The 288358-nt window shown below is 35.4% G+C and overlaps 17 protein-coding genes, 9 long non-coding RNA genes, 1 other non-coding gene and 3 pseudogenes across 60 annotated transcripts; 14 read left to right on the forward strand and 16 right to left on the reverse strand.

Moving 5' to 3' along the window:
- Positions 1–4824: 4824 nt before the first annotated feature.
- On the reverse strand, positions 4825–22411 carry Dredd (Caspase-8 Dredd). 7 transcript variants are annotated; one of them, XR_011720019.1, is made up of 6 exons: positions 22132–22282; positions 21361–21925; positions 19448–19710; positions 19197–19389; positions 10777–10870; positions 4825–5120 (listed from the first exon to the last, which is right to left on the reverse strand). XR_011720019.1 is itself a non-coding variant. In XM_071718299.1 (5 exons), exons 1-5 carry the CDS (start codon positions 22299–22301, stop codon positions 15004–15006), a joined length of 933 nt encoding a protein of 310 aa, XP_071574400.1. In that variant the 5' UTR covers positions 22302–22411; the 3' UTR covers positions 14244–15003. The 7 variants fall into 7 exon arrangements, 5 of the variants coding, with proteins under 5 accessions (XP_071574400.1, XP_071574395.1, XP_071574397.1 ...); XR_011720020.1 differs by having other exon boundaries at positions 4825–5123; XM_071718299.1 differs by lacking the exons at positions 4825–5120; positions 10777–10870 and adding an exon at positions 14244–15095 and having other exon boundaries at positions 21361–21585; positions 22142–22411.
- Positions 12115–14174, reverse strand: LOC139779820 (uncharacterized). The gene is made up of 2 exons (XM_071718300.1): positions 13888–14174; positions 12115–13827 (listed from the first exon to the last, which is right to left on the reverse strand). The coding sequence occupies exon 2, from the start codon at positions 13824–13826 to the stop codon at positions 13197–13199; it is 630 nt and encodes a 209-aa protein (XP_071574401.1). The 5' UTR covers position 13827; positions 13888–14174; the 3' UTR covers positions 12115–13196.
- A 7937-nt stretch (positions 22412–30348) lies between the features above and the next one.
- Fancd2 lies at positions 30349–73338 on the reverse strand. 2 transcript variants are annotated; one of them, XR_011720010.1, is made up of 17 exons: positions 72217–73338; positions 71851–72124; positions 70417–70776; positions 69969–70326; positions 69401–69834; positions 69229–69320; positions 68802–68976; positions 66942–67199; positions 66480–66813; positions 51308–51623; positions 51019–51225; positions 50628–50925; positions 50225–50442; positions 49521–49729; positions 49283–49437; positions 36390–36445; positions 30349–30837 (listed from the first exon to the last, which is right to left on the reverse strand). XR_011720010.1 is itself a non-coding variant. In XM_071718283.1 (16 exons), the coding sequence occupies exons 1-15, from the start codon at positions 73103–73105 to the stop codon at positions 49291–49293; spliced, it is 4569 nt and encodes a 1522-aa protein (XP_071574384.1). In that variant the 5' UTR covers positions 73106–73338; the 3' UTR covers positions 30349–30837; positions 49283–49290. The 2 variants fall into 2 exon arrangements, 1 of the variants encoding a protein (XP_071574384.1); XM_071718283.1 differs by lacking the exon at positions 36390–36445.
- Positions 30670–32500, forward strand: Tango2 (transport and golgi organization 2). Of its 2 annotated transcripts, none has more exons than XM_071718285.1 (4): positions 30670–30811; positions 30947–31197; positions 31331–31549; positions 31674–32500. In XM_071718285.1, the coding sequence occupies exons 1-4, from the start codon at positions 30746–30748 to the stop codon at positions 31891–31893; spliced, it is 756 nt and encodes a 251-aa protein (XP_071574386.1). In that variant the 5' UTR covers positions 30670–30745; the 3' UTR covers positions 31894–32500. The 2 variants fall into 2 exon arrangements, with proteins under 2 accessions (XP_071574386.1, XP_071574385.1); XM_071718284.1 differs by having other exon boundaries at positions 30951–31197.
- LOC139779808 (uncharacterized) lies at positions 33787–35646 on the forward strand. Its single transcript, XR_011720012.1, has 3 exons — positions 33787–34538; positions 34860–34988; positions 35094–35646. It is a non-coding gene; the product is annotated as an uncharacterized lncRNA (long non-coding RNA).
- Positions 50871–53148, forward strand: LOC139779807 (uncharacterized). Its single transcript, XR_011720011.1, has 3 exons — positions 50871–51002; positions 51578–51614; positions 52742–53148. It is a non-coding gene; the product is annotated as an uncharacterized lncRNA (long non-coding RNA).
- On the forward strand, positions 54095–55864 carry LOC139779803 (uncharacterized). The gene has a single exon (XM_071718282.1). The coding sequence runs from the start codon at positions 54095–54097 to the stop codon at positions 55862–55864; it is 1770 nt and encodes a 589-aa protein (XP_071574383.1).
- Positions 73339–75217: 1879 nt separating the features above from the next.
- Positions 75218–77075, reverse strand: LOC139779800 (probable ATP-dependent RNA helicase DHX37). 2 transcript variants are annotated; one of them, XM_071718281.1, is made up of 5 exons: positions 76748–77075; positions 76470–76671; positions 76195–76406; positions 76018–76115; positions 75218–75355 (listed from the first exon to the last, which is right to left on the reverse strand). In XM_071718281.1, the coding sequence occupies exons 3-5, from the start codon at positions 76395–76397 to the stop codon at positions 75291–75293; spliced, it is 366 nt and encodes a 121-aa protein (XP_071574382.1). In that variant the 5' UTR covers positions 76398–76406; positions 76470–76671; positions 76748–77075; the 3' UTR covers positions 75218–75290. The 2 variants fall into 2 exon arrangements, with proteins under 2 accessions (XP_071574382.1, XP_071574381.1); XM_071718280.1 differs by having other exon boundaries at positions 75218–75370.
- LOC139779801 (uncharacterized) lies at positions 75290–76011 on the forward strand. Its single transcript, XR_011720009.1, has 2 exons — positions 75290–75350; positions 75519–76011. It is a non-coding gene; the product is annotated as an uncharacterized lncRNA (long non-coding RNA).
- Positions 77076–77599: 524 nt separating the features above from the next.
- On the reverse strand, positions 77600–79965 carry LOC139779790 (uncharacterized). Its single transcript, XR_011720000.1, has 2 exons — positions 78082–79965; positions 77600–77962 (listed from the first exon to the last, which is right to left on the reverse strand). It is a non-coding gene; the product is annotated as an uncharacterized lncRNA (long non-coding RNA).
- Positions 79966–83390: 3425 nt separating this feature from the next.
- On the reverse strand, positions 83391–91515 carry LOC139779788 (uncharacterized). The gene is made up of 3 exons (XM_071718257.1): positions 91247–91515; positions 85320–85648; positions 83391–84996 (listed from the first exon to the last, which is right to left on the reverse strand). Exons 2-3 carry the CDS (start codon positions 85424–85426, stop codon positions 84297–84299), a joined length of 807 nt encoding a protein of 268 aa, XP_071574358.1. The 5' UTR covers positions 85427–85648; positions 91247–91515; the 3' UTR covers positions 83391–84296.
- LOC139779789 (uncharacterized) lies at positions 86398–89905 on the forward strand. 3 transcript variants are annotated; one of them, XM_071718260.1, is made up of 11 exons: positions 86398–86841; positions 86928–87091; positions 87165–87228; positions 87369–87536; positions 87615–87729; positions 87796–87889; positions 88063–88137; positions 88241–88298; positions 88551–88739; positions 88876–89035; positions 89116–89905. In XM_071718260.1, exons 2-8 carry the CDS (start codon positions 87071–87073, stop codon positions 88262–88264), a joined length of 561 nt encoding a protein of 186 aa, XP_071574361.1. In that variant the 5' UTR covers positions 86398–86841; positions 86928–87070; the 3' UTR covers positions 88265–88298; positions 88551–88739; positions 88876–89035; positions 89116–89905. The 3 variants fall into 3 exon arrangements, with proteins under 3 accessions (XP_071574361.1, XP_071574359.1, XP_071574362.1); XM_071718258.1 differs by having other exon boundaries at positions 86399–86841; positions 87342–87536; XM_071718261.1 differs by lacking the exon at positions 87165–87228 and having other exon boundaries at positions 86401–86841; positions 87342–87536.
- Positions 91516–94224: 2709 nt separating the features above from the next.
- Positions 94225–96564, forward strand: E(r) (enhancer of rudimentary). The gene is made up of 3 exons (XM_071718273.1): positions 94225–94448; positions 95356–95443; positions 96238–96564. The coding sequence occupies exons 1-3, from the start codon at positions 94446–94448 to the stop codon at positions 96456–96458; spliced, it is 312 nt and encodes a 103-aa protein (XP_071574374.1). The 5' UTR covers positions 94225–94445; the 3' UTR covers positions 96459–96564.
- A 3274-nt stretch (positions 96565–99838) lies between these two features.
- LOC139779797 (uncharacterized) lies at positions 99839–101837 on the reverse strand. Its single transcript, XR_011720005.1, has 2 exons — positions 101506–101837; positions 99839–100066 (listed from the first exon to the last, which is right to left on the reverse strand). It is a non-coding gene; the product is annotated as an uncharacterized lncRNA (long non-coding RNA).
- Positions 101838–104441: 2604 nt separating this feature from the next.
- LOC139779796 (uncharacterized) lies at positions 104442–121318 on the forward strand. 2 transcript variants are annotated; one of them, XR_011720004.1, is made up of 4 exons: positions 104442–104807; positions 120441–120547; positions 120600–120707; positions 120760–121318. It is a non-coding gene; the product is annotated as an uncharacterized lncRNA (long non-coding RNA). The 2 variants fall into 2 exon arrangements; XR_011720003.1 differs by lacking the exon at positions 104442–104807 and having other exon boundaries at positions 120306–120547.
- On the reverse strand, positions 108465–117182 carry LOC139779815 (uncharacterized). Its single transcript, XM_071718291.1, has 3 exons — positions 116344–117182; positions 115735–115777; positions 108465–113899 (listed from the first exon to the last, which is right to left on the reverse strand). Exons 1-3 carry the CDS (start codon positions 117018–117020, stop codon positions 112994–112996), a joined length of 1626 nt encoding a protein of 541 aa, XP_071574392.1. The 5' UTR covers positions 117021–117182; the 3' UTR covers positions 108465–112993.
- LOC139779792 (uncharacterized) lies at positions 118577–125248 on the reverse strand. 4 transcript variants are annotated; one of them, XR_011720002.1, is made up of 2 exons: positions 121304–123360; positions 118577–118738 (listed from the first exon to the last, which is right to left on the reverse strand). XR_011720002.1 is itself a non-coding variant. In XM_071718266.1 (2 exons), the coding sequence occupies exon 2, from the start codon at positions 122804–122806 to the stop codon at positions 121736–121738; it is 1071 nt and encodes a 356-aa protein (XP_071574367.1). In that variant the 5' UTR covers positions 122807–123142; positions 123752–125248; the 3' UTR covers positions 120905–121735. The 4 variants fall into 4 exon arrangements, 2 of the variants coding, with proteins under 2 accessions (XP_071574367.1, XP_071574368.1); XR_011720001.1 differs by lacking the exon at positions 118577–118738 and having other exon boundaries at positions 120905–121524; positions 121642–123360; XM_071718266.1 differs by lacking the exon at positions 118577–118738 and adding an exon at positions 123752–125248 and having other exon boundaries at positions 120905–123142.
- LOC139779791 (FHIP family protein CPIJ015043) lies at positions 120905–163715 on the reverse strand. 4 transcript variants are annotated; one of them, XM_071718264.1, is made up of 8 exons: positions 163422–163712; positions 162304–162471; positions 161187–162213; positions 160948–161114; positions 149175–149373; positions 148967–148978; positions 148729–148876; positions 135748–140664 (listed from the first exon to the last, which is right to left on the reverse strand). In XM_071718264.1, exons 2-8 carry the CDS (start codon positions 162469–162471, stop codon positions 140505–140507), a joined length of 1881 nt encoding a protein of 626 aa, XP_071574365.1. In that variant the 5' UTR covers positions 163422–163712; the 3' UTR covers positions 135748–140504. The 4 variants fall into 4 exon arrangements, with proteins under 4 accessions (XP_071574366.1, XP_071574365.1, XP_071574363.1 ...); XM_071718265.1 differs by lacking the exon at positions 135748–140664 and adding an exon at positions 120905–121248 and having other exon boundaries at positions 160948–162213; positions 163422–163715; XM_071718262.1 differs by having other exon boundaries at positions 160948–162213; positions 163422–163710.
- LOC139779794 (probable ATP-dependent RNA helicase DHX37) lies at positions 130825–132676 on the forward strand. 4 transcript variants are annotated; one of them, XM_071718272.1, is made up of 5 exons: positions 130825–131141; positions 131218–131419; positions 131483–131694; positions 131774–131871; positions 132539–132676. In XM_071718272.1, exons 3-5 carry the CDS (start codon positions 131492–131494, stop codon positions 132601–132603), a joined length of 366 nt encoding a protein of 121 aa, XP_071574373.1. In that variant the 5' UTR covers positions 130825–131141; positions 131218–131419; positions 131483–131491; the 3' UTR covers positions 132604–132676. The 4 variants fall into 4 exon arrangements, with proteins under 4 accessions (XP_071574373.1, XP_071574370.1, XP_071574369.1 ...); XM_071718269.1 differs by having other exon boundaries at positions 130831–131146; positions 132524–132676; XM_071718268.1 differs by having other exon boundaries at positions 130831–131141; positions 132524–132676.
- A 9103-nt stretch (positions 163716–172818) lies between the features above and the next one.
- Positions 172819–172892, reverse strand: Trnap-cgg (transfer RNA proline (anticodon CGG)). The gene has a single exon. It is a non-coding gene; the product is annotated as a tRNA-Pro (tRNA).
- A 1160-nt stretch (positions 172893–174052) lies between these two features.
- On the forward strand, positions 174053–175357 carry LOC139779811 (uncharacterized; annotated as a pseudogene).
- A 10563-nt stretch (positions 175358–185920) lies between these two features.
- LOC139779817 (uncharacterized) lies at positions 185921–197966 on the forward strand. The gene is made up of 10 exons (XM_071718293.1): positions 185921–186309; positions 187072–188486; positions 190909–192277; positions 192377–193085; positions 193168–193174; positions 193586–193814; positions 194756–195640; positions 195739–195971; positions 196060–196222; positions 196719–197966. The coding sequence occupies exons 2-10, from the start codon at positions 188466–188468 to the stop codon at positions 196853–196855; spliced, it is 3753 nt and encodes a 1250-aa protein (XP_071574394.1). The 5' UTR covers positions 185921–186309; positions 187072–188465; the 3' UTR covers positions 196856–197966.
- A 914-nt stretch (positions 197967–198880) lies between these two features.
- Positions 198881–204220, forward strand: LOC139779814 (uncharacterized). Its single transcript, XR_011720018.1, has 6 exons — positions 198881–199360; positions 199532–199646; positions 199863–199969; positions 200098–200321; positions 200812–201032; positions 203994–204220. It is a non-coding gene; the product is annotated as an uncharacterized lncRNA (long non-coding RNA).
- Positions 204221–208829: 4609 nt separating this feature from the next.
- LOC139779812 (uncharacterized) lies at positions 208830–235879 on the reverse strand. 4 transcript variants are annotated; one of them, XM_071718289.1, is made up of 6 exons: positions 235571–235878; positions 227593–227653; positions 227382–227480; positions 215760–215849; positions 215495–215672; positions 208830–208977 (listed from the first exon to the last, which is right to left on the reverse strand). In XM_071718289.1, exons 3-6 carry the CDS (start codon positions 227470–227472, stop codon positions 208947–208949), a joined length of 390 nt encoding a protein of 129 aa, XP_071574390.1. In that variant the 5' UTR covers positions 227473–227480; positions 227593–227653; positions 235571–235878; the 3' UTR covers positions 208830–208946. The 4 variants fall into 4 exon arrangements, 3 of the variants coding, with proteins under 3 accessions (XP_071574390.1, XP_071574391.1, XP_071574389.1); XM_071718290.1 differs by having other exon boundaries at positions 235538–235878; XM_071718288.1 differs by having other exon boundaries at positions 235584–235877.
- Positions 235880–237459: 1580 nt separating this feature from the next.
- LOC139779802 (uncharacterized) lies at positions 237460–240933 on the forward strand (annotated as a pseudogene).
- Positions 240934–241072: 139 nt separating this feature from the next.
- Positions 241073–242457, reverse strand: LOC139779818 (uncharacterized; annotated as a pseudogene).
- A 20590-nt stretch (positions 242458–263047) lies between these two features.
- On the reverse strand, positions 263048–264247 carry LOC139779798 (uncharacterized). Its single transcript, XR_011720006.1, has 3 exons — positions 264176–264247; positions 263753–263968; positions 263048–263676 (listed from the first exon to the last, which is right to left on the reverse strand). It is a non-coding gene; the product is annotated as an uncharacterized lncRNA (long non-coding RNA).
- Positions 264248–273898: 9651 nt separating this feature from the next.
- Positions 273899–275845, reverse strand: LOC139779799 (probable ATP-dependent RNA helicase DHX37). Of its 7 annotated transcripts, none has more exons than XR_011720007.1 (5): positions 275432–275836; positions 275159–275360; positions 274884–275095; positions 274707–274804; positions 273899–274050 (listed from the first exon to the last, which is right to left on the reverse strand). XR_011720007.1 is itself a non-coding variant. In XM_071718279.1 (5 exons), the coding sequence occupies exons 3-4, from the start codon at positions 275033–275035 to the stop codon at positions 274723–274725; spliced, it is 234 nt and encodes a 77-aa protein (XP_071574380.1). In that variant the 5' UTR covers positions 275036–275095; positions 275159–275360; positions 275437–275845; the 3' UTR covers positions 273899–274035; position 274722. The 7 variants fall into 7 exon arrangements, 5 of the variants coding, with proteins under 5 accessions (XP_071574380.1, XP_071574378.1, XP_071574376.1 ...); XR_011720008.1 differs by having other exon boundaries at positions 275442–275835; XM_071718279.1 differs by having other exon boundaries at positions 273899–274035; positions 274722–274804; positions 275437–275845.
- Positions 275846–281955: 6110 nt separating this feature from the next.
- LOC139779810 (uncharacterized) lies at positions 281956–284823 on the reverse strand. Of its 4 annotated transcripts, none has more exons than XR_011720016.1 (3): positions 284705–284823; positions 282308–282748; positions 281956–282234 (listed from the first exon to the last, which is right to left on the reverse strand). It is a non-coding gene; the product is annotated as an uncharacterized lncRNA (long non-coding RNA). The 4 variants fall into 4 exon arrangements; XR_011720014.1 differs by having other exon boundaries at positions 284617–284823; XR_011720013.1 differs by having other exon boundaries at positions 284694–284822.
- Positions 283040–284522, forward strand: LOC139779809 (uncharacterized). Its single transcript, XM_071718287.1, has one exon. It carries the CDS (start codon positions 283267–283269, stop codon positions 284458–284460), a length of 1194 nt encoding a protein of 397 aa, XP_071574388.1. The 5' UTR covers positions 283040–283266; the 3' UTR covers positions 284461–284522.
- Positions 284824–288358: the final 3535 nt, after the last annotated feature.

Below are 288358 nucleotides of genomic sequence, written 5' to 3' on the forward strand. Positions count from 1 at the left end.
GTGATTAAGCGATTGTAGATAACACATGCAGCGTACGTGTGTTAAGTGTACTAAGCAGATTGCTGGTAAATTTGCTTCATGTGCTGAGTGTCATAGAGCATTTCATCCGGGTTGTGTCAAAGCTTACGTCGGTACAAAGTCTGCTAGTGCTTGTTGTAAATTACAATTTTTAAATATGCCGGTTACTCCGAGTGAGGATTGCCGTGTACTTTCCTCAGATTATTGTGATAAAGTATCTAACATTGTTGATGCCTCACTCGGCGGTGCACGTACGCATTCCACTACGCATGACACTGTGCATGACACTATACATGACTCTACCAATGATCTTTTGCGCCGATTGATTGAGCAGCTGGAAAAATCTGATGCGAAGTTTTCTGATTTCATGGATAAGTCAGATGCAAGGTTTTCTGCTTTCATGGAGAAGTCAGATGCGAAGCTTTCCGCTTTCATGGAAAAGTCAGATGCGCAGCTGTCTGCGTTTATTGACAGTCAGCAACGTACTAGCAAGGAGCTAAGCGATAGACTCCATCACTTAAATCGTCTTACTGACACTGTCGCTCAGAATTGTCAACGCATAGCTAAATTGGAGCAAGAAAATGTGAAACTTATTCGTGAAAACCAAGACTTGAAATCTGCTCAGTCTTTTCAGAGAACTCATGGTGAAAATGAGTTGATCATATCTGGTCTACCATCGGCATTATCCGTTGCTCCATCTGAGCTTGCCAAGAATGTGCTAGAGGCATTAGAAGTCCCGGACTTATCATGCCATATTCTCAGCGTTAGAGCTGTTAAGAAAGCGCTGTCAGTGACTTCCACAGTTGCTGCAGCTTCTAGCTCGATCATTGTCACCTTGGCCTCGAGTGCCGTTCGCGATCTTGTTATTTCCAAAAAGCGGGCAAAGGGTGTACTTAAACGAAAAGACGTATGCGGTGGTAACTCAGATTGTAACATTTATGTCAATGAGTTGTTATCCAAGAGCACATATGATATATTACAACGGGCTAAGAGTATTGCTAAGGAGAGGTCGTATAAGTATGTCTGGGTAACGAACGGCCAGATATGTGCTAAATATTCCGATGGTGAACCTGTTATCCATATTGATTCCGATACTGATCTTGTTAAGCTCGTTTATCGTTCGGCATAATGCAACATGTAAATTTTCTTATCCGTATTGCTCAAATTTAACGCTAATTCCCTTTGTGGACATATCGACTTGCTTGTGCATGGAATTGGATAACATCAGTTTGCGGTTTTTGCTATGGGGCTTGGTGCTTTCTTACTTTGTTATTAGTTTGTAGATTGCGATGCGCTTTAGTTCTTAGTTTTATATACACTATTTAGTTCGCTTAGTATTACTTGCTTCTTATCATATTCTATTTTCATTGTACTTATTATTAGTTAAGATGCGCTAGTTCTTAGTTTTTATAGTGTATATTATTGAAATTGGTTATATTTTATTGCACCGTACTCTACATCCTGTCAATTGTTTTTATGCAGGATCATTGGTTGCTCGTCTTATGAGAGAGAGCATGCTTATGCTTTGTATTTACAGTACTGTACTTCCATCAAACTCACATCAACTTCTGTCTTTTATATTTTTATATTTTTTTTTGTATTATTCATCACTTGCCTAAAGTCTTTCAACTATGGCATAATAAAAAGCAATCAATCAATCAATCAATCTCTCTCCCTCTCTCTCCCTCTCTCTCCCTCTCTCTCCCTCTCTCTCCCTCTCTCTCCCTCTCTCTCCCTCTCTCTCCCTCCCTCTCCCTCCCTCTCCCTCCCTCTCCCTCCCTCTCCCTCCCTCTCCCTCCCTCTCCCTCTCCTCTCCCTCCCTCTCCCGTCTCCCTCTCCCTCTCCCTCTCCCTCTCCCTCTCCCTCTCCCTCTCCCTCTCCCTCTCCCTCTCCCTCTCAGTGACTGCTGATTGGCTGCTCGGGTTGATCTCTGAGACATCTCCTGTGATCTATACAAAACACTTTGATTGCGGATCGATACTACGGAACTCTACTTCTTTTAAGTGATTAAGCGATTGTAGATAACACATGCAGCGTACGTGTGCTAAGTGTATTAAACAGATTGCTGGTAAATCTGCTTCATGTGCTGAGTGTCATAGAGCATTTTATTCGGGTTGTGTCAAAGCTTACGTTGGTACGAAGTCCGCTAGTGCTTGTTGTAAATTACAATTTTTAAATATCCCGGCTACTCCGAGAGAAGATCGTCGTGTACTTTCCTCAGATCATTGTGATAAAGTATCTAACATTGTTGATGCCTCACTCGGCGGTGCACGTACGCATTCCACTACGCACTCCACTACGCATGACACTATACATGACTCTACCAATAATCTTTTGCGTGGATTGATTGAGCAGATGAAAAAATCTGATGCGAAGCTTTCTGTTTTTATTGACAGTCAGCAACGCACTAACAAAGAACTAAGCGATAAACTTAGTCACTTAAATCGTCTTGCTGACACTGTCGCTCAGAATAGTCAGCGCCTAGCTAAATTGGAGCAAGATAATGCGATACTTATTCGTGAAATCCAAGACTTGAAATCTGCTCAGTCAATTCAGAGATCCCATGGTGGAAATGAGTTAATCATTTCAGGTTTACCATCGATGTTGTCTGTTGCTCCATCTGAGCTTGCCAAAAATGTGCTAGAGGCATTGGACGTTCCGAACTTGTCATGCCATATTCTCGGCGTTAGAGCTGTTAAGAAAGCGCTGTCAGCGACTTCCACAGTTGCTGCATCTTCTAGCTCGATCATTGTCACCTTGGCCTCGAGTGCCGTTCGCGATATTGTTATTTCTAAAAAGCGGACAAAGGGTGTACTCAAAAGGAAAGACGTATGCGGTGGTAACTCAGATCGTAACATTTACGTCAATGAGTTGTTATCCAAGAGCACTTATGACATATTACAACGGGCTAAGAGTATCGCTAAGGAGAGGTCGTATAAGTATGTCTGGGTAAAGAACGGCCAGATATACGTTAAATATTCCGATGGTGAACCTGTTATCCATATTGATTCCGATACTGATCTTGCTAAACTTGTCTATCGTTCGGTATAATGCAACATGTAAATTTTCTTATCCGTATTGCTCAATTTATCGCTAATTCCCTTTGTGGACATATCGACTTGCTTGCACATGGAATTGGATAACATCAGTTGTTGGTATAGGGCCTCAAGCCCTTTCTTATCTTGTTGTTAGTTTGTAGATTGCGATGCGCCTTAGTTCTTAGTTTTATATACACTGTTTAGTTTGTTTAGCCCTTTTAGGTCACACTGGGTAAAATACACCCCAGCGTTTTTTGACTTCGAAAACGACCCAGTAAACCAATGGAAATGGGCCTTGTGCCGCCATCTACAGGTAGTTGGGACCTTCAAGTATCGATCCCCGTCAGTGGTATATTTTTCGGCCCGTTAGTTCTCTCTCGGCATTTTTTTCCGCAAAAAATCGCACCTTCATACCTCAAAATCAATATACTTTTTGGAACGGCCGGCATAAACTGCAATAATCAGTGAAAAGTGCGTCATCTGAGGATGAAAAAACCGTTTGAAAAATTAAAATATCTTAAAAATTGAAAAAGTTACATTAGTTTTTGTGAAAAGTCACTTTTCCGACTTTTTTTTTCAACAATTTTTTTACATATGTTAAATTAATTTTTTGCAAATCAAACCTATACAGTCTTTTTAAGGAAGACTTAAACTACAACAGGATATTTTTCTTTTTTTTTTTTAAGGTCACCTACAATTTTTTATACACGTGTAAACACGCTGGGGGTGTATTTCACCCAGTGTGACCGGTACGGGATTCTCGGGAAGTGTGACCTAAAAGGGTTAGTATTACTTGCTTCTTATCATATTCTATTTTCATTATACTTATTAAGTTGCGTTAGTTCTTAATTTTATAGTGTATATTATTGAATTTGGTTATATTTTATTGCGTTATACTCAGCATCCTATCAACTGTTTGTATGCTAGATCATTGGTTGCTCGCCTTATGAGGGAGAGCATGCACATGCTTTGTAATTACAGTACTGTACTTCTATCAAACTCACATCAACTTCTGTCTTTAATATTTCGCTCTTGTTTACATCATGTGTATCTTTGTATTATGCTTTGTAATTACAGTACTGTACTTCTTTCAAACTCACATCAACTTCTGTCTTTAATATCTTGTAACTGCTATATTGTTGTAACTGCTATAATATTGTAATTACTATATTATTGTAACTGCTATATTACTTTTTGCCCTTTAGCCTTGCTTGGGCATAATAAATTATATCAATCAATCAATCAATCAATCTCTCTAAAATGCTATAAATTGAAAAATATTACTTTTTTATCGACTAAAATTCAATTCCGTCGTATACAATTCTTTGAGATTCACTCAATTATTTCCTAAAAAATTGGAAAAATTTCGTAACCGATTTCCAAAAAGATACCGGTTCCCAAAAAGATCGGTAACGAAAAACTATACAATTTAAAGCACTCCCCTTAAAATTCTACCCCTGTTTTATATACAATTCTTTAAAATTCGATCAATTATTTCCCGAAAAATTCGAAAATCTTCTGATACCGGTTTCCAAAAAGATCGGTAACGAAAAATTATACACTTTATGGCACTCCCCGGGAATTTCCCGAAAAATTCGAAAAAGTTTTAATACCGGTTTCCAAAAAGATCGGTAACGAAAAATTATACACTTTATGGCACTTTCCGGGGAATTCTACCCCTGTTTTATATACAATTCTTTAAAATTCGGTCAATTATTTCTCGAAAAATTAGAAAAATTAAAAAAACCGGTTTCCAGAAAATCGGTACCAAAAAACTATACACACAATGACACTCCCCGGGAAATTCTACCCCTATTTCATATACTTTTGGTAAAAATTCGGTCCATTGGTTTCCGAGATCATCGAACACAAACAATCAAACTGACAAACTCTGTCTCTTTATAATAATAGTATAAATATATATAAGCATCTTATTTTTAAATAATTTAAATTAAATTAAATTATTAAATTTATTGCGAAAAATATTACCTCAGCCAGGGTTCGAACCTGGAACTTGCCTCATTCCGTGTAGGGCGTCGTACCAATTCGACCACTGTGGTGAATCTACTAAGATAAAGAAAAAATGACCTAGAAAAGGTCCTGCGAAATCTGCGTGAACGCGATTAAAAGGAGTTGTGGTTTGCTCCCAAATATGTGGTTTTATTTTAGTAGGATTATTACGAAAGGAGTTACAGTCTTTGCAATTTTTAGCTAATGACTCTATATCCTTATCGATATTTGGCCACTAAACATACCTCCTGGCTAAATTTTTCATTTTACTAACTCCAAAATGTAATTCTCCAATATGTAATTCTTGTAGAATTCTTTTACGCAACGTTGGAATTATTACTCGATGACCTCTTATAGCGTTTTCGACTGAGTCGAGTTTCAACCCAATTCGGGTTGAGTTGAAACCCGGCCCAGTCGAAAACGCTATTAATTAGAAACGTTATTTTGTAGTGTAAGTTCACCGACATCTGAGTTGAAACCTGATACGTTAAGATCTTTCCCTGATTTTAAAACTTTTAAAACTGCTAAGAGTTCCTTATCTTTACTTGTAGCTGTAGCTATAATTCTGTAAGTCCCGGTCTACAATAGGTGTTTTAAGCCCTAAGCCTTAAGAAATTGTTCAATCACAGTTGAATTTGAGGAGAATAATTGACTGCGTGATTGGTCAATTTCTTAGGGCTTAGGGCTTAAAACACCTATTGTAGACTGAGACTAACAGTGTGAGTGGAAGACTTTCGATTGTATTTTAATTGAAAAATATCTACTACGTCCTCATTTACCTGATTCTTTTATAGGAAGGCGAGAAAGACAGTCGGCGTTCGCGTGTGCCTCTGATTTTCGATATTTAATAATGTAATTAAAACCTCGCAGAAAAAGAGTATAATGCTGCATTCGCATAGCACTGCAAATTGGTAACCCTTTTTGGGGTGAGAAAATTTGCACTAGTGGACGATAGTCTGTAATACCCTTTAACTGCTTGTTAAGGAAACTAATCAGACTCTCAGAAATCAAGTCGTAAGCATTGTAATATTGCCCTTTGTGTTGTTCCATGCTCTCGAATTTATCAGAAAAACAATTCAAATAAATTGATATTTTTTCTTTATGCATTTTTTCCTTTTACTTCTCCTCTTACCTCAAATATTATATGACAATATATGACAATATATATTCGATACGTGTTAAACACGTAAATCCCCAGATAGCCAAATGCTGTGAGTTTGCTGCCATGTTGCCAACAAGCAGCTTGTCGTTAATGCAACTAATTTTGACAAACTCGGGACAAGGTGAGACAGCATTATGCTTGTCGGGTTGAACTCATATAAATTATATTTCTATTAACAGCAAATTGATTGCAACATGACAGCATCAATTTATGAGGGATTTGTGACAATTTCATATTGTCAACACTTCGTTAGCAACGAGATACAATTAAAAACCTTCATAACTTGATGACATATACACAATAACGGATGGAAATCATTATATATGTGTTGTTGCCGTCACGTTTGCATCATGATGCTCAAGATGGAACGATGAATCATTCATTGCTGTCATGTTGCTGACATGTTGCAGACAACATAACGTACCAATATTGCGGACCGTTTGCTCTTGAAATTGCGTCAACTGATTGCATGTATAAGCAGTCATGTAGCTGTATTTGTAACGTGTTCTATTTCGATGTCAGCAAAGGACCCCGCAGAATCCTTATGGGAAATGGCTTTCGGCTAATTTTTTTTAAAATTTGATATGTGGTAGTTCTCAACACGTAGAACAAAAGTGTCCATAGCCCCAAGGTCCGATCACGGGTAGTTTTCGAGATACAGCACCCCAAAGTTGGACTTTTCGTACCTTATTGCAGCGTAGTGCGGGTGCAGTCGATGTCGATGTACGATGATGCTTACGATTAAGGTGGGTGCACAGGTGCTTGTGTGTGTGTGTGTGTGTGTGTGTGTGTGTGTGTGCGTGCGTGCGTGTGTGTGTGTGTGTGTGTGTGTGTGTGTGTGTGTGTGTGCGTGCGTGCGTGCGTGCGTGCGTGTGTGTGTGTGTGTGTGTGTGTGTGTGTGTGTGTGTGTGTGTGTGTGTGTGTCAGTAGAGATAAGGACCCCACGGTTCGTCACTCCCGCAGTATTTTATGACTCCAAACCCTCTCTACTGTGTGTGTGTGTGTGTGTGTGTGTGTGTGTGTGTGTGTGTGTGTGTGTCAGCAGAGATAAGGACCCCACGGTTCGTCACTCCCGCAGTATTTTATGACTCCAAACCCTCTCTACTGTGTGTGTGTGTGTGTGTGTGCACGCGCGCGCGCGCACACACATTATTCATTAACAAGCCGATGTTATCGAGGCCCTAAATCGTCTACAGACGATACCGAGTCTCGGCTTAAAAACGTATACTTACGAGTTCATATACCCGCGATTCCTTATTTCAGTATTGATACATTGTTATACTGTCAATTGTTTATCCCTTCTACTCATAGTCAAGATATTTTTCTTGAGAAAAGAAACATTTTTCTTTCTCCGTATCATACGTCATTTTTAGGTAATATCCCTTCAAGTACGAATAACTTCTTCTGGTAAATATAATCCGCTGGTGAATGTAGATTGATTCATTATCCCAATAGAAAAATCTGTTATTGATAGTTTGCTTAAAAAAAAGTTTCCGTTCACTTCACCGTCATCCTCCAGTGAAAAAATGGCTGCCATAGTACGGCCGCTATGTTATATATGTAATAGACCGTTCAATGTTCGTCAATTGGCACGTATGGATGGTGATGAGAACGTAAATAAACGCCAAATAGCTATTACAAGGCGTGATGAGTTTGACCATCCCCCTTTACATCTTGATGATAATTCAAGGTTGTGTATGAACTGTAATCGGTCAATTATTAATGAAATAGCTACGATCGAGGTAGATCCTACTTGTCTACAATTGAATGTCTTGACTCAAACAGCATCCCAGACTTGCGTCATTTGTAATGCTCAAAATAATGTACGAAGATTATCAATACAATGCAGAGTTCAGGTCTTCATAGAAACAAATATCTATATACCGGATAATGTGAGGAGTTGTGAACATCATTTGGATGAAAATGGCTTTTTTCGAAAATATTATTACCTGCACTACGTTTCATCAACAGACCTTATGTTATCAAGGGTCCACAGTTGCAAGTTTTTTTACAGCAACTGAGAAACGTGGGTGCAAACAGAACAAGAGGTATAGATGAAAATCACTTAACTGATGAGGAATTTCAGTGTATAGCACCAATCAATAAACAGCAGTTTGAAGAACTTTTTACTTATTGTGATCCTGTACTTCAAAATGGAAAACTAAGATACGTAAGTAGAAAGGATTTGTTGATCTTCTTGTGCAAGATAAGACAGGGATTGAGTGACGATTTTCTCAAAATCATTTTTGATTATCCTAGTAGACAAACTGTCAGTTCTGTTGTGGCTTATGTTAGAACATCTTTATTACAGAGATTCGTCCCGACTAACATTGGACCCGAATCAATAACAAGGCAAGAGTTTATTATGCAGCATGTGACGGAGTTTGCAAATGAGCTGTATAATCCTCAACCCGAAGAACCAAGAGCTGTCGCTGTGATTGACAGTACCTACGCGTATATACATAAAAGTAACAATTTTCGGGTATTGCGCCAATCCTATTCCGTTCACAAAAATCGACATCTCCTTAAACCAACTTTAGTTGTAGCTCCCGATGGTTACATTCTAACAATTTTTGGTCCCTATTTCTCTGATGCTCGGAATAATGATGCTGAAATCCTTCGTCAAGAGTTCGAGAGAGATGCAGAAACATTACAAGGCTGGTTTCAGAATGGTGACATCGTTTTGGTGGATAGAGGTTATCGTGATGCAATACCCTTTCTCCAGCGTTTAGGCATTGATCACAAGATGCCTCCACTGCTTGAACACGGACAAAGGCAACTTCCAACGCAAGATGCGAATGATTCACGTATCGTCACAAAAAATCGCTGGGTAGTCGAAGCACGGAATAGCCACTTGAGGTCAGTTTTCAAGTTTTTAGCACAAACAATAAATCTGCAGCACGCAAAAAACCTTAATGGATTCTATCGCATAGCTGGAGCTATACTAAACAGGTATCATCCTATTATCCAAATGCAAGGTGCAGATGCTCAGCTTGCTAGAGAAATGCTACAGAGATCGACAACTCCTAATGTCGTACAAGCGAGAGTAGAGGTAGATAACTTGCGACTAAGAAATGGCCAATGGAGACGGCTCAATTATCGTGACGTGGCAGATTTCCCTATACTTGATTTGAATTACTTGAAAGATTTGACTGTGGGCATTTATCAAATAAATCTAGCACCTTCATATATCCAAGATAAGCTACTAAGGGATAATGATGAAGAATTTCAACTTGATCAACATTTCAACGAGCTAGGTTTTCTGAGAATTAGGTTGTATTCCAGATTTCATAATGCAACAAGACATCAGATCTTCATTTCATATGAGATCGATAATAGGGATAATGAGAATGCTGCTAACAATGCTAATGAGCCAATTAATGGATATTATTGTACGTGTCAGTCTGGAGCTCGTACTCTAGGTACATGTGCACACGTTGCCAGCGTCTTGTGGTACTTAGGTTTTGCACGACATCAGGGAAATATCAAATACCCTGACATGTCATTGCTCAATACCACATTGGATGCCGCAGATCGAGAACTTCCAGATAATCCTCGGAATATTGAGATTATTAATGAATAATGTGCGCGCGCGCGCACACACACACACACACACACACACACACACACACACACACACACACACACACACACACACACCACACACACACACACACACACACACACACACACACACACACACACACACACACAGTAGAGAGGGTTTGGAGTCATAAAATACTGCGGGAGTGACGAACCGTGGGGTCCTTATCTCTGCTGACACACACACACGCACGCACGCACACACACACACACACACACGCACACGCACACGCACACGCACACGCACACGCACACGCACACGCACACGCACACGCACACGCACACGCACACGCACACGCACACGCACACGCACACGCACACGCACACGCACACGCACACGCACACGCACACGCACACGCACACGCACACGCACACGCACACGCACACGCACACGCACACGCACACGCACACGCACACGCACACGCACACGCACACGCACACGCACACGCACACGCACACGCACACGCACACGCACACGCACACGCACACGCACACGCACACGCACACGCACACGCACACGCACACGCACACGCACACGCACACGCACACGCACACGCACACGCACACGCACAACGCACACACACACACACACACACACCACACACACACACACAAGCACCTGTACACCCACCTTAATCGTAAGCATCATCGTACATCGACATCGACTGCACCCGCACTACGCTGCAATAAGGTACGAAAAGTCCAACTTTGGGGTGCTGTATCTCGAAAACTACCCGTGATCAGACCTTGGGGCTATGGACACTTTTGTTCTACGTGTTGAGAACTACCACATATCAAATTTTAAAAAAAATTAGCCGAAAGCCATTTCCCATAAGGATTCTGCGGGGTCCTTTAAAGCAAACATATGAAAACACATGCAATGCATTAGTTTTCTCAATATGCTCTATCACGCTTGGCTATCTAGGTTATGTATTTGATACGTACCATTGCCAGGCCTCAATTTGGGTCGCATGTCCAGAACATACAGTTCGGACTCCTTAACTCTATTCTTCATGGCCGGGGTATATTTTTTCATCATCTAAAATATATTTTGGGCTAACTTTGAAAGTTAAGCTTGCTTATGACTTTAATGTTGAATTAAATAAACCAATACCTCTTCCTTAGTAGTATGACAAAAAGCAAGCAGGCAAAGACTAGATATATAGATATAGATTATATGCAAGCATTAACATTTGTCATTGAAGAAGTCAGAAAATACCAGTCTCACAAAAGTTATAGATTAAAGATTAATAGATTAAAGAGATAATTATAAGAGTTGTTTTGCAATATTTTTGTGTTATATTTAAGGAGTAACACCACTCTAGAGGTCCGAAAATTAGAAAAAAAATTTTGTAGCTAAAAAAAAGTAAATAAAAAAATCTATTTAAGGGGCTTTATTGTACGTGTCTTAAAGTGTATAAAACACTTTTTTATTTTTTAAATGGCGGCGCTAGAGCCTTGTAAACGTAAGCGTTTCTTATTTTTGCGGGAGGTGCTCTGGAGCTTGCAGCATAAGTGCCGGCAAATTTTGACCTGGAACAAAAAAACCAAAATTTTTCATAATCTGCATTATAATAGCTAGAGAAATACGTAGGGGATTTTTAAAATATTGTTTTTCATAGAAATGGCAAGCATTTGAAAAAAATATAATTTGAAAATTTCAATTAACTTTTTTTTTAATGCTTGCAATTTCTATAAAAAACAATATTTTAAAAATCCCCTACGTATTTCTCCAGCTATTATCATGCAAAACATGAAAAATTTTTGTTTTTTGTTCCAGGTCAAAATTTGCGGCACTTATGCTGCAAGCCCCCGAGCACCTCTCGCAAAAAATGCTTACGCTTACAAGGCTTCAGTGCCGCCATTTGAAAAATAAAAAATAGTTTCATACACTTTAAGATACATGTACAATAGTCCTTTAAATAGATTTTTTTATTTACTTTTTTTAACCACAAAAAATTCTATTTTTCGGGTCTCTAGAGTGGTGTTACTCTTTAATTACATCTAAATATGTCCCATGTATTGTACGAAAGTAACGGTATGAGATAGGTTCAGATAAATGCTACAGAAAAGATACATATTCCAGAAAAAGTATGTAACTTTATCATATTTTCTATATACTATCTCACATAAATGTAATAAAATTGTATATGAGAAAGTTGCTATACCATATTAAATGACAACATAATCCATGTTTAAAGTGTCCGAACGTGTCCCACTCTCACCTATGTTAAACTTGTAATGATGCATAATGATCTCGCGAGTGAATCAATAATTACCCTCTATTTCTATATAATTTATTAGAACTGTTGGATTCAGGAAGTATAATCTCGTGGCAACAATAGATGGCGTAATGTGTAAATCCGAGATTCTAGGGAAATTTCTTCTTAGTTTATTTTATGTAGATCGCGCTACTGTACCGTCGCTATATTTTCGTTTCGACTCTAATCTTATGTTTTGTGGTCTAAGTTCTTTTTGCGCTCGCTATTGTACAAAGACCGAATAAACGGCTCTCTTATATTTTACCCGCCGAATTGTCAATTACTATCCTAAAACTACAAGAACAATAGCAGAGAACGTACAATTACATCATTTTTCAACATAGTCCCTTTGCTTTTCAATGCACTTCTTCCAGCATTCCGCAAACTTGCATATACCCTCGGGAAAAAATGTCTTTAACTTGTCCCTCAGCCATGTATGCACCTCTTCTGTCATACTGCTATCTATACTGTTCAAACGCTTCAGAAACTGAGTTTTGAGCATCCTGCATATAGATTTCGCTCCCTTGGATTACCATCTGTGTGGCACACTTAAAAATGTCTTAAGAAGTCGTCAATTTTGCCACAGATTAACAAGAAGCGGTATGACTGACAAGGGAACGGTCGGGGGTGTCCGAGACCGATTTGGATGCGCTTTGGATATGTTGTTGAGCATCAAAAAATATTAGACTCGTATTTTTTTTTTGCGGCTTATCTCGACGTTTAGGGGTTGAAACAACCCCTCGAAAATAACGAATTTTATAGTTTTTAGCGAATATCTTCGAAAATATAAGGCGTATGAAAAAAAGTTTGGTACAAAAGGTTTATGGCTTTTTGTGCTCTTTACAATGGCGTAATCAGATTTTTCAAATTTGTCACATTTTTTAATTTAACCCCACCCCCACCTATTATTTTTGCCAAATATAACAATTTTTCCAACGCAAATTTAAGAGCGTCAAATGCCAAATACATCCATGTGTATTTTTATTATGATACCATTATTAGATTTTTGGCAAGACGAGATGATATGTGGTATAGGCGTCGCGCTGTAGGTAGGTGTTGCGTTATTTCTGTTCAAGTTGCGCCGTACGCTTAAAAATTTCCATTTCAACTCCGGGATGACCAAAAGCGCTGATGCGAAGGCCAGCGCAAGGCTATTTCGAGAGTCCTGTTTTCCTCTTCTTGTGCCCGAGAAGCCCATCGTGCGATGTCAATATCATGAATAATAATTCCTCTTTCAAGAGCTTCATTAAAACAATTTAATGTGTATGCAGAAATTCTTTCTAACTTTTCCATTCTACTACCACCTTCACTAATTTGGCTCTCCCATCGTGCTAGTTGTTGTATTGATGTAACTTTTTTGTACCTTCGTTTAACTCCTTCAAGCGATCTTCCCCTTGTTTTACCACTCCTCCAGTATTCCACAGCTTGCCTTTTATAGTCACTTGATATTGTTGCCTCAACAGAGCTGCAAGTAACTTCTTCCGGAAGATATACTTTACCATCATCTTCCTCAAATAAATCAACTCTTTCCGGTTCTGGAATCTCATATATATCATAAAAACCTAAAGTTTCTTCCTCTTCTACGTCAAATTCTTGGTTTTGTATGTCAAGCAGTATACGTTCAATGTTTTCTTTTACTTCTTCTTCCTCCGAAGTTGTCGAACTTGGTGAATAGTTGAAAGCAGTGAAAGTTGCAGAAAGTAGCATTATTACATTGTATGGATTAAACTTCATTCTGAAAGATATTAAAATTAAATATTTGTCTCGAACTTTAATTATATAAATAAATACGCACTTTATAATTAATGGAGTGGTCTTTGTTAGGTTTGATACCGTCTCTTTCCAATTTGCGACTGCCCGCCCGATACAATTCGGCGGTATTTATAATGTCGGAGTCGACATTCCGTTGCTAGTCCAGGACTCTCGAAATAGCCTTGCGCTGGCCTTCGCATCAGCGCTTTCGGTCATCCCGGAGTTGAAATGGAAATTTTTAAGCGTACGGCGCAACTTGAACAGAAATAACGCAACACCTACCTACAGCGCGACGCCTATACCACATATCATCTCGTCTTGCCAAAAATCTAATAATGGTATCATAATAAAAATACACATGGATGTATTTGGCATTTGACGCTCTTAAATTTGCGTTGGAAAAATTGTTATATTTAGCAAAAATAATAGGTGGGGGTGGGGTTAAATTAAAAAATGTGACAAATTTGAAAAATCTGATTACGCCATTGTAAAGAGCACAAAAAGCCATAAACCTTTTGTACCAAACTTTTTTTCATACGCCTTATATTTTCGAAGATATTCGCTAAAAACTATAAAATCCGTTATTTTCGAGGGGTTGTTTCAACCCCTAAACGTCGAGATACGCCGCAAAAAAAAACACGTGTCTAATGTTTTTTTATGCTCAACAACATATTCAAAGCGCATCCAAATCGGGTAGGTTCTAAATCGGGTTTTTTCGACCAATAAACGTCGAGATAAGCCGCAAAAAAAAATACGAGTCTAATATTTTTTGATGCTCAACAACATATCCAAAGCGCATCCAAATCGGTCTCGGACACCCCCGACCGTTCCCTTGTGAGAAACAAACAAAAAATATTTTTTTCCGAAGGTATACAAGCTTGTGGAACGCTAGAACAAGTGCATTGAAAAGCAAGGGGGCTGTTGAAAAATAATATAACTATAGGAGTTCGGGTAAGATGAAATACTCTTATAAACAGAACCACCGCAATATCTAGAATATTAAGTGTTACAATTTAGCGGACAACAGTGAAATTACTACCTATAAAATAACATACAAAGCAGCAGCGTGGCACAACATGTCGTTAAATAACAAATTAAAATTGAAAATTTGGCGGGTAAATATTTACCCTTATGAACCTCCCCTCAATGACCTTCTCCTTCACATATATTGTAGAGAGCACTCTCCTGAGTAACCTTCAGAAGATTTTAGCCGTCGCTCGTTGTTTATTAAAAAGTTATGAACAAATTTAACTGAAAAATATAATAATTTGTGTCAGTATTACTAAGGGAAGTAATTTGCTGATATGTGTGTATAAACAGTAGGGGAGACCGGGGCTAAACTGCCAGTTTTTTTTCGGTGCCGATTTTTAACAAGAAAATAAATAATTTTAGTTAAATGTGGTATACCACTGTAAAGAGTGAACCTTTAGCTACAAAATTTATATAGGAAATTTTTATCTATGTTGCTTTGTTTAACCGGTATAGAGCAAAAACGACAACGGTGGAAAAATTGAAATCTCAAAAATGCCGGGGTTGAACCGCCACCCCCCGGGGCTAATCCGCCACACTGCATTTTCAATACATATACGTACATCTAATCCTGAAAAATAATAGGATACATTTTAATAATTGTTTTTTAAGAGAAAAATATAAAAATTTATTTAAAATTTTTATGCAAAACATTATTAAAAAATAATTGTTTTACCTATTCCATAAAACAATTTAGGCACGTGAATACAGAGGTTAACCAAATCGTAAACTCCCCAACGGCACGTCACATTGTCAACGCGGGCAACCACGGGGAATACGCGTGACGGCGTTCCGGTGCCATAGGATCAGCGCGGACCCTCGAGCAACCTAACCAAGCCGCGTTTCTCGCGGGGGAGCGATAAATAGCGACAGGGGGGTTAGAAAAGCTCGCGGTGGAGCGCGACCATTTTACCGACTCGACGGCGTCTTCGCGCCGATTCCTCGACGCGCCGACGACGACGACGACGACGGCCATGACCACCACGACGACGACGGCCACGACCACCACGACGACGACGGCCACGACCACCACGACGACGACGGCCACGACCACCACGACGACGACGGCCACGACCACCACGACGACAACGGCCACGACCACCACGACGACGACGACGACGACGACGACGACGACGACGACGACGACGACGATGACCACCACGACGACGACGACGACAACGACGACGACGATGACCACCACCGACACCACCACCACTACTACAACGGCGGCGACAATGACGCCGAGACGATGCGGCGAACGCTAGACGATGTGGTCGCACGCGCGACTGTCACTGACACAACGACGATTTACCGCGGTCGGGAGTCGGGACGATCTACAGCGCGCGCGGCATGTCAACTCTCGCGCGGAAATCGCGGGATCTCAGAGCCGTGCCGTGCCTCGCCGTACCTCGCCGACGTGCCGTGAGCGTGAGCGATCTCGAAAACAACGGTCCGCCATCTTTTCGGTCGGCCAAAACACCCGTTTTGCGACGATACGTGCGTACCATTTCCCTCCTACACAAACTGACGCACGTGCAAGGGAAGACAGAATCACGCTCGAGGGAAACCTAACCTGAAATCGTCGTGAGCTGAAGTCGTGCGCCCGGCGCGCCACAGTGACGAGACTGGCGGACCAGCCCCGGGTGCTTACTGGCGGATAAGCCCCAAACATAAGTTTCAGGTTTGATCGCCCACGAAATATTAGACATCAACGATAATGAAAAAACTACACTGGATTCGTGTTCAGCATGCATTACTCTTTATAATCACGTACCTCGAGATTTGGAGAGCAAACATTATTGCAGATATTACAATATTTCCACGCGCAGAAAATTTCACTTTCACCTTCCGAAAACACGTTTGCCCTCGTAAAAATCATAACACGGCAGGTAACCTGCCGAAACTCCGTTGGTCACATGGGTACCATAAGCAGCGTTTACAATGTTAATAGCTAGTTCGCACAATATACAGGTTCCGAGATATTTAACACAAACGTTCTATTTTTCTTTTTTGGCAATGAGTAACAAAGACAAAACGACACTTGTGTCGACTTGTGTTGCTTGCTGGAAAGCTCCCAACATATGTCAAGGTCAAGATCATTAGAGGTGCCTCCCTTTATCTTCATTTTTACCTTTTTCTGTGCCAACTATTCTCTGCTTCAACAAAGAGACTGTTCAATATATTAACTAGAGTCCCTTTAATAAGAGTCTGGCCACACAGCAGCAACTTCCGACATTTTTGGTAAAAGCAAAAGAACAGAAAGAGAAAGAAATATAAGAGAAAAAGAGAAAGCTATATGAATGTATAGCGCTTTCTCTTTCTCTCTTATATCCTGAACTACAAGTTGGCCAGACTCTGATTAGAAGGACTCTAATATTAATGATTCACTGCTTCAAATAACTCTCCTTCGTTCATACATGTATGTACTATTTCCACATACATATTTATGCCTTTCAATACTCAAAATAACTGCTATATTTTTCAAACTTTCTTTGTTAATAATTTTTTAATAAAGAACGAGCGCTAATAAAGAATGGCTTTTAATAAAGAATGGCTAAAACCTTCTGAAGGTTACTCAGGAGGGTGACCTCTATAATATATGTAAAGGAGGTCATTGAGGGAAGGGGGGAGGGGGTTTGTAAGGGTAAATTTTTGTTGCATGTAAAACTAAGATAGAACTTTAGCATGGTATATTTAGTAAGTGTCATATGGTGTATTTTATACAACGTTCTATTTTATACAATGAAAAGTTAAAAATAGTGATGTTGGACAAGTCGAGATAGTGAAAGCAAAATTCTACGGCTTAACAAGACGAGACTTGAGATCCATGGCCTATCAACTCGCTATCCGGAATAAGCTAAAAAATCCATTTCATGTTGGAGAAGCTGGTAAAGATTGTAATAAATTACAATAAAATAAATGTATAATATAATAATTATTATAGACTATTTTATTATTAACGCCTTCTTAAATACTTATTATTAACGCCTTAAAACATGATAAAAATTATTTTTTTGCAAGATTAATAAAGTGATTTACCTTGCCCAACATGGTTCAAATTACCCGACAAATCTACCTTCGAAAATTTTGCTGTCAAACACGTTGTATCAAACATTTCCCAGATAGCCAAGTTGCCCGCAAGTTGCTGTCAATTTGCTTAAAACTGCTCTGCTAAGTTGCCTTCAATATTGAGGAAAGCGGCTTCCGATTTTGCCTATTGGATTGCCGACTTTTATTGCCACCAAAACGGTTGCCAACAGATTGTGGCAACTTTTATGGCAATAAGTATACTACGAGCTTTCCGCTTGTTTGCGTAAGGTAATCGTTGTCTGCATAATGCTTTTAAGTTGCTCTAAACGAAATTACTGTTGTCCGGTGACAGCAATATGATGACAACTGAAGGGAAACTTATGCCAAACACTATTTCCTTTTTATGCCAAGGAATGCTTGGCTATCTGGGTTGGTATTACAACTCAGCGTAAAGAAAGTTCAGCTATCTTTAATAGTTTTCAAGTTATATTGAAAAAGGTTTATGGTGGTTCAGAATACCAAAACTTTCTCTGCGTTCTCTATTGTTGTTCTAATAAATTATAGAAATAGAATATAGATACTTATTGATTCATCCTCGTATATCGTAACAAAAAGAATTTACAGTAATACGAGAAATATACGACCGCTATGATATACAATCAAATTAGATTATATTAAATCCATTTACGATCCGAGCTTGGATCTTGGTAGCCTAATTATTATACATATATATGTTTTGTATATTACACATATCTTTTCCAAACATTAGTAAACTGCGCGCCGACTAGATTTGTCAGACTTATAACACAATTCCCGTTAGAGTAAAATCCCAACTTTACCCGTAATTAAATCGATTTGATTTAACTATTTAAATAACTGTAAAGTAATTATTGCTAAAAATATTACCTCAGCCAGATAATATTCGAACCTGGAACCTCCCTCATTCTGAGAAGGATGTCATACTAATTCAACCACTGAGGCATGTGGTAATATTTATCGCAATAATCGGTTAATAATAGTTTTGAACGTCTTTTTCAGGCGATGTAAATAAACAATAATACGAGAAATATACGACCGTTATGACAATCAAATTAGATTAAATTAAATTGCCATTTATGGTCCGAGCTTAGATCTTGGCAATTTACTAATGTTTGAAAAAGATATGTGTAATACACAAAAAAATATATAATAATTAGGCTACCAAGATCCAAGCTCGGACCGCAAATGGCGATTTAATCTAAAAAGAATTTAAATCCAATCAAAATATTTCTTATTAATATAAGTATTACTCACCTTTGTATCCATGACTCAAAATACAGAGAAACAAACAATCATACTTTTTACCATGGTCTTTTGAAATGTTTCTTATTTTCTCTAACATGTCGCTTTTTTTCAGATCTTGAAGTACCTCAACTTTGAATCCAAAAGCTTTAAATGTTTTAGATAGAGTAATACAATCTGCCTTTGTTCCGCATCGTTTTTCATACTGAAAAGATAAAAATATAGAATATACTTTTATTTCTGATTAAGATCAATAACAGTACCTCTTTTTGAAAATGTTCCTGATTTATAATAATACATAATCCACTATTAATAGTCCTTGTGTAATGATGCCTTTCAGTGCGAGATGATACTTCTGGCGGAGTCAATTGTAAGTAATTTTTATCATACGTTCCAAGAGTTCCGCAATTATCAACAACATGTAGATTATTTTCTAATTTTTCCAATTCAATACAAATTATTTTTAAACGGCCATCTTTAAATTTTTTTAAATGTTTTAATAATTTCTTCATATTATGCAGTTTATCTAAAAATAGAACAATATAAAAACTTATTTAATCTTATATTATTAACACTAATTTAAGTTCTATAGAATGCTTATTCCATTTCCAATATATTGTTCATCAAAATGTTTAATTAAATCTTCTAAACGTTTTAAAATATAATATATTTATACAAAATACAATAAAATACATAAAAAGAAAAATTTTTTGATACACATACAAAAAATTCTTTATAATATATAATCTACTGTAATATATGTAACATGTAAAAATATTTCGAGTTTATTAGGTAAATAAACAAAACTAAGTTATCATGTATATATATAGGGCATTCCACTCAACCAATGATTGTCCTCGACCATTTTTGATTTGGCCGAAATTTTTTTGTGTTTTCATACTAAATGAAAGTAGCTTCCATGATTTTTTTTTAGATTTTTATCTCTACTCATACTTTAGTTATAGATTTAAAAAAAAATACAGTTTAAAATTTGGAAAATTTCAAATGCCTGTAACTTTAAGAAGAAAAAAGATATTGTAAAAAATAAGGTGGTCTTTTTTTCGTTTTTCACTGTACTTTTCGAAGAAAATATCGAAAAAATTTTTAATGGGCAATATGACTGTTTTTTTTTAGGATTTAAGTAAAAAGTTTGTTTTTCTCAATGCGACCGTTTTGATTTTTTTCAAAAAAATCTCACAAATTCTAGACTTAATTTCGAAATTTTTAAGACGTATGTGAAAATGGGATTCCAATAACTTCGATTTTTTAAGGGACTTTTTCTTCATTTTTTTCGAAAATAATTTTTTTTAAATAAGATAGACTCTACCAATGGCTATCAAAAAATTTGATAAATTTATAGACAGCAATCCTGAAATTTCGATCTATAGGTAAAGAGGAAATTCGAATATTTTCTATTTTTTAATTGCATTTTTACTTATTTTTATTATTGAATTACTTTTTTTTAATGGAATATTATAAATTGGGGAACTTTAACGGATAGCATGTAACAATTAAATCATATAGTTAATGAAAAAAACACGTATATTATCTGTGAAAATAGCAATCAGATTTATTTGAAAATAAAATAAATAAATTAAAATTAAAATTAAAAATAAACATAAAATAAATGAAAAATATATCTAAAAATTATGGCATATTATATAACAACGTTTATACTATTTATTTTTTTTCTGTCTTGTATTTTTTTAAATTATTTTATGTGATTTGACATCATTAGATTGAGAGAATATTTTTACATTCATATTTCTATTGATATCAGATATAGCGCAATGAATTTTTTGTGTTTCCGGTATAGGTTTAGCACTTGACTTGAAAAATGAAGAATTACTGAAGCACTGGGAACTTTATTTTTCAAATTTTTAGCCCAGGGACCTCTATTTGAATTTTGAAAAATGTTTTATGAGTAGAATGTATTACTTTTTTAATACCCCAGCACGGGGATTCTCTAACTCCTTAACGACAGTTTCGGTATCGTTCCACAGCTTTTTTACCATATATAATACCTACGCAACAATACCGAAATATATATATATATATGTATATATATCATATTTATAGTCTAATAAAATTTTTATGTTTTAAGAAACATTTTTTACTTTTTGTTTGTTTAAATAAGCTGTTACTTTACACAGATTATATATTAAAGTAAACATACCTTTTGAAATTGTTATATATCCAATTTGTATCCAATAAAGCATATGTAATTCAAGATAGTCTACATTATCCAATAATGGTTCATAATTACAGTTTTCAGATTTAACATTATTTAATAATAGTTTTTGTTCATCTTCATTCAAAGATTCACATAATCTATATAAACATTTTGCAACTGTATTTATACTTCTTGAATATAAGATGAGCTTTGGAACATACTGTAAGTCTAAATCATTGAACGATACTCTTAGTTTCCTTATTACTTCTTGATTGTTCAAAATACATAATGCCTCTAAGATTTTCTCTTCCCAATTTTCTGGATGTTTTTTTACATAATCTACAATTACGTAAGCATTTTCTGTTTTTGTTTGAAAAAGTTTGAAAATATTATTAAATCCATCCGAATAATTGCCTATTATTAAAAATAATATAGAAATCTTCTCATCTATGTCAAGATCATCTTCTATCTGTCTTAAAATGTTTATGTTTATAACTGTTTCTGCTGTATGATATGCAATTGCATCTACTGACAATGACATCATAAATTGTATATCTCAATAATATTCCTGAAATATATATTAGCAATAATTCAATCGCTCTGCATCTTATTTAATTTTTTTTCATTGTGATAACCTCAATGTTAATCAACAAGATATTAACAGACTACAAAAACAAAAATCTTGCCAAAAAAGATTTTCCTATTTATTAATATGATATTACACACAATATGTATTATTATGTTACACAAAAATTTTAAATTTTATATAAATACCATGCTATACCATGCAAATATACATTAAAAAATGTATTGAGAAATATGTCAAAGATACAAGTCACGCGTCGTACGTTAAAATCACTGACATAAGGCTCGTATTCATTATAGTCGGAACCTTTGACTATATAACCAGACTGCCAGTTGGCTGTTTTTGATGCAAAAAACATCAAACGCGCCCACACTGCACAAGTGGCGACTCCCGGTACTTCAATGAACTGTTAAGGTGCGATTTCACGATGACGCTCGACGCTGGATTCGAGCGTCAAAAAGCTAAACTGTGTTTAGCCAGAGAGAAGGATGAGAGTGGTCATGCCCGCATTTTAGGTGGTCCCCGTCCATGAGCGCCTCTATGTGCACAAAACGTGCACATTGAACTACGTAGCCATGTCCACGAAAATTTCTGATGGGTAACGCGTTATGTGCACGCTCTATTGGTTCTGTTCCGTGCTATGTGCACGATCTTTTGGTTCTGTTCCGTGCTATGTCGAAAGCGTCGGTAATGCATAATACTTGTATGGAGGGGATGTGCTGGCCGCGGCGGCCGCGCTCGACGCTCGGCAACACTCGGCAAGCTTCGAGCCAGTTCGAGCGAAGAGAGAAGGACAGACATACGATCTGCTGTCTCCTTATTATGATGTAGCTGTAGCTGCTTAGCACGCATTTCGGGTATCGCGTCTCGCGTCTCACCAAGCGTCGAGTCTCGAGTTGGCAAATCGACGATGCGTTGCGTTACATTTATGTTTCCACTTACGAATTTTAATTGTTATGTTTATAAATATATATTTATTTAATTATATTATATATGAAATTTATAAATATAAAATTTACAAATATAATTAAATAAATATTAACAAACATAAAAATTAAAGTTTGTAAGGATAATGTATAAAAATAGCAATCCTTGTTTTTGCCCATACGCTTTTTTATCTGAAAAAAGTCCTACATTAAAAACATTAACTTTAGCACAGTATAGCATAATATTTAAAAATATTTAAATGCATAATAATAATTAAATAAATATTAACTATCGAGAAAAAAATTGTAGTGTTGTTTTTACTCTTATTAAGTATATAATTTTAGCTATCCATGTTTAAACGACCAAATCACGAGCGCCAAAAGAGAGATATTGGATTAAAATAGAAACAATTTATTAAACAAACAATACACACGGTTAACGTTTCGACTGTACTTATAGTCTTCTTCGGAACGGATTGCTATGAAAGAAGAAAATAAATATCAAAAAACATGATAACGTGTTTAAGTTAACATTTTAAAACATTAAACAATCTCTTAATAATAATATAAATAAAATAAACAATCTAATTCAATCACAAATATAAAAACGCCGAAATAATCGAATAAAACGATGACAATATAACTATAAAATTTATTTATATTGAGAAGTAAAGAAGGTAATCTCTTCCATCAGAAAAAAATGTAAAAAATTGTTAAGGAGATATTCTGGTTTGAAAAGTCATAAAGAAAGATATTTTTCAGGAATTTTTTGCAGGGAAACGAAAAGAGCGAATAACGCTAAACTGTATATACATGTTTATTTAGCCTTATTTTGAAAATATATTTTTAGTTTTAAGTAATAAAAATGCTCTTCTTTTCCATATTATATCCTGTCATTAGAAGGTGTAAATGACAGACGCGAGACGGTGTAAATGATTCTAGCTGTTCTAAGTATCTGAAACGCAAAAACCAAAAATTTTTTTATTCAGGAGAAGTGTGGCTATCGTCTGAACTAGAACTGAACTAATATTTCCATTCTGGCGGCCTTTTTATTAAAAATATTATAACTTTTTTCGAAACTTTGGAAGTATTTTATTAAAAGAAAAAAAAACTAATAAACGTATAATGTTTATTCTAGTTCAGACGATAGTCACACTTCTCTTCTGAATAAGAAAAATTTTGGTTTTTGCGTTTCTGATACCTAGAACAGTTGGAATCATTTACATCGTCTTTCATTTATACCTTATTCTAGTGACCAGGATATAACATAGAAAATAGAGCATTTTTGTTACTTAAAAAATAAAAATATATTCTCAAAATAATGTTAAAAGAACATGAAAAGTTTAATGTTATTCGCTTTCTCCGTTTCCTACAAAAAATTCATGAAAAATACCTATTTTTACGAACTTTCAAATCAAAATACTTCCTTAATTTATTATTTGTTATTAATATATATTGTTGGTAATTCATATATAAGTAATTAGAAAGCATATAGTACAAAATAGTTTCAATATTCAAATTATTGCAATAATGAAGAAATCAATTATTTACAATATATTTACATTTTCTTCTGTGTCTGTATCGTATGTATTATTGCAGACAAGTTTCTTTGCACGTTTACATTTCTTTTGCAGATTTTTTACAAGCTTATCTTTCACAAGTGTGATATGTCAAATACAGACAAGATTTTTGCACGCTCATCTGTTATAAGCGTAATGTCAATTGCAAGATTTTCATAATCAAACGTTCAACATTTTCGACATTTTTCTACAAACGAGGGACCAGCAATATCGTCCGCAGCATGTAGCCTCATAGGCCAGTCAATTTACGGTTTTAATCGAATTTGAATTCGGAAGTTTAATTTATGTGCCATTCGATATAGTAAATGGCACTGCAGATATAAACATATCAATTTTGTGCTTTGTAAAAAAATAATAATAATAAAATATAAATTATAAAAAATTGGTCCCTTTCGACCTTTTACTCGAAACGCTGCGAAAACCGTTCGAAATACAGCAAAATTGCACAAAGATAATTTTGTAGAGAATTAAATTTCCTATAAAAAGATCCGGGAGGAGGGCATTTCTCTTGTAAAATTAATAGCTCAGACATGAGCCGAAGTCGCGCGATCAGGAATTCGCCAGTCGCTAGCTCTGGTTAGTTGTAAAATTCAATATCAATACTTTAGCATTGAATGAAAACTCTCAAAAAATTCAAGGCTTAATCCGTAAAGTGACGTAAAACCATATTAATGACATTATTGTAATCCTGATGATAAAAATAAAAACATACAGCAAGCATTGGCGGAATATATGAAAGAAGCATAAGTGTAGCGAGGAAAGAGTAACGAAATCTTCTTTTCTTTGTAAATGTTACATAGTTTTTCCAAGTGGACATTCGTCCAAATTGTAAACATATCTTACATATTGCTTAACTTCTGTAATCGGAGAAGAACTAGTACTTAGAGTGATGATACAATTAAATATTAATCGCATAAATATATGATATGAATATCTGACAAATATATGATATACAATATATCTGCGTGATAGGATTTATTGGTAAGTTTTAAATAGTTGTTAAAACTACATATACATATATACGTACATACATACATATGTATATATCGAATCTTATGGAAAAAGTGGCAATCACTGTTTTTATGCCTTGCAATACCTTGTGTATATAATAATAAAATAATAAAATAATTTAACACTAAATTAGCAATTGATATACATGTTTCATAAAAGCAATTGTTTCCTTCTTTTGGCATTGTAAACTGAAGTAAATAAATGATTCTATTCTATATATATTCATAAAAACACTCGTTTATCTTTGTTTGTTAATGATTCATAAAATATTCTTATACGTATACGCGGCACTTCGGAGAAGCGACATATAAAGACTCGCGCACCGTGCAAGCGTACTGTGATATGAGCCAGCATTAAGAATTAATAAGATACATTCGCAATCGGGAATCTGATATACTGATTAGAATGTTACTAAAGTAATAACTTTTAGCGTTTTCTATTCTAATTCGCGGAAAACTAGTGTTATCATAAATAAGAAAATATTTTATAATTTTTTTAAGATTTATATTTTTTATTTAATTGACAATTATATAAAAATACTTTACAATATACTGTTATATACATATAAAAGGAAATGATTTATTTATTAACACACACACACACACACACACACACACACACACACACACACACACACACACACATACACACATATGAAATGTGTATTGTATACATATACATATATTTATAAGAGTGTTACCATATATAAGAAAATATTTTATAATTTGTTTATTATTTCAAACAAATTATAAAATATTAATAAAAAGATACAAATATTGAAAAAATTATAAAATATTTTCTTATTTATGGCAACTCATATGCTAATTTCTGTTTTATCTTTCATGCACTTTTAGCTATTACCATCTCGTCGATGATAAAAGATTTGTACATTTCTGATGATAAAACAGTGATTATATAAGGTAAAACTCCTTCTTTCGGAATAGTCGAATAGCCAAAACAGTCGATAATGTCAGTATTCTTCAATTACCACCGGGCCCCCGGGCAGTCACGAAAATTTACCCAGGATTGTCGGTCTTTAATAGTATCTCGTCGGTGACGGGGACCACCTAAAATGCGGGCATGACCACTCTCATCCTTCTCTCTGGCTAAACACAGTTTAGCTTTTTGACGCTCGAATCCAGCGTCGAGCGTCATCGTGAAATCGCACCTTTAGCTCATATAGGTGCGTTTAAGGTGAAAGAACATAAAATTGCAGGAGCCATGAGCAGAATGCAGAAGCCATATGTGCATGCGCTATGGTATCTGTAGAGCTCTACAAATACCATAGCGCATGCGCATATGGCTTCTGCATTCTGCTCATGGCTCCTGCAATTTTATGTGCTTCCACCTTTAAATCGATGGGAGCATCGAGCGTCCAGCGTAAGGCCCGGTCTACAATGGATGTTGTAAGTCGTAAGTCGTAAGAATTGGCCAATCACAGTTCATTATTCTTCGACCACAAGGAGAATAATGGACTGTGATTGGTCAATTCTTACGACTTACGACTTACAACACCCATTGTAGACCGGGCCTTAAAGGGATCCTATAGTCCCAGTAAACAATTTGTCAGCAAATTGTAACCAATTTGACACCAAATACGCGCAAAACTTGTCGACAAATCCGGTGCGATCTGTGTCTGCAATACGCTTGTGTTTTGCTAGCAAAGCTTGTGTACATGACTTGACACCAAATTGATTTCAAGACAAGATGTCATTTAATTATCGGTTATATCAGTGGGTATTAGAATGCAATACCATTGTTAATCAGCACTATCACGAAAAAAAAACAAGCAGAGTTAATTGTAGCAATTTCAATAATTGCAAATGTAATAAAATAAAAAAATAAAAGGAAAAGGAGATGCTGGGTTTCAAAAGTATTTGCAGAAAGACAGAGACATGGATTCTATCATGCAGTACTTCCTAATATTAGGTTGGACGATCTTCGTTTCAGAAACTATACAAGAATGACACCGTCACAATTGGAAGAACTGTTGTCAATAACTGTAGGTCACGATTTAAAAAAACATTATGTTGTGCGTGAGCCAATAAATGAAGATCAACGTTTAATAGTAACTTTAAGGTAAACTCAAATTAACAATATTTTATTGTAAATAACATGTAATTAATGAAATTTAATAATTGTACATATTAGAATGGTTGTTATAATTGTTGTATTTCTTATAATGTTAATAGATATCTTGCCTCGGGAGACAGCATGATATCATTGTCGTATCAATTTTCAATATCAGTAAGCAGTATTACAAATATTATACGTGAAACATGTTCCTTTATATAGGAGCATTTATTGTATCCTATTATGCTTTCACAGTGTGATACAAACAACTGGAAAGAAATCGCAAACGACTTTGCGAATAAATGAAAGTACTCCACTAATCGGACTAGATCAAAGAACAACGTTGAATCATTGAAACTAAGATTAAAAGCCTAATAAGGATTTTCACTGATCGCAGATTTTATGCACGCGTACACACACGCAGTGTACATGGCGTTGCAATCTGACAAGGACAGATATCTCGTAGGATCTCGTTGGATAAGGACAGAATGATCAAAATAATTGATATTTTTAATTCCGCTTAGATGAGGGCGCTTTCCCGTCGGAGTTCGGCCGTCACTCCAGGATCCCTTTAAATTTGTAAAGTTCAATTAACATAGCAGGCATATGTTAAATCTACACATGTGTTGATTATTTTACACAAAAATTTTAACAAGGACCTTTTTTAACAAAACTACAAAAATTTTCTAACAGTGTTGGCAGTGGAAGACTGCAAATTTCAAGATGTTGGATATATACTACGTCGTTATTCAAAGCTGACCACACTTTTCAATATTAACTTGAGTGAAAATTGAACAAAAGCACCTTATAGTAGAGTTTGCCTTTTTTTACGCAGGGAAATCTACTACTGGGATCCCGGGGCCTGGGCCCCGGTTTACCCAGCAGCCCCCCTATCTAGAACAGGGGGGAAGACCCCCTCGCCTCCGGGGAGAGACGAGGGGAGTGCCGGATTTTTACCGGCTAAAACCCTGCGGGTGTCCATCTCGGCGCGTTTGCGTTGGGAGGGCCCCGGGAAACGCACTGATTCTTCCAGGGCCTAGAGAGTTTGCCCTGTAAAACCTTTTTTAAACTTTTTTTTACGTTAATTATTCGCTGAGTAATTACAGTTTAAAAAAAGGCAAAAATTTACTGAAAAAAAGTGATCCCCTAATTTTTTTTTAGCATCGTATATGTTACATTAACATGTAACAGTTTCATTGTTTATTTATTATTAATTTACTTCTTTTCTTTTTTTGAATGCCATGTCTTCATATACCAACATAATTAAGTTAAATGGCCGGTTTTTATAGTCCGTTTTTATATTCAAAACTATTTTAAATATAACATCTTAAGATGTTATAAACCAATCATAGAGTATCGTATTAGCATCTTAAAACATTATAAGACGATTTTGAAACAAGAAGGGACTATGAATACGGACCAATAAATTCGTTAAAATTTGCAAAATGTATATTAAAATAATAATTGCATGCTTATATAAGATTTGTTTTTAGTAATAATTTTTAAAACTTAAATTAATATTTAAATAATATTTAATAAAATTTGATATTAAATTTATTTTTGATTATAAAATTATAAATATATTTAAATTACTTTTTAAGTAAAAAAATTTTTGTAATTACGGAATTTTGTACTATCAAACTTCACTATTAAAATACTATACTTAAAAAATACATTTTTAAGTACTTAATTTTTATTATATTTTTAAAATATTGTTATAACATTATTGGGATTATGTTGTATATTTTCGCAATGTCTTTGGAACATTGCAATATGCAAAAATTGCAATGTTTTTGCAATATATGACGATGATGAAAACTACAAGATTCTGTGCTGTATAAGTTCTATTTAATACAATTAATATTTATAATTAAAATATACAATTTATATAAGGAGTGGAAGTCCTTCCTGTACTCCGCATGAGCAGGAATAAATCGATCATTTACTACTATATAATTTATATAGATTATTTTTTCTTCGTTACACCCAAATCTTTTTATTTTATAGTAGACTGTTATTATTTTATCAATTTTTACAGATTTTCTGTTGCCATTCAAATAAAATTATAGTGAATTGCTAAGGTAAAACATGCAGCCTTTTATATTAGAAGTCTGTAGGTAAAACAAAATATATCTACGGGCGCGTCTGTAATAATAATTTATCGACACATCTCTTATTTCCTACTTTGGCTGCGAAGTTGCTAAGAGGGCGTTAGCGTACAACGAGATTTTGGTAGTCACGAAAATTAGGGTTGTCGGTCTTTAATAGTATCTCGTCGGTGATTATACATATTATCGTCTTTTAAAGAAACGTTCTGATTGGTTATCCCCTACTATGCTTCCTTTTTGTTCCACTTTTTCTTCTACGTGAGACTGCACCCTGAGTCGAGTCTGCACAAATGGCTGTCAATAGACAATTGCGCATTTGTCTATAAATTTTTCAGTTTTATGAAAATGAAACTTTTCCATATAAATTGATTATTCGTTTCTAATACTATTAAAAATAATCTGGATACTTATGGAATTTACTTGGCATTTACACAATATGAATTTGTTCTATATGATTAAAGAATTGTGACAACTCTGTACTCACATAACATAGTACTGCATAGTACTTACATGCTTTTGTGGAAGAAAAACTTCATTGGATACATGCTATATTGGATCTAATTTTTCAACATTTCTATTCTTTCTCTTGAATATCTATTATTGAAACACTTGCCAGTTCATATAACAAGGTTTCACACATATTTTTTTTACAAGAGAGCTTAACTCTCATGTTGTTATTGGTATAAATTTTAACTAAATGCAATGTATTATCAGAAAAATGCTTACTTTATTATATTTTTATTTAACATAGTATCTGTATTGATTTATAAACAGCCATTTTTGTAACAGTAGAAAAAAGCAAATACATATCATCAGAGGTTGTGCAATATAACATTATCTTAATTTATGACCGATATCTGATAACGTTATCAGTATCACAGAATGTGAAAATATGACAATATAAATACCAGCAAATATAAGTTCTTCTTTAAATCTCTTGACGAATAAGAGATGTGATACTGTGTCTCAACTCAAAATAGAAACTTATAAATTGAAAAAAAAGAAAAGTGTACGAATACTAATTAACTATGTGTATCTTGTTTATTTATCGTAATCCAAATGCTGCTGTTAGATCTTATCGATTAATAATTGCATCAAATCGAGATGAAACATATAAACGTCCTGCATCATCAGCCCACTATTGGGAAAAACATCCTGAATGTTTGGGAGGTATGATGAAAATATCAGCAAATTTTCTGAAACAATAACATTGTGAAAATTTCTTTAGACATTTAATAGCTTGAATTACAATATTAAATTTAAAGAAAAAATATCGATTTTTTAAAATTTATATAAAATTATGAGATAGGTACTGACATGGAACCTGGTAAGGAAGGTGGAACTTGGTTAGCTTTATCAATGAAAGGAAAAGCTGCTGTTATTTTAAATCTTAATGGAGAAGGTATAACCAATTCCTCAAGAAAAGGTCGTGGTTCTTTGATAAGCAATTTTATTACTTCTAATGATTCTATAGAATCATACTTAAGTACCTTACACAAGGAAAATATTAATGGACAACCATACAATCCTTATTGTTTGGTTTTATTCAATTTAAAGTACGTAGATAATAGCTAATATTATAAACCTGAATATTCAGCTGCTTTTATTTAATTCTAATAGTAATAAAATCTAAAATCTTACATAAGTAATTTTACTAAATTTCTTAATTACTGTGTATTTTTTTTTTAGCAATGCTGACGTGCATTATCTGAGTAGTATAAAATCTACTGGACCTAAAAAAATTTGTAACAGTGATATTATAGGTATTGGAAATGGTGGATTAGATCATTCTTATAAAAAAGTGGAAGTAGGAAAGGAAGAATTCAAGCATGTTGTACAAGATGCAGATATATCAAAACAAGATGATCTAATTGAAAAGCTTATTCATTTTTTAAAATCAAGAAAAAAGTATGCCATCCATATTAAATTTTAATACTAAGATATTAAAATAATCTTAATATCAAAATTGTATTAATATGTTTGTATTCAGTTAATATAAAATATTCACGTATATATAATATATATATTACAGATATCTACCAGATGACGAATTACAAAGAAGATGTCCAATGAAATATGAAAATCTTAGTTCAATTTTTATTTCTGGAAAAGAATATGGTACAAGGACACATTCTATATTATTAATTGATGGTTCAAACAATGTAACATTTGTTGAAGAAACTCTTATGCCTGATTTTACATGGAAACGGCAACAATTTCAAAATAAATTGATATATGACAATACTTATTAATATTTAAGTGACTTTAATTAAGTCATTTAATACTATTTCAACATCTATTTCCGTAATCTCAAATACTATTTCCGTAATAAAAAAAAAAGACTATGTTGTATTTATATAAATCAAAACTTAATTAAATAAAGATTGTTTCTTAAAAATATCTAACAATAAGTAAGAATAGAGATACACAAAACCAATAAGTTAAAATTTTAGTAATATAAAATTCAAAATATAATATCCATAGTATTCATAATAAATATTTATTAATTTCACTTATTGATGAAAGACATATTCAATGTCATGTCTTGAGACATGTTCAATGGTATAAGAAATAATTAAGAGAAATCTTTTATTAACTATTGAAAACTTTATAGATTTATCATGTTTGATTTTTTAGTTGAATAAGATTAGAAAAATTATTCTTTTTAAAATAGTCTGAGGAAAGATATGCTATAGATTACATAATCATATTATCAAGAAATATGATAATATCTCGTGCTAAATGGGACGAGACCTGTCCATGTATGTGATATATACTGGGTGTTCAAAAGAGGTGGTACCAAATTTTAACAGTATGTAGTACTTGTGAAAACAAATAAAAAAGTCTTAATAAACATTACTCCAAAAATCACTTATTTCTGAGTTATAAGCTTTTTCTATAGCAGATGTTCGATATGTCCTCCACTTATTTTAACACACAATTCAGCACGCTTTCTCATTGAAGATCAAACACGTTAAAAAAAATTCCAGGTTTATTTTGTATTTGCTGACAAGAGTTTTCCATACCAATTCATCCAATGTGTCAACTGATGTGGCACACCAGGGTTGAGAACGTATCATATCCTATGTATCATACATCATGGTATTTTACGTATGATACTAAGTATGATACATACGTACTTTAGTTTCATAAGTATGTGTACGTATTATACGTCACATAACCTTGTTAATATATGTATATGCTTTGTTTAAAACGTTTTAATGCAGATACACTGTAACTATGCAGATACACTTTTCTTTTATAATTAATTAAAAGTATGGTAAAAATACACATTAAGTTAGCCACCTCCGATGACCTTGACCTTGACATAGACTACGTTTACACAGACCGATTTACACCGAAGTTATAACATCGATGTTATAATTACTGATGTTAGATGCCGTGTAAACATTCTTTTATGACGAAGTTATTACATCGATGTAGTAACTCAAAGTCGTTTGGTGAAAAGGCTTAGGAATTACATCGACGTAAAAAGGACGTGTAAACGGTCGCAGTGTGACGATAGCGATAATGCCAACCGTAAAAATTAAATGATCATTAAATGACCATTGCATGATCATGTTTTCTACAGTTGTCAAGTATATATGGCAACAAACGAGCGAACGCTTTCCATGTTCTCCCCGATTAATTGTTTCCAAAATTGATAACCTAAAATTTCAATTTTACTTGTTCCCAGTGAGAAACGATACATCGGATCGACGTCGATTCGATATCGATCCTATCAGATCTCATCGATGCGGTTCTGCAGGTTGTTGAACATCGATAGTTTCAAATATTTCGAGGTTATTTCGATGTTATGATAACTTTGCAAACAATCTGTTTTGGTAGCATGTAGCAATATAATATAATATTTTCTTTCAAGATTTTCAATGTTTTTCATGTTTGTCCATTATCAACGATTCGATATCGGTTCGATATCGATTCGACTTATGAGATAAAAAGAACTAAATTGTTTCCTGAATCGAAGAAAACTGAAAATTATTGTGTTTTAAATTATACATTAACCAAGTATGCGGTCTAATATATATATTTATATATATATTTATATATAATTTATATAAATTATATATACATATATATATATATATATATATATATATATATATATATCATATAATGTCCATTTTAGAAAAGGATTATATACATTTATATATATGTTGTTATATGAAAAATTTGTTGCCGGGGATTACGTTTTTCAATTAGAAAAACGAGTTATGGTAACGATAAGTTACTTTTTTTAGTGAGAATAATGAGTTATTATTATATTATTAATTAATTATAAATTTATTTTAAAAATATTATAAACATTTAAAATATATTAATATAACATATTCTTAAAATATATTGGGACAACTTCGCCGAATAATTAAGAATCATGCATGATGTACGCAATCAAATCGTTGTTGAAACGATGTCGAATCGATGTCGATTTGAACTCTTTGACATCAATTTGACATAGTTTCGACATCGATTCGATTACTATTTCCCACTAGTTAGAGACGGAGCACGCGCTCTGAATATGTTTCGAGTGCAATTTCATGTGAGAAGGCATTTTCATGTCGTGAGTATGGTTAATACACACATCAAGACTGTCATTATTCTATTATTCTGTCAATAGGCCTATTTGTAATGAGCCGGCACTGGTTTCTGACATTCACCCGACATTAAGAAAAAATTATATTCGTATATCCGATTTGAAATTTTATTACTTTTTTTAAACTAAATTTGTTTCTCAAGAATTTTTGAAAAATTATATATTTGTGCTGGTTATGACACATGTAGACTATATATAACACTTACATCAAATTAAGAAGTAGTCTACCACGTAAGACGGTTGGCTCACGATCCAGAGGTCCCGAGTTCGAATCCCATTAAGGTAAGTGTGTTTTTCAAGTACGAGAAAATATTTATAATCATAGGTTGCATCTTAAGAAACAAATTTAGTTAAAAAGTAGTAATAAAATTTTAAAATAAATATAATTTTTTTTTATGTCGAGTGAATTTCCTCATTAGAGTTCAAATTGACATCGATTCGACATTGTTTCGACATTGATTCGATTGCAATATTTTTCATAAATATCAAATAATTCTTCAAACAAAGAGGTTGGAATCCCTCCGTTTGCAGACTCTATTATGACATCAAAAAACGTTATAAAAGCGCTCTAGTTATCATACGAAATATATCGATTTTTCAAAGATTTCGATATCGATGAATGTCAAAGCTGTGACCACCTGAATACCGAAATTGATGTGAAGATCGATTTTATATTGATATCGAGATTTCGATATCTAATCGACGTCGATCCGATGTATCATTTCTCACTGGGTTAGTTATATATTACATTTTACTTGACAAATAAATATTTAATGATTTCCAAATTATATAACCTAAAAATTCACTTTGTTTGTTGACTTGTTTACATTCTTTCAGACCACAACCCTACCACAAGCAAGCATCTAATTTTTCGTACTTTTATATTGGTACTAATGGAAATCCTTGACTTGCTTCACTCGAAAGTTGTTAAGCTATTTCAACTTGGTGGAAATAAGAGAAGAGTGAACGTGTAAACGCAACTCACCTTAAATAGGAGTTATAACATCAACGTTACTAAATCGAATTAGTTAGAAGCCGTGTAAACGTAGTCAATGATAGACCTTGTTTCGCTCTGTAGGATGAGGTGGATCAAAACGAAGTTTACTCCACCCAACCCGGGCCTGCATATAAGACAAGATCTATTATTGTACGGTTCGGGTTTTCAACTTTTCACGCGAACCGAGGTCCATCTCCACCCACCCCTGCCTGCGGAGAAGGGACAGTAGCCCCTCCCCCGCCTACATGTGTACTGTCTATACACAGATATCAGTAAATTACTTCCCTTAGCACTGAAATTATGAACAACAGAAATTTAAAAAATCTGACCCACCCATACAACAATTGGTTTGAGTTTTTTCGATTATATACATAAAAATGTATTAATTTTTAATTGTATTTTTTCTTTATTTCCTCGAAATTCGGTAATTTTTCAAAATAATAACCTCTACGAAAAGTGTTGAGTTAGGTTAGTTTTTTCCGGAGGGGTGTGTAGGGAGAGGCGTTCAATTTACTACACATAAATAGATGAGTAAAGCAGTTAAGAATACATTATGTAAAACGTACGTAGCATATGAAAATTACATATAATTTGTGTAAATTCTTTTGTTAATAACTTTTTAATAAATAACGAGCGACGCTTAAAATCTGTTGATAATTATTCAGGGCCATGTCCTTGACAACATATGTCAAGGTCAAAGTCATTGGGGCTGGGTCAGTTATTATGCACTTTTACCGCATTTTTTAAATGAAAAGAAGCGAATAATAATAATTTTTACATTTGCAATTTTGCAAAATTGAATGCGTCTATATAAAATGTAATCGAATTTTTTTAAATAATTTTATCTGTTTATTTTTTTACAACAATCAATTCTTTTCTCTTATTCTACGTATAAAAGTATAAGTCATCGAAAAGTGAATACTTTACAAGATAATTCATATTTTATATTAAAAAAATTATAACAAAATTTTTAATATCTCAGGAAATTCTTAACGAAAGAGGGCTTTATTATAGTGTTTTGAAAACGTCTCGACGAGATCTACAACTTTTATTTCAAAGAAAAAATCAAGTTCCATTTAAGAAATTAGTCTCCTTTAAAATTTCTTGAAAATGATGACATGTATGACACAACTCACATTGGAATCAGATGTCCCCTTTCAAACCAAACAACTTTCGCCTGAAGCATCTCTTCCTAGAATCACAAATAAAAGTTTTTGGGGGTGATCGATTAAAATGGGACACCCTAGTGGAGGTTTTAAATCAGGTTTGGAAGGAAGGAATTTTACCAAAGGATTGGAGAACCTCTATTATAGTTCCGCTACATAAAAGAGGCGATGAAAACATTGTTGGAAATTATAGAGGTTTTTCTCTTCTGTGCTCAGCTTACAAAATATATGCTGAAATTATCAGAAGGTTGGAGAAATCGGTTGAGCAGAAAGGCTTGTTACCAGAGTCAAGCCGGTTTTAGACGAGGGAGGTCAACAATGGATAATATCTTTGTGTTGGACTATTTAACCCAGAAAGAAGAAAAGAAGGGAAAGAAAGGTAAAGTGTATGTACTTTTCGGACCTGAAGGCAGCCTTTGACAACGTGGAGAGAGGGCAACTATGGAAGATCCTTAGGAAGATGGGACTAGAGGAAGATCTTATAGGAAAGTTAGAAAGAATTTACGAGAATACGAAGGTAGCTATTAGAACAAAGGAAGGTTTAACGAAAGAATTTTACATAACAAAAAAAGTTAGGCAGGGCTGTGTTCTAAGTCCGCTTTTATTTAACCTGTATATTGCGGAGATTAGGAAATCATTAGAGGAAAGGAACATAGGCGGTGTACAATTAAGGGATGTGAGAGTATGGTCGTTGAAGTATGCCGATGATATGGTATTTTTTGCTAAGAGGGATGCGATGTTAGATATGATGGATATAATTAGGAAATTTTTTAGGAAAAGAAAAATGACTCTATGTACTGAGAAAACTAAGATGGTGGTGTTCAATAAGAGAGGTAGGGAAAAGGTAGAAAAATGGAAATGGGAGAATAAAGAAATCGAAGAGGTCAAGACTTTAAATACCTAGGGTTTGTTTTTAACAGGAGTGGTAAATATACAGAACATATTAAAGAATTATGTAGAAAAGGTAGAATTGCGGCTAACAGGACCTGGGGTCTAGGAGAAAGGATTTGTAGGAATGATTTTATTAGAAGAGGGATGCTATTTAGATATTTAGTTAGGAGCGTGATGTCATACGGTGTAGAATTATGGGGAAGAAAGAAAAAATTTAGAAAAGATGATGCTGGATTACGCTAGATGGGTTTTTTAATTAAAGTTTTGCACTCCAAGATATATGATGTCTAGAGAACTAGGAATGAGCAAACTAAGGATAGGATGGGGAATTAGGGCTATGAAGTTTGAGGATAAGGTCAGAGAAGCAAGTGAAGAGAGGTGGATTAAAAAGTGTTAGATAAAGTGGTTAGATAAAGAAAGCAATGAATGGAATGATAGATATGGAAAGGAAAGGAAGAAATATTTTAATAGGAATGGTTGGAGTGTTGTGGCTGTGGAAGCCTTGAGAAGGGAGGGGAGAAATTTAGGTAAAGAAATGAGGAATAGGGATGAGGATGTACAGAGACAGTTAGAGGAAAATAGGATTTTAGAATCAAGGTATAATAAGAAATATAAGGAGCTGAGCAAGGATTTGGAAGGACCCAGCTATTTAAGGGGATGCTGGAGTGACGGCCGAACTTTCTCGATGTCGATAATGTCAACATTTCTAATTTTGTTTTTCCTATATCTGTCTTTGTCTAACGAAATGACATCTGTCTTTGTTCGATTGCTGCGCCATCTCTGCTTACCAGCCTGCGTGTATATTTTTGTGGAAAATATACACGATTTCTTCGAAGCTCTAATTTTTTTTCCAGGCTTTTAATCTCAATTTCAACGGTATGTTATTGTTTGTGCACGTATTCTGAAGAGTGGGAACATTTCATTTCGTACATATAACTTATACAACTGTTTATATTAGAAAATATGATTATGAGGTGACAGCATTTTTACATTTTTTTTCAATTATCACTAATTTTTTATATTCCCACTCTTCATTAGTACCTATACTTTACTCCTGTGAAAGGATTTTGCGATCTATAAAGCCGTTTCAAAGAACGAGCTCTGACTGTTTTTGTCGGTAATTGTCCCCTGTCCAGGATCCCCTTAAGGATGGATAATTTAGACAGGCAGGATCTCGGGGATAGTATCAGAACTCTGTTAAATTTAAGATGCGGTAACTTAGAATCAGGTAATAGGTATTGGTTAGAAAAAGAGAAGTGAATATGTATTTTTTGCAATAAAGGTAAGGATAGCATGAAACACTACGTAGAGGATTGTATGGAGACAAAGGAATGGTTTACTGTATTAGGAAAGGATAGTAAGGAAAGGTTGAAAAAACTTTGGAACGATAAATTGGACACCACCAAAGCGGAGGTATTGTTGAAAGTTGTTAGGGACAGGAATGCGAAAGAAAAAGAAGATAGATATTAGGATGTCAATAGGCTGTGATATAGGCTGTGAGGTTAGGAGATATTGCAATAAGAATCAATGATCAACGAATATTGTTAAATAGGTTAAATTAAAGTAAATTAAATCAAATTAAATTAAATAGGTTATAATTTTATAGTTTATAATAGGTTATTAGGTTATTTGTGTGTACGAGGGTGGTATGTAGGTATGAGTGAATAAGGAATTGATTGTAAACCAAGTCCACTTTCTGGCTGTTTTGCTAAAGTTAATAAACATATATTTTTGTTTCATGTATTGTACCTCAAACTTGATGGCCAGGTACTTTAATAAGGGAATTTAAGGGGTGAGACTTAAAATCTAATTTTTGACCCAAAAATATTGCCACCCTAATATATATATATATATATATACATACATACATACATATATATACATACACATATATTTTTCCAACTTATTTAACTGCGCGCCGATTATTTGTCGGACTTGAAACACAGTTATTGTTGGAGTTAAAACCCTTCCCTCCCTGGAATTAAATCGACTCGATTTAATTATCTAAAAACTGTAAAGAATTTATTGCGAAAAATATTACTTCAGCCAGGATTCGAACCTGGAACCTCCCACATTCCGTGAATCGAGTCGATTTAATTCTGGGGAGGGGTTTTAATTCCAACAATAACTGTGTTTCAAGTCCAACAAATAATCGGTGCGTAATTAAAAATAAGTTGGAATATATATATATACACAGAAACTAATATAAGGCTGTCAAAGATCTAAGTATGGCATTTGATTCTAATTTGATTAAACAATAGATATGCAATTTTGGGTCAAGCTAAATCTTCGTAAATTAATCATATTTTTATATAAATTTATATATTTTTGTCCACTCAAACTGCCTGCCGATTATTTGTCGGTCTTAAAACACAATCATTTATTGGATACTTATTAGTATCAAACAATTAAATCGATAATCGAATTAAATATTGTATATTAAACTTACTGTTCATATGAATCGTTGACGTTGTATTAACTTATGCAAAAACATATTTTGATAAGTATTGTGACTTATTTCTATAACAAATTAATAAAAGTGATGGTGCGTATAGATATTATACTTTTTCGCTGTACATATTTAAAATTTTTGGAAAGAGATAAAAGAAAAGCACCAAGTTTAATGTGTAATGCTTACAAGACTTGGAATGTTAAAAAGCATATAATTGTTAAAAATTATCTTTTCAAAAAAGATAAAAAAAGACGCCAAGCGCATGCATTAATTTAAAAAATCCTAATGTATACCTGAATACAAATGTGTATTCCGACTCAAAGATAGATTTAAAAACATTCAAAAACATAATAATTTCAAGTAAAAAATATTAACGTAAGAAATATATTACAATATTAATATATAATATCACGAAGTGATATAATAATCCAACTAAAATAAAATGTATAAGCACTACATAGAGTGCCCCAAGAGAAAATAAGGTCTACTACTCTAGGATTTGATAGTATCGATCATTTTAAGGCCGGGTACTCACTAGGACCATGCAACGTGTAACGCAACAGATCCCTGCTGCAACTAGTAAGTACGTCTTATTCCGGAACAAACACATTGTGAAAGAATTGTAGCAACCGTTACTTTGCACCTTACACGGTCCTAGTGAGAACCCGGCATAAGGCTCCTGGTCCTTGCTGCAACTGTCCTTATTTAATGACGTCAAAAGTGAGAAATGCCACGCTGAGAATTCTTGCATGGCATTTCCAAATAAAGATATTTGCACAAAATAACACTTCAGATCACTTCAGCACACTTCAAAAATACTCCGAGTTCTATCCATTTCCCTTGACAGTTAATAAACAGTCATAAAATGAATGTAATGCAAAGCCTAACCATGTAGGCTTATGCGCAGGCGCATTAAATAAGTCATTAAATAAGAACAGTTGCAGCAGAGATCATGACCCTTAAGCAAAAATGTTCACGTGGACAAGTGCCCTATTCCAAATGGTTTCCGAGATAGAGAGCTATTTGAATATACAGTTGCAAAATTACTGATAAGAAAGAGATACTGTGTACTGTTTCTAATTTATTGTTTAAGTAACATATTTTTACAGAAGAATGGATATACGAGACAAACTACTCGCTCAAATAATGGATACTATTGCCTACATGAAGGAACATCACGATACACTCAGACGAGCAACACGCTATGTTTTCACAAAAGTTGATAAATGTATTGATGTTGACAATGGAATTGTAGAAAATTCATTATGCTGTAAAAAATGTGTCACTTGAACAATAAATTAGAAACAGTAGCTCTCTTATCAGCAATTTTGCACTGTACATTCAAATAGCTCTCGGAAACCGAGCGTTCGGAATAGGACACTCGATCGTTTATATAAACATTTTTGCTTAAAATAACTGATACTATCACCTCTCAAAGTAGTGACCTTTCCTCCTAGGACACCATGTATAATTCTTCCACATTATCATGCTTTGATATTAAAAATATTATATCCAATAAAGTATATGATACCGTAACATGATTGTGAAGCCAAGTACCTTAAGAAAAATATAAAATATTCCAGGATGTATTTCTATAAGAAATTCTTGAAAACATGGACAGATGTATTTCAATGGAGTAAAAAGCTTAAGGGGATCCTATAGTGGCAGTCGTTACCGACATTTACAAGGGAAGGGTCAACCCTCGGGGTCACCGATTTTGTCGAAATTTTACTAAAATGTAGTATTGATATAGAAGTGACAAATGCTGTACGGAGACGATGCGCTTCTCAACCGTTGCCGAGAAATCGCGATGTGAATTTTAGCACGCTAGTCCAGTCGCCAGGTCGATTGAGCATTTTTTTCGAGGTTGATAGCTTTTGTTAATGTTTTTTTATGTTTTTTGGGTCGTAGAACAAGAATCTGTAAATAGTTTTTTCGTAAGTCGATGCAATAAAAAGTTATTAACAATTTATTTGTTTAAATTGCCCTAGCGATCAAACTATACATCCTATAAAAAAATAAACTGGAGAAAATTTGTTCCTCTTTTCACGACGAACAAAATGGCGTTTGAATTTTTCCAAAATCTTCATTATTAACGGAAATATGTCCATTTTTAGATAATTACTGCCTACGCGTCGCGGCGTGCGCGCTCGCGCTCAATTGTATCGTTAAAACAATTGAAACTCTGAACTTCCAAAAACACGCCTAAAATTAAAGGAGCAAAACTCATGTGGTACAATTGAGCGCGAGCGCGCACGCCTAGGGTACGCCGCGACGCGTAGGCAGTAATTACCTAAAAATTGAAATATTTCCGTCAATAATCAAGATTTTGGAAAAATTCAAACGCCATTTTGTTCGTCGTGAAAAGAGGAACAAATTTTCTCCAGTTCATTTTTTTATAGGATGTATAGTTTGATCGCTAGGGCAATTTAAACAAATAAATTGTTAATAACTTTTTATTGCATCGACTTACGAAAAAACTATTTACAGATTCTTGTTCTACAACCCAAAAAACATAAAAAAACATTAACAAAAGCTATCAACCTCGAAAAAAATGCTCAATCAACCTGGCGACTGGACTAGCGTGCTAAAATTCACATCGCGATTTCTCGGCAACGGTTGAGAAGCGCATCGTCTCCGTACAGCATTTGTCACTTCTATATCAATACTACATTTTAGTAAAATTTCGACAAAATCGGTGACCCCGAGGGTTGACCCTTCCCTTGTTAGTTAAATACATACAACTTTTAATTGGCTTTACGGAATTGCAAAACTCTTTTACAGAATTAAAGTACGCACAAAAATGTAGAGCGCTATAGTCGATTTTATATCAAAAAGGCAAAAAAATTAAAATTTTGGGCACACAGAGCTGTCACTGACGACAATATTTGCTTAATACAAAAATACTGCAGTTTATATATACAAAATTAAATACAGGCGCTGTAGGGAAAACATGTAAGAACAATATCGTGCAATTAAAACTAAAATTAAAAGCCTAGAAAAAAAGTTGCATGCTTTTAACTTTTATATATGCAAAAGTACATGCAAGTTGATAGAATAAGCAGTATTGCGTGTAGCGAGAGATGGCGCAACAATCGGGCAAGGATGTATATCGTATAAATATCTCGTTAGACAAGGACAGATATAAGCCGGTAACATAAAAAACGAATTAGAAAAGAATTAAAAATGTTGACATTATCGACATCGAAGAAGTTTGGCCTTTGCTATAGGATCCCCTTAAGGACGTTCTCCGGTCCTTATACTAGAGAAAATCGATTTTCTTTAGATTTTCTTGAAACTGTGAATATACGTTAATTTAGGTGTGCTTTATGCGTGGTATAAATTTCAGTACCTCTTCCGGTATAAAAAATAAAGATACTGAGCCTCAAAGTTTCAACTTTTACTAATGAAAAGGTTTTCCAGGCCAAACGGTAAGAGATACGAGGTTGGTCAAAAGGACCAAAGTTGCTCCTCTCGTCGAGTTCTATAAGGGAAAAATGCCAAACTTAAAAAAAAATTAAATTAAAAAATTTTTTTTGGTAAAAATTGAAACTTTGAGGCTCAGTATCTTGATTTTTTATACCGGAAGAGGTACTGAAATTTATACCACGCATAAAGCACACCTAAATTAACGTATATTCACAGTTTCAAGAAAATCTAAAGAAAATCGATTTTCTCTAGTATAAGGACCGGAGAACGTCCTTAAGGTGATGCTGGAGCCGTCTGTTTTACCGGCATTTTTTTGCCAAAACGTAGCGTCGTTAATATTTGACAGAATTAAAAATCCTTCTCCAGAATTGCAGTACATACATTAATGATTCAGGGAAACTCCGATTTTATATAGAAAACGAGAAAAAATTACGGAAGTACAGATTTCCTTATCTACTTTTATCCCAATATGGCGTCTCGAGTTGCGGCGAGCTGTCAGCTCGTCACAAGATGTATTTCATATAAGAGATATACCATTGGTACGAACGCGAAAACAAGTTCCCCTGAATTGTACAACAATAAAAACATCGATAAACCCCCCAAATCAAGATTTGGAAGCGTAATATAAAAGTATAATTTCGATGTGTATATCGTGCGTATGTGTGCGTGCAATGTAGCGTGCTATCCTTGTCTATATCTTTGTCTATACAAGGACAGATATAGTCGGTGAGCACTTCTTTATCGACGCTGATCGAGTTCGCCTGCGGCTCCAGCATCCCCTTAAGGGGATCCTGCAGTGACAGGCGAACTTCCTCGATGTCGATAATGTCAACCTTTCTAATTTTGTTTTCCCTATATCTGTCTTTGTCTAACGAAATGACATCTGTCCTTGTTTGATTGCTCGCCATCTCTCGCAAGATTCGGCAACTACTGTTGCTGCTCTTCTTGTCATTCTGCATCCGTATTTGCAGTACTAAAATAAAATTCACATTTTTCTTTTATTGTACGCATTGAATCTTACTTCTACTTGCACGATATTATTCCTACATGTTTTCCTAAGGATAGGAGACAAACATTATGTATGTATAAACTGCAGAATTTTTGTTTTAACCAAATATTGTCGTCAGGTGACAGCTGTATGTGCCCAAATAAGTAACATTTTTAATTTTTTGGTGTTTTTTATATAAAATCGCGTTTGCTAGCCTAGATTTTTGTGCGTACTTTAATTCTGTAAAAGATTTTTGCAATTCTATAAAGCCAATTAAAAGATTTATGTGAAAACGATAATGCCGGTAAATCATACGGCTGCAGGATCCCCTTAAGGAGAGGTTGCTCAGTGTTGCGACGGAAACGTGGGCCCACGGATAATCTCACCGAGCGAGACTTTTTTACCGATCAAAAAAAAAGACGAGCGCGTGGCGCTTCGATCTAAGTTCGCGAACGGGCATTGTCGAATAATCGCTCGAGCGTGACACACGTGTAATATCGGCGCACAGTGCGAGCTAAACGGTTTGTGCGTATGTGGTTTTATCATATCCACCGCGATCGGAATAGCGATACACGAAGCCGAGTCTTCGGCGATACACGAAGCCGAGTCTTCGACGATACACGAAACCGAGTCTTCGACGATATCAAGAGGCCGAGACCTCGTAAATTGCGAACGAACAATAAACAATATATACCCGAAACTAGTGTTGTGTATTAACCTACATCTCACACGAAACACTCAGATCAAAATAAAAATAATAAAAATTAGTTAAAATATATGGAGAATATTAATCTATCTACCGTTTATGCCAAAGTTGAAGATAATTGTCTGCATGGTTGTCGAGTAATTAATTATTGAAGTTCTTATACAAGGACAACATAGTAAAAATGATGAAATAATAAAATAATGCGTTATTTGACCATTCTTTTCATAAAATTGCGATACAAAAATTCATTTGCCCTGTACAACTTATTGTGAGTGAATTATAGCTCCATTTATCAGGGCCGACTCTCAAATGCGACGTTGCCGCTCTCCATAGCGTGCTCGATAGCTTTACGCAAAACAGCTACAATATGCTGTTTTATTTTTACAATTTTATTTTTAATATGCTTTCGAGAGTTACATCACAGGTGTCGTAACATTTTTACTAATGTCATTTAAGGGGTAACGCCACTCTAGAGTCCAAAAAAAAGCCAATTTTTGATAATTTTTTTCAGAAATACAATAATCATAAATGAAAATCGGTTTAATTCTATTTATTATCTATATATTAAAGTATAAAAAAAATTCATTTTAATTTTTTATTAACAAAATGGCGGCGCCAGAGCCATTGATCCAAAGTGCCTTTTTGCGGAAATCGTCCAACGGGTGGAATCGAAGCTCCTATAATTTCTGAGTTAAAACAAAAATTCAAAGATTTTTGAAAAATAAAGATTTTCTATAGAAGTACCTACCTATGGGAATTGCGAAATATATTTTTTGTAAGAATGGTGCATGTTGGAAAAAAATGTTTCATTTTTCGCTAAAAAATTTCGCACAAAATTGTTTATAAAAAGTTTTGTTCAACTTATCGCAAAATCCATAGGTACTTCTAAAGATAATGTTATTGTAAATTTTCACTCAAAATTTCAAGTCAATCGGATAAAAGGTGTTCGAGTTCTGATTCCGCCCGATTTTAAAAAAGCGATTTCGAGAAAAACGCGTTTAAAGTTTCAGTTAACATTCACAAATGCATTCCGCGCCGGCAGCAGTGTTGTTAGACGGGCCGGTTTTTCCGCGCATGCGCGGATTTATTAGTACTGGAAAGAGGTTCCATTAGTCGCCCATACAAAATTGTTTAAAAATTGTGGAAAATTTTAATATATTTAATATACATATATGTATGCGAAAATATAAATATTAAAAATTCAATAATCTGTATTTAATAATAAAAAAATTTAATAATAAAAAATCAGTTAAAAACAGGAAGGAAGGTGATATAATTTATGAAATAAAAGAACTTGTAAATAAAAGTAAAATATTTTATTTGGCAGAATCTTATAGAATACCAACATTCTCGTTGCAAGGGTAAGGAAAACTGCCAAAAACCTTACCAGTAGGTATTCATAAAATAAAAATACATTTTGTTATAAAATGGTATAAGCATTAATATAAAAACAAAAATAATATTGAAATATTTGTTTCATAGAAAATAAAAAATTAATAACATTTTAAAATTACATAAACAGTATTTAAATATTTAATAATCAAATAAAAGTAAAATATGCATTTTAAAACAAACGTATTAAATACTATTAAATAAAATACTATTAAATAACGTAAAAATAAAATTTTATTTATTATTAAAAAAAATAAATAATATTAATATTTACTTATACATTAACATAAATAACATAAATAACATAAATAACATAAATAATTTCCGTATAAAATGCTCTTTAGTTTGAACTTAAATTCTGAAATCATACAAATGATATTAATATAATAATAATGACTAGCATGCATTGGAAAATATTGGTTAGAGAAATGTGTGACTCTAAGCAAAATAATAATAAAAAAATAAAAGCAAAATTATTATTTCTCATCAGATATGTTTGTATGTCCATATAAATTTTGTGACATGTCTATTAGACATTGATGATATGTGGGGTAAAATAGTATAATATAAAGATTCTAATGAGAAAAAAAATCTTTCCAAATTTAAAGTTATTTGTCGAAGTAGTTCTTTGTTTTCCTCATTCAAATGCCGAGGCCGAACGAATTTTTTCTATAGTAATCGATGTAAAAAATAAAAAAAGAAACCGATTATCTAACGATACTGTTTCTGCAATTTGTGTAGTTCGATCAAGCTTTCGAGCTGAAGGCATTAATTGTATTAATTTTGAAACTGATCCTAGGCATCTTGAACTGCATAATTCACAAAATTTATATGGACATACAAACATATCTGATAAGAAATAATAATTTTGCTTTTATTTTTTTATTATTATTTTGCATAGAATCACACATCTAGCCAATATTTTCCAATGCATGCTAGTCATTATTATTATTAATATCATTTGTATTGTATGATTTCAGAATTTAAGTTGAAACCAAAGAGCATTTTATACGGAAATTATTTATGTTATTTATGTTATTTATGTTAATATATACAGTATATATACATGTTAATATATTTTACTTTTATTTACAAGTTCTTTTATTTCATAAATTATATCAACTTCCTTTCTGTTTTTAACTGATTTTTTATTATTAAATTTTTTTATTATTAAATACAGATTATTAAATTTTTAATATTTATATTTTCGTATACATATATGTATATTAAATATATTAAAATTTTCCACAATTTTTAAACAATTTTGTATGGACGACTAATGGAACCTCTTTCCAGTACTAATAGGTCCGCGCATGCGCGGAAAAACCGGCCCGTCTAACAACACTGGCCGGCAGACGGATTACGAAAAAGGGATAATAGAGATTTTTCCGAGCTTTGAAACCAAGTGTATCTTATTTCTAAGACCTTAAAGCATCGTTTAAGCAAAAAAAATCGATTTTTTGAAAATTCTAGAGTGGCGTTACCCCTTAACTATGTCGCCGTGTATAAGAGTAAAATAAACTTCAATAATTAATTACTCGACAACCATGCAGACAATTGTCTTCAACTTTGACATGGACGATTCCCATAGACAAATATCCTCCATAAATTTGAACTAATTCTTATCATTTTGATTTGAGCAACCATCCTCCTTAAGATACTTTAAACTCTGTCAGTACCAAGATTTTGCAGTAAATATCTTTTTCATTGGAACCTATACTTCGAATTTTAAATCACGCTGGCTGAAAGTACGCGTAATATTACAACTAATAATAGGTTATTGCGATAAATATTACCACATGCCTCAGTGGTCGAATTGGTGCGACACCTTCACGGAATGAAGTTCCAGGTTCAAACCCTGGCTGAGGTAATATTTTTCGCAATGATTTCTTTACAGTTAGTTAGATGCATATAGCATCAAAAATTAAATCGAATCGATTTAATTAGGTGTGGGGGGGGGATTTTACTACTCCAACCGGGAGCTGTGTTTCAAGTCTGACAAATCTAGTCGGCACGCAGTCATAGGTTAGAAAATATGTAAAATAAAAATAAATAAAAAACTTTCGCGCATCATTTACCGAGCTGGTTCTTAGTTAGCCCGGTTTATTCGTATGGATTTTCCATTGGAACCTATACTTCGAATTTTAAATATCTTTTTATTTTAATTTTATGTTATGTAGGTATTCTTTTATTATAACATACGCTAAAAATTTTGAATTGTTTGAATTATATTATAATCATATTATATTCTATATTTTAATAATAATTGAGATTATTATTAGAATACTCTGAATTTTCTAATACAAAATTAATAATCCCATTGTGTATGTGGAAAATATGTACATTTTATATACAAAAATGTATGTGCATGGACATGTACAGTACCGGTCAAAAGTATTGCATCACTTATGGAAAGGGAAGTCGTTACTTTAATGAAGAAAGACGTACATAAATTTAATTACGACATTAAATAATTATCAGCAATGATAATTATTCAACGTCAATTAAATCATTAAGATCTTGATTTTTTTTTCTCAAAGTATTCCTATCAAAGCATAAAACAGTAAGTACTAAAATAGAATTTTATATCATTTATGTACGTCTTTCTTCATTAAAGTAACAACTTCCCTTTCCATAAGCGATGCAGTACTTTTGACCGTTACTGTACACAGTTTTCCTAATAATCTTTCAAAATGTGTTTGAACATACTTATTTACTATGTTTACGCGAGCGTTACTTCTGTAGTAACTTACAATAGTTCCTCCGCGTAAACAGGGTTTTGTAGTAATTTATGATAATTCACTCCACGTAAATGAGTGAATTATCCTAAGTTACTACATAAAATAATGTTCGCACATAAAACAATGTTTTATCACTATTAAATTTTTAGTAAAAAATATATTAAACATGTCTCATCACTGTTAAATTTTTAATACTATACAATAGCATAATGTTTTAGTATATTATTTCTGTAATAAAATTACAGAACATTATTTTTTACTTACCTATACAATTACAAGTCATCTATGTCTTCATTTTCATCTTCTGTCTCTTCTATTGGCTTTTCGCCTAAATCAGAATCCAAAATTTCAGATGATGCATTTACTAATTCTTCCAAGTTTTTATTCATGTCTAGTAAAGGAGTTTCCTCTGATGATGTCTGGAAAATTAATAAATTAAAATTCAAGTTCTGTTTTATTTGATACAATGTAAGATAAAATCTAAGTCTAAAATAATGAAAACCTGTGAAAGAATTTCACGACCATCTAAATTCTTATTGACAAGATTTCCCATCCAAAATGCTGCTACACTATCATTAAGGACCAACATCCCTTTGACTCTATAAATGAATTTCTCTGCTATAGATTTCGCTGCAGGCACATATTTAAACAATGGTAAATTCTTCTTTTCTGTGCAGTCGCAACATATAGCATGTAAGTATCGCGTACCATCTAAACATGATATATGATATATGATAAATAAATTAGAAAAGAATATTATTTATTTTCTACCATCAGACACACGCATGCACGCACACACGCACGCACGCACGCACGCACGCACGCACGCACGCACACACACACCTATGCTCGCACACAGAATGTTTTATAATTCAACATTTTAATTTAATAAATTCTTTTTATGAATTTAAAACAATGTTTTTAGCAAAAATGTCCAAACATTAACAACTTTATAATCACAAAATGATTGAAAAAGAAAGTTTTTTGTGAACTAAATAGATTACAGCTAAATCAACTAAAATTTATCTTTTAGATACTTATCATTTTAATAAAATATTTTAGTTGTGAGTAAAATAACAAATAATATCTTTTGATTTTCCACTGAGAAAATTTTTGTTAATTTGTTAGATAACTAATCATTAAAATTAAAATTATAGTTCACAAGACATTCCATATAATTCATCAATAAAAACAATTATTCCTTACTTTGCATCATTTTTAGAATACTAGTTACATCGTCTGTTTGATACTTCAGATTATGTTCAAGTATTGGCATACCAGTATTTAGAAATTGTTTTATTAACAGTGGCATGTATCGTAAAAATAGTTGTATAGTAGGTTTTGTTTGCAACGTTTTACAAATTTGCACAAGTTTTTGAACATTTGAAGTAATATTGTGCCATACCTTTATTCTTTTTGGATCTCTAAAAAATATAATCAGTAATTTGAAAAGAATTAGTGTATTCATAATAAATTCGTAATAAATCTTTAGTAAAAATTCTAACGTGTAAATTCTAAAAATTCTAACTAATATAAAACTCATTGGATGTTTTTTTAAACAAAATTTGGTTTCTACTTTTACAAAGAAAAGAAATAAAATAATACTTACGAGTTGACCGCTAATAATGCTATATTAATACCTTTAATTAAACCGTCAAATAGTTTTTTATATAACAAGTGAAAAATATATTTTTTCACAGAAGGTATTCTTGTTAAGGAACTTTGAACATTTTCAAAATTGCAGACTTCATCTGGTAACCATTTCACAATTGACGTCACTGCCTCTAATGGCGATGGTTCATTATCCATCCAGTTATTTAATAACTGAATAACAGATAACTTATATTGAGGACCAGTATGCTTATCCTCAGGCCATTCCAAGCAAAGAAATCCATACGCTAATTTTGCTGCAATCAATCAGTATAAGGAATTTATAATTTCTTGTACTGTTGAAAACTTCTACTGTTCTTGTTAAAAATTTTCAGTAAGTATCCACTTACCATGTTTACCCTTATACTCTTGGACGTAAGTCTCAGAATGTTTCATTAATGATTGACACATGTTGACAAGAACATTAGCTAATGCTATTTCGGTAGCAATATCTGACAACGATTCAAAATATTTGTATGATTCTGCAACGAGTTCCTTACAAGACCGCAATAAAGCATTTTCTTCATTGACTTGTCTAGCCAAAGTACGTAATCCCTCTAAAAAGAAATATCAATAAAATATAAGTAACATACATGTCAGATATCTAATTGTTATAATTAACTAATAAAAATATCACACCGCGTAGCAATGTATTGTATGTTACACTTGAAAATCCTTTCCAATTAAAAATGCTAGTGAGAAGGTGCAATAATAATCTTGCGCCTTTTCGAAAATTGCAATCGTCATCTTGTCTTAATCTGCTGACAACGTCATCCAATTTTGAGCAGATCTTTGGTAATAAGTGGATTAAATCTTTGACAAAACACTCAGAAGGTTCATTTTCGAATATTGTCAAAAGTTCTCTTACAAGGAAACACACTTGTTTTATTGATATGCCTTGTGTTTCAGATTGTGATGACTGTACATCTATTTTAACGTCCAAAAGGTAGGCTATCTAAATATCATGACACAGTATTATCAAACATAATCAAAGCTTGTAACGACAATTTAAGATGCATTCCGTTTTACGTATGATATGTGTAATGCATTATTTAACATGCCTTGTTTAACATTTGGTGAATAAGAAGGATTAATGATGCATTATACGCATCATGCGTGAAACAAAACACATCCTTAAAAGTTATAATATGTATGCAGTATCTCAAGATCACCAGATATCTGTTTAATTACAAATTCTTTGATTAATTCAAAATAAATTTTTTCTAAATTAAAAATCAGGCTATCAATTCAGTTTTTGGATAATACTTAAAAATATAAAGTTTTTTTTTTATTGCAGCAATCATGTTTGCCAGTTTCAATATACTTTATTATTTTATTTACAAAATTTTCATTTTACTATTACAATAAAATACTTAATATTTTATAATAATTTATACTATCTTGTGTATTTCTTAAATTTTTGCTTTCCTATTCCATTATCATTTCTCTTGCGTAGCTTCTTCACTACACAATCAAATTTTCTATTCTAACTTGATGAAAGACAACAACCTTTCTGTTCTTCAATTCTTTCTCTTCAATCTCCATTTCTAATCTAATGATACAAGCACGGAATGAAAATGTTATGTTAATTGCTTTAATAACAAATAAGATTAAAATATGTATCTAGTATTTTTTGCCTCTTACTCGATTTCTTATTATACGTACGATCATGTTACAAATGTGAATTACGAGATAATACAAAGAAAAATATTACAGATATAAAGATTTAGAATATTAAAAATATAGATATTAAGAGTAAAGGCCCCCACACAATGAAAAATATAAGGAACAAGAAATAGATATTAGCGATTAGGACTAAGGAATCAGAAATAAACCTGGATACACGATGAAAAACACAGGCAACAGAAACAGGGAATAACATAGACAATAGATTTTTAACCTATTGGAAGCTGTGTATTAATGCTACACCAGCTGTGTTCCTGATTTCTTATTTCTATTCACTAATATCTGTTCCTTATATTTTTCATTGTGCAGGGGCCTTAAGAAATTAAACTGTACTTTATATTTTTGTGTAATCATATCTTCTGTCTTTCACTAGTTTCTTCTTTTTAGCATGACCACATATGAAGTAGTGATAGCAGCACAAGAAAAGAAAAACAAAGAATAGGATAATAGATAATAAAGAATAAAGAAGCTTAACTGTAATTACAACTTAACCCTAGAACGGTACACTGGGTCAGTATAACCCATAACGATTTTAAAAGTTGCGGCACTTCTATACTGTACGAGGAGGAGAGTCCGGATCAGGGGGAAAAAAACTTTGAAAAGCCCCCTACTAAGCTGCACTCATAACCGAACCAGTGCATTGAAAACTGCCGAGTAAGAAACATGGAAAGTTAGTCTCCGGGTTACACTAACCCAATGTATCGTTAACATTAGTAAACCCGTGATATATACCAATTTCGAAAAAATAATTAAATAGAATTTTGTAATAAAATGGAATTAAAAAATCAAAAAAACTTTTTTTTATTAATCTTATAACCCCAAAGTTATCTAATAATGTACAATAACGCAAATTTGGCTATTTATTGTCATTAGAATACTAATGTTATTAGAAATTTATTATTTATCAATTTTTCACTTAAAATATTTAATACGTAATGTCAAATCACGCACAAATAATTCATTTTATTCATTACCATAAAAAGTTACTAAGAGCCAAAAATTATCTATATTCACCACTCAAAATAATTATACTTTTTGGAAGTAATTGAAAATATGCATTAATCCCCTTAAAGTACAACTACAGACCTTTACAATCCCAGTAGAATTAGGTCACAACTCGTTTTAGAAAAAGAAATATGATTAAATAACCAAAAACCTCAATTTTACTCAATTAAAAAAATTTTGATTTGATATTTTGTAAATAGCTCGTGTGCAAAAGCTTTTTTTGCTTTCTAACGTGGATATTCAAGTTCCTGAGATTCAAAACTATAAATTTAAAAAAAAAATTTGCCCTAATATGGGCAGTTAATCAAAAGTTACAGTAAAAAGAAAACGGCGGATTAGCTTAACCTATGTGTATCATCTACGTTACTTTGGTTCGGCTCGAGCCACGGTGCGAGACGGACGTGTTCGGCTTAGTCACTCTTGGGTGGGCCCTAGTTATAATTAGTCTTTATTGCTCCCCTCTCGGTGGGGGAGCGAGTTTTTTGTCGCTACATATAGCCTTATATGGAATCCTCGGAGACACCGAACAACACGTAGTCGACACGTGGCGGATCCCTTCCCTCGGACGAGGAGTCTCGGAATCTACCGTGTAAAAGATTAAAAACGGATTTGAACGAACAGCAATTCGACTCAATCATTAAAAATATATCTTCGGACACGGACTGGCAAGAGGCTAAATACCGAAGACACTCTTCCAAGAAACAAAGAGAAGGGGAGATTCAAAGACGACGTCATATGGACTTCACCACGCACCAGGGCGATATGGAGATTGATGAAAATTCGAATATAGGAGACTCCCGGGGATGGACCCAGGAACCCCGAGTTGTAATTACCGGTAACGAGAACGTTAATATGTGCAGTCCGTCCACAAAGAAAGACTGTGATGCGAACACCGGTAAATCACGTGATACCGACATGACTAATACAAATGTACCTGATGTCTCTAGTATTTACGTAAATATGTGCAGCCCGTCCACAAAGAAAGACTGTGATGTGAACACCGGTAAATCACGTGATGCCGGCATGACTAATACAAATGTACCTAATGCCTCTAGTATTTACGTAAATAATCCTTCCGATGTTGTTAAGGAAGCGTATACTGTAAGTGGTTCTAGTCTGAAGGAACGCGACCCCTCGAGCGATTCGGAACTTCGTAAATACTTTAGATTCGAGGATGATTACAAAGGTAAAGCTAAGATCACACTCCGCCTCCCTCCTCATCAAACCACAACTAAAAAGGGTAAGAATCATATAAAAATGTGGATGATTTTAAACGAACTCCAGATTTGCCCTACAAGTATTACTATGGTCAATCATTTTTCAGCAGAGGCTGAATTTAAACACTTTAGAGACTCGAACAGTGCTTTAAATAAAATTGATGCGCTTAAAGACCCTGTGAAACTTAAGGCTAATCTCGAACAACGCTCCATTGTATGCAGGGGAGTAATTACAGATTGGCCGTCGACTATACCGAGTCTGTGGACGACTATACAGGACAAATCTAGGATCCTGGGTATGGAACGTATGTACCGGCGGAAATGGGACCCGATTAACAAAAAGACGAAGCTTCTGGCTACGGACAATATCATCGTTATGTTTAAGGATAAAAGTATCCGAGATCTAACTATCTTTAATAATGGAATTAACCTCAGGGTGCGTCCGTATGTGCCCCAAGTCCGCCAGTGTTTCAATTGTTTTAGGTTTGGCCACAATAAACTTAACTGTAAGAGCGATACGCGCTGTATCGTCTGTGGAGACAAAGCCCATGGCCAGTGTGAAAAAGAAACGCGTTGCTGTAATTGCGGAGGCCATCACAAATCCACATTCAGAGGCTGTCCTTTGTTTGAAAAGACCAAGAATATCAACATTGTCATGGCCCACAGAAATATCTCTTTTCATAGTGCGAAAAGAGCCGTGGAGGGCGATACCTCCCTTCCCCCCTCTGAATCTGGAAACAAGTTTATAAATCCATCGATCTGGCCTGACCTCCCGGCGTCAGCTGGTCCTGCGACCTATTCTGAGGCCCTAGGAGCCGAAGCACGACACTCCCCTAGGGCTAGCACGTCCCAACAGAAAGACAAAGGGGATCGTCCCCCGCGCACTACACATAAGGACAAGCAGAGCTCAACATATGATGCCCCGCGCAACTACTATAAATCTTCTGACTTATATAACGACGAAGCCACAAGGACAAGTAGAGGACTCATATTCTCTGCCAGACGACGTACAGGTAATGATTCTTACCATGAGGAGGTCCCCCCAGAGAGGAGCCCACAGGACGACCATCGGATTATAGAGACTATTGAAAGCATTCTGCTGCTGTTGCGGAGAACCCCGGAGGCTCGCGAGATGTTACTGCGCGCCCTGACCGCGTCTGACGCGCGGGATGGTTCGAGAGGGGGACCTCCCCCTTCTGACATCGATCTGAGTGACGGAGATTTGGAACAAAGAGACACATCAAGGTATTATAGGAGTAATGAGAAACATCGTTTTATCCCGGTATAAAAATTCAAATTATTACTTTGGAATTGTAGGTAGAGGATACAAAAGCCACAAAAATGAATTATCGAAAATCTCTTTGGATTACGATATTATTGTTCTGACAGAGACCCGATGTACTGATCGCAACTCGGTATATTTCTCTGGATTTAAAACGCTCCATAGTAACAACCTGCTTGGCAGTGGCGGAGTTTCTCTGTCTCTGTTCGCTCGCATATCTCTTTTAACATACTGCCCATTGCTGGAACTCTTCCGGTGGAATATGATGCGATTGGTATTAGGACTACAAATCTCACTAATAACATCAACATTTTCGCTGTGTACAGGCACCCCAGATCTGGGATTGGCCCACGAGACCTTAACCCCATCTTCAACGCTGCTGGCGGTAACTCAAATGATACTATTATCCTTGGCGATTTTAATGCTCACAATACTGCATGGAATTGCGGAACAACAAAAAAATGTGGTGAGATCCTGCACGATAGAATGGATGACGAGGGTTTCTCGTGCATTAATGTCGATACCAAATCCCGCAATGGCTTCAGTGGACAGAGGGACTCTAACATCGATCTGCTATTTGCATCTGGTGAGATTGCGGGTGATATTGACTACCGTCAATTTGAGGAAGCCTGTGACAGCGATCATGTCCCTATCAGTTTCTCGTTCGACATCCATACAGGTAGGGGAGACCGGGGCTAAACAGTCCGTTTTTTTTCGGTGCCGATTTTTAACAACAAAATAAATAATTGTAGTTAAATGTGGTATACCACTGTAAAGAGTAAACCTTTAGCTACAAAATTTATATAGGAAATTTTTGTCTACGTCGCTTTGTTTAACCGGTATAGAGCAAAAACGACAACGGTGGAAAAATTGAAATCTCAAAAATGCCGGGGTATAACAGTCTGCACTGCATTTTCAATATATATACGTACATCTAATTCTAAAAAATAATAGGATACATGCAATAATTGTTTTTTAAGAGAAAAATATAAAAAATTATTTAAAATTTTTGTGCGAAACATTATTAAAAAATAGTTACGAGGGTTCCTCTTTCCGCAGAAGTCACTCGCCCGACTTGTTTCACTCCTCGACGTCCGATGACTCTATTCGGTGTCTGAACGGTTGTAATTCCCGTCTCATCCATATTCCATATGCAGTGAGCCCGAAAATGCCTTGGAAATGCACCCGGACTGCTTACTGACCGATTAGCCCCAAACACAAGTTTCAGGTTTGATCGCCCACGAAATATTAGACATCAACGATAATGAAAAAACTACACTGGATTCGTGTTCAGCATGCATTACTCTTTATAATCACGTACCTCGAGATTTGGAGAACAAATATTATTGCAGATATTACAAAATTTCCACGCGCAGAAAATGTAACTTTCACCTTTCGAAAACACGTTTGCCCTCGTAAAAATCATAACACGGCAGGTAACCAGCCGAAACTCCGTTGGTCACATGGGTACTATAAGCAGCGTTTACAATGTTAATAGCGAGTTCGCACAATATACAGGTTCCGAGATATTTGATTAGACGTATTTACCCCGTAGACGTTTTAGCCCCGGTCTCCCCTATATAAAAAGTTGTCTAATAAAACATCGTCAAAGAGGACGGACTGGTCCCAGTATCAGGAGCTTGTCAAAAGGGAAATTAATTCCCTCCTCCTACCAAACTTATCTTCTTTTAAGCAGAACTTCGAAAAATATTACCAGTCTTTCACCGATATTCTCAAAACTGCTGTCCACTGGGCCTCGGGCAGACGAGGAGACTGCCGCCCCCCCCCCCCCCCGAGCGTCACACAAAAAACCAAAAGATCCCATAGATGGTGGAATTCGAACTGTGATGCGGCGATCCGAGACAGAAGACAGGCTTTCGCCGATTTTAAGAGAATTAGAAATATTCATACATGGATCAACTATAAGCGTCACTGTGCTATCACCAAGAAAATCCTAAACCAGGCGAAAAAGGAAAACTTTGAAAACTTCTGTAAAAACATCAACAGATTTACTAGCCTCTCGTATGTCTGGAGTACTATGCGGATCCTGAAGAATACCCGTAGAAACATCGAGTGGAACAAATGGCAAACTAAAGACAGAGAATCGGAAATCAGAAACACTATTGATAGTCTCGCCCCCCCATATGTAGGCACCGATCCTGACGTTGGGTCCGAGTATTCTGTTACCGATGAGGAGCTGGACGCCCCATTCCTCCGATCTGAGCTGGACCGAGCGATCGAGATGATAAGGAGGGACTCTGCCCCTGGCATGGATGGAGTGGAGTACAGGATGCTGGGACTGCTCCCCGATTCGGGTAGGACCTGCCTCTTGGAACTCTTTAACATTGTGTGGTCTACTGGTGCGCTCCCTGCGGACTGGACCTGCTATCAAGTCATATTTATCGACAAGATCGGTCGTGAGAAGGTGCGCCCTATCTCGCTCTCATCATGCGTGGGCAAGCTCATGGAACGCATGATCAATGAAAGATTGATTTGGTGGGCCGAGAGAGAAGAAAAGTTTAACTCATCACAGAATAGCTTCAGGAGGGGAAGATCCTGCGCCGACAATCTGGCCAAGATTACATCTGACATCCGATCTGCTTTGAGTGCGGGTGAGTACACCCTAGCAGCCTTCCTAGACGTATCCGCGGCGTATGACAGTATGGAGTTTCATATAATGCTGGACAGGCTAATGGCGCTTGGCTGTCCTGTAGGTATTGTCAATTTCATACGTAAATGGCTATACCGAAGAAGAGCTCGATTCATAGTTAACTCTGGCGAGTTCGTGGATCGCCTCGTATTCAGGGGCCTCCCGCAGGGCGCTGTGCTTAGTCCGGCGTTGTACTCGCTCCTTACTCAGATTCTACGCGAGGCTCTCCCGGAGGGAGTTGAAATGGTGGAGTTCGCGGACAACATCGGACTCTACGTGTCTGGCCACGACCGTCGGCGCAACCGCCTCCTATTGGAACAAGCGGCTGCCATTATCGCTGATAAATTGAGGTTGATCAGTCTTGACCTCGAACCTAAAAAGACTGTCTTAGTCGAATTCAACAAAAGCGGCATTGTTGATAAAAACCTGTGTATCAACATACAAGGCTGTGAAGTTTTCAACTGTGATGGCGCTAAGTTTCTCGGCATCTGGCTGGACAACAGGCTTAATTTCCACCGTCAGGTCCAGGAAGTAAGAGGCAAAGTTAACCGAGCTAATTCAATTATGAGATACTTATGTAAGGTGTCTAAAGGCATGGAAGTAAACACAGCTCTCATGCTATATAAAAGTTTGGTAAGATCTATTACTGACTATGGTATCTTTACTTACTTCCCTAGAGACTCCCAGTTCCAGCTCAGGCTGGAGAGAGCCCAGTTTATGGGTATCCGGACGGCTCTAGGCTATAGGAACAGCACTCCTAATAACGTCCTGATAGCTGAGGCTAAAGTTATGCACCTCAGAAACAGAGCTATTATGCTGGGAAGAAATTTCGTAACCAAGGCTGTGACATACAACAACAACGGCTTATGCCTCAAACTACAACACACCTTGGATCGAGAAAACTACTGTCGATTTCGCCAGCCACTCTACAAACTTTCCATGTTATCAGAAATATGGAAGACGCTGAGATTTAGGACTGGGATCGGCTCTTATAGGCAATTTGAAATTTTCCAGGGTCTTTATGGCGCACACACCTTTAGACCGCGGGTGGACTTAGTGATTGGTGAATCGAGAAAACAAGAGCGTTACCCGGATGGGATCCTTATCCGCAAAATTATCGATAAGTACGATTTATCCACCCTCTTGGAAGTTATCTACACGGACGGCTCTTACGCTGAGACGAGTCGTTCTACGGGTGCCAGTATAGTCGTGTCTGATCAGGAAATTGCATACAAGATTAGCCTTCCGGGCTCGTGCTCGTCATACACGGCGGAAGCTTTTGCCATTAAGTCGGCTCTCCAACTCATGATCCAACAACAGGATTTTAGGAGAAAGGACATAGTTATAATGTCAGATTGCAGGTCGGCTTTACAATCTATCTACAACAACCATATCAATGTCCACAAGAACCGTTACATTACGGAGGCTAGACGATATATCTATGAACTCGAAACTGCATTCAACAAGAACATTATACTAGTATAGATCCCTGCACACGTCGGTATCGCTGGTAACGAATTGGCAGATGCCCTTGCCAAGGAGGCTTCCATGGAGGAAGCTGACCCCTCAATCGAGGTACCGGTTGGAGACTTTGGTAGGCAGGACAGGGCGGAGTCTTGGAGGGCTACACAAATATCGATCGTGCGCGATTCTGAGCACAAGGGAGCGTTCTATTTCAGGCACTTTTACGACGAACTCGCTACAAAACCATGGTTCCAGAAAATAAACGCGGAGAGATATTTTGTCACGCTTTTTAATCGACTGAGAGCGAACCATTACAGCCTGGGCTCATCATTAAAAAGAAAAGGATACATCGATCACGAGAGATGCGAATGTGGTTACGAGAGGGAGGACCTTTACCACGTCCTACTGACATGCAGTAAATACGACGAGTTTAGAATCGATATGGACAACGAATTGAGAGAAGCTAAATATCTGGACAATATCGACTTATTACGAATTATCAAAACAAAACAATGGGATATTCTCTACATTATTTTTAAATTCTTTAAAAAAATTGGTAAGATTATTTAAAATTAGTAATGCAGTGGTCGAAGGAGACATAACCTAAAGGTCTAAAACTTAAATATTAATGGAGAAGAGAATTCAAATTTTTGCATTTATGTACTTTTGTCGAGGACTGTACGTGTGCTCTTAATATATCGACGAAGTTTTAGAGTCTTAAATTCTGTAAATGTACCTATATAAGTAAGACGGACGATATTTGACTGTGACTGTACGAGGGCAGTTGAAATTTAGAGTCTATATAAGTGAAACGGAGTTTCTGCTGGTGACTGTACGAGGGCAGTTGATATGCGCAAGCATTGCCTTTCGACTGTCGGGTTGCATAAGTGCTGATAAAGTTTTTGGGTCTACACTGCTTGTGTCAATTACCTTCGGGTACAAGACACCTAAATTCGTCACCCGAGGAATACAAACGATAAAACCCCTCTACGTTACTTTTAGAAGTGTACCGTTCTAGGGTTAAAGCTGTCATTACAAAAATAGATATAAAGTATAAAATTGAATAAATATAAAGTAACTTATTTAAAAGAAAAATGTAAAAAAATAGCAATTTAAAAAAAGGAAAAAAACATTAACTAAGTTAATAGCATTAACTTTATTTGACTTTGTCAATAGGTCCAGATCACATCAAGATTATTTCGATTTTTTCAGGATTCTCTTATTTTTATTGCACAGATCACCTAGAATTTTTCAAATTAAAAATCTCTAATTTTTATTATATATTCTTGTCATCAAATACCTTAAGGGATTAAATTCACGCCACATTTACGTCACTGAATCTATGTAAACTGAGCGTAAAAGATACTTCTAATTGTAAAAAAATTTTGTAATTAAAAAATATCTTTGGTGAACATTTAAGGTGTCAATCAGGAATAATTAGCTATACCCAAGAAAAAGTGTGTATAATATGGTCAAATGTAAAAATACATTATTAGATATGAAAAGATTTAAATAACATGTAATTTTATAATTATATACATATAATCAGATCTAAAATTTGGTGTGATATGATCTTATCTCTATATAATCATTTCGACTTGCTCTTATTATATATGACAACAAATCTAGTTGAATATGATTATATATGTATAATTATATATATAATCATAATAACATGTAATTATATATAATATATAATTATATATAATTATATATAATTATATATAATCAGATCCGAAATTTGGCGCGTTATGATCTTACCTTTATATAATCATATTCGACTTGATCTTATTATACCTATATGGAGAGGTAAAAGCCATAGTGGTATAAGTCAAATTTTTTTAAATATGGACTCGTGTGCATAGATGCAATTTATATATTGTACCTATAGATTGCATCTATGCAAACGAGTCAATATCTTAAAAAATTTGACTTACACCACTATGGCTTTTCCCTCCATATGACAACAGATCTGGTTGAATATGATTATATATGATTTTATATCTATATATATAAAATAGAATGTCTGTATGCATGTATGTATGTTCTTTATACACTCTTAAACTATTCGATCGAATTTTTACCAAAAGTATATAAAATAGGGGTAGAATTTTCCGGGGAGTGTTATAGAGTGTATAGTTTTTCGCTACCGATCTTTTTGGGAACCGGTATCCGAAATTTTTCCAATTTTTCGGGAAATAATTGACCGAATCTTAAAGAATTGTATATATAACAGGGGTAGAATTTCCCGGGGAGTGCCATAAAGTGTATAATTTTTCGTTACCGATTTTTTGGGAAACCGGTATCAGAAAATTTTCCAATTTTTCGGGAAATAATTGACCGAATCTTAAAGAATTGTATATAAAACAGGGGTAGAATTTCCCGGAGAGTGCCATAAAGTGTATAATTTTTCGTTACCGATTTTTTGGGAAACCGGTATCAGAAAATTTTCCAATTTTTCGGGAAATAATTGACCGAATCTTAAAGAATTGTATATAAAACAGGGGTAGAATTTCCCGGGGAGTGCCATAAAGTGTATAATTTTTCGTTACCGATTTTTTGGGAAACCGGTATCAGAAAATTTTCCAATTTTTCGGGAAATAATTGACCGAATCTTAAAGAATTGTATATAAAATAGGGGTAGAATTTCCCGGGGAGTGCCATAAAGTGTATAATTTTTCGTTACCGATTTTTTGGGAAACCGGTATCAGAAAATTTGCCAATTTTTCGGGAAATAATTGACCGAATCTTAAAGAATTGTATATAAAACAGGGGTAGAATTTCCCGGGGAGTGCCATAAAGTGTATAATTTTTCGTTACCGATTTTTTGGGAAACCGGTATCAGAAAATTTTCCAATTTTTCGGGAAATAATTGACCGAATCTTAAAGAATTGTATATAAAACAGGGGTAGAATTTCCCGGGGAGTGCTATATATTGCTTACTCGCGATGTACATAAAACCTCGATATTTTACTTACCAATAACTGATTTTCCAAGGCATTTTTTAAGTGAAATATCGAGGTTCTGTGTACATCGCGAGCGAGCAATCTCGAAATTCCCGAAAAAAACGCCCAGGAAAACCAAGGGATGAAGTCGCTGATCGGTAAGTGAAATATCGGAAAAGCGGAAATGACTCAATAGTGTGAAACTCGAGTAGAAAAAGATCGGTTACGACATGTTTAATCCATGAAAACATTTATGCGGTCCGATTTGAAATTAGAGGCATTTAGTTATGATTCAAATTACGAATATCAATTTTATCCGAGAGTAATAATTGGGCAAATGGATGCAATATGTGATTATTGTTAAGCAAAAAAGTTTAAAACTTAAGCACCTAAAATGTGTTATTCATGCGGAAAAGTTAAACTATCGTCTTTAAGGACGTTCTCCGGAAAATCGATTTTCTCTAGATTTTTTTGAAACTGTGAATATACGTTAATTTAGATGTGCTTTATGCGATGGTATAAATTTCAATACCTCTTGCGGTATTAAAAATCGAGATACTGAGTTTCAAAGTTTCAACTTTTAACATGTAATTCCTATTCCGAGCTATTGTAAAAGAGACATTATAATGAATTGTGAAAAAAGTTTTCTCTAAATGTTTTTGAAAAATTAGTATATGATGCTCCATAAAAATAGAAATAATATGCAATTAAGTGTCAATACCCTTGCGGTACTCGTTTTCGAGAAATACTTGTGTAAAGTACGCGATTTGATGAATTTTTCGCTCGGTTCAGAGTGACAGAAGAGGAGAGGCGTCAGTTACTTCCTTAGCAACGCCGCATGAGTTCTCACGCGTGAAGTTAACTTCTTATTTTTTAGATGTTATTATATGTAATATTTTGTATATAAATATCTTTTTAAGCACGAATACAAGTTGAGCACGACTGGAGCCGGAGAACGACCTTAAATCAACCACCCGACACACTCCTTATGTTTGTCCACAAAAAGGATATTGAAAGACAAATGAAGTCGTTTTAAGAAAAACGACTTCCGGGCGAAGCCCGGGTAACCAGCTAGTATATATATGTATATATATATTAGGGTGGCAATATTTTTGGGTCAAAAATTAGATTTTAAGTCTCACCCCTTAAATTCGTTCTACGAACTCTCAAATGAAGACCCTTAAAGAGCAGGCGCTGTAACTTAATATTTAGAGGTCGCTCAAAGCCTCTAAACATTAAATTTTTTTCGAAAAAGTGGTAAAAAAACTGCATTTTTCACTCATTTTTACTGCTAAATTTCTTTTAGTTACCTTATTAAAGTACCTGGCCATCAAGTTTGAGATGCAACACATGAAACAAAAATGTAAATATAAGTAATTAATGCAATCTTTGGCATAAGATCGTCTATAGCAAATATAAAATGATTTAATATAAATACGTTTATTGACTCCCCTCAGGGTTGCAAGGCGTTTTGTAGGGACGTTCCCAACCCTTTATTCCATTCTCATCCAATACTACCTTTTCTCCTCTCACTTAACCCTTTAGACCAACGGCTTAACGTCTCTTTCCGAAAGACGGAGCCCAGTTTGCTCCGCACAAGAGCCTATCTTGCACGGAGGGCGCAGTTTTTCGGAAAAAACTTTCCATGTTACATGGCTCTAGTGGACTCGAACCTGGTTCCTCAGATTACGAGTCTGGCGCTCTACCACTAGACCACACTGCCGCCCTATAAAATGATTTAATAAATTTAACCATTTTTTAAACATCCACGGCTTATAATCTTGTTTTGTAAGTAAATATATCAAACGCCACTTTAGAAAAACATTCTATCATCTTCAAACTAAAGCCTCTCTAAAATTATATGCTGTAGCTTAAAAATTAATGGTCGTTAATTGCTTTAAAATATTGCTATTTTATTAAATAGTGCACTTAATGTAATTTTCTACATTAAATCCTTTTATTGTTTTGAAAAATAAATTATATTATCAATATATCATTTAAATTAAGTCTACATTTCCCGCAGGAAGTTTTCGTGCATCGCATTTATCAGATTTCATATAGTTTATGTTTATGCTATATATAGGTGATTGTTTTAATGAATTTTGTATGTATGTACAGTGATACAGTCGGCTACTAAAAAAAAAGGTTGCAACATATGAAATTGGCCGCGTATCGGACCTCTTCTTCTTCCTTGGGTAATGGCTCCTAAGGAAGAAGAAGAGGTCCGATACGCGGCCAATGTCTTGCAACCTTTTAGGCTGCGTTCGGAAACTATTCGGATGCACCCAGCATCGTTCTTACTGAAAATTGAACAAGGACAGAACGCGACGCAGGTGTGCACCCGAGTGAAGTTTCCGGCCAATTTCATATGTTGCAACCTTTTTTTTTTAGTAGCCGACAAAAACTATATGAAATCTGATAAATGCGATGCACGAAAACTTCCTGCGGGAAATGTAGACTTAATTTAAATGATATATTGATAATATAATTTATTTTCCAAAACAATAAAAGGATTTAATGTAGAAAATTACATTAAGTGCACTATTTAATAAAATAGCAATATTTTAAAGCAATTACCGACCATTAATTTTTAAGCTACAGCATATAACTTTAGAGAGGCTTTAGTTTGAAGATGATAGAACGTTTTTCTAAAGTGACGTTTGATATATTTACTTACAAAACAAGATTATAAGCCGTGTATGTTTAAAAAATGATTAAATTTATTAAATCATTTTATATTTGCTATAGACGATCTTATGCCAAAGATTGCATTAATTACTTATATTTACATTTTTGTTTCATGTGTTGTACCTCAAACTTGATAGCCAGGTACTTTAATAAGGTAACTAAAAGAGATTTAGCAGTAAAAATGAGTGAAAAATGCAGTTTACCACTTTTTCGAAAAAAATTTAATGTTTAGAGGCTTTGAGCGACCTCTAAATATTAAGTTACAGCGCCTGCTCTTCAAGGGTCTTTGTTTGAGAGTTCGTAGAACGAATTTAATGGGTGAGACTTAAAATCAAATTTTTGACCCAAAAATATTGCCACCCTAATATATATATATATATATATATATATATATATATATATATATATATACACACACACAATATATTTTATTTAATATATGTATATATATATATATATATCCAATTGTATATATATATATATAATTATATATAATCATATTCAACCAGATCTGTTGTCATATATAATAAGATCAAGTTGAATATAATTATATAAAGATAAGATCATATCGCACCAAATTTCAGATCTGATTGTATATAATCATATAAAATTATTTAGATCTTTTCATATCTAATAATGTATTTTTACATCTGACCAAGGTTAATGGATAATGGTATTAAATTATATGCTGTTATTATATCGCTATTATCATATTTGCAATAATAATTACATATAACTTAATATCATTATCTGTGAAAGAGATTGAGCACACAAAGATTATCTTCATACATAAACTTTTCTTTCTAGGATTTATACATGAAGATCATTGAAAATGGAAATGTATCTTGTATATATGTTAAAATTCTTGACATACCTTTGCGTCAAATTTTCTGAAATATGCTGGGTTTTTAGAGCATAGTATAGAACCTGTTTCCCAGGATTCATTTTCTATTGTCACAGAAGCATTTATTTTATTTTCCTTTATAGATTTCTTTCCCTTTTTACTATTTTTTTTTTCAATTTTTACAAACGGCGGCAACGGAAAATAATGGAAGTAACATGGTGGTGGTTGGTATTTAGTGTCACATAATGTTAACAGCATAATCAATTCACTTTGCAAATATATTAAAGTATCTAAACGTTTTAGTACTTGTTTTCGCAGTAAAGGATCCGTTTGCGTGACAAAGCCCGAGATTATTTCTCTAAGCCTGTAACAGTCCTCTTATAGTTTTTTAGCCATTTACAATTTTGACCAGACTGATAAAATATTAGGAGTGCAGGTATCATATGTATATTACTGCATCATAAAAAAGATTTAATTAAAATAAGTGCTTACCAATTAATACCGCATATAATAAGATCTAATGTTGAGGATTCTGGTATATCAAAGTTTTGTGGCATTAACATTCCGCATCCCAAAAGAGCGTCTATGGCCTCTAATTCTTCATATTCACTGATCCTCATACAACATGTCTTAAGAAGTCGAAATAGTATCGATGCAACTGGACCATTTCTTTTATTTCCAAAATTTAATACACAGTTTTGTGGTTCGTCTTCTGCATTATTTAGACCAAATTTGGGTACTAGATCTTCCCTGATAAAAAATTATATACATGTATGTATGTGTGTGTGTGTGTGTGTGTGTGTGTGTGTGTGTGTGTGTGTGTGTGTGTGTGTGTATACGTATATGTACATGTACATACATGCATACGTACATACATATATATATATATATATATATATATATATATATATATATATATATATATATATATACATGATATAATAAAGAGACAATTCTTTTTGGTAGAAGATGTGTCTGTAGCATTTAGATCAAGTTCATTGTAAAATAATAAACCTGAAAAGAAAATATGTAACTTAAAACTTTAATAAACGGTTTCTGTATGTGCTCCATCAGTCTGTGCCATCAATCCATTTCAAATCAGTCAGTTATGTTCACTAAACCTATAAAATTGCTAAAAAAGCAACTAAAAAAATAATGATATGCTTATGAATATATTCCATGATGTAGCTAACAGATTTGATATTTACAAAAATGTATAAAATTGCGAAAAGCATATAGAAATTATTTTTTGAACTTTTAAATTGTATAATTTTTTTTATTTAACCCTAGAACGGTACACTTCTAAAAGAAGACTAACTTTTGATGCTTCCTACTCGGCAGTTTTCAAATGCGCTGGCTCGATTATGGGTGTATCTTAGGGTCCGTTCCGTTTCACGCATATGCGCGCATTTATCTATAGCATACGTAACGTTTACTATAGAAAATGCGCGCATATGCGTGAAACGGAACGGACCCTTAGTTAGTAGGGAGTTCTCCAAAGCACGCAAAGTTCCCCCCCCTCCCCGTACGATATAGAAGTGGCGCGACTTTTAAAATTGCTATGGGTTACGCTAACCCAGTGTATTGTTCTAGGGTTAATATTTATCTGATAATTTTAAAAGTAACAATTATCTTATAATTTTATATACAGATATATATAAATATAAATTTCTTTTGAGTGTTATTTTACTGAAATATGCAGTGGTTTGGGACATTTTATTTGGAGAAAAAAAAATACTACTTCTTTAAAGCATCAGAAAAACTTATTATACAGTGTCCTGGGTTTTACCCGACAAACTGTGGGAGCATATTCTACAAGTGAAAATACAGTTAGTAACGCATTTCAGAATGTCGTCTTTGCACGACAATACCACCATGACATCGAATACGGAACTTATTAAAATACAAATATCCTGAGCATTTGCATCTCAGTAATTGAATTTTTTATGCATTGCATTAAATCTTCATGCAAAGTTACCTCTGTACTCTGTAAACCTTATTTTTTTAAATTATCCACAAGTAAAAATCAAGAAGCGTTAAATCTTGTAATCTCAGAGATCAGAGGACTATTTTTATTTCGTATTCCGCTTCAATATTTGTTAACTTCGTAATAAAGCTTTTCTAGTCAAACTTCATATTTTTTTTCTTATTTTTACTTGTAGAATATGCTTCCGTAATTTGTCGGGTAAAACTCAAGACACCCTGTATGTATAAAATGTGATATTCATATTCACGTAAATATAATAAATTATGTAAATAATCATAAAAGAATTCATATATATGTAGATATAATATTCACATATCACACACAAAATCTTTCAATTTTATAGTATATTGTATTGCATCATTTACCTGGATTCGAATTTATCTGTCATGTACGTATTCACAAACTCATCTTCAATACAGTTACTAATTTTTTGGACAAAATCAATGTTAATGAGTTCAGTTTGTTCAATTATTTGTGCTAGTTGGTCATAAAACAGAGGCTGCGATTTACAACAACTTTTTACGCTCTTCATTACCTTATCTGTAAAAGATGTTTATATAAAACATTTATACACTTTTCTTCATTTACTTATTTACATTAATTACATTTACTTATTTATTTCATAAAGCAAATGTTGCATTAAACTTTATCATAAATTTCTTATTTGAGCTTTTATACCACACATACACACACATACACACGCACACGCACACACGCACGCACGCAAGCACACACACATACGCACTTACTCACTCACTATAGTTACAGTAAGATTATGCAAAATAAACGTACTGAATAATTTGAGAGCTTGATCGCATGTTTCAGCTTTCTCTGCCAAATGTTTTATTGCCATTACTGCTCCCATGACACCTTTACATTTTGTACTGTAATAAATAATCCAACATTTACGTTTTATATAAAGATTATAAATATAATTTTTATGTCAATTTTATACCTGACTTACATGGGTTTAGCACTAGATAATTGTTTTTGTAACAATATAAATAAATCATCCCGTAAAGATTCTGAGGTAGAGTCATCAGCTAGACATAATCCATGCAATAAATCACTTAAAATGCCAACTTCTTCTAATCCAAAGCAATCTATTTTTTCTAGTAAAATTCTCAAATGATTGCAGTGTGATACTAAACAATCTCTTTCCGTTGAATTCTCTGCCATTTTGCAAAGTACATTCAGTGCATGTTTCATAGTTTGATCATTATTTCCCATAAGAAGAATAGTATTTTTTACAATCTCACGTTGCTTAAACGGCATTTCTTTTTGACTGAGAAACTGTAATCGAAACCATTCTATTGCAAAAATAATAAACACACGTTCTTCAGACTTCAACAGTTTACCCGCTAATTGCAATATTGACGATTGTAATTCTCGAACAACCTGAAAAAGATATATATGAAGCATAATACAATGTCGTACATATATGTATATATGTACGATATTGCATCATAATTGTGATTTTTGTCAAATAAAGAGACAAATATAAATTTTTCGTTTGCAAGATATATACAAACCTCTTTATAATCATTGTAAAGTGTATGAAGCAAACTTATCCTGTAAAAACCACAACGTATATTTTGCTTCAATAAAGCTTCTGCATTTTTTTGCCTTATTGTCCCAGAGAATATTACGATCAAAATTATTAAATCTAATGGTTTTGGATTTTTATTAATATCTTTTATCACTGTTATTGCGACATCTGTTACATCTTTAGCCAGTAACATACATATCTTTAACGTTTTAATTATCTGTACTTGATTTTTATAACAGTTTTCAGCTTTATCTCCCGCAAGAGGTTGCATTTCTATATTACGTAATACAAACAACATTTGTTTAACAATATCAGAAGATACACAATCATTGAGAAGAAATCTGCAATACAATTGAAAAGTTATTGTAACGAAATATATTAAGAGCACGAATAACAAATAATAACAAATTTATAATTAAATATAAATATACCTGATGACAATTGGTACAAGTTCTATTTTCATATTCGTTTTTAACAATTGTAATACTTTAATTTTATATGCTTCCAAGTATTCCTTGCCAAGATTAAAACTGGCAATACAATTCAAAATTACATTCGTCAATTCGCAATTTTCTTCTAACATTTTTGTTAGAATTTCAGCGATAGTCTGATGCTGAGCATCTGACAAAACGTCAGGCAGAAATAAGATGAGTTCATGTTGAAACCACAATGGACATGTTTCTAATAGCTGTTGTATATTTGTAGTTAATATATCAATATCAGTTATAGTATCCAAAAAGCGAAATTGATGTAATAGTAATGCAGCCCAAGGAACTTCTTCTAAAGTGTCTCTATATAAAGATGTATAAAATGTTTGCATTAATTCAAATATGACTGTCTTTTTCAATATCATAATTATAAAACATATAACAAGCAATAGAATTAATTGTGCACATGTGTGTATGTGTATGTGTCTATGTGTGTGTCTGTGCATGCGTGTATGTACATGTATACATATATATACAATTCCATAATTCCACACACACACACACACACACACACACACACACACACACACACACACACACACACACACACACACACACACACACACACACACACACACACGCACGCACGCACGCACGCACGCACGCACGCACGCACGCACGCACGCAATATATATTTATATTAAATTTGTTAATTATATATATATATATATATATATATATATATATAATTTAACAAATTTTTATTTTATTCATTATTTTATAATAAAATAAAAAATTATAAAAACTGTTTAAAAGTTCTACAAACAATATTTTTTACAATACAAAGTATTATTAGCTTTTTTCATCAGAACAGCCATATTTACATTTAATCCTTTTTTTACTATCTAAATAGTTTAGCTACAAATTAATTTTTTCTGACAGAAAACTCTTCCATCCATTTTCTAAAATAGTCCTAGTTCAATTTCGGAAAAAAGGCTTTATGACTAATTTATTTTTTTTTCTAGAATTAAATAATATTGTTTTTAGAATTAAATATTATGTTAATCACAACTATGTTGATAATACTATATAATACTTATTTATTTTCAAATTAATCATATTAAAAATATTGAGTAAGACATAAATTAGACTTTTAAGTAGTTTCACTAAAATATTTTTAAATTTTAAAAATCTCTCTCAAACTTCTGGAAAGCAGTGTACACACATACATATATATCAATATTCGAGAATTAAAATCAATATAATTTTGGTAAGTTGAAATTCTGAGACACGTAAAAGAAAATTATCATCATGTTTAAATATTTGTATCAAAATTATCATATTTTATTTATTTGTGAATAAAGACTATCACATAGGCAAAAAATATTTGAATTTAGAATCAGCAAAATTATATAGATTTCAATCTTCAATACTTACGCTAAAAGAATAGATTCATTAAGTTTAGACATAAAGATATTATATACGTCTGTTTGAATTTCTGTAACTTCTAATAGAATTCTTGCAAGAGTCATTTTGCTTAGAACACCAAAACCATTATTATCAGTAGATATTTCCACGTCCTTCAACATTTTTTCAAAATTTTCTTCATTTCTAATATGCTCCTCTATGGAATCAATTATATCTTTTTTCTGATATTGCTTTAAATTCAATACTTTTTTCATTTTCCATTTGACAATGGATGGAGGAACGTCTGTAAAAAGAAATCTTAGATGTAAAGTATCTTCTAAATTTTTTAAAAATTAAAAAATAGGAAAAAAATATGTATAATAAAGAAAAACTTACTAAGTGTATATATGCCATCAGTTGATAGTACAATACCACATTTCTGTAAAAAATTAAAAAAAACAGATGGTACATGGAAATTTTGCTTTTCTGAAAGATGTTCTTCATTATTAATTATATATTTATTTAATTCCTTATTATTAATTTTATTTTTCTCTGATTCTGAGCATAATTGAAATTCCTTAGGTTTATCTTGTTTCTTTTTCTGAGAACTATAAGGTTTAGTAACTGTTTTAATAGGTGATTTGTAACACATTTTCCTAGGAGAACTGATATTATCTTGGGTAATATGCTTTGTATTTCTATCAAGTGTAGTTTTGCTCCTTTTCATCTTTATAACGTTGTATTCATTGTATGAAAGATCAAGATCATTATCTGAAGTTTCTTCTAAATTAAGATTTGTAATTTTATGCTTCTGTGCAACTGATTTTTCCACAGATGGATTAGCAGTATCCAAGGATTTATTTATTGTTGATACACTGTTTCTTGATAAATGTATATTCTCTTGTTGACTTGACATAAAAGATGTATTTGCTTGGCTATTAAGCTGTTTTGACATTGACGTCTTAGCTTTCAATACTTTAGAGGCAACAACTAAATCATCCGTTTCTGACACATCATTCTCAGATTCACGAAAACTTCTTTTTTTACTTTTAATAGAGAAATTGTTCTTTTCTCTCGAAATATTTAAGGATCTTAACGTTGACGATCTGATATCTGACAATTTTTCTTCACAAAATAAACCACTCTTTTCCTGTGTTATAATATTAGTGCTGTGGGAACTCATTTGTTTATTGCTAGAGTTTATTTTCTCTAACGATTGATTAATAAGATTAATTGGTTGTACTTCTTTGTGCAAGTTACTTCTTATCAATTTTCTCTTATCCATCGTGAAATTAGAAGAAATTCTTTTCTCTTTTTCAGTATTCTCGGAATTAGAAATTTTAGAACTGATTCAAAATAGCACTTCGCGATTGATGGTGATTTCTTAGCAATTAAAAGATAAAATTTATCTTTTAAAACTTATTTCACCGTCACAGTAAGTACTTATCAGAGACAAAGAAACCAGCACAAACAAATTCTTTTAGGCGGGACTTTTTTTCACAATGTCATCGACTAAACCATAGTATATAAGGATATACAGTAGGGATAGAGAGGAACCTCTCTCTCATGGTGAAATCACACGATACGGGAATCAGCATGCGGGACAGAGAATGCGTGATTCGAACAGCCAATCAGCGCTCTTCCGCATTTTTCTGTAAGCGTTGATTGGCTGTTCGAATCACGCATCCTCTGTCCCGCATGCTGATTCCCGTATCGTGTGATTTCACCCTCACTCACCTCGCTGTGGCTAGAGATCCGCTGAAGTCACATGGCATGTATTTTCCGCGTAACGCGTAACCACGTAACCAATTAGAAGCGTTTCGCATTTTCGGTTAAGCCGTGATCAGACTACGGATTGGGATTGAGATTGGATTGAAATTTAATCAATCAGAATAAAGGAAACTAACTTCAGGTTTAGTGAACTTTGTTCTAATTGGTCAAATTTCAATCCAATCTCAATCCCAATCCGTAGTCTGATCACGGCTTTATTACGCATATTCGCGCTTCTGATTGGTTACGCGATACGCGTTACCCTTAAGCCGTGATCAGACTACAGATTGGGATTGAGATTGGATTGAAATTTGACCAATTAGAGCAAAGTTCGCTAAACTTGAAGTTAGTTTTCTTTATTCTGATTGATTAAATTTCAATCCAATCTCAATCCCAATCCGTAGTCTGATCACGGCTTTATGCCCGTATCAGACTACGGATTGGGATTGAGATTGGATTGAAATTTGACCAATCAGAGCAAAATTTACTAAACTTGAGATCAGTTTTCTCTGTTCTGATTGATTAAATTTCAATCCAATCTCAATCCTAATCCGTAGTCTGATACGGGCTTTAGGCTGCGGTCACATGGACTGATATTTTCCGCGTAACGCGTATCGCGTAACCAATCAGAAGCGCGAATATGCGTAACCGAAAATCCGAAACGCTTCTAATTGGTTACGCGGTTTCGCGTTACGCGAAAAATACATGCCATGTGACTTCAGCCTGAACGTTAGCCAATGGTCGCGTTCAGTAGACCAAGCCGCTCAGTAGCAGTCGAACGTGATTGGCTCTTACTTTTAGAACCAACCAATCAACGCAGAGTGTTGATAAGACGAACTCAACAGTTGTGCAACAGTTGTATCTGCTGAACGCGCAAAATGGGTGCATCCAAAAGCACGACCGCTCACTGAGCTGCTAAGTAACAATAAAATGTGATTGGTTCTTTCTTTTGGATCCAACCAATCACACTTAATTGCTACTTGGCCGCTCATTGGGCGCGTTCAGCAGAACAAACCGCTCAGTAGCAATTGAACGTGATTGGCTCTTATGCTAAGACTCCATAGACGCGGAAACGCCGTGCGGCAGAGTGCGTTGACCAATCAACAAATTTTGATTTTGCCGGAGGCAGAGAGAAACCTGAGAGAGGCCATCCCGGCATTTTTCGTCAATTTTTGTGTGTTGCGTGTTCCGACGCGCCACCTGAGAAAGTGCGCATAAACTACCCTAAGAGCAAAAAGTCGACTTTAAGTCGACTTGAAGTCGACTTCTACCGAAACTGACTTGGCAGAGAAGTCGACATTTTTAAGGACGAAAGTCGACTTAAAGTCGACTTGAAGTCGGCGAATGTCGCAAAAACCACCGACTTAAAGTCGACTTCCCGTCATGACGAAAAGTCGACTTCCCGCCAACTTTTAAAGTCGATAAAATAAACCGCCGCGTACGTCTGGAGGTCGATTGTGTATCTTGAAACGAGGTAAAAATAACAAAAGTTAACAGATTTTATTAGATTTTGATAAATAAAATCGTAGATACGCTAATGAATTTTCTCACTTTTGTAATTTTTACCTCATTATTTCAAGATACACAATCGACCCCTTGCTGGAGGGCTAAAACTGATGCATTTCGATTTTTTTTCATATATAAAATAATTTAATTATCTAAAAAACTGTATAATTACAATCCTAATGTTTTATTCTTAATTACAAAGGCGGCCATATCTGTGCCACTTCTGCGTGCGCGGATTCCGGCAGCCACTTCTGGTAAGCTGACAATAACAGAACTAAAATTAAAACATTCCAGCGTTAATCGCGAAACAATATGCAAAATTAGCTATATAAATATATATCATATTATTATCATAATGTTGTAAATATATAATAATATTATATATATATATATATATTATTATAAATATATAATATCCACAGACTTTTATACTAGACCACTAACATCTATGGACGCACTGCCGAAAAGCTGATGCGAGTGCAAGGTGCAAGTGTTAGTGAAAGGTGCGGCCATATTGAATTAACAATAAGTCACTATCGGGTGTTCAGTTGCTCATGATGTGCGTTTATCTGCATTCGTTATTACAGTACATAACGAAGCAGGCGAATGTTTTTGTGTTAAATATTGGTACATGTTATCAATAAGTTTGTAAGTCATGCCTTCGACGTGTAGCGTACTTGGATGCCTAAATCGAACCACTACTCCTGTAGTATTAAACCCTTTCTTTTGGACATTCTGTATATGCCAGACTATTGTATAGAAATCTTGTATAAAACCACTTGTATAGAATAGTAATATAGCATATCTTGACTAAAATCAACATGGCGGCAAGCATCACGGGCGAGATGTCTGTCAGCGGTCTAGTATTGTATAGAAGTCTATGATAATATCTAAATATTATTTTATAAATTAAAATCTCACATTTTTTATCCGAACCCCAGATTTCTAGCAGTTTGTGTTTGGACACGACTCCCTGCGACTGCAGCGTTTGTACTATTGCTTGAGTGCGTGGTATCAACCTGAAAAAATCGTATTGAATTGATGTAATCTATTCGATGAATCAACGTGAAATCAAAAGGAGATAGAATAACGATTTACCTGGCCCATGACTTGGTGATGCTCCCAGGTGTCGTCAGCAGCGACGGGACAAATCGTTTCAGCTTAGGGCACACTTGACCTTCCAAGAAGAAATACGCTAACCACTTAACACCGTCCACGGATGCTCTATATCCATCGATGGTAGTGCCCATTCGGCCTTTCCGAATGTACCAGACACGCGGCAAATGATCTTCCCGGTTCATTGATTATATCTATAAATATCTTTATAAATAAGTAGGAAAAACATTATAAAGCAACAATTGTGATAAAAATACCTTGGCGGTGGATCAACCAATGGTTCACTAAGATGGCATAGCATGGGCGAATTTCGGCAATCATTCGGGTTCTATCACCGTGACACCTCGCATGTACATCTTATTCGTTTCGTACACCTCTTTATAAACCACCTATTCCGGACTGATTTTCCGTAGAACGCACGAAGAATGCATGAACACAGGTTCCTTCATTTCTGGTGTTCTGAAAGATGATACAGAATGGAGAGGTCGCATTCAATAGGTCTTAATTATCGATGATAATTAATAACACACCATACCTAACCTGTAAGCATGTTTCCACTTGGCCTTATCCTGATCCTCTTTTACCTCGTCGGGCAAAACCTTTCTCGCGACTTGATCCGCCATATCTGCAAGAACTATCTGGCGTCGTATCGTGTCCTGTCTCGCGGCACGTATTCCTCGCACTCGCGTAAACTCTGGTCCACTCATCTGGTCCTCCAGCCTCCTCGAGATTCGCCGCCATATTGATGATGCATGACGCGCCGCTTGACTGTTTTCCGTCTTTTTATAAGTCGACTATTTAGAAGTCGACTTTTAGTCGACTTTCCGCCATTTTTAGAAGTCGACTATTTAGAAGTCGACTTTTAGTCGACTTTCCGCCATTTTTATAAGTCGACTAGAAGTCGACTTATAAAAGTCGACTTGCCGTCGACTTTCCGTCAACTGTGCTCTTAGGGTACGTCGTTTCGCTCGGTAACCGCACATGGTTTGCGTCCGTGCTAATGGTTCGTGTCCGAACTAGCCAGCTGGAGGGGATCTGCTGGCCGCGGCGGCCGCGCTCGGCTATGCGACGTTGCCACGATGCCACGCATTTCGAGTATCGCGTACGGTGTCTCGCCGAGTGCCAAATCTCGAGTTGGCAAATCGACGATGCGCTACGTTACATTTATAAATATTTATAAATTATATATATATATATATATATATATATAATTTATAAATATAAAAATTGTAAATAAAATGAAATATTTATTAACATAAAAATTAAAATTTGTTAACGTATATAATATATAGAAATCCCGATTTTTAGATTACTATTTTTATTAATTTAAGAAGGAAAGGATTTTTAGGAGTCAGGAACAGCTACGCATAAATAAAATATATTATATGTATATTAATTGTTATTTTATTTCAAAGTAAATTAAAAGAAGTACGTATTATATAAAAGTTATTTCGGATAATAATAAATATTAATTCCCCCGATTTTTTTTTCTTCTCCAGCTCCGCCTCTGGCTGGATTCGGGGAGCGCGCTATTAGCGCTATTTGCTTATTCTATCCTTGTTTTACACCTGATGAGCGATAAAGATAGAACGATGCAATAGCGCTAATAGCGCGCTCCCCGAACGCAGCCTCTGCCTCTACCTTTACCTCTTCCTCTGCCTCTGCCTCTGCCTCTGCCTCTGCCTCTGCCTCTACCTCTCCCTCGCATCGCGTTATATACCGCCCGCACCAACGAGCTTAACGTTTCAGGCTGTAACAAAAAATAAATATTTTAAGTAAAATGACATTTTCGTGTGTATATATATATATATATATATATATATATATATATATATATATCTTTATGGTTCGATATATGTCGGGACCAACCATAAGCGATGTGTACATACGTATATACGTTGATGTACATCAACATCCTAACTTGTATTCCGGAAGTATTTTCTATATGTATAATCAAAATACAAAGATATATCAAAATTAAGCTTCCTTATATGATTTGTTAATTGTCGGTACCACTAAAAAATACATAAAAATCTGATTATAAGCAATATACATAACGTGAAATGCAATATACATGTTCTTGCAATAGCCGCCCTTACGGAAAGAAACTACAGCCAGTAAATATTACACTTGTGTAGTTACTACAGGACCACCTGTAGTTATCACAGAAAGGAACACAATAATCTGTAGTTATTACACGCTGTAATTACTTAGTGCGTGAAATCCCTGTAATATGGAATACACGTCTAATCATGAAGGGTGAAATCCACTACACGTGTAATCCACTATATATGTAATATACTACACGTGTGGTAAGTGACTTGTGTAGTAGACTACACGTGTAATCCATTATATGTGTAATATACTACACGTGTGGTAAGTGACTTGTGTAGTAGACTACACATGTAATCTACAAAATGTGTAATACACTACTACACATGTGTATTAAACGTAATGCTACCAGTAATCCATAAAATTTGAAATAGCGAGTCTTATCATATATGGAGGGGTAAAAACCACAGTGGTGTAAGTCAAATTTTTAAAAATATTTTCTCGTGTGCATAGATGCAATTTATATATTGTACAGATTGCATCTATGCACACGAGAAAATATTTTTAAAAATTTGAGTTACACCACTGTGGTTTTTACCCCTCCACCTCCATATATAGTATACTTTTACTTCAATGCAGCTGTATATATATAAATTATTTCTATAAATATTGTTTGAAATTTATTAGATTTAATGTATCACTTTTTAACCACATTTTATTATTTTTTAATTTCATATTTTATAAGTAATTTCATAATGAGCCGGCACTGGTTTCTGACATTCACCCGACTTTAAGAAATATTATATCATATATCTAATTTAAAATTTTATTACTCTTTTTAAACTGAATTTGTTTCTTAAGATGATTTTTGAAAAATTATATATTTGTGCTGGTTATGACATATGTAGACTATATATAACACTTACATCAAATTAAGAAGTAGTCTACCACGTAAGGCAGTTGGCTCACGATCCAGAGGTCCCGAGGTCCCGAGTTCGAATCTTACCAAGGTAAGTGTGTTTTTCAAATACAAGAAAATATTTATAATCATAGACTGCATCTTAAGAAACAAATTTAGTTATAAAAAAGTAATAAAACTAAGAAAAAAATAATTTTTTTTATGCCGGGTGAATATCGGAAATCAGTGTCCTCTAGTATTAAGAGGACTGCAATCTTGTAGTCCTGTAATCCTGTAATATTTTCCTGTAATCCGAGCGTATAGTACGAAAATATTACAGTATATTACAATACTTCAGTCTGTAATTTTGTGTAATACTTTTATGTAGTTCCTGTAATATAATTTTCTGTAATCCGCTGTAGTTTCTTTCCGTAAGGGCGTTTACATCGTATTTCGTAGTTACCCAGATAGCCAAATCTGTTCGAACAAATAATGCCAAATACTTGCTACAAATTTTGGTTTCAGAAATGGTACAAATTTGCATCAAAATTTGTTTTATCAAATGTTGTCGACAAACTGCTAGCAAATACGTATCAAAACATGCGTACACAATTGACGCCAAATTGATACCAAATATCGAGCAAAGCTTAGTAGTACCTGATAACAAATTGGCACCAAATTGCTGTTAAAGTTTGTTGACTAAACCTAACGCCAAATTAATGCCAAATATTGAGCAAATTTTGGTAACAAAACTTAAGAACAAATTGACGCCAAATACCAAGCGATGTTTAGGGCGTTTCATCCAGATGGCGCGACACGTGAGTCGCCACTTTCAACGCGCCCCCACCTCCTTCCTCGCTCTTGTTCAGTGTCATGGCCGCTCTTGCTGCGTTTCTTCGGACGAGACGAGTACGTTTTCCTTCTTTCGTAACTGATTGAGCTAAGCGGCACGTATTCTGGAGACCAACCGAGCGAGATTCGACTTCCCAAGGAGAGCTCACCGCCAGGAAAAGGAGAGCTTGAGGGAGGATTGAGGGGAGGAGTCCGGTCCAGCGAGCAGGGCCCTTCCGATATTCTCATTTGGGACGCCATATTGGAAGATCGACATTGATCGTGGTAGTACAAGGGGCTCTGCAAGGTTAATTCTCGTCTTAAGATCTGGAATTGCTCTCATTCTTGTGGCTCTGGTTTATATTCTAGCCCTAGAATTGATCTCGTAGACAAAAGCAGAGGCCCCCCTCTCTTTTCTTTTCTTTTTTTTCTTTTCTTTTCTTACTTTGATTTCAATCAGTAATCCAGACTCCTTAATTCCGCCCTGTAAGATCTGGTTAATTCTCGTCTTGAGATCTTGGAATTGCTCTCATTCTTGTGGGTCTGGTTTATATTCTAGCCCTAATGTAATTTTAATATATGCATTACAATTTTACACTGTCAAATAATAAATAATATCGTTTGATAATAATAACAACGGTATAGATAATAGTAACAATTTTATTACTTGACTTATTTCATTCTATTTTTGACAACTCGTATATACATTAATTGTGGCTAAGGTCTATACTATGTCATAGTGTAGATCTTAGCTACATTTCTGGCAAGTCAGTCCAAAGTATGCGGCTTTGTTCTCTATCCTTTTTATCTGTAGCAATTTTATTTCTTTTTATTTTTTAATTATTTTTTATGTATTATCTCTTATGTATCAGGTTTCTGAAGAAGACTAAGTATATAAAGTCGAAACGTAAAACGTTAATTGTATTTAAAATTTGTTTAATTAAACGAGATTTTGTTTTTAAATTTAAATTGATGACCTTTTTATAACTCGAGAAAATCAGCCAGCCTTCCATCCTATAAGTTTATTTTGTACTGTTAGTTTAATTAATTTAGTTATATTTTTTTCCATTAACATTCCATTTGTTACAGTGATTGTGCAGTAGAAAATCTGAAAAAATAAATGTTTTTAAAGAGTAAAGATAGTATATATTTTGAAATCTATGTATTTTATGTAAACATAACATTTAAATTTATTTGCAGTTTATTTTAGAACATGCCAAAAACACCGTTTCATAAGCTTTCTAAGAAAGTTAAAAGGCAGAAAGTGAATGTTGAAGTTGTAGAAGAACTCAATTCAACAGATTCTTTAATTGAATTCGATCAGTCGCATATTCAGCAAGCACATGCTTCCGTTAAAAGCCAAAGTTCCGTAATACCAGATTTTCTTCATAATCAAAAAGAATCTGAACTTTCTCATTATTCTTAACTTTTTCATCATTCTGAACTTTCTCACCATTCTAAATTTTCTAATAATTCTGATCATTTTGAGTACTCTGAACACTTTGATTTCGAAAATAACGATAATTATAGAGATATATTTAACATTAACAGACACACCGGCAACAATAACGAGGCTCATTCAGATGACAACGATGATAATTCTGAAAACTGCGAGAATAGTGATGAGAATAAAAAATATTCGAAATGTTTCGTGAAAATAAGAGTTATAAAGAAGAGTTATAAGAGTATAAAGAGTTATACTCTTATAGTCTTAAAGAAGAGTTATAAGAGTATAAAGAATATGTAATATTATGTAATAAAATGTTTCATTCTACTTGCCGTTTGAATCTGATTAAGGCAAAATTGTAATATTAGTTTGAAATAGAAACAATTTAAAACAATTTAAAATACAAGGGAAATGCTTTAGTTTTATAACTATTATATTCTTGCAATATTAAAAATTTTACATATTCTTTCTTTGATTAAAATATTTCTCAAAATAATCTTGGAACTGTTGATGAAATATCGTGTATTTTTTTATCTGTAAAAGTTTAAAGTTTTGTTTGAATAGTTTAAAAGTTTTGTTTAAACGGTTTAAAAGTTTTGTTTGAACAGTTTTTTTCTGCTGTATATTAATTTCTATTACATCAAACACTACAAAATTCACTTCGATTGCTTGCACCTAAATGATGTTATATTATTCTTTTGTTATTTCTTTCTGACAACAGTACTGCATTATTCCATCGTAATCGACGAACTATGCACATTGTGAACATTTGTTTATTTCAATTTTGCATTCTTGCAAATAATAAATCGTGTTTCAAGTTTGAACTAGTTGTTTAAATATGCACGGTAGTTATTATTGTATGATTAAAGAAAGGAAAGTTAGTAGTATTAGGCTTATAAGAATATTGTTTTAGATGCATTTTCATAGAAATTATACTCGTGTTTTCAGTAAGATTCTATAAATCTTTCTTATACCGGCCAATGCATTATCTGCGCACGGAGTATGTGTTCCAGGCATTATATAAGATTCTCGAGTGTTTACAAATATTGTATGTGCTGTTGACAAAGTTAAATGTTTGCATATGTCAGTAAATTCACATTGTATAACATTTACTGTAATTAATATATAATTAATTACTTTATTGCCACCGTTAGATTTTATAAATGTCTTATAATGTTTTATAAATATAAAGATTTCTTTTAACATATGTAACATATGTATAAAATAATTTATTGTAAATCAATAACAAATTATATGCTTTTTTATAATTTAATGCTTTTAATTTTTCCTAAAAAAAAAAAAAATATTAGTATTTATTAATGGCTACGTAACAAGGCTTGCTGCAATTTGGCGTCAAGCTGTGTCATCAAGATTTGCTCGGTATTTGGTGTCAATTTGGCGTCAAGTTCTTTCGTCAAGGTTTGCTCGCAATTTGGCACAAATTTGCTGTCGAGCTTTTGTTGGCAAGCCTTGTTCACAATATGGCGCAAATTTGCCGTTGAACTTTTGCTGCCCTGTTTTGCTCGATATTTGGCGTCAATTTGGTGTCAAGTCATGTACACAAGCTTTGCTAGCAAAACACAAGCGTATTGCAGACACAGATCGCACCGAATTTGTCGACAAGTTTTGCGCGTATTTGGTGTCAATTTGGTTACAATTTGCTGACAAATTGTTTACTGGGTAGTTATCGTTTGTACACATTATATAAACTATTATATAAAAAAAGGATGCTTTTCATGCTTAGTAATTTAATAGGACCGCGAGAATTTTAACTATTTCTCTAAGCTATCGATATATAATAATGTAAAAGATTATTGCGAGTTCAGTAAACTCAAAAGTTTCCGTGTGTCACCAATCTTTATCGTAAAATTCTACAATTTTTGCAAAATGATATAAGAAGAAAATCGTGAATTCTACAATAACTTTTACTTTTAATAAACACGTCTTGCATTTCTATTCCGATTATACAATATTTTTTTATTTTCAGAAAATAGTATACACTGATTACAGAAATTATACGCAGAATTACTATTAATACTATTATTTCAAAAATTGTTGCCAGCGACGTATTACACTGTACAACAAAAAGAAGCACAAGAACGAACCTTGCAGCATTTGATAGCTTTTTGGACGCAGAAAACGATCCCGTTTGCCAAATTGCTCTTTCACGTCACAATTTTGAGATATTTGCAGTTAAAGTTGCAAAAATGAGCTATTTTAGTGTATTTTGGCATATTATAACTGCGATATGTGACGCATCGGAGAATTTTAAGCGCAATCAAAATTAAGTATGTTGTTAGGACTTTCAGCCCTTAAAATAAATTTTTTGTGTTGCTTATGGTTAAAAAAATATTAATGATTAACGTACTGTATATTGCATTAAAGTTGCGACTTACATATAGCTATTAAGGATCTATGAAATATTTTTTAATTAAACCTAGAGTTTTGCAGATCGCTGAAAACTAAACTTATGTCAAAGTTGATAAATTCAAAATGGCAAAGCCAATATGGCAGATATCAAAATTAATATAATGATCGAATTTTTACCTTTAACATCTGCTATAATAACTCTTCCACCTTTTAATTTATCTACTTTGACATCAGATTAGTTTTCAACGATCTGAAAAACCTTTTGAATAACATAATTAAAAAATACTTTATTGATCCTTAATAGCTATGTAAGTCACAACTTTAATGCAACAGACTCTACGTTAATCATTATATAATATCTTTTTAACCATAACAAAAAAAGTCGTTTTAAGAGCTGACAGTCCTAACAACATACTTAATTTTGACTGTGATTAAACTTTTCCGATTCGTTACATATCGTAGTGTTGTTGTTGTTATCTGTTGTTGTCATCTGTTGTTATCTGTTGTTATCAAATCGGCTGATTTTGGCAGCATACAAATGGATTGTCGAAATATTCTCCATCTATTGGAAAATATTCCAAAGGCGCTTTCGACTGTTCGCCTAGCCCGAGAAAATCTATAATTGCATATTTTTTGTTCTTCATTTAAGTTTCTTCCGGTATATGGCTTCATAATTCTCGTATTTAATGCAAAAGCATCGTCTGCCAATAAAAAAGTTGGTGTACAGATCTGACTTTCAGGTAATTTGAACGTTCCCTTTGGTAGATTTAAATTTTTATTTTTCAAATTTTCTCCAATTAATAAATCGTTAAAAATTCCGCCATCGCTGTTACCACCGTATGCACCAACATCAACTAACGTAAATCTATATACATGGTTTGCCACTGCCATCAAAACAATACTATAATATTTTTTGTAATTATAAAAAAGACTTCCCGAATTAGGGGGACATTGCAAGGTAATGTGTTTTCCGTCTACTGCCCCTACACAATTTGGCACATTCCATCTCTTCCAAAATCCTTCAGCATACGACTTCCATTCTTCTTTACTTGGTTGTGATAGATACAGTGGTTGTAATACATTTATTAATATCTGACATACTTCTTTAATTAACATACGCACTGTTGATTCACCAATTCGAAATGATAGAGCAATAGACAAAGGAAGATCTGCAGTGGCAAGATATCTGAAATACATTTTCATTAAAATATCTACGTTATTAATATATTTATTATAAAAAGATTATTAATTTTCCATTTCTCTCTCTCTCATTCTCTATTAAAGCATGTTTCGAGTAATAATTATTTTAGGCAATTTTTGTATATCTGACAAAAATAAAATATTATTAATACTATTTAATATTATTCAACATTTATATTTAGTCTAGAATACTTGTTTTAGTCTATCACAGAATCTGTCTTTGTTACTTTAATAAAATTTCTTTTTTATTGTTATTTCTACAAAATATAATTATTTCGAAAAAATAATAAAAGAATTACTTATAATTACCTTAATACTATTATCAATCTCTGTTCTGCAGGAAATGCTCGATAGCTATTTTTTGTTAAATGAGGTTCAGTTAATTGAAGTAATTTGTTAAATAAACATAAATTCATTCTCGTATAACGAAAAAATAAATTTTCATCATTTTTTAAATCTTGGTAAAGTGTCTCATAAGCTCCGTATTTGTATCTCAGTTGGTTTATTGGTCGCACGTACCATCTTCTTTTATACCATCTAATTTGTTTTTTTTTGTTTTAATAATTTATACAAAAGCATCCAATGTAAAACAAGCAATAAAAATTGCTTATTTCTATGCATTATTTTAATATAGGTACCTGAAATTAAAATTGTTTTCTGTAAAATAAATTAAATTAAATATTATACAAATTTAATAATTAACAAGATTTTTAACCCTTAAATGCCACACCTCTCAAGAATCTCGTAAATGACACATGGGGTCTAAAAGACCCCAGCATGAAAAATGTCTTCTTACTTATTGATTTTTTGATATTTAGTTATGAAAATTATTTTCAATGTTGTTCAAGGTTTAGAAAAGAGAATAAAATGCTTATATTGTTAAAATTTCAATTTCAACATAGTATAAAAAATTAAGATCGCCAACAGTTAAAATGTTGGCTCCAAAATCAAAAAAATAAAAAATAATAAATAAATAAATATGAGCTCCATATTTAGCGGGAACATTTGAAAATATATCATTCTAAAGGGTCTGGGGTCCGCTGGACCCCGGGTGGCATTTAAGGGTTAAACATATATATAATACTATTAAATCAAATAATATTTAATTTAGTAGAACATTTTATTTATAAGTACATTAGATAAATTTCTTTGAACAAAGAAGTTAGGTTATATTCACAGTTATTGAAATATATTTCGAATATGAAATATTATTATTACATATTTATAAGTTTAAAATGTATTATGTCATAACTATTTACAAAATATTCATTATTAATTGTATAATATAATTGTTATATGTGTTTATACATATACACACGTTTTACGTTTATTCCTTAAAACGTCGCGTATACTACACAACCCAGATAGCACAAGTAATCGAATTTAATTCTATAAGAATTCGCGTGTTTGAATTCTTGTAGACTTCAGGATGTCTGTTCAAAAAGAACTTCATAAGAATTTGTTTCTCAAGATTAAAATGATCGAAAAATATATGTTCTTTAAGACTTCAAAAGAAATATCGATCCAGAATTCTTCAAGAAATGTTTTATCGTAGCCGTAAAGAATTCTTTTCGAACTGTTGTTTTCGCGAAGCGTTGTTAGAATCTGCGCATGTGCATCAGTGTGCCTGTTTGTCGTTACCATATGGCAACGGATTGTGAGGCAGCACGGCGACGGTGCTCGTGTGTCGTTAATCGCTCGTGTCGTTAATCGCTCATGTCGTTAATCGCTCGTGTCGTTAATCGCTCGTGTTGTAGTGTGCATTTAATTGTCAAATCTGGCACGTCAAGGTGCAGAGAAAATTACTCATCGCAGTTGAAAATTCTTGCCGGTAAGTAAATTTATATAGATTCTTTTATCGATATTGTTTAAATATCTCAATGCTTTTCATATCTTGTTTTTGATTCTTGATTTTAGTTGTGGCATTAGTATATCGATTGCCGGGATCGCCCATTCCTAACCTAATCTCGGTGCATTTGGCGGCATGCGGACGTAGCGGTTTGTGTGGCGGTTATAATTATTGTCACTTATTGGCCTTATAATAGCTTGGGCATATCGCAATGGACAACGAAGATAGACCAGTGAGTAATACAAATATTATCTTACACCCTTCGTTACTTATTATTGTAAGGTAACGCCCGGTCCGTGGCTCAGGTTATGCCGACGGCGGGGACAAGGGCGGCGATTCAGGATGGATGTAATGAGGGTGAAGAAAAGGGTAAATCTCGAAACGCGTAACGATACTTTATTATCAGGACACACGCGGGAAGCGACCGAGCCACGCGGACGCTTCCCGCGTGTGTCCTGATAACATAAAGTATACAATATTAGTGAACAACACTGGTGAAATTTCCGAAGATGAAGTGATAGAAGCCAGTCCTTCGAGAAGTGTTGTATCAAAACTCAGACAGTTTTTAGAACTAAAACTAAAGAGAAAAATTCCTAACAAGTGTATAGATTTTGGATCATGTTCTTCGCCTAATAAACATACTTCTATGCAAATGGAAAATATTAATATATTGAAAGGTAAAATTAACACAAGTTATTTTTCACCAATAAAAATGCATAACAAGACCGATATTCAAATTAAAAAATCTATTACAGCTCGAAATGAAGATCAATTATTAACAAAGAAAGTGCAAAAAAATAACTTCAACTTGGATGACACAGAAAACAAGCCACCTAAAAAGAAGAAGAAGTTATTGGATAAGTCTAATGTGTAAGTATTACTTAATAATTGTGGTAATGTAAGTTGCTTTTATATATTTAATAAAAATATTTACAGATTGTCAAAAAGAAAGGACAAAGAGCAGTTTAACTTGCGGTGTAAAGCTGACAGAGCAAAATTAAAAGGCTGGGATTGCTGGGAATGCAGAGAAGTAATACAATATTACCAGTATTGTTATACGAGATACAAATAAATAAATATAAATAAATAAATATAAATATAAATAAAAAATAAATATAAATAAATAAATATAAACCATTTTTCTCAAAAAAGTAATTCATGATATTATTTATTTTTAATATTATAAAAATTTGACATTGTCAGAAGAAAAACTCCAAAAACGGAAGAATCAATGCTCGCGACATCGGTACAAATATGAGCGACCAAATACACCAGAAGGTATAATATTTTATTTTATTATTACTTTTTTATGTAAGATAATATAATATGTAATTAATTATAATATGTAATATAATATACAGTAAATATAATTTTTTTAAAGGTTTTTGGAATCCGGAGTTCCTGAGACATCATCAAGCACTTATAGAACAGAATAAAAGGTAAAATGTTTCGTCATTCGAATTTGATTAAGAGGCTTCACATTTATATTTTCGTACAGGCATTTCAAAATCACCATCATGATATGGGACGTTATGCATATTCACCTTTTTTCACAATACCAAATTATTTAAACAAAAAATTAGAAAATTGATAAGTTTTAAATCCCTTTCCTAGTTATTTCAAACATTTACAGCTCTAATGTTGTAATAACAAAGGTATAGTCTTATTATATTATTTTCATTTATTTACAGATGATCAAAATTCAGCTGCAACAAATGTATGGGAAAGCGGAGATGATACGGATACCACACAAACGAACGAAAGTTGTCGAACCAAGACGAACGAATCAATGGGATCGACTGTAAGTTCACAAAATGATCGTGCACATGGTTTGCAAAGAGGAGAGCGCGGTCCTACCACCAAGAAGAATACTCAGTCAGGTATTGCTATTTTAATAGAATAATATTCATGTATAATCTGTATATACATATATACATATATATACATATATATACATACGTACGTACATACATCCATACATATATACATACATACATGCATAATCTCTGTTTTTAGATTCGCGACATACAACTGGTAGGCGGGGCAAATGCATCGAAATTTACGAGGGCCGTGTTGAGGCATGTCATGACTGATTCACTGGCGAAAATTTACTCCTGGTCTGGGCAGCGTAAAACACTGAAGTTCAGTTCAACTGTAATTTGTCAATTGATTATCAGTGAGTTTCTTGAAAATCAAAATATAATTCAAAACCTGCTTATATAAACGTGTCTTATGAAGCACTTTTTTTTGTTGCAGAAACTATTTTCAAGCAAACAGATGCCACCAGAACGAGCATCAAAGAAACTATTAAATCGTGGTTGCAACATGCAACGGACAGGATGCGATAACTAATTGCGATAAGTTTCTATAACTAAATGCGATAAGTTTCTATAAGTTTTACTAGTTTTTATAAGTTGTACACTATAAATAAATTCATAATAAGTTCATATACCCAGCAAACACAATGCAACCTGTAACGTACAGGTTAGTTGTAATTTCCTACTCAACAATATAAATGCAATATAACACGTGTGTTATATTGCATTTATATTGTTGAGTAGGAAATTACAACTAACCTGTACGTTACATGTTGCATTGTGTTTAGTGGGTATATAGTTCATATATTATATAACTTTATAATAAGTTCCATAAATAATAAGTTTTGTATACTTTGTATAAGTTTGTACAAATTTTGTACACTCATAACTTTATATAAATTCGTCGTTTCTATATAACTATATATAACTTTTGAATATATGAAATAATAACAACTGATCATTAAAAATGCGAGATTTTTTAATTATGTATATTCGGGACGCGAGGAGTTACTTTTCAGGGGATATTGTCCATGGTGATTCAATATATTATAGAAGCCCGCGAAAAGTTACTCCTTTCCGCCTTCAAAGTATACAATAAAGAAAACGGAAATACGGAACTTAACTGTAAGATAAAATGTATTATAATAGAAAATACTGTATTAAAATATTAATAATGTTTAACTTCTGATATAACTTATATAACATAATACATCTGACGTTGAAGCATATGCTTACCGTTAAGTCTTTTCTGTTACAATATACACTTTAACTTACATTTCTATATCGTACAGAGATCGAGGAATAGCGATGGGCGCGTTCATCAGGTGCCAACAGTTGCAAAGCTGTTCAGTGTTTCTAGTGGTTCAGTTTTTCGATGTGGTTAAGACCATTCTTGTAGCCCAATCGGAAAAGTAAACCACTAGAAACATTAAACAACTTGCAACTGTTAGCATGTGCTAAACGGGCTCAATGCGATTCTTTTATGGATTAGAGCAAGGACTCTCACAGAACTCTTTTCGAAATGGCCCTGAACAGCGCAAGAGTTCTTATCGAGCCTTTGCAGTCCCTTTAGAACTCATTTCGAACTCTTTTCTAACTCTTTTTGAACTTCCAAACTCTTTTAGAACTCTATTCCTTTTGAACTCTTTTCGAACTCTTTAAGGAATACTTTTCCGTTTTTCAGACATCATTTGGAATTTACAAAAAAACTCGCTTATGGTGACATAACTTCGAATTCGTAAAGAATCACTTGCGAATTCATTTCGGACAGAAATGGGATTCATTGAGGAATTCATTTTTGAAAATACGAATTCATGTCGAATTCTTTTGGAATTCTCTTTGCTATCCTGGGAAGACAGGAAACATTAACACAGTATTGTGCGTTACATAAGACAAAGACTTAAGGCATAAAACACTGCCTTAAGGTTATAAGACAGCCATTCTGCTCAGGCCCTTAAGGGGATCCTGGAGTGACAGCGACAAGGCATAATCGGTCTAAGCAATATCTTTGAATTGGCTGAACAGAATGGAAAATCCTTTTACACGATTAAAGTACGCACAAAAATGTAGAGGGCTGTACATAATTTTTTCTGATAAACTAAAAAAAAATTTTATTTTTATAAATATTGTCTTCACCTGACGACAATATTTGCTTTATACAAAAATTGTGCAGTTTTTCTATAGAAAATAGTGATGCAGCCCTCTACAAAAAACTGTCAGGAATAATATCGTGCAATTAGAAGTAAGATTTGAAGCCTAAAAAAAAAGATATTACTTAGACCAGTGGAAGATGCAAGGTTAGGTGCTATCCTTGTCTATATCCTTGTCTATACAAGGACAGATATAGTCGGTGAGCACTTCTTTATCGACGCTGATCGAGTTCGCCTGCGGCTCCAGCATCCCCTTAAGCTAACTGGCCACTGTTGAACTGGGCCTAAATGTTTTAAAGAAAGCTCTCAGCAAACGTCATACGTCATGTAAACGCTGTGCAAACTCTCAAAAACTCTATATACAAACGCCTTTCAAACGCTGCAGCGTTGCAATTTCCGCTCTACGAACTCTCTACTGACCGTTTCTAAACTCTCAACGAACTTCCGCAAACGCTCACGTAAACATCAAACAAACGTTTATGAAACTTTTTATTTTCGCCAGGGAACGCGGCCATTGAGCAGTTGTGCTTCTGGATGCATCCAATGAGAGCTCAGGAGCCCTATTCTCGAATCGTTTTCATGAAATTCGCATGCGAAATTAAATGCTTTTCAAATAGAAAGTCGCATACGAAAATCATTAGGGCAGGCTCGAGAATACGGTCCCAGGAGGCCTATTACGGCCGTAATCGACCGTAATTGGTCGATTACGGTTCTTGAAACGAGGTAAAAATTACAAAAGTGAGGAAATTCACTAGAGTATCTATGATTTTATTGGTCGAAATCTAGTAAATCTGTTTACTTTTGTAATTTTCATCTCGTTTCAAGAACCGTAATCGACCAATTACAGTCGATTATTCTTCTCAAATTCGACTGTAATTGGTCAGTTTCTTACGAGTTACGACATACTACGCTACGATACGACCAATGTAGAATTGGCCTAACGCGGCACCGTGGTAACCAATCACCATCTGCCTTTTCGTACTACTTTTGGAAGTAGAACGGAAAGGCAAGACGATGATTGGTTACCGCAGTGCCGCGTTACCGCATTGCCGCGTCGCCGCGTCCTGTGGGCTAGAGCCATACTACAATACGTCGCAAACGATGGCAACTGCTAGTTGAAAAGTGTTATTTCTGATTGCCGATTGCCAGTTAATTACTGTCACCAAAAAAGTTAAAAGCTTGCCAACTCTCTTTTGACAACCGCAATTGACAAACGCAACGTGGAAATAAAGCTGAGTTTCTACTGAGCGCGTCACGCGTCGCGTCATCACGAGTTAACCAATCAAATCATCCCATTTTGATACCGTCACAAGTAATGTAATAAAATGGGATGTTTTGATTGGTTAACTTAGATGACGCGACGCGTGACGCGCCTTAGGCTGAGTTTCCACTGAGCGCGTCACGCGTCGCGTCATTCGTCGCAACCAATCAAAACATCTTATTTTATTACATTATTTGTGACGGGATGTTTAGATTGGTTAACGACAGACGACGCGACGCGTGACGCGCTCAGTGGAAACTCAGCCTAACACTTTTCAACTAGCAGTTGCCATCGTTTGCAACGTATTGTAGAACCGGCTTTAGGCTGAGTTCCCACTGAGCGCGTCACGCGTTGCGTCGTCTGTCGTTAACCAATCTAAACATCCCGTCACAAGTAATGTAATAAAATGGGATGTTTTGATTGGTTAACGACAGACGACGCGACGCGTGACGCGCTCAGTGGGAATTCTCAGCATTACTCTACACCCGTTGACGAAGAGATGTATTGGTTGTAAGGAAACGTGTAAACGCTGGAATATATTTTATAACTAGATGTTATTAAACCCGATTAATGGTGGACGTGTAGACTTAGTGTCTGAGCAGAATAGCTGACTTATAATTTCAAGACAGTGTTTTATGCTTTAAATCTTTGTTTTTAGCAACGCACAATACTGTCTTATGTCTCAAGTCTTAAACGAGTGTACAAAGTGTCAACATTGTAAGACTTGAGACATAAGACAGTATTGTGCGTTGCTAAAAACAAAGATTTAAAGCATAAAACACTGTCTTAAAATTATAAGTCAGCTATTCTGCTCAGGCCCTTAGTAAATGTTACACCAGCTTTATTCCTGATTTTTGATTTCTAATCGCTAATATCTGTTCCTTGTTCCTTATATTTTGGGCCTGAGCAGAATAGCTGACTTATAATTTTAAGACAGTGTTTTATGCTTTAAATCTTTGTTTTGAGCAACGCACAATACTGTCTTGTGTCTCAAGTCTTACAATGTTGACACTTTGTACACTCGTTTAAGACTTGAGACACAAGACAGTATTGTGCGTTGCTAAAAACAAAGATTTAAAGCATAAAACACTGTCTTGAAATTATAAGTCAGCTATTCTGCTCAGACACTTTTTATTGTGCGGAGGCCCTAAGTTCATCTTTAGATACTCCGTAGCCAATGAAACGTGTCGTACAACATCTAAAGATATAATTAAGACGATCTTAAATATAAGATAGGGGCTCGATTCTTGAATTCATTCGCAAGAGAAACGTATGCGAAAATTCTGCTCTTACAAGAAGCGTTGCAAGTTGATTGGTTAAAAGCTATGTGACAGCCAATCGACTTGCAACTTTTCTGTAAAAGTCTTGTGTACACGATACGAAATCGGTCCGAGTTTCGGTTTAAGCCAATAAAACTGCTGCTTTTCTGTAAGAGCTGCAAGTTGATTGGCTTAAACCGAAACTCGGACCGATTTCTAGTATCGTGTACACAAGGCTTAATAAAGGTCTATCCAGACAAACTTGCATAGGTGCATAACCATATGCATGAAGAAACGGATTGGTCTATTTCCTTATGCACATGCATATGGACCAATCAATTCTCTTATGCTTATGTTTATGCGCTATGCAAGTTTGTCTGGATTGACCTTAAGAACAACATTTGCGCATACGTAGCATACGTTTCTCTTGCGAATAAATTCAAGAATCGAGCCGGACTTTGAACAGGGGGTCAATCATGTATTAATGTGGAACGTGGAAAGTGAAAAATTTTATATGACTATTGGCGTTTTCGATTTGCGACTCAAACCGACTCGGGTCGCATCATGTATACAGGACTCTAGCATCATTCACGTGGAATACATACATATCTATGTATGTATTCCACGTCCATTGATGCGACCCGAGTCGGGTCGAGTAGCAAATCGAAAACGCCATATCTCTTTCTATTTAACATCAATAGAAAGAGAGATTTTTCATTTTTCACGTTTTCACCCTAGGGGAAAAGATTCATGATTGACCCCCTGAGGTTTCTCTCTACTTTGAATACCGACCTATGAATACGGGCCTTTCTCTTCCCATCATTCTATTTAGTTTGAAGATGCTTCTTCAGAGGGCAGGCTGAGAGGCTTTTTTTCTTTAACACACATGGTACATACTTCTGGGACGAACACATTATCGAAGAATCTAGGAAATGTTATTTGTCGACAATTGCACTTGTATAATGTAATTTGCTCGCGTTTAATTCCGACAGATTTCTTTCTAGCTTTCAAGTCCTTCAAATTATCTGAATCGCTGTCTGCGAGAATTGCTGATTAATCATTCTATGATCGATACTTCGCTAATAGCGCATAAATAAAAATGGTAAGCAAAGTTGTTTGTCCATCATTATATGTCTATCTCTGAAAATCAACTTTATTATACAATTATGTGTCTTCTTAACATTATCATTGTAACAAATTTTCTTGCATCTGTATTTGTATTACATTGTGGATATATGACAATAATGGGATTCAACCTATACCGTATTTTCAAATTGTTCGAAATTATAAAATTTCTATATTTATAAATAGATTATTGGTAGTTTGTTATTGAAAGACGAACGAGATACATAAATATGGTTAATTTCGATGAACTTACGAAAAATGTTGAAAATATGATTTCATAGTAATGTTAATAATCACGAATGTTTCTATAGTCTGTTATTTTTACTACTCTGACCAGAATACTGAACAGAAACTCAAGAGAATAATATGCCTAGTTTGAAATCAATGATCTTGATTTTTACTTAAATTTAAATAAGAAAAATAAATCTAATTATTTGATATTATACATATAATTGAATAATTGAAAAAGGAAAACTTGTATATTATATATTATATTGCTCGTATGTTATATATTGTATATTGATAGTGATAATATCTCATAAATAAGATAACCTTTCTTATATATAATGGCAAATCATATTATTCCAGATTTATCGATTAACTCTATATTATAATTAGTGATAATATAGGCAAATCTATAAGTATAGAAAGAAACCATAGCTATTTATATAATATTGACTGTAATGAATTTCAATTGGTATCTTTGTAACATTAAAGAACTTGGAGTTTTTCTGCTTCCTTATTAATTTTTCATCAAGAGACATGGTATATAAGTATAACGTGACAATAGAGGCATAAGTTTAATCGATTAATATTTATAATTCATGATCAATAGTGTATATTAAGTTTATATTATTATTAACTTCTATTTTATTTGATTTTAGTCTCATACAATACTACTAGTACAACCTGGTGACAGACCTGAAACAAGAACATATTCTGATTATGAAAGCATTAATGAATGCATGGAAGGTAATGTTACATTATAATTTATAATAATATTACATTATAAATTTAAGTTATAAACTTTAATAAGAGATATTAATTCTTTAATTATGCATGATATATATAATTATTGTATATATTTTGAATAAAAACATCAATTGCATATATTAAACAGCATACAGTGAATTCATTCTATACTATAAGTATTAAAAATAGAAAAAATATATTACGACAGAATGCAGTTCGTTTTTTATGTATTATATGATCTACTAGCTTGATATCCTTGCTTTGCTACAGTATGTGAAGATTGTGAAGGATTCTATAATTTACTCCCGAATCTAGATTTGCCCCTTTAGGTTGCCCTAAGGTCGATTAGGGCAAAATCCTAAATTGTGTTTTTAAGCATTTGTATGGGTAACCTTTGTAACCAAAAACCAAGTCAAATCTCATCAGGCCTAAGAGATATTGAGGAATCCGTGAACACATTTTACTCCTTTTCATCCCATTAGGGGTCAGATTTCTAAAAATCTTAGTGGGTGCTTACGTCATACTCTTTAAATTTCATGTTTCTAGGTTTAAGGGTTTGGGTTGGACATTGATAAGTCAGTCAGTCAGTCAGGACATTTGTTTTTATAGATAATGGATACTTTATTACCCCAAGGGGTCTAAAAGGGTGTTTTGTAGGGACGTACCCAACCCTGTACAGTTTCAGACATTTGTTTTTATGTATATAGATGATTATGAATCAAAATGTATTCTATACATACATATGTATTTTTATAATATTTTTACATACTTTAATTATTTGTTTACTATTACAGGTGTTTGTAAAATTTATGAAGAACATCTGAAGAGACGAAATCCAAACACTCCAACTATCACTTATGACATTAGTCAATTATTTGATTTCGTTGATCAGTTAACGGATTTATCCTGTCTTGTGTATCAAAAATCAACAAATACCTATGCTCCCTATAATAAGGATTGGATCAAGGAAAAGATATATGTACTACTGCGTAGAGCTGCAGGACATGGAGAATAATCAGTATATAAAGTACATGTATACGTGTGTGTTTCATATAATTTTATATAAGATAATTTTAAACATCTATATATTATTTGTTGTAATAAATCTATAATTTACGATATCTTATTATATTTTGATATAGTAATTACGTTTTATACCTTTCTCTTTATGTAAAGTATTTTTTTATTCAAGCAGGGTTGCGAAACTGGTAATTAAAACATTTATAAATCAAATCAATTTTAAATTATTAATTACACTAAGCTTTAACTCACAAATCCATTTCGATTTGTGAATTACACAGGCTTTAATTCATAATTAAAATTTGATTCGTGAATTACACAGGCTTAATTCATAATTTTTGATTCGTGATTTAAAGCTGGTATAATTAACAAAATTAATTTTAATTTGTGAATTGCACTGGCTTTAATTCATATTTGATATTTCTTATTTTTTATTATTGTAATTGTTTGGGCAAATTTAGGAATATATTCTCATAGTTTAGGAAATAATAGTTTATTTATAATTGATAAAAGTTAATTGAGCGTATAGTTAGCAGACAATTTTAGAAACATTTTTTTCTTTTTAATCAACGTGAAATTATTTGGAAAACACGTCTGTAATGTTTTCAACGTTTGGGAAATAATTATTTCATCTAAAAATCGAGTTCCATGTGCGTTTTCTGGGGGTCGATTGTATCTTGGATTGAGGTGAAAATTACAAAAGTGAGGAAATTCACTAGAATATCTACGATTTTATTTTTCGAAATCTAATAAATCTGTTCACTTTTGTAATTTTCATTTCGTTTCAAGATACACAATCGATCCTCTGAACAGTGTGACGTAAAAGTGCGCGAAATTTAAAATATATACTGTACTATTTAACAAAAACCTATTTGGAATTGTACTAGCTTGGATCTTGTTTCGCCTTGCTACACATGGGGGTGTGGGGTGGACCTCGCTTCACGTGTTAAGTTGAAACCTATTTAGAATTGTACTAGCTTGGCCTTGTCTTGATCTCCGTGAAGCCAGCTGTCGTACACAGTTGAAAAATTTGACCTCTATAAAGCTAGACAGACATTAATAAATTTGATAATTTTTAATTTTTCTAAGTGTATTTCGTTTGTAAATCGTTTGATTGATTGTAAGTCAGTTTTTAACGTTTGTGACCAATTAGTTTGTTTGTAATTAACAATTTTATCTTGGCCATGATGTCAGCCAACACTTTTTAGTAACAAATAGATTTCCCACACAGAACAAAAAGCTGCAATAGACGTCCACTAGACGTTCATCATGGAGATTAAAAACCTCCATTAGACATCCATGTAACTTCCCATGGACGTCTACTAGACATCCATAGTTCCGCATATCACACCTCCATTCGACCTCCATTAGACGTATTGATAGATCTCTTTTAGACGTTGTAGAGATTAACCATAGATGTTTAATGGAGCTTTGGTGGATAACTAATAGACGTTAACTAGACGTTTAATGGAGCTTTGATGGATAACTAATAGACGTTAACTAGATGTTTAACGGAGCTTTGGTGAATAACTAATAGATGTTAATTAGACGTTTTATGGAGCTTTGGTGGATAACTAATAGATGTTAACTAGACGTTTTATGGATTCCTCATGGATATGCGTTTTAGGGCCTATCCAGTCCACAAACTTGAATATATAGCTGCACAACCATTTGCATAAAAAATATCTAATCGCATTTTACTCGCGTTTTCTCTTGATAGAAATGCAATTAGATAATTTTCCTTATGCAAATGGTTATGCAGCTATTCAACTTTGTCCGGGTAGGTCCTAAGGCGCACATCCATAAAGAATCTGTAACAGGTTTAATATGGAGAAGACATTATTAATAAATTATAAGAATAATAATAAATTAATAAATTAGATAGATGTATAATTATACCCAGTAAACAATTTGTCAGCAAATTGTAACCAAATTGACACCAAATACGCGCAAAACTTGTCGACAAATTCGGTGCGATCTGTGTCTGCAATACGCTTGTGTTTTGCTAGCAAAGCTTGTGTACATGACTTGACACCAAATTGACGCCAAATATCGAGCAAAACAGGACAGCAAAAGTTCAACGGCAAATTTGCGCCATATTGTGAACAAGGCTTGCCAACAAAAGCTCGACAGCAAATTTGTGCCAAATTGCGAGCAAACTTTGACAAAAGAACTTGACGCCAAATTGACACCAAATACCGAGCAAAGCTTGCCAGCAATCTAACAGCAAATTGTTGACAAATTGCTATCAAAGTTTGTAGACAAAACCCGACGCCAAATTGATATCAAATATCAAACAAGATTTGAGAACAATACTTAACAGCAAATTGGCACCAAATACAGAGCAAATCTTGATGACACAGCTTGACGCCAAATTGCAGCAAGCCTTGTTACGTAGCCATTAATAAATACTAAAATATATTTTTTTAGGGAAAATTAAAAGCATTAAATTATAAAAAGCATATAATTTTTTATTGATTTACAATAAATTATTTTATACATATGTTAAAAGAAATCTTTATATTTATAAAACATTATAAGACATTTATAAAATCTAACGGTGGCAATAAAATAATTAATTATATATTAATTACAGTAAATGTTATACAATGTGAATTTACTGACATATGCAAACATTTAACTTTGTCAACAGCACATACAATATTTGTAAACACTCGAGAATCTTATATAATGCCTGGAACACATACTCCGTGCGCAGATAATGCATTGGCCGGTATAAGAAGGATTTATAGAATCTTACTGAAAACACGAGTATAATTTCTATGAAAATGCATCTAAAACAATATTCTTATAAGCCTAATACTACTAACTTTCCTTTCTTTAATCATACAATAATAACTACCGTGCATATTTAAACAACTAGTTCAAACTTGAAACACGATTTATTATTTGCAAGAATGCAAAATTGAAATAAACAAATGTTCACAATGTGCATAGTTCGTCGATTACGATGGAATAATGCAGTACTGTTGTCAGAAAGAAATAACAAAAGAATAATATACATCATTTAGGTGCAAGCAACCGAAGTGAATTTTGTAGTGTTTGATGTAATAGAAATTAATATACAGCAGAAAAAAACTGTTCAAACAAAACTTTTAAACCGTTCAAACAAAACTTTTAAACTATTCAAACAAAACTTTAAACTTTTACAGATAAACAAATACACGATATTTCATCAACAGTTCCAAGATTATTTTGAGAAATATTTTAATCAAAGAAAGAATATGTAAAATTTTTAATATTGCAAGAATATGATAGTTATAAAACTAAAGCATTTCCCTTGTATTTTAAATTGTTTTAAATTGTTTCTATTTCAAACTAATATTACAATTTTGCCTTAATCAGATTCAAACGGCAAGTAGAATGAAACATTTTATTACATAATATTACATATTCTTTATACTCTTATAACTCTTCTTTAAGACTATAAGAGTATAACTCTTTATACTCTTATAACTCTTCTTTATAACTCTTGTTTTCACGAAACATTTCGAATATTTTTTATTCTCATCACTATTCTCGCAGTTTTCAGAATTATCATCGTTGTCATCTGAATGAGCCTCGTTATTGTTGCCGGTGTGTCTGTTAATGTTAAATATATCTCTATAATTATCGTTATTTTCGAAATCAAAGTGTTCAGAGTACTCAAAATGATCAGAATTATTAGAAAATTCAGAATGGTGAGGAAGTTCAGAATGATGAAAAAGTTAAGAATAATGAGAAAGTTCAGATTCTTTTTGATTATGAAGAAAATCTGGTATTACGGAACTTTGGCTTTTAACGGAAGCATGTGCTTGCTGAATATGCGACTGATCGAATTCAATTAAAGAATCTGTTGAATTGAGTTCTTCTACAACTTCAACATTCAGTTTCTGCCTTTTAACTTTCTTAGAAAGCTTATGAAACGGTGTTTTTTGGCATGTTCTAAAATAAACTGCAAATAAATTTAAATGTTATGTTTACATAAAATACATAGATTTCAAAATATATACCTACTATCTTTACTTTTTAAAAACATTTATTTTTTCAGATTTTCTACTGCACAATCACTATAACAAATGGAATGTTAATGGAAAAAAATATAACTAAATTAATTAAACTAACAGTACAAAATAAACTTATAGGATGGAAGGCTGGCTGATTTTCTCGAGTTATAAAAAGGTCATCAATTTAAATTTAAAAACAAAATCTCGTTTAATTAAACAAATTTTAAATACAATTAACGTTTTACGTTTCGACTTTATATACTTAGTCTTCTTCAGAAACCTGATACATAAGAGATAATACATAAAAAATAATTAAAAAATAAAAAGAAATAAAATTGCTACAGATAAAAAGGATAGAGAACAAAGCCGCATACTTTGGACTGACTTGCCAGAAATGTAGCTAAGATCTACACTATGACATAGTATAGACCTTAGCCACAATTAATGTATATACGAGTTGTCAAAAATAGAATGAAATAAGTCAAGTAATAAAATTGTTACTATTATCTATACTGTTGTTATTATTATCAAACGATATTATTTATTATTTGACAGTGTAAAATTGTAATGCATATATTAAAATTACATTAGGGCTAGAATATAAACCAGACCCACAAGAATGAGAGCAATTCCAAGATCTCAAGACGAGAATTAACCAGATCTTACAGGGCGGAATTAAGGAGTCTGGATTACTGATTGAAATCAAAGTAAGAAAAGAAAAGAAAAAAAAGAAAAGAAAAGAGAGGGGGGCCTCTGCTTTTGTCTACGAGATCAATTCTAGGGCTAGAATATAAACTAGAGCCACAAGAATGAGAGCAATTCCAAGATCTCAAGACGAGAATTAACCAGATCGTACAGGGCGGAATTAAGGAGTCTGGATTACTGATTGAAATCAAAGTAAGAAAAGAAAAGAAAAAAAAGAAAAGAAAAGATAGGGGGGCCTCTGCTTTTGTCTACGAGATCAATTCTAGGGCTAGAATATAAACCAGAGCCACAAGAATGAGAGCAATTCCAGATCTTAAGACGAGAATTAACCTTGCAGAGCCCCTTGTACTACCACGATCAATGTCGATCTTCCAATATGGCGTCCCAAATGAGAATATCGGAAGGGCCCTGCTCGCTGGACCGGACTCCTCGCCTCAATCCTCTCTCAAGCTTTCCTTTTCCTGGCGGTGAGCTCTCCTTGGGAAGTCGAATCTCGCTCGGTTGGTCTCCAGAATACGTGCCGCTTAGCTCAATCAGTTACGAAAGAAGGAAAACGTACTCGTCTCGTCCAAAGAAACGCAGCAAGAGCGGCCATGACACTGAACAAGAGCGAGGAAGGAGGTGGGGGCGCGTTGAAAGTGGCGATTCACGTGTCGCGCCATCTGAATGAAACGCCCTAAACATCGCTTGGTATTTGGCGTCAATTTGTTCTTAAGTTTTGTTACCAAAATTTGCTCAATATTTGGCATCAATTTGGCGTTAGGTTTAGTCAACAAACTTTAACAGCAATTTGGTGCCAATTTGTTATCAGGTAGTTGCTAAGCTTTGCTCGGTATTTGGCGTCAATTTGTTCTCAAGCTTTGTCACCAAAATTTGCTCAATATTTGGCATTAATTTGGTGTTAGGTTTTGTCAACTAATTTTAGCGGCAATTTGATGCCAATTTGTTATCAGGGACTACTAAGCTTTGCTCGATATTTGGTATCAATTTGGCGTCAATTGTGTACGCATGTTTTGATACGTATTTGCTAGCAGTTTGTCGACAACATTTGATAAAACAAATTTTGATGCAAATTTGTACCATTTCTGAAACCAAAATTTGTAGCAAGTATTTGGCATTATTTGTTCGAACAGATTTGGCTATCTGGGATAACTATATATTAACTTTTTCGGTAAGGTAAGTAATTATAATTGTGTTCTTAATAGTAGGTAGGAGAGTAATTGTAAGTAAATATAATAATGAAAATTATTATAATCTGTATATTTATTATATGAGTAAATATCTTTCAGTGAAAGCGATTAGTTGGCGAAAAGATGGCTTAAGTTTGGCTCAAGACCCGATATTTGCCGACTTTCAAGCGTTATCCATATGGCTGAAAGATGCCTAATAATAGATATCTTTCAGTATTCTTTTAGGTTTGTCTTTTGGACATCTTTTTAGTTGCTTTAAAGATTCTTTTTAGATATTTCTTAGTCGTTTTTACGATTTCTTTTAGACATCTGTCTATCAGGGTTTTTTCTTGGTGTTCTCGGTTGAGGACGAATAGGTGCCTTGTGCACAAAGGCAATTGGCACATAAAGTCTAGTCCCAAAAATTAGCAGCACAAGCACTAAATCACTTTGCCCGTAGACCTGATAAATTTAAAGATAATATACAAAACGTCCCAATTCTTGGTTTGAATAAGCCGATAAACGTCGATCTCCTCAGTATATCCGGCCTCTCTCAATTCCGAGTCCAAAACAGCTCTTCGCTCATCATATTTTTGACATCTCAATAGCACGTGGTGTATATCCTCACACTCGCAGCCGCATTCACATCTCTCACTGTCGATATATCCCTTCCGTTTAAGGGGATCCTGCAGTGACAGGCGAACTTCCTCGAAGTCGATAATGTCAACCTTTCTAATTTTGTTTTCCCTATATCTGTCTTTGTCTAACGAAATGACATCTGTCCTTGTTTGATTGCTCGCCATCTCTTGCAAGATTCGGCAACTACTGTTGCTGCTCTTCTTGTCATTCTGCATCCGTATTTGCATTACTAAAATAATTTTTCGATGGATCTTTTTTTGTACGCATTGAATCTTACTTCTACTTGATCCCCTTAAGGGGATTCTGCAGCCGTATGATTTACCGACATTATCGTTTTTCGATGGATCTTTTAATTGGCTTTATAGAATTGCAAAAATCTTTTACAGAATTAAAGTCCGCACAAAAATCTAGGGTAACAAACGCGATTTTATATCAAAAACACCAAAAAATTAAAAATATTACTTATTTGGGCACATACAGCTGTCACCTAACGACAATATTTGTTTAAAACAAAAATTCTGCAGTTTATACATACATAATGTTTATCATCTGCCCTTGGGAAAACATGTAGGAATAATATCGTTCAAGTAGAAGTAAGATTCAATGCGTACAAAAAAAGATCCATCGAAAAATTATTTTAGTAATGCAAATACGGATGCAGGATGACAAGAAGAGCAGCAACAGTAGTTGCCGGATCTTGCGTCAGATGGCGAGCAATCGAACAAAGACAGATGTCATTTCGTTAGACGAAGACAGATATAGGGAAAGCAAAATTAGAAAGGTTGACATTTTCGACATCGAGGAAGTTCGCCTGTCACTGCAGGATCCCCTTAATTGGCTTTATAGAATTGCAAAAATCTTTTACAGAATTAAAGTCCGCACAAAAATCTAGGGTAGGGGAGAATGGGGGAATTGCGGTCAGTAAGAATTATTTCTTATTTTCTGAAAAAGAAATGTCTTTAGAACTAAAATGGAATAGTTGACGGATACTTCATCAATCATTCTTCGAAAGTAGAAGCATAAAAGTCAAGTAAGCTAATAAATAATTAAACCTGCATTGATTATAAAAATCTCTGAATTGACCGCAATTGTCCGACGTGTGGGGTAATTACGGTCGCCTCTTGGATAACCGCGGTCAGCGGAATTCCAGGTTTTACTGCCCCGATAGCTGCTCTGAGCTCGTCTGAGGACCATTTTCCTCTTTCGGTTTTTCTTGGTCTACAACGAGGCATCTTGTTTGAAATGCCGCGTGGCAACGAAATAAGAGAAGTGGTGTGCTGCCACCTATTGCATTGTCGAGTCGGTAACCGATTCCGTGAAGAGCTCTAGAGAGGCCAGTGCGGGCCCAAAGTAACCGGCGGTAAGAGTGTTGCGCTCGCAGCGGCGCAGCCGTGTGGCGATGTGGCGCTACCCGATTTCCGGATTCTTTTACGGAAGTAAGTTTTGTTCTCAGAGCGAGCGAGCGAGCATTACTATTACGCAGTCGTCTCTAGTCCTGAACGGTCACGCGTGTCGAGTCAAGCGGTGTCGTGGCTTTCTGCCATGAGAATCCCTTACAAGGGAATAATTTCGCGTTCAGTAGAAGAACGATAGCTTGTGCTGTAGATTTATAAAAGGCTAGACGGCACCGATATAAACGAGACGAGAAACGAGGAGAGGCGTCCGCCATTTGTACTTAGAAGGAAGGACGTCCGTCATTGCTATCCATACAAAGGACATTGGCGATATAAAGGCAGTAAAAGAGAGCTGCATGTTGCAAAATTGTGAGGCCGTATTCCTCCATTCTGGAGAATCCTTCCACGCATAGTGGAAGTCCCGGCACAGGTAACTCGTTGTTCTGATTAAGAATCACTGATCAATTCTGAGCGGCTAACTTCAGTTAGCAAAATGGCGATCTTTGATTCCAGAACATTCGAGGACATTGCATTATTCGATATTGTGAGGCCGTATTCCTCCATTCTGGAGAATCCTTCCACGAATAGTGGAAGTCCCGGCACAGAACATTCGCGGACATTGCATTATTCGATATGGCTGTTCGAATGGAACTGCTATAAAATTGATGAAGCCGGAATTTTGCAGAGAAGATTCCTTCTCATAAATTCGAGCCGGATTTTACTAAAGAAGATACCTTCTTACCAACTTGCATATGCCGGATAATTATTACTTCTACGGTCGCAACCGTGCGTATATTTACTTTCTCGTTGTAATAACGAGCTCGATCTTTGTAAATACTAATCTTTCTTCAATGGCGTTAACTTTGAAACTCATAGCGACACTAGTTCTTTAACGATTGCGTTCTTGCTTAATTTGCATAAGAGCAATTGCAAATAATACGTCGGACACTCATTCATTAGAAATATTACGCAATTACCAAACGATTCGTGTTTATCTCAGTTATTAATTATTGCGAATACGAGTTTGCTTACTTCTAATATGTGATATATGATTTATCATTTAAATATCATTTGTCTCGTGAAGTTATGGATTAATGCGTTTCCTTGACATAATAAGAAAATTCCTTTTCTTTTATTCTAAGTTAATATTTTCTACAATTATAATTTCTTAAAAGCCATATTATTAATAGACGATTTAGTACTACTTCGAATTATTTACTTATGAAATCCTGTTCTCATGCGTTTGCGCTAAATTCAGTCTAAGCTTCAAAGTTACGCATTATTCCATCGCTTATATTATTGATATGTTTATTTTCTATGAAATATCCTTGCATTTCTGGTGTTTTATATGAATTTTATTAGTGGTCACTTCAACTTGTGAGTTATTCCTGATTGAGAGGAATATCTTGGACAGTTTCAATTAGTTTTCTTAAAGGCTAATACTTTATGATTGAAATCTAACTTTGTAACTTTGCATTGAAGGTACTTTAAGAAAGAATTCTTCTTAAAGGAAGTAAAGTGTGTAAAGTGAATTGGCCATTGGTAATTCTATATATATTATTATAGATAATTTCATGTTCATTAATTTTCTCGATGTGATTACGAATTTATATGACAATTTACGGAATGTTTTAATAATTATCTACCAAATATCTGGTGTAATAAATAGAACAACAAATTGTCGTAACAATGCCATACTGTTTTGTCTCCTCAACATCAATACTAGCCCATGTCCCTTTCGGGGGCGTGTACACATCTTAAATTGAAAATATAATTACAATTAATGATTAACAGAAAAATTGAAATTTTAACTTAAAATTCCGGCGTTACGCTGTCACTCGACGTTTGCAGGCATGTGCCCGATGGTTAACAAGTGCGCCACGACTGCAATTTCCCCGTGCGAGCGACTACCGTTACCCCAAAAACCGAGTGAATTTGTTATATTAATAATAATATATTTATACGATGCCATCGTTTTAATATGGGCGAAATGGAAGCTAAAAGAACCAAAAAAGTCATAAATAACGGTTAGATGTAATTTTAACTACTAAAAATTTCGCAAAACCCTTATTATATAAAAGTACATCGATTCTTATAAGAAAAAGGGCGTAAAATAAGTCACCAGATTTTTATTAATTTATGTTGGTTTAATAGGCACGGCATAATAAATTACTCGATAATCATGTATGTAAACGGATAGAGACAAAAAAGTTTGATATAACTGTTGGATTATGTCAAATACAGGTGACCGGCATTGCTTGATGACTGTCATTCCCCTATTCTCCCCTAACAAACGCGATTTTATATCAAAAACACCAAAAAATTAAAAATATTACTTATTTGGGCACATACAGCTGTCACCTGACGACAATATTTGCTTAAAACAAAAATTCTGCAGTTTATACATACATATAGTTTATCATCTGCCCTTGGGAAAACATGTAGGAATAATATCGTGCAAGTAGAAGTAAGATTCAATGCGTACAAAAAAAGATCCATCGAAAAATTATTTTAGTAATGCAAATACGGATGCAGAATAACAAGAAGAGCAGCAACAGTAGTTGCCGAATCTTGCGAGAGATGGCGAGCAATCAAACAAGGACAGATGTCATTTCGTTAGACAAAGACAGATATAGGGAAAACAAAATTAGAAAGGTTGACATTATCGACATCGAGGAAGTTCGCCTGTCACTGCAGGATCCCCTTAAGAGAGGATCAAAGTCGGTAAATGGCGCGTCGATAGCGACGCTACATAAGGTCTTCCGACGGCCGCCATTTTGGATCCAGTGACTGTGTATTAGTGCACGTCGTACAATAGTTGTTACTGTGTGCGTAGTTCGCCATTCGCGGACCTTGGATCAGCTGAGCGTTGTGGTCGCCATTTTGGATCCAAACAGCTCGAAGTGCGGCGGAAGACCTTATGTAGCGTCGCTACCGACGCGCCATTTACCGACCTTGGAGAGGATCCAAGATTGTAATGGTTTGCTCTTAATCTGTTGATTAATGTGATGAAATATCTTTCCGCTCTGACCTTGTTGAACCATGGCTTCGTGGATTCCCGGTCATAGAATAAATCAAAATAGAAGGCGCCCTTGTGCTGCGAGTCTCGTGCGATCGATGATTGGGTGGCCTCCCATGTCTCCCTCCTAGCCACGGCCAGAAGATCCCCCACCGGAACGGAAATGGAGGGGTCCGCCTCCTCCTCAGCCGCCTCCTTAGCCAATCCGTCGGCAATCTCGTTACCCAGAATTCCCACATGCGCCGGGATCCACACAAGCACAATTCTCTTACCGCAATATCTCTCTAATTTATATATAAGTATTCTAGCCTCCGTGACATATTTGTTCTTGTGCACATTAAGGTGGTTATTATAGATTGATTTGACAACCGACTGACAGTCGGACAGTATTATTGCCTCGCTCTTCCTCCCCTCTCTCCGAAGCCACAAAAGTTGAAGGGCGGCACGAACAGCAAACGATTCAGCGGAGAAAGAAGAGCAGAATTTAGGAAGACTCATCTTATAAGCATCCTCCTGATCGCATAATCACGATGCTCGCCCCCGTAGATCTAGAAGAGTCGCCGTAGGATCCATCAGTATATATAATGTCAGGGTCCGAGCTCAAATTATATTTCTCCGTGATCTTGCATATGAGAGATTGATCCGAAAACCTCTCACCCTTCCTCGCTGCCCCAATGGACAGATCAACCGCAGGCCTGAAAGTATGTGCGCCAAACGACCCCTGAAAAACCTCGAATTTACCCGTGGGGCCAATGAGATGTCTATGTCGGATGGTCCCTCTCCATATCTCCGACAAAAGCGAAGGTCTATAGGTAGGCTGTCTGAACCGAACATAATTCTCGCCATCCATGGTTGCGCAGCTTGTCGCTTAAGCCACTACGGTTGTAGGCAATAGCCTTATTAACAAAATTCGTGCCCAACAACATCGCCCGATCTCTCAGATGTCTAACCTTCGCCTCAGCAACAATAACGTTGTTGGGCGTAGAATTCCTGTGTTAAATGTACCAGCTCACGCATGAGCCGGAACTCAAGAATTGTTAAAAGGAGGAGACACAAACCTTATTTGACTGACGAGGAGAGGCTGTATATTTCTCAGTTAGATCGAATATCTATTTCTATCTGGACCATAAGCGAATATTCGAGACATACACGGAGATTACATCATAAGAAGCTGTGCAAAATACAAGTAAAGAACATGAAAAGATTAATATGGAACAAGCTTTTCTCATTAAAACTAAATATTTTCTATACTGCATGAATAAGACAGTTTATTCCACGACAGAATTAATAGCATGACTATCATCCTTATGCATACCTTGATGAAGTCAAGTCTGATCCAATTTAATCTATATCGAAAAGATTGTTCCTTTCAAATAACATCAGATAAAATAAACATTCATATAGGCAGCATCACGCATAACATAATACAATATTTATATGACGAATAGTCCTTCTGATATAAATAATATATATATCTTCCATAATATTGTATCAACGTTAAAGTAAGAAGTAATTGTTATTGTTGATATCTTTCTTTGCGATCAACTTCCTGTTAAATAACTGGTTAAAGTATAATTCAGTGAGTAATTCAATCATATATGTATAGAAGGACAATTCGTTGCAAACGACAACACAATCAAATATCAAGGCTTTTCAATATTAAGTATTCCCTTTTCGCATAGGAAGAACATTGGTAACGGAAGATAGAAACGTATCGTAAACACAAGAGAATGTAAGATTCGTCTAATGACAAGAATTCTCTTTTAAACCAGTAATAAACGAAGTGAATTAACATGTAGATTATGCTTTATCGAACGTGACGCAATGTTCATGTATTTAAAGCGGCAGTTTCTGATATCTAAACGAAAGTGAATAACGCACGGATCCTTTATACATATTTTCAAGACGCTAATCGATTACGGTAATCGTTAATCTCGGTTGCAACCGTCGACAAAAGAAAGAGACAATTAATGATTGAACTGAGCTCAGATTTCTACACTGTGAAGCTCTGTGGCTTCGCTCGGCGTACGAATTATACTGCGATAATACTCGTTCGCTCCCTGAAACCAAGATCGAAATGTAACCGGATGTATTTAATCCGTTACATCGCGCTAATCGGGGATGAGCTTTCCCCTTAAAGGATCTTTGGTTTCATTAGAAAAGACAGATTTACCTTTTCACAGTAGAAGTGCTTAAATAAAGCGACTGAACCTTTGAATCAAGTATTTATCCGGATGAGGCCAGAAAAGATCGTGGTCTCTTTTTCCTGTGTGATCTAATGGCCGCTCTTTTTCTTGTACAGAAGGATGATGTAACAATGGCGGCGATCCCGTCCTTGCGGTAGCACGGGGCCGTTATGGCGAGACCGGATTTTGCACCGGTATAGTCCCGTAGCTGGCGATCCTTCCAATGTTCGTATATATGTTGAGCTGTTGGATTTATAAACGATAGCGTGTCGCAATAAGACGCAACCACTCCTTTTTGTCTCGACTTGATTCGCTTTCTCGAAAGTTCCGCCGATTTCGTCTCAAACACGAGTACGATGTAGCTACGTGAAACGCTCCCGAAAAACAAGCACTGCCGTCGAGGCGTCGATCGGCACGATCGTGTTTGTGCGCTTCGCGCCCGCGCTCTTCGTCTCCCCCTTGGCCTACCGCGCCACACCGTTCGAGTGCTCAAGTTTAGTGGTGGCGCCACGCTCTCATCGTTGAGTTGTTGCTTCGAAACAGGGCTGACATTGAACGCGCGGGTCTTTCAAAATGATACAAATCCCGCCATGGTCCATCTCGCATAAACCACAAACATACATTCCGTGAAACCCAACAAAGGGCAGCTAATATATAGTCTCTCCTTTCTCTTACTATATTCTACAGACTACTTTCCCTTTAAACATCCTGTATCCCAGCGCTGTGCGTATGCCTATGAACTGAGCTCTTTCCAGTTTAAGCTGCAGCGATGGCTGTCTGGGGAAGAATACAAAGCTCCCATAATCAATGATGGACCTCACCAGGCTCTTGTATAACATCAGGGCCGTGTTCATCTCCATGTCTTAGAAACTCCGCACAAATATCTGATAATCGAGTTGGCACGGCTCACCTTACCCCTCAGCTCCTGCACCTGTCGGTCGAAACTCAGTCTGTTGTCCAGCCACACCCCCAAAAACTTGGCTGCTCCGCAGTTGAAGACCTCACAGTCACCAATACGGATATTCATCCGCCTGTCAATGTATCCACTCTTAGAGAACTCCACCAGTACAGTCTTCTTAGGTTCGAGGTCCAGGCCCATATTGCGAAGCCGCTCTGCAATGATGTTCACCGCCTGCTGAAGAAGGAGACGATTCTGCTCGCGGTTAGGCCCGCGAACATACAATCCGATGTCATCGGCAAATTTGACTGCCTCCACGCCCTCCGGAAGGTCAGCACACAAGTCCTGCGTGTATAGCGAATACAATGCCGGACTCAAGACAGCACCCTGCGGGAGCCCCCTGTAAACGTATCGATCTATATGCTCACGAGCATTTACAATAAATCGTACCTTTCTCTGATATAGCCAGTTACATATGAATCTCGCTATGGCGGGGGGGCAATTAAGTGCGATCAATTTTGCCAGCATGATCCGGTAGTCTACGCAATCGTATGCCGAGCAGACGTTCAGAAACGCAGCAAGGGTATACTCGCCCACACACATGGCCGTCCTTATATCCGCGACGATTCTGACAAGGTTATTCGCGCAGGATCTCCCTCTGCGGAAGCCGCTCTGCGACGGGCTGAATTTCTCCTCCCTCTCGGCCCACCAGATCAGTCTCTCGTTGATCATCCTTTCCATAAGTTTTCCAATACAGGAAGACAGTGAAATAGGCCGCACCTTCTCACGACCTATTTTATCTATAAAAATTACCTGATAATTCAACCAGTCCTCGGGGAGTATGCCCGTGGCCCACACTCTGTTGAAGATGTCCAACAAACACACCCTCGCGACCTCAGGAAGAGCCCTGATCGTCCTGTACTCCATGCCGTCCAGGCCGGGAGCCGAGTCCTTCTTGATCATTTTCATCGCTCTGTCGAATTCCGCACGTGAAAAGGGAGCCTCCAAATCCTCGTCCGGGCAGCTCTCACCAAACTCCGAGGCGGGCTCCACGCCCACAAAAGGGGGGGGCCAAGCCATCAATGGATGATCTAATTACATCCTCTCTATTTTTCGTAGGCCAGGCGTTCCATTCTAAATTCTTTCTGGCGTTCTTCATAATGCGCATGGTTTTCCAAACATACGAGAGGCTCGTAAATCTGTCAATCTCACTACAAAACTTTTCGAAACTGGCCTTCTTCTTAAGTTTAATGGTGCGTCTCGCCACAGCAGCAGCCCTCCTGTACAGCAGCCAATCGTGGAGACTCTTCGATTTCTTGAAGGCAGCTAGGGACGTCTTTCTGTCATGTATAACGTCATCGCATTCGGCATCCCACCATCTGTGAGATTGTTTTCTTTTGTCAGGTGAGATGACGGTGGGCGCCACACTCGCGCGTCTACCCGAGGCCACCGCAACTGCATTCTTAATCATGTCAATAAATGTGGAGTAATACGCTTCGAAATCTTCATTCAAAAGCCCCCGACACGGGATGAGGGATGAAATTACCTGGCTCTCGACCAACTCATCAAAACGTCGCCAATCCGTCTTCTTAGTTGACAAGCGATTCGTAATCTTCTTGTATATCATGGGGTGGTTGTCGAAGGAGAAAGAAATGGGGAAGTGATCGCTGCCCCATGCGTCTGCCAACTGGTGGTACAATATTTCTCCTACAATATGATTCGAGCCAAAGAGTAAGTCCAAGTTAGTATCACGCTGTCCCCTGGCTCCATTCTGAGAGCAAGTGTCCGTGTTAACACAGATGAGACCCTCATTGTCCATAAGTTCATGTAGCAAGTCACCTCTTCCATCCGTGGAAGGGCAATTCCACGCCACGTTGTGTGCATTAAAATCCCCGAGAAAGACAGTGTCCGAGTTACCATCACCAATGGCGTCAAATATGGGCCGAAAATCGCGTCTAGCCATTGGTTCATCAGGGTGTCTGTATATAGCAACAATATTAAAGTTGCGAGAGAGATTATTGGTCCTCACACAGACAACGTCGTATCCCACCGGAAGGGCAGGGATGGGAACAACGCTGAAGTCCAAATATTTGCGGAGGGATATATATAGATACCCCTCCACTACCAAGTCTATTCCCGCTACACACAGTGTTATAGTTAGAAAAGGAGACCCGGCGGGGGCTAACTATAACACTGTGTGTAGCGGCGTGACCAGAGCATCTGGTCTCCGTCAAGACGATAATATCATACTCCAAAATGTGTTTGGATAGTTCTTCTTTGCAGCCGCGGAAGCCCCGACAATTCCATAGTAGGAGCTGGAATTATCCAGAAGGGGGAAGGGTAGGCCCCCCCTAGACCGATCGTTACAGGCTCTTTAGTCTTGTTGCTGTGCATTGCTCTTCTATCTTCTGTATCCCGTTCAGTACCGTTATCTCGAGGCGAGCGTGTTCGCATTGCACGCCTATTATCGTGCATCAGTGCATCGATCAAACAATCCCGCGCTGCAGGGAATCTCATAGTAAGATGCTATCCACTATTTCCTCAGCCGAACCCCGGTCAGAGGCGGCATGAGTCTCGTCAGCACCTCGCTGCACCACCCGCGCCCACGAAGCACCATTCCGCGCCGAGGCAATGGCAAGGCCTCTCTTGTCTCTGGTAATGTCCTCGGCCCGGACATTAAATTGGCCAAGATAATTTCCAATTCCACGCAGTGGGCCATGTTCCCTCGTTCTTGGTCGGGTCACATCGTTCCGATCATGCGATGCCCTCACGACGCGCACCGACCTCTCCCGGCCGCCCCCCTCCCCGGGGGGCGCCGGCCTGGAGACCGGCAGCTCAGGCCAGGTCGTTGGATTTGCCAACCTGTCCATTGGTTTCGCAGAAGCAGGAGGTTCTCTCTCGATAATTCGCAGAGCTCTATGAAAAGAGACATTGTTGTAAGCCATGACCATATTTATACTCTTATTTCTTTCATGCTCAGGACATCCGCGGAACGTCGATTTGTGCTGACCACCACAGTTATAACAGCACACCGGTTTTTCGCAATGGCCATGAGTCTTATCGCCACAAACTATGCAACGGGTTTCACTCTTGCATGCGGTCTTTGTGTGGCCAAATCTAAAACAGTTGAAACACTGCCGAGTTTGAGGAATAAAGGGTCTTACTCTTAAACCGACGCAGCCACATGTCTGTGAAGTTGGCATATCATTTTCCAGCAGATCAAAAATAAAAGGGAGTTCTTGTCGCATGCAGTCGAGTTCTATATTATAGTTCCTGATACTTTTTAGTAATAGTTCTGGTGATTTTACCCAAAAAACAGTCGATCGAAAAAATGATCTGCTAACTTCCCGTAGCAGATCATTTTCTAGCAGATCAAAAATAAAAAAGAGTTCTTGTCGCATGCAGTCGAGTTCTATAGTTCCTGATACTTTTTAGTAATAGTTCTGTTGATTTTGCCAAAAAAAAGTCCATTGAAAAAATTATCTGCTAGTTTTCCGAAATCTCAGAGTTCCGGTTTATTTAAAATATTTTTCGAACAGTTCTGAGCATACTGAAGCATTTTCTAAAGAGTTCCTAGCACTAGCAATGTTGTATAATTGTTTAAAAAATTAATACCGCCCAAAAACCGAGTACTTAGAGAGAAAAGAGTGATATGCTGTACGAAATGTAACAGTTCCGGTTTATCTAAAATATTTTTCAAATAGTTCTAAGCGTACTCAAGCATTTTCTACAGAATTCCCGACACTAGCAATGTTGTATAATTTTTTTATAAATTAATACCGCCCGAAAGCCGAGTATTTAGAGAGAATAGGGTGATATGCTGTACGAAATGTCGCAGTTCCGGTTTATCTAAAATATTTTTCGAATAGTTCTGAACATACTAAAGCATTTTCTAAAGAGTTCCCGACACTGGCAATGTTGTATGATTGTTTAAAAAATTAATACCGCTCGAAAACCGAGTATTTAGAGAGAATAGGGTGATATGCTGTACGAAATGTCGCAGTTCCGGTTTATCTAAAATATTTTTCGAATAGTTCTGAGCGTACTGAAGCATTTTCTACAGAGTTCTCGACACGAGCAATGGTGTATAATTTTTTTATAAATTAATACCGCCCGAAAGCCGAGTATTTAGAGAGAATGGGGTGATACGCTGTACGAAATGTCGCAGTTCCGGTTTATCTAAAATATTTTTCGAATAGTTCTGAACATACTAAAGCATTTTCTAAAGAGTTCCCGACACTGGCAATGTTGTATGATTGTTTAAAAAATTAATACCGCTCAAAAACCGAGTATTTAGAAAGAATAGGGTGATATGCTGTACGAAATGTCGCAGTTCCGGTTTATTTAAGGTGGTTCATGCAGTACTTGCAAGTCAAATAGGCAACTATTCTTATTAGTGATAAATAAGTGTGATTTTTGTCCGTAAAAATCAGTATATAATTAGATTTATTATTTATGACATCTTTAATGTTATACGACATCTACGTAATTAAAATATTGAGACGAAAGTCACATCTTTTACTAGAGTTGTGAGCCGTGTGAATATATGTACAACAGCAGCGCGGCAACGTTATGATAAATAGAGTAAACGATGCATGTTAAAATTATTTGGACATTTTATAACCTCATTGTATTGAAACTTGTATTTATTCAGTGTTGCAGATCTTGATCAAACCTAATTTTAATTCTTTTCAGAAATGGACGAATATTTTTGTTTCACCCTTTGCTTTATTCAGCGTCCAGAACATGGTAAACGTTGAATGTTTGATATATGCGCTATACTCATCAGCTGACACATGCGACGTTGCCAAGCTGACATATATCTCCGGAACCAATCGGTTAAAAAATCCGAAATTTTACAGACACACTCTAGGAACGTTAATCTTTCATTTCATATCACATTTTCCGGGCTAACTACATTTGACCTAAATGCATGAAGCACCTTAAAATAATTTTCGAATAGTTCTAAGCGTACTGAAGCATTTTCTACAGAGTTCCCGACACTAGCAATGTTGTATAATTTTTTTATAAATTAATACCGCTCGAAAACCGAGCGGTATTAATTTATTAAAAAATCATACAACATTGCTAGTGTCGGGAACTCTTTAGAAAATGCTTTAGTATGTTCAGAACTATTCGAAAAATATTTTAGATAAACCGAAACTGCGACATTTCGTACAGCATATCACCCTATTCTCTCTAAATACTCGGCTTTCGGGCGGTATTAATTTATAAAAAAATTATACAACATTACTAGTGTCGGGAATTCTGTAGAAAATGCTTCAGTACGCTCAGAACTATTTGAAAAATATTTTAGATAAACCGGAACTGTTACATTTCGTACAGCATATCACTCTTTTTTCTCTAAGTACTCGGTTTTTGGGCGGTATTAATTTTTTAAAACAATTATACAACATTGCTAGTGTCGGGAACTCTTTAGAAAATGCTTCAGTATGCTCAGAACTGTTCGAAAAATATTTTAAATAAACCGGAACTCCAAGATTTCGGAAAACTAGTAGATAATTTTTTCAATGGACTTTTTTTGGCAAAATCAACAGAACTATTACTAAAAAGTATCAGGAACTATAGAACTCGACTGCATGCGACAAGAACTCTTTTTTATTTTTGATCTGCTAGAAAATGATCTGCTACGGGAAGTTAGCAGATTATTTTTTCGATCGACTGTTTTTTGGGTAAAATCACCAGAACTATTACTAAAAAGTATCAGGAACTATAGAACTCGACTGCATGCGACAAGAACTCTTTTTTATTTTTGATCTGCTAGAAAATGATCTGCTACGGGAAGTTAGCAGATCATTTTTTCGATCGACTGTTTTTTGGGTAAAATCACCAGAACTATTACTAAAAAGTATCAGGAACTATAGAACTCGACTGCATGCGACAAGAACTCCCTTTTATTTTTGATCTGCTGGAAAATGATATGCCAACTTCACAGACATCGCCGCCACTGAAGACCGACAAATCACGGATCTTGTTAGACTTAAAGGTGATGGTGATATTATCGGTGGCAACCAAGGACGATTTTTGGGCGGCCGGATCCCATTTTTGGCGATACATCCTCTCCAGTTTCAAGATGTTAGATTTATCCTGAATCACCTCCCATAATTCAGGAATCCCCGACGGCCAATCTGAAATGACTCCTTTACTAATGAACGACCGCTGTTCTACATATTCTTTAATTTTTGGAACATGCATCTTATCTATAATGTCGAGAGTCCGGTTGGCATCGATAAATTTATCTAATTCGGCTTCTGCGGAGAAATGATTTATCATTTCTAGAGAGGTCGGGCAAATTTGAAGTTCCGCGAGGATCATCCATATTTTGATTTTATTCATGCCTTTTCTAGTAGTGGATTGATCCGGAGGGAGTCGGAGAATAACTTTAGCTTTACCTGTGTGGTCGTCGTCGAATCTCACATAACCGCTGTGCGTCAATATTATTTGAAGAACACTTCTGCAGAGCAAAATCGTAAATATTGTACGATTCCTTGTCAATAGGCGGATCCGATAGTCCCACATTGGTATCACGTGGCTCGTCCCTTGTGTTCGCGTGATCGCCCAGAGTTGAAGTCGTGTTCGCAATGTGCGCCTTATTACTACCTATATTCATATGACTAGTTGGCGGGGTCACTTTATTTATTAAAAACTGGCGGCCCCCCGTATTCGAGAGCTTGTCAGCATTAGTATCTACTTCCATCTCGTCCTCCTGACATGAAAACGCGTTCCGTCTCTTGGAGAGTTCCTTATCCCTCTGCTGCTTCGAAGTCAGATTTCGTCGAATCGAATTCGCGTCCCGATTAGGATCCCGCTGTTCATTAATTATAATGTCCTTAACAATGTCGTCGAATTCCTTCTCAGTAACGCACGTCTTCTTTCTTTTATTGCACTGCGTCTCATCTCCCGATGCATGGAATTCAGCACCTATAAATGACTGTGAGCTCTCACCCAGGGGGAATTGGTACATCGAATCGACATTGAATCGACGTCTTTTAGACGTGTCTAAATGAGATCTAATTGAACGTCTACATAGACGTTTAAATCTTTGAATTTCGACGCTATCTAGATCTTAATATCGACGTCTATAAAACATCTATTAGACATCTAGTTGATACAATGAGTGCATTCGGTACTACAGCCGCTCAGTATGCATTTTACTTTGATTGGAGTGTACTAATAGATATACATACGATAGATGTAAAAGAATATTGTTTTTTATTTTTTGTACATAACTTCTCTCTCTCTCTCTCCTCAGTCTCTCCGTCTCACTCTCGCTCTCTCGCTCTCTCTTCTCTCCTCTCTTCTCCCCTCCTCTCCCTCTCCCTCTCCTCTCCTCTCCTCCCCTTCTCTCCCTCACTCTCCTCTCCTCCCTCTCCTTCCCTCTCTCTCTCTCCTCTCTCCTCTCCCTCTCCCTTCCCTCTCCCTCTCCCTTCTCTCTCCCTCTCCCTCCCTTCCTCTCTCTCTCCCTCTCCTCTCTCTCTCTCTCATCTCTCTCTCTCTACTATATATATATATGTATATTATATATATTATATATTATATATAATATATATATATAAAGGATATAAGGGATAATATATATATATGTAGAGAGAGAGAGAGAGATATATATATATATATATATATATATATATATCTCTCTCTCTCTCTACATATATATATATATATATACACACATATATACGTACATTCTATATTTAAACTTAAAATTGAATCTGACAAACTTTCTATATAATAATTACTCTAGTATAATAAAATAAAGCAAAAAAGAAACACCAATAATATAAGGCTTCAAAAATTGCATATAAAAGAAAATCCTAAAAAATTTTACATTTTAATCTTGTTTACGCCCAGCAGCATTTCGTAGCCAATTTCTGAGTGCATTTAAAGCTTCTGATAAATCGCGATTCTCTGAGAAATTTTAGTAGCATCACTCCTAGATTAAAAGAACAATAAAGAGAAATAAAGCTTCTGATAAATCGCGATTCTCTGAGTTACCTAATATTGTATAATAAATTAAAAACTTTGGGAGACGGAATACTTGAAAGAAGATAAATACCTTGAAATAATTTCCAAAGTTTCAACTGTTTAAATGACCTTTTAATTGTCATAGCTTTCTGAGGATTATAACCATCAAAATTAAAATGTACAGCTAAGGAATTGGTCATCAATTGAGTCATAAGTTTTGACGTTGCAGTTTTCTCATTATTTCCCAAAGCCAAACTCTTCAAATAGTAGCACTGCAAGAAAGGAAACAAACAAAAAGAAATCAGTATTTATGAAACACATTACAGAGATATAGATGGCGTTCTGATATTCACTGCCAGTACTAAAAATCTATAGTGTATGTGACGTAAACGTTTCTAGGTCACGAAGATTTTAACCCCGCCGAAGCATTGAGGTATCTCCCACCCTGGCTTGTCCGCTCCGTCTGACCTGGAAAGCCGCAGATTCTTGTACGTGTGACGTGTCAATCGAATGTGATTCCGCGTCTCGTGCGCCCTATACTGTGACCGGACGGCACCTCATAGGGCCACGGATCGCGTTGAATGTCCCCTTAGTTCAACGGTCGCCACTCGGTTTCACCTTTATCACCGAGAAGGTACTAGGTGCGCAACTAAGTTTCCGGGTTTCACACATAGATGGCACCAATAACACATGTACTCGACTTACATGTCTGAAGTTGTCTGAAGTTATAGCTTGGACATCTGTTAACAATAACCAGTCGTTATATAAACACATATCGCAACGCAAAAATATTTTTTCTAACAACGGAGATGTCGAGTTTTGTGCCAAATAAACAGCATTTGCGGGAAGCTTTGCTTTTCTGCTTTAACTTGAAAAAAAATGCAGCTGAAGCACGTCGTTTGCTTGAGGAGGCCTACGGCGAACATGCACCATCGAAAACTACCTGTGAAGATTGGTTTAAACGCTTCAGAAGTGGCGATTTCGACACTGAGGACAAGAAGCGCTCCGGAAGACCAAAAACAATTGAGGACGCCGATCTGCAAGCGTTATTGGATGAAGATGATACGCAAACACAAGATCAACTTGCGGAGGCATTAAACATGACTCACCAAGGTATTTCCAAACGTTTACATGCCATGGGAAAAATTCAAAAGGAAGGAAAATGGGTGCCGCATGAGTTGACTGAGAGACAGATGGAAAATCGAAGAGCCACTTCCGAAATTTTACTTTTGCGGCATGAAAGAAAGAGTTTTCTTCATCGAATTGTTATTGGCGATGAGAAGTGGATATATTTATAGAATCCCAAACGCAAAAAATCGTGGCTTTCACCTGGTGAAGAATCAACATCGACGGCACGGCCAAATCGTTTTGGAAAGAAGACAATGCTCTGCGTTTGGTGGGACCAGAAAGGAATCGTGTACTATGAGCTGCTGAAACCGGGCAAAACTGTCAATGGGCATCGCTACCGACAACAACTGATCAATTTAAACCATACATTGCTCGAAAAACGGCCAGAATGGGACACGAGACACGAACGAGTGATATTGCAGCACGACAACGCTCCGTGCCATCGCAGTTCCATCGTCCAGGACACCATCAAAACGCTGAAATGGGATCTGCTACAGCACCCGCCGTATTCGCCAGACCTGGCGCCTTCCGATTATCACTTGTTCCGGTCGATGGCGCATGGCTTGGCTGGGCTACACTTGACCAATTTCGAAGAAGTGCAAAATTGGTTGGATGAATGGTTTCGGTCCAAAGACGCGTCGTTTTATTGTCGCGGTATTCATGTATTGCCAGAGAGATGACGAAAATGTATAGCTAGCGAGGGACGATACTTTGAATAAACCATTTTTTGTATTTCTCTTGAAATTTTCCATTTTTTATTGATCAAAAAACCCCGGAAACTTAGTTGCGCACCTAGTAAGTATAATTCCACGGATTCTTAATTTAATTAATCTTCTCCCTTTTTAGGTTCCCGCCACGGATGGCCGATCTCTCACGCCCACTCTCGGATCACCGATCTCAATCACCGCCCTGGATCACCGTTGGACCAAGATGGATGACCACCGTCCCCTCGGGTAAGTGTCAGCACTATGGTTAACTAACTTAATTAATACCCTCTTTTTTCAGGTTTTCATCACGGATGACTCATCCGCACCGCCGTCCCATGGATCATGGATATTAATCGCCGACCAGGATCAACGGAATAGCAAGATGGCCGATCACCGCCGGACCCAGGTAAGTATAAGTATCGTGGTCAATCAACTCTTTTAATCCCGCACTTTTTTAGGTTCCCGACACGTATGGTTCCTCCGCATCAACAACAGTTGGATCACCGATGAGAAATTTTCGGCCCGGATCAACGCTTCGACAAGATGGATGACACCCGCTTGATCAGGTAGGTGAAGGGTAAGTTAATCAAATAACTCCGAGTATTCTTTTGTATACTTATTGAACAATTTATTTATTGCTCGTATTTCACACAGGTGGTAGTTCGTATAATTCACTTTACACAAGATGGCGTTCGCGCGCTTCGTCAATTCGCACTTAAGTCCTTATCGGTATCGCAGTACCGTTCGCCTTTCTTATCGGCGACAATTAACGCGTTTCGCGGGCGTTTCCGATTGTTAGGGATGACGGTATACGGTTATTTTCACACTCGACTTATTCTCGCGGGACTTAGCGCGATCGCGGGTGCTACTATTAGAATGTAGTTACCGTGCCGACGATCCTCGAGAGACTGTAGACTCAGTACTGGCAGTGAATATCCAGAATCCAGCTATAAAATAATAAAAATATATCAAGTTGTATAAGCATAATAAAATATTACTTACTGCTGCTGAAAGATTTACATATTTGGATAAAAATTTCTCAAATTCTTCAAGGCTTTTTATGTCACTCAGAGGCAGAGAGGGTAGATTTGAGGGTCTATTGATGACAGCCTGTTCCGGAAGCAGACTTTTATTTAAGTTCGCTTGGTTCATAATAACAACGTCAAGCTTACTACTGATGTCTTCTAATTTTTTTTCTAATCTTATAAAACGTTCGTGAAAATCTGAAAATATGTGAACATAAAATGACATAAATTATTACAACTTGTGTGCGTGTGTGCGTGTGCATGTGTATGCGCGCGCGCGTTCGTGTGTATATGCAAAAAGAATACTTAACATACCTGCACTAAAAAAATTTGACAAATTAAGAACAGGTGGATCTAACTTTTTTTTCAGAGCAGTCTGAAGTAAGAGATAGTTTTTGTAAACGTTTTTCTACAATTCATTACGAAATACTAGGAGTCCATCATAAAGACATAATCTCCTCTCTTCTGTACCTTTATACATCTTCCAGTCGTTAATTAATCTCGGTGGTCTGCAAAAATCACTTGGACAGAAATCCTTTAAAAAAATTAAATTGTTAGAAATATTTTTTCTGGAGAACTTGTTAAGTTTCCATGGTCCATTCCATTGCATCCATGTCATCAATAATCGTTTAAAGACTCCATGCCAGACTAAATGAAATGGATCTAATCTAAATTGGGAAACCATTCCTGTGTATACTCTCTCTAGAATAGAACGGCCTATATGATGAAGTGGATCTTCCTGAGTGATGAACGAGTGATCAGTTCGCAATGGAGCATTCAGATTTGTGTAGACTACACGATCAGCAACATATTCACCAACACAGGTGCACTTTTCACAAGCTCCGTAACCTCCGTGACTAACACAACATTTCACCAATGAGCGAGCTGGTGCATCAAGAATATAATTTCTTATTATGAATGGATATGTGAAGCCATCCCGAACATAACCATTTTCCAATAAATCCTCTAGTTCATTGACGAATTCGTGCAGATAAGAATGCATATCAGCAGGATCATGATCACCAAAATACAAACAAATAATAAACGGCTCATTTTCTGTATTTATCAAATAACCTAAAATTGGCCAAAACTTTAATTTAGAGCTTTTAAATAATGGAAGGCCATCCATATTGACATCAATAATAACTGAATTGTGAACATTTAAATATTCAGTAAGAAGCATATTATCAAGGTTTGCTTTTACACCCTTGTACCATAGTTGTGATCCATCAGGTAGCTGTTGAACACTTAAGATTGGAGGTGTTTGGAGTAAGACTTTGTAACTTTTGGGTAAAATAGGAAACAATACCCTCAATCTAAGAAGTAAATTATTTAACATTTTCATGGATAATACACCTCCTTCAAGAGCCCACTCTCTCAATGTTGTTAAAACATAAAAACTTCTCTGTTCATCATTTTCAAATTGAATCATTAAGTCATTATCTTCATGATCACTACATCTGTTATTAACATCATCCATTTCAGCAATTCCATCACCGTCGCTGTTCTCATCTTCGAAATGTAATTCACTATCGACATCATTACCATTTATAGCGTTTTCATTTTCAAAAAGACTATCATTAGATGCCTCAGATCCTGCTCATAATATTGCTGATAATTCAGAGCTATTCGTTTCTGAAGGAATATCTTCATTGTTGATCTCTGGAATAGACAGCACATGAATTTCTTCATTATCATCGGACAAAGTTTCTGCTTCGTAGACCGCGGTTATTCGTCTTCTTAAATCAGCCAGTTTTGCTTCAATCCTACTTTGGCGAATTAATTCCTTGGTTTGCTTCTTCACATTTGTACCATACTTCACATGTAAAAACAATATATAAAATAAAATATTTATTATATAAAAACAATTAATATATAATAACATTAATATATATATGCTGCTTATTTTGCATTTACAATAATATGAAAATCTCGGTAGTATGAAAATCATAAATAAATAATGGCAAAAGCAAGAAGTATAAGAATAGTAGAATTATTGAGATGATCGATAACATTTAACCTGCATAATGAGGTTATAAAATAAAGCATATGAGAGCACACGTTTCCAATTAAATAAACCTGAACAAATATTTATTAACAAATTATGAACTATATAAAAATTATATTTTATAAGTTATTTATGAAGTAATCATAATTATCTATAGACTCTTCAAGGACACAAAACTCAAGTAGAAAGCTATCATCTGATGTCATTTTGACATTATAATAACCAATATATAATGACCAAATATTGATATTATGATGACATCAAACGACGATATAGGTTATTGCTATTAAGTAAATAAGTAAACAATAAACTTACAAAAGGTAATCTGAATCGACCAAAAATATATGTAGATTTCGAAAACGAGAATTCTTGAAGTTAAAAACAGATAAATGAGAAATAACGCTATGAAAAACTTACCGGTGGACTTTCACTCATTTTCGATAATTGATTGCTGACTTTATTAAATAGCACTTTAGACTCAGCACTTTCAGCAGTGATGCCAGACACGAAACACGGCTGCAGTATGTGCAGTATACTGTGATGGGCTCGGCAGACAAGCACGATCACGTCAATCGCGCACGACACACGGGATACTTTCCGTTGCACGCACATATACAGCCTTGCACTCATCGCAGCACACTCATTGGATATCGTGCGTCGCGGGCGATAATCGCATTGGTCGATCGAGGTCATGACGCGGTCCCGTGAAATGGAGATAGAATATATCATCTGGCTGTGCTTAGCAGAGATAGCTGCTTAATTTACAACTGTTTTAAAAATCGTGAATCTGGTTTCATGCATGATGTACTCTTTAGTTTCGACGGTCAAAATTGAAAACTAAAATATATTATATTTTATATACATATATTTATACATGTTATATAATTATAATAATTTTATTATAATATAATAATTATTATAATAATTATATACTAATTATATAATAATTATATAATAAAAAAATATTATAATAATAGATAACATTATGTATAATTTTTCATATACATATATATATATACAAGATAAACAAAATACAGCGTTATTTTGTATTAACTCACGCTATATTTTGTCCACCCTGCATGTATGTACATAATTATCCTAATTTTATAAATATGAATGAGTTTATTTGTAACCAAAAGCAGGTAAAATCCTCATGTCCGTTTATTTATGGTAGATAGAAATTAAGATCCGTTTAATTTTTTAATATTCCATATTTTAATTTAAACCTATATATATAATCGATCGAAGTTGTAAAAGCTATCGACGTCTAATCGACGTCGATCTGATTTGCTATTTCGATCTGGGAAAGCTGTAGACGCCATCGACGTCTGATCGATGTCGATCCGATGTACCAATTCCTGCAGAGCTCGAAATCTCCATCGCTAGTTAGAAAGTAAGAAATACCGCTTCCCCTCCGAGAGGGGAGCAATAAATGCTGAGATCAGACCCTCCCGAAAAGAACGGGGCACGAAACGCAACCCCTCGCAAAACGATGTGATCTCAGATCTCACTCGCGTATAACTAATCGCCTATAGGGAGAGCGTATGCGAAACACGTCCGACTCGCACGGCGGTTCGAGCGGAACTCCCCATCTGTCTATCGTCTTAATTAGAGGTTAGGTTAGGTTAGAATATACAAGCAAATATATTTATAAAATTTATTCAAATTTATTTTTAGTATTATAAGGTAAGTGCTAATATCACCAGGATATCCATATTCAATCCATACAGGATTAAAATCATACGAGATAGTGTATATAATAAATTATATGGTTACGAGTAAATTTATAATTTCGCAACAAATTCAACTTAAGAATAAAAACAAATACTATAAATGTTCATAAAATAATATAAAATTTAAATGGTAACCCATACAGCACAAAATGTTTTCAAAAAATATTTTTGAATATTTCTGTAAAAATATTGCAAGAAACATTTTAAATATGTTTTACGAATATTTTAAAATAATATAATTTAAAAACCTTCTGTGGTAACATTTTTAAGAATATTTTAAGAATGTTTTAAAAATATTTATAAAAATGTTCTTCTTTATTACCCAGACGATATTTTCTTAAATATTTGAAATATATTTTTGAAATATTAATTTAAATCTACATATTTATTGTTTTATAATCTCGTTCCAAAATATTTATAAAATATTTTTTATTATTGGCTTTATAATCTTTTTTCAAATATTTTTGAAATATTATGAAATATTCTTAATTAAGAAAGATGCATGGTAGCGCCATCTTTCCGTGATAGTTTGCAACAATGCCACTAGGCGGCGCATAATGGTAAGACTAACTTGTAAGTAAATTTCAATTGGGGGCTAATATAAGCAAGCCTCCTGCAAAGCAAAATCATGGGTATGACGCTGCGGTGGAGCATACTTATTGTTAGTTTCGCATAGCCAAGCTTTCCTGTGACTCAGCGTTCTATTTGAGCTTTGTGCGACTTGTGCCAGCGTGAGCGAACTCCGGTGCTGTTGGGAGGACGGAGGCCTGGACCGCGGCGTGCCAGGCGCGGTGTCTCCAGAAAAACAGGAGTCAGGACACCCCTCCAAATTGGAGGGTAAGAAATCGACAAGGCTGCCGCTTAACTCATACAGCACAAAATGTTTTCAAAAAATATTTCTAAATATTTCTATAAAAATATTGCGAGAAACATTTTAAAATGGTTTTAGGAATATTTTAAAATGGTTTAAAAACCTTTTGTGGTAACATTTTTAAGAATATTTTAAGAATCTTTTAAAAATATTTTTTAAAATGTTCTTTTTTATTACCCAGGCAAAATTTTCTTAAATATATAAAATATATTTTTGAAATATTAATTCAAATCTACATATTTATTGTATCATAATCTTGTTTCAAAATATTTAAAAAATATTTTTATTTTTTATTGGTTTTATAATCTTTTTTCAAATATTTTTAAAAATCTTTTTGAAATATTATGAAATATTCTTAATTAAAGGCCATTGCACGTAACAAAATTTTAGTCATAATCGTAAGGCCGTAAGAAAATAGACCAATTACAGTCAATTATTCTTCTCGCGCTTGAAGAATAATCGAGTGTGATTGGTCTATTTTCTTACGACCTTACAATTATGACTAAAACTTTGTTACGTGCAATGGCCTTAAGAAAGATGCATGGTAGCACATCTTTCCGTGCTAGTTCGCAACGACGCCGCTAGGCGGCGCATAATGGTAAGACTAACTCGCAAGTAAATTTTAGTTGGGATCTAATATGAGCAGGCCTCCGGCGAAGCAAAATCATGACATTCGCGACACATATCTTCGCCAGCAATACAACGAAAGGCTTACCCAACACTACACACACTGCGATGCTATAAATATAACATTCAAAATATTTTCCAAAATAAAATGTAAAAATGTATATTTTTCAAATATTAAAAAAATCTTTCAAACGTGAAACAATTATTGCTGATTGGGTCAAATATATTTTATTTTTTGAAGCAATATTTCTAAAAGATTTTACAAATATTATTGAATATATTTATTGCAATCTTTTAAAAATATTTTTGAAAATATTTTTCTGACATGATCTGGCGGACATAGAAACATTCTAAAAATATTTTTGTAAATTATTTTAATCTTCCTAAACAATATTTTTAAAATATTTTAAAAATATTTTGTGCTGTATGAAAAGCGACAGGCCGAAGACGACATTTCTAATCATTCTGGCCAGGATAAACTACCCCGAGTAGATACAGACACTCAACTACAAGGTTATAAGTTCAATACTTCCAATCGATTTCAATGCCTAGCCGAGACGATAGAATTTCTTGAGAGAGATGAGGAGGAGCAGACAGTACAGTTAAATAACGAACATGTGAGTAGCAGATTATCTGATCGTGACGCGGCATCGATAGCAAATTCAGAAGAGAACAAGCCTAATAGAAAACCACCACCAATTTACTTAGCATCTTAAATTAATGACTATGCTGAATTCGCGAATCAGCTAAAACAAAGTGTTGGCGAAAATTTTCACCTAAGTTGCAAAGTTATCTAATATTGCGCATAGGTCGGATAACGCTTAATTTTGTGCGTCAATAAAAAAATCAGCGTTTGTCGTACGAAAAAAATACAAGGGTCCTTTTTTGTTGCAAATTTCGTCCACAACAAGATGCATATGATAAAATTCGTCTCAAATAAATTCTAAGGCCTGAAAACAGCGAAAAACTAAGAGTAGTCCAAAAAATCAAAATTTTTTGCTTACATAGCTACAAACTAAAGAAAAAGAGTCTAAAAAATCGGTTACACCCTGAAAAGTATTCTTTGTAGTTCTCAGATGATGTGTGATTTTTTGGGAATTTTTAATTCCATTTTAAATAACGGAAAAAAATCACCGACGCAACATCAAAAAAACGATGAAATCGAGGGTTTTCGGGATCCGAGTCTCGGACTTTGACGGCGCGTGCAAGCTAAACGACTGACTTGACGATAAATGTTGTTCAGATCATTATTGTAGATAATTTTACGCTCTACAAAAAAGGTATGTATAGTTAGTTACCCTATCTTGCTTAGTTTTCGAGATATTTGAGAAAAAATAAAAAAAATTGCGTTTTTTGTTGATAATATTGTTAATAACTTTTTAATGCGCATTAATTATGCGAAGCAAAATTAATCCCACTTACAGCACCTTAAATCAAAGCGATTCATGGTGGTTGCAACCTGAAAAGAGTAATTGGAAGGTTCGATGTCTAATATGACTGGCCTATAAGTCAAATCGTGAATATTAAATCAATGTGCAATATTATACGAAAACTTAACAAAAAGTTAGCTACGTGTACTGATGGTCTCAGTAAGCTACAGATGTTCGTTGAGGCGGCTGATCTGATAAATTCAAAATTCATTCCTTCCTCCTCTCCTCTAAAGATTTGCTTGTGGAATGCCACTAGCATTAACAATAAAGAATTGGAATTTAATCACTTTATTTGTTCTAACAATATTGACATAGCCCTTGTTACGGAAACTTGGCTGCATCCTAGCACTAAATTAAATTTCTCCGGTTTTGACATAATTCGCTTGGATGCTGCTCGTGTTAAAGCGGGAGGAGTTGCAATAATAATAAATAAATCCCTACGCTATCACACCCTTCCTATACTAGACGTAGATGGTTGCGAAATTTTGATGATAAAGTTGCTGTCTGGCATAAATCTAACTCTAGGTGTTACTTATATTTCTCCCAGCGTCAAATTCGAGTTTGATAAATTAGACGTAATTTTCAAAAACAATTCGCACGGTAAAATTTTAATCGGTGGTGACTTTAACGCGAAGCATCGTTGTTGGAACAATTTTAGTAATGATACTAGAGGCATCAATCTTCTAAACTACACAAATAAGAATAATCTCAATATCATGCACAGTTCTACTTATACACACAAGGCGCCCCGTAGACGTCCTTCCAATATTGATCTGTTTCTTACTAAAAATCTGAATTGCGACTTAACGTGTGTAACAGCAAACGAGCTTTCTTCCAATCACCTTCCCATTCTATTAAACCTAGAAATAACAAAAATTAAGAGGAATTTAAAACAATATCATAAGGTCAACTGGGAAGGTTTTACAATTGCTACAAGCAAATGGAGAATTAGACATAGCCTGCAAAATCAGGAATCGATAGATTCCTGCATACATGAACTGCAACAGTTTCTCTGCGGGGCCTTGAGAGAGTCCACCGAGATGCAAACCGATAATTTTAATCATGTAACGTCAGACCCTACAGTTGCTTCAGAAATTAACAAGCTTATCAAACTACGTAACTATTATCGTAGAAAATTCCAACATTTTGGTTCTGACAAATATAAGCTTTACCGTAACACTCTTAACAATATTATACGAAACAAATTAAATGAGTCCCCAAGGACCCTAGGACGGAGCTAGCAGTCTACGCTGATGATACTGCCGTTTACACCTCCTCATGGAGTCCGGCTTTACTCGTCACAAGACTGCAAAAGCACGTTGATGCTATCGTTCAATTTTTTAAAGATTGGTAAATGGCTATCAACAAAGAAAAAACTGAGGCTATTATTATTACGCGCAAAAAGTTTCCTAAACCTCCTTCTATAAATATGTCAGGCTGTAAGGTTCCTTGGGCCTCAAAGGTCAAATATCTTGGCGTTTACATCCACGCTAGTTTAAATTGGAAACCGACTATAGACGATAGAGTCAATAAAACACAGGGTGCACTCAGAAAATTATACCCAGCGAGAAATGATCCATCGAATCGACGTCTAATTGACGTCGAAATCATCGATATTACATCATATCGAAATAATGCTCGAAATTTGAAGCTTATTTCGATGTTTGTGCTATATGACATTTTTTAAAAGAAGAGATTATTTGTGACATACATTCATCGCGCCAGACTGTAAACAGGCAAATTATGTATTTTCTGTTAAGACATCGATATTTCATCATTTCGATATCGATTCGAAGCTTTTTTGATTTGCCTGTCAAATATATAATAACATTGCCATTATATAGAATGCAATATGAATAAAAAATTATATTGGCAGACATGGATAATGTAAATATTTTATGATTTGAGCATTATAATAATTGCGTTACAATATTAATTTTATAAGGCTTCCATTTCCATTAAATAGTTAATTTATAACTGTAAAAGTCACAACAAAATTCCTGTTTGTAATTTGACAATTTTGAAAATTAAAATATTATATAATAGGTACATTTTCAGTACTACATCCGCTCATTTATTAAACAAGAAGTTAAATTAAACAACTAATTAAATTATTAATATTAAATATTAATACAATAAGATATTTGTATTTACATTTATCAAAATAAAAAATACGTTTAATTATGAAAATAAATATTAATAATTGGACTTATTAAAAATTAAATAATTTGTTCAGATATTGCGGTCGAATTCTTTTCGCGTTTTACAACGCCCGATTGTTTCACATTAGATGGCGCGACGCGCGAGTCGCCACTCTCAAAGAGCCCCCGCCTCCTTCCTCACTCGTTAGGTGTCATGGCCGCACTTGCTTGCGTTTCTTCGAACGTGTCGAGTCCGTTACCTCTTTCTTGACGGATTGATCGTTGCGGCGCGTGTTCTGGAGACCAACCGAGCGAGAGTCGGATCACCAGGGAGAGCTCACCGCCAGGAAAGGGAGAGCTGCGGCAGCTAGCGTCCGAGAGGGAGGATCGAGGCGAAGAATCCGGTCCAGCGAACGAGGCCCTTAAGAGATTCTCATTGGGACGCCATATTTGAAGACAGACATTAGTAAAAAATGTACGAGGGCCTCTGCTAGAGTTTATATTCGTCTTGAGATCTGAGAATTACTTTCATTCTTGTGGCTCTGGCTTGAAATTCTAGCCCAAGAACCGATCTTATAGACATTAATGCAGAGAGGCCCCCCCTAAGAGCACAGTTGACGGAAAGTCGACGGCAAGTCGACTTTTATAAGTCGACTTCTAGTCGACTTCTAAAAATGGCGGAAAGTCGACTAAAAGTCGACTTCTAAATAGTCGACTGCTAAAAATGGCGGAAAGTCGACTAAAAGTCGACTTCTAAAAAGACGGAAAACAGTCAAGCGGCGCGTCATGCATCATCAATATGGCGGCGAATCTCGAGGAGGCTGGAGGACCAGATGAGTGGACCAGAATTTACGCGAGTGCGAGGAATACGTGCCGCGAGACAGGACACGATAAGACGCCAGATAGTTCTTGCAGGTATGGCGGATCAAGTCGCGAGAAAGGTTTTGCCCGACGAGGTAAAAGAGGATCAGGATAAGGCCAAGTGGAAACATGCTTACAGGTCAGGTATGGTGTGTTATTAATTATCATCGATAATTAAGACCTATTGAATGCGACCTCTCCATTCTGTATCATCTTTCAGAACACCAGAAATGAAGGAACCTGTGTTCATGCATTCTTCGTGCGTTCTACGGAAAATCAGTCCGGAATAGGTAGTTTATAAAGAGGTGTACGAAACGAATAAGATGTACATGCGAGGTGTCACGGTGATAGAACCCGAATGATTGCCGAAATTCGCCCATGCTATGCCATCTTAGTGAACCATTGGTTGATCCACCGCCAAGGTATTTTTATCACAATTGTTGCTTTATAATGTTTTTCCTACTTATTTATAAAGATATTTATAGATATAATCAATGAACCGGGAAGATCATTTGCCGCGTGTCTGGTACATTCGGAAAGGCCGAATGGGCACTACCATCGATGGATATAGAGCATCCGTGGACGGTGTCAAGTGGTTAGCGTATTTCTTCTTGGAGGGTCAAGTGTGCCCTAAGCTGAAACGATTTGTCCCGTCGCTGCTGACGACACCTGGGAGCATCACCAAGTCATGGGCCAGGTAAATCGTTATTCTATCTCCTTTTGATTTCACGTTGATTCATCGAATAGATTACATCAATTCAATACGATTTTTTCAGGTTGATACCACGCACTCAAGCAATAGTACAAACGCTGCAGTCGCAGGGAGTCGTGTCCAAACACAAACTGCTAGAAATCTGGGGTTTGGATAAAAAATGTGAGATTTTAATTTATAAAATAATATTTAGATATTATCATAGACTTCTATACAATACTAGACCGCTGACAGACATCTCGCCCGTGATGCTTGCCGCCATGTTGATTTTAGTCAAGATATGCTATATTACTATTCTATACAAGTGGTTTTATACAAGATTTCTATACAATAGTCTGGCATATACAGAATGTCCAAAAGAAAGGGTTTAATACTACAGGAGTAGTGGTTCGATTTCGGCATCCAAGTACGCTACACGTCGAAGGCATGACTTACAAACTTATTGATAACATGTACCAATATTTAACACAAAAACATTCGCCTGCTTCGTTATGTACTGTAATAACGAATGCAGATAAACGCACATCATGAGCAACTGAACACCCGATAGTGACTTATTGTTAATTCAATATGGCCGCACCTTTCACTAACACTTGCACCTTGCACTCGCATCAGCTTTTCGGCAGTGCGTCCATAGATGTTAGTGGTCTAGTATAAAAGTCTGTGGATATTATATATTTATAATAATATATATATATATATATATATATATATTATTATATATTTACAACATTATGATAATAATATGATATATATGTATATAGCTAATTTTGCATATTGTTTCGCGATTAACGCTGGAATGTTTTAATTTTAGTTCTGTTATTGTCAGCTTACCAGAAGTGGCTGCCGGAATCCGCGCACGCAGAAGTGGCACAGATATGGCCGCCTTTGTAATTAAGAATAAAACATTAGGATTGTAATTATACAGTTTTTTAGATAATTAAATTATTTTATATATGAAAAAAAATCGAAATGCATCAGTTTTAGCCCTCCAGCAAGGGGTCGATTGTGTATCTTGAAATAATGAGGTAAAAATTACAAAAGTGAGAAAATTCATTAGCGTATCTACGATTTTATTTATCAAAATCTAATAAAATCTGTTAACTTTTGTTATTTTTACCTCGTTTCAAGATACACAATCGACCTCCAGACGTACGCGGCGGTTTATTTTATCGACTTTAAAAGTTGGCGGGAAGTCGACTTTTCGTCATGACGGGAAGTCGACTTTTCATCATGACGGGAAGTCGACTTTAAGTCGGTGGTTTTTGCGACATTCGCCGACTTCAAGTCGACTTAAAGTCGACTTTCGTCCTTAAAAATGTCGACTTTTCTGCCAAGTCAGTTTCGGTAGAAGTCGACTTCAAGTCGACTTAAAGTCGACTTTTTGCTCTTAGGGCCCCTACTTCTTTTTTTTTCATAATCAGTATTACGTTTCAGTAAACATTCGGACTCACATTTTCAATCAGTAATCCAGACATCTTAATTCCGTCCTGTAAGATCTGGTTTTCTATTTCAGTTCATTTATTTTCTATTCTATCTTCAGGACAGATTACTGATTTGATTTGCTTTCATTTCAACTAATGTAAAAACTTTTTAGTTACTCTCAATTTCTTTCACGTCAACATATTTTCTTTTTTTGTAAAGATAACTACACATATGATCAGTATATTAGGAACAAGTTATGGCGCAATTTACTTGGGATATAAAATAACCATTTACTTTTACTTTTAATCATTTATTTTTAATTTAAACGAATTGACTTTGTAAAAAAAAAATGTATTTATGACAAACTTCAGGTTTCCTAAATCTTAATTACATTGAATCAATCTATGTTAATTGCACTAATTGTAAGTCAATCTGTCAAATCTGTTTTTTTGTGATAATAAATATACAATATGTGCAATATATTATATATTCTCTATCTAGACTTAAATAATATTGAATATATATTTGCGATTATAAATACATATATGTACAACTCTATCTAGACTTAAATAATATATGTTTTTGATGATAAATACATATACAGGGTATATGTATTTATCATCAAATGTATAGGACACCTGCGTTATTCTTTGACAGATGTACCGCCCCAGTCAAACTCCCCGCCTGGCAGTGTCCTCGAATCGGATCACGCGGGAGTATTAACGGCGATCGGCCGCGAGGCCTCACGCCACTCTGACACGCTTGGCTCTAGAACACCGTGACCGCCGGGGCACGAAGCCCTCGGGGCACGCGCTCCGCCTAACCGAGTAAGTAAGGAAACGATGAAAGTACCGAAAGTATCCGAAAAATCGCCTACTCCACTTCGGGAGGTGATTCGGGACCCAAAAACAAGCAAAAAAGTTTATACAAACATAGGTTCGGAAATGAGCCGTTTCCGAGTTATAGCCACTTTTATGTTCAAAAATCGTAAATTTTTATTTTTAATTTTTTTAATTACAATTTTTTTAGTCTTTTCCAATTTTTCAATATTACAATTACAATTACATTATTTTTAAAGTAAACATAAACAGATATTTAAATCGAATTAAATAAGGTGTTCAAAATGACCACCTTCAGCACGAATGCAGGCCCTTATTCTTCTATCAAAGGAATTCCGAACTCTTTGAAAAACATTTGGATCCCTCCTTACTTCGTCAAATTCATGAATTATTCTCTGTCTTAATTCAGCAATATTGTTTGGTGCATTTCTGTAAACAATTGATTTTACATGACCCCATAGATAAAAATACCCTTTAATAATACGACAAAACATGTGGTTCATGCATGATGGTGCACCTGCGCATTTTAGCCGTGTTGCCAGAGATCATTTGAATCAAAATTATGGTCAGAGATGGATAGGGCGTGGAGGTCCGGTTCCCTGGCCCCCAAGATCACCAGACATGAATCCACTTGATTTTTATCTATGGGGTCATGTAAAATCAATTGTTTACAGAAATGCACCAAACAATATTGCTGAATTAAGACAGAGAATAATTCATGAATTTGACAAAGTAAGGAGGGATCCAAATGTTTTTCAAAGAGTTCGGAATTCCTTTGATAGAAGAATAAGGGCCTGCATTCGTGCTGAAGGTGGTCATTTTGAACACCTTATTTAATTCGATTTAAATATCTGTTTATGTTTACTTTAAAAATAATGTTATTGTAATTGTAAATTGAAAAATTGGAAAAGACTAAAAAAATTGTAATTAAAAAAAATTAAAAATAAAAATTTACGATTTTTGAACATAAAAGTGGCTATAACTCGGAAACGGCTCATTTCCGAACCTATGTTTGTATGAACTTTTTTGCTTGTTTTTGGGTTCCGAATCACCTCCCGAAGTGGAGTAGGCGATTTTTCGGATACCCTGTATATGCAACTCTATCTAGACTTAAGGGGATGCTGGAGTGACGGTTAAACTTCCTCGATGTCGATAATGTCAACATTTCTAATTTTGTTTGTCCTATATCTGTCTTTGTCTAACGAAATGACATCTGTCTTTGTTCGATTGCTGCGCCATCTCTGCTTACTAGCCTGCGTCTATATTTTTGTGGAAAATATACACGATTTCTTCGAAGCTCTAATTTTTTTTCCAGGCTTTCAATCTCAATTTCAACGGTACGTTATTGTTTGTGCACGTATTCTGAAGAGTGGGAACATTTCATTTCGTACATATAACTTATACAACTGTTTATATTAGAAAATATGGTTATGAGGTGACAGCATTTTTACATTTTTTTTTCAATTATCACTAATTTTTTATATTCCCACTCTTCATTAGTACCTATACTTTACTCCTGTAAAAGGATTTTGCGATCTATAAAGCCGTTTCAAAGAACGAGCTCTGACTGTTTTTGTCGGTAATTGTCCCCTGTCCAGGATCCCCTTAAGTAATATATTTTTGTAATAATAAATGTGCATATATGTGCAATTCTATCTAGATAAATAAATAAATTGTAAAAATTATTTTCATTGTAAGTTTTGTGATCCTCTTCTAATAAAGATATTGGGGAGAAATAAATAGATAATTTTCGATATACTATTGAACACATAAGTAGTGGAATGTGAATATATTCATTTATTTTAATGTATAATACAAAAAAAGATCATGTTTTATGGCTTCTAATAATAGCTGCAGTGAGGAAATAGTAATTAATATCGAGTCGAAATCGATTTATTCTGAATTGAAAAGTCATCGAAAGTAGTACCACATTTCAATCGAGATCGATGAATATTTCAATTACTTTTCGATATACGTTTTCGACGTCAATTAGACGTCGATTCGATGGATCATTTCTCGCTGGGATGTTGGATCCAATAGTTTTAATATTTTCAATGTAAATCCAATTTTATTCAGATATTGCAACAGATCCGGTATCATTTATGTCCGCATTAAACTCGTGTTTTGCTGGCAGAACATGTTGATATAATCTGACAATAGATAATCGACAGAAACTGTCATTTCGTACACATTTAAATGGAATGCATTATGTAAATAGTTACGAAATGGCAGATTCTACTGGTTCTACAGTTAATCTGTCATTATATTCTGTTATATTTCTGCTGACATTCCATTGACAAAATGTGCAGCAGTCATTTTCAAAATTTGTTCTCAACAGATTTGGCTATTCACACAAACATGCGCATGCGCTTTGAACGTGTGATAATATAGGTGTAACTTTATTAATATATATATGTGGCGTGTGCGTGTGTGTGTGTGTGTGTGTGTGTGTGTGTGTGTGTGTGTGTGTGTGTGTGTGTGTGTGTGTGTGTGTGTGTGTGTGTCTGTGGAGTTATTATGGATATGTTATTGAAAATTCGCGATTTTATCTGACTTCATAAATATATATTATATATTATCATTATTGTAATATATTTCCTTAAATATGCAACATAATAACTGTTATAATTATGCTAAAGTTTTTACTAATTCTATGTTCTTTTAATTGTTAGAAATTTTTATATATTTGTGTTATAATTACAATTTGTATTATAATTATATTTATGCTATAATTACAAGAAAAGTTTTATATTTGTATTATAATTACACAATATGTATTATTACGTATGTTATTATCTCGCTATTTATCTATCTATCTATCTATCTATCTATCTATCTATACATACATACATACATACATATACATACAGATACAAAATATCAAGAGATAAATATTTATAGAATTTTGTTTTTCTCATTTTAACATTTATAAGTGTTAACATTTAGAAGTGTCCTTCTTCGATTTTAATAACTCTTAGTTATAAAACAGTTTAAAATAAGAAACATGTGCTTTCTTAGTAACAAATAAGATTATGTTACACAGTTACAACATGTATGAATATATTTAAAAGCTGATATTCATAGTCGTATATAATTTTTAGTCTTTTATTAAGAATATAATTATCTATAAAGAGATATACATTCAGCAAATCGTTATTCAGCCGTTCGGATAAATATTTCACAAATTTCTGTTTCACAAATCCATGTTTAAAAAATGTTTTTGTTTACCATTCATTTTGTATCTTCTCTTAATTTTTTATTTATTTTATAAGAATTAATTCGTATTAATCCGTATTAATCTTTAATTATAAATCATAAATAAATAATTATCAATTTTTTAAAGTAAAATTTTGATTTTACTTATATATAATAAAAACTTTCTATCAACTAATTTGACATAATCTCGTATAAATTTGTTAATCTCATATAAACAGCATTAAAAACAATTTCAATTATTTATTCAAAATTTATTTAAAAATTTATTATAGATGATTTTGATCATTATACAGGGTGTAACAAAAAGATGGGGACACACTTTGTGCACGAAAACTCGTCCGTTTCGCAAAGGTCTCCGGCCACAGAACATCTATTTACGTATACGATACGCCACGCTTTAGGAACTTTACCTCCACTTTGCTCGCCTATACGCAGAACCAACCATAATCTCTCGTTGGACGGAGTATAGGGGGGGGGGGATTGATATAAGTAATTTGAGTATAGAATGCATGTCCGCTGAAGCCTCGTTTCCGTGCTACACGGCTGTGAAGTTGTCTAATTACCTATGTAGGTAAAAGTGCCTTTTCGGTAAAGGATAGGGAAAAGTTTTATTTGAGAAAGCTGTTCAGAATTAAAAATCAGGCACGTATACCAAATTTTGAATCAATCGGCCTACTTTGACGTTTGATTCATGGCATACCTTTAATGATAAAAAAGCAAAAACTCCAAAGTAGGCCGATTGATTCAACATTTGATATACGGGCCTGATTTTTAATTCTGAACAGCTTTCTCAAATAAAATTTTTAGCTATCTCTTTTACCAAAAAGGCATTTTACCTACATAGGAAAAGGCAACTTCACTGCCATGTAGTACGGAAATGAGGCTTCAGCGGACATGTATTCCTATACTCAAATTACTTATATCAACTTCCCCTACAAGCACACAATCTGTCCCCATCTTTTTGTTCACCCTGTATGATTATGTATTAAGAAAACAATACAATATATTAAATATGCCACAGAAAAATATCCCAACAAAAAATCAGTATTCAATCATTTATAATTATACTAAATGGTTGCTTTAATTTTACAAATTATCGCATATTGCAAAATATAATATGTTAAGAAAAAGCAATAAAAGACAAAATGTATATATAATGCACAACATTATTAAGCAGAAGATACCGCCCGGTGACAGAAAATGCCAATACTTATCTATTTTGAAGAAAAAGTTTTGTAGCGTACGAAATAAATAAAATATAAACTTTGAAACACATATGTAGGGGAGACCGGGGCGAAGTCATCACTATTTTTTTGGTGCCGATTTTTAACAACAAAACAAATAATTTTAGTAAAATGTGGTATACCGTTGTAAAGAGTGAACTCTTGACTAAAAAATTTATACGGACCTTTTTGGTCTACGTCACTTTGTTCAACTGGTATAGAGTGAAAACGACAAAGGTACAAAATTTGAAATGTCAAAACTGATGGGGCGGAGTCGTCACTCCATTCTCGGACTGAATTTTAAATTAAAATTCATAATTCCGATTATGAAAAATGATAAGATACATTTTATTAATTATTTTTTAATAGAAACATGGAAACATTAATTAAAAACACAATGGCGAAAATTAATTACAAGAAAAGCGCACACACTTATGTGCCCCACGCTCGCACGTTTCTCGTCAGCTCTATTCTGTCATCTCTGAGCACACGCAGCACATATTATCCAAGTCCTCGCCGGAATCCGACCACTGCTGCTTCTTTGACTTTGATTTTCGCCGGAAGCCTCCATGATATGGCTTGGTGACGACTTCGCCCCGGACACAAGTTTCAAGTTTGGTTGCTCATAAAATATTAGAAATCAATGAAAATAAAAAAACTTTACTGGATTCGTGTTCAGCATGTATTACTCTTTAGAATCACTTACTTTGAGATTCGGAGACACAATAATATTTAAGGGTATTTATTTAGAATACGGGCCTAAACGCGAATATAGATAAAATTATGTTCAATCGACGCGTTTTTGCACGAAATAAAAGAATCTGGCAGATAAACGCGGCGGTCTGCCTCGCGAAGCGGGATATATATTAATATAGTTACAGTTGACGACTATTCAGGTTAGAAAATCTGACATATCGACGAAATGCAGCGATACGAGCATGCGCTTTGGCCAATTGCGCATGCGTAAAGCGCGTCACTAACCTATATAGGTCAAAAATAAAAACTTGAAAATTTATTTTGACCATTTTTCCAAAAAATCGCTCTGTAGCAGTTTAAAGGTGATGCTGCTGATTACGAACATCGCAGGTTAAAGTGCGATTTTGTCATTATTTTGGCCGTAATATGAATTTTACGATTTGTAGTTCACGGCTCTCCACCGTGTCTCCTGTCGACAAATTTTCGACGCGTAAAAAATTTTACTTTCGACCTCCGAAAACACGTTTGCTTCGATAAGAATCACAACATGGCACATAACCTCACTCAACTCCGTTGATCACGTGGGCACCATAAGCCGCGTTTACAGTATTAATGACGAGTTTACACAACATATAGATTTCGAGATAATTGCAATGACGACTCCGCCCCGGTGACGACTTCGCCCCGGTCTCCCCTACAGTAATATTTTTATCTCATTTTTCAATAAATAATCTTGAGAAATATCTAAATGGGAATAAGTTTTGGATATTAAATACTTATTTTAATTGTGATCTTTTCTGAAATTTTCAATTTGCAAAAATTATTTAAAAAGTATCTTTAAAAAGTTTATTTTCGGAAAATTTAAATATACAATTGTAAAATGCATTAAACATTAAATATTATAAAACTTTTATTTAAAACATTTTTTTATATATCTCACCTCCTCAGTCCTATTACTCGTGTCCGAGCGTGGTGGCTTCTCTTCATATACATGTGTTGCGCACGTAGATTATACACATTGTATATGGGACCTACAGTATAACTCCGATTCTGAACGGCTATAATTTTTTAGAGAAGCGTTCTTGGCAAGACATACTCTCGGTGGTTTGCCATTGCCTTCCGAGAGGAGAACGAGCGAATATAATTTTTGGCTCTGCCGGGAATCGAACCCGGGACTTCGGTTCAATAGACCAGTGCGCTGTCTACTAGGCCACGCTTGTCTCATATATCTCACCACTTTCGTTTAAATATGCTAAATTCAGCATTTTATGTACAATTAAACTGTTTGTAAAAAATACATGCCTCTTATTTTTTTACATTTGAATTGCGTGTATAAGCGGAGTAGGATACTTTCAAATATTCTCTTGTAAGTTTTATATTCTTATAAATTCTCATGTTAAGATTTAAATCGATTTTTATCTGTAAGGGACATAATGGCATGCTCCTGAGTGATCGCTGCGAGCTCTTTAAGCCATTCATCTAATGTAACAGCACATAGTACAACATTTTGTACTGGGCTCACTTCAGTTGGCGATTCCCACGAAGTTTTTGTATATCTGTTAAAAAAGAAGATTATGTTTAAAGCCTAATCAATAGCATATATCTATATATCGCATATCGATTTTCAAGCATTTGTATTGGAATAAAATTCTTATTGCATATTGAGATAAAATAAAATCTAAACCGAAAAATTGTATAAATCTATTTTATCTAAAAATAAATAAATTTTTTTCCAAATCATCATTCGTTAACGTTTAACCCTTAAATGCCACACCTCTCAAGAATCTCGTAAATGACACATGGGGTCTAAAAGACCCCAGCATGAAAAATATCTCCTTACTTATTGATTTTTTTATATTTAGTTATGAAAATTATTTTCAATGTTGTTCAAGGCTTAGAAAAGAGAATAAAATGCTTATATTGTTAAAATTTCAATTTCAACATAGTATAAAAAATTAAGATCGCCAACAGTTAAAATGTTGGCTCCAAAATCAAAAAAATAATAAATAATAAATAAATAAATATGAGCTCCATATTTGGCGGGAACATTTGAAAATATATCATTCTAAAGGGTCTGGGGTCCGCTGGACCCCGGGTGGCATTTAAGGGTTAATAGTATACACAGTCTCACTTTAAAATCTGTTAATATTTTAAATATATATACAAAAATATATATATTTTAATTAATGTAAATATATATAGACATATAGATCCTCTTATAAAAGCGGTATGAAACCTTGAAGTTGGCTGAACCGCGTTTGCAATTGTTACCGTGTTATTGCGAACGTGATTGGTCGTCTCGATTCAGTCGATTAATTGAGTGTACAAATGTTTTTTGCATAGATAATAAAAAATAAAAAACATCACAAGGCGCGCGCGAAGCGCGCGGCGCGCTATAATCTAGTCTATATTAAAGAGAGGGAGAGAGCGAGCGAGCGAATACAATGAGAAGATTTAACTGTATAAGCTCTTATGTCATAATCTAATCTAAAGTTATGTTTTTTACATTAAAAATATAGATTTTATCTATTAATAATTAATAATTTATTAGTAGTTTATTTGTTTAATAATCCTATGGTATTATAAATCTCTTATTTAATGTTATAAAAAGGTAAAAAAAGTAATATTAATCTTGTTCAAAAATATTTCAGAGAAGTATTTGGTTTTACTGTGGTTTCTTTCTCATTATTAATTTTGATTTTGATTGTCAGATTGAAATTGATTTGAATTTAGATTGAATTTAGAGTAAATCAATAAATATTAATTAGATCTTATTTATACCTACATATTTCAGTTTTAGCATTATTATTTTATTTTTACTGTACTGTAGTATTTTTTACATTTTTTGTAATTTAAAAGAATATGCATATTAAGAAAAATTTAAAAAAATATATACAATATAGATATATTTACAATTAGCAATAAAATAAAATTATTATAAAAAATAATAATAACAAAATAATAATAATTTATTTAACGGAACGTGACGGGAAATGAGAAAGAAAAGTAGATACACGAAAGGGAAGATAAGATTGTAATAGATTAGCTTTTACTAAATAAAGAGAAAAAATAGGAAAAATTACATAGGGAAAACTAGGGGTAGTGGAAATAAGAAGAAAGATGGTGGTGAAAAGGATTGAAAAGGTAAGAAGATCCTAAGTATAAGGATAGACGAAGAGATCGTGAAGAGGTAGGAAGAGCAGGGGAAGGAAAAGAAAAGGAGAGATAGTGGGATAATGAATGTGAAGAGTAAGGAGGAAGAAGGAAAGGAAAAGATGAGAGCCAAGGAAGGGGTGAAAGAGAGAGATATACTGGACAAAAAATTAGAGTGTAATAAGCCTTATGTGAGAAGTAAGAAGCCCTGGCGAAAATGAGAAGTTTCATAAACGTTTGTTTGATGTTTACGTGAGCGTTTGCGGAAGTTCGTTGAGAGTTTAGAAACGGTCAGTAGAGAGTTCGTAGAGCGGAAATTGCAACGCTGCAGCGTTTGAAAGGCGTTTGTATATAGCGTTTTTGAGAGTTTGCACAGCGTTTACATGACGTATGACGTTTGCTGAGAGTTCGTTAAAACATTTAGAGATCCTCTGTTAAGCGTTTAGGCTGCGTTCGGAAACGTCACCCGGGTACACACGGGTATACTCCCTTCTCCTAACTCGCTGAGATAGAAAGAGAAGGGAGTATACTCGTGTGCACTCGGGTGACGTTTTCGAACGCAGCCCTGATAAGTCGAAAGCGTTTGCTTTCATCATTGAAAACTGCGTGCAGCCTCTATTGAGCTTAACGGGCGTTTACTCTTGTCGTTAGAAGAAACGGCGTAAAGAGCGTTAAATGTTAAAATCTGCTTTTCGCCTCGCAGGGGGTCTGCTTATATACGCGGCTGGATGTATTTTAAATGCGAGAAAGATACGCCGCCTAGCGGCATTGTTAGAAGAACGTTTTGCTGAACGGAGGGAAAACGCTTGTGTTACGGAGTCGGGAAAAGCGTTTCTTGGGCGTCTCCAAGCCGTTTGCGTTAACGCCTTACAAATCGTTCACTGCGCCTCTACAATTCGCCATCGGAAGAGCGTTTGCTGAACGGATTGAAAACGCTTGTCTTACGGCGTTGGGAAAAGCGTTTGCTAAACGTTTGAAAAATCTGACAGCAAACTCTCTGCACGCAGCGTTTACTGAGCGTTCTCTGAAAAGCGTTGCCTCAGCATTTCAGAACTTTCATGAAACGTTATATACAGCGTTTTATAAGCGTTCTGAAAGCGTTCAAAATCCAACGGCGTTGTGTAAGCGTTCTTATAAAGTTTGAAAGCGTATAAACTCTCAAAAAACCTTTATTGAACGGTTGTCAACGCTTTATAAAGCTTCTTAATTTTCGCCAGGGAGAAGGAAAAAAACAAAATATGGGAGAGATAGGTACGTGAAGTAAGCAGAGAGGGAAAAAGGAATGGGTGGTGGTGAATAATATTAGAATAGTAGAGGAGGAAAAGAAATGAATTAATGGAGAGAAATGGTGGATTAGGATGAATATTTTAAAATGAATATAACGGGAAATATAGGGACATGGAAGGCGCGCGCGTTAGCGCGCTGCGTGCTAGTTATATATATATATATATATATATAAAAGAGATGTAAAGTCGATACTCAAAAGGTGTCTCATAACATGTACAAAGACAATAATACTGTGAGCCTGCATCTGGTCATTTGACCTTCGAAGATTTTGGATCATAGCGCGTTGAACTCGTAATAAGAAAGGTTACAAACGTAGATGTTTAAAAAATTGTGTCCATTAAAAAAATTAAGGGGATCCTGCAGTGACAGGCAAACTTCCTCGATGTCGATAATGTCAACCTTTCTAATTTTGTTTTCCCTATATCTGTCTTTGTCTAACGAAATGACATCTGTCCTTGTTTGATTGCTCGCCATCTCTTGCAAGATTCGGCAACTACTGTTGCTGCTCTTCTTGTCATTCTGCATCCGTATTTGCATTACTAAAATAATTTTTCGATGGATCTTTTTTTGTACGCATTGAATCTTACTTCTACTTGCACGATATTATTCCTACATGTTTTCCCAAGGGCAGATGATAAACATTATGTATGTATAAACTGCAGAATTTTTGTTTTAAACAAATATTGTCGTTAGGTGACAGCTGTATGTGCCCAAATAAGTAATATTTTTAATTTTTTGGTGTTTTTGATATAAAATCGCGTTTGTTACCCTAGATTTTTGTGCGGACTTTAATTCTGTAAAAGATTTTTGCAATTCTATAAAGCCAATTAAAAGATCCATCGAAAAACGATAATGTCGGTAAATCATACGGCTGCAGGATCCCCTTAAGTTGACCTTTATTTGACCATGACGCCTCCACCCAAGGTCAAATTTTTTTTAAATCAAAGTATGTCCCCCTTGCTACCCTATATTCTCTCCAAACCGTGTTTTGGTATCTTTACTAGTTCCCGAGATATTCCGACTGAAAGTTTTCAAATTGACACCCTGTATAACTTTATATATTAAAATATATAGCCATAATTGTATAAGTCAAGTGCTTGTCTCTCTTCTTATAATACATAATAATAAGGCATAGATACTTTTTTGACCAATCGTCAATCTCTGCACATATGGTTTTGAACGGAATATTGACTGTTTCTTGTACTACACTTTGTCTTAAAAAGTTCAAATCTGTAAGTATTTTAACGTACCCTACAGATTACATATAATCAAGGAAATCCAAATCAAAATTGCCGAAAGATAAATTTTCAGATTTATAATTAAGCGGGATTACTTCGCCCATATGTTTGCAGCAATAATCGTTCTTTTCGAATTTGTTTTAATTAATTTTAATTTGTTTTAGTTGTATATCTGTTAGTAAATATTATCAGTACAATTCTTGTACATATCTATTCATAAATATTGATTAATAATACGAGAAATTGCAGATTGTATTGATTATTTCTCTTGCCACACTTTTTTTTATTTTTATTGATATAGGAAAAAACTCTAAAACCCTTTGAGATGCATTCAGAACTATAACAAAAAGTTAATTTTTTAAAAGATGAGGTGCCATCATTTACAGAAGTAAATTATCGCGAATCATAAATACTGACAAACTAAATTCTTTTGTCAGTATTCACAAATCACACTCGAGTCGATATTTAACTGACTTTTCCCACATCTTTTGTGGACGTTTCCTATTTCTAGACGCCATGATCTTTTCGTTGTCTTCCAGATCTTCGCTGTCGTTACAATAAATCCTGCAAGTCACTCAAAAATTTAAGTTTAAGCTTACGCGATAAACGATTATTGTAATAAAAATCTTACACTTATTTCAACATTTTATAGATTTATACCGCGGTTTTATCGAGTTTAAGACAGATTTTGACATTTTCGCTCTTTGCTCCATTATGTATCAATGATAAAGTGCCTAAAGATACTATTATTTCGATCGCTGTAACTTGTTGTATACGTTCAACATTCATGAAATTTTGATAATTGATAGAGTAGATATAAAGCATCAATCAAAATGTCACTAATCGTTGATGAATGGCGCTCAAGATTAAAAAAATTAATTCTATTACTTTTTAGATATATTAGAAATTTATTGACATAATTTGTGGTGAGACTGCGTGTAAATTAATAAAACATGATATAAATTCTTTTTAATTATTTCAATTAATATAGAAATAAATTTATCAAAATTGCAGCTGTTTCTGCAAAACCTCCGTACGAGTGATACATTGAGATCAAATAATTTCTTTATTAAAAAATCTTAATCTCTTTTCTTATTCCGATAACATAGAACTACATATAGAATGAAGATGTTGATTATCCAAATAATTTTTATTTTACATGGCCAAGTGACAAGAATCTGAAACATTTCATAAATCTACGCTGAGAAAAAAAATTAATTGTACGGACTAAATTTGTATAGTTGTTGATCCATCGGTTGATTGAACAATTATTAAGTTGCACTAAAAAAGATATAGTCATGTCAACCATCAAAAAATTTTTTAATCAAGAATTAGTTAATTCAACTAATGTTTAGTTGAACATATTGGATTAAATATTTTAGTTGGATGAAACACATTTTGTGTGTGTAAAATTATTAATTTTTTGTATGTTACAATTAGACAAAAGAAACTGTCAACGAATCGGTTGAAAAGGTAGTTAAGACAATTATGATAACTTTGGCCCCTCGAAATGTTAGTGGTTTTCGGAGGCATTTTTGGCGAGAAACACGGGAAAAATCGTTAAAAAAAATTTCCAAGGTTTACCCCACCTGAATCGAGATCTATCATTGTACGGTTCGGGTTTTCAATTTTCTATGCGAACCGAGATCCACCCCTATCCTGCCTGCGGGGGAGGGGCGGTAGCCTATACACTTAGACAGTTGTCTATCACACAATTAAAGTATTATTTAAAAATTTACATTATTTGTTTTTAACTTTAACCGTGTATCTCGAAAACTAGAGCAATTAGCCCTATAAGACCTTATAATTTTTTGTTCAGCGTAAAAAATACTACCAGAAATACTACCATCGTCAAATCAAGGGGCCAAAGTTATCGTTATCGTGCCAGGTAGTTTTATTCTTTCCTAAAGCCTTGTGTCCACGATACTAGAAATTGCTCCGAGATTTCGGACGGAGAAAAAATTGATTAATCACATTTAAACAATTCGGCAATTGACCAATGCAATTGGTTAATTCTTTCTCCGTCCAAGATCTCAGAGCAATTTCTAGTATCGTGGATACAAGGCTTAAAAAAGGCGTGTTAACTAACAAGGGGAAGCTGCGTACTTGGGATCACCGAATTGAAAAATGTTTTTTACATAGTATAGTACTCTACCAGAAGAGTACTTGAGCAAAGGAATAGAACGCAACGCTCAGCCATTTCCGAGAAAAAATATGTAAGTACACGATTACTACGTTGTCGACCCGAGTTCAATTCCTGTCCCTCGCAAAAAAATGTTTTTAATTGCCTTTTGAAAATGCGAATTTAAAAGGGAAAACAAAATTGTTGGTTACATTAATTTTATTTTACACGAATAAACAGTTATTGCATGAAAAAATAAAAAAAAGTGCGAGGGACAGGAATTGAACTCGGGTCGACAACGTAGTAATCGTAGACTTACAATTTTTTTTCTCGGAAATGGCTGAGCGTTGCGCCTTAACCCTTTGCTCAAGTACTCTTCTGGTAGAGTACTATACTATGTAAAAATGTTTTTCAATTTGGTGACCCCAAGTACGCGGCTTCCTCTTATAAATCTCGAATGTATCGAAAGCTGCAGTCAATTTGATGCTACAATGCTCTAAAGCGTCCTTCTTCTTTCTTAAAAGAAAGGAGAAGAATGCTTCAAAGCATTTGTAGTGTTAGGTTAATTGGACTGCAGCCAAGACTTCAACGGGTGTTGCAAAAACCCCTCTATATCCAAACATAATGACACCGCATGTTGGACACTCAATCTCTCTTATCTTTGACTATATAACCATGGACTGCCAGTTACCTATCCTCATAATGCTTCGATGTGTGAAAGACATGAAACGCGCTCTTACTGCCTAGGTGGCAGAAAATCGAAACATTAAGGCTGCGTTCGAAAACGTCACCCGAGTGCACACGAGTATACTCCCTTCTCTTTCTATCTCAGCGAGTTAGAAGGAGAAGGGAGTATACCCGTGTGTACCCGGGTGACGTTTCCAAATGCAGGATAAGTGAGATCCCGATGGTAAAAGATAAGGAAAGAGAAAGACAGAAAGTCATTTATCGCTGTTTTATCAACTTTTAGCAGATCACCAGAGAATATGCATTTAAAAAATAAACACAAATAAAGACTAAATTAGTTTTGGTAATTATGAAGAAGAGAGGCTTCCTCACCAATTTGGCTAAAACTTCACAATTTTGTGTATTTTGGTGCGTAAAACATGAATCTATAAGTTAAAATTGTCGCTCTCAATTAGGAGAAAAGTTATTAAGTACTAAAGTTGACAGTTGCGTGGTTAGGATGTCTGTCATTTATTATACTTTGTATTTATAGACTTTTTAATATGCCAATTATTTTCTGCTTTAAAAAAGCATAATAACTCTATTTCTATTATCTTTTTTAACTATTTAATTCAATATATTATGGCATATTCAGCACAACAAAACTGCATATTTTCCAAAGAAAATAATGCCATATATATATTGCCATAAAATATATTGAATCAAAAACAGCCAACTGGCAGTCCATGGTTATATAGTCAAAGTCTCTTATATAAGATAAGATATCAGCGGGTGTAAAAATCTCTTCTCCCAAACCCATAAAAAGCAGCAAAGAGACTCTTCTCATCCCCTTCACTTCTTGAAACATCGATGTGACTCTCCTTGCATCCCCCTTATTCTCATCACCATTTTTGTTGACAAAGTAGTCCTTCTTTCAATTACCAATATTTCTCTTGTAAAATCCTTTCTCACGCCAACTTTCCCTTAATAACCCTTGAATTAAATCCCCCATATATATGCTACTCTCCGCAAAAATAAATTTCTCGATAGATTTGACTGTTCAAAGTTGTTTATTTTGATATTGTAATTATTATAATATCAAAATATCGATATTATAATGCGTAGTAAGTAATAAAAAATCTAAGACAATTTACCTATATCCAGATCCAACTATTTGCAGCTGATCTTCTGATATACTGGACGGTTGACTGGTAGAATTTGTTAGACTTGGACCTAAACTACCACTTGATCGTCTGAACATTTGTGTAAATGACGACGTCAAACTTCTTCTTTTTGGTTCCCCTGTAAATATTGTTGACATAGCAATTTAGCATACATAGGACTTTGTATCTATGTCGCATACATGCAAAAATATTTTGTATCAATACATACATCTTTTGAATACTTCCAGCGTGCACAAAATTTCAGAAGATATGATTAATGCAGCTATGAAGTCAGAAAGAAAGCGAAAGAGCAGAAACAAGAGAAAAATAAAAAAGAGAAAGAGAAGAGTGAAGAAAAGAGAATCAATGTTTGTGTTCTTTAAGTATGATAGAGAGAAAAATGTACCTAATTTTTATGTTCACGAAATAAATAATACCTCTTGAGAATGATTCACCGGCCAAAGAATGTCTTTTAATAGATGAGGACTGGGCAGCAGCTTCTATCACATTTCTTCTCGCATTCACTAGTTTGTTTTCCCGACTAATCAGAAACGATCTTGCTTGTTCAACCAATAAATCCACATTGCTATGTTTCGAAAGAAATTGGTCTATTTTGTGTTTTAATGACGCAAGCACCTGCAATATAAATTATAAAAATACTATTTCTCTTAATTTCTAATGCAGTCGGTAACATTTATTGAGATTATAGAGATAATGAGGCGTATCCCGTTCAAACACGTAACGATTGGACACCACTCGATTAGACACAATACGATTCGACACCGCACGATTAGACACGCACATTGCACGATTGGACACCGGCACGATTGGATACCGCATGATCGGTTCCACATTGGTTTTCAACTTATCACGCGAACCGAGGTCCATTTCCACCCACCAGTGCTTGCGGGGGAGGGGCTACGCCCCTCCTCCGCCTACGTGTGTACTGTCTATACACAAATCACGCAAACCGTACAATGTTAAAGCTGTGTCCAATCGTGCGGTATCCAATTCAGCGGTGTTTAATCGTGCAGTGTCCAATCGTGCGGTGTCCAATCGAGCGGTGTCCAATCGAGCGGTGTCCAATCGTTACGTGTCCAAACGGAGGTCACCCATTATGTAATATTATAACTATGTTTATACTTATAATACTTTCTCTGGTTGATTTACAATGGAACTAGTTTCGATTTCTATTTAGATCCTCTTCAGTCAGTTATCAAGTATGAACTGATCGAAACTATAAAGCTTTTCTTTATATAATGTTTATTAAGAAGGTATTCTGTTTGAAAGGTCGTAAAAAAGGTATTTTTCAGAAATTTTTTGTAGAAAAATGAAATTTTTTAGGAATATTTTGTAGGGAAACGAAAAAAAGTGAATAACGCTAAACTTTGTTTTGTAAACTTTTAGACTTATTTTAAGAATTTTTTTTATTTTTTAAGTAACAGAAATGCTCTTCTTTATATCCTGACCTCTAGGAGGTGTGATAGACGATGTAAAAGATTCTAGCTGTTCTAGGTATCTGAAATGTAAAAACTAAAAATTTTCTTATTCAGGAGAAGTGTGGGTATTGTCTGAACTAGAATAAACATTATACGTTTATTATTTTTTAAAATAAAATACTAACAAAATTTTGAGGAAAACTATAATATTTTTAATAAAAAGGCCACCATTTTGTTTAGAATGGAAATACTGATTTAGTTCTAGTTCAAACGATAGCCACACTTCTCCTGAATAAGACAATTTTTGGTTTCTGCGTTTCAAATACCTAAAACAGCTAGAACAGCTAGTCATTTACATCATATGTGTTTTTTCTTGCGAATTTTTAGTGACTAAGACATAATATAAGAAAGAAAAACATTTTTGTTACTTGAAAAATAAAAAAATATTCTTAAAATAAGGCTAAAAAACCATGCAATTTTGGATTACTCACTTTAAACTATAAAATATAATTACGAGGAAACACAGAGCTGAATTTTAGGATACAGATCTAAGAATGGGGGGAGAGGAGGGGGAAGAGAGAGAGATTGACATTTTAATTAATTAAATATTCATTAAAACACAAAGATTTAATGCATTATAACTCTCAGAATCGTGTAGGGCTGGTTGTTCCAACCTGTTGGTAAGCTAACTAACAGTAAATTATATGCCTATCTTTATCTAATGTAAAAGATAAACAAATACATATATATGATTTAACTATTAGGTAATTTACCAATAGGTTGGAACAACCGGCCCTTAACCTTTAGAGGCCGGGGGTGGTCGAAATATCGACCACCCAAAAAACACAAGCTATTTGATGTTTTCGGGCAAAATTTGTGTGTTGAATAAGGGAAAAATAGTATTAAAAAAAAAAACTCTTCAAGTCCTTTTCCCGGCCTCTAAAGGTTAATGTACATATGTACGAGGGTTATAAATAATAAATTATACACGGAAAAAAGGATTAGTTACTACAGCAAATCGTAAAATATGGGATAACTAACATTTTTTGCAGCAAGAGCTTTAATTTAGCTATAATCTAGCAATGGTAGCAAAATCTTTTTGCAATTAATAGGCCAGTAAAATTAGGTTTAAAAATGACAAAATGGATTGACAAGCCAATTTTTTGAGGGTGAGTAGAGGGTCATAGGAGATGCCCAAATTCACAAAGTTCAAACAAAATTTCCCTGTGCGTCGGCGGCCATCTTGAAAATAGGGGTGAATATTTAAAGTTTGAATATCTCGGCTCCTATTGGTCGGATTTTTTTCTTTTTTTTAGTTTTGTAGGGAAAAATATTTGCTACAACTTTTGTTTGAAAAAATTTTTAATAGCTGTATAGGAAAAAAAGTTGCAACCAAAAAAGTGCCGTCAATTAAGGGTTGAACATTTTGATTGACACTTATATCGCTCCCTGTTAGTTTGATCAAAAAAATGTTCAAATAAAACTTGTAGAGGATTCAATTCTCTACAATTTTCGTATATATTTTTTGCGGTGACTCAAAAAACAACAGAGATAGAGAGCGCCAAAGTTGAGTGTGTCTAGTAAATGCTCTTTTTCGTGGGGAAAATTCGCGGTTTTATTGTGAATTGTCGTATATTATAAAACTCTGTTCCGCGAACTGTACAGTGTGTTATTGTGTGTGTGTGTGTTGTTTGTGTGTTATTGTGTGTTATTGTATATTATTTTCGATCAGTCGTGAACTGTATTTCGAGCGTTTCAGAGTGAAATTTCACGAAAATGAGCGAGTGTTTTATTTGTGGGAAAGCGCTGAGTGACGGCGAAATTACTGTCGTTCAAAAAAGAGGTGTGCAAACTTTACATTCGTTTGCTATTAAGAGGGGCGACGAGGAACATGCGCGCATGCTGGAGGACGTCAACAACATCACAGTGCACGTGCACTGTCGAAAAGTATACATCAACGAGAGAATGGCTGCAGCGGCTATTCGTCGTCGGAGCAACTGTGCTGTTTCGACCTCAAAATCACCTCCATCTTCTCCGTCGTCATCGCAATCTTCGAACCATCCACCGGCATTCCACGAAATATTTACAATTATCCGATGTTACCGTTGAACAAGCGTTCGAGGACGCGGACACACTAATTGTCAAAACTGCAATAGAAAATGCATCTTTGTACGACTCCGTCACAATTATTGGTGAAGATATTGACCTTCTCGTTCTGCTCACTGGTCTAGGACAGGAAACTCCTAACGTATTTTTCCGTAAATCCGGAAAAGGAAGAACTCGAGAGGCCCTATACTCGGCGAGAAAAGTTTCAAACATGTTTCTGTAATCGATCACATCTTTCTTCTTCACGCGTTCACAGAATGTGATACTACTTCAGCAATTTACAATATTGGCAAAACGAAATTAATCAACATTCTCGAGAAAAACGATAGACTCCGAGAAGTTCTTTACATGTTTAAGAAAACGAAACTCGATATCGACGCGTCTTGACAGCAGCAGGAGAAAAAATATTTTGTATGTTGTTTGGTGGGACCGAAGAAGTGTCGCTTAATTCCCTACGATGTAAGCAATTCGTTAAATCAGTGACAAAAACAAAATTCAACCTTTCCTCCTTGCCTCCTACCGCAGCGGCTGCACGGCAGCATACATTCCGCGCATACCATCAAGTGCAAACCTGGCTTAATATCTACCAGGATCTAGAAGAATGGGGCTGGCAACGAACTCGACTAGGACTAGAACCAATCATGACCACCCAGGATCCAGCAGCGCCTCCTGCGGTACTCAGATATAGAACGAAAGGCACTTTCTCGGATCCGTGGATTATATCTACTGGAGATACCACGTAAAAAAAATGCGCCTAAAACTCTATCTCAGTGGTGGTGCAGAAAAGAGTTTTATAATATACGACAATTCACAATAAAACCGCGAATTTTCCCCACGAAAAAGAGCATTTACTAGACACACACAACTTTGGCGCTCTCTATCTCTGTTGTTTTTTGAGTCACCGCAAAAAAATATATACGAAAATTGTAGAGAATTGAATCCTCTACAAGTTTTATTTGAACATTTTTTTGATCAAACTAACAGGGGGCGATATAAGTGTCAATCAAAATGTTCAACCCCTAATTAACGGTACTTTTTTGGTTGCAACTTTTTTTCCTTGACAGCTATTAAAAATTTTTTCAAACAAAAGTTGTAGCAAATATTTTTCCCTACAAAACTAAAAAAAAGAAAAAAATTCGACCAATAGGAGCCGAGATATTCAAACTTTAAATATTCACCCCTATTTTCAAGATGGCCGCCGACGCACAGGGAAATTTTGTTTGAACTTTGTGAATTTGGGCATCTCCTATGACCCTCTACTCACCCTCAAAAAATTGGCTTGTCAATTCGTTTTGTAGATATTCGGTGTTTTTCGAGCTAATTTTACTGGCCTATAAGTATTACTAAGTAGCGGGAGGTCCCCCGTTAGCCCTCGGCGGGGGAACAGGTGGAAAGTTCGAGGTGGTAGAAATAGGGTCGAAAACGGAGCTGTGTGAAAGGGTGGAGGTGCAGGATTGAAGGAGGGTATGAAGGAGGTTGAGAGGAAGCTGTGGCATTGGAGGTGAGGGTAGAATCGAGGTGAAACGGCCGGAAATCGAGGGAGAAGAGGAGAGTTGAGAGTGAGGTTAGAATGACGGTGGGGAATTGGAAGGAGGACGCGGCGAGGGGGAGGGTAGGAGGGGTACAGAGTGAGTTGTGGAGTTGAGTGCAGAGGGAGCGGATATGTGAGAGAGCGGGAGCGAAGAATTGATAGATCGAGACGGCATGAGAGTGTGGCGATATATCGATGGACGGCGGAGACAGATTGAAAGACCGAGCGGAGCATTGAGCGGTGTGAGCGGAGAGGCGAAGGATCGAGCGGAGCGTCGAGCAGTGCGAGCTGAGAAGGGTGGATCGGCCGCCGCGGGGCAGGAGAAGAAGATGAAGGCGAAGAGACGGAAGGGTAGCAGAGAGGAGGATATATAATCGGCAGCCCAGGTTACAAGACGAGGGAGTCGAGCGCCGAGTGATAACATGGAGTATCGATCGGACGATCGATCGATATGACGCGAGACGGAGGGTCTGCAATGGTGGCGCGACTGGTGAGGAAGGGAGATGTGAGTCGGCGCGACGGATCGATCGATCGAACGATCGAGGCGAGTTGAGGGTCGAGGGCGGAGGAGAGGACGGGAGGCCGGCTGCGTGGAAGAGAGAGAGAGAGAGAGAGAGAGAGGGAGAGGGAGAGGGAGAGGGAGAGGGAAAGGGAGAGGGAGAGGGAGAGGGAGAGGGAGAGGGGGAGGGGGAGGGGAGGGGGAGGGGGAGATGAAGAGGGAGAGGGAGAGGGAGAGGGGGAGGGGGAGGGGGAGAGGAAGAAGAAAAAAAGGAGAAGGAGAGGGTGAGAGGGAGAGGGAGAGGGAGAGAGGGAGAGGGAGAGAGGGAGAGGGAGAAGGAAAGAAGGAGAAGGAGAGGGTGAGAGGGAGAGGGAGAGGGAGAGAGGGAGAGGGAGAGAGGGAGAGGGAGAGGGAGAGGGAGAGAGGGAGAGGGAGAGGGAGAGAGGGAGAGGGAGAGGGAGAGGGAGAGAGGGAGAGAAAGAGGGAGAGGGAGAGAGAGAGAGAGAGAGGGTGAGAACGAGTAAGGAGAGGAGGTGCCGAGCGCGCGTGAGCTGAGAGATCGGCCGCCGCACGGCAAGAAGACGGACGGAGGTGGCCACAGAAGGAGGTGGAGGGAAGAGAGGGGTGGGGGCGAGGAAAGAGGAAGGAGGGGCAGGATTCGGCGGTGGAAGAACGATGGATGGGGAGGTGATCGAGGGGAAAACCGGGGATAGGAGCCAGTGCCTGAAGAAGTGATAAGGGTGGACAGGATGGGGGGGATAAGACGGAGAATAGGACGGTAGCTGCAGGAGTTACGTGCGGCATGAGCTGGGGCCCGAGGTAGCGGTGTTCAGCGAGGGACGTCAGGACAGTATTGGGGAGAACGGCGGAGGACCGAGACGGCGCCGGGTGTCAGATGCCATAGGGGGTGGCACTGCGGCGGGACGTCGAGGCGATGGAAAAGGAGGAAGAGGGGGGGGATAGCGGAGAGGGTGAGGGAGGGAGGAGGAAAGGACGGAAGGCAGAAGCAGAGAGTTGATAGAATTTGGGTGATCGTGTGGACCGAGGTTGAAGGGAAATGGGAGGAGAAGTAAGGGTAGGGTGGGCCGGGGTTCGAAGAAGGGGGGAGAGGAGAAGGAGGCGAAGGGGAGAGGGAGGAGGTTATCCCTGTGTTACAGAGGCGGGAGCGGTGAGGAGGCGGAGAGCGGAGGAGTTGGAGCACGGAAAGAGGGTTCCAACGAAAGCCCAACGGAGGAAGCGACCAAGAGGAGGAAAAGGATAGGCAAGGTCCGGTCCGAAAGGGTGGGGGATGCCAGGATGAGAGGCGGGAGCGGTGAGGAGGCGGAGAGCTGAGGAGTGGGAGCACGGAAGAGGGTCCCAACGGAAGGCCAACGGAGGAAGCGGCCAAAAGGAGAAAAAGGAGAGGCATGGTCCGAAAGGGTGGGGGGTACCAGGATGTAAAGGGTCGCACGCGGCCAGGTTGGGTATAAGGGGATGGTTTTTTTGTAAAGGGTTGGGTACGTCCCTGAAAAACGCCAGTATTGTTTAAAAATTTTATGTATGTGGATAAGCGAGGAGGTGGTTGTAAAGGTTTGGGACCGTTCCTTAAAAACGCCTTGCAAACCCTGCGGGGACAAGCAATAAAGAGATACATACATATTACTAAGTAGCAAAATGTTCAACAAAATTTTCACAAAAGGTTTTGCTATTATCGCAAAATTATAGCTCTCGCTGCAAAAAATGTTAGTTATCCCATATTTTACGAATAGATTTACTATAGTAGCTAATCCTTTTTTACTGTGTAGCAACACTGTTATAAGACATATTTTGTAACCCTAATGTTACTATATATTGACTTATAGATATTCTAAGTGACCTCGTGTGGAGAAATCATCAAATACAACTCGTAATAAAATGTAAAGATGTGTCGCGTAAATCGTAAACAGACAAAACATCAATTAATGACGAGAGTAAATTGAATACAAAGAAACATTTTTCAAAAAATATAATACATTTTAATATTTAGTTATAATAGATCATGTCTTGCAAATAATCACGATTTTAATTAGAAAAACACGAAGATCTTACAATTAGATTAAGAACTGTCAAATCATAAGAGTCCGATTTCAGAAATACTCTGTATAAAATACAAAAGGGGAGACTGAATTTAAGACACAAAATTATATAACCAAGCATATTTAGTTAGTACAGGAAAATTTGATAAAGACTTGAAAAAGTCTTGAAAAAGATATCAATTTTATCTTTGCGACAACAAATCTTAAAAATATTATACGATTTACATTATTTATATTAACTATTGAATCATGATGGAGAGGGAATTTTCAACAAATCCATCCATCTTCTTATAAAAGCGGTATGAAACCCTGAAGTTGGCCGAATTGCGTTTGCAATTGTTGTGTTATTGCAAACGTGATTGGTCGTCTCAATTCAGTCGATTGATCGAGTGTACAAATGTTTTTTGCATAGATAATAACAAATAAAAACATCACAAGGCGCACGCGAAACGCGCGCTATAATCTATCTAGTCCATATCTAAAAAAGGCATGTAAAGTCGATACTCGAATCTATCAAAGTTTATTGTTGTCGCTTTTCCGCGATGCCGATTGGTTCTCTCGCTGAACTTACTTCATGAGCAGCTGTCAAGTAATAGCATAATGTTAAGGGGGTAGTACAGTCTGGAGGCCGAAAATGAGGGTCAATTTCAGGATTTATTTGTGACAAAGTGTTGGGCCAATCAGGTTCATGGTGTATACGATATTGAAGTACATGTTTAGGTGCATTTATAGTATTTTTTATATGGAAAAATATTAAGAAATGTAGGAGTTATGAGTCATCTCTACGCGCGCGCGCTCGACTACGGTGCACATAGTAGCTCCTGTACGGCGTGCCTGAAATGAAAAACGCAAAAAGGGTATTAAATTTAAATGTATTCCCCACAGGTTGACGTTCGAAAATTGTAAAAATGTTAAAAATTGTGAAAGTTATAGCACTTAACAAAAAGAAGTTTATTTTATGCCAATAATAAACTTCTTTTTGTTAAGTGCTATAACTTTCACAATTTTTAACATTTTTACAATTTTCGAACGTCAATCTGTGGGGAATACATTTAAATTTAATACCCTTTTTGCGTTTTTCATTTCAGGCACGCCGTATAGGAGCTACTATGTACACTGTAGTCGAGCGCGCGCGCGAAGAGATGACTCATAACTCCTACATTTCTTAATAATTTTCTATATAAAAAATACTGTAAATGCACCTAAACATGTACTTCAATATCGTATACACCATAAACCTGATTGGCCTACCACTTTGTCACAAATAAATCCTGAAATTGACCCTCATTTTCGGCCGCCAGACTGTACTACCCCCTTAAAGCTAAATAGCGCGCGCGAAGCGCGCGTCTGTGATGTCTAGTGTATTATAAAAAGATGTGTTCTGATTTCATTGTTAAGATTATATTTTGGTTGAAGAGAGAATAGAGGTCGCAACTTGTTCCAGTATAATTCAAGTATAGAAAATATTATACAAATACACTGGGCAACAAAATTATCGCAACAAAAATTTACGTCAAAAATTTGCCCAACTTCAAATAAGCATAACTCCGCGAAAAATTGTCATATCTGAAAGATTTTTTTGTCATTTTAAAGGGTGAAGTCTGTACTTTAAGGAACCATTGTTAGATTTTGAATTTAGCCTCCCCCCCTCCCGCCGTTCTTCCAAAAGTAAGGACGTGTTACGTATCCAAAAAATTGAATACTTTGACACATTCTACGGAGTAGAATGAATTTTTTTCGTAACTATCATGGCAACCATCGTAAAATATGGACTTTTCCCTGCAAATTAAAAAAAAAATTAAGTCCGTACGATTTTTTTTCGCCGAGTTATGGCTTATCAAAGTTACCTATGCATTTTTGTGCATTCAATCACCGCCAACATTAGTATTACCCGATGGACACTACGGGGACGTTATTGGTCGGATTTTGTCTATCGTGTGTGTGTGTGTGTGTGTGTGTGTGTGTGAGCAGAGATTTGCGCAAACTAATTTTTATTCAAACGAGGCATTGTTACGATTTTGTCTTTTGTTTTCCGAATGAGCAATACAATACAGTGACTGCAATACTATGAAGTTTTGTAATACTGAAGTAAGTAACTTCACAGTACATTACTTCTGTAAGTAACTTCACAGTATTACAATCACTGTATTGTATCGTTTATTCGAAAACAGACGACAAAATCGTAACAATTCCTCGTTTGAATGAAAATCAGTGTGCCCAAATCTCTGCTAACACACACACACACACACACACACACACACACACACACACACACACACACACACACACACACACACACACACACACACACACACGCACACGCACACGCACACGCACACGCACACGCACACGCACACGCACACGCACACGCACACGCACACGCACACGCACACGCACACGCACACGCACACGCACACGCACACGCACACGCACACGCACACGCACACGCACACGCACACGCACACGCACACGCACACGCACACGCACACGCACACGCACACGCACACGCACACGCACACACACACACACACACACGATAGACAAAATCCGACCAATAACCTCCCCGTAGTGTTCATCGGGTAATACTAATGTTGGCGGTGATTGAATGCACAAAAATGCATAGGTAACTTTGATAAGCCATAACTCGGCGAAAAAAAATCGTACGGACTTAATTTTTTTTTAATTTGCAGGGAAAAGTCCATATTTTACGATGGTTGCCATGATAGTTACGAAAAAAATTCATTCTACTCCGTAGAATGTGTCAAAGTATGCAATTTTTTGGATACGTAACACGTCCTTACTTTTGGAAGAACGGCAGGAGGGGGGGAGGCTAAATTCAAAATCTAACAATGGTTCCTTAAAGTACAGACTTCACCCTTTAAAATGACAAAAAATTCTTTCATATATGACAATTTTTCGCGGAGTTATGCTTATTTGAAGTTGGGCAAATTTTTGACGTAAATTTTTGTTGCGATAATTTTGTTGCCCAGGTATATAAAATATTATGAATATAAAAAAGGTGGTAATTATCTAGTTTAGCGGAGCAGGCCCCGATGACCTTGACCTTGATATATGTTGTCAAGGTCATCGTCACCCTTCTTGAATGACCTTCAGAAGGTTTTATATTAAAAAGTTATTAACAAAAAAGTTTAAGAAATATAACAGTTTGTGTTAGTGCTAAGGGAAGTAATTTGCTGATATGTGTGTATAGACAGTACACATGTAGGCGGGGGAGGAACTACCGCTCCTTTTCTTGTAGCAGGGGTAGTTGGGGGTAGACCTCGGTTTGCGTGGAAAGTTGAAAACCTGAACCGTACAATGATAGACCTCGTTTCGCGTAAATGATTCTCTGGATAGCATTGTATTTTTCGCAAGCAAGATCCATCCCACCCCACTCCACTTCACCCCTGCTTTTAAAGCAAAACGAGTTCTACAGTTGGGGTTTTCAACTTTCCACGCATCCTCACCCACTTCTGTGGGGGAAGGTAGCCCCTTCCTGTCTACATCTGTACTGGCTATATATACATATTAGCAAATTACTTCCCTTATAGACCTCGTTCTACATATGTACACGTGTGGGCGGGGGTGGGCCTCCCCCGCCCACGCATTCAATATATAATATTTACAATTATAATCATACAATTATGGTTAAAGCAGAGAATACTTTTTATTCATGCTTTCTAACATATAAAATTGTATATATACTTTTCTATACCAAGTATTCTCTGCTTTAACGAAATACTGTTTAATATATTAATAATTTACTGCATTAAATGACTTTCCTTTGTTCATACAGGTACTATTTCCATATACATATTAGCCGTTTATGCCTTTCAATATTCAAAATAACTGCTGTATTTTTCAAACTTTTTTTGTTAATAACTTTTTAATAAAAAAACGACCGCCGGCTAAAACCTTCTGAAGTTCACTCAGGAGGGTGACTTTGACAATATATGTCAAAGTCAAGGTCATCGAAGCCTGCTCTGCTAAACTAGATAATTACCAAAGATATAATTATATTACACAAATCTACGCTTACAAATTTGTATTAGCTGTAATTTAATCTTTCTATAAATAAACTAATTATTGTTTATTTTTTTCACTTGTTTTATATTAAAAAAATATATAAAAAAATAATTATTTTAATAATGACAGAAATTTTTTCTTTGCCAGTAAATATTTAATAATCGAAAATTAGGCGACTAAACTGGCTAAAAATTCTTCTATATATTAAAACTCACAACGTTTAGACCATAATCTGGTCCTTTTCAAGTGAGAGATTTAAAAACTCCAGCAAACATATACGCAGAAATGTACGCAGAAAACATCGTACGTTAGAATCAGTTAAGACACAACGTCTGGCGACGTACGATGTTTTCTGCGTACATTTCTGCGTATATGTTTGCTAGAGTTTGTAAATCTCTCACTTGAAAAGGACCATATTATGGTCGAAACGTCGTAAGTTTTAAATATAGAAGAATTTTTTGCCAGTTGGGTTGCCTAATTTTTGATTATTAATTATTTTAATATTTTATAATACATTTTAATCATAAATGCAATCACAACTCGAAAAATATATACCTGAAATAAAGATCTGATGCTGGGTTGAAATACAAGAGAATGGTTCAGCAGAAACGATTGCAATAAAGGTTGCGGGTATATCGCCAATCTGCTAATGAGGCCCGTGAGGTGTAAATTGACATACAAATTATTGCTTGTCATACATTCGAGTTTCCGTAAAACCACATCTAAAAATATGCCGACATTTGGCTGTCCATTAAACACATCTTGTCGATACGAAATGTCCTTATTTAATTTACTTGATGTTTCTGCAGTTGGGTGATTCGATTCTCCGACATTACGCATAGCGACATCATCAACCTCTTTCTCAATTACAATGTGTGTTTCTTCAGGTTCATTCATACGATCCTCGCTGGTTTCGTTATCTGGCGTTGACTCTGGCGATCCTTTAAATGCAAAACTTTCATAGCCGCTGCTCTCACCCAGTGACATAAGCGAATTCATAGCCGTAGTCGAATCGTCTATGCAGCTATCGGATTCCTTCTTATCTAAGGTCTCCTCTGTATATTCTGTCATTCCGATACTTTCGTTCAATAGCTCTGCAATATCGGCATCCAATTGCGCCTGTTCGTCGAGAGACAGTGCAATATCCGTATTCAATTCGTTTTTAATATTAATACGTTCATTGCTGTTTAAATCTTTGCCCTCTAACAAAGATTGAATATTAAGTAATACATTATCCAGTGATGTACCATCATCATTTTTGCACGATTTTATTGTATTTTTAATCATTTCCAATGTTCTAGATTCTTCTGTTTTTTTCTGTGATTGATCAGATATAATATTTTCATCTATCAACGTAGTCATGCTACTAGTATTGCTATTTCGAAGTAAATTACCATCGTACTGGCAAGACCAATTGGAACACGCATTACGGCAAGCTTTGATCTTTTGTCTGGCATCATAGAGATACGCATGATAATTTCCATATAAGCTATCTGATAATCTCGTACCGTAATTTATCGATGCTGGTAGCGATTTCATGGAATCGGATGTAATATATCCATATTTATCATATGTGGATGATACGGTGCTAGGTAAAGAATTCGTTTGCGACTCCAATGTAAATACGGAGCAGCAACGTGGTGTTAGGGATAAAAATTTTTCTGCTGCACGTCCAAAAGGATCTATATCCCTCAGTCGGCTACGTTGAGAAAGCATTACATGTGAGCATGGATTTAATGCACCCAAACACAATTCCAACATAACATCTTCGCAATTTAAATTAACCAGAGTTTCAAACAATGCCAGAGTAACTATGCACAACTAAATTGAAAAGTAAAATGTTAGAAACAAATTAATATTTAAAAAATATTCTGTCAGATGGTTTGTAAGAATGAACGATTTGTAATTTACCCTCGATCGAGAAGAAATCCTCTGTATTAAGCTATCCAGTATTCTACAGTCATCGTAATTATCTTCTAATAGAAATCTAACAAGTGATTTCAACAAACCAGGATCGGTTACAGATCGAAGAAATAAATCAAAATAAGCTGTTGCTGTAACCAATTCTTCCACGGTCATCTGCAAATATTTTTTCAAAGAATTAAAATAAAAATTTAAACACACACACTCATACACAATATACAATTTAGACAATTTTTTAAAAATAATTAATAAATTATAAACAATATGTTAGTAATTAGTAAGATAATACTTTATAATTGTTTCACCAATTTATAAATCTCTTTTGTTATTAATACTTATGTCTTTGATTTTTTTAACAGCCTACATCGAAAATTATTTATAAAATTATGCAAGTATTTTGATTCAAATAAACGATATCTTATTTCGATAAATAATGATCGAAATTTTCCTACTTCTTATACTTTCAAAATATTACTTTCATCGGGTGAAAACAATTAATGAAACAAACTGTCATTTATTTGTATAGATACAAGACAGTTTGTTTCAATGATAATCGTTCAATAAAATAAAGAATACAAATCTTATTAAACTCTTTTTACGCAAAAAACGATATATGCCCTTAGGAAAATTTACTTAAAGTTTTTTAAAGTTACTTAAAGTATTTTAAAGTATTATAAAGTATACTAGCCGTAATAATAGTATACTAGAATAGTATAATAGTAGACTAATAGTATACTGACAGCCGAGCGTAAAGTTTTCTTTAAGTTATTAACCTCAATAAAAACTTTATAAGCAAGTCGCAAATATACTTTAAATTTACTTTTAACAAACGTAATACTTATAAATATACTTTAACTTTACTTTTTATAAAGGTAATACTTAAAGCTGATTTTAACTTATGCGTGTTGTTTCAACAGTATACTTAAAAAGACAAGTTCCCTTTTTCACCACACTTGCACCACACGAGACATTAAGAAATATTATATCATATATCCAATTCAAAATTTTATTACTCTTTTTAAACTGAATTTGTTTCTTAAGATGATTTTTGGAAAATTATATATTTGCGCTGGTTATGACATATGTAGACTATATATAACACTTACATCAAATTAAGAAGTAGTCTACCACGTAAGGCAGTTAGCTCACGATCCAGAGGTCCGGAGTTCGAATCCCACCAAGGTAAGTGTGTTTTTCAAATACGAGAAAATATTTATAATCATAGACTGCATCTTAAGAAACAAATTTAGTTATAAAATAGTAATAAAATTTCGAAATAAATAATTTTTTTTTATTCCGGGTGAATATCGGAAATCAGTGTCCTCTAGTATTAAGAGGACTGCAATCTTAAGTCTAGTGTCTCATGGTTAGAGGATATTCCTCTATATTTTAAAATATCTTCTTGAGACCGTATTTCAGAGGAAAATCCTCTAAAATCAAGCGGGAGCCACTAAATGACAGAATATTTTTTTTGGGGTGATTAATAGTAATTGCATGAGTTAACTTAAAGTAACCTTTAAAGTATATTATAGAAATACTTAAAGTTTGGTTCGAAATCACTTCTAGTTTATCAATAGTTTATCAATAGTTTATCAATAGTAATTTCTTTGGTAAACTTTCTAGTTTATTTTAAGTTTTTTTAAGTAAATTTTCCTAAGGGTGTATACAGTATGTTCGGAAATTGACCCGACAAACTTTCAGAGATTGTCGGGGGCACCATAAGGATCATTTTTTTGCAAATGGAGCCGGGGTCGGAAACGCGTTGTTACATCGCTATGACGTCGGGAACGTCAGCGGCAAAAGGCTCTGAGCAAGGTGAAATCAAGGATGATCCTAGTGTGTTCACCAGAGTCTGCCGGTCCATGGTTTGGCGCTATCGTCTATGCAAAGATCATGGGGGACGACACTTCGAGCACCTGTTCTAAGACACTCTCCTCATAACATCACTCATATAAGTAGTAGCGATGTAACGATACATTTCCGACTTCAGATTCTTTAGCAAAAAATGACCCTTATAGTGCCTCCAACAATCTCTGAAAGTTTGTTGGTTGAATTTCCGAACACCCTGTATACAGGGTGTTCTAAAAAGATGGTATTAAATTTTAGGAGTATGTAGTATGTAGTACTTGTAAAAACATACCAAAAAGTCTTAACAAGCATTACTCCAAAAACAATTTATTTCCAAGTTATAAAGCATTTTCTGCTGTAATAAATAAAAAATAAATTTAATATACAACAGATGTTTGATGTACCCTCCATTCATTTCAACACACAATTCGGCACGCTTCTCATTGAAGATTGAACGTTCAAAAATTCCAGTTTTATTTCGTATTTGTTGACAAAAGTTTTCAATTTTCTGTATCAGTTCATTCAATGTGTCAACTGATGTGGCATACACCATGCTCTTCAAATGTCCCCATAAATAAAAGTCCAAACCAGGCACTGTCAACAATTTCAAACAGCACTACCCCTCTGGATGGTCTGGATAAATCCAAACCTCACTCATGAATAGGTATGGAAATCCTGAGACTCATAAACAGATAATTTTTTTTAACTAAATTGAAGAAAGTGAAAGTAAAGGCTGAAAAGTGTTAGGGAGTTGAGAACCCGCCTTAAGGAAAACCATGCGAACCTATGTTGATACACGAGCGACGCATCTATGTAACAGAGAGAGTCGAGACAGGATTAAAGTGAGTCTTAAGAATATACACGCTTGCTGATTAATTGCTATTAATCTTTTATTTTTTTATTACTATAACAATTAATATATTAGATCCTCTCCTAATATAACATGGCGCAGTCGTAAACATAGAGAAAGAAAACAAAACAAATTAAGGAAAAGAGGACTAGCAACGTGGAAAAGGTGGCAAGTCAGCTAACCTAGAAAACTAGAAACCGCGCACCGGCGGGACAAGAAGACTCGACTATAAGAAAACAAATAAAATGGGAGATTCAAGAGGCATTAGTCCCATAAGGATGTCTGGGAACGTTGCAGAAAACTGGCAGATGTGGCGTAGCAGATTCGAGAACTATCTGAAAGCCTCGGAAGTGTCGAAGAAGCCACAAGAAACTCAATGTGCCCAGCTCCTGCATTACGTAGGGAAGGAAGGTTTCAAAATATACAAAACCTTTACCCTAACTGAAAATGAAAGAGACAAGCTGCCTATATTACTGGAGAAGTTCGAAGCACACTTTCTACCAAAGGACAATCTGTCGTATGAAAGATACGTGTTCTTCACGATGAGACAGAAAGGAGGACAGTCACTGGAACAGTTCGTGGTGGAACTCACAGAACAGGCCCAGAAGTGCAAGCTGGGGGATCTACAGAACAGCCTAATTAAATGCATGATTACCTGCGGAGTCAACAGCAACGAGATGAGGGAGAAGCTACTGCAGGATGACTCGCTGACGCTAGAACAGGCTATTCACCAATGCAAGGTGATGGAGAAGGCGAAAATCCAGAGCAAGAAGATGGAGGCCACCGGGGAAACGACGGGAACAGTAGATTTAATTAAATCGCAGAAAAAGTTAGGTCAGGTACAGGCAGGGGGAGGTAAAAGTGTCTACAAAGCTAAAGAAAAATTAATAGTTAAATGCACGAAATGCGGCAAGAATCACAATTTAAACAATTGTCCGGCATATGGAAAATTTTGCGCGAAATGCAGTAAGAAAAATCATTTTGCAGTTGTATGTAAAAGTAGCAATAGAAAGAAAGTAAATGAAATTCAGGATAAAGAAGAAAAGGAAGTAGGTACTCTTACATCCCAGGACGATGAAGAATATTTGTTTATAGGAGCGATTGAAAATAATAGCAAGAAACATGTCTGGTTTACAGAGTTAGAAATAAAGAATAAAAGAATGAAATTCAAAGTAGATACAGGGGCAATGTGTAATGTAATGTCAATAGTACACTTAAAGTCATTCATTAGGTTTAGATAACGTTAGAATCAAACCAACTGATACAATGCTCAAGGCATATACGGGGGATAAGTTACAGGTCAAAGGTATATGTACAATAAGTGCCAAGAAAAAGGATAGAGTTTTCAAAATAGATTTTTATATTGTTGAGACAAATACTCCAGCAATCCTAGGATTATCGTCATGTTTAGAATTAAATATCATAAAGAAGATAGAAAGTATAAACGATAGTAGCACTTATGAGGAGTTAGTGATGGAGTATAAAGAGATTTTCTCAGGAATTGGCTGCTTCTCAAAGCCATATCATATAAAGTTAAAAGAAAACGCGCAGCCAGTGATTCATCCGACACGCAGAGTAGCTTTATCATTATTGCCTAAGTTAAAAGAATGTCTGGATGAACTAGTAAAACAGAAAATAATTGAAAAGGTAGAAGAGGCTACGGATTGGGTGAATCCTCTGGTAATAACTCGCAAACCTAATGGTAGTCTGAGAATCTGTCTGGATCCAAAAGATCTAAATAACAATATAAAACGCGAACAATGTTTAATTAAAACGTTAGAGGAAATTACAGCAAATTTAGCAGGAGCCAAGGTTTTCAGCACGTTAGATGCGACAAGCGGATTTTATCAAATACGTTTAGATGAAGAAAGCTCATATCTATGCACTTTCTCAACACCTTTTGGTCGGTACAGATCTCTGAGAATGCCATATGGTTTAATATCAGCTCCGGAAGTGTTTCAGGAGAAATTTAGACAAACTTTTGAAGATTGTGAAGGATGTGAGCAATACATAGATGATGTTATTGTCTGGGGGAAAAACAAAGCGGAACATGATCAAAGACTAAGGAAAGTTTTAGAAACTGCCGAAAGGAACAAAGTCAAATTTAACTTAAGTAAATGTCAGTTTGGTAAAAGTAGTATCAAGTATATGGGGCATATTATTAGTGCTGAGGGTGTCGCGTTAGATGAAAGCAAAATTGTAGCTATTAAAGAACTGCAAACTCCTAAGTGTAAAGAAGATGTACAACGAGTTTTGGGAATGTTAACTTATGTGAGTAAATTCATAACTAATTTTTCTTGCAAAACGGAACTTTTAAGAAATCTTAAAAAAAAAAGATGTACTTTTTGCGTGGGGACCGGAACAAGAAAAAGCACTAGAATCTTTAAAAAATAAATTAATGAACAGGCCAGTACTACAATTCTTTGATGTTAACAAAGAAACAGTAGTCTCAGTTGACAGTTCCAAATCAGGGGTAGGTGCAATCTTGTTACAAAATAACTTACCGTGTGCGTATGCCTCGAAAGCATTAACTGATACACAACAAAGATACGCGCAAATTGAAAAAGAAATGGCGGCAATATGTTTTGGATTAAGTAGGTTTCACGAATATATTTATGGGAAAAAAGTAGTAGTTGTAACAGATCATCAGCCGTTAATCTCAATATTTAAGAAAACACTTAATAAATGCCTTCCTAGGCTGCAGCGTATGCTGCTACAAGTACAGAAATATGATATTGTGTTAAAATATAAACCGGGTAAGCAGTTAATAATTGCAGATACGTTGTCACGGGCGTACATTAAAGACCAGACGGACGAACACTTTGACAATGAAATACAGGCATAAGTTTGTTTAGTAGTGTCAGAACTCAATGTCATAAAGGAGAAGTTACAAGAAATTAAAGCAGAGACACAAAGAGATGAGGACTTAACGGATTTAAAAAAAAGTTATCATAAACGGTTGGCCAAACAATCATAAAAAATTGAAAAATTCTATAAAACCATATGCTAAATGTAAAGGAGAACTAACTATAAGTGACGATCTGATCTTTAAGGGTTGCAGTCTAGTAATACCATATAAATTAAGAAAGGACATTTTGGACAAAATACATTACAATCATTTAGGAGTTAAAAAATGTTTGGCTCTCGCAAAACAATCGGTTTACTGGCCGACAATGAGCAATGAAATCATACAAAAGATAGAATCGTGCCACATTTGTGTAAAATACTCAAATTCGCAAAAGTCCGAAAGTCTAAAGACACATGAAATTAAAATGTTGCCGTGGAATAAAGTAGGGTGCGATCTGTTTGAGCTACAGGGGAAAAAGTATTTTCTAGCAATTGATTATTATTCTAAATTCATAGAAATAGAAGAAGTGACAGATGATAGTAGTAGTTACAGAATAATCAATGTTTTAAAAGCAATGTTTGCGAGGCACGGCATACCGCTAATAGTAATAAGTGATGGAGGACCACAGTTTTTGTCACATATATTCAAAAAATTTGCTAGAGACTGGGAGTTCACTCATATCCTTACCTCTCCTACATATGCACAATCAAATGGAATGGCTGAACGCAATGTACAAACGGCTAAGAACATGTTTAAAAAAGTTCTAGAAGAAAGGAAAGATATTTATTTGGGACTCCTTTATTATAGAAACATGCCAATCTTTGAGAATTTCTCACCGTCCCAAATTCTAATGAGCAGGAAGTTACGAACAACAGTTCCAAGTACTAACGAGGAGTTAATACCCAAATTAGTAGATAGGGAAAAGTTAGGAAAAGCAATTAGAGATAGTCAAAAGATACAACAACATTACTATAACAAGAGAGGAACAAGGTCGTTACCAGAAATAAAAAATAGAAGTAGAGTAGCGATACAGCTAAAACGAAAGGGCAATTGGATACCGGGTTTTGTAATACGGAAAACTAGAGATAGAACATACCATGTAAAAACAGATAATGGTTCTGAATATATCAGAAACAGAGTATTTATTAAAGTTGCTAAGCATGCAAAAAATAGAAGAGTACCGAGGAACCATTATTTGTTTAACAGTCCGAGAGAAGAGGATGAGAAGGAAACAAAGAAATGTTATATTGAAATAGAAAGTGATAGGGGAGAAAGAGTAGAAGATGATGAAGTCGGAAGAGAAAGGGATAGGCAGGACAATCACAGAGAAAGGGATGTCGCGTCAGATACAGAGAATAGCATAGCATCAGAAAGCGAACTAGAGATAAGCAATACAGAGGGAGGTTTAGATGAGGCTGAGTTAAACTACCGAAATCCGACAACTACTAGAAGCGAAAGAATAATAAAACAACCGGATAGATTAAACTTATAAGTAGACTAGCTGATTATCTGAAAAAGGGGGATGTTAGGGAGTTGAGAACCCGCCTTAAGGATAACCATGCGAACCTATGTCGATACACGAGCGACGCATCTATGTAACACAGAGAGTCGCAGACACGATTAAAGTGAGTCTTAAGAATATACACGCTTGCTGATTAATTGTTATTAATATATTAGCACCTCTCCTAATATAACACCCACCAGACCACAGCCACCCTTATAATTTTATTTATTGCGAAAAATATTACCTCAGCCAGGGTTCGAACCTGGAACCTCCCTCATTCCGACGGGCGTCGTACCAATTTGACTACTGAGGTATGTGGTAATATTTATCGCAATAACATGTATTAAGATGACAAACAATAATAAGATGCAACACCGATTTTTCAGTCAAAGGTGTATATTTAAACCGAATAAGTAACATTTACTTCGCCAGTCAATAATAATTAACCTATAATTTTTCGCAATAAATTAAATTATTCAAATAGAATGCTTATAATAAGAATCTAAATTACATCAATTTTATAAGGACCAGAATCCATGGTCGAAACGGCGTGACGATTTGTCATGACGATTATAATCGTTGCCACGATTATAATCTTTGCCAGTACATAGTCGATTAAAGTTTTAATTAGGTTAATTATTGACTGGCAAAGTAAATGTTACTTATTCGGTTTGAATATACACCTTTGACTGAAAAATCGGTGTTCCATCTTATTATTGTTTGTCATCTTAATACATGTTATTGCGATAAATATTACCACATGCTTCAGTGGTCGAATTGGTACGACGCCCATCACGGAATGAGGGAGGTCCAGGTTCGAACACTGGCTGAGGTAAATATTTTTCGCAATAAATTAAATTATTCAAATAGCTAGGATGCTTATAATAATCATCTAAATTACATCAATTTTAGAAGAACCAGAATCCATGGTCGAAACGGCGTGACGATTTGTCATGACGATATAATCGTTGCCACGATTATAATCTTTGCCAGTATAGTCGATTAAAGTCTTAATTACTTTAAATATATGTTATGGACAAGTACAGGTAAGAAGGAAGCGTCAGAGTCAAAGGATCATCACTTGTCCATTCGATCATTGAAGTCAAGCAACATGGACGCGGTACTATACTCGGGATAGGTGACCGGCTTGAGAGAGCGATTTTTTCGGGCGGACGCGCGGCTATACACGAGGGGTCACGCAATACCCCCCAGACAGCACATAAAAAAAGATAACGAAAAGATGTCTAAAAGATGATGAAAAGATATCTGTTTATAGTCGTCTTTTCGGCTAGACGAAAAGATGTCTAAAAGATGTCTTTCCGACTACACAAAAAGTCGACTTTTTGACTGAACGAAAATTCGGCTAAAAGATGTCTTACATGACGCTTTTTCTAATGTGCATGCGCAAGAATTCCCATAATATACGTCATGACTAAGGGGCCTTTTAACGGCAGTATCGTTATCGTTACGTTGTCACTGCACATCTTTTGTACCATACATTATACATGTACAACATCAACGTAACGAAAGCGTGGCAGAAAAAATTCTACAACTTTTTATGCAACAATTGCGCCAAACTACAACCAATTACGAAAAAAATACGCGGAAACTACAAGTAAAGTAGAGATGCTACATGGAAAGAAGAAGTTTTAATGTTAAACAATAATGCTAAGATTACAACTAATCACAAGAAAATGCGCGATTTCGAAAACTTTCTTAATTGTTTGTAGATGAGCGTAAAAAATTCTCAAACATTTTTAACAACTCCGCCAAACTACAACTAACTACGACAAAAAATCCGCGGAAACTACAACTAAATTAGAGATCCAATTAACTTAATGCCAAACTACGCTAAAATTGCAACTATTCACGAGAAAATGCGCGGTTTCGGGCATTTTTTCATTTGTTGTAGATAAGCATACTAAAACATAGAAACATTAATTATGCGTAGAAACTAGTTACGCATAATTTCTACGTTTTTCTACGTCTAATTACAACTTAAGATGACATTTCATGGGCAGTGGAGCAGCAGCAGCAGATCGTACTGATTGGCTACAAAATAGAAAGTTCTCGAGTTTCTCGAAATGATCTGTCCTTGTAGCCAATCGGTACGATCTGCTGCTGTTGTCACTGCCCATGAATGTCACTATTATACGTAAATCTACGTAATAATTTTAATAAACTTTATTCAGTATACATACATACATGTTGAGATTACTTGTTTATGCAAGATTACAAACATACGTTATACAAGAAGTTGTTAATTGTAGTTTATATAAAAAGTAGTTTATATAAAAGTAGTTTATATAAAAAAAAACAACGTACCTACATATTAAACGTAAAATTACAAAATACTTTTGATTATATTGCACGTTTTACGAACACACTTACAGTACGCTTTGGCTCTAAATAAAAGGAAAACAAATAATAAATTGTTTCTGTCTCTAAATAAAAGAAAAACAAATAATAATGATTTCTGACTCATATAAAGTCTTATTTTGCAGAAGTTCATTGTATCAGTACAAAATTACTTTTTTTAATAAAAAGGCATCAAGTACATGCAATGTATTTTGTAAACTCAAAAATCCAACCTAAGTGGTAGCTTTATTTTCTTCAACAAAATTATATCACAAAATTATGTCACCTAGCTCAACCTAAGTGATATGTATAAATCCAAAAATCTAATCTACGTGGTAGTAGCTTCAATTTCTCCTTAACAAAATTATTATATCACAAAATTATGTTACTTAACTCAACCCAAGTGACATGTATTTCAAAACAAGATGTGAAATCTTTAAATTGCGCCAATTGCAAAGAGAATATATATATTGCTTTGAAAACTAATTGTTGTGCAACTACTTTTAAAAAATAAAATCCAAGTGGTATAATCTTTGTGTTTCATTTCCAAGGGTTTTTCCTATTCCAACCAAAGTGGTAATAGCTTCTTAATTCTCCTTAACAAAATTATAATATTACAAAAAATCATTTTAATCACAAAGAATTTAAGAGGTACAGTACAAATAAAAATATTTAATTAAAATAAAATAATGAATTTTTCTCGTAAAAAACTTGGCGCTGCTTTTTATTCCCGTCGCATTCTTCCCTAAATATTTATTGGTTTTTTATTTAATCAAAATTTAGTACTAATGTTTTAATGTTTAAATTTCAAAGTCTAGCAGCGTCAAGTTTTTTTTACAAAAAAAAATTTATTTGAAAATTATATGTATTTGTTTCGCCAATAATTATTAAACGAGAAAGACTCTATTTTTATATTCGACAACGTTTGGCTAATGTCGTGACACTTCGACCATTGGTTTTGGTCAGATTAATCGTCAAGACTTTTTCAACCATGGGTTTTGGTTTTTTTTTTAATTATTGAAATAATCTTCGGTACTTATATATAAGCATCTCATTTAATTAAATTTAAATAATTAAATTTATTGCGAAAAATATTACCTCAGCCAGGGTTCGAACCTGGAACCTCCCTCATTCCGTGTAGGGCGTCTTACCAATTCGACCACTGAGGCATGTGGTAATATTTAACGCAATAACAAATCTTACTAACAAGGGGAACACCAAACATGGCCCCCTCCGATTCCGGCGAGTCTAACATATGTTGTAGTCCTACCCTCCCACTAATTCATGGTAAGCGATACGACCCAACTCTCAAGCATTTATTATTTTAACAGAGAAATTAATATGTTTTAATTACAACATTTATTATATTTACAAATTATTTAATTAATTTATTTGCTTTGCAATAAAAGTTGTGTAATTGTAAATTATTTAATTATAAGTTTTACTATGCAATAAACATTTAATTAAAATTTATGTATTGTACAATAAACATATTTAAATTTATTTTTACTTTTCCACGATTTTTATTTTTGTATCAGCAACGAATTTTGACTACAGAGAAAGTTTCCTTCTTGGTACGGGTATCTGCTATTGTGTAATCTGATATACGCGCTACCTGAGAACTTGTTTTCTTTGTGTGGCTGGGGTTGTTGAAAGGTTAGGTTAGGTCGTTAGACCGTTGAGTTCATTCAAATCGAGCAAGAGCTAGCGTTCGGAACATACAGCGTGTAGTGCAAAAAGTGAAAAAATATTGTCAGAAAAATGCAAGAGCCAAGTACTAGTGAAAGTGTAGAACAGAATATATCGGATTCAAACTCGGAAGCAGAGAGCCTTGGAAGGATGATGATATGAAAAATAACTTGACTAACGCTCTTATATATTGTAAGAGTTTGCTGGAAGCAGAAAATCTGCTAACAAATACACCACCAGCACAAATATCGCACGCTTCTATCGCTATGGGCGAAGCAATTTTTAATGAAATTATGTTTATGTTGGACGATCGCAAAATAATAATAGATGAAGATCTAATAGGTGCCGAAGATATTGACATTGACAATGCAGAAGAATATGAGGAGGTATGTTTGAATTTTTGCTAATATTTTTTGTGTTTTTTATTTCTTGAGTCAGCGTAATAGATAAAAATAATATAGCATGCAATGCAATTCCTTTGCTTATAGTGTATACCTCGTGAAAGTCCAGAATTCCAGCCAGAATTGCCATTTTCTCGCGATTATGAACATATACCATTATCGTATAAAGAAAAAGCAGTTGCTCTTGCCGAGATGCATCCGCAATGGACTTTAAAAACTTTACAGAGGCAGGTTGCCATAAGTTAAAAAATAAAAAAATGCTGCGTATATGGAAAGAAGATGTTAAACGAGGAGGAACAAAAATTGACAATGGAAATACATTGAAACGCAAACATTCGAACACTTTACAGAAGCAAGACAGTGTCTTGAGCAGGTATAATTTTGGAAAATATTTATATTATAAAATATTAATATTATCAAATAACGATTTTAGAAAAGTACATTAACATCAATTTTTAGATAACAACAAGAACTCTACAGCAATGGGCGATGGCGACAGCTTTTCCATTATTAAATGATAATTTCAGTTTTTCTGCCAGCTCTAGTTGGACCGATAGATTCAAACAGAAGTATAAATTCGGCAAAGGAAAATAACCAGATACATAAGCAACAGAGATCACGCAACCTTGGAAGAAACTTTGGAGGCAGCAGAACGATTTCAAACACAAACGAGGGCAATTATGCCCGAATTTGATTGTAATTTCATTATTAATACGGATCAGACGGGATGTCAGTACCAAATTCCATATAATAGATCGCTCGCACCAAAAGGCTCAAAGACCGTCCTTATCAAAAAGAAAAGCTTGCATAATATTTCTCATTCGTATACTGCACAATACGCCATAACTGCATCGGGCAAAATGTTACCTGTGGTTTTCTTGTGCATGCAGGAATCGACAGGAAAATTTGGTCCGACGGTGCAAAAAAAAGTAGATACATTAATAAGCGAATATAAAAACGTTTTTGTTTCGTGTTCAAAGTCGGGCAAATTAACAAAACATATATAAACCGACTATTTAAAATATTGTTTGTCTCCGTATGTTGTAGACAATAAATTTTTGTTATTGATAGACTCGTGGGGAGGTCAAACCGATTTAACGTTGTATGATGATATTTTCGAAGATGAAACAAATAGAGCATCGTGTACTGTTAAGGTGATTCCTCCGAAATGCACCCCTCTTTGTCAGCCGTGCGATGTATATTTTTATCGACAGGTAAAAAATTTTATAAAGCGATTGCAAAATTGTTCATTTTTATTACAACAGCAGCGAGAAATCGGTACTCGCGAGGACGCAATAAAAATACATTCGCTGCTGTTACATCAATTGAGCGCTCCCGTTTTTCAACCGATGCTTTTATATGCTTGGTACGCATCAAAATTAATAGAAGAGAGGCCAATATTTTTAAATATGAATGATATTTGTTTTCCCATAACAGTAGTAAAAAAATTGTGCATCTGCAAAAGTGTAGGTTTTATTCAATGTGCTCATTGTAAAAAGATATTATGTTTTGAATGTTTTTATGATAAATACCATCCTAAAACATGTAATCTGTCTCATTGTGAATCTGATTCCGAAGATGAATAATAAATTCTGATTATTAGAAATAAAATTTTTATGAGTTTTATACATAAAAACAGTCTAATTTTTTTTTTGGCTTCCTTTGTATACTTTCCTTTTTGTAGTATTAAATGTTATTGCATAGTAAAACTTATAATTAAATAATTTACAATTACACAACTTTTATTGCAAAGCAAATAAATTAATTAAATAATTTGTAAATATAATAAATGTTGTAATTAAAACATATTAATTTCTCTGTTAAAATAATAAATGCTTGAGAGTTGGGTCGTATCGCTTTACCATGAATTAGTGGGAGGGTAGGACTACAACATATGTTAGACTCGCCGGAATCGGAGGGGGCCATGTTTGGTGTTCCCCTTGTCAGTATAATTATTCGAAAATGAGTAATCTTTAACAATTAATTTATAATTTTTACTTGGTATGACGCAGTGGACACGTTGAGTCTGAGGTATTCTTTTTGTTTGATCGTACCGACCTGTCAAAAATTCGGCGGCGATTTCATAATTTTTTTGTCCCAATACTTGACAGTGATGGATGGCAGTGTGCCCGGTTCATTAGCCCAGTTGAATAAATCCATCGGCTCCAAAATTTGTTGGTCGGTAGGACGTTGAAGACTTGCTCGCGCAGCTAAGCGTTTCAGCGTCCCACCGATTCCATCACATGGCCCTTTGCCATGAGCAGTGGCAAAGAAGTGCCATTCAGCGCGAACACCAAAGTCGACCTCATGGTTGTAAATGTTCGAGAAATTTTTAAAATTTTTGAATTGCTGCGGTGCTCCGTCAGAAAAATAATGTTAATGTTATATATATATATATATATATATTGTTCGAAATAAAAGTATCCAGCCGGAAGGATGGGGTAAATTGGGTCAAACTAAAAAGAAAAGTCATGTACCATTTTACAAAATTCGCAATAGTTAACGCGAGTTATTAATTAAAACGTCTGAGCAAATGAGCGCATATGAAAAGCACTAGGCGGGACTCGGCAGGCACGTAAAATGATGCGCGGCGCGCGGCGAGCAGCGACGGGCGAACGACGAGAGACGAGAGGCACGCGGCGCGCATCATTTTACGTGCCTGCCGAATCCCGCCTAGCGCTCCTCATGCGCACATTCGTTCAGACATTTCAATTAATAACTCGTTAACTATTGCGAATTTTGCAAAATGGTACATAACTTTTCTCTTCAGTTTGACCCAATTGTTTCGGATGCGCCGGGATAGGAAGTAAAGGCGAGTGAATCGGCTCGGTTAGAGTTAAAATGACAAACAGTCCATTTTATTCAGTCGATATGTACATTGGTCTTATGTCGTCAGAGACCTCTCCGATGTTATATAAAGGTCAGCTTTATAAATCCCGGAGTACGGAAGCCCGACCGAAAAAAAGCTGCGAGATTGTCGTGAAGGGCAGGGCCAACTCCGTAGTCTTCTGCTGATGACAATGATGGCCTCTCTTCCTTTTGATCGGTCTTTTTCTTCGAGTACGTCGACGTCCTTCCTTCTCCTTGGCGATTTCTTCGGATGGAGTGGCCCTTTGGCTCTACCACCATTGAACGAACAAGCTTGTTCGCCAAGTGGGAGGGGCGGACTCTCCCAGTGTAAAAAAAAATAGCAAAGGTCAGTCTTAGCTCTGCGTTCCTTTGAACGAAGGGCTGACGACTCTTCTCGCTCCAGGTTGGATAATGGTCCTCACAACCTTGTAAAATCTCAATCGCAGTCTCGACACCCGGTATAATGCTCGGGGGAGTTATTAATTGCGAGAGGTAAATCCTTGTTCGCAGGCATGCCTTTATATAGTCTCGTGTTTGTAAATGAAGTACGAGAAAGGTCAGCCGCCCCGCGGTGAGACTTGTCACTCGCGTTCGCGGTTCTGGGGGTGGTCCCGCGCCCGCCCAAATTCGCGGACTTGCAAGTGCAGAACGGGTCGTCGTTTGGCTGCCGCCCGCCTCATTGGTAGACGGAACTATTCCTTTCTGCGGCAGTCAGTGGATGGTAGTCCACGGGATTCATTGTTCAGTGAGCGGCAGCAGAACAATCTTTCCCACAGGGCGAGTGATTGTGGTCCTCGATGCCTTGGCGCTGATCACTCGTACCTGTCCGTCTTCTCCGGAGTGTATCTCCGTGATTCTGGCCAGCGGCCAGTGACATGGTGCGCTCTGTTCGTTTCAAACAAGGCACAGGTCACCGACTCGAACGTCCTCATTCACCATTCGTTCACCATTTCGGTCTTTCATGAAGCGTGTGTAACTATTCACGGGCCCAGCGTTCCCAAAAATGGTCGCGCATCTGCTGGAGATGCTGCCAGCGTGTGAGTCGGTTCGTGGCGGCCTGCGATAGAGATGGTTCAGGGATGGCGTTGAGAGCTGCTCCAATCAAGAAATGGTCCGGCGTGAGGGTTGTCAAGTCTTCCGGGTCATCACTCAAGGCTTGTAATGGCCTTGAATTCAGGCAAGCTTCTATTTGTGAAAGGAGCGTGGTCATCTCCTCGAACGTGAGCATGGAGTCGCCGATTACCCGTCTAAGGTGATGTTTCACCGACTTGACGGCGGCTTCCCACAATTCTCCCATGTGTGGTGCGGCTGGTGGATTAAATTTCTACTTCACGTCTTCGCCTGCCAGTAGGTCAGCGACCTGTGGATTCTCCTCCACTAAGGCCTTGAAAAAGGCTGTCAACTTATCCGCGCCCACGTTTGTACCTCGGTCACAGTACATGACTGCGCACAGGCCTCTTCGCGACACGAAGCGTTAGAAGGCCGTCAGAAAGGCTTCGGCGCGGCGGTGAGGTCCGAGACCACCTCCAAGTACACGGCTCGTGTGCTGAGGCAGACAAATATAGAAAGGAAACCCTTGAAGGCCTTATGTCCTCTGCCCTTCGTGGTGCGGAGCAGCATTGGTCCTGCGTAGTCGACTCTGGTGTGCGTGAACGGGAGCGGGTAACCCTTGGCTCGGGCAGACTGCCCATAAGCGGTTGTGGGATTGCCACCCGCCATCGCACGCAAGTCACGCATCGGTGAATGCGTCGCCTTACGAGATTGCGTCTGCCCGGTATCCATAGCCGTTGGCGGATAGAGGCGAGTGTCAACTGCACTTCTCCGTGCAGTCTTGCGATGGTGTCGACAATCAGAGAGGCAAGCCAAGAGTCTTTCGGCAGGATTGCCGAATGTCTCTCGTCATGACTCAGAACGGCATGTCTGAGTCGGCCGTCGACTCTTAGAATTCGTCCTTCGTCTAGAACTGGGCTGAGGCGAATGAGGCTACTCTTTCGCGGGACAGCCTTGCCGCCAGAGAGTGCCCTCCGTTCCTCCAGATACCAGGCGGTTTGCGTCGCCCGTATTCATATCCATAGTGCGTTCTCCTGTTACTGCGAAGTCAGGTGAGAGTCCGAACCAGATGAATTTCGAGTGCGCAACACTCGCAGCCATCGCCTGCACCCGCGCAGCAAGCGTGTCAACATTGAGAATTACAGTAGCGCGTCGGATTCGTCGGATCTGTTACTGGCTGCATGCGAGTAAGCTCTCCGCTCCGGAATCTCGTCGTCCGGCAGCGGGGATGTTTCTGCAGCGCACGGGCTATCATCAGCAAGCCAAGAAGGCCCCTGCCACCACAGGATGAAGTCCATCAATTCGCTCGGAAAGAGGCCGCGCGACGCGCAGTCCGCCGGGTTATCTTTGCTGGAGACGTGATGCCACCTGGCTTCTGGAAGCATGCTCTGAATCTCTGCCACTCGATTCGCCACGTAAGTGCTCCATCGAGCGGGGTGTCCCTTAATCCATGCAAGTGCCACCATAAAATCTGATCACAAGTGGACTTGCACTTTGGTGAGACGTAAAGTGGTCTGCTTCTGTAAAGCCATCTTCGCGAGCAGTACTGCCGCGCAAAGCTCTAGTCGTGGCAATGAAATTCTTCGAACAAGGGCGACTTTGCTCTTTGCTCCGAGCAAGGTGATCTCGTTCCGCCCGCCATTGCAGTAGGTCTTTAGACAAATGACTGCGGTATACGCCCTTTCTGACGCGTCCGCAAATTCGTGCAATTCCACGTTCACGCTGTCTCTTGTTGTCTGCAGCGTGGAATGCGGGAAGTGGCCAATAATGGCAGCTCTTAAAGGAGGCGGCGCCATTTTTGCTCGTCTTCTGTGGGGAGTGGTTCATCCCACTCCAGGCCTTGCAGATTGCCGATTGGATTTGGATTTTTGCAAGGATGATTATCGGGGCTATCCAAGAGGATCGAACAGACGTGCAGTGTGTGAGAGCACGGTACGCTTGGTTGTGCGTGCAACATTCACCGGCTGCACTCTGAATGAGAAAGCATCCTCCTGCGGGTTCCATTGCACTCCGAGAGTGGCATGGCTGGAGTCAGGATCCCAGGAAGGAAGGCTCTGCAGTTGCCGATGCTCCTGCAGAATGTCTTGTAAGACCAAGTCTTTATTGGCGGCCCATTTTCTCAGTGGAAAGCCTCCGGCGGCACACAAGATCACGAGTTCATTAGCTATCTCGCGGGCTTCGGTCTCGGTGTCAGCCCCCGAGAAAACGTCGTTGACGTATGTTTCCTCCTCGAGGACAATAGCTGCTCGAGGGAACTGGTGCCTCTCGTCCGAGGCCAGCTAATTGCGCGATCGAATCGCGAGGAAGGTGTGCTTGTGAGACCGTACGTGACCGTGTTGAGTAGGAACTCTTCCACGTCGGCGTCCGGATCCGGTCGTCACAATATCTGCTGCAGGCTGCGATCGCTTGGGTGCAGCGCGACTTGGCGATACATTCTTTTTCCATGTCTGCAGTGATTACAAAGCGATGGAGCCTCCATCGCAGCAAGACATCGCATCGGTGAGCGCCGGCAATAGATTCGGGCCGGTGAGCAGATGCTTATTCAGCGAATCACCGGGGCGTAGTCGGGCGGATCCGTTAAAGACGACTCTTATTTTGGTGATGTCGTCCTTCTTCTTCAAGACTCCGTGATGCGGGAAGAAGCACCGGTGCCCGGTGGGGCTGTTTCTTCGAGGTACTGCTCGAGACATGTGGCCGATCTCTTCGTACTCTCGCATGAAGTCTGAGTACAGCATTTTCAGTTCGGGATCCGCCTTGCTCTTGCGCTCTACTGCTTGCAGAACGCGAAAGGCCACCCGGTGTGAGTCCGACAGGTCTGGTAGCGTGGCCTTTATTGGTAGTCGCACCATATAACGGCCATCCAGAAAGCGAGAGTGAGTGCGAACAAAATGATTCTCGCCACTCTTGCTCCTCCTCAGTGAGCGGAAGCGGTTGGCGTGTCAGTTCTTCTTGCTCCCAGAACTGTCGGACCAGTCTTAAAAGGTCCTCGTCCGCCAAGCATTGAAGTGAGGCCGGTGTGTTGGGACCCTCGACTCCTCCGGAGACGAGCCATCCCAGCGAGGTCTGTTGCGCCATCGGGAACCCCTTGCTCCCTTTTCGAAGTCCTTCCTCGATGATTGACGCATAGATATCTGCTCCTAGAAGATCAGTTCGGGGTCAGCAAGAAGCAAGCCCTCCAGGTGTGGCCATTGAGCTGGCACAAGCTCACCTTGTGCCTCGTACCTGGTGATGCTCGGAAGCACTAGCGCGGGCACTACATGTATAGTCTGAGATCAGAGAAGAGACTGTGAGATGACTCTTACCCGTGCCGTCTGTTTGCCTCCAACCTCATAAATGAGTATTGATGACGAGGAGCGGGGGAGTCGTAGTCGTTGGGCGAGGACCTGTGGCAACCATCACCGTAAATTATGCAGACATTACTGTACGCTAACGCAGCTCATAGTTCGCGCCTCGGCAGATACGTTCGCGAATACGCGCGACACTAGCGCCACGACTTACAGGCATGGTGGCAGCCCTGAGAGAGCGGCGAGCTTCCGGTCGCGGGCATATGAAGTAACGACTCGTGTAAAGGCAAACAGTAATGATTTTAACTACGATTTAAGTGAGTTGTATCTGAGCCCTTGTTATCATCCTTAATCCTCGGGTTTCCCATATAGCTGGTGACCCCGACGAGATCACCCGGGACGAGGAATAGACTTTTCGCGTAGCGAAACACGGCATAACTACATCGCGCGCAAAAAGTGGCACGACAACTACTGGAAGAGCGTGTTCGCAAAAATCGTGTTAGCTACGATCGGCGTACGCGTGTATCTCTAATTTCGCGTGGCCTAAGTACTTATTCGCCGCATAGTCGTCATGTATCACTCGCCGCCGCCGGCTCAACGTGACGCGTCCATCTCGCAACAAGGCACGGACTCTCCGGGCCCGGTGCAAAGTGCCGAACAAAATGAGCGATCTCGGCACACTAACTACGCTGACATCGACGCTGCCCGAGCAGTAAAAGTACCTCCCTTCTGGAAAGAGAATCCCGCCTTATGGTTCGCCCAAGTAAAAGCGGCCTTTGCTATCTCTAGAATCTCAAACGACAAAACTCAATTCCGCTACACTATTGTTAATCTCGATCAATCCATCTTGCCGTTCGTCTCAGATATAATTATATATAATAAATAAATAGTCAAAACTCAGACATTTACTAAGAGGGAAACTCGTCGACGAGAAGCCGTCGAATTTGTTGCAATGATTACGCAACTTGGCTGGAGGTCAGTGTATTAATTCTGTCTTGAGAACTATTTTCATGGAACATCTACCTGAGAACGTGCGTACCATTCTAGCAATTAGCGAGACAACCGATCTTGCCAAGTTAGCTTCGCAGCCCGATAAGATCTTAGAAGTCTTACGGCCTCGCCGTCGTTAGTCTCAATCAAGCAGCTCAAGCAGGCGTTAACGACGAGTTGCTTAATCTGAAATTGGCAATTGAGGAGCTTACACGTGAAACAGCCCATTCGCGATCACGAGGAAAGCGTCGGGGCAGTACGCAGCGGAGGCGCTCACGCTCCCTAAGCCGCGCACGAAAACTTAGAACTGACCTATGCTTTTACCATCGCAGGTTCGGTGAGGAAGCCAGCTGTGAAGACCCGTGCGCTTGGGAGAAGAGTCGTCCAGAAAGCTCGGAAAACTAAATATGCCCGTCTGTGAGGAGACAGCCCCAGACTTCGGAGGGCAGTTGAACCGTCTAATAGTGAACGATTAGACAACAGGCGCACGATATCTGATCAACACCGGCGCAGATGTATCCGTTATACCGGCAGCCAAGTTAGGTAAACGCATAGCAGTAGACTTTAAACTTTATGCAGCCAATGGTTCAGCAATCAACGCCTACGGTCGTCGATCAATTACAGTCGACCTCGGCCTCCGTCGCAAGTTTACCTGGAACTTCCTTATTGCTGACGTCAAACAACCAATACTCGGCGCAGATTTCCTCCGTCAGTTCAACCTCCTAGTTGATCTTAAACGTCGCAAACTTCTGGATGGCATCACACTGTTATCAATTCCCGGAAAGGTAGCTCGTGTCCCAGTGTCAACGCTTTCTACAATCTATGGAAACAGCGACTATCACAATTTATTGCGTGAATCCATCGACATAACCCACCCTTGTACGCTCAAGAAAGGCAAGCACGAAATACAACACTATATTGAGGCCAAGAAGGGTCCTCCAGTTGCCGAGCCAGCGCGAAGACTATCTCCGGAGAAGTTGAGACAGGCAAAAGCTGAATTCGAGCGTATGCTTAAACAAGGCATTTGTCGCCCTTCCTCAAGTCAATGGGCCAGCCCGCTACACTTAGTACTTAAAAAATCGGGAGACTACAGATACTGTGGAGACTATCGACGAGTAAATCGGATTACATATCCAGACAGGTACCCCATACTACATTTACATGATTTCACACATCGCCTTGGCGGTTGTATATTTTCTACAATTGATCTAACGCGGGCATATTACCAAGTGCCAGTCGCATCGCAAGACCGTCCTAAAACCGCTGGCATTACCCCGTTCGGTCTATTTGAATTCGACGTAATGACTTTTGGGCTCTGCAACGCGGCGCAGACCTTTCAAAGGCTGATAGACACAGTTCTCCGCGGTTTAAACTTTGCCTTCGGGTATATTAATGACATACTCATAGCATCTAAAAACGAGGCAGAGCATAAGCAACATCTACATATTATATTTGAACGTCTACGCGAGTATGGATTTGGATTATCGATCAATGTATCGAAATGTAATTTTGGTTGTAGCCGTTTTACAGTATCCACTACCTAAGGACATCTCAGAGTTACGTAGGTTCCTAGGCATTGTGAATTTCTACCGTCGATTCTCAAAAAACGTCGCACAAGCTCAAGCTCCTCTCAACGCATATCTGACCGGTGCCAAGAAACGTGATAAGCGCCCTATTGAATGTACGCCGTTAACTCAACAAGCCTTAGCTAAAGCCACACTCTTAGGTCGATCGAAGGAAGGACTCTAACTATGGTCACCGATCACAAACTACTCATTTATGCATTCCATAATGGTCGAGCAAAACATCGCCACGTCAACAGCGTCAATTAGACTTTATCAGTCAATTCTCCACAGACATTATCCACATCGCGGCATCGCCAGGGATAAAAATACCGTTGCTGACGCCTTATCACGTATCCAAGCGATAGAAATGCCCATCCTAGTCACCACACAAGAGCTAGCAGAAGGACAACTCAACGACAAAGAGCTCGTAGAGATTCTTGCATCAAACTCATCCTCACTTCAGCTACACAAGCTGCGCATTGATAACACAGACGCAATTGTATATTGCAACGTTTCAGGCGACAATATCCGCCCATACGTACCGCAACATCTACGGAAACAAATCTTTGATGTAACTCACTCGCTATCCCATCCCAGCGGACGTGCAACCAGGAAGCTAATCACAAAACGCTTCGTATGGCCAAACATGAATCGAGATACTGCGGAATGGTCAAAAACGTGTCTTTCATGCCAACGTAGTAAGATACATAGGCACACGCGCAACTTACCTCAACACATTTCCATACCAGACGCCAGATTTCAGCAAATCCACCTATATCTATAGTGGGCCCTCTACCAGAATCACACGGCTTCCGCTATTGTCTAACAATAATAGATCGTTTTACTAGGTGGCCCGAAGCTATACCAATCCGGAATACCACGGCAGATACCATTATAACAGCGTTTTATGCTTCCTGAGTAGCGCGTTTTGGCGCCCCTGCTGTCATAACCACTGACAGAGGATTTCAATTCGAATCAAAACTGTTCAAAGCCTTAACCAGACTCATCGGCAGTCGCAGAACTCAAACCACCGCATATCATCTATCATCGAACGGAATAATTGAAAGATGGCATCGATCTCTTAAAGCCGCTATTATGTGCCACAATACTTTAGACTGGGTCACTGTTTTGCCAACCGTTATTCTAGGCTTACGTACAAGCTACAAGGAAGATATACATTCCAGCGCAGCTGAGATTGAACCACATTAAGACTTCCGAGAGAATTTTTCATCGAGGAAGAGCCCAGAAATGATCCACAAATTTTCAAAGAAAACCTACGTGAACACATACGGAGTATTCGAGCAGTTCCTACAGCACATCATGATAAAAGAAAAATCTTCACACACGAAACATTATACAAATGCACACACGTCTTTGTGCGAGTAGATGCCGTTAACAAACTTTTAGAGCAACCTTATGAAGGTCCTTACGAGGTTATAGAGAGGCCATCAGACCGTGTGTTTGTCATCAACATTCAAGGTAATCATGTAACAATTTCTACAGAAAGGCTGAAACCAGCCTTTATCGAAGCTCCAGAAACACAGATACCTTTACTCGGACCTACAACCGCCGTTCAACCTACACTAAGCTCGAGACCACAACCAGAAAGACTTAGAACATACCCAGGGAAAAAGGTAGTAAGATTCAACATCAGCCAGTCGCTCGGCCCAGTGAGAAACGATACATCGGATCGACGTCGATTCGATATCGATTCCATCAGATCTCATCGATGCGGTTCTGCAGGTTGTTGAACATCGATAGTTTCAAATATTTCGAGATTATTTCGATGTTATGATAACTTTGCAAACAATCTGTTTTGGTAGCATGTAGCAATATAATATAATACTTTCTTTCAAGATTTTAAATGTTTTTTATGTTTGTCCATTATCAACGATTCGATATCGGTTCGATATCGATTCGACTTATGAGATGAAAAGAACTAAATTGTTTCCTGAATCGAAGAAAACTGAAAATTATTGTGTTTTAAATTATACATTAACTAAGTATGCGGTCTAATATATATTATATATAATTTATATAAATTTATATAAATTATATATATATATATATATCATATTATATATAATGCCCTTTTTAGAAAAAGATTATATACATTTATATATATGTTGTTATATGAAAAATTTGTTACCGGGGATTACGTTTTTCGATGAGAAAAACGAGTTATGGTAACGATAAGTTACTTTTTTCAGTGAGAATAATGAGTTATTATTATATTATTAATTAATTATAAATTTATTTTAAAAATATTATAAATATTTAAAATATATTATTATAAAATATTCTTAAAATATATTGGGACAATTTTGTCGAATAATTAAGAGTCATGCATGATGCACGCAATCAAATCGATGTTGAAACATCGTGTGTACATACAATTATGCGATAATATAGAAAAGTATATAGCCAACTTCGTGTCTTTTTTTTAATAAGTGCATTCGAATTGCCCGCCAACGATCCCGTACCTTCCAATCACGTGCCAATCAGGAACGCGCCCAATGCGCCGCGCCGCACCGATCGCTATTTGTTTTTGCCTCCTGTCCTGTCGCTGCCTGTCGCACGGTCGCACGATCGCACTCGACGTTTTGAAGAAGAAGAAGAGCCGTATTATTGTTCGTTGAAAAGTGGCAAGAGCCAGTATAATATAGGAAGATATATATGAAGAAGAAAAAGACGATTAGACGATCTTTTTGAAGAAGAAGACGTTAATAATACACGATGGCAGAGGACGATAGGTCTGTAAGTATAATCAACGTTATAATGCGCTTTTACAGCCATATGTAGTTACAGGTAATCATTGAAATGTAATGTATGTAAACAGACGAGTGTATATATCACGAAGGCTCTTGTGTTCTTATTAGTTATTACTATACGCATGCACGCACGCACGCACGCACGCACGCACGCACGCACGCACGCACGCACGCACGCACGCACGCACGCACGCACGCACACGACATAGCCATATTAAGCCCGGTCTACATAAGCCGCAGTTCGCAAAACGCAAGACACACGCACAGTCTACATGTCAATCTAACCTCAATACACAAAGAGGTCAGATTAACATGTAGCTGTGCGTGTGTCTTTCGTTTTGCGAACTGCGGCCTATGTAGACGAGATATGCCAATGGTGCTGTTTTGCCCGCTGCCTGCGGCCGGTGGGGACACGCACACAGCTGTCGGAGCCGTGTACGTGTAACGACTGTGACGCTCGAGCGTCACACGTACACGGCTCCGTTAGCTGTGTGCGTGTCTCCACCAGGCCGCAGGCAGCGGGCAAAACAGCACCATTGGCATCTCTGTGTAGACCAGGCTTTATGTAAAATAAAAATACATCAATAAGAATTCTAGCCAAAAATGAAATCTGTTGAATCTATGTCGATTTGACATCGATGTCGATTGATAATCGTCGATGAATAATCGCTGTCGAATACTGAGTGATATTTTTTAGTATTTTGTAAAAAATTGTCTTATAATTTTTTTTATGAATAATTTTTTCCAGTCATATATACATTATCGCACGGTCGCACGATCGCACTCGATGTTTTGAAGAAGAAGAATTAAGAGCCGTATTGTTCGCTGAAAAGCGGCAAGAGCCAATATTATATAAGAAGATATGGGTGTTTCTACGTAAATAGCGTTTTTTCAGATTGCAAATATCTCAATTTCAAACATACCTAAAAAAAATTTTTTTTTCCTGTTTTTGAGTGAATATAGGAGCAGAAACATACCCTGAAAGCCAGCGTACTACAACATCAAAAACCTGAAAGTAATGGCTTATTCATCAGTGATCTGGTAAAGTGCGGTAATGAGTCGACTTTGCATGTCTAGTAAAATATTGAATTACCTCAACAATGAGTGATTTTGAGAGGAAATGTCAAAAAAATTCCGTTTTTGGGGCCAAAACGGGGCCAAAACGTTTTGGGGCCCTTGGGGCCAAAAAAATATTTTACCGTATTTGATTTTATTTCGCCGTATTTTACCGTATTTGATTTTATTTCGCCGTATTTTACCGTGTTTGATTTTATTTCAACGTTTTTTACCGTGTTTGATTTTATTTCAACGTCAAACCCATGAATGGCCAGGTGAATGACATGCCAGTAGACTGACATTTCATGGTTGAATTAATCTCACTTTCTCCTGAATTGACGTAAACCAATTTCCATTAAAAATCAAGTTTAGCCTACCGAATATCATCAGAATTTTACCACTAGAAGGAAAAATTTACTGCGATATAATAAAAAAAGATGTGCCAGGCAAATGACGCGTAATTTTATGACATACCTTTTCTCAAGTGAAATACACGATTACGATTGTATCACGCTCAAAACAACCAACCACCAACAATGTAAACAACACACCTGATGTCCAATTCTTGAAATCTCCACACCAGACTCCCATTGAATCGATGCAACATGGCGGAACCGCGGTAAAATTCAAAATGTGCAATTTTACTCCATATGTCCGGACCAAGTTTAAAGCTGGTTTTTTCGGTTCCAAAGGGAGATTTATGTTTAATAATGATGTTAAAATCTTAGTTCTATATTATGATTGAATGAACATGGGGAATTTTCAATTGAGTTTGCAATTGGAGGGAGTAAGTGTAACTGGAATAGAGAATTTTCGACAATGGACAGGCCAGGTAACTGACATTTTTAGGAGTTTCTGCATGTTTCCATTGGATAAGCCACTCCCCAATTAACAGATTATTGTGCGATACTTCAAATACGATGCAGTAGTGAACTTTCACAACGCTTGCTTACCCTCCTCTCAATCATGAACATATAACAAGCTTGGACAGTAAAAAACGCTATTTACGTAGAAACACCCATATATAAGAAGAAGAAAAAGACGATTAGACGATCTTTTTGAAGAAGAAGACGTTAATAATACACGATGGCAGAGGACGATAGGCCTGTAAGTATAATCAACGTTCGATATACATATCAACATCGATATCAACAGTCATATATACATTATCAGTTCATATATTTTATTCTTAAAAACATTAAAATATTTTAACATTAATATAGTTAAATACACTACAAAAAAAAATAGAAAACACTTTTTGCGCCCTAAAAATTGGGCTATTATCAAAACGCAGAAACTCAGCGAAAAACCATTGCAGACAAAAAATTAAAAAAGCTTTTTGAAGTTTGAAGTTTAAAGTTTCAACTTTAAAAAACTACTATTAATAGTTTTTCAAAATTTGTTTATTTTTCTTGTTCCGTGATTTAAAAAAGAACATATTGTTCTGTTTCTTAAAATTATGTGTATTTGACATTCTGCAGCTCAATAAAAAAATTTCTGTCGAAAAATTCGGCTCAAGTTTTATAAACTACAATCGTTAAAAAAAACGCTAACCAAATGCTTTTTTTAAACTTTTCCTGTGATTTTTTTGACCGAGATATACGATGTTGAAATCTGTACTTTTTAGAAGTGTCGGTACTTGGCGAAAAATCATCGTAGGCAAATAATTAAAAAAAGATTTTAAAGCTTGAAGCTTCAACTTTAACACGCCTACAATGGTTTTTTAATTCGTCTACGATGATTTTTTCGCCGAGTATTGATACCATATCTAAAAAGTATAGATTTAGTTTTTAAAGCACAAAACAAGGAAGATAAACGAATTTTAAAAAGCTATTGGCAGCGTGTTAAAGTTGAAACTTTAAGTTTTAAAATGCTTTTTTAATTTTTTGTCTACAATGATTTTTCGCCGAGTTTCAGCGGTTTGAAAATAGCTCAATTTTTAGTATAGAAAGTGTTCCCTATTTTTTTTTTAGTAGTCTATGAACATATTACTTACTATAAACAATTAGATATCTTGAAAAAAAATAGTTACTGTAATTATAGTTATTATAGAACTAAAGATCTTGCAATATTTTATATGATACCGGTGATGTTTATGTCAAATCATGCGTAAACTTATGTCTCCGACTTACGTTTATGACACTATCTGAAACAGTTCCGACAATCTTTGTACTCTTGACTATTTTTTTATGCAGTTTTTTTATATAACGCAATTTTTTTTTGCACGATTTTCTTTGCTCTACGGTGTAAAATAAAATGTCTTTTGTATTCCTATATCTTCTTTACACGAGTTTTTTTCCCAAATAATGTGATCTTTTTAACGCTTACACAGTACACTTTACCACGTAAAAAGAGAGTTAAGTGTATCATATATAGGATGTTCCATTTTTAATGATAACCTCAAACATGTCTTGAACAATGCATTTTAGAGAAAAATGTTTCAGACAGAAGTTGCATGGATTATGGGGGGGACAAATGATGGTAAAATCAATTTTTGAAAAAATCAGTTTTTTAAGGAAACAGAGGTCTACCATTTTTTTAAATTAAATTATATAAAGTTGAGGAAAAAAAAGGCCAATAATTAATCATTCGTGGCCCCGTAGGTTTAAGATTTATATAGCGCTTTAATTATTAACTTAAATATGATATTTTTAAATATACTATCGGCTGAAGAAGACTCGGTGAAGTCAAAACGTTCCAGTTTTGTATTGCAATTTTAATAATTATATGGTTTAACATCCATTTCGGCACGATTATTGGCGATTTTTTTCCTCAATTTTATTTTTATACGAGCATAAATTATATAATTTTTTACATAAAATAATTCTTCTAGTTATTCCGCATATAAATTATTAGTATTAAGGTACAATTATAAAAAAAATCAATACTTTACGAGATATATTATACTTCATTCTGATACATTTTAACGTAAAATATAAAATATCTCGTAAACTATTTATTTTTTGGTAACTGCACCTTAATACTTTTAAGCACAGAATAATGAGATAAACCAATTAGTGTAAAGAAAACAGAATTGATCTTTTTTTTAAGAGAATGTGTTTTCTCTACACCAATTGGTTTATCTCATTATTCTGTTCATAAAAATATTAAGGTACAATTTCAAAAAAATGAATAGTTTATGAGATATTTTATATTTCACGTTAAAATATGTCAGAATAAAGTATTATATATTTCATAAAGTATTGATTTTTTGATCATTTTACCTTAATACTTTGATATGCAGAATAACTAGAAAAATTATCTTATGTAAGAAAATCATATAATTCCATTTTTAAAAATGGTGGTGACCTCAGTGTTTCCTTGAAAAATCGATTTTTTCGAAAATTGATATTACCATTATTTGCCCTTCTCCAAATCATGTAACTTTTGTCTGAAACATTTTTCTCTAAAATGCATTGTTCAAGAAATATTTAAAGTTCACATTTAAAATAAAACACCATGTATAACCTTAAGGTGTCTTAATATTATAGCTTGTAACATTATAACGTGCTTTTTGTTCATTTTGAAGATCATAGAACAGAACTTCAAGAGATCGTTAAATCGAAAAATACGTAAGCTTGCTACAAAGCGCCTTAGATTAGACAGAGTCAATGCTATTGTGAAACAGCAGCGTTTTAATTCTCTCAGTGACAGTACTGATGATATGGAGGAAAATATTACATTTTGTAATGAGTCATCTGAAGATGATGGCTATAACTGCGTTTATTTTCATGAAGAAAGTCAGAATGAACAGAATGCTGTTGAACACATTGACTATGGACTGGATTCATCAATAAATGAAATTGATAGCGTGAATCTTACTGCTTCTGAAATTGCAAATGATGATAACAGTGACAGTATTGTTTCATCACAAACAGAGGTTCAGACAGATGTTGCTTCCATTACTTCTGAAAGTAACGAAGAAAATAATACATCAGACGAAGAGCAAGTGGATTTTGCTAATGAAAATGAGAAGGCTCAGTATGTTACAGCTGCTATAGAAGCATGGGCTCGTGAGCCAGGAAGACTTTCAAAGAGGAAGCTAGATGATCTACTTTCTAAACTTCATCCTGTATTTCCAAACTTACCTCTTAGTTATAAAACCCTTTTACAAACTCCTGGAATTAATTTAATACCAGTTGATGGTGGAAAATTATGGTATAAAGGAATTACATTCAATTTAGATTCTATGGATTTACAGGAATATTTAGCACGTTTTCATGAAATTATCATTGATATCAATATGGATGGACTCCCTCTCCACAAAAGCTCTCCGATCAGATTTTGGCCTACATTAGGTAGGATCGTAAGAACCAAAAATGAGCCTTTTATTATTGCACTTTTTAAAGGAAGAATCGATCCTAGTGTAAAGGATTTTCTTAAGCCTTTTGTGAAAGAAGTTGCTCACTTGCTTCAAAATGGTTACACAAACAATGATATTGCTTATAAATTTTCGATTAGGCATTATATTTTAGATGCCCCAGCTCGTGCAAAAGTAAAGTGTTGTATTGAACATGGAGGATATTGCGCTTGTGAGAAGTGTGAGGTTGTAGGAGAATGGATTGACCATCGCATGACATATATAAAACTTGATGAGACTCTGAGAACTGATGAGTCATTTCGTGACCAAGAACAACCATATCATCATCTGGACCGCTCTCCATTGCTTGACATAGAAGCTCTTCTAGTGTCTCAGTTCCGCTTAGATGCACTACATCTTATCGATTTAGGTGTGTTCAAGAGATTCCTCTTAGCTCTTCTAAAATGGAATGGACCTTGGAAGCTGCACCGTGACACTGTTACGGCTATTTCCCATAAGCTAGAAATGCTGAGGGACTCATGTCCATCGGACTTCAATAGACCTCCAAGATCTTTCGAGGATTTTACCTATATGAAAGGTACGGAGTACAGACGACTTTTGCTGTATGATGGTGTTTTAGTTTTTCGTGATTATTTAGATGAAAATGTTTATAAACTTTTTTTACTTCTGCACTCAGCCATTTATATCTTAAGAAGTCCTGTGTTTGTGAGAAATCTTTGTGGCTATGCAGACCAATTATTAAGGACCTTTATTAATCATTCTGCAGATGTATTTGGAAAAAGATTTGTTGTGTATAACGTTCACAGCATGTGTCACCTGTCTAAAGAATGTGAAGAACATGGCGCACTTGATACTTTTAGTGCTTATCCTTTTGAGAACAAGTTGTTTTCAATTAAAGCATCTCTGCAATCGGGATATAAACCGCTCAAACAAGCTGCATATCGTGATTTGGAGAAATCACGACATGTTGATATTGTCTTTGAAGATCATGAGAATGAAGTGCATTTAGAAGCTCAGAGAAGATTTGTACTTAATGAGATAATAGATGGTCTGCAATTCAGAAGAATTAAAGTAAACGATACAATTTTTAAGTGCAACAAGAAAGATTCCTGTTTTAAAACTGTTGAGGGTGATATTGCTGTCCTCCACAATATTGTACAGAGACATGGTAAAATTTTTTTTGTTGGATACTCTTTTACACAGATGGAAGACGTCTATCAGTATCCTCTGCCTTCGTCAGAACTAGGCATTATACAATTAAAAGATATCAGTGAGGAAATGCGTGTTTTTCCTCTTACTGAAGTTGTTGCTAAATGCTGGCTTATTCCCGATGGAGAATGTTTTTTATGTTTTCCGTTGCTTCATACTATGCCTCTCCTCAACTAGTTTTTCTTTGTCTCCTTCTGATGCTGTATAGTTGATAAGCAATGTAAGTAATGTAGTCTATTAATATTTCTGTTCTTTCAGTGTAATGGTATAATTATCACCAATGATAATTATACCATCCCAGTGATTTATTGTATATTCTAATTTGTTTTCTTGTCTTTTTCCCTTCTGTATTTGCATATGTGATAAAGTTAATTGAGCTGCTGTATAGCAAAATTGTATTTTAGAGCTTGAACAACTGTGATGTAGAGTATAAATTTATTTAAATGAATGTAACATAATTATGTTACATAAAATTTGGATAATATGATAGATGTTCTGTTTGTGATTCTAATTTCTAATTAAAATTATTAATAAAAACAGTTTTTTCGTATTTGTACGATAATTATCAGTTTTTTATGTTTCTATTATTGATCTCTCTCCTGATGTGATAACAATTAATGTTTCCATACACTTTTAGTTCTTTCCCTTTTTAAATTTTATCGTGTCTTTTTTGCAGTTTGTGGTGTTGAAATTTTTAACACACGAAGGAAAGAGGCTAACTTCTGATGACGATGTATTTTATGCTATTGGTCTTACCCGATGGTTCACAACTGAATTAGATGAAAATATGGAAGTACAGACAAAATGGCCTCCTAGATCTGTAGATGCCGGAAGCTTAGTAAGGAAGGAAAAACCGCCTGATCCAAATTGGGGAGAGGAAACCGTTTTGATTAAGAGATTTTATGGTAAGTAGGTTTTTTATGGGAAAGGTGGGGAAAAATTGTCAACTTCTTAAAGCATAAATTGTAATGGGTTGTGTTCCAGTGATATTTATAATAATTCGAAGCACCTTCGTATTTCATGCTAGCAATATGTTAAAAATCTCAAATTTTTCCACGTTGTATAAAATTACTCTTTCAAAAAATATACAGTTATTTTTGCAAAACTATTTTCGAGTCAGTATTATGTCTCTTTCTTAATTTTACTATACCATCAGCAATTGTTCTTGTTCTGTCTAGTCATTTTTTCATAATTTAATTATTTTTCTTGTAATGTTTTTGTCTGTTTTTTTCATGCTAATTTAAAAGTGTTAAATCTCTACGTTTCCTATGTTAAGCAGTCAATGAATTAAGTGTTAAACATTTTTTCCTGTCTAGATTGCTTCCCAGCTTTTGTAATTAAATAACTTCCATAGGGTTATTCTATTTAGATCTGTAACAGAAGAAATTATTTTTGGAGTAATTGATTAAGTAAAATGTTCAACAAGTTCTTCAATATTTTGTCCTACTTCAATACTTTGATTTCTATTCAATAAACTATCATCGTCTATATTTTGATGATCAAGTGTTTCTTCGTTTTGATACAAGGATGCTTTATCTTTGTAAGATTTATGCAGAGTGAATCACTAAAAGTGTTGCAGGCTAATATTTAAGTACATGTTGTTAGTTTAAAAAATCAAGGTGTTTTTGGAATGACCTTAACAACTTTACTTTAGAAAATTAACTTTATCACAAAATGCCCGCTACCAAACAGTGGAAAATAAGAATTTCATATCTTGTTGAGTTTTAAAAATATTAGCTTGCAATACCTTTAGTAATTCACCTTATATATGGGCGCTTAGTGTTATTTAGAAGTATTTGTCATTACCATTTGCTTAGTTTGTTTAGTTATCTGATATTTGTTGCAGATTTATATGAAAAGGCTGCTGCTTCATGCAAGGGACATGTGGAGGATTCCAATTATGAAACAGATAATCGTGAATTAGGTAGAGGGCACAGAATAAAAAGAAAGGTGCAACACTTGGACACTGAGTCAGAAAAGGAATCAGATTCCGGATCTGAAGAATTTAGTGTCAAAAAGAAGCAAAAGAGTCTAAGCAAAAAGAGTCTTCCAAAATCCAAAAAGACGGTACCAACACCTCCTCCTGTTCCTCTTGTTAAATCAAAAAGATTTCTTACATCTCCGCATAAATTAGTACGGCAGAAGCAGCATTCTCCCCAGCTAGAGAAACAATCAACTTACAAGACAATTGTTTGCAAATCCTCTGGAAAGAGTGACGGAAAACAAGTTGCCAAACGTATCTTTAACATGAGGGAAAAAATGCAGAAAGAAAAAGAAAAAGAAAATGCGCTTACTAAAAAAATTTGTCTGTTACGAAGTAAAAAACTTCAAAAACCTTGCAAGGATAAAGCATCCTTGTATGAAGATACAGAGATGTTTGATCAAGAAAATGTGGATGATGATAGTTCATTGGATAGAAGTCCAAGTATTGAAGTAGGACAAAATACTGAAGAAGAACTTGTTGAAAATTTGAATGAATCAATTCCATTGAAGAATATTCCTGAACAACGGTTCTCTACAGATACCGAAGTTTCAGCCAGCTCATCTAAAGATTTTGTTTTTAACTCAAGTGAATTGATGAAAAGTAAACCTTTGCCAAGTCTGCCCTGTCCTGCCGTAGGCGAAAGCTCATCCTTCAGTGATAAGTCGCATGCTAATAATCATTGTTCGTTTCGATCTGGGACGTCGGAGAAGTCTGGAAGCAGTTGTGCGTCTCAGAGTAAAAAATCAGGTAAGAGAGTAAAGTAAAAAAATTATTTATTGTTAAGAAAAAATTAGTTATTGTTGTACATATAAATTTTATTTTATCATGTTTGTTTTGATTTGCAGATATTTCTCTTTCCGATCTCGTCCCATATAATAAAATAAAAAAAGAATTAAAACAACTGAGTAGCAAACTGGATATTTGTTTACTGAATCAGGAGAAACTAAATAGGCATTTACTTCCGGGTGAGAAAGTTATTAAAAGACCCACAGGATTCCCTTCACTTCTAGTTGAATCTGAACAAGAGCTACATGACTTGGAAATATTTTTAGCTAATGATGAAAATTTATCAGCGGCAGTAAGTTTTTCATCGTGTAGTATGCTTGGCAAAGGTAATATCTACGTTTTAAATAAATTATGTATTAATTTTTTATTTCTTTCTGCAGAGTATGTATCTTGGAAGATTTGTGGACAGAAATAATCTGGAGGGTTCAGTCAGAAAATTATTACGAAATGTACTTCGTAACGATGTGGCAAACAAATTCAGCTTTCAAGGAGCCAAGGGAAAACAAAAGTTTGATGCACTGAAGACATGGGAACTTATTCTAGGTGAGCAAAAGTACTGAAGGTATTGCCAGGTATTTTTGTGACTTGAAAGCATTACATTTTTGTTCCCAGTGAAAACAGTCAAAATGATGTCAATATGACGTCAAAACCGTCATTTATCGTATTACTTTCTCTGTTCTACCTGAGGGTCGATTGTGTACTTTAAAATTTAGTGAAAATTACAAAAGTCAACGAATTTACTAGAATATTTATAATTTCATTGGTCAACACCTGGTTTATTATTGTATCTAGTTCTTCTAGTTTTAATATTGATATTAAGCACTTGGCTTGAAGCATTAAATAATTTGTCACAAGTAAATCATAGCAAAAATGAATAAACAAGCTTTTGTTGGATTTTGCATATTTTTAACATATATTTTTAACTGAAAAAACAAAATAAGTTTCACAAAACTTGTTAAAGATAATTGATGTCTTAAATGGTCTTAATGGCTATATTGTTACATTTAATAGTTTAAATAAATATATTTTTAATGTTTAGGTGTACTGCTGTTACATTATGAAGCAGAAGATATATCTGCGGCTGAAAAGGTTGCAAGTTGTTGGCTGGCCAATGCTCCATGGCGCGCACAAACGGATGGAACTAGCAAGCTACTTCGTAGCAAGAAATTGGATTAAAGATTCCACATTTTTGGGACATATTTTCCCATATTTTGAGAAATTGCACACGTGATATCCAGGTTTTTATTATATTATAGTAGTGAATATTTTTAATAGTATCTCAATCCGAGTTGGTTTAATCGAGATTCAGTCGCGTTTCAAATTTCTGTTTACGTGCCATAAATAATTCCGTAATTTATCGCGTGGTCCTTTGTACGAAACAGTCTGTGTTTGCATGTATCAAGGTTTGCATATATGAAATACAATGCTGTTAACCATAACCGACAAGTTTTATGGACCAGACTGTATGAAAGAAAGGAAAGTAGATAAACGGAACGACATTTATTACCGGCGACATTTAAGAAATCTTATCAATGATTAATATTCAATCGACGGTTGTGGTTGTTTCTTTCTGGATATTACCATGTGTAACGTGCACGTGTTTTTTAGCGTATTAAGTAAAGATGTTCGTGTAGAAAGGGACAATTTTTTTTGCCATAAGTTACGTACAATCCGCGAAAGCTGAACAGGTTAATTTGTTGTAAAACTATTATCAGAAGTGATTTTTTATTACTGTAGATATCCGCTCAGCTTCAGCTGAGTGGTTTAAAATCGACAAATATTTACTTAATTTTATGTTCTTGCGTTTACCTTTTACTTAATATAATTAAATTATGATAATATTTTCTGTTATAATGTATATTTGTGTACGTGTGTGTATGTTTCCTCTTTTTTCTTCTTTCTTTCTTTTTAACGTACTTTTAAACGTACTAATTCACGAAATTGATCAACTATTTAAAAAAATTATAAAAAATTGTTTAAATTATTTTGGAAACGTATGTGTTATTATTTATATTTTTTTGAGAATACTTTAAGTTATAAAAATCTATTTTGACGTCTTACTTATATTCTTATCTCTCTTTCTTACTATATTATAAGAACTTTTGCCAATTTTTTAAACATTTGATCATTTTTGTGAGTTAGTTATAATAATAAATACGAAATGTGTCAGTAGATATTCCTTTAAAATAGACTATGGTAAAGATTTGGTTTTCTGCCAAACGCCTCTGTACTCTTAATTTGGGATCCCATATTTTTTGGGATATAAATAAAAAAGTTTGAAATTTAATTTCTTGTTTAAATTGATAATTTTAGTTAGTTTATTTATTGATTTTATATGGTATTTTATTGCAGTGAGAAATAGCAATAGAATCGATGTCGAAACAATGTCGAATCGATGTCGAAGAGTTCAAATCGACATCAATTCGATATTGTTTCGACATTGATTCGATTGTTATATTTTTCATAAATGTCAAAATTCTTACAAAGAGGTTGGAATGGAATTCCCTCCGTTTGCAAACTCTCTTTATGACATTAAAAAGCGTTATAAAAGCGCTCTAGCTGTCATACGAAATATATCGATTTTTCAAAGATTTCGATATCGATGAATGTCAAAGCTGTGACCACCTGAATCGACGTCGATCCGATGTATCATTTCTCACTGGGGGGGGGGGGGGAGCCGTGTGGCAACCATCACCATGAATTATGCAGATATTACTGTACGCTAGCGCAGCTCATAATTCACGCCTCGGTAGATACGTTCGCGGATACGCGCGATACTAGCGCCACGACTTACAGGCATGGTGGCAGCCCTGAGAGAGCGGCGAGCTTCCGTTCGCGGGCATATAGAGTAACGACTCGTGTAAAGGCAAACAGTAAAGATTTTAACTACGATTTAAGTGAGTTGTATCTGCGCCCTTATTACCATCCTTGATCCTCGGGTTTCCTACAGGCCTCTGTCAGGAGTGACATCTCTGAACCCGGATCCACTAGTGCGCGCACCAAGTGGCGGCCGCTCCATCGGTCCGTGAGATAGACCTGAGCGGTGGCAAGGAGCACCCCACCAGGCTTATGCTCCGTGTATCGAGCATGATTTGACGTGGTCGCCACAGTCGATCCCTTGGCACAGTATATACAGTAGCGCAACTCTCCCGATTTCAGCGTGGATGAAAATGAACTGCACATGCGCGTGCGAGGTATGTAACCAATCAGAGCACTGATATTCTGTCTCACTTCTGCTCACTTCCTCTCTGTATTTTCGCTCTCTGTCAGCACCGTTGAGATGCTCATGTGACATTTAAATGGCCGTTCAGTAGAAAGTGGCGGCAACGGACATCTGATGTGATCTGATGCGAAAAATAATAAAGTGATAAAGTGATGAAGTGATAAGTCCTCCGTGAATAGTGTTTAGTGTTTAGTGAACGGTGCAAGAAAACTGAGAATAAATTATTTTCCTTACGGAGAATAGTTAATCTGTACAAAAATTGTACGGATTCTCGATTCTCTTAAAGGAAAAGCACTTTGATCTTAGCTTTGTTGCAGGTATTTGTGAAGAAATTCTTGAGGGAAAATCTGGAAGAAAAAGATGGCCCATCAATCAAGCGCGTGGTGTGTTGTTAGGGAATGCAATAAAAATATTGTAGAAAAACGACATTTTTTTCGGTTTCCAAAGGAACATGAAAGGTATAATGATTTTATTTCATTTATTAATTATTTTTTAAAACACGTATATGAATTTACATATTATGACATACTATTTTTATATTTCTAAATGTATGTATATTATACGTGCATGCATATGTGTATATTATTACAATATTTCTTTGCAATTACAAATTGGATTAATATTTACAGATGGTTGCAATGGATACGTGCGTGTGAACGATTGGATTTGGAAGCAATGGGTGTAGAATATGCCCATCGCAATTACTGATTGTGCCACTTACATTTTGAAGAAAAGTGGTACAAGGTAAGTAAAAGTAGAGATCATCTTCATCCAGATGCTGTACCAACAATATTTTTTGGAAGAAAGTAAGCCTATACACATCTTATAATGTACATTCTTTTTTATTTTAAATAATGTGGTTTTTTATATTCAATAGTATATTGTATATTAAACAATATCAAACAATATTTTTGATAATATATATACACATTAATTAATGATATTGCATATAATTTATAGCAATGCATTACAACAATGTATTACAACATCAGAAAATGAGAAGATGGATGAAGAGCTACCCCTGAAGAAGAAAATATGTATATTTTACAACAAGAGGAAACAAATAGGTACTTAAATATCTGAAAATGTATTTATCTTTCTGTTATAGATAGTATTTTGTTCTTATAATTAATTTTTTTAGACATTTTTTATTTAGCAATAAAAAGTAATATTACACTAAAATGGTATGTTTCAGTGACTTAAGCGGGGAGCACACACTTCTGCACAACGCATAATGCGTAAGCATAAGAAAATTGATTGGTCCATACACATGTGCATAAGGAAATAGACCAATCAGTTTTCTTATGCTTACGCATTATGCGTTGTGCAGAAGTGTGTGCTCCCCGCTTTACAGTCGAAATCATTCCCGCCTACAGAGCAGATGCCAAAATGTGATAAAGATGTCCATATTGCTAAGCCGTACGTTTTTGTATTTACATTATATACATACATATGTATTTTTATATTATTTCTTTTATACAGTTTTTTATAATCAGTCTGTAGATTTCGACTTAAACTTACAACTTATTACATTCCATTTTTCTATTTTATTTTGTTCCTTTTCTTTTAAAAATTGCATTCTGCATTTAATATAACAAGATATAAATAATATTACGTGAGAGTAATTGTATTTATAAACATTTGTCTTATTTTAACATGTCTCCACATACATATAAGGAGTACATGCATATATAAGATAATTTTAAATAAATAAGATTATCAATACCATCTCTATTTAATTAATATTCAAATATAAGTTTTTCAAGATTTTATAATAAATATTTGGTTTATTTTATTTTTATATATTTTTGTTATTGACATTTCTAAAGTTGTAATTAATACTTAAGCTTTCTTTCTAGAGTTTTACTATCTGTTTTTTTGCTATAATATATGTATATGTAACGTATAGGAACACGTCCAGCAGCACATGCTCAAGAAGAGAAGAAAGAAGAGAAGAAAGTCCGCGGAAGAAAAAATTGCAACAACGTATTGTACGATTACAAGGGAGAGTAAAAACACTGGACGAAAGAAACAGACGGCTTCAGAAGAAAGTGAAGATTTTAACTATAAGGAAGAAGAAATCAGAAAAAGAGAAGCTTAAGGACCATGAGATTCTACGTCAATTAGGCTGTAAGTTTTTTTCTCCAACTTTCGCACGATTGTTATCTGCCCAAATTGATGCGCAAATTAAAAGCAAACGTGGAAGACGGTATAATTCCGAATTTAAACAATTCGCTTTAGGTATATACTTTCTAAGTCCGCGATGTTATAAAGAACTTCAAAAAGAATTAGCATTACCTGCCATACGCAGTCTACACAAGTTTACACAAACGTGGCAAATTAAACCCGGTATAAATGATAAAATTTTTAATGTGTTAGCTGTAAAGTTAAATTCATTGCCATTATTAGAACGTCATTGCATTTTGTGCATAGATGAAATGAGTCTACAAGCTCATTTATTTTACAATGTTTCACAAGATGAAATAATTGGTTTTCAAGATACCGGTAATGATCAGAAAGAACCGTTACCTGCAAAAAGTGTTTTAGTTATTATGGCACGTAGTATTGCAGGTAATTGGAAACTTTCCCTTTGCTTTTGTTTTGTCGAAAATGCATGTAAATCTAATGTATTGAAACCTATTCTATTTGATGTTATACGTAAATTACAACATTGCGGTGCTACTGTGCATGCTTTAATTTCGGACATGGGATCTAACTTTACACAACTATCCCGAGAATTAGGTATTTCTGTACAAAATTCAATCTTTTTAGTTGACGAACATGAGGTACTATATATATTCGATACTCCGCATTTAATGAAAAGAACTCGTGATAATTTGTTGAAACATAATATACAATTTGGAAATAACAAAGTTGCTTCATGGGATTATATTATTGAATTTTATAACAGAGACAGTAAACAGTAGATAAAATTGGTCCCAAAGTTAACTAAAAAGCATATCGAGCCAAATAATTTAGATAAAATGAGAGTATCATACACTGTTCAAGTTCTCAGTAATCATATGTGTGCAGGCATGTGCACTTACTTGTCCTTGGGCCTTCTTCCAAGCGCAGCAGTTGGAACAATAGATTATATCGACCATTTTGATAAATTATTCGATATTTTAAATTCTTCCAGTTTAAATAGTCCAAAGGAATATGCGCAAGTATTTACAGGAAGCGAAAAACAAATTAAATTTTTAGAAGAAATGTTATGTTTGTTAAAAACTATTAATGTAATTAATGAGAAAGGATCTCGTGTAAAAGTTAATTGCTTCGAATGTTGGCAAATAACTATTAATAGCATGATGCAACTTTGGGAAAAATTAAAATGTCATAATTTTCCACATATTCGGACACGAAGAATCAATCAAGATTGTTTAGAAAATTTCTTTGGCTGTGTTAGACAACAAGGCGGTAATTCTGTAAATCCGACACCGATACAATTTAGTCGTGCCTTTAAAAAATTATTTAGTATGAAGATGTTACAACATTCAGATGCGCAAAATTGTGCTGCAGATACTGATCGCATGTTAAGTTTAGTTGGTGTGTCATGTTCGAATCCGTCTACTTCCTCAGAATTTATTCCATCTACGGCACGTGTAATTTTAGATATTCCCAATCACGATTATCATAACATGGAACTACCAGAAGAAAATGCCTTTAAATATGTTTGCGGATATTTAATTAAAAAATGTACAGAAATGCATACGTGTGAAGCGTGTACAGATTATGTAAATGAAAATATGACTGTCTTAGATGATACTGCTTTGTATTGTTCTTTCCGAGCTTACAATACAGAGGAAAATCCTTTTGGAAAATTAAATTTACCAAGTAATAATTTTTGTAATTATATACATCAATTAGAGGAAATATTTGTGAAAACGTTTGAAAGTAATTGCTTTAAAGAAAACATTGGTATATATTTATTTCAACTTGCACAGAATGTAACTTTTGAAGCGCCGTGTCTACATTTCCCAACAATTTATTTAATAAAATTATTTTTCCGTATGCGCATTTATTATACTTTAAAACAACATAATAAGGCATGTAAACGTATTGGTAAAAGAAACAGAAAACTTTTGAATATTTTACATTTATAAGTCTTTTCTTTCATATATAATATATATTGCTTTCTTTATTTCACACACACACACACACATATATATATATATATATATATATATATACATATATATAGACAGTTTTATTTTTATATACACCATTACTAATATATATTTCTTAAGTGTATGACTGATTGTGAAATTGTATTTGCGAGCATATACCGTGTTTATATATGTTATAAACAGTTTATGGTCATGGTTATAACAACTCTTATAATTTTCTTAATCTTCATTTTCTGTTTGCATGCTATGTTTATTATAATAAATAGATTTTATAGTTAGTATAGTTACATACAGTGTTATAAGTATTAAATATTAAATTTTTAACTGTAAATATTAAGTTACTTTCTTTACTACTCTTTCTTTGGTTCGTACTGAGGTGGATCGAGTAACTGAAGTACGGACTAATGATTGAGTTGGACACAAAAAATTAATAAATATATTTTACTTATTTTAGGTATAGGAATATTAGGAGTCAAGACATTTGTTATGTTTTACAAATTGCATATTTTTATTATTGTATACTTTTAACTTTAGTATGACATTCTTTTATTTTCATTTATTAATATTTGTCAATGTAAATTTCTGTTTTATATATGTATGCTTGGAACTGACTTTGTTACTGATATACATACATATATTACTATGTGTTTTCTATCTGGCCGTATTGTACTTGTTTTATATATTTTGTGAAATTGTACACTAGAATACAATTTTTTCAAAGAAATATGACCTCAATACACTATTTGCATTTTTATACACACTATCTTTTACTTAAACTATATTTAACATTCTTTTTACATCTTATGCACTTTTTATTATTTATTATTTTGTTTTACTATTCTTTAATTTGCATGATATTTACATATATATTATTGTATTATTTATATAATTAAGTCTTTGTATGTTCTGTTTATTTTTTTTATTATTTAATAATTTTTATATTTTTTTCTTTTTTGTTTCACAGAATATTGCCAACACGAGTCATCAACTTATTTACATACTTTTTATCCGCTTTTTAAAAGGGCATGTAACAGATTTAACTTTTATTAGTTTTTTCATTTCGTTTACTTTGTTATTGCAATTATCATTGCAGAAATCATGTAACTTGACAGTTTATACATTTGTCACATATACATATACCTATAATATACATATTTGTCATTGTGAATAAAAAGAATTAGATAAAATTAAGTTACAAGTTATTGTATTATATAATTTTCTTAATATTTCCTTGATATTTCCTTTTGTGACCGTTTAAATATTGACAGCATAAATAATTTATTGATTTGTGTTATACAACTCGTGTATAACACGAAGAAGTAATATGGCACATTTGTATAATTGCTATACAAATTATTAAAATTTATCTGTATTTTGTATATACCTATATATATATATATATATATATATATATATATAATTAAAAAATATATAGTGCCAATAAATAAATATATAGCGCGCGTCTGGTTGTACATCATGTTTTATTTCTATCTCAAATGTAACCCTTGTTGTTTATGCATGCGTTTCCGCGCGTTATAACGCACGTCAAACATGCATCTCCATACATTATCCCAATCAAATACGTGCTTTTTTCAAACGCGCGCGTCTGACACGCAACGATAAATTAGAAAGAGAGAGAAACTTATAACAGTGAGAGGAAGTGAGACAGATTATCGGTGCTCTGATTGGTTACATACCTCGCACGCGCATGTGCAGTTCATTTTCATCCACGCTAACATCAAAGGTGCCGACAGAGAGTTGCGCTACTGTATATACTGTGCCCTTGGCGTAGAGATCACATCGTGCTGTGATGGCGTTCTTAACATGAGGCGCATGACTGTTTTGATTGGCAGTCAGCCACACTGTGCTTTCCGAAGCAATTAAAAATCTGACATAGGGTGCAACGATCGGCTCCCTTTAACTTACGTGTCGCGATGTGTAATTGAGCAGTTCGTGCTGAGGTGCTTCGTTTTGCTGTGGCATTCGAGTCCCCCTTCTCCGGCTGTAGCGCCTCCAGGGTTCTCACTCGACATTCGGAAGCTCTGTAAAGTGTCGAGAGATGGTGGCTCTGTGGTGCTGCTGACCGATGTCTCCCACTCCCAACGGGAGCATGAATCGAGCATCTCGATTGCGAGATGGACGAACAGGTCATTGCAGAAAGTGACAGGTCGTCCTATGCTTTCCAGAGAGCCTGCAGTCTGCATGGAAAATTCTTCGAAGATCGTTCACAGATTCGTTCTTCATCTTTGGCAACGAAGTGAACGTGGTGAAACAGGTGCGAACAAGTAATCACGTATTGGAGTAGTGCTCGGTGAGTGTCGCCCAAGCTCGAGCGTAGTTTTCAGCTGTGGTTGGCAAATTGCGAATGAGAGAGCTTGCTTCGCCTTTCATGCTGCTTTTAAGGTAGTGAAGTCTCTCCACCTCGTGTAAGAAAGGATCGCTATCCACCATTGATTGGAAGAGATCACGGAAGGCTGGCCAGTCCTCGTATGCTCCCGAAATCTGTGGCAATTGAATGCGAGGTAAGGTTTTGCGCATTGCCCCCCCCCCCCCCCGTTGATTTGACAGCTCTCTCCTCTGACTTCTCGGTCGGCGTGCGTTGGAACTTGTCCAGCAGGTAAAGGAACATCGCCTTCTGGGTGAAGCACGTCTCTTCAGCCACGGCATAGAGATCGTCTTTGAAATACTTCTTGTCAGACAAGGCCTTCCAATGAGTGGCTTGCAGTACGTCGTGGTTCGCCTCAAACTTCTCCCAGTTTGCGTCAAGAGCGGCCATGCGAGTCTCTACCATGCCCACAGTGATCTTGTTGGCTCCGGACTTCTTTAAGTTCTCGTAGGCCATTGCCATGCGGCCCAGCACCTCTTGCTGGCTGCGCACTGCGCCTTCTGCGTCTAGGCTCATTGTGGTCAGTGCGCTTCGCGCCACTGTCCTTTCAGAATTAATTGGTTGATCACGGCTACGCGCTCCGTGTCAATGCGGACAAGCAATCCGCTGCGATTCGCCGATTCACAGGTTCCTTGCACTCGGCAGCATCCGGCTCGAAAGACCAGAATGTTTCGGATGCGCCGAGATAGGAAGTGAAGGCGAGTGAATCGGCTCGGTTAGAGTTAAAATGACAAGCAGTCTATTTTATTCAGTCGATATGTACATTGGTCTTATGTCGTCAGAGACCTCTCCGATGTTATATGAAGGTCGGCTTTAAATTCCGGAGTATGGAAGCCCGACCGAAAAAAAGCTGCGAGATTTTTGTGGAGGGCAGGGCCAGCTCCGTCGTCTTCTGCTAGTGACAATGATGGCCTCTCTTCCTTTTGGTCGATCTTTCTCGTCGAGTACGTCCTTTCTTCTCCTTGGCGGTTTCCACGAATGGAGTGGCCCTTTGGCTCTACCACCATTGAACGAATAAGCCTGTTCGCCAGGTGGGAGGGGCGGACCCTCTCGGTGTAAAAAGGTAGCGGAGGTCAGTCTTAGCTCTGCGTTCCTTTGAACGGAGGGCTGACTTTTCTCGCTCCAGGTTGGATAATAGTCCTCACAACCTTGTAAAATCTCAATCGCAGTCTCGACATCCGGTATAATGCTCGTGGGAGTTATTCATTGCGAGAGGTAAATCCTTGTTCGCAGGCATGCCTTTATATAGTCTCGTGTTTGTAAATGAAGTACGAGAAAGGTCAGCCGCTCCGCGGTGAGACTTGTCACTCGCGCTCGCGGTTCTGGGGGTAGTGCCGCGTCCGCCCGAATTCGCGGGCTTGCAAGTGCAGAACGGGTCGTCGTTCGGCTGGCGCGCCGCATACTCGCGGCATCGCCTTGCCTCAATTCCGAACACCAATCAACCCCATCTCTTCGGCTGTATACTTTTATTTCGAACACCCTGTACACGCACACACACACACACACACACACACACACACACACACACACACACACACACACACACACACACACACACACACACACACACAATATTTCTAAGGTCACGTGGTTTCACTTTGACGCTAGCGTCAAGAAATGAAGTTGAATTTATTCAACATTCAAATTAACGTTGAATCGTCGTTGATCGTCCCAGTAGAAAAATGGACTTTGAAATACGTAAAATATTAATTATTTTCAATTAATATCTTCAAGTTGTAATATTTTACGGATATAATATATATAAATAAAATATATTATTTCTAAAAGATTTTTGCTCGCTGCAAATGAGCGTCGAGCCGATCGAACGTCAACGTGAAAAGGCACCTTTATATGGAGGGGTAAAAGTAATAGTGGTATAAGTCAAATTTTTTAAAATATTGACTCGTGTGCATAGATGCAATTTATACAATACATAAATTGCATCTATGCACACAATTCAATATCTTAAAAACTTTGACTTACATTACTATGGCTTTCACCCCTCCATATTGACCTTTTACGTGTGCAACACACTGTTCGCACGCCCCTAACGCCGACCCTGATTTTAGAAATACACATTATATAAAATATGGATTTCTTGCTTTCTCTTAGAGGAAGCTTTATTTTCGTGAAAAATTTTTTTTTAGTTTTCTCTGCCAATGTGTTCAGATAATGTTCTAAAACGTCGAAAAATCACATTTTTACAAAATGTCCGTGTGCGCGCGCGCGCGTGCGTGCGTGCGTGTGGTGTGTGTGTGTGTGTGTGTGTGTGTGTGTGTGTGTGTGTGTGTGCGTGCGTGCGTGCGTGCGTGCGTGCGTGCGTGCGTGCGCGCGCGTTTATGTGTGTGCGTGCGCGCGTATGTGTGTGTGTGTGTGTGCATGTGTGCGTGTGTACGTATGTGGATTTGATATCCGTGCGTGGTTGCTATAACTTTCGTAAATTTTGAGATATCGGGCTAAATTTTTTTTAATCGATAGAGTATCATTAAAGGAAGGTTGGTATTGAATTTGGCGATAATCAGTAAAGGGGTTCTTTCTTTATAAAATTTTGAATTTTTTTAGAAATGTCCTTGGTTGCTCTAACTTCCGCAAATTTTAAGATATCGGGCTCAATTTTTTTATAAATGTAGAGTATTATTAAAAGAAAGTTAGTATTTAATTGGGCGAGGATCGGTAAAGGTGTTCATTTTTTTTTTATTTTGAATTTTTTGAGAAATGTCTGTGGCTATAATTTCCGCAAATTTTGATATATCGAGCTATTTATAATTCTATTATAATCTTCAAAGACTTTTCTACTCCTATTTCATATATAATTCTTTAAGATTTGGTTGATTAGACCCAGCTTTATACGCGATCAAAGGTCCATAATTTTTTTAGAAATGTCTGTGGTAGCTCTAACTTCCGGAAATTTTGAGATATCGGACTATTTCTAATTTTATTATATTCTTCAATCTTTTCTACCTCTATTTCATATTTAATTTTTCAAGATTTGTTTGATTAGAAGAAAATAAACCCTATAAAATTTTTGTAAGTTATATAAAAATAAAAAAATGTGCAAATTAGAAATTTGCACATTGCTTGCTCACCATTTTTAAGTGTGCAAATTAAGAATTTGCACATTGCTTCATCAACATTTTATTTCGCTCTATGAGGAAACCAAATTAATAAATACTAATATAATATTATGTACTATAGGTATACTGGTATACTAATATAATATAATATTATGTATCAAATAAAATATAAACTTCCTCATAAAGGAAGCTTTATAAGCGAAATATAATGTTGATGAAGTAATTAATGTGCAAATTCTTAATTTGCACACTTAAAAATGGTGAGAAAGCAATGTGCAAATTCCTAATTTGCACACTTTTTTCTTTTATAAACATATAATACTATCCAAACCCCAGGAAATAAAATTTTGTTTTTATTTATAAATATATATCACATATTAAATATAGGTACGTGATTTCATTTCTGAATAGCTTGCTGTTAACTAATTAACATAACTTTCTATAAGTTTATTAACACTTACGCAGGTAATTCTCCCACAGCAGATCCACTACATATCAGGAAATGTATGCGTGCAAACAATACATATATATAAATAAATGTTTCTTATATAAATCTATCACATTTATATGCAAAAATTGTCAAATTCAAGTATATAATATAATTCTAAAATATCAAACCTTGCCTTGCGCCTTTATCAGGTATCAATCACTAAAGTTTTCGTAAAAGGAAAAATAATTATAAATTTTTATTATTGACGTATGAGAAAATACCATGATACCATACCATGAAAAAAAAATCAAGTAATGTATAGTCAAACCTCTGTATTTTTTGTCGTATATCTGTTTCCGTATTCTTTTCTATTACCATTTCTCTTCTTGTTTTATTTTTTCACTATTTGACATTTTCTCGTATGAAAAAAGAGAAGAGAAGTCAGCGAGAAAAGAAGAAATGGAAAGTGGGAAAATAGAAAAATAATGAATACGTAGGACCGTATACGTAGGACTATAACAATTGACTTGATATATCGGATATAATAGGCGATTTTTAGCGATCGTTTGGTATTTGGTATGGTTTGGCACATATATTATACCAAAGTTGCTATCGGTGGTTGCCACACAGAAAAATATCGTTCTACAGCCAAGAAAAGCAATTACTCATTTTATTTTATTTGGTTTGAGTAATAGTTTTCTTCAACAAAGAATATTTTCTTAATATTAGTTTTAAGATATACTTATCATAAGTAGGTAGAAAAGCTTATCATCATGTGCTTAAAAGAAGAATTTATTCTTCTTTCAAGTATATTCTGAAACTTTATCTAAGAAAAGCAACATAAGCTTGATTTGAATATTTACTGATTCTTTAGGTAAGAATATGAAATACTTGGCTGTATAGAACAACATTCTTCTAGGTTAGGAGGTTTTCGTGCGCGGTCCGGAGGGGTACAGTTTAGAATATTAAAATTCCTGTCTTCAGATGGACTCGAACTCGGTTCCTCGTGGTTATGAGTCTGATACTTTATTACTAGGCCACATCTCTGATTATATTCTTAGTGCTGCAGTATCTATTTTTGACAGAAGTGATTCATTGATTTCAAGTATATTCTGTAAACTTTATCTAAGAAAAACCACATAAGCTTGATTTGAATATTTACTGATTCTTTAGGTAAGAATATGAAATACTTGAAATCAATGAATCACTTCTGTGAAAACTAGATACTGCAGCACTAACAAGGGAACGGTCGGAAGTGTCCCTACCCGATTTGGATGCGCTTTGGATATGTTGTTGAGCATAAAAAAAAACAGACTCGTATTTTTTTTTTGCGGCGTATCTCGACGTTTAGGGGTTGAAAAAACCCTTAAAAAATAACGACCGATTTGGATACGCTTTGGATATGTTGTCGAGCATCAAAAAACATTAGACACGGGTTTTTTTTTTGCTGCTTATCTCGACGTTTAGAGGTTGAAACAACCCCTAAAAAATAACGACCGATTTGGATGCGCTTTGGATATGTTGTCGAGCATCAAAAAACATTAGACACGGGTTTCTTTTTGCTGGTTATCTCGACGTTTAGGGGTTGAAACAACCCCTAAAAAATAACGGATTTTATAGTTTTTAGCGAATATCTTCGAAAATATAAGGCGTATGAAAAAAAGTTTGGTACAAAAGGTTTATGGCTTTTTGTGCTCTTTACAATGGCGTAATCAGATTTTTCAAATTTGTCACATTTTTTAATTTAACCCCACTCCCACCTATTATTTTTGCCAAATATAACAATTTTTCCAACGCAAATTTAAGAGCGTCAAATGCCAAATACATCCATGTGTATTTTTATTATGATACCATTATTAGATTTTTGGCAAGACGAGATGATATGTGGTATAGGCGTCGCCCTGTAGGTAGGAGTTGCGTTATTTCTGTTCAGTTGCGCCGTACGCTTAAAAATTTCCATTTCAACTCCGGGATGACCGAAAGCGCTGATGCAAAGGCCAGCGCAAGGCACTGACAGCGAGAGGTTAACGCTATTTCGAGAGTCCTAGACTAGCAACGGAATGTCGACTCCGACATTATAAATACCGCCGAATTGTAAGATCACATTAATGAATAATTATACCGTTGTGCGCTCACAACAATTTACTTCGACGCGTATTTATAACACTGTTTTGCGCACGCGCCATTTGAACTTCGGATGACGTGATATCTTTTCCTCTGCTTGGACTTTCATCGCATATTATGTCGTAGTATATAGTAATGGAAATTTTTAAGCGTACGGCGCAACTGAACAGAAATAACGCAACACCTACCTACAGCGCGACGCCTATACCACATATCATCTCGTCTTGCCAAAAATCTAATAATGGTATCATAATAAAAATACACATGGATGTATTTGGCATTTGACGCTCTTAAATTTGCGTTGGAAAAATTGTTATATTTGGCAAAAATAATAGGTGGAAGTGGGATTAAATTAAAAAATGTGACAAATTTGAAAAATCTGATTACGCCATTGTAAAGAGCACAAAAGCCATAAACCTTTTGTACCAAACTTTTTTTCATACGCCTTATATTTTCGAAGATATTCGCTAAAAACTATAAAATCCGTTATTTTTTAGGGGTTGTTTCAACCCCTAAACGTCGAGATAACCAGCAAAAAAAACCCGTGTCTAATGTTTTTTGATGCTCGACAACATATCCAAAGCGCATCCAAATCGGTCGTTATTTTTTAGGGGTTGTTTCAACCCCTAAACGTCGAGATAAGCAGCAAAAAAAAAACCCGTGTCTAATGTTTTTTGATGCTCGACAACATATCCAAAGCGCATCCAAATCGGTCGTTATTTTTTAGGGGTTTTTTCAACCCCTAAACGTCGAGATACGCCGCAAAAAAAAAATACGAGTCTGTTTTTTTTTATGCTCAACAACATATCCAAAGCGCATCCAAATCGGGTAGGGACACTTCCGACCGTTTCCTTGTAAGAATATAATCAGAGATGTGGCCTAGTGATAAAGTGTCAGACTCATAACCACGAGGAACCGGGTTCGAGTCCACCTGAGGACAGGAATTTTTATATTCTAAACTGTACCCCTCCGCACCGCGCACGAAAACCTCCTAACCTACATTCCACTTAGGAACTAAAGAATTAAAGAAAATTAAATAAATAAAAATAATATTAATTGTAATCATCAAGAATACAAATTACTTTTTTGAAGTAAACGATTATTCTAGATAAATAAAATTTTTACTTGATTCAAATAACGGATAAACTTCTCTCAAGAAAATGTGATATCTTTATTGAAGTATATGCTTCTTTTCCGTGGACTCTATATTGTAAGTAAACAGAATGTTGGTATTAATTTAATATTCTTGTTTCAAGTACTAAACTTGCTAAGATCTAGAATATGTTTTGAGTAAATGTGATACTTATGACGACTTTATGGTAGATTTGCTCATATATGAACTTATCAAATACTTGAAGCAAGTAATATTAACTTGTAGGTAGTATATATTTTTCTGTGTGTATTGGTGGTGGTGCAGTTTGGTACACTTTGGTTGCTTATACTAGAGTCACGTCAAAAATCGCCTAATATGTTGATGTCTATCGCCGATCGTAAAAGGTGTGACATAATTATCAATCTGCGGGCGACAATAAGGCAAATTGCGAATTCCGGCACATCAGAATCAAATCGCGGGATATCTCAATATATTTGGCAGACAATAGTTTTTTTTCTTTTAATAAGTATTTGTAATCATTTGGAAATTATTTGGAGAAAGGAAAGCCATTTTCATAATTTGGAAAAGAGTACATAATTAATAATTAATAAAAATTAATTAAGCATATAGTGGGCAGACATATTAACCGATTTTTTTCTTTTTTTTTATAGATTCTAAATGATTTAGAAAATCAGTTCCAAGATATTTCTTGATTTGGGAAATAATTTTTATTTATTTATTAATAATTATGAATACATAGTCTACAGGCGGAAGGAGACGTCCCTGACCTGCAGCATGTCTGTGCTAACTTCCTTTTCCTCTTTCCTTCACTTTGTGAGTGCATTAGTGAGATCATTTTTCAGTGTAGATAAGCGGCGCGTTTATTGGTCGCGACGATAAACCGTGTTAAACGTATAATAGTCAATCAACGCGCGCTCATCTACACTAATCTACACCGAAAAAAGGCCTAATTAATACACTGTTAATTTAAAAGGTTTTCGAAAACATGTTACAATTTTCCATCAATTAAATTTTGTTAAATATTTCGAATCAACCATTCTTTTCATTATTGAAAGATTTTTTAAATTTGTAATTAAGCAATCGATAAAATCTGCCGATAATTTGTAGTAAAGCAATCAATAAAATCTGTCTTATTCATAAGTTGATAAAATGATAAAGTGAATGTAATAAAATAACTAATTGGTAACTATTCAGGATACTCAAGAAGCGGTAATTATGCTTATTAAATGATCTTCTATTTGTTAATAACCATTTTTTTATTCAATTTGTTGTTGATGACGTTAGTAAGGTCATGAAAGAACCAATCGAAGTTTTAATACAGTCAATGTAGTGGTGAAGATATATGTAATGTCTGAACGGGGAGGTGGAAAAGGCAGAAAGACAGAGCCCGCTTACTAGTTGTTAATACTTTATTAGACACCGGCTGTTCTAACAGCGCGCGACTATGCCAGGTATGTTTACAAGGCAGGTACATACCGAACTGGAACTCGTCGGCTATGAGCGCAGCGAGCTCCAACTCGAGCCCCTCTCCAAATACATTACAATATATATTAACACAACAAAGTCAGCTAGCGGACGTCAAACGTCGTGGAAGGATCTCTAGAAAACTTGACCAACTTGCAAAAACCTTCTAAATATATTGGAAAAAATTTTTTAAACTTTACATTAAGACATTATCATTATTAATACTTTAATAACTTTCTTCAGTTACATTCATTATTACGCAAAAAAAAGAAATAGGTTTATATACAGCAAGCTCCTGTTTCTGGAACAATGTAACTGATGGCCGATGCACAGTTCGTTGGAAGAATAAAACAACAATTGTTTCCGTCTTTGGTTTGGCCAGTTAAATGCTTTCAGTCAGCTTCCAAGCAAATGACTAATTGTCTTTACTGCTATTAAAAATAAGGAAAAGAACAGAGCTAAATCTACTTCTGCTCTATGAACTACAGAGATATTATCATTTCCTTTTTTAATTGCAAAGTATTTCCTGTTCTTTTCATTTCGTTTCCATTAGAATTCTTCGTTATTTTCTGATGTTAATTAATACTTGAAATTTTAATTTATATATGAAGCAGTTTTTGTATTATTAAAGTCATTCCATTTGTGCTTAATAAAATTAATTTGACTTTTTTAAAATATTGAATTAGAGCAAATAGGCTTGAAATATTACAAGTGTTAAAATAAAAGAAAATATTTGAAAATAAAGATGTGTTTCTGCCTTCATAGGAATTTAAAAATTATTCTTGTACACATATGTGCTCAATATATTTTTTATTCTTCCTTTTTCTATCATAAATATATTTATAATTGTATCATTTTTCTGTCCTTTCACCTGTTTATTAATACTGATGTTTCTTAAACAATTAAACGAGAAATAAATAAGTTACATATAAAGAATAGGGCAAGGAAAGCCGTAACAGGATGTTCGTGTTAATTATTTTTAATAAACAAATATTTGTCCAACCATAGTAAACTGCGCGCCGACAAATCGTCAGACTTGAAACACAATTTTGATTGGCGTAGTAAAATTCCCTCTATCCCCCCTAATTAAATCGTTACGATTTAATTTTTTATGCTAAGCATCTAAAAACTGTAAAGAAATTATTGCGAAAAATTAAATTGTAACGATTTGTCGGCGCGCAGTTTACTATAGTTGGAAAAATATTTATTTAATAAAAATAATTTAACACGAACATCCTGTTAGATTCTTCATATTGAATTTTAATCAAATTAGAGATATTGACTGATGTATTGTAATTTACATACTGCAATTTTTATGACACTGTAGAGGTTTATGTTTCCTCATAACATATTTGAAATTAATGTCTTGAAATAAAGAATGTTTTTGTGTTATAAATTGTATTGCTCCAAAATTTTTAACCATGCGTAATTGTTATACTGCTGTTGCGGACAAAGTACTATTAACGTTGAAGAAGGAACAAAAAATGAGCACGTATATACATACATACATGATGTAAGTCAGGGACGGTTCCTGCTTTCTCTTCTGGACTATGTATTATTTATTAATAATAATAATAAATAAATAAATAAAAATTGTTTTCCAAATAATAAAATGTGTTGTAAGCAATTTTCCATATCATTTAGAATCTATTTAAAAAAAAAGAAAAAATCGGTTAATATGTCTGCCCACTATATGCTTAATTAATTTTTATTAATTATTAATTATATACTCTTCTCCAAATTATAAAAATGGCTTTCCAAATTTCTCTAAATAATTTCCAAATGATTACAAATACTTATTAAAAGAAAAAAAACAATTGTCTGCCAAATATATTGAGGTTCGCGGGATAAAATGATGAAGACAAAGACTCACTCTGGTGGTTTTCCCCGAAGGCCAAACGAGGTAAAAATCAATTCGACACGCTGACGCGGCCCTGCAAGAAATGTGTAAACGCACTGTCGTGGATCTCCTTCAGGATTGATCAGCGTCGGTGCGTGAAAGCTTCCGTTCAGCGGTCCGTCAGGAGTGCTCACAAATTTTTGGTCGCACTCTGGAAACCAGATAAAATTACAATTTACGTGAGTTGATCGATCGTCATACCGTAGAAAAAATAAATAGAAAAAGGCACATGACGTACTTGGTGTTCTGGCAGTAGTGAGCCCTCCCGGTGGCTGTGGCAGTGATGGAACGTAGTCTTGTGGTAGTGATGCATCAATTACCTCGCGGGCTGAATTGAGAGAGGGTGTGATGATTCAAGGACCCCATGATAACATCCACCGCCACCGGGAACACACCACACCATATTATAACCGTGCAAATAATTGTGATAATGAAAATAATAATAATAATAAGACGTATATTGTGTGTATATATATAGGGGAGACCGGGACAAACTCGACACCAGGGCAAACTTGACACTAGGCTTTTTGCCAATTAGAATTTATCGTAAAAACTTGCCTTTCCTATTGTAAATGCGTCTTTATGTGTCAGTGTTGTCAACACTGGTGACATTCTGAGTTATGGTGTAAAAATAAATAAATTTTTCTTGTAAAAAAACTTGGCGCTGCTAGACTTCGAAATTTAAACATTAAAATTTAACCAGATATATATTTTTTGACCAAACTGACTTTAATATCAAAGATTCTTACATTGACTTAACTCGACGTTTCGACACTGGTTTTGTGTCCTTTTCAAGAGATTTCTAAAATGTACATAACGAAGTCATTACAAGCACGCTGTTACAGAAACGAATGTCACACAAGGAACAATTAAAAAGGAAATATCTACCTATCTAATCCTGTTCACGATTATTTTAACCATCCGTAAAGTTCTTGCAGTTTTAGTAACTTTGTCAAACATTCTTATTTAAAAAGAGTCGCAATATATAGAGTCCCGTAATCATAAATGCAAACGGAACCGACAGGTGACACGTCGTTCCGAAATGAAAGACGGCGATCGACTAATCATCGAAATACAAACAAGTGACTAGGTCAACAGAATAAAAACATACACACAGAGAGAAATGATTAGGTAGCTCTTATAATTCTGTCGTATAATGGATTGAGATTTTCCGTGTCTTTTTTTAAATCAATCGTGTTCATTTGTTCTTTTTTTATGTAAAACATCTCCGCTATCTCTCTCTTCCTCACATTTCTTTCCCTATGCATAATCTCCGTATCGGACCATTTGAAATTATGCCCGTGTGTAAGTTGGTGTTTGCTTACTACGGAGTGCTTATTCACATCTTTTTTGATGTCGCTTAGATGCTCCTTAACACGAGTCTCCAAATGTCTTAAAGTTTGTCCAATATAGGAGACGTTGCAGTCATTACATTCAATTTTGTAGACGACACCTGTTTCCTTCATATTTTCGAGTTTGTCCTTGCCACGTTTTATAATTGAATCTAGCTTTTTGGGAATCGTGTAAAGGACATCCAAGCCACATCGATTAACAGTACGGCGAATATTCTCACTCAAACCCTTAATGTAAGGAAGAGCAATGTATTGTATCTACGGGCGTCGAAAGTATTGCTTACATTATTGCAGTCGGTGATGTCATTGCGATAATTCAATTCTTTTAGTCTCTTATTAATTTGCTTATCAATCAGCTCGTCAGGGAAGCAATTATTCTTAAAGATGTCTTTTACAATTTTAATGTTGGAGCTATGGAATTGTTTATCAGAAAGTAAAATTGTGTGGTCGACTAGGCTTGTGATTGTACTATTTTTGTACTTCAGTGGATGGTTGGAGAAGTAATTTACGTATCGGCCCGAGAACGTGGGTTTTCTGTGCCAATTAGTCAAGAGTCTGTTGCCGTTTCTGATAATGAGAGTATCTAGGAAGGGGATGGCCCCGTTAACTTCCATTTCATGTGTAAATTTGAGGCGGGGGTGATAGTTATTAAAGACATCAAGGACATCACCAATTTTATCCTTGGGAATTATGGCAATAACATCGTCGACATACCGCCGGAAAAACGACAGGCAAAAACCGAGCATAGAAAGACAATGAGTTTCTAAATCCTCCATCACCATATCCGCTAATATTGGTGATAGAGGAGATCCCATCGGGCTGCCAAAGATCTGTTCATATGTGTCTCCATTAAAACTGAAACTTGTAGATCCCAGTACCAACTCAATAGCATGCAAAAATTGCGGTAAATTGAGCTTTATGTTACCAGAGATATCATGCCAACGTTCCTCTATTGCTCTGAGAACTAACTCCTTCGGGATGTTGGTAAAAAGTGCCGTTACATCGAGGGAAACGAGCGCTTCGTCAGTATTAATTTCTATATCATTTATTTCTCTCACAAAAGACCAACTGTCCTTGATGTGAGACTTGGGTGGGCGAATAGAGCGATGCAAAATATCGTGGAGAAAAGACGCTACATTGTATAAGGGACTTCCCAAAGCCGAAACAATAATCCGTAGCGGAAAACCATTTTTGTGGATCTTTGGCAGCCCGTAACAACGTGGGAGATTGCCGTTGGTACAATTTAAGCGCCTGTAGTCACTGTCCTCGATGATGCCGCCGTCCCGCCACGATCTAACTAGTTCATTTAACCTCAATGAAATTTGTTTAATAGGGTCTTTCTTTAATTTCTTATAAGTTGACTTGTCCTTAAGTAAATCCGTCATTTTTGTCAAATACTCCTCCCTGTCCATAATAACCGTGACCTGACCCTTGTCCGCTTTCGTGACAAAGACGTCTTGGTTTTCCCGTAAAAATTTCTTGCATTCCGCGTATCTATCTAATATCCAACGATCGACTAAATCAATTAAAATTTAAACATTAGTACTAAAATTTTTGATTAAATAAAAAAACAATAAACATAATTTAAGAAAGAATGCGAAGGGAGTAAAAAAGCAGCGCCAAGTTTTTTTACAAGAAAAATTTATTTATTTTATTTTAATTAAATATTTTTATTTTGTACTGTTACCTCTTTAATTCTTTGTGACAAAAATGATTCTTTGTAATATTATAATTTTGTTAAGGAGAATTAAGAAGCTATTACCACTTGGGTTGGAATAGGAAGACCCTTGAATGGGAACACAAAGATATGTACCACTTGGGTTTTATTTTTTAAAAGTAGTTGCACAACAATTATTTTTCAAAGCAATATATATATTCTCTTTGCAATTAGCGCAGTTTAAAAATTTCACATCTTTTTTTGAAATACATGTCACTTAAGTTGAGTTAGATAATATAATTTTGTGATATAATAATTTTGTTAAGGAGAAATTAAAGCTACTACCACTTAGGTTAGATTTATACATATCACTTAGGTTAAGCTAGGTAACGTAATTTTGTGATGATATAATTTTGTTAAGGAGAAATAAAGCTACTACTTAGGTTGGATTTTTGAATTTACAAAATACATTGCGTGTATACTTGGCGCCTTTTTTTACTTTTTTTGAAAAAGGTAATTTTGTACTGATATCACGCATTTTTGTAGTGTTAAACAGGGATATTTAGGTAAAAGTAAATTACAGATTACTTAAAGAATTGGTAACCCACACAGAGCATAATATTTAATAGATATCCATTGGATATGTAGATATCCAATGGATATCCATTGGATATGTAGATCGAGTTTTTATATAGAAACTCAAAAATTTTATTTTGACCATTTTTCCAAAAAATCGCTCTGTGGCAGTTTGAAAGTGATGCTGCTGATTACGAATATCATAGTTAAAGTGCGATTTTCTCATTATTTTGGCCGTAAAGGCCAAAGCACATAACATGGCGTAGCGATATACGACGGTCGTAGTCCCCGACCTGACAGATCAGGATACGCCAAAGCTTGTGCGTTACTTACGTCCACGACTACGACTGTCATATGTGCTTTGCCCCTAATACGGATTTTACGATTCTAGTAATAAATGACTCCTGTCGACCCTTAAAATACGAAACTGGCGATACTAGCACCGCTAGCGTCGAAAAAATGAAAAGGACGCGCAACTAGCGCTGTGGTGCAAAAGTGAAAGTGACGTTCTGACGACGATGACGTATCTTAATAAAAATTTACACGCTTCGGACTTTGCATCACAAAATTTCAGCTCGTAGGGTACGTAGAGAAAAAATAAAAACACTTTTGTCATATAATTCGACTCGATTATCGATTGAGATTAGTCTGAACTCGATCCGTTCAGTTATTTATTGAGACTCAAAATGTCGGATACTCGTAACTCGTCGCGTCGCGTAAAAGTTCACACAACATACAGATTTCGAGATAATTGCAATGACGACTCCGCCCCGGTCTCCCCTACTCTTGCGAACCTAAAGTAAACGTCCCAGTGACCGGACACGTCCCAGTGTTCGACCACATTAAAGAAAAATATTTACTATTTATTTGAACAATTAAAAATAAAAATAATTATTTTTAAAAAAACTTTAATATTTAACGATTAATTGGGAAAAAGAAGTAAACCTAATTAAAAATGTTTGTATTTAAAAAAATTGATTAAATGAGCACGTGTCTGTTGTTTGTCAAAATGATGGCCAATCGTTAACAGATTCGTTAAGCGTAAGCATGTAGCTATAATAGTATGAAAATTGAATATTTAATTATATTTGTAAATAAATAATCAATTATCTAATTTTAAAGATTAGTTAGAAACTCATTTTGACGAAATTCACCCTAAAAATAACAATTAAAACGATATTTTTGAGTGTCCGGATACTGGTACATTAAAAGTATCAGTGGTCCCAATCGGACACATGTGCGAACGTAAAACTTGTTAAAAAATGAGAGGTTAGTGTCATGCAGTGTCGCCTGTTGTAATCAATAGATTTGTGCGGGAAGTGTAATAATTACATGTTTTTAAAGGTATTTAATTGCATATGAGACTTTTTAAAACTACTCTGTAAATCTGAATCAGTAAAAAGTGAAGTGAAGTGAGTTCACTGAAATGGCATACTTTACACTGATATATCAGTGAATAGTCATTGAACGCATCAGTGACTATTCGCTGATATTAGTCTAAACTGTCTAAAGTATGCCACTTCAGTGACTTTTCACTGATTCAGATTTAGAGAGTACTCATCGACAATTTATCTTCATTTACAAATGTTGAATTAATTCATAATAGCTATTGTTATCATAATCAAAGTCAAATTTTATTTTTCATAACCTCATTGAGCTTAACTGTATTTTTTATGTCAGTGAAAGAGGCTTTCCGGTGACGAAGAAACAATTAAACTTTAACTAATTATATTATTTTGCTTAATCTCACACAGCAAAATATATCTGAGATATAGCCAGATATCTTTAAGCCTACAATTTTAAGCCAAATCTGAGATCAAGCGACGCGGTAGCGTCGCGAAGCCAAGTACATAAAGAGAGAGCTAGCAGACGACGCTACCAAGTAGCTTATCCGGAGTTTTCGGGCCGATCGATTTTCCGAATGAAATATCTCAAGAAAGAAAACTGCGATCAAAAATCTGACGACAGTTTTCTAATATAACGTTGATACGAGCTTTCGATTGCGACCAGTTTGATCAAGATTAGTGCAGTCAATACTGAGATCTCGAAATCTCACATGTCAAAAAGTGAATTTTTTCGGCGACATCTCAGCAAAAAGTTCAGATTTTAGTCACATGAACACATACACGCAAAGCCAGTTTGTCTTTCAAAATGCGTTCATACCGCTCTGGTCAATGCAACTGCATTCACACGCTCACATTCCTTGATACTGATTGGTTATCTCGCTTATATGCAGATCAAATCTCGAAATTATCATAAGAGTGAAATTGATATTTAATGATGTTGGTTAGTTATCTCGCTTGAGTGTCAACGGGTTGTCAATGCGTGTCAAAAGGTTAAATTTGTTTCGCGTCTGACAGTGCGAGGTTACGGAAAGAGGTTCAAGAGAGAATTTTTCAAGAGAGAGAGAGAGAGAACGGAAGGGGATACAAAAAGAGGTATGTATTCCAAAAATATTTTAACATATATTATACTTATGTATACATGTATGCATTATATAAGTATCTATGTATATTTGGTTTCGATTACAGATTAGATACTTTTTCCTTAATATTAAAGAAGACAAATAAGAGAGAAAGAGGAAAGAGAGAGGAAAAAAGACCTCCAGAGCAAGCAAGTGCGAGAGAGAGAGGGGGGAGGAGGGAGGGAGAGGGAGGAAGGGAGGGAGGGAAGGAGGGAGGGAGGGAGGGAGGGAGGGAGGGAGGGAGATAGATAGATAGATAGATAGATTTATTATGCCCAAGCAAGGCTAAAGGGCAAAAATAAGATACAGTGCTGCAATACAAAAAAATATGCGTGCTCTCCCTCACATATGAGACAGGCAGGAATGAAGCAGCGAAGAGCTAGATACTGAAATGTCCAATAAGCTAACGAAGTATAATTCTAAAAACTATAGTATAACTAAAGAACTAACGCAACTTAACTAGTAATATATTCAATGTAACTAACAACTAACGCAACTTAACTAGTTATATATACAGTATAGTTATGTAGTAAAGAAACAACAACAATAAACAAGAAGTACAGGAGAAAACAGAAGACGTAAGAAAGAATGTTACCCTGTTTCCCGAGCAAGCAAAAATGCTTTAAGATGATTCTTAAAGGTAGGAAATGAGGAAATAGAGGTGATGTTAACAGGAAGTGAGTGCCAGAAATAAATTGAAGAAAGATGAAAGGAGTTTCTGTAGGTGGTTGTTCTATGAGAAGGAATATGAAATGTATGAGACGCAGAAAGAAGGCGGTCAGATCTCCTCAACAACGGATCAAGCAACGTGAAATTTTCATTCAAGTAAGAAGGGGAGCACATGTGAAGTATGCGAAACATTTGACAACCAAGAAAATATAGTCTTCTATTTTCAACTGAAAGCCATCTTAATTGGCGTCTATACGGAGTAATATGTTCATCTCTCTTAAGATCAAAGATAAAGCGAATGCAACAATTGACAAGTCTTTGTAATAAGGTATTCAACTCTCTCTCTCTCTCTCTCTCTCTCTCTCTCTCTCTCTCTCTCTCTCTCTCTCTCTCTCTCTCTCTCTCTCTCTCTCTCTCTCTCTCTCTCTCTCTCTCTCTCTCTCTCTCTCTCTCTCTCTCTCTCTCTCTCTCTCTCTCTCTCTCTCTCTCTCTCTCTCTCTCTCTCTCTCTCTCTCTCTCTCTCTCTCTCTCTCTCTCTCTCTCTCTCTCTCTCTCTAAAATGCTATAAATTGAAAAATATTACTTTTTTATCGACTGAAATTCAATTCCGTCGTATACAATTCTTTGAGATTCACTCAATTATTTCCTTAAGAAATTGAAAAAATTTCGTAACCGATTTCCAAAAAGATACCGGTTACCAAAAAGATCGGTAACGAAAAACTATACAGTTTATAGCACTCCCCAGGAAATTCTACCCCTGTTTTATATACAATTCTTTAAAATTCGATCAATTATTTCCCGAAAAATTAAAAAAACCGGTTTCCAGGAAATCGGTAACGAAAAACTATACACATAGTGGCACTCCCCGGAAAATTCTACCCCTATTTCATATACTTTTGGTGAAAATTCGATTCAGGGGTTTGGGCTGGGCGTTAATGAGTGAATGAGTGAGTGAGTGAGTCAGGACATCTTCCTTTATATATATAGATATGTGACATTCCACGTCAAGTGGCCCCTCCCTCTATCCAAAAATTGAAGCGACTTTAAATATTGAGTTTGGACTTAAAATGTTCGTATAAGAGAGGGCTTTCGAAATTTGAGTGGCCTTTTTGACAAACTCCATAACCCCATGACCCCATAAGCAAAATAACCCAAAAACCTGATGAAGTGATCTTACAATATGATTTATACGACTTGTCTTATCTCAATAATCGCTTTAATTAAGCTGTTTGGCCCTAAAACCCTCATAAACTATTAACCCCATGACCCCTTGATCTTATAACCCTCAAAACCCCATAACCCCATAACCATATAGCCCCATAAGCTTCTAAACCCCTATAATCGAAACCATCGCACTTTGATTATTTATCTTTCTATACCTTCGTAATCCTGTAATCCCATAACTCCTTGACCCTAAAACACCAAAACCCCATAACCCCATAACCCCATTCTAGAATATGCCCAATTACAAATTTGAATACGCATCATGTCTTACCTGCACAATGTCACGACTCATTCCAAAAACTGCATTACCATGTCGTCAGTATCCAAAAACTCCATAAAAATCATAACTTAATGAGTCTGACCTTGTAATCCATTCAAAATTAGTGTTTTCTCAAAATTTGTACTGGTTTTAGCGTTACCCATCCTGACCACGTGGAGGTACCAGTCATCCCAGTACAAATTTTGAGAAAACACTAATTTTGAATGGATTACAAGGTCAGACTCATTAAGTTATGATTTTTATGGAGTTTTTGGATACTGACGACATGGTAATGCAGTTTTTGGAATCGTGAAGTTTTTGGAGTCGTGAAATTGTGCAGGTAAGACATGATGCGTATTCAAATTTGTAATTGGGCATATTCTAGAATGGGGTTATGGGGTTATGGGATTACAGGATTACGGAGGTATAGAAAGATAATCAAAGTGCAATGGTTTCGATTATAGGGGTTTAGAAGCTTATGGGGCTATATATGGTTATGGGGTTATGGGGTTTTGAGGGTTATAAGATCAAGGGGTCATGGGGTTAATAGTTTATGAGGGTTTTAGGGCCAAACAGCTTAATTAAAGCGATTATTGAGATGAGACAAGTCGTATAAATCATATTGTAAGATCACTTCATCAGGTTTTTGGGTTATTTTGCTTATGGGGTCATGGGGTTATGGAGTTTGTCAAAAACGCCACTCAAATTTCGAAAGCCCTCGCTTATACGAACATTTTAAGCGCAAACTCAATATTTAAAGTCGCTTCAATTTTTGGACAGAGGGAGGGGCCACTTGACGTGGAATGTCACATATATATATATATATATATATATAAAGTTTTTAGGGATAATCGATTAAAATAGGACACTCTGTATACGTATATATACAATATATATGGGACGATCCACGTCACTTTTACCCCCCATCTGTCCAAAATTGGTATGGACGGATTTTAATGACCAAGGGCGGAAAATGTTTGTCTTGAAAAGAGCTTTCGAAAGGCGTGTGGCATATATGCGCAATTCAACATGGCGTCATAGTTATGGCTGCTTAAAGGGATAAATTCAAAATTTCAGATCCAACATGGGCAGATAAAACGGTGAAAAGTAACTAAATTCATGTGAAACTCAGTATTTGGGAAATTTTGGGGTCGCTGATTACGAATCTGAACGTAAAATTGTGAAATTCAAAATGGCGGATCCAATATTGCGGATGCAAATATGAGAAACGGACGAAAATTCCAGTAAATGATCTGAAAACTCTTACTGGAAGGTTTTTTGGGTCGCTGATCACGAATTTGTAGCTAATTTGTTAAAAAACAACAGACAAACCGTGTTAATTGAAATTCTACTTTTAGCGTTACCCAGAGATGACGGCGTGGACGTGGTAGAAATTCATCTCCTTTGGAGTGCTTTATTTTCGTGAGTTCCCCTGGCCTCTCACGCTTCGGGGTGCTTTATTTTCGTGAGTTCACCTGTACTGTAGAATGTTCAGTGGTTGCTCACTAGCAGAGTATTTCATGTACTGTAATCTCTTATCAGTACTCTGCTAGTGAGCAACCACTGAACATTCTACAGTACAGGTGAACTCACGAAAATAAAGCACCCCGAAGCGTGAGAGGCCAGGGGAACTCACGAAAATAAAGCACTCCAAAAGAGATGAATTTCTGCCACGTCCACGCCGTCATCTCTGGGTAACGCTAAGAGTAGAATTTCAATTAACACGGTTTGTCTGTTGTTTTTTAACAAATTAGCTACAAATTCGTGATCAGCGACCCAAAAAACCTTCCAGTAAGAGTTTTCAGATCATTTACTGGAATTTTCGTCCGTTTCTCATATTTGCATCCGCAATATTGGATCCGCCATTTTGAATTTCACAATTTTACGTTCAGATTCGTAATCAGCGACCCCAAAATTTCCCAAATACTGAGTTTCACATGAATTTAGTTACTTTTCACCGTTTTATCTGCCCATGTTGGATCTGAAATTTTGAATTTATCCCTTTAAGCAGCCATAACTATGACGCCATGTTGAATTGCGCATATATGCCACACGCCTTTCGAAAGCTCTTTTCAAGACAAACATTTTCCGCCCTTGGTCATTAAAATCCGTCCATACCAATTTTGGACAGATGGGGGGTAAAAGTGACGTAGATCGTCCCATATATATATATATATATATATATATATATATATACACATATATACCTATATACCTAAAAACTTTTTTATTTGTGATTCTAGAAAGAAATGCTTCAGACGAAAGTTGTTTGGTTTGAAGGAGGAAACATGATTTTTACGTGAGTTATGTCGTAGATGTCATCGTTTTCAAGAAATTTTAAAGACGACTAATTTCTTAAATAAAACTTGATTTCTTTCTTGAGATAAAAGTTATAGATATCGTCGAGACGTTTTCAAAATACTATAATAAAGCTCTCTTTCGTTAAAGATTAAAATATGAAATATCTCGTAAAGTATTCACTTTTTTATTACTTTACCTTGACACTTTTGTACATAAAATAATAAAAAAAACGACAATAAAATTAATTTAAACTTGGCGCTGCTAGACCTCGAAATTTAATAAAGTACCTACTAAAATTTTGATTAAATTTAATAGGATATCAAATTTTTTATTGAATAAAAAAGCAATAAACATAATTTAGGAAAGTATGCGGTGGGAGTAAAAAAGCAGCGCCAAGTTTTTTTACAAGAAAAATTTATTTATTTTATTTTAATTAAATATTTTTATTTTGTACTGTCATCTTTTTCATTCTTTGTGATTAAAATGATTCTTTGTACAATAATATTATAATTTTCATAAGGAGAATTAAAGCTTGGGATGGAAAGACCCTTGAATGGGAATACAAAGATACGTACCACTTGAGTTTTATTTTTTTAAAGTAGTTGCACAACAATTATTTTTGAAAGCAATATATATATTTTCTTTGTAATTGGGGCAATTTAAAGATTTCACATTTTTTTTTGAAATACGTATCACTTGGATTGAGTTAGGTAACGCAATTTTGTGAATTATTTTGTTAGGGAGAAATAAAGCTACTACCATTTAAGATTTTTGGATTTACAACATACATTGCGCGTGTACTTGGCGCCTTTTTTAACCTTTTTTGAAAAAGATTATTACAAGCAAGCTCGAGGATGGAAGAGAGTAAGAAAAGTATGCAATTTCACAATTAGTCCTTTTCAAGGCACATGATTTGCACGATCACGATTGGAAATTGTCAAGACTTTTCACGCGAATCGAGGTCCCCCCCCCCTGCTTGCGGGGGAGGGGCTACCGCTCCTCCCCCGCTCACATGTGTACTGTCTATACACATATATCAGTAAATTACTTCCTTTAGCACTGACACAAACTTGTAAATTTTTCAAACTTTTTTTGTTTATAACTTTTAAATAAACAATGAGCGACGATTAAGTTATAAGGAAAAGTTACTCAGGGTCACGTCCTTAACAACATATGTCAAGATCAAGGTCATCGAAGGTGGCTGTGTAAAGGAAAATATTTACCGCGCACTATTACCCATTGCGCACTATTCCCCTACTTTCCCCTGTCAATTAGCCGTTCTAGATATTATGTCAATTTTTACCAAGTATTGAACGCGTGAAACGTCTTAATGATTATGTCACGTGCTTCTTACTGACCTGTGGAGTTGTGTGGACACAGCAGCAAGAGTAACACGAAGACCGGTGAAAGAAAATTATTCCCAGAGGCATGCCAAAGTACTGAGGCCATATTGTATCCTGAGAATAATCATTCATATATACTTCTCAATTGTCATCGATACCCACGGGTTCGTATTGTAATTCTTAAACACATTAATAAGTAATGTAGCACTTTGTCAAATGTCTTTACCATATCGTCAGTGTCTGTACCAAACATAGGAAAAGCGAGGAAAACTGATCCAGAAGATCATCTGTAATACATAATTCCATTGTTTTAATTACTAGATTACGTACACGCAGCATGCACGCTCGCACACATGTACGCATGGATACACACGCTTATATGTATACAAAAAAATATTTGCCAATAATTGCGAATTCACTAACACATCACACTCGGGTACATACTTATATATGTATATAGGACCTTTACATGTTTATAACTCAAAATCTATTTGATCAATTAAAATTTATAGGATGTCGATACTGCTAAGTGAGCATCAAAATGGCGGTATGCCCAAGTCTTTTTACGATCCCGTTTGGGGGGGGAAGAAAGCTTTAAAATTTCAAATGGAACCCTCTATACGAAGTTGCATTTCTTAATTCTACGACAAAGAAAAACAAATAACTTTTATACGAAATATTTTTTTTCTAAAGTACTTCTATTAATAAAAACGAGCAATTCAAATTTCATCTTCATAAACATTTTCAGATAAATACGTCAAAGGAAGTCAATACAATACTATTTCGAATTATTCAATTTATTATAATAAATGCTTAAAATATTCACCATGACCTTGCAAACATTTAATTCGCATAAATAAATATTTGCAAATTTATGATAGATATTTTATGCATTTAATAAATTAAGTAACTCAAAGTACAGTATTGTTTTAAGGATGTTTTGGAAAGCTTGTCAAAATGCTACAAAGTTGATGAAAATTTAATATCATACTATTCTGTATTCTCTTTCAAAGTTCGGGGCCAAATTTCGATTCACAATTTAAATAAAAAGTTACTAATTTTTTAATATCCGAGTTTTGCTGTGTAAACATTAAAAAATGCTACCAATATAATGAAATTTTACACACAAGTAGATCATCAACAAACAAAAATATAGCAACAAAAGGACCCCGCACTAAACGTTATAAAAATAGGCTCCGGCAAAAATGACTGAATTTGAAATATGTTGTACTTTTTGGGTCACTGAACAAATATTTCCTTAGGCAAAATGTCAAAAAAGAAACAGTTTCGTTGTTTCAACCTTTCAAATATATAAAATCGTAATTAACCCTTAAAAACCTGAGGTCAGATCAGCAAAGATATCACATTCGGATCAATGCAGTTACCATTATAAGGGGACAATATGAATTTTTAGTAAACAAAATAGTTAAAAAATAATTTATTTATGATAGTATTGTTTAAACAATTTGAAAACGTCATTGTTTACAAGAACTGATTGCTGATTTGAATTCTGTGGGAAAAATCATGACGGAAATGTGTAGCGTTTTCCTATATAACGCATTATCCGCTCATAAAAAAAACCGTGTAAGAGATTTTATTGTTGGCGCTTTTTCGCGATGCTGATTGGTTCTCTCATTGCGCTGACTTCGTGAGCATTTGTCATCGTATATTTTGACAGTTTTATGTGTATCAAGAGGTTAATAATGTAATAGTAATAGTATAATGTTAAAGCTAAATAGCGCGCGCAAAGCGCGCGTCTGTGATGTCTAGTTTGTTGTAAAATTAGCAATAAACAAATGGCTGATAGTGAAACCTATTTCAGTAGCCTGACCCTCATGTTATGAAAAAACAAGTACTGTTATATTGGGATCTGACATGGAAGCGGGGCTTATCCAAATATGGCGCAGAACGGCTAACACTTTCTCATATAAAGGGTCACTTTCTTCATTTTTAATGCATTTTTCCAAGCTTTGAAATAAATTGCCAAATAAATGTTTGACATGTATGAAGCACTCATTTTGGGATTACGAAAGCAATAAAATCGAACATTTAAAGTTTTTGGAGCCTTATTTTCACAACTGCGAACTGAATAATTAATTTTGCTCGTAGATTTTCAACGCGGAGAATAAAATTCAACATCCATAATAATAAAAATACAACGCAAAGCTGGTAGGACCGTACGCCAAGCCTGTACATATGTACAATGCCATGAGATCTGTGAGCCCTGAGTGCTTTCACTTTCGACCACCAGATGTCATAGCGACGAATGTCAGATCCCAATAGATATATTAATATTGAGTGTTTATCTTCGGTATGCCTATTATCGCCTTGAAATGGTTTTTGTCGTACGACAGGTACACCAAGAAATTGAAACATTCAATATCAATGTATCTATGTATAACAGTACTTGTTTTTTTTCCTCATAACATAAGGGTCAGACTAGGTACTGGAATAGGTTTCACTATCAGCCATTTGTTTACTGCTCATTTTTCAACAAATAATGCGTTATGTAGAAAACGCTATATACATTTCCGTCACGATTTTTCCAACAGAATTCAAATTAGCAATCAGTTCTTGTAAACAACAACAGTTTTAAATTGTTTAAACAATACTGTCATAAACAAATTATTCTTTAACTATTTTGTTCACTAAAAATTTATGTTGTTCCTTTATAATGGTAACCGCATTGATCCGAAAATGGTAGCTTTGCTGGTTTGATCTCAGGCTTTTAAGGGTTGATTAATTACGATTTTATATATTTAAACCGTTTAAACGACGAAACTGTCCATTTTTTGACATTTTGCTTGAGGGAATATTTGTTCAATTACCCAAAAAGTACAACATATTTCAACATCAGCCATTTTCGCCGGGGCCCATTTTCATAATGTTTAGTGGGAGGTCCTTTAAAACAATTTACAAAAATTTTTTTTTGAAATTTAAAAAAAATAGTAGTAACAGTTATTTACAGTCACTAATTGTAAGTCAACATTTTTTACATTCTATTACATTTGTCTATTATATTATTCCCATTCTATTATGTTACATTTATTAACTATAATTTATGTATATTTTTTTGTCCTTGGATCCCTGGAGAATTGATATATATCGGTGTTTTTAATATTTCCTGCATACTTTTGATTGGAACGGTGCCTCCAGAACATCCTTAATTCCCTTTGTGTTACTATAATCGGTCGAGTAGATTTCGAGTTACAAAGGTTTATGTGAACTATCCTGTATATACAGGGTAGGGCATTTAAAGTATTACAAGCTGTTATCTCTAAAAGTATACATCACACCATGTTTGAAACGTTTTTTATTTGCCTAATATTTTTTAAGGAGGTTTCGTCGCTACAAAAAAATGCAGCCAGTTTCATGAAATTTTAATATGTTGTTCTGGAATGCAAAATAGAATTATGTGAATTTTTAGGGAATTTTTCACCGTCCCGTTTTGAAAAAAATCTACTCCAAAAATTGTACTTTTTAGCATAGGTTCTTATGGGAAATGACATATTGCACACCTTCAGAATGAAATAAGTGCAAGAAAAAATGCAAATGATAAGGAAAAAAAAATGCACATGTAACTTAATAATTTACAAATAAATGAGTGAAAGAAAGGGGAAGGTGACCGCACATTTCGTAGAAAAATTAATTATTAAAGCATAAATTGCTTGATTTTTCGTCTGCTAGACTGCCACGATCGTGAGCAGCTTCACGCACTATACACGCGGCGACCAATCAGAGCAATCCCCTTCACTCCCACTACTTCAAACGCTAGTGCGCTGTTGCCAGAACCCCCGCGTCCCACTACTCCCCCCGATGAAGCAACCGAACCTCCTTAAGATATTCAAGAAAAACTTGATAATTTTTTCAATATTTAGCTTATGATTTATCTCGATAATTGCAACATATTTGCGAGTGGGCCCATACAAGTCCATCTGAGAGGAAAACTATAAAGAGGGAGAAAATATTCTGAGCGTAGGTGTGCGGTTATAATAGTTGACATCTCGCCACTAGATGTCATAGCGCCCGATGTTGGAAGCCAATATCATAATTTGAAATGTAGAATTATACACTCTCACATCTCTTCAATCACGATAGTATCATTATATGGTATGCTTTATGATTTTTTTGAATAACGTATCACATATTTTTTATTATATTCACATTATATCTGATAACAATGTAGAGTTTGTTAATCGAGCAATAATAAAGCCACTATTTTTTACGGCAATCAATATACTCACCGACTTAGTCGATTGTAATGTTGATAAATTTACACAAGCGAGAATTTACACTACACGAGTAAATAACTACTTAATCACTTAATGTCGATTCAAACCGCAAACATGATATTACAACCCAAAATTGATCCACACGAGTATTGTCAGTTACAAGAAAAATTAATTATAAATAGGTAACTATAATATAGGTAAAGGAATAATCTAACCACAGAGATTTATTTCTGTTTGAACAAGCATGCTTTGAAAAATAGAAGAATCTGCTTGCGGCAAAAATACACTTTAGTAACGAAATATCGATGTGACGAGAACATAAACTAGTCATTTAAGGGGGGAGGGTCAAGTAAATGACTTAAATTTTGCGATTTTTTTTTAAGAGAATAATAAATTGATTGTTTTGAAAATTAATGCATGTTTTTATTTAGTATTTAAACTACACACAGGAATTTTTTTATGTAAAAATAATGAAAATTTATTGAGCAGTAGCTGGTTGAAATTGCCTCCTCATGAAACGCGCCGGGGATCGCAGAGACCGCTCTAATCATCTGAAATCAAAATTCGGGGAAAATTTCATCAATTTATGAAAAAACGCTCAGCATGAACCTGTTTAAGAAAAAAAATCTAAAATCAAAAAAATAATTTTAAAAAACGATTTTTTCTTTTTTTTAATTGTTATTATTTTTTTTAATTTTAGGTTTTTTTTCTTAAACAGGTTCATGCTGAGCGTTTTTTCATAAATTGATGAAATTTCCCCTGAATTTTGATTTCAGATGATTAGAGCGGTCTCTGCGATTCCCGGCGCGTTTCATGAGGAGGCAACTTCAACCAGCTACTGCTCATCAATGAATTTTCATTATTTTTACATAAAAAAATTCCTGTGTATAGTTTAAATACTACATAAAAACATGCACTAATTTTCAAAACAATCGATTTATTATTCTCTTAAAAAAAAAATCGCAAAATTTAAGCAAAATTTAATTCATTTACTTGACCCTCCCCCCTTAAGAACTATAGTTCAGAAAGATTATACAATGATATTTGTTGTGTAATAATTTGTCAAAAACATATTACTTTATATATAATTTAAATAAATACATATTGCTTTATATAATTTAAATAAAGCATAAGTATATGTTAGGTACATAATAAAATAAACAGAAAATAATATTTATATCATCAATATATATTTTATTTTTACGATATCTCCTTCTAATTTTATATACCTAGCATAACTAAATTTTTATTTAAATATATATCCACGCTCGCGCACGCACACAAATATTCTATTATATAACTAAAAAAATAATATCTCCGATAGTTTAAGAACGCTATCATATACAGAGATCGATCTAATCTATTTGTATGTACACAAGCAGTTTCAATCAATGGTCGTGTTCAGCAGACCAAGCCGCTCAGTAGCAGTCAAACGTGATTTGGCTCTTACTTTTAGAACCAACCAATTAACGCAGAGTGATGATAAGACGAACTCAACAGTTGTGCAATAGTTGTGTCTGCTGAACGCGCCCAATGTAGACTGTAGTGAAAATAGCCGATAATACATCCAGCACAGATAATTAGTGTAACAAAATATAGACGACACAGGCAATAGATGTCCCTCACTCTTATAATACATCAAATCAAAGCTAATTGACTCTATATTATTGCCATTAATTATTTAAAATTGTTTTCCCTTTAACAAAAATAGAAAATGTTAAATAGTATTTTATTCGACTGTTATATTGTATTTATATTTGACATACGTATATTGACATTTTCGGATTTGATTATAAAATGTTTATATTATTATTCGAATTATTTATTAATCTGTATTATTCCTTGTAAATTCTAATAATCCTCAAGTATTCATTATGAAAGAAAATGCCGAGTCGCGAGTCAGCTCTAATTTTATTAATTTCAGATTGACAAATGACAGAATTATTAATATTCATTTAAGGTGATTTTCGCCGAAGTGTTTTTATATCCCATGTCTCGATAAACGAGAACAATCAACAAATAAAAATTCGCGACACGCATGTAAAACAGCATGGAGACGCTAGAAAGTAGAACAGAGTATTATAGGATCAGAACCGCGCCCATGCGCTCGGAAAAGGATAGCGAGATGGTCAATAGCGGCGCTTCCAACGTTAAACGCCGGTTTTCTTTAACAGATTGAGCAACCTGCACGGCACGAATATCCAACAAAATATCAAATAAATATCTCCAAGTATCTCCTGACTTATCTAAATGTCTCATGACATCCGCATTTCAGGCAATCGTAATATCGTTATTATCTCCGCGTCGAATAAAAAGTAAATCGTTAAAATTAAATTGCATATAGTGTTGAAATAACATTATTTGTTGGTTTGGAAAGTAATCTGTAACCTTGTTGCATTATAATTATTGATCGTCTTAATACACTTCATATATTAGAAGAACAATAATGTTATTTCAGTGTTACACGATATTTATATAAAATGGGCTTTTTCATACTAGCAAATATATTAACAATAATATTAATGATTATCAGTATATTAATTCTTAGCTATCAATAAGATATCTGAACCTCAAAAATCTGTTGTTCCTTTAATTTATCTCCGCGTACGCGAAATCTACTAATTTCTATGAGATTTGTAAATACAATCATCAAAATTTGTTTACATTTATTAACAAGATTTCTGAGAATTCCTGTTCGGAATTGTGCGAAATATATAAGTATCTCGGTGATTAAAATTAAGTAAAAATAGAAAAGAATTTGATGTTACCTTTTTGAAAAACATGAAAACAATTCGTATATTACAGTTTGCTCGATTGCATATACATGTTAAATTGAATGGATAATAACATTAAAATTATGTCATGATGGTGATGCGGCAATAGAATGCAAAACTATATCGATTCCTTTTAAAATTAAAAAAATATAATCTGAATATCTGAGTGTAATGTATACACTATAAATATAAAAAGCAAAAAAAAAGAAAAAAGCTATATAAAAAGCAAAAAGAAAGAAAAGAGAAAAGCACGTTAAAATGATCTTATATTAGTAATGAATGATTAGTCATAAAACGTAAATGAAAAATTAAAACCAAGAAAGAAATATAAAAGAAAAATCGAGAACTTTAAAGAAAAGACGAAATAAAAAAGATTTGTAATCAATTCGAAAACTGAAGTGTGGAAAATCGACTCCAGAAATTATCTAATGCATCAAATTTATCACGAAATGTATAACGAATCACACTGATATCAGACTTTTATCATCTATTCAGTTCACTAAACTTACATTATAAATGTATATCGTTTGTGTAAACATGAATTTTATAACTCACTCGTTTAAAAAATATCGCTATCTCAAATGTTGCATTTATTCAAGAAGAGTTTTATACGTAAAAAGAATAAACTCTTTTTTGCACAGCACAGTTTGCATATTTTAGTCTCTCTTCAGAAATTAATCTCGACCTTTTCTCACAAGGATCTTTGTGATCTCGCCTCACATTATAGCTCGAGTCAATAAACCCATATAATCAAAACTATCACACCCTTTATGATACTCCGCAACAATTATAAGGAAGCAGAAAAGACTTGAAGATATTTCACAATAGGGAAATAATTTTGCGTATTTCTGAAAAATTTTTGTCAACATTTTACCGCGTCTAAAATATCTAAATTACCGAATTTTGCGAGTGGATATTTTAGGAACAAGACTGAAAAACAGAAATAAAAATCATAAAAGATTGCAACATGCCTAAATAATGAATAACGGAATAACTCTGGCTCCTTGCATTTTAAATCGCAAACACGACGTATCAGAATTCAAAAATAACGGGTGCATGCTTTTTAAACTTATTCAAATAAAATTTAACGAAATCACGTTTATTCGTATACTTCGTACATTCTCCAAAAGTCGACGCGTCCACTGCAAAAATTATCTCGACTTACTTTCATCTCGCTCAGAATAGGCCTCTCTCTTACCAAAGAAACTCACCCCGTCGCCGGAGCTTTTCTTTCTTTCTCTCTATCTCTCTCGAAATGAATTCGCACCGTTCGCACGATATTCGCACTCTCATGCGATTGTCACGATTCCCGACACGCCTACTGGTCACGAGAGCGCGACAAACACGGGATGTGCGCGGCTCGTAGTAACGTGGCTCGACGCCCTCGACGACTATCGCGGTGGTGGTGGTGAATGCGACCCCACATATCAAATGTGACGCCCGGTAGAGGGTCGACGACGCATCGGGCGGTGGCGGCAACAGCGGTGGCAACAGCGGTGGCAACAGCGGTGGCAACAGCGGCAGGCGGCAGCGGCGGCGGTGGCGACGGCAGTGGCGGCGACGGCAACGACGCCGACGACGATGGCGGATGGTGGTGGCAGCGGTGGCAGCGCAGCGGCGGCAATGACGGCAATGGCGACGATATCTCGTATGAGCTCTTAATTATGGATACATATATATCATGAAGCGACAATAAACTTTAATATGCGTTACCCTTGACAAGAGAAGCCATTCGATCCTTCGAATATATATACGAAAATGTATACGCGCACTCATTCGCAATAATTTTGATAATTCTAAGGATTAGATTCCGTCATTATAGACATGCGAAGAAGATGATCATCCTTACGGCAAAAATCACCTTAGTTTTTGCTCTCCTATTTTTATCCTATTTATTTACCCTCATTGAGTTTTGCATCGCTCGGAGATTAGTTTTCGAAGTGTCACGCGCACCTGTCCGCGCTTATCGAACATTATCGTATATATGTGACTGAAGCCGCACCCTCCGCTACCGGTACTCTCTCAGAAGCTGGTTCACCTTCGTTACCGTTGCTGCTGTTGCTGCTGCTATTGCTTGCTTTCACCAGGACGGAGCCCCTCGCGGTCATGACACTGTATACCATCACTGGAGTGACGGGAGAAATAAAAAGCGGAATGGCAGATCATCACGCACCCTGACTGCGCGCGCGATTCACCCTCTCTCGCATGAGAGAAGACTTCTCGCACGTTCATCAATACGTCCCAATTGACGACAAAGGCCGCCAGAAATTGAACAACGGTCTCGAAATTTCGATCACATAGGGGATTAGTGATAAAATATTAAATTTTCTAACATTTCTGTGATGGCGGATATCTCGACTTTCTTTAAATTTTATTTTAAAATTTTTGGCCACATTTAAAGATCTCTCACTTCGAATCTGCTGATATTCTGGATGTCTATATCGGATAAATTTTGCCGCTTGTGAAAAATATAGTATTAATTATGTAGTGTAGAATTTCCCTTTATTCTGAAGCTACCCCCCCCCTGCCTCTCCCCTAAGTACCAAGCTATTTTGCCATTCTGAAATCTTTCCTCAATTTTCCAATTCCTATATTCTAATTATACACGAGCAAAATTAAAACATTGCGTTCAGAAAAAAGTGATAGTAACAACTAGAAAATTAAGAAAAGCAATAGCATCTCAACCATGTATTGTAAAGTTACGGGAAAAAATGAATAAACCGTGTGAATTAAAGAAATGATAACGTTAACTATTTATAAATACAATTAATTAGAAGACAAAAAAATAATAACAGTGTAATAAAAATAAAACATAGTCGTGTTAATAAAAATATATTATCGATACAAAACATGTGCCAAAATACAAACTATTTTTTTCTTATTTTCTGAGATCTTAAATATTGCCCTCGCACTTTTACCTTTTGGCACAAAGATTTTGGCACAACGCAGGAAGGACCACTTAGAATTTTTAATCTCATTTATACAAGTACGCGCTGCTATTTCCGACTGAACGAGGCACTTTCGGACCTTGAATCTAAATTTTTTTTTTACTTTCACGGATCTTAAATATTGTCATCGTAGGGGAGACCGGGGCCTAACCGTCAGTTTTTTTTCGGTGCCGATTTTTAACAAGAAAATAAATAATTGTAGTTAAATGTGGTATACCACTGTAAAGAGTGAACCTTTAGCTACAAAATTTATATAGGAAATTTTTATCTACGTCGCTTTGTTTAACCGGTATAGAGAAAAAACGACAACGGTGGAAAAATTGAAATCTCAAAAATGCCGGGGTTTAACCGTCACACTGCATTTTCAATACATATACGTACATCTAATCCTGAAAAATGATAGGATACATCTTAATAATTGTTTTTTAAGAGAAAAATATAAAAATTTATTTAAAATTTTTATGCGAAACGTTATCAAAAAATAGTTACGAGGGTTCCTCTTTCCGCAGAAGTCACTCGCCCGACTTGTTTCACTCCTCGACGTCCGATGACTCTATTCGGTGTCTGAACGGTTGTAATTCCCGTCTCATCCATATTCCATATGCAGTGAGCCTGGAAATGCCCGGAAATGCCTTGGAAATGCACCCGGACTGCTTACTGACGGATTAACCCCAAACACAAGTTTCAGGTTTGATCGCCCACGAAATATTAGACATCAACGATAATGAAAAAACTACACTGGATTCGTGTTCAGCATGCATTACTCTTTATAATCACGTACCTCGAGATTTGGAGAGCAAATATTATTGCAGATATTACAAAATTTCCACGCGCAGAAAATGTAACTTTCACCTTCCGAAAACACGTTTGCCCTCGTAAAAATCATAACACGGCAGGTAACCTGCCGAAACTCCGTTGGTCACATGGGTACCATAAGCAGCGTTTACAATGTTAATAGCGAGTTCGCACAATATACAGGTTCCGAGATATTTGATTTGACGGTTCAACCCCGGCGACGGTTAGGCCCCGGTCTCCCCTACTTGTATTTTTCGGAACAAAATGCATTTTAATTTTTGCTCCAAGAACGCTCCAAACTTCAACTACATATTAAAAAATAAAAAGCATCAATATATACAGATCAATACGTATCAACATCGGAAATGTCGTTTGCATACAAATATTATACGTGGCTAAAGAAGTGCATGGCAATCATCAAGAAAAAAAAGGAAAATAAGCGAAAAAAAATACTTGCAATACTAGCGATTCGCGAATTACAAAAACAAACAGAAAAGCGCTTTTATCATCAAAAGCGCTTTTGTGTTGAGCCAATATTTCAAGAACGCCACACTCATGGATTTTATAATGCATTTTTTCCGGTTGTATCATTACACGAAAGTCGATTCAGAAACTACTTTCGCATGACGGCAACGCAATTCGAAGAACTATTACTTTTAGTTGTTCCTCTAATCACCAAACAAACGGTGATTCGAGAGCCGATTTCTGCTGAAGAACGACTATCATTGACAATAAGGTTAGCCTAAAACAATGTAACAAAAATTTTGATACACCTATAATGAATATTAATAACAGTGTGGTAAATGGGCCAACGTGCAACGGTACGAGCTCAATAAAAAGATGTTATTTTAATAAATTAATTTATTTACACGACGTAACTGAATAATAAATATTCAAATAAATATAAAAACGGCAAATGAGTAAATTTTTAATTTACTTGTTCAAAATGCACAGATATTACACAAAGATTTCTAAAATATTTGTTGTAAAATTTCAAGAAAAATTTTCGATGTATTGCTAAAAATGTTTTATGGAGAATTTTTGAAATATTTCCAATCATTTTATGAAAGATTTCATAATTGATAAAAAAAATTTTGTAATTGCAGAAATATTTTGTAAAAAATTTTTCATACATTTTCAAAAATATTTCATAAAACATATTTAAAATATTTTTAAATCTTTTATGAAATATTTTATATCAATCTAATAAAAATATTTCTTACGAAAAAAACAGCTAATTATTAAATGCATTCCACATATTTATTTGCTAAAACTCGTTTATTTCACGCGACGAAAACACACCTTTAGGCTTTCCCCTGCCGGCAACCAACCTCCTTAATAAATATTTACAATTTATATTGAACAGATTCTTGGCATCTGGTGATTCCATGACTTCTATGTCTTACCAATATCTCATTGGTTTAACAACTGTGAGCAACATTATTTACGAAACATGTAATGCTATATGGAGTAGCCTTCAAAAAAGAAAGTACTTCCTTCTTTTATAACCAAGGAAAATTGGTTAGACATTGCACATGATTTTGAAGATTTATGGAATTTCAAACATTGTGTCGGAGCAATTGACGGAAAACATATCTTGATACAAGTATGAGCCCATATTATGCTTATTAATACGAGTTAAATGTTGGGGGTATTTTTTTATATCAATATTTTGTTACGAATTGCAAATTGCGATCAAATAAAACTTGGAATTAATGGATTAAGACTTCAGCCTACTCGCTGCTTCTATCTTTGTTTGATGACGTCAAAAGCGAGAAATCGCATATCAAGAATTCTACGGCTATTTAGTGATTATTATAGCCAAAGGAAAGTGTTCGGTATATTTTACAAATGTGCTGAATCGATTTGCTGATTTTTATTTCAACGTATACCGCAAGAATTTTTGGCATGCGATTTCTCGCTTCAATCAAACAAGGGTAGAAGTAGCGAGTAAACAGGAGCCTTAATTTTGAATATTTATTAAATTGAAATGTATAAACCTAGAACAATTCTAAATTTTTGAGATTAATATATACAAACATTATAAAACTGAATCCATTATAAAACTGAAACATTATAAAACTAAAGCCATTAATTTCTTCAGTGTCCTGACAATGCGGGTTCATCGTATTTCAATTATAAAAATTGTCACAGCATTGTATTGCTTGGAATATGCAATGCAAAGTATATTTTTACATTGCGTGGACATTGGAGCTTACGGTCGACGCAGTGATGGTGGTATTTTTAAGGATTCCTTGATTGGTCAATCATTTCATCATAAACAAATGAATTTACCGGAACCAGAACCTATTACTTCGGATGTACAACCTTTACCTTATATTCTTGTGGGCGATGAAGCTTTTCAACTATCGGATTATTTACTTCGACCTTATCCAGGAAGAGAATATTTAAATAAAGATCGAACAATTTTCAATTATCGTCTCAGTCGTGCTAGAAGGACAATTGAAAACACTTTTGGCATTCTAGTGAGTAGATATGGAGAATTTTGAAGCGACCAATTATTTGCATTATTGAAAAAATAATGAAAATAGTTCAAGCAATAGTATGTCTCCATAATTGGCTGCGCTTACAAGATATTGGTGAGAATCAATATGTTCCTCCATCAATGGTTGATCAAGATGGTCCAAATGGTTTAATTCCTGGTTCTTGGAGAAAATGCATTGAAAATAGTGGACTTCGTGACATAAATAAATGCGGTACTAATAACAGTAGTCGTCGAGCTAGAGAAATTTGAGAAGAATTCTGCAGATATTTCAACAGTGAAGAAGCTGTATCGTGGCAATTCGACCATTGTTAATATTTGTACATATGACCATCATATTTTAATTATTAATTTGCATTGTTTACGTATTTATGTGTCATTCAATCTGCTTTTATGATGATTTATTACATTAATAACAATTTTGAATTTGATTTTTTAAAAATAAAAAACAATATGACATTTAATAGTATTTTATTTCTAAACTAAAATTATTATTACATTACAAACTATATTAATAAATAGAAGCATAGATATTATTCACACTGTTCTGCCAAAGCATCGTATGTTACATCCAAAATTATTTTCATTATCTCTCGTCGTTTACGTAATACTAGTTCTCGCAGCTGGCACCCTAACATCGACAAGAAAGAATCAACTTCGTCTAGAACTGGAGGAGGCGGAAGATCAGTAGGCACGTCGTTATTATCGCATATTGCACTTGCAATTCGTTCTATGGCGTTGGTACACGCCTCAGGATCGCCTCTTCTTTTTTTGTTCCGAGACCCATAATAAAAAAAATACATTATAAACATTAACTATTTTCTTTTAATACTTGTACACACAATACCACGGAATATTTTTTTATCAAGAAACACGGTAGTGTCTCGCGCCAAGTACACGCAGAGCGAGACCGACCGTGACTCTTTTACGCGACGCGACGATTTGCGAGTATTAATACATACTTGGTTCAATGTTTTCTGCGTTTTCGCCATTATCTCCAAAATTGCCCATTGTGTCTTCGATGTTCACTGTGCTATAGAAATTAAAATTATTTTATTATAGATTATACTAAATATAATACCTTTAACATTTATATAAAATATATCATTCTTATACGTTTTCAACAAGCAAGAATCTCGCATAAATTCCATTGAATCATAATAAGCCCACTTCTTTCCACTATCTTTTCTAGATCCACTGGCGCAAGCTCCCGATCTAATTATTCGTCGATACGTGTCGTAAAGGCTTTTAAATTTTGCTTTTGCTTCTCGTCGGCCGTAATTTTTCCGTTCAAGGCATTTGCCACTTCCTGCCACAAATTTTTCGTGATCCTTACGTTTCGTTGTATTAGCAGAAGTTTATAGTTCCAAAGAGCCTCTCATAACTGGACCTCCAAAAGAAGAGTTTCTTCATCGTCGTGATTCAGCCTGGCCCTTACGCCTTTATTTGAATTTCTTTGGGACTTCTTTAATAAAGCATTTTGCACTTCAGATAATACTCCTTCCCGTTTCGACTTAATGAATCTATAATATAAAATTAAAATACATTATAAATAATAAAAAAAATTGTTTTACATTATTATTTCTATATGATTCTCACGGCCGGTTCTACAATTAGTCATATGTCGAAGTCGGATATCAGAATGTAGCCGTTGGTCCAATGAGGAAAATTCGTTTTCAAAAGAGAAATTCTCTCATTGGACCATCGGCTGCATTCCGACATACGACTGATTATATATGTAGAACCAGCCGCGCGCGCACGAACCAGCTTATATAAATTATTACTTATATTCTTCTCGTACAATCGCGTCGCTACCACTTGTTCTTCATTGTTCGGCATTCTGCTTTTCCTGACTATGGTCACTCCATCATCTGCAAAATATGATTTAAAAACATCTTGCTTTATCTTAAGGCTCCTGCCTACTCGCCGCTTCTATCCTTGTTTGGATGACGTTAGAGAAGCGAGAAATAGCATGCCAAAAATTCTAAAAAAATAAAATAAAATAAAATATTAAAGAAATAAATAACAAAGATAGAAGCGAGGACAAAAGCCTTAAATATAATAATATAATTAGAGTCCTTCTAATCAAAGTCTGGCCATACAGTAGCAACTTTTGATTGGTTCGCCATTTCTTGGCAAAAGCAAGAGAAACAGAAAGAGAAAAAGATATAAGAGAGAAAGAGAAAGCGATATGTATGTAAATCGCTTTCTCTTTCTTTCTTATATCCTTCTCTCTCACAGAATTTTGTCAGAACTGCAAGTTGGCCAGACTCTGATTAGAGGGACTCTAATAATAATAAAAGCTATAATTTACCTAATAAGGGATAAAAGTACAACGTATTAGGATCAGTTGTACACCGCTTGTATTCTTTCAAGCAAGGGTGAAATGATCTGGTTGATCACAGATCATTTCACATAACCCGCACGTTTGTACTAATTGCAAGGATTTGTTCTGAAAAATACATTAAATTTAATATTACAAATATTTCTAAATATTTGTTTATAGTTCAACACATTTATATTTTAGACTTTTATTATTCTTATTTTATATTAGACACACACACACACACACACACACACACACACACACACACACACACACACACACACACACACACATCTCTATATACAAAAATAGAATGTCTATATGTCTGTATGTCTGTTCTTTATACACTTTTAAACTATTCGACCGAATTTTTACCAAAAGTATATAAAATAGGGGTAGAATTTTCCGGGGAGTGCTATAGAGTGTATAGTTTTTCGCTACCAATCTTTTTGGGAACCGGTATCCGACATTTTTTCAATTTTTTGGGAAATAATTGACCGAATCTTAAGGAATTGTATATAAAACAGGGGTAGAATTTCCCGGGGAGTGCCATAAAATGTATAATTTTTCGTTACCGATCTTTTTGGAAACCGGTATCAGAAATTTTTCGAATTTTTCGGGAAATAATTGATCGAATCTTAAAAAATTGTATATAAAACAGGGGTGGCGGCAGTGTGGTCTAGTGGTAGAGCGCCAGACTTGTAATCTGAAGAACCAGGTTCGAGTCCACTAGAGCCATGTAAACATGGAATGTTTTTTCCGAAAGCTGCGCCCTCCGTGCAAGATAGGCTCTTGTGCGGAGCAAACTGGGCTCCGTCTTTCGGAAAGAGACATTAAGCCGTTGGTCCAAAGGGTTAAGTGAGAGGAGAAGGGTAGTATTGAATGAGAATTGAATAAAGGGTTGGGAACATCCCTACAAAACGCCTTGCAACCCTGAGGGGAGTCAATAAACGTATTTATCTTTTATAAAACAGGGGTAGAATTTCCCGGGGAGTGCTATAAACTGTATAGTTTTTCGTTACCGATTTTTTTGGGAACCGGTATCCGAAATTTTTTCAATTTTTCGGGAAATAATTGACCGAATTTTAAAGAATTGTATATAAAACAGGGGTAGAATTTCCCGGGGAGTGCCATAAAGTGTATAATTTTTCGTTACCGATCTTTTTGGAAATCGGTTACAAAATTTTTCCAATTTTTTAGGAAATAATTGAGTGAATCTCAAAGAATTGTATACGACGGAATTGAACTTCAGTCGATAAAAAAGTGATATTTTTCAATTTATAGAAAATTGAATTGAATTGAAGGGCTAAGATAGCCCTTAAGATTAAGATAAGTAAACTGAGCACGGACGGTTATCGATCGGCGAGTGAGCTTTGATCTCTTCACATTCCTTTTTTTATGATCAAACTACCTATTTGTTTAGGCGACTAAAAGCGACCTTCCAGATGAATTACTGACAGACGGGGCATACGTGATCGGATTTTTATCAGCTTTGTCTGGTCCATAACTATAAACCCGGCGACACGACGCGCCAAAGGGGCCTTAATCCCAGACAGAGTTTGATGAAGATCTTTATTGCATCGAACGAGCCTTCTAAAATTGTTCGTACGATGTTTCCGACAAACAGAAACAAGGCCTAAGACGAGCCTGTAAATACACGTGGCGGAAGTTTCTGTTTGCATTGAACCCATCATTAAGATTGTGGGGTATGCATTGTCTGTTAACACAAAGATAGGATCGCGAGATAAATAAGGGACCTAGAGCCTAATAAAAGAGAAATCAGCGATAATCGAAAAACAAGATGAGTCACTGGAAGAAGCGATGGGTTGCAGCCCCAATAAGACAGTGGGGGCCTTACGAGAAGACTCACCAATGAACAGCCGTAAAAATCGATAACCGTCTCTAGCTTTCCAGGATAGGCGAAAACTCAAAAATCCACCTCTTGGGTGAGAAACATCCCGCCAACGAGAAATCCTGTAAACGAAAACCAGACACATCCCACAACGAAATCCACCCCTTCCATCCTTTGAACTTTCCTATATAAATCGCGACATCACAGGGTTCCCTCTCTTAGTTCAGCTCCTCTTCAGACAGTTCACCTCTTCACCCCCCCCCCCCAAGCAGCAGACAATGTTTTTTAAATGTTTTTTTAATATTTATTTTTCATTAATTATACATTGTACAATTCATTGTAAAAATAATATTTATTTAATGTTTATTAAATATTTATTTAACGTTTATTTGACATTTATTTGAAATAGTGATTTAGAGAAAATATTTATTTAACGTTTATTTGACGTTTATTTAACCTCGAAAAAAAAAACAGTGGTAATATTATACCTCAAAAAAATCTAAGTAACAAGTGGTAGACCTAATCTTTGTATCTCGAAAAATCTCGAAAAAACCTAAGCAGTAGTATCTTTACCTAAAAAAAACCGAAGTAACAAGTGGTAGACGTAATCTTTGTATCTCGAAAAATCTTGAAAAAACCTAAGCAGTAGTATTTTTATTTAAAAAAAATTATAACTCAAGTGATACACACCTTATTAAAGATGAGTCGCGCTTCAAGTGATCTATTACAATTACAAAAAAGAAATGATATCTCTTTTTAAATTACAGCGCCAATTACAGAGAGAATATACATTGAGAATCTTTGTATTTCGAAAAATCTCGAAAAAAACCTAAGCAGTAGTATTTTTATTTCCAAACATGTTGTTACCTAGAAAAAAACAGTGGTAATATTATACCTCAAAAAAATCTAATTATATATATACCTTAACAAAATTATTATTATATCACGAAATTGCGTTACCAAACTCAATCCAAGTGATATATATTTCAAAAAATTATCTCACAAAATTGTCTCACAAAAATTGTCTCACAAAATTGTCTGATAAAAATTGTCTCACAAAATTGTCTCACAAAAATTGTCTCACAAAATTGTCTCACAAAAATTGTCTCACAAAATTATTAAATTACAAAATTGTTACTTTATTCAATCCAAGTGATATCTACCTCGAAAAAACCTAAATAACAAGTGGTATCTATTTAAAAAAAAAATATGTGAAATCTTTTAATACTGCGCCAATTACAAAGAGAGAATATATATATTATATATATACCTTAACAAAATTATTATTATATCACGAAATTGCGTTACCAAACTCAATCCAAGTGATATATATATTTCAAAAAATATATGAAATCTTTCTTTAAATTACGCCAACTACAAAGAGAATATATATATTGCTTTGAAAAATAATTGTAGTGCAACTACTCTTAAAAAATAAAACAAAATTGTGTTACTAACTCAACCCAAGTGGTATGTATCTTTGTATTCCTGAGGATCTTTCTATCAACCCAAGTGGTAGTAGTTTTAATTCTCCTTGATAAAATTATAATATTACAAAGAATCATTTAATCATTTTAATCACAAAGAATTAAAGAGGTAACATTATAAAATAAAAATATTTAATTAAAATAAAATAAATAATTTTTCTTGTAAAAAACTTGGCGCTGCTTTTTTAAAGTCTATCCAGACAAATTTGCATCGCGCATAAACATAAGCGTAAGAAATTGATTGGTTCAGATATATGTGCAAAAGGAAATAGACCAATCCATCTCTTTATGCATATGCTTATGCACCTATGCAAGTTTGTCTGGATAGACCTTTATTAACCCTTAAATGCCACCCGGGTCCAGCGGACCCAGACCCTTTACAATTTAAAAAATTAAATAAACTGAGTACTGCTAAGTGTACAACCGGGTAGGTCAATCACATCAACTATCATCAATGGGAGCTGAGCTCCATTTTTGGGGGAACATTTAAAAATATATCATTGTAAAGGGTCTGGGGGTCCGCTGGACCCCGGGTGGCATTTAAGGGTTAATAAAGTCTATCCAGCAAACTTGCCATAGGTGCATAAGCATATGCATAAAGAGATGGATTGGTCTATTTCCTTTGCACATATATCTGAAACAATCAATTTCTTACGCTTATGTTTATGCGCGATGCAAATTTGTCTGGATAGATTTTAAAAAAGCAGCGCCAAGTTTTTTACAAGAAAATTTATTTATTTTATTTTAATTAAATATTTTTATTTTTATAATGTTACCTCTTTAATTCTTTGTGATTAAAATGATTAATGATTCTTTGTAATATTATAATTTTATCAAGGAGAATTAAAACTACTACCACTTGGGTTTGATAGAAAGATCCTCAGGAATACAAAGATACATACCACTTGGGTTGAGTTAGGTAACACAATTTTGTTTTATTTTTAAGAGTAGTTGCACTACAATTATTTTTCAAAGCAATATATATATTCTCTTTGTAGTTGGCGTAATTTAAAGAAAGATTTCATATATTTTTTTGAAATATATATATCACTTGGATTGAGTTTGGTAACGCAATTTCGTGATATAATAATAATTTTGTTAAGGTATATATATAATATATATATTCTCTCTTTGTAATTGGCGCAGTATTAAAAGATTTCACATATTTTTTTTTTAAATAGATACCACTTGTTATTTAGGTTTTTTCGAGGTAGATATCACTTGGATTGAATAAAGTAACAATTTTGTAATTTAATAATTTTGTGAGACAATTTTTGTGAGACAATTTTGTGAGACAATTTTTGTGAGACAATTTTGTGAGACAATTTTTATCAGACAATTTTGTGAGACAATTTTTGTGAGACAATTTTGTGAGATAATTTTTTGAAATATATATCACTTGGATTGAGTTTGGTAACGCAATTTCGTGATATAATAATAATTTTGTTAAGGTATATATATAATTAGATTTTTTTGAGGTATAATATTACCACTGTTTTTTTCTAGGTAACAACATGTTTGGAAATAAAAATACTACTGCTTAGGTTTTTTTCGAGATTTTTCGAAATACAAAGATTCTCAATGTATATTCTCTCTGTAATTGGCGCTGTAATTTAAAAAGAGATATCATTTCTTTTTTGTAATTGTAATAGATCACTTGAAGCGCGACTCATCTTTAATAAGGTGTGTATCACTTGAGTTATAATTTTTTTTAAATAAAAATACTACTGCTTAGGTTTTTTCAAGATTTTTCGAGATACAAAGATTACGTCTACCACTTGTTACTTCGGTTTTTTTTAGGTAAAGATACTACTGCTTAGGTTTTTTCGAGATTTTTCGAGATACAAAGATTAGGTCTACCACTTGTTACTTAGATTTTTTTGAGGTATAATATTACCACTGTTTTTTTTTTTCGAGGTAACAACATATACACTACTATGCGTGTACTTGGCGCCTTTTTTTACCTTTTTTTTAAAAAAGGTAATTTTGTACGGATATCACGCCTTTTTGTAGTATTACGCATTTTATAAACAGTATGTACAGGGTGTTATTTCGAGGTATAATACTACCACTTTGTTTTTTTCGAGGTAACAACATAATACATATATACTACTATGCGTGTACTTGGCGCCTTTTTTTTACCTTTTTTTGAAAAAGGTAATTTTGTACGGATATCACGCCTTTTTGTAGTATTACGCATCTTAATCTTAACAGAAAAAAATTACACCTTATAAAGAAATGTGTCTGAAGTTGTTAATATATATATAAACATTGTCAGACATTGCTTTTATGTAAAATATGCATCTATATTATGTTGCTTGTATAAATTATTTCTTACCAACTTTTTCCAATCATAATAACTACACACCCAATGTGACGAACTACTATACAATATTTGAATGTGTTTTTTATCTTGTGATACAGATTGAATTGTATCAGGCAATTGCCGTGTTTCTACCGGTCTATAATCGGAACAATTTTGTAAAAGTCGATGGAAATGATCCACATGTATGTCCATCAGCCATTGGCCCTGGACAATTATATTTCTGTCTGTAGGCATTAAAGTAATGTATTTTTTTGTGTGTACAGACATGTTAGTTGTTAAAAATAAGATGTTTTTCTATGACTGCTAATGCAGCTTTTTTAAAACTATAGCCGTAAACAGCCAAAATTTAGCGCTAATAGCAGCCAATGTTTGCCAGCGCTTGTGGCAGCCGTTATATAGCGCCAAAGAGCAGCCGGATTATATATATATATATATATATTTTTTTTTTCCCAGAAGACCTGTAAAAGAAAATATATATTTACATAATACAATTTAATTTAATAGCCCGTTATTTATAGTCAAATCTTATTTCAAGACCATCTTAAGTAATGTCTTAAAATGCTTTGTGATTGACTTATCTTAAGATTGTACTTAAGACGATCATAAAAATGAGATCCGACTACGAATATCAACCAAATGAATAAAGAATGGGGGTATTAGCATCATGACAGAAGTAAAATATATTAAAGGAATTAGTTGCTGGGTCGATTAAAATAACTCTAAAATTATGTAGGGAAGACCGGGGCTAAGTCGACATTGAGGCAAACTTGACACTAGACTTTTTGCTAATTTAAATCTATCGTAAAAACTTGCCTTTCCTACTGTAAATGCGTCTTTATGTGCTAGTATTATCAACAGGATTTGATGACATTCTGAGTTATGGTGTAATTTTTAGCGCGACATAAGCATTTTTGATGGTGAAAAGTAATTTTTCTGATCTCTCGAAAATTTCTACTCTTTCATCAAGCTTTAATCTTGCAAACCTATATGTAAGTGATTTTCATGGAAAATTTGATGCTCTATATGAATCCGATAATCGTTTTTAGATATTTTCAAAATTTTCATATTTTTGAAGTGACAAAAGTAAAAAACGACGTCCGAGGCAAAGTCAATACCACGCCGTTTCATCGGCTCCCAGTAACAAACGATGCTTGTCATGCAGCCGTATGGCTCATCATGACAAATGTATGCGTACGTCCGATCGTGAGTTTACCTGTATTAATTGTTTTTCAGACATGAGTTTAGATGAAGATAATTGAAAGTTCAACAATTTTTGTTCTCATGATTTCAAATGATTGTTCTAGCTACTTTATTCCGAATTTTTGTACTTTTTAAATACACAATAAACAATGTATTTTTATTTTCAGACAGTAAAAAATAAGTTCCAAATCAAATTGTGTCGATCAGACAAAGTGTTGAGTTTGCCCCGGCGGGGTGTCGAGTTTGCCCCGGCATTTTTCAATTCGAAAATTTGTCTTTGCGTCATTTTTCCTTTCCTGGCGGCAAAACAGAGCGACGTACAGCAAAACTTTCTGAATCAATTTTGTACCTGAAGGAACACTCTTTAAATATATACCATTAAATTTGCCTAAAAATTTTAATTAAATATTAAAAATTACCTTTGAAAAAATAGTGTTGAGTTAACCCCGGTCTCCCCTACTTTTAAAATCTTTAAATTTTTTTAAATACTTTAAAGTAGAGAAAATCGAGGGTAGTTTCCGAACGAACGGTAAAGATACAAAATCTAAAACTTTATATTTTCACAAATTATCCCGAGTGTACAAGTAGTGATTGATTCTACTAATAAAACTTTATATTTTTACAGTACAAATTATTCCCAAACGCAAGTACAAATAGTGATTGATTCTGCTCGTAAAAAACCCAGGTAGCACATAATATTAGTTATACGTTTTTTGAACGTATATATAGTTAGTTTCATAACCGTAAAGAACCATTAAGAAACGTTTGAACAAAAATGTGTTTAAAATATGATTTAAATCATGATTTAAGAAACGTATTTTTTACGTTTCTACAGTTAAAAATATTTATTAAATTTTTTCTTTCAAAATTATAATTTGCTTTATTTATATATAATAGGGTAAATATGCATTTTTAAAAAAGGTAATTTTGTATAGATATCACGCCTTTTTGTAGTATTACGCATTTTATAAACAGTATGTACAGGATGTTATTTCGAGGTATAATACTACCACTTTGTTTTTTTCGAGGTAACAACATAATACATATATACTACTATGCGTGTACTTGGCGCATTTTTTTGAAAAAGGTAATTTTGTACGAATATCACGCTTTTTTGTAGTGTTTTTAAAAACACATAAATTATGGAACATTATAAGACAAAAAACCAATTCGCTGTCTGTATTTGAACTGGTACTTTACTCTTGTACGTATGGAGTACTCACGTTCAGCTCGGCGAAAGAGAATAAGCATGGAAATCTCATTGTGCATATTTTAAAAGCATATAAATTGTGGAACATTTTAAGACTAAAACCAATTTGCTATCTGTATTTGAATTGGTACTTTACTCTTGTATGTATAGGGTGCTTACGTTTGGGTCGGCTGAAGGGGATGAGCACAGAAATCTCATTGTGCATATTTTAAAAGCATATAAATTGTGGAACATTTTAAGACTAAAATCAATTCGCTATCTATATTTGAACTGGTACTTTACTCTTGTACGTATAGGGTATTCACGTTCAGGTCGACAAAAGGGAATAAGCACGGAAATCTCATTGTGCATATTTTAAAAGCATATAAATTGTGAAACATTTTAAAACTAAAACCAATTTGCTATTTGTATTTGAATTGATACTTTACTCTTGTATGTATAGGGTGCTTACGTTTGAGTCGGCTGAAGGGGATGAGCACAGAAATCTCATTGTACATATTTTAAAAGCATATAAATTGTGGAACATTTTAAGACTAAAATCAATTCGCTATCTATATTTGAACTGGTACTTTACTCTTGTACGTATGGGGTATTCACGTTCAGGTCGACAAAAGGGAATAAGCACGGAAATCTCATTGTGCATATTTTAAAAGCATATAAATTGTGAAACATTTTAAAACTAAAACCAATTTGCTATTTGTATTTGAATTGATACTTTACTCTTGTATGTATAGGGTGCTTACGTTTGAGTCGGCTGAAGGGGATGAGCACAGAAATCTCATTGTGCATATTTTAAAAGCATATAAATTGTGGAACATTTTAAGACTAAAACCAATTTGCTATTTGTATTTGAATTGATACTTTACTCTTGTATGTATAGGGTGCTTACGTTTGAGTTGGCTGAAGGGGATGAGCACAGAAATCTCATTGTGCATATTTTAAAAGCATATAAATTATGGAACATTTTAAGACTAAAACCAATTCGCTATCTGTATTTGAACTGGTACTTTACTCTTATATGTATAGGGTGCTTACGTTTAGGTCGGCTGAAGGGGATGAGCACAGAAATTTCATTGTGCATATTTTAAAAGCATATAAATTGTGGAACATTTTAAGACTAAAACCAATTTGCTATCTATATTTGAATTAGTACTTTACTCTTGTATGTATAGGGTGCTTACATTTGGATCGGCTGAAAGGGATGAGCACAGAAATCTCATTATGCATAATTTAAAAGCATATAATATGTGAAACATTTTAAAACTAAAATCAATTCGCTATCTGTATTTAAACTGGTTCTTTACTCTTGTACGTATGGGGTATTCACGTTCAGGTCGGCGAAAGGGAATAAGCACGGAAATCTCATTGTGCATATTTTAAAAGCACATAAATTATGGAACATTTTATGACTGAAACCAATTCGCTATCTGTATTTGAACTGGTACTTTACTTTTATACGTATGGGATACGCACGTTCGAGTTGGCCAAAGGCCAACGTGTTTTTATTTTTCCGCTACGTGTCCTACGAGCGGAGATATTGCGACGCAAAGTCGAAATGCGAAAATTTTATATTAAGATATTTCTACTAACGTCGACGTCTCTCAATATATCTCAATATATATATATATATATATCAGAGAAATGTAACTTTCACTTTTTCGACATTGGCGATACTATAGTATCGCCAGTTTCGATATCGCGCTCGCATTGTTATCGATCGATCTAGTAGGTAAATTAATAAGCGAAGATATTACGACGTAAAGTCCAAACAAATGTAAAAATTTTATTTATTAAGATACTTCTTCGTAAGATACGTCGGTCTCTCAATATATGACACTAGACATTACAGACGCGCGCGCTTCGCGCGCGCCATTTAGCTTTAACATTATGCTATTACTATTACACTATTCCCTAATAGCCAAATGCTAGCAGAATGCCGACAGTATGCCAGCAGATCCGAGCATGACCATCGAGCAGATTCCTGTCCCCTGCGTCCTCATTAAGCTTATTTTCTAGCAGCACGATCTGCTGCCCACAATGTAATCGCAGAAACGCGGCAGAAATCGTGCACAACATGCAGTCACAATGTGATAGTAAAAATGTAGCAAGAATTGGACATGAGCCATATGAGCTAATAACAGCAGAAACACAGCAGAAATGGTGCATGGCCTGCTGTCACAATATGATGGCAAAAATTAATATAGCTAGAAGAGAACATAGCTCACTATAACGTACTGGTTATTTATATATAACTAGAACATTACAAGCGCGCGCTACGCGCGCGCCATTTAGCTTTTTTTCTATATCATTACACAAAACATTTGCAACGCTATTGCTCTTTAATAATAACATATTAAGAAAAATTCAACGGTATATACATAACAATATGACTTTCAAATGACTTTGTACAGAAAAATCTTTATTTAAATTAATTTTATGTTTTTTGCAACGATATAAATACACTTTTAATAATTAATTAAAAACCTCGAAAAAAATACGTACAATTTTTATATACAAAATTTTTAACATGCTTCTTATCTCTTTGATATCGAAATTGAATTCTTAACTCTCCGGCCCCGCCTCTCTCTCTCTCTCTCTCTCTCTCTCTCTCTCTCTCTCTCTCTCTCTCTCTCTCTCTCTCTCTCGTTCTCTCTCTTTCTTTCTCTCTCTCTCTCTCTCTCTCTCTCTCTCTCTCTCTCTCTCTCTCTTTTTCTGTCTCCTGCTTTACCTCTTGTTCGTCATCTTTAACTCTATCATCACATCTAATCACGGAGAAAAATCATTACGAAGAAACATGTTATCACCAACTTAGGGCCAGTTCCACAAACGTCGGTTAACTCTTAACCTTAGGTTAACTCACTCTTCGTCTCTTTCTAAGGGGGACGTTAGAAAAAAACAAAGGATAAGTTAACCTGAGGTTAAGAGTTAACCGACGTTTGTGGAACTGGCCCTTAATCGTCGACGACCCTTAGGAAAATTTACTTAAAGTTTTTTAAAGTTATTTAAAGTATTATAAAGTATTATAAAGTATACTAGCCGTAATAATAGTATACTAAGAGTATAATAGTAGACTAATAGTATACTGACAGCCGAGCGTAAAGTTTTCTTTAAGTTATTAACCTCAATAAAAACTTTATAAGCAAGTCGCAAATATACTTTAAATTTACTTTTAACAAACGTAATACTTATAAATATACTTTAACTTTACTTTTTATAAAGGTAATACTTAAAGCTGATTTTAACTTATGCGTGTTGTTTCAACAGTATACTTAAAAAGACAAGTTCCCTTTTTTACCACATTTGCACCACACGAGACATTAAGAAATATTATATCATATACCCAATTCAAAATTTTATTACTCTTTTTAAACTGAATTTGTTTCTTAAGATGATTTTTGGAAAATTATATATTAGCGCTGGTTATGACATATGTAGACTATATATAACACTTACATCAAATTAAGAAGTAGTCTACCACGTAAGGCAGTTGGCTCACGATCCAGAGGTCCCGAGTTCGAATCCCACCAAGGTAAGTGTGTTTTTCAAATACGAGAAAATATTTATAATCATAGACTGCATCTTAAGAAACAAATTTAGTTATAAAATAGTAATAAAATTTCGAAATAAATAATTTTTTTTTATTCAAGGTGAATATCGGAAATCAGTGTCCTCTAGTATTAAGAGGACTGTAATCTTAAGTCTAGTGTCTCATGGTTAGAGGATATTCCTCTAGATTTTAAAATATCTTCTTGAGACCGTATTTCAGAGGAAAATCCTCTAAAATCAAGCGGGAGCCACTAAATGACAGAATATTTTTTTTGGGGTGATTAATAGTAATTGCATGAGTTAACTTAAAGTAACCTTTAAAGTATATTATAGAAATACTTAAAGTTTGGTTCGAAATCACTTCTAGTTTATCAATAGTTTATCAATAGTAATTTCTTTGGTAAACTTTCTAGTTTATTTTAAGTTTTTTTAAGTAAATTTTCTTAAGGGCGAGTTACACACAATATAAGTTTAATTATTATTTTGAAGCTTACCTGCCTCTCTTTCTATTTTTCTCTCTTTTTCTCTTTCTTTTCTTCTTGTTCATTATCTTTAATTATATATGCAATATCTAATCGCAAAGAATAACAAAGTCACGAACAAACACGCTATCATCATCTTCATCGTAGACAAGTTGCACACAATATAAGTTTAATTATTATTTTAAGGCTTACCTCTCTCTCATTCTCTCTCTCTCTCTCCCCCCTCTCTTCCCTTCTCTACCCCCTTCTCTCTCTCTCTCTCTCTTTCTCTCTGTTTCCTTTTTTTTCTTTTTCTTTGTCTCTCTCGACTCTTTTTTTTTTCCTTTCGTTTGTCATCTTTATCTTCGTCATATCTAATTACGGAGAACAAAAAAAAATTACGAACCCACACGCTATCACCTGTGTCATCGTCGACGAGTTACGTACAATATATGTTTAATATTATTATTTTAAGGCTTACTCGTCTCTTCCTTCTCCCTCTCTCGCTTTCTCTCTCCCCCTCTTTCTCTTTTTCTCTCTTTATCTCTCTCTTACTTTGTCTCCTTCTTTTCCTCTTCTTCATCATCTTTAACTTTGTAATATCTAATCAGAAAGAGTAAAAAATTACGAACAAACACGCACGCTATCATCATCTTCATCGTAAACGAGTTATGCACAATATAAGTTTAATTATTATTTTAAGGCTTACCTCTCTCTTTTTATCTCTCACTTTTTCTCTCTGTCTTCTCTTTCTTTCTCTCTGCCTTTTTCGACTCTTTTCAATCCAAACACAATGATAATCAGAGGGAGCAAGGTCAGGGCTATATGAGGGATGGTTTAAGATCTGAAATCCTAGGCACCCTATAGGCACCTAGCATCCTAGACAACCACCGTGCACACAACTTGTGATACTTGAGAATCTCCGTGACAATAGTACGAGATACATTCTCTAAGGGCTCAGTCACAATGAGAAAAATAAGGAATAAGATAAAGAAATAAGGAATAAGGGAATGTCGCATCTCACTTCAGTACATGTACATTAAAGTGAGATGCAACATGCCTTATTCCTTATTCCTTTATCTTATTCCTTATTTTTCTCATTGTGACTGAGCCTTTAGAATGTATTTACCCTGCGCGGGAGTTTGAAATGCCTGGGGTATTTGTTTCGTAAAATATGAAATCTCAATTTGTTCTGTTACTTTTTAAAACATCCTTATTCATTTTTCTTGTCCTTTTTCTCTTCCATAAAATATGTACTGTGAAATATGAAAGAGAGAATAATTATACTATAAATTAATATAATCTAATATACTAATTAGTTTTTATATATCCTTTAACTTCAACGTGCTAATATGTAATTTATAATAATATCGAAAAAGGATAGCATATTGACTTTGCAAAAATTTAAAATTAGTAGTATCTATTTTTAATTCTTCTTTTTTAATATTTACAACTGTACATAAAATTATAATCAATTATAAGTATTACCATATACATTTTATAAAACTATTGTAAAGTTCATAAATTTAATTATCTATGCATCTAACTTTAATATATTTATATTTCAAGATATTAAAAATTACCTCTTTTATTAATTTCTACCGCTACTGCAAGTTTTACCTTTTACACTTAATCATCCATTATATCTTGTTCTTTTCGAAGACAATCAATACTGTAATGCAGATGAATAATATAATATCCATGATGTGGTACATCAAAGTAATTAGCAATACATATATATACATATCGTAAAGAACCATATACTAATTTGTCTATAAATACAATAACAAACAAACTTATTTACTTTATTAAATAATATTCTTAACCTCTTTAATAAAAATTTGGCACAAGTAAGGCTCACACAGAAAAATACAGAACGTAAGCAGTATAACTTAAGCAGTAAGCGGATCAGTCAATTCTTTCATCTTTTGCCCATGTTTATTCACTCTCCTATTCTCTTCCTCTTTCCTTCTTTCTTTTAAACTTTTTTTTCCTTCCTTCTTTCGTTATTTCACTCTTTTCTTTTTTTTATCCAAATACTTTAAATCTCATATTATGTCGTAGACCCATCTATGTATAAGATATAACCTTATACAGTATCGTAAAACATTTGTATATGTTGTACACAAAACATGTTATAAGCAATGTTAACAGGTAGGAAACAAATACTTCTCACTGAAAATAAAATATAACACAAAGTATCATTCTTAAAAAATTAAGAATAATAAAAATTATAAAAAAAGTAAAAACGTTTTATAAAACTTATCTGGAAAATAATCTTGAATACATTCAAAAGGAAAAGAGAAATCTTTGTTGACGTAGCAGTAAATGCTAAAATATTTAAATGTTTAAATGCTTGAATACAATGCATGAAAAATGTAACGTTGTATAACAACATGACTTTTAAATGACTTTATACAAACAAATCTTTTTATTTAAATTGATTTTATGTCTCGAAAAGATATAAATACATTTTTAATAATTAATTTAAAGTCTCGAAAAATAAAGGGTATTTCCCATTATAATAGTCGAAATGCCCACACTCCGCTTTTCGAAAAAAACCTATTGGAACTTATTTGTAAACTAAAAAGAATAACTTCTATCATCCTGTCCGCCTCCCCCTCCTCCCTCTCCTTCCTAGGGTGGCTAAAAACCCCTTTTCTTGTACATTAATTTTTTTCTCGAAAACCTCCTGCTAAAAAATCTGTAAAAATTTGAGTATATAAGAGACATACACCAAAATATACCTAAATTTTTTCAGATTTTCTCAAGGTCATCTTCAAGGTAAAAAAAATTTCGAAAAATTTTAAATCATTATAACATTAAAACAAAAAACCATACATCGAATTTTATTTTTTTTAAATACGTATTCTAATTTGTTCTAAATATACCAACCGATTTTTTTAAGTTTCTGTAGGTGCGCCGTCTTCAAAAATGCGAAAAACTGTATTTTTTAGGTTATTTTGCCTTCTATCTCGGGAACGCCAAGGTTGAAATATCTGAAAAAATTTGGGTATAAAGGGGCCATACACCAAAATATACCCAAATTGCTTTAGATTTTTTGAAAGTCATCTTCAAGGTAAAAAAAATTCAAAATAATTCAAAACCGTTATATTTTCAAAGCTAGGAGGGCGGCAACCCCAGATTATTTTGAAAAAGAAAAGTAAAGTAACGATTATTTGTTAAACTTTTGAAAAAAAAGTGGCAGTTTCCAGTTTTTTGCCTTTCTAAACCTTCCCACACAGCAGAAAACTCAACAAATACCTTTCAGAGACCTTCGCAAAGCGTTACAAAAAAGATCCCACAAATGTCTCATATATGTCTTACAATTAGATAGTGAAAATGTCCGCTATTTTGTCACAAAGACCTTTATGAAAGGTTGCATAGACATCTCCTAGAGATTTTGCTACCATCTCTGAGATGTTTTGCAAAACATTTTGAGTACGTTGCATAGAGATATCTGACAATTATTACATACGTTCATATAGTAGGATAAGTAAAATCGTTAGGTAAATGAGAGAACAAACTATGTTAAACCACAAAATAAATTGTATTTGATTGCATAAACATTTTGTTTTCGCATTTACTTACAATCTCATTTATTCCATATTTAAGCCTATCTCTTTAAAGTACTCCCATTTCTCTAAACCCTACATAAAGTTATATGAACTTTTAATTTTATTAGATTTTACCTATGTATATTTTTGATCGATATTTAGTCCCGAATTGAAAGGTCGCTGACCAAGTTAACAAAATATAATTTTATTGTACTTTATTATTTTGTATTTAAATGGAGTTGCAAAATTATTTTTTAAAAAATATAGAAAAAATTTTAAAAATATTTTTAAATGTAGTAAAGTTAAAAAGTTTTGTAGTCTCTTTAAATTGTTTATAATTAATAAATAATTGTTTATAATTAATAAATAATTGTTTATAATAAATACATTTGTCGAACTATGTAGCTATCCGACAATCAATTGCCCTCGTTGCTGCGATAGATTTGCCCTCTGCTACATAGTTCAACAAATGTATTTATTAATTATAAACAATTTAAAGAGACTACAAAACTCTACAAACAAAATACAATTAACTACAAACGAGCTTTTTTTATTTTATAGTATGTTGATGTATCATATGATGTTAGCCGCCGCGACTGACACTTCAAATATTTAATTAAAATATAATTATGGACTAACAAACAAAAATGAATGCACTACAATAATAATCTACAAACGAAATACAATCGATTCCACATCTATTTTTTTAATTTTATGATACATGTCGGCTAGTTTTATGGTCTACAATTAAATAATTAATTATAAATTAATTATAAACTAACAAACGAAAGTAAATGCACTACAATAATCTACAAACGAAATACAATCGATTTCACATTTTTTTAAAAACATGTCACTAATTTTTTTAAAAAAGTGTCAGTCGTCGGCTAACATCATACGAATGAGGCAGGAGCCATTGATTAGAACGGCGTTGATCCCTTTTCAATTCGCATTAGTGCGCAGAGCGGGCAGACAACCGTTCCGAATTACTAAAGCGCTTCATGTGCATTGACAAAACGGAACGATTTCGAAGCGCTATGCAACAGTAATGCAGTCTATGCGTTTCATGCGCAACTCGGAACGAACCCTGAGGTTACGAAGTATCTTTCTGCCCATGGTGAAAGGAAACAAGGTGTGCTCGGTAGAGGGATGCGCAGGACTGGAACAAGCGAGCGCTATGTTGGATATAATAGATATTCTTTATATACGTGACCAATATCATCAATGTCTCCCGCTTGTTCCAACGCACTCATTGGTTATTAGAGAAGGATGCGCAAGAGCACACCTGTTTTCCTTCCACCATGTTTCTGCCTGTGCCTCTATTATTTTGTTCTTTATATTTGTATTGTTTTATATTACTTTTATTATCTCCAGCCAGTACAATATGGAATCAATCTGAAACAAACTTATTTCTAGGCTTTTTCTTTCCTCGTGTCGAAAAGAAAGTTTAGAAAGGCAAAAAACTAGGAACTGCCACTTTTTTTTCAAAAGTTTGACAAATAATCGTTACTTTACTTTTCTTTTTCAAAAAAATCTGGGGTTGCCGCCCTCCTAGCTTTAAAAATATAACGGTTTTGAATTATTTTGAATTTTTTTGACCTTGAAGATGACCTTCAAAAAATCTAAAAAAATTTGGGTATATTTTGGTGTATGGCCCTTTTATACCCAAATTTTTTCAGATATTTCGACCTCGGCGTTCCCGAGATAGAAGGCAAAATAACCTAAAAAATACAGTTTTTCGCATTTTTGAAGACGGCGCACCTACAGAAACTTAAAAAATCGGTATATTTAGAACAAATTAGAATACGTATTTTAAAAAAATAAAATTTGATGTATGGTTTTTTGTTTTAATGTTATAACGATTTAAAATTTTTCGGAATTTTTTTTACCTTGAAGATGACCTTGAGAAAATCTGAAAAAATTTAGGTATATTTTGGTGTATGTCTCCTATATATACTCAAATTTTTACAGATTTTTTTAGCAGGAGGTTTTCGAAAAAAAAATTAATGTACAAGAAAAGGGGTTTTTAGCCACCCTAGGAAGGAGAGGGAGGAGGGGGAGGCGGGCAGGGTAATAGAAGTTATTCTTTTTAGTTTACAAATAAGTTCCAATAGGTTTTTTTCGAAAAGCGAAGTGAGGGCATTTCGACTATTATAATGGGAAATACCCTTTAATAATTAATTGAAAGCTTCAAAAAATGAAAGAGAGAAACTATACATATAACTCATTATATACGAAATTTTTAATATGCCTATTATCTCTTTGATTACAAAGGTAAATTCTCAACTTCTCTCTCTCTCCTCTCCCCCTCTCTCCCCCTCTCTTCCCCTCTCTTTGTCTGTGTCTTCTACTTTTTCCCTCTCTTGTTCGTCATCTTTAACTTTGTCAAACACATCTAATCACGGAGAAAAAAAATTATGAAGAAACACGCTATCACAATATTAATCGTCGACGAGTTACGTACAATATAAGTTTAATTATTATTTGAAGGCATACCTCCTTCTCTCTTTCTCTTTCTCTGTTTCCTTCTTTTTCTTTTTTTCTCCTTATCTTTTTCTTTCTCTGTCTACTTCTTCTCCTCTTGTTAATCATTTTTAACTTTGTAATATCACGCTATTATCATCTTCATCGTAGACGAATTATGCATAATATAAGTCTAATTATTATTTTAAGGTTTGCCTCTCTTTTCCTCTCTCTCTCTCTCTCTCTCTCTCTCTCTCTCTCTCTCTCTCTCTCTCTCTCTCTCTCTCTCTCTCTCTCTCTCTCTCTCTCTCTCTCTCTCTCTCTCTCTCTCTCTCTCTCTCTCTCTCTCTCTCTTAAAATTATTGTTTATGTATGCTAGTTCTTACAGATATTTTTATGTCGTTATCTTGCCATTTTGTATCTTTGCCCTTCAGCCTATGCTTGGGCATATTAAATATATATCAAATCAAATATCTCTTTCTTTTTCTTCTTCTTCTTCTTTTCCTTTCTCTCTGTCCCTCTCGACTTTTCTTCTTTTTCTCTTATTTGTCATCCTCAACTTTGTCATATCTAATTACAGAGAACAAAAAAATTACTAACACACAATTACTAACACAATTACTATCACCATCTTTATATCGTCGACGATTTACGCACAATATAAGTTTAATTATTTTTTTAAAACTTACTTTCTTCTGTTTTCCTCCATCTTTCTCTCTTTTTTTCTTTGTCTCCTTCTTTTTCTCTTGTTCATCATCTTTAACTTTGTAATATCTAATCACAAAGAAAAAATTACGAACGAACGCTCTATCATCAACTTCATCATAGACGTGTTACGTATAATATAAGTTCAATTATTATTTTAAGGCTTACCTCTCACTTTTTCTCCCTGTCTACTTCTCTTTCTTTCTCTTTTTTGACACTTTTCAATTTGCACACACTGTCTGCACTGAGCGCACACGTGCGTATATATGCTGTCTCTTTTCAATATTCTCAAACGTCATCAGGTTTCAAGATTGCCGGCCATGCATATATTTCTCTCTCTTTATACGTATCTTTATATAACCTTATATAGTAGTAATTTTACTACTGTTGTATGCACAAAACATTTGTACACAAAACACATTGTTAGCAACATTTATGAAAACCGTTAATAACTGAAATAAGAAGATAACACAAAGTATCTTATGTAAAATAATAAAATACTAAAAATTATAATAAAAACATTATATAGAATTTATCTAAAACTTATCTGAAATTTTTCGATGACAACCGTTAACAGACGCGCGCTGCGCGCGCGTTATTTAGCTTTTTAAATTTTATACTTTTTATTATAACTTAACTTTTAACTACTATTATTTGATTTTTACTACGTTACACTATTATACTCACACGACAATACGCTAACGTTCAAACTGTCAAAACACACTCCGCGATGACAGTCCCTCACGGGATGAAGCAAGCTACGGCGCGGCAATCAATCGAGATAACCAATCAGCATCGCGGTAAAAAGGCAACAATAAATTCGACTATCGACTTAACACGCCTTTTTTAAGAGTGGATAAGATAAGAAAAAACCGGTACAACTAACTTCAGGTCATTACGAAAAAACCAAGCAATTTAAATCACTGTGATTTAGTTTTACTTTTTGTTTCATTCATTTACATTTTAGTTTATTTTTCATGTATTAGGTTTTCAAACTATTTAGTTCTATGGTTTTTTTTCAAATTTATTACAGAGTTATGTATTTTGTTATGTATTATTTATTATTTTGGAGTTTATTACTCATTGTTGAATAGCTCTTAAGTATATATTAATGCGACTGGTATTACTTTCTGCATTTCGAGAAAACATGAGATAACGTTTAATCTTATTTATAGTTTATTTGTCATTTTTATTTTCGGTTTCTGGTCATAGCATTTGATTTTTAAGGTTTCTCGAACATGCTTTTTCTCAATTATTCACTTTGAACAAATAATCATTTTATTTTTTCAAAGTCAATAATATAATTATACAAATTTATTAATTGTTCACAATTATACAATTTATACATTGTAACAACCCTTCTTATGTAAAAATAACATGTGTATTCATTGCTGTTTGGAAATATGTGAAATAAAAATGTATTTCATGGTATACATATTAACTAATTCGTTCTTCTTTTGCGCATTCCCTTATTTATTTATCATAATGACACTTCTACATTATTTCCGACTCATATAGGCCGTGTTCCGATATACACTATACCAGTATTGAAAATCTATAATTTACATACAACGTAAATTATAGATTTTCAGTACTTGGCAGTGTATATCGGATCACGGGCTATGGATATAGAGTCGAATAGACATAGAATCTATAACGCGTAGTACCAGGGCCAAGCCACTTGGAGCGTGTCGATCGCGTGTTTCCACCGACTAACAAAGAGCTTGCGCTTCTCTTTAGTATATGTTCTGAGGCAGAGAGTTATTAGACATGGCGGCAGCCACACGCACGCGGAATTTTGTAAAGAAATAGTTATCGCAGTAAAACCATTGTAAAATAGTCAAATAGTGTTCCTAACATTATTCATCCCCTCGCCAACAATCGTATAACGGTGGCCTATAGTTCATCTTCGTCTAATCTGTTCACTGTAAAAAAAGTTTGATTATAATACTGCATTTCATATAATATATGTACAAATTGATACATGTAAGAAGTGTATACCAATAGTAGCTACATTATTTTTGTAAAGGGTTGGGATCGTCCCTACAAAACGCCTTGCAACCCCGAGGGGAGTCAATAAATATATCTAGTAGCTACATTATTTTCGTCAATGCTCAAAGCGTACTTATTTTCATCATATTCTTTAAAACATTCATGTTGTAATATATTTTGGCATTGATGTGCCATGAGCCAACCACAATATCCACATTTAATTTGCTGTAAACAAAGATAATTATGTTAACAAATTAAGAACCAAATAATATAACCTATAACACACATCAAACAAAATAAGAAAACCAACATAGAACAAATAAATATAGAAATAAATAAAGAAAAGTATAAGAGAGAAAATAAAACAGCTGTTTACATATTTTTGTAATAAACTCTAAACTAAAGAATAATAATATCTAAAGAATAACTTACAGGTGCCTCCATGTCGCCTCTACCGCTGAGTACCACACAAAAGTCGCGCAAGCCGCAAACTCGCGTAATACGCAACTTTTTAAAACAAGCGTTAACAGAAAACGCGTAACGTCTCTGATTGGTTACGCGATATGCGGAAAATATCAGTCCATGTAACCGCACACTAAGAAGCGCGAATATGCGTAACCGAAAATGCGAAACGCTTCTAATTGGTTACGCGATACGCGTAAGCCGTGATCAGACTACGGATTGGGATTGAGATTGGATTGAAATTTAATCAATCAGAATAAAGAAAACTAACTATCCGCAGCAGGTCTCCAAGGTAAAGAGCCTCTAGTCGATAGACTAATGTAGGTAAGGGAAGTCGGCAAATTGGATCCGTAACTTTGGAATAAGGATTGGCTTTGAGGAGCGGGGCGTGTCGGGCTTGGTCGGGAAGCGGGTTTGGCTGACGTGCCGAGCCTGGGCGAGGTGAACCGATCGGCGTTCTCGCGCCGGTCCCGGGGATCCGAGCTCGGTCCCGTGCCTTGGCCTCCCGCGGATCTTCCTTGCTGCGAGGCTTCCGTGGCGGCGCGAGCCGACGCGTCGTGGTCGTCCTCTTCGGCCGCCATTCAACGCTCAGCTCAGAACTGGCACTGACTAGGGGAATCCGACTGTATAATTAAAACAAAGCATTGCGATGGCCCTCGCGGGTGTTGACGCAATGTGATTTCTGCCCAGTGCTCTGAATGTCAACGTGAAGAAATTCAAGCAAGCGCGGGTAAACGGCGGGAGTAACTATGACTCTCTTAAGGTCATGCACGGAGGGAGAATCCTACGGCATAACGACCTTTGCCGTCGAGTAGGTGGCTTCCTACAGCAGAAAGGATGGCATGTCGATGCGGAGTTAGCCTATTCGACCTCTGCCGGCCTGAGGCGGCCCGACCTGACCATTGTTAAGGGTGATGAGGCAGTGGTCGTTGACGCGCAGGTAGTATCCAGTGAAACTGCGTTGGAGGTGTCGCATGACCGCAAGGTGGAGAAGTACCGATCTTGTGATGATCTGGTGGACCGGGTGGCGGAACGCACAGGAGTGCCGCGTAATAATGTCCGTTTCACCGCTATTACGATCTCATGGCGAGGTGTCTGGAGCCCTAGGAGCGGGGGTGAGCTGCGTAGTTTGGGCCTAACACCTGCCCAGCTGCGTACGCTTACGACTCGGGTCCTCTGGGGCTCATGGCTAAATTGGAAACGATTTAACGGCATAACAACCCGTTATATGCCGGGGCGGAACATTACCGCGATTAGTGGTGCACATCGGAATGGCACGTAGAGTTGGGTGCCTCCGCATCAGCGGACGAGTAGTAAGAATGTGTGTGTGCATGAGTAGTAGAGTGAGAGTTGCTAGACAGCTCCTTTCAAGCACTTCCAGGGTGTCGGCTGCAACACCGACAGCAAACCACCTTGCAATATCGTTGCAGGTTTGAAATGACTGTCCATATTGCAGTCGTTTTGCCTTTAACGAAACAAATAGCCAAATGCCTCGTCATCTAATTAGTGACGCGCATGAATGGATTAACGAGATTCCCACTGTCCCTATCTACTATCTAGCGAAACCACTGCCAAGGGAACGGGCTTGGAAAAATTAGCGGGGAAAGAAGACCCTGTTGAGCTTGACTCTAGTCTGGCACTGAAAGAAGACCAAGTATGGTCGAAACGTAAACTAATTCGATTGTACTATTGTATTTTGAATATATAAATGTTAACACCTATTTTTGCTCGAAATTTGGCCATTGTTATTTGTTTAGCTGTTTGCTTCATCGAGCGTATTTATTTCGTTTTTTGTTAAAGAAAACTAACTTCAAGTTTAGTGAACTTTGCTCTAATTGGTCAAATTTCAATCCAATCTCAATCCCAATCCGTAGTCTGATCACGGCTTTATTACGCGGAAAATATCAGCCCATGTAACCGCACCCTTAGGTTGGAGTCACATGGCATGTATTTTCCGCGTAACGCGTATCGCGTAACCAATCAGAGACATTCCGCGTTTACTGTTACGCGGAATTGAATGTCCTTAGTTCACATGGGCCATTTTTTCCGCGTAACGCGTATCGCGTAACCAATAAATTACGACGTTTGACATTTCTGTTGGAACATTCTAAATTCTAAAAGAATGAACGATCTGATTGGTTACGCGATACGCGTTACGCGGAAAAAATGGCTCATGTGAACTAAGGACATTCAATTCCGCGTAACAGAAAACGCGGAATGTCTCTGATTGGTTACGCGATACACGTTACGCGGAAAATATCAGCCCATGTAACCGCACCCTAACGCGTAACCGCGTAACCAATTAGAAGCGTTTTGCATTTTTTGTTACGCATATTCGCGCTTCTGATTGGTTACGCGATACGCGTTACGCGGAAAATATTAGTTCATGTGACCGCACCCTTACGCGAGTTTGCGGCTTGCGCGACTTTTGTATTAGCCCAGTCAAATTAAGATTTTTGGATGAAAAAATTGCCGGCAAGCTGGAAATTGGTATACAGGTTCATTTTAGTGTTCTTTTAAACATACTAAAAGTCCCCATACATAGAGCGTGAGCCGGCTGCGCCATCTTGAAAAAAAAAGTACAAAAATGGGTTTTTTGCGAATAACTCGGAAATTATTAGTTTCACGGGAAAGAACATTCAGAGCGAAAATGTAGCTGATAAAATTCCTCGCAATTTGGTTTTTTGTAGAACTTCGTACGACCGTTAGTTCCCGAGATAGATTTTTTTGAAGCATCGGGCAAATGAGGAAAGAGCTGTTTCTTCGAGCGTTTTTTCAAAATATCTGTTCTGGCTGCCCGAAAGTAAAAAATGCATACAATGAAAGTGAAAGAGAATTAAATTACCTACAAAATGCATTATTTATGTTATACCGCGCGACTAATATTTTTGGAAATATTACGGTTTAAATGAAATTTTGACTTTTGGAAATTATGAGAATAAATATTTCCTCGCAATATAAGTCGGAAATGGGTAGTCCTACGTAAAAAATTGTTAAAATCAAATAGAAAGGTTATTAAATTTTCATTATTTTGGTTTTTGACCGATTTGCATACGACTAATAGTATTTTTGATATCCGTAAAAGAAACGGTTTTTAGGTACACTTCTCAAAATGGCGGACTTCCGAGTTATCTTTTTTAAAAAAATACACATGTTTCTTGAAGTTTATTAAATTATCTTTAAAATGATTTTTTATTTGACCTTCTGTGATAAATACTTCTAGAGATATAGCCTTTTAAATATTTGTTTATGTTAAAAATTTCTTAATAATTTATAGTTTTTTTTTACAAAACATGACATAAAAATACTTTAGAAAAAATAATATCGACATTTTTCCCTTACGGAAAGAAACTACAGCGGATTACAGAAAATTATATTACAGGAACTACATAAAAGTATTACACAAAATTACAGACTGAAGTATTGTAATATACTGTAATATTTTCGTACTATACGCTCGGATTACAGGAAAATATTACAGGATTACAGGACTACAAGATTGCAGTCCTCTTAATACTAGAGGACACTGATTTCCGATATTCACCCGGCATAAAAAAAATTATTTTTTCCTTAGTTTTATTACTTTTTTATAACTAAATTTGTTTCTTAAGATGCAGTCTATGATTATAAATATTTTCTTGTATTTGAAAAACACACTCACCTTGGTGGGATTCGAACTCGGGACCTCGGGACCTCTGGATCGTGAGCCAACTGCCTTACGTGGTAGACTACTTCTTAATTTGATGTAAGTGTTATATATAGTCTACATATGTCATAACCAGCACAAATATATAATTTTTCAAAAATCATCTTAAGAAACAAATTCAGTTTAAAAAGAGTAATAAAATTTTAAATTGGATATATGATATAATATTTCTTAAAGTCGGGTGAATGTCAGAAACCAGTGCCGGCTCATTATGAAATTACTTATAAAATATGAAATTAAAAAATAATAAAATGTGGTTAAAAAGTGATACATTAAATCTAATAAATTTCAAACAATATTTATAGAAATAATTTATATATATACAGCTGCATTGAAGTAAAAGTATACTATATATGGAGGTGGAGGGGTAAAAACCACAGTGGTGTAACTCAAATTTTTAAAAATATTTTCTCGTGTGCATAGATGCAATCTGTACAATATATAAATTGCATCTATGCACACGAGAAAATATTTTTAAAAATTTGACTTACACCACTGTGGTTTTTACCCCTCCATATATGATAAGACTCGCTATTTCAAATTTAATGGATTACTGGTAGCATTACGTTTAATACACATGTGTAGTAGTGTATTACACATTTTGTAGATTACATGTGTAGTCTACTACACAAGTCACTTACCACACGTGTAGTATATTACACATATAATGGATTACACGAGTAGTCTACTACACAAGTCACTTACCACACGTGTAGTATATTACATATATAGTGGATTACACGTGTAGTGGATTTCACCCTTCATGATTAGACGTGTATTCCATATTACAGGGATTTCACGCACTAAGTAATTACAGCGTGTAATAACTACAGATTATTGTGTTCCTTTCTGTGATAACTACAGGTGGTCCTGTAGTAACTACACAAGTGTAATATTTACTGGCTGTAGTTTCTTTCCGTAAGGGTTTCAAAAGTTTATATGCATATGTATGTGATCCTGCAGTGGAACCGGTTTTGAAATGAAAGTTTTTAAAGAATTGTCATTTCAATTATGCCTTTCTTAAGAGTTTTCGTAAAAAAATGGGGTTTGCCTCTTTTTTGTAATTTTCTCAGTTTCTATGAGAGATACGTACAAAATGCTTCAGACCAAATTTGAAGCTTATAAAATTTCCTGAAAAACAGTATATTCGGCATTAATATGTGACCAACAATTATACCAACAACAGATGCTAGAATAATGTTGCTCTTTTTTCCTCAGTTTACCGTAATTTTTAATGATTTAAATATTGTCGAAAAAATTTATTTCGAAATTTTTGCGGTCGGCGTAAGTTTCAAATCTCATTATACATGATGTAAGCTTCCCGTTGGTCTTTGGGTTAAATTTTTAAGACGGGTAGTATTCGAGATATAGGGTGTCGAAAGTGGCCGCAACAAATTTTTGTTTTATTTCATATGCAGAGGCGAGCACACAGTGCAAGTAAGGGATGCATATTTATTGTTGATATACTAATAATTAAACCAATAAAAACATAAAAAACTGCGTACATAACCTAAAATAAAATTCATAAAGAAATATTAATGTCAAAACGTAAATATAATAAAATACAATAATAATAATAATAATAATAATAAATAATAATAATCCTAAAAAAATAATACAATAACTATTATTACATATTATATAAATATTATGTATGATGTAATATGTGTGCGTGCGGGGGAAGCTTACTTTCATTGTACTACACAAGCGCATACGCATGCTATTTCTGTAGTTGAAGATCCATCTACAGCATCCACCTCAAATCCAGCAACTAGTATTTTACCTGAGCCTATTGTAATACCTGAGCCAGCTGAGTTACTCAAACCGGCTTCATCTAATTCTGAAGGACATTGTGTGCAGCTACATTGTGTGACCCTAACGATGATGATTAGGACGATTAAGGGACAGTAAAATACTTTTAAATGAATAATTATTGATAATTAACTTATTATTCACAAAAAAAACAAATCAGTTCACATAGATATCTCACTCGCTCTAAAACGCGTGCATAGTACCCTCGCGCTCATACTCACGGCTGAATGTTTTTGGTGTCTGGGGGGGATGTTTGGCCCTTACGATTTGTCTGGCTAAGCACATATAGTTTTGAAATAGTCCCCTAAGTAACATATATAAAAATCAAGCGTCAGAATGTAAGTAAAGTTCATTTTTTTTATTGGGAGCTTTAAAGCGTCTGGCGGAAGTTATGGCCGGCGGAAAGTGTCTGGCAGTGTTGAATATTATTTTGTAATAATATTTTATAAAGTATATATAAAAATCAGCCGTCAGAATTTAAGTTAAGTTAGTCCTATTTTTACTTACCTTTCTCACCTGGTACCTGTAAATCGGCCGTCTAACCACCTTTGCAAGTACGCAGGTATTCAAAGTTCATATAACACTACTCAATGTCCCACATTTTGTCTTTCATAAAATAAGTTACGTCTGGGAGCCCTGGGATCTTGGACTATATGCATTTACGTGATATTCTGATTTCATCGTTCACATGGACACAAAATTTGCGTAATAAATACTCGCGTAACCAATCAACTGCAACATTTAGTAATGTTTTAACAGAATAGAAAAATATCATTGGTTAAACGCGATACGCTGCTGCCGTTTTATGTATATACATACCATGTGCATTAAGGACATTCAATTCTGCGTAACAGAAAACGCGGAACGTCTCTGATTGGTTACGCGATACACGTACGCGGAAAATATCAGTCCATGGGACCGCACCCTAAGGCTGCATCCCCATGGAAAGAGAAATAGCGGAACGGAATTAAAATGAAATCTCTCTGATTGGTTAATTTCCGAGTGGGAGCTTTCAAGATGGGATATTAGCCAATCAAAGTAATTCCGTTTCAATTCCGTTCCGCTATTTCTTTAAGCCGGTTCTACAATACGTCGCAAACGATGGCAACTGTCAGTTAAAAAGTGTTATTTCTGATTGCCGATTGCCAGTTACTGTCGCCAAAAAAGTTAAAAGTTCGCCAACTCTCTTTTGACAATCGCAATTAACAAGCGCAACATGGAAATAACACTTTTCAACTAGCAGTTGCCATCGTTTGCGACGTATTGTAGAATGGCCCTTAGGCCGGTATTCATAGTCAGATCTTATATTTAAGACCGTCTTAAGTACAATCGTAAGATGTTATGAACCAATCTTAACAGAGCCGTATTAGCATCTTAAGACATTACTTAAGGTAGCTAGTGCATTAGCGAAAACAAAGATTTTTTATTGGCATTAAACTATGTTATTCTATAGGGCATTATACGTGATCAGGAATTAATTCACGATTTTTTACCACGTAATTACGGAAATATAAGCATTCAAAGTTGGTCAGTTTTACATTAGGGTATATGTGAACGACGTGCACAATCGTAATTCACGAGAAAAATCTCAAAGCTAGCTTGTCGAAGACACGGTCTTACATACAGGTCTGGAAACTTCAGTGGTGGGGGTAGGTCGCTTAGTGAAGTTGTTTTTAAGTTATCTAATAGCCACTAGAGTCGTTGCGATCGATGTTCGCGCGGCGGCGAGGGACGCCGGAGGCCGGGGGGGATATCTGTCATATGAAATTTGGCGGAGTGGATTTGTGTCAACTTCGTAGTCTCGACATTATGGGTTCGAATCTCCGTGCCCTTAAGTTTTTTTTTAATCTTTTCACAAAGCAATGTAATAAATAATAATGCTTTAAATAATTTAAGACTATAAATTAATGAAATATGTATATAAAATAAATACGAGTTTTTATTCTGAAAATTAAGAACAAATAAAAATATCTTTTTATATGTTTATTTTTATCCTTTTTCTTTTATTTTTGTGGGTATTCCAGATTGTCAATTCAAAGTAAGTATAACGAATAAAAATCAACTCTTTTATTTTATCTCCTTTTATTTTATTTTTAAAATTCTTGCAGGTATTTTATTTTTTAAAATCAAGTAGATACGAGAGAAAATATAAATCAATCCTTCAATTTTTGCCATTTTATTTTATTTTTCACAGGTATTTCGAAGTTGAAATGGACAGTGTTTGGCTGCATGCAAGAAAGTATTGCAAGGTAAGAAACGATGATATTATTGAGTTAGGGTCAAAGCACGTAATATTGCGTAGCGATATATGACTGTCATATAATTGACTAATGAATAAGGTGCTTACGTTTCGCTTACGTAAGCACCTTATATTCATTAGTCAATTTGGACAATTTTTTCTTAACAACAAATTTTTTTTCAGTTTTAAATTTTCTTGGTGAGCGTTTTGCCTCATTCTTAGTCGTATATAGTAAACTATTGCATAGGACAGGATTTCAGATGCATGTTCTTTACAGGGAAACGTGAAGGTGTAAGAATCAAGTACTTCATCGAGAGTTACATCGAAGACGTCAGCACAAGAGCAATATTTTGCAAACGACGCTTTAATATGACGGATTAAAGAAATGGAGATTTGCGTGAATCAGACCACCGCGTGATTTTATTTGAACCAGTTGCGACTCCGAGGATCCGCAGCTGGTCTCCAATCTCACGGCTTCTTCACACGCCGAGCAGGATTTATATTTTTTAAGGACTTGCTTGCACATGTAACCTGGAAAAACAATGCAATGATTTTCGACCATCATTTAAATAAAAACGCCCTGGGGCCGTATTCTGTTCCGCTTTAACGGTGTCGACGCAGCTTTTACACGATATGAAAAACCTGCGCAACGACGCTTATCGAACTGACAGTTGGTAGGTAGGAACGGAATACGGGCCCTGCCTCTAAAGCAAAAGAACATGAATTCTACGTCGACACATGTAAAGCGAGTTAAATGATCAATGATAACAAGCCATGCAATGGTTAGTGCACCCTTACGAAAAAGTAGTACTAGCAATCAGTACTCAGTACTAAGTGATCAGTACTCGTAGTATTGAGAGTATTAGTATGTTAATACTCATGAATACTGCAGAATGTACTGCAGTCTGTCAGTGCTTACAGTACTGGCAGTACTACAAGCAATAATACTCATTAGTACTTCAAAGTATTGAAGTGGTCAGTACTTTATCAGATTAATATTCAGAGTACTATCATGATAGTACTACCAGTACTGTAAGAAACTAATAGGCACAGTACTGACCATTCTGCAATATTCATAAGTATTAACATACTAATACTGTCAATACTACGAGTACTGATCACTCAGTACTGAGTACTGATTGCTAGTACTATTTTTTCGTAACGTATCTTGGAAATACTAAATTAATAAAATACTAAATTAACACACTAAACTATCAATATGACGTTATTTTGATATCATCTTGACTTTTTGTTCTACTTGGATAGTACTGCGTAAGTAGGGGAGAGTGGGCTCCCTTGAGCCACGGGGTCCAATGTGACAGTGCAAGTTTTCTGTATTAACGTTCTGCAAAATAGTGACGGTGGGTATGAAAACTTTCGTTTTCAAAACATATAACTTCCATCAAAAAATTATGCCGAAATAAGCATATATACTTTAGTTAAAGGCAGATATGTAATTGGAGCCTTGCAAAGTAAATTTTTACTTGTCATAACTGTTTGATATGTACCCTAAGAGCAAAAAGTCGACTTTAAGTCGACTTGAAGTCGACTTCTACCGAAACTGACTTGGCAGAGAAGTCGACATTTTTAAGGACGAAAGTCGACTTGAAGTCGACTTGAAGTCGGCGAATGTCGCAAAAACCACCGACTTAAAGTCGACTTCCCGTCATGATGAAAAGTCGACTTCCCGTCATGACGAAAATTCGACTTCCCGCCAACTTTTAAAGTCGATAAAATAAACCGCCGCGTACGTCTGGAGGTCGATTGTGTATCTTGAAACGAGGTAAAAATAACAAAAGTTAACAGATTTTATTAGATTTTGATAAATAAAATCGTAGATACGCTAATGAATTTTCTCACTTTTGTAATTTTTACCTCATTATTTCAAGATACACAATCGACCCCTTGCTGGAGGGCTAAAACTGATGCATTTCGATTTTTTTTCATATATAAAATAATTTAATTATCTAAAAAACTGTATAATTACAATCCTAATGTTTTATTCTTAATTACAAGGCGGCCATATCTGTGCCACTTCTGCGTGCGCGGATTCCGGCAGCCACTTCTGGTAAGCTGACAATAACAGAACTAAAATTAAAACATTCCAGCGTTAATCGCGAAACAATATGCAAAATTAGCTATATAAATATATATCATATTATTATCATAATGTTGTAAATATATAATAATATTGTTTTATATATATATATATATATATATTATTATAAATATATAATATCCACAGACTTTTATACTAAACCACTAACATCTATGGACGCACTGCCGAAAAGCTGATGCGAGTGCAAGGTGCAAGTGTTAGTGAAGGGTGCGGCCATATTGAATTAACAATAAGTCACTATCGGGTGTTCAGTTGCTCATGATGTGCGTTTATCTGCATTCGTTATTACAGTACATAACGAAGCAGGCGAATGTTTTTGTGTTAAATATTGGTACATGTTATCAATAAGTTTGTAAGTCATGCCTTCGACGTGTAGCGTACTTGGATGCCGAAATCGAACCACTACTCCTGTAGTATTAAACCCTTTCTTTTGGACATTCTGTATATGCCAAACTATTGTATAGAAATCTTGTATAAAACCACTTGTATAGAATAGTAGTATAGCATATCTTGACTAAAATCAACATGGCGGCAAGCATCACGGCCGAGATGTCTGTCAGCGGTCTAGTATTGTATAGAAGTCTATGATAATATCTAAATATTATTTTATAAATTAAAATCTCACATTTTTTATCCGAACCTCAGATTTCTAGCAGTTTGTGTTTGGACACGACTCCCTGCGACTGCAGCGTTTGTACTATTGCTTGAGTGCGTGGTATCAACCTGAAAAAATCGTATTGAATTGATGTAATCTATTCGATGAATCAACGTGAAATCGAAAGGAGATAGAATAACGATTTACCTGGCCCATGACTTGGTGATGCTCCCAGGTGTCGTCAGCAGCGACAGGACAAATCGTTTCAGCTTAGGGCACACTTGACCCTCCAAGAAGAAATACGCTAACCACTTGACACCGTCCACGGATGCTCTATATCCATCGATGGTAGTGCCCATTCGGCCTTACCGAATGTACCAGACACGCGGCAAATGATCCTCCCGGTTCATTGATTATATCTATAAATATCTTTATAAATAAGTAGAAAAAACATTATAAAGCAACAATTGTGATAAAAATACCTTGGCGGTGGATCAACCAATGGTTCACTAAGATGGCATAGCATGGGCGAATTTCGGCAATCATTCGGGTTCTATCACCGTGACACCTCGCATGTACATCTTATTCGTTTCGTACACCTCTTTATAAACCACCTATTCCGGACTGATTTTCCGTAGAACGCACGAAGAATGCATGAACACAGGTTCCTTCATTTCTGGTGTTCTGAAAGATGATACAGAATGGAGAGGTCGCATTCAATAGGTCTTAATTATCGATGATAATTAATAACACACCATACCTAACCTGTAAGCATGTTTCCACTTGGCCTTATCCTGATCCTCTTTTACCTCGTCGGGCAAAACCTTTCTCGCGACTTGATCCGCCATACCTGCAAAAACTATCTGGCGTCTTATCGTGTCCTGTCTCGCGGCACGTATTCCTCGCACTCGCGTAAACTCTGGTCCACTCTGGTCCTCCAGCCTCCTCGAGATTCGCCGCCATATTGATGATGCATGACGCGCCGCTTGACCTGTTTTCGTCTTTTTATAAGTCGACTATTTAGAAGTCGATTTTTAGTCGACTTTCCGCCATTTTTAGAAGTCGACTATTTAGAAGTCGACTTTTAGTCGACTTTCCGCCATTTTTAGAAGTCGACTAGAAGTCGACTTATAAAAGTCGACTTGCCGTCGACTTTCCGTCAACTGTGCTCTTAGGGTATGGATTTCTAGGGATTCTACAGTTAAAAAAAAATTCATAAGACGTTCGTCGGGATCTAGGTTCAATACCAACGTGCGCACAAAAACGTTTAATTGTTCTGTATCTGAAATATTTACGATAAATAATATCGATGTTCAGTGGGGTCCAATGTGACGCAGGTTGATGGGGTCCTCTGTGCCACGCTTACAGAACTATCTAACCTACCTACGTGACAGCGCGAGTTTCCGTAGTGTGTTTCGATCGCGGAATAGTAAATGTTAGTGCCTAAATTTTCCTATAAAATGAAATAATTTCCATCGATAATCATATCTACACTTTCATTTTCTCTTTTTTTCACCCTTTATTTACAGATCACATGTAATCGAGTCGCTGTGAGGCAATATTCGTTGATCTCTGCTAGGTTACGACAAAAAGTGAGGTTATAGGACTTTGTTTTCAGTTTTCAATTTCTTAGGTCATCTGATGAAACAAATATGACACGATTATTGATAAATTGGTTCTCTAGCACAGTCTTGGTTTTTCAATTGACCAAAGATTTGTAATAAACAGGATTTAAACAGATCTCTTCTACGTGTCACAAGGTAACCTACCTTTCACATTACATGTCACAGTGTACCCTACGCTATGGCTCAATCGACCCCACGCGTGGGATCCACTGTGACAAACGCAGCATTTCGAAATATCATTATTTTTGCAAAATATTTCTGAAAATTTACTTCTTAAATCATTTACAAACAAAGTTTATTATATTAAACATCGAATAGTCTCATTTATATTATAATGAAGTTATTAAAAATTATTTTTAATGTGATTTGAAAAAACGTGGTTCAAGGGTGCCCACTCTCCCCTACTGCGCCTGTACCACACGTTAGTATCCCACGATTATTCGATAAGTACTAAAAGAGTACTGGAGGGAGTACTAGTGGGAGTACTGGAGGGAGTACTGGAGGGAGTACTGGAGGGAGTACTGGAGGGAGTACTGGGGGGAGTACTGGGGGGAATACTGGAGAAAGTACTGGAGGGAGTACTGGAGGGAGTACTAGAGGAAGTACTGAAGGGAGTACTGAATGAGTATTAAATGAGTACTGGGAAGAAGTACTGACGAAGTCAGTATGGTCGAATTTAGTAGTACTTTGAGTACTTATGTCTCCAGTACTTTCACCAATACTTTTTCCAGTATTAAAACCAGTACTACTTTTTCATAAGGGATGTAAAATTTATTGGTAATACAATAAACATATCATTAAATAAGAAAAATATACATTACTTCTAAGTTATCCTGATTAACTTTTCCAGTCAGCAGGTACTTGAAATCGAATTTGTCAATCAGATAAGCGCAAAGGTCCGAATAAATACCATATTTTTCGTTACACACAAACGTACCTGAGTAGCCAGTCTGACTCGCATTTTCGATGTGTTGTCCAGCACAATATGTCTATTCGTTATTTTTGGACATACTCGTGCATTTCCTGGATGATTCTTATCCAGATTAAACAACGTTTGGAAATACTTCGAACAAACGTAGTTATCCGTAGATTTTAACTAGAGAATAATGCCAACTATTTACTGACCTACGTATTGTATGTAACTTACATTATGAATAATGGTGGGCATCACCTTTCAATTCTTTTAAGTCTTTCAGGTTCATAAATAAAATTACAGAGTTCCAAAATCCGGCTTTCGTGGCGTTAATATTTTTTTTCTTATTTTTTAATAACATAAGTGAAGTAAGATAAGCACGGATAAGTGAAAATTCCATTCTTAATGGAACGAAAATATCAACAATAATAAAGCCTTTGATATTTTCTTTCCGCTTTTCCAGAATATAGTAGTAGATATGTATGTCGAATATTTTTTTAAGTTTTTATCTTTTTTTTCAGGTGTTATGGGTTTCCTAAGAAGGTAGGAATATATTTATTTTCATGCGACACATATTTTTTAGGATCTCCTGGATTCAAAGAAAGATACGTATTCATTTTTAATTACATTTTCTTTTTCAGGTGCCTCCAGGATTCCAACTAAGGTATGTATGTATTTCTATATAATTTTTTTAATTGTCAGAATCACGGTCTTGTATACAGGTCTAGCAACGAGCTCAAATTTTAGTGATGGGAGGTGGTCGTCTTATCGAAGTGAAATCTAATTCGCTTCATGCGCCACGAGAGGCGCAACGATCGAAGGAAATACGAGTGGGAGAGAGATAGAAACAGATTGTCAATCTCTTTCTAACAGCCTATATATGTCTGTCGCACCTCAATGCTTACCTCGTATTTATTACGATTGCAAAATAATATAAATCCCAAAATACAAAAAAACTTTTGATATAATTTTTCTATTAACGATTTACAAAATCAATAAAATAAAGGTAGTGGATATCTCGGATTTGTATATAAATATTCTTATACATTTCACTTATGCTTTTTTATGTTACAATGCCAAAGATTGGGCATTTTTAAATGTATTTTTATATTCCTTAATACAAATAAATATATTATATAATTGTATATAATATATAATTAGACCGTCGTGAGACAGGTTAGTTTTACCCTACTGATGACCAGTCATTGCGATAGTAATCCTGCTCAGTACGAGAGGAACCGCAGGTTCGGACATTTGGTTCACGCACTCGGTCGAGCGGCCGGTGCCGCGGTGGTGCGAAGCTACCATCCGTGGGATTATGCCTGAACGCCTCTAAGGCCGTATCCTCTCTAGTCAAAAGTGGCAATGATATCTCTAGGAGTCTCGTGAGTCGAAAGGCTCAAAACAATCCGGCTCATATATAAAGGGTATAAAAAAACTTTTATTTGCAAAGAACAAAATATAATGTAATGCCTAATATTAATTTGAACGATAATAAATCTATTTTATATTTGATATTAAGCGTTCGTATCAATATCAAAATATCAGCACTATTTATTTAAATGATGTTAATATATATCGGGTGAATCTTAATGGATGCACCAACTTTTTACCATAGGAGATGAGTTACCGACCGCAACTGTAATGAACCGAACGATCCATAGGTGACACCAGCTTGAATCGACCGCTTCGATCGACGAGTCCGAGGTGATGTACAGGCAAGTTAAAAACTGTGAATCAAATAACGTATATCGTATGTACATACTTTTCTAATATATCCAACTGTCTTACGCATTTTTCTTTTTACATATAATTTTATTTAATAACACGATTTCTTATTATTCTCCATCTATGCGCAACGTATTTACCGCATGTACTATACGTTTACGCGAGCGTTACTTTTGTAGTAACTTACGATAATTCACTCGTTTACGCAGAGTAAATTATCGTAAGTTACTACAAAATTTCCTTTACGCGAAGGAATTATCGTAAGTTACTACTGAAGTAACGCTCGCGTAAACGTAGTAATATAGTACGGGATCCGGCCGCGTGATTTATACGTTTATCTGTTATTTTATCGAAATGCGATTTTAATGGAAGATTACATATCAGGTCATACATCGCGGCCGGTGTGCCTAGCAAAATCTTGCCGCAAGTACCCTCAATTAGAGCTGTTTTAATTAAATTTTTTTAGACAACTTCGTTCATTTGTTTGCGAAGGAAATAAAGCGTCATCTAAAAGAGAGTGATCTAAAAAACTTGAAAAAAATAGGTCGCCATCTCTCAGTCTGCCGCAACCTCCTGGCAGCCAGGTGCAAAAAGGTCCTTTTTCGTTAATTATCAACGTTCATCGTGTATCGAGACAATTTTTACACAAATTGAAGCTAAATTTTTCCTCTACACGATGGAATAAATGTTGCCTGCGTAAAAGCTGCCGCAACTGGTGGTTGCCAGCATTTGAATGACTCGCTCTCGCCTGCGCGAGCTCTTCAATCTTACAATGTGTTACAATGGAATAATCACAGCAATTTCCTTGAATTTCTTTAATATTACAATAGTTCCTAAACAAGTTTTCAAAAATTCCTTTTATAAATAAATTCCGCCGCTCATTCGTCTTCCGACTCGTCTGAACTCGCAACTTCATACTCCAAATCATCAGAATTATCATTCGCGTTTTCAGATCTTTCATTCATTGCATTAGGAACTATTGTAATATTAAAGAAATTCAAGGAAATTGCTGTGATTATTCCATTGTAACACATTGTAAGATTGAAGAGCTCGCGCAGGCGAGAGCGAGTCATTCAAATGCTGGCAACCACCAGTTGCGGCAGCTTTTACGCAGGCAACATTTATTCCATCGTGTAGAGGAAAAATTTAGCTTCAATTTGTGTAAAAATTGTCTCGATACACGATGAACGTTGATAATTAACGAAAAAGGACCTTTTTGCACCTGGCTGCCAGGAGGTTGCGGCAGACTGAGAGATGGCGACCTATTTTTTTCAAGTTTTTTAGATCACTCTCTTTTAGATGACGCTTTATTTCCTTCGCAAACAAATGAACGAAGTTGTCTAAAAAAATTTAATTAAAACAGCTCTAATTGAGGGTACTTGCGGCAAGATTTTGCTAGGCACACCGGCCGCGATGTATGACCTGATATGTAATCTTCCATTAAAATCGCATTTCGATAAAATAACAGATAAACGTATAAATCACGCGGCCGGATCCCGTACTATATTACTACGTTTACGCGAGCGTTACTTCAGTAGTAACTTACGATAATTCCTTCGCGTAAAGGAAATTTTGTAGTAACTTACGATAATTTACTCTGCGTAAACGAGTGAATTATCGTAAGTTACTACAAAAGTAACGCTCGCGTAAACGTATAGTACATGCGGTAAATACGTTGCGCATAGATGGAGAATAATAAGAAATCGTGTTATTAAATAAAATTATATGTAAAAAGAAAAATGCGTAAGACAGTTGGATATATTAGAAAAGTATGTACATACGATATACGTTATTTGATTCACAGTTTTTAACTTGCCTGTACATCACCTCGGACTCGTCGATCGAAGCGGTCGATTCAAGCTGGTGTCACCTATGGATCGTTCGGTTCATTACAGTTGCGGTCGGTAACTCATCTCCTATGGTAAAAAGTTGGTGCATCCATTAAGATTCACCCTATATATAAACATCATTTAATCTGAATTGATTATAATCTAAAAAAAATATATATATATATTCAGATTATAATCTTAATAATTATACGTTGGATTTTTAAGATCCGGAATGCTTATAATAATCATATCAGAATCGAGTAATCGTCGAATTAAGCTCGATCAAGAACGTAGGTAAAAAGAGTCATCGCACGAATATTTGTATCACCGTGAAACTTTTAAGAATTTGTTAGTTTTGACAATTTTCTTTTAGTCGCAGAAACTTTTGGGTTTTTTACATTTTCTTGATAAGTATTTTGTCTCATCCTTAAACGTATGTAATACACTATCGCATACGATAAAATCTCAGAAGCATGCTCTGTGCAAGGGAAAGTAAAATTGTAAGAAGATAAAACTTAGTAGGTATAGTATAGGCGTTCTGGGCCACTTTGTGGAGGGGGGATGACGTCATCGGCGTGTAGGGGAGATGACGTCATTGGCGTGGAGGGGGATGACGGCGTGTTTGCATCATTAATTAAATATATTAATTTATAGGTTGTAAATAATTAAATTAATTAAATTAGGTTATAATTTTTATAACCTAACTCAATTAATTTAATTATTTATAACCTATAAATTAATATAATTTTTTATAACCTAATTTAATTAATATAATTATTTATAACAATTTAATTAATATAATAATTTAATTTAAAAAAATTTGCATGACAAACTATAGAGTTGAACGCAGGAAGAGATGGCGTCGAAGACCTTTTTTTCTGGGTCTACGTTCAACAAAAAAAATCAACAAAAAAACATATTTTATGTGACTTAAACTATAGAGTCCCATAGTGGGGAAATGAGAGTGGAAGACAGGAACGGACAAGTTCATACGTGTCGTGATGCGATTATTCTATTTTAGATAAAAGTTTTTATCAATATTTTAATAATTTTATTAATTCTTTTATAATAAATCGTATATAATTAAAAAGGACATTATCGCAACATATATATAATTTAAACATAGAGGAGGCTAATGTTAGATGAAAACGGAAGAGATAGATTGAAAAATAATTTTGCTACTATTTATGTTAATATTCAATTTTTATTCGTTATTTACATTTTTGCTTCAATCTCGAATAGACAGCGATGTTTACGTGACTCAAACAATAGAGGTAGGTAGAGGCTCTTTCAAGCTTGCATGATCACTTGGGTCCGCTGGGCCTTTTTTTTCCTGAGGGTCCGAGTACCTTTTTTCCGGTGGAAAATCCTGCATTGGATACCCCCACCCCGGGGCAAGGTGGACGGTTATGTCAGACTCCTACCGACTAAAACCCCTCCCACGATCCACCAGCCTTCCGAAACTGTAGAAAAATAAAATAGATTAATGGTTTATTTAAAAAAATAATAATAATAATTTTAAAAAGTAATACTTACGTTGATATTTCATCAGGCTTCACGTTTCCATGCAACATATATCCTATTTTGTGCAAATAGGACATATATTGCATGGATATATTGTATACAGCGGCTGTCTGCAATTTCCGCAGGTACGATGGCGTATTGCGTTGAATGCTCTGCTTATATGCCTTCGAACGACATATACTGGATCGGCTTCAGCGTCCGCGTATGAATTCATGCATAAAGCACAATCCTTGTGTCCTGAACCCGAACCGGCTGTATAATATAAATAAATGGCGCAATACTGTGTGCGCCCATTCCGCGCCAAAATTTCGGGGCGATACAGGGCTCTAAAAACGACTTCTATGCAGTCATCATCACTATCCGCACTTTCGTACGCGCCGTCGTCTGACAGCGCGTGTTCTTCTTCTTCTTCTTCTTCTTCACCCGGCAGCGCGTGTTCTTCTTCTCCATCAGCTACAATGTCGTCAAAATGATCAGCCATTTTAATGTATTATATTATAAAAATGAACTTGATGACACAAAAATATCAAAGACACGATAGTGTTTCGCACCAAGTACACACGCAGCACGAGACCTTTACGAATGCACGAATGCACGAGAGCAAGTATCCAAGATTTTTGAGATTTGCTTCACCTGATGTGTAGATATACTTTGATTGGTGGGGATATTTCTTAAAATGATGGTAAAAAACAGGGACGAACAAATTCTTTGTTTTTTTCCCGTGGAGGTATACCCGGCCGAAAATTATTCATGAAAGAGCCATACAAATGTTATAGAATTGAGCGTCGATGGCAGGTAGCTATAATTTATGACCTACAATTGTCACATTCTTTGAAGAGTTCGAGATAAGCAAATAGCTTACAACTGGTACCCAAAGGGTCTAAGGGATGTCACCTCTCTGTGACGTAGAAGTAGAAAAGGAAGAAATGATTTAAAAAAGAGAAAAAGCGATAGAAGAAAGGTATAAAACGATGGAAAATAGTGTTAAAATTATAGTATTCTCAAACAAGCGAGCGAGCGAGCGAGCGGTCTTTGGAATCTTTGGAATCTTTGAGAACATGGAGCAAGAGTTGCAGGAGCAATCCGATCGACTAAATTCGATCGAAGATTTTGCCGCGTGGGAGCAACGATGCAACCAATTTATTGAAGTGGTGGAAGAAGAAAGCCGAAATAAACGGCCTCGATTAAACGGCGATGTATTATCAATCGGCAATCGACAGTCGTTGGTGGCTCAAATCGCGCGAATCGAAAGTATAAAAGATTCGGTACGTCAACGTTTCGTGCATGTGGGTGCCGGATACAGTGCGAGTGAGACAGGACTCAGATGGCGCGAGATAGATACGGCTTTCGAAAGCCGCATATTGACTGGTGCGGTAATCAATACCGATTACATTGAACCGCGAAAATTTCTCGAGGATGCGAGAGACATTGTATTCAATCATGTGCGGAACGTCATACAAGAACATAACAGTGTAAAAATAAACACAATGTTTAATGGCGAGTTTGTGGCGGGCGATAAACGCGCAAATAAAAGTATCGCTACGAGAAACCGTGAACTCTTTCGTATGTCCGATCTGCGCGAGTGGTATGAGTTGCACGTTATCGAGCCCACTTTAGCATTGCTGGATGAATTTCAGGAACGTGATAGCGGATGGGCGTTGTCGCGTATACTCAATTTAACGGTGAATGTGAACAAATACAATCCATTGCGCGCGGGGTGTTACATCGATTTACCGCAAGAAATTAAATCAAAAAAAGCGGTGATCAACGTGCAATCAACGGACAATGCGTGCTTCGCGTGGTCAGTTGTCGCCGCGCTGTATCCCGTCAAGGATCATACATATCGGAAATCCTTGTACCCTCATTACACAAAAGTATTAAATTTAAAAGATATTGAGTTTCCAATGACTTTGAGTCAAATTAAAAATTTTGAAAATCACAACAACGCGTCGATCAACGTATATACTGTCGAGGGAGAGAAGACGCCAAACGTTCTCCCGATACGGCTTACCGACCGGAAGAGAGAAAAACACATAAATCTGCTGTACATGCAGGACCCGCGAGACGACAACGTAGGACATTTCGCATGGATAAAAAATCTATCCCGCCTCGTGAGCTCGCAATTGAGCAGGTATCATGGTCGGAAATACTTTTGCAATCGGTGAGTATACATCTTAATAAATAATAAAAATAATTTTTACGTAAAAGATATATAAAAAATTTTATTATTTACAGATGTTTGCACTATTTCTACACGAGCGAGAAATTGGAAGCCCACACCATCGACTGTCGGGAGATGAACGACTGCGCGATCAAGTTACCGAGCGATAACCACAAGTGGCTGCAATTCAACAACTACAGCAGGAAAGAACGAGTTCCGTTTATCGTATACGCCGACCTGGAATGTACCCTGGAGAAGACGGCAGCGGATCCTGAAACGTCCGGCATATACCAACACCATAAGGTATTTAGCGTCGGGTATTACGTGCATTGCTCATACGACGACTCATTATCCGCGTATCGATTTCGTCGCGATAATGACTGCGTCGCGTGGTTCGCCGAGGAACTCAAAGGATTGGCGCATCGCGTAAAGAACATCTTGTCCGACAATGTACCCATGGCGGATTTCACGCGAGACGAGTGGAAAAAATTTAACAGTGCGACGCAATGTCACGTGTGCGAAAAACCGTTCGCGCCAGACGACACGCGGGTACGCGATCACTGTCATTTAACCGGTAGGTACCGAGGTCCCGCACATTCGACATGCAATCTGAATTATAAGGATTCTCACTTCATTCCAGTAATATTCCACAATCTGTCGGGCTATGACGCGCATTTCATTATCAAGGAGATAGCTACCGCGTTCGAAGGCAAGATCGATGTACTGCCTATAACAAAGGAAAAGTACATCTCATTTACTAAACACGTGAAAGACACCATGGAAAGAGCTGATTCGCGAAACAATATAAAGTTAAGATTTATCGACTCATATAAATTTCTGAGCGCGAGTCTCGCAAAATTGTCATCCTTCCTAGATAATGATAAATTAAAAATTATACGTTCAAAATTTTCCACGTTATCCGACAACGATTTTGAATTATTGACGCGAAAAGGTGTCTTTCCGTATGAATACATTGACTGTGTCGAAAAGCTGGAGGATACGTGTTTACCACCGCGCGATTTATTTTACAGTTCCTTGACCGGTGACACCGTATCCGAGAGCGATTACACGCACGCCGCGAACGTATGGCAGCGATTCTCCGTTCGAACCCTGGGTGAATATAGTGATCTATACCTGAAAACCGATGTCTTGCTGTTGGCCGACGTGTTTGAAAATTTTCGCGATAGCTGCGTCGCGAGTTACGGACTCGATCCAGCGCATTATTACACTCTACCGGGTTTCACGTAGGACGCTATGTTAAAACATACACGTATTAATTTCAAACTGCTCACAGACATTGATATGATAATGTTTATCGAACGTGGTATTCGCGGCGGTCTCAGTCAATGTTCCGGTAGATACGCGCAAGCTAATAACAAGTACATGCAATCTCACAATCAGTTGAAACCATCGTCATACCTGATGTATTTCGATGTAAACAACTTGTACGGCTGGGCGATGTGTGAGCCATTGCCCTACGCAGATTTTCGATGAGTCGAAGACGTTTCGAATTTCAACTTTAGCGCAATCGCTTTGGATTCGTCCACGGGTTATATTCTCGAGGTCGATCTAGAGTATCCGCAGAATAAACACGACGCGCACGCTGATTTACCGTTCTGTCCGACGAGCGATAAACCGCCCGGCAAGCGAGAGAACAAACTTCTCGCGACTTTATACAATAAGGAGCGTTATGTTATTCATTATCGCAACCTACAGCAGTGCACGCACCACGGCCTTCGCGTCACAAAGATACATCGCGTATTGCAATTCGCTCAATCTGCGTGGCTCCGCGCTTACATCGAACTCAATACAAAATTTAGAACACTGTCCAAAAATGAGTTCGAGAAAAATTTATATAAATTAATGAATAACGCGGTTTTCGGGAAAACGATGGAAAATGTACGCAATCACGTTGATGTAAAATTACTAACGAAGTGGGACGGACGATACGGCGCGGAGGCAATGATCGCGCGACCGAATTTCCACAGCAGGAGCGTGTTTTCGGAAAATCTGGTAGCCGTCGAACTGCGAAAACTCGAGGTGAAGTTCAACAAACCAATCTACGTAGGTATGTGCATCCTCGATATATCCAAGATATGTTTGTATAAATTTCATCACGAGTACATGTTACCGTTGTATCGCGACAAATGTAAAATTATGTACACTGATACGGACAGCCTTATATACCACATCGAGTGCGACGACGTGTACGAGACGATGAAACGCGACATCGACAGATTCGACACAAGCGATTATCCGGTAGATAACGCGTACGGTATACCGCTTGCGAACAAGAAGGTGCCGGGCTTAATGAAAGACGAAAACAATGATGCGATCATGACGGAATTTGTTGGACTCAGAGCGAAGATGTACGCCTTGCGAGTGGACGGTAAGAAAGATACGAAAAAAGCAAAAGGCGTTAAGAGTAACGTTCGACGATTACACGCGGTGTCTGTGCGACAAAATTGAAATGACGCGACAGCAGTTCTCTATAAGATCAAAATTGCATGATGTGAACACCATCCGCGAGACGAAGATCGCTCTGAGTCCGTACAACGATAAGCGATACATTATACCCGATTCGATCGATACGTTACCGTGGGGGCATTATCAAATACCCCCTCCAAAAACGTAGTGTATTGTATGTATAAAATGTAATAGTATAACGTAACGTAATGTAATGTGATGTATGTATGTATGTATGTAGGTATGTACGTAGGTATGTATATATGTATATACGTATGTATAGTAACGTAATGTAATGTAATATAAGGTAAGGTAATATAACGTATATTGTTAGAAGGATATTAATAAAAATATTGTACATGTATGTATTTAATATTTCTTACATAGTTTATTTTTCATATGTTTTAAAATACAATCTGCATGAATTAAATAACATTGTCCTTGTGTATCCATGAGTTGTGCGAGCCATCGAATCCCAGCCATTTCACGTAGACCTCGTCTCCCCTCCTGCGCAGTACTTTCTCCACGAGATACGTGTCCGGGTAAGCCGCGCGATGTAACTCATGCTCGTAGAACGCTCCAGTGATAGATTTTCCGCGATAGTCCTCCAGCAGATAGGTTGCAGGATTAGTGTGTTGCACTTTAACGATCTTAAACACCTCGGTGCTCCAATTTGGCGTGTAACCCTTCTCGAAGACTGTCTTGTGCTTGCTAACGCGTACCCGATCGCCTACTTTGAACTTTGTCAAACCTGCGATCTTGATCGCGCTGTACACCGTGGTTAAGAGTCTTTTAGCGATTGCAGGAGTAACGTCGACGGGCCGCATGCCGATCGTTCGATGCTTGCGCGCGTTGTACTCCGCGACGAGACGCGGTAGCTCGTCGATCCACTTGTAAGTTCCGTTGAACGTAAACATCTTCCACATGTTATTCTTTAACGTGCGATTGAATCGCTCGACGACCGACGCCTTCAACACCGAATATGTGGAATAATGATTGATGTTGTGTTTCCTCACGAGACGTTGCACGTCGGTGTTGTAAAATTCCTTCCCCATATCGGTTTGTAAGTTTTTCGGACATCTCCCGCTCTCTCGAATTATCTTGGCGATAACTTCAGCCGTCTCGCTTCCTTTACTCTTGAGCGGTACAGCCCACGCATACTTGCTCAGCACATCGATGACGGTGAGTATATAATAGTAACCTTTGTTGAAACGTGAGTATGGGCGCATCTCGACAATGTCAGCCTGCCACAGGTCGTCGTATCCCCATCCTATGACGTGTCTTCATGGAAAATTTTTTCTCGCCGGAGCATGCAGTTCTTCGACGAGTCGTTGCTTCTCGATATTTTTACGTTCATCGGATGTCATGTTTTTTTTAGCGGTGCGTAATAATATGCACAAAGAAATTATATTATGATTTATATCTCAAACTTTTTT

This window comes from Temnothorax nylanderi, unplaced genomic scaffold (assembly GCF_030848795.1).
Source record: "Temnothorax nylanderi isolate EJ_2023f unplaced genomic scaffold, tnyl_v1.0 TNYL_tig0242_pilon, whole genome shotgun sequence".
In the NCBI taxonomy this organism is placed as follows: domain Eukaryota; kingdom Metazoa; phylum Arthropoda; class Insecta; order Hymenoptera; family Formicidae; genus Temnothorax; species Temnothorax nylanderi.

Bases quoted from the DNA above. Each gene is read 5' to 3' on its own strand.
- Fancd2 (XM_071718283.1), bottom strand. From the start codon at position 73,105: ATGGATAAGAGAAAATTGATAAGAAGTAACTTGCACAAAGAAGTACAA. The intron at 69,321-69,400 runs GTAAGTCAGGTA...TATTTATTACAG, and splicing joins TTATCTAGTGCTAAACCCAT to TACAAAATGTAAAGGTGTCA. The intron at 68,977-69,228 runs GTACGTTTATTT...CATCTTTTACAG, and splicing joins TCAAGCTCTCAAATTATTCA to ATAAGGTAATGAAGAGCGTA.
- LOC139779809 (XM_071718287.1), top strand. From the start codon at position 283,267: ATGGAAAATAGTGTTAAAATTATAGTATTCTCAAACAAGCGAGCGAGC.
- LOC139779817 (XM_071718293.1), top strand. From the start codon at position 188,466: ATGGCAGAGGACGATAGGCCT. The intron at 195,641-195,738 runs GTAAGAGAGTAA...TTTGATTTGCAG, and splicing joins GTCTCAGAGTAAAAAATCAG to ATATTTCTCTTTCCGATCTC. The intron at 195,972-196,059 runs GTAAGTTTTTCA...TTCTTTCTGCAG, and splicing joins ATGAAAATTTATCAGCGGCA to AGTATGTATCTTGGAAGATT.
- LOC139779794 (XM_071718269.1), top strand. From the start codon at position 131,492: ATGAACCGGGAAGATCATTTGCCGCGTGTCTGGTACATTCGGAAAGGC. The intron at 131,695-131,773 runs GTAAATCGTTAT...CGATTTTTTCAG, and splicing joins ATCACCAAGTCATGGGCCAG to GTTGATACCACGCACTCAAG. The intron at 131,872-132,523 runs GTGAGATTTTAA...TTTTAATTTTAG, and splicing joins CTGGGGTTTGGATAAAAAAT to TTCTGTTATTGTCAGCTTAC.
- LOC139779800 (XM_071718280.1), bottom strand. From the start codon at position 76,397: ATGAACCGGGAAGATCATTTGCCGCGTGTCTGGTACATTCGGAAAGGC. The intron at 76,116-76,194 runs GTAAATCGTTAT...CGATTTTTTCAG, and splicing joins ATCACCAAGTCATGGGCCAG to GTTGATACCACGCACTCAAG. The intron at 75,371-76,017 runs GTGAGATTTTAA...TTTTAATTTTAG, and splicing joins CTGGGGTTCGGATAAAAAAT to TTCTGTTATTGTCAGCTTAC.
- LOC139779812 (XM_071718289.1), bottom strand. From the start codon at position 227,472: ATGGCCTCAGTACTTTGGCATGCCTCTGGGAATAATTTTCTTTCACCG. The intron at 215,850-227,381 runs GTCAGTAAGAAG...CTCTCAATTCAG, and splicing joins GTGTCCACACAACTCCACAG to CCCGCGAGGTAATTGATGCA. The intron at 208,978-215,494 runs GTGAGTCTTTGT...CCTGATATGTAG, and splicing joins CTTCGGGGAAAACCACCAGA to TGGATCTGCTGTGGGAGAAT.
- LOC139779820 (XM_071718300.1), bottom strand. From the start codon at position 13,826: ATGAAGTTTAATCCATACAATGTAATAATGCTACTTTCTGCAACTTTC.
- LOC139779799 (XM_071718279.1), bottom strand. From the start codon at position 275,035: ATGGGCACTACCATCGATGGATATAGAGCATCCGTGGACGGTGTCAAG. The intron at 274,805-274,883 runs GTAAATCGTTAT...CGATTTTTTCAG, and splicing joins ATCACCAAGTCATGGGCCAG to GTTGATACCACGCACTCAAG.
- LOC139779791 (XM_071718262.1), bottom strand. From the start codon at position 162,471: ATGACCGTGGAAGAATTGGTTACAGCAACAGCTTATTTTGATTTATTT. The intron at 162,214-162,303 runs GTAAATTACAAA...TTTTCAATTTAG, and splicing joins GGATTTCTTCTCGATCGAGG to TTGTGCATAGTTACTCTGGC. The intron at 140,665-148,728 runs GTAAATTGTCTT...CTTTTTTAACAG, and splicing joins ATAGTTGGATCTGGATATAG to ATATACAAAAACTTCGTGGG.
- LOC139779815 (XM_071718291.1), bottom strand. From the start codon at position 117,020: ATGTGGGACTATCGGATCCGCCTATTGACAAGGAATCGTACAATATTT. The intron at 115,778-116,343 runs GTAATAGTTCTG...TTTTTCAAATAG, and splicing joins ATAGTTCCTGATACTTTTTA to TTCTGAGCGTACTGAAGCAT. The intron at 113,900-115,734 runs GTAATGTTGTAT...AAAGTATCAGGA, and splicing joins CTACAGAATTCCCGACACTA to ACTATAGAACTCGACTGCAT.
- LOC139779803 (XM_071718282.1), top strand. From the start codon at position 54,095: ATGGACTTCACCACGCACCAGGGCGATATGGAGATTGATGAAAATTCG.
- LOC139779788 (XM_071718257.1), bottom strand. From the start codon at position 85,426: ATGAATTTATGTTTATTTAACAAATTACTTCAATTAACTGAACCTCAT. The intron at 84,997-85,319 runs GTAATTATAAGT...AATGTATTTCAG, and splicing joins AGATTGATAATAGTATTAAG to ATATCTTGCCACTGCAGATC.
- Dredd (XM_071718294.1), bottom strand. From the start codon at position 21,901: ATGATGTCATTGTCAGTAGATGCAATTGCATATCATACAGCAGAAACA. The intron at 19,711-21,360 runs GTATGTTTACTT...TTCTATTTTTAG, and splicing joins ATATATAACAATTTCAAAAG to ATAAACTGCATAATATGAAG. The intron at 19,390-19,447 runs GTACTGTTATTG...TTATCTTTTCAG, and splicing joins AGGAACATTTTCAAAAAGAG to TATGAAAAACGATGCGGAAC.
- Tango2 (XM_071718284.1), top strand. From the start codon at position 30,670: ATGTGTATCTTGTTTATTTATCGTAATCCAAATGCTGCTGTTAGATCT. The intron at 31,198-31,330 runs GTACGTAGATAA...TTTTTTTTTTAG, and splicing joins TTGGTTTTATTCAATTTAAA to CAATGCTGACGTGCATTATC. The intron at 31,550-31,673 runs GTATGCCATCCA...TATATATTACAG, and splicing joins TTTTTAAAATCAAGAAAAAA to ATATCTACCAGATGACGAAT.
- LOC139779789 (XM_071718258.1), top strand. From the start codon at position 87,071: ATGGACAACGAAGATAGACCA. The intron at 87,537-87,614 runs GTAAAATTAACA...AATCTATTACAG, and splicing joins AAATATTAATATATTGAAAG to CTCGAAATGAAGATCAATTA. The intron at 87,890-88,062 runs GTAATACAATAT...TGACATTGTCAG, and splicing joins ATTGCTGGGAATGCAGAGAA to AAGAAAAACTCCAAAAACGG.
- LOC139779792 (XM_071718266.1), bottom strand. From the start codon at position 122,806: ATGGATGATGTTAATAACAGATGTAGTGATCATGAAGATAATGACTTA.